Source organism: Pleurodeles waltl, chromosome 7 (assembly GCF_031143425.1).
Source record: "Pleurodeles waltl isolate 20211129_DDA chromosome 7, aPleWal1.hap1.20221129, whole genome shotgun sequence".
Taxonomy (NCBI): domain Eukaryota; kingdom Metazoa; phylum Chordata; class Amphibia; order Caudata; family Salamandridae; genus Pleurodeles; species Pleurodeles waltl.
Window position 1 is genome coordinate 574,040,420 of NC_090446.1, and position 288,358 is coordinate 574,328,777.

The 288,358-nt window shown below is 45.0% G+C and overlaps 1 protein-coding gene across 4 annotated transcripts; it reads left to right on the plus strand.

Annotated features, from left to right (window-relative positions):
- The first annotated feature begins 682 nt into the window (after positions 1-682).
- On the plus strand, positions 683-168,012 carry LOC138304376 (cytospin-A-like). 4 transcript variants are annotated; one of them, XM_069244363.1, is made up of 14 exons: positions 683-932; positions 6,364-6,465; positions 34,163-35,302; positions 102,258-102,352; positions 105,410-105,617; positions 112,295-112,368; positions 141,408-141,589; positions 141,820-141,928; positions 142,221-142,290; positions 143,525-143,609; positions 145,278-145,380; positions 155,532-155,648; positions 165,473-165,532; positions 165,755-168,012. In XM_069244363.1, the coding sequence occupies exons 2-14, from the start codon at positions 6,423-6,425 to the stop codon at positions 165,842-165,844; spliced, it is 2,376 nt and encodes a 791-aa protein (XP_069100464.1). In that variant the 5' UTR covers positions 683-932; positions 6,364-6,422; the 3' UTR covers positions 165,845-168,012. The 4 variants fall into 4 exon arrangements, with proteins under 4 accessions (XP_069100464.1, XP_069100466.1, XP_069100465.1 ...); XM_069244365.1 differs by lacking the exon at positions 683-932 and adding an exon at positions 2,428-2,524; XM_069244364.1 differs by lacking the exon at positions 683-932 and adding an exon at positions 5,992-6,101.
- The last annotated feature ends 120,346 nt before the right edge of the window (positions 168,013-288,358 follow it).

A 288,358-nucleotide genomic window follows, 5' to 3' on the forward strand; every position in this document is an offset into this window, starting at 1 on the left:
TGCTTTGTATTACCCACAGAGCTATGCATGGAACAGGACCGTTTTTATGCTACTACGATCTCCCTAACCCTTCAACGGACTCCTCCCTCTTCCATCCCCTTTTACTCATCCTAAGCCTTTGGGATGAGTAAATGAGGGATATACTCCCAATTAACACTTCTGGATTTCTTTCCTCCTCCACCCCTCCATTACTCCAGTCAATCTACCAAACAAACTCACATATCCGAGTCTCAAATTAACTCATAATAATACTAAAACTGTACTGGTACTCATATTTGCCGATACTAATCCATCACTAATTCTTGTTGGGTTCCGCAGTAGCGTGCTACTCGCCGAAAAGCGCTTCGACGCCTTCAGGGGTAGTAAGCGCTATATAAATACTATTACAATACAATACATCTCTGTCGCACTCACATAACCCCTCAACTCCCGCCTCCTCTTTCCGCATTTCAAATTTTAAAAAAATCTTTGATCTTCATTGGAAGGGAAAGTTTTCCCAAAGTTTTTACAAAGCCCGTAACCCCAAAGATACCCAGAATGCCACATTATGAATGTGGAACCTTTGATATCCGCATACATTGAGGAGCCTCTGTTCTGCGTGCTGTAAGCACACCCTTTCCCTCACACACTCCGGGCCCCACGGGCTTCCTCTGATCCTCCCACACCGGCGGCTCCCCGCGCTTCGGCAGAGGGAGAGACAGACAGAGAGGGACCGCGGCAGGAAGGGCAGGCGCAGCTGCATCCGGACCGCTGGATCATCCCGGCAGCCCACCCTCATCCTGCGGGGTGTGGGGCGGAGGAGGGGTGGGACCAGAAGAGCCACAGAGAGTGCAGAGTACCAGGGATCCCGCGTCTAAGGGCTGCAGGCGCCGCTCTGTTCGCCCCCGCCGGACACAGCGCGGTATCCAGGCCTCCGGAGATGGGCCAGTGAGGTAAGAGAGCGCCCTGCGACCCACGCTCCAGCGGGACAGAGGAACTGCGAGTCCAGCTCCGGGGTGCAGTTCTTGGGTGAAGGATGACAGGGTTAATCGGAGGAGCCACTGCTGTAGCTCACTGGTAGAGTCCTTGGCGCCCATAATTTGCCATCTCCGGCTGAGTTTTGGGGTTCATGCTGTAGTTTACTGAATCTTTCACAGACTAGGAAAAGTGGCTCCTGTAGAGTCATTCTGTGTGAAGTAATGCCTCAGCGCTTGCAAGGCACGCGCGACGTGGGGCACGAGCTGTCCGGATACAGGAAGAAATGTGACCGAGCGCGGGGACATGTCTGACTACAGATAGCCGAGCACAGGTGAAAGAAGCTTCCCACTTCTTCCAGCTCCACGAGTGGTGACCTGCCTAGGTGCCAAAGACCGGGCCAGACTGGAATCTTTTCATTCTACCAAAGTCCCAAATGTTCCCCAAGCACAGGAGGGGGCACGTGCCTTGCATTGCTTCCCACCTCTCCAAAAATGATTCCACTCCCTGGACTTCAGAGGGCTTATTCGACGCCAACTCCTTAGTTCACCCTCCTTGGAGCCTCAGTATATTGCAGAAAATACGTAAGGACCCAATATCCCACGTATACTGTCGTTTCACAAAGCATTGTTACCCTGAGCTTTAGCCCAGTCGTTTTATCATTTTAGATGCTGCTGGACTACAACACCCAGAATGCACGGTTGTTTATATAAGCACACAGCACCTGCGGTCGCCGATGACATGGAGTTAACTGTCGGTCTAAGGCGTGCAGTTTGAGATACTGCACTCAGTGCTTGGGAGCAGCTCCACCATCTTTATAGTAGAATGAATGCTGCACTTATCTGCCTATCACGCACCTAGCACTACAAACTAGCAGTGCACGCGCAGGATTCGCAGCAAGGCCTGGTGATGGCTGATGGTGCTCGCTCCACTTTCACAACTGTATAGGGACGTCACCTTACGCCATGTTGGTAGAACGCCAATCCCGGACTTTCTTTTATTATGTTATTTAGGGCAGTTCGTAATCACGCCCCAGGTTGATGTGAGCACAATCTTGCAAGCATATTGTATGCACTTACCTATAACACCAGGTTGGCTGAAGGTGTCACACAGGATCAGGGGTTACTTACCGATAAGGTAGTTTTGCTAGTGAAGCTGGTTCACTGTAAAGAAATAAATACTCCATATCGAAGAATGTAATAATTAGGTTGTCAAATGAAAGCTTAGGACTTGAATGTGCTTGCCCTGCAAACATGGGGTGAGGTTGGGACGACATGTGTTATGTTTTTGCCTTTATGTAGAATACACCATGTTATTACGGCCCAGCACATTCTGTAGCTTGGCGCCCTTCCCTGCGGGTGTTGGAATGCCACTCAACTTGACAAACCATTGTTTCAAAGTGTATGTCGTTTTGCTGGTGTTAAAGTTAAACGAGTGCTGCCTTGGAGGATCTCTGTGGTGTTTGATATGTATGGATGGGTGTACTGGAGGACTTCTGTTTCTTTCCGCTTGATTGGCAGGTCAGTTATCCATTGCGGAGCGTGGCGACTGTGTACACGTCACAATCAAGGTAGGTGTTTTACGATGATGTATAATTAAGATTGTGTGAAGTGTATGCTAGCTTTAGCTGTGTTTCTATGGTGCATGTTCATGTGGTGCATAACTCTACCTGTACAGCTGTGTTGTGCGCGTGAAGGTAAGACAGTTCGCCCTTCCCATCACTCTCTGCACATCACACTTCCCATGACCCTGATTCATCATATTTCCCACTCACCATTCATTATTCATCACACTCATCTCAGGGTGCTCGGTAGCCACTGACACGCAATAATGTCCAAGCAGATATTACCATTATTTCCAACTCACTGTTGACCTCTCCCAGGAGGTACTGGCCTCTCCTGTTTTGCCACCTCAGTTACGTATTACTGTGTAACTCATGTTATAGGATAACAACATGTGTAGTTGTATTGTTCCAGTTCACTCCTGGGGGCATCTTGACACCGAACAGATGTTTATAGTTACCCAACTCAGTGGTACTCATTTTATCGAGTATGAAAGGCTGAGTGAGCCCGCCGGCATTTGCATCTGTGAGCATAAGGTCAAAAACCGGTCACGGAAGTGCGTGCTTTAGTCCAATGCGACCCTGGTCCCCAATATCAGATGATTCTGTTCCAAGGGACAGCGATTCTAGCCCTGAAGTGTAATTTAAAACATTTTACTCTGCGAGTCATACTTCTAGTGTAGTGTAAACGAACCAAGTGGTCTGACAAACCTGAAACCATAAATTTAACAGTTGAGACCCAGGGCTAGAAAGGGCGTGTGTCCTGTTTACCTGGAGCCAGGTGAGAACTACCGGCAGGGCCACTAGAATTACGCGACTGTGGCTTTTCCCCATAATTATAGGTGTGCAGCATAATCCATTATTTGCTGCATAATTTGCAGATTTCACCCCAAAAATAATGTTTCTAGCACTAAAACGCAGGTGCGCGTTTATGCGCATGAAAGGCCCTTTCAAAGGTTAACTGTTCATTTTTCTGTTGCTTATTGCTATATTTGGGTATTAAGTGAGGCGCAACCAAGGTCCAGACTGTGTAAAAATAGCAAAATGATGAAGTGTTGCAAACTGTGCCTTTTCTTGGTAGATAATTTTGGCCCTTCCCTGCCGCATAATTCCAGTGTTCCTGACTATAGGTCAAATGCATGTGGTAATTGTAATAGACATTCCAATTATTTGCATACCTCTTGTCACTTCTGTAACTTCTCCGCTCTTCATCCATTTCGATTCACGCTTCAAAGAGCATGGCTGTGTCCCTAAAACACTAGGACTTGGACAAAATCAGTCAGGTATCAGGCAAACACTTGCTCTTCCTGTCCCTGCCAGATTTTAAACACCTGGCATTTTACGGGATCGGGGTGGGGGGACTGTATCTGCCAATTGGCCTCTTTCATGGCATTACAATAAAAAGCACTTTGAACACATGTATTCTTGAATATGCATTTTTTTTTAAATGCTGATCTATCTGGAAATATCACTCGTAGCATAACGAGTATTTGTAGAGCAGATATTCCCAGTGCAGGAGGTCTCCTGCTGCTAGTGATAGAAAAGGGAAGTTTGTCACCAAACTCAATGATTTTATCAACCTTGAAAAAGTGAAAGTCTTAGGTGGGCCTGCTGTAATTTTTACAAATTACCTTGAGGGTCACGTGTAGCCCTGATAAGTTACCCCAATCCATGTGTGACTAGTGGCTTCAGGCTAGGTTTTTTTTTTTTTTGCATTCTGAGACCAATACACTTGTTTTTTTACATTATTTTTCCGATATAAAATTAGGACTCCAAGTCCCAGAAACTTAATACCACTATGGAAGCAGCTGGTACATGGCCATGGGATACTTCACAGCCGCGCCATTGGTGGACTAGTCCTCTGAGTCGCCAAACTCAAAATGGGAACATGCGGCAGCTAAACCTATAGGCTGCATCCAATTGCCAGGTTATATACATTTTTTGTGAAATCAAATACAACCTTCTTGCTGTCACTCTTAAAATTGTTGCTAGAACCCTATGCATTTGATGGTATCTTAGGTTTGAGTAGCATTTTATGGCAAGTGTCCTTATAACTTTAAAGCTCTGAGAGCTATGCTTTGAGGAGACCATTACGGTAAATTCTTGGATTTGTCATCGCTGCCAAGTTTCCCAGACACATGGGTGACTAGATATGCCAGTCCTGTTTTTTTCTTAGAATTCTGAGAATCATAGCCTATTTAACCCAGTGTAAAACCAGGACTACCAGGCCCAGAATTTTGGAGAAAAAAAAACCGACTGGATTAACTAGTCCCACAAGGACCTGGGAAATTTGGAAGCTATGGGTTGGTAATCGCTTATAAATGCGTTTCCAATCTTGGGCATTCAGTTAACACACAAGGGCATGCCGGGAGTTGTAACCTTTGCTTTAATTGAACCAATTGAACCAACACTTGACTCGATGACTGCAAAAGAAAAACCTTGCACTGGAAACAAGGTGTTATGCTGGGCAGATTAGTTTGATTTTTCTGACACACTTTTCCCTTGGTACCACATTTGATACTTTAAAGACCACGCTGGGGTCTGTGCTAGGGGTTCAACTGACCAATTTTACCAGGGTGGGGACAGTCCGACTCCTGGTAAATATTTATTGCATTCTAACATTTGTTTTTCTTTTCACTCCCCACCCACCATCAGTCCCTCACTCGGTTTGATTTATTTAAATAGGGAATATTTCAACCTTTTCTTCTACTATATTACCACGTGGACTTTTGCCAAATGCAACACCTTCGACGACTTGTGGCTTTCAGACAATTGCATTCTTGGCCTTGTGGGTTGGATTTACTACACAGTTTGGGATCCAAAATGTGCTGCCACGCCAGGACTGTTAGAAGTGCCAAACTTGATACGTGGCCGCCTGACAAGTAGGCCCAGGCCGCGCGCGACACCTTCACCCAGTCCAGGCTATTCAGCCAACAACACTTACGCGGGTGCGTGTAGTTCTATTTTCCATTGGAAACAGCGGAATGTCTGCTAGGATGTACCCAGCATTAGTGCAGACCCGTTAAGTCAATTCATACTAAAAGGCGGCATTCCCCTGCCTGCACTGGTGCCCCTGGCACTCTTGCTACGACCTGCCCCAGCGGGCAAAGCGGTTATAAAGATCCGGCTGAAGTTTTCAGACGCGGCGTGGATGTTACAGCTGTGCAGTTTACTCTTCAAGGACGTACGGTCTCGCTCTCTGAACATTGCACTTTCAGTAACTTCCAGTCTCTCCACCTCCACACCGAGAGGCCATGCAGCGCCTAGAGGCTGTTATCATCACCGCGTGCCCAGTGCTGCCCCGGGCGCTGCCTGGGTGACGTCGACGCCGGGCCGGTGAGCTCACGGGGCGCCGCGGCTCAGCCGCATGCCAGGGCCCTGACTCAAGGCCGGGAGGCCTGAGTCAACAAGGAGGGCCGGGCAGGCCCGCGCTCCGCCCGGTGACCGCTCCAGGAGGCGGCGACGCTGCAGCGGCAGGTGTCGGCGGGACAGCTGTGGGGGTGGACACGGGGCTGTGAGAGGATGCTTCGGTGACACCGGTAGTGGGGCAGGGATCTGTGCTGACAGCAGAATGATGCCAGCCAGGGTAAAGTCCTCTCAGGAAGGAGTAACAATGCCACCGACGGGGATGTGTGTGTGTGTGTGTGTGTTTGTCCCTCAACAAGGGGCAAAGGGGACGGTGGTGTGTGTCTTTCGGGCTGTCTCCAGGGCTCACTCTCACTGTCAGACGGGGATAGAAGATGGATAATCTTGTTTGTTTGGCGGAGGGAGGTGTATAGGCGAGAGAAGGAGTGACGTAGTTTTTTTAAAGTATTATTTTTATCCTAACATCACCCCTTTGTTCCCAGGTTGCGGCGGACTGAACCTAGACTCCGACTGACACTTCTTGGAGAAAGATCTTCGGGTTATGGGGAACTCAAATACGAGATCCACTCCGGGCACTCCCACAGGTAAGCCCCTCCCCCTTTAAGTCTTACTTCATGATCCCACGGGATGAATGTTGTTAACACTCACTTGATTTGTTTACAGTTTAAATTGTATGATGCCACTCACACGCTGGGCCATTAAACCCAGTTTCCTATGACGTCTGCCTGTCGAGCTGCCTTATTTTCTGACACCTCCTTTCTCCTTCAGATATCAGGGGGAAATCTCCTGACTTCATGCATGCTACCTTCCACCGCACCCTCTTGTGCTTTACTATCTCCCCCACTGCTGCTGCAAGCTGTGGGGGTTCTTAGCAGGACCCCAGAGACAAACCCGTGAGACAGGCCTTCCCACGTGGACCATGGGACAGGAACGTTGCTCTATTTCCCAATAATTTATTGTTTGCAGTATTTATATATAGTGCTTAATACCCATATGAGGGGCTCTTAAGCGCTTGCCTACATAGGTGACATGCTACATTGTGTATGGTGTGTGGTTGGAAGAATGCTGCCTTTGTTTTGAACCTTTGTGGGAAGTGTTGCTGTGTCATGCATGATGACCACTGAGGTGTGGTTGTCATGTAATGGTATGCAGCACTTAGCAGTGTGATGGATGAAGAAGTGTGAGAGACAGGCTCTCCATTTATAGTTTTCAGTGTGCTGACAGCTTTGAACAGCTCTGCAGGTCCCTTTATGGTATTCTTAGGTCGAGCACGGAAACACTTTGACCTGTTCCAAGTATTGTGGGCTTTTAACCATGCCCATCTCACGCCCATCACTTTCATTCCTTCCTGGGCTTGCCTTTCAAAAATCACTTGATGTCATTGGTAAATGCTTTATGTTTGTCCTGCCTTGAGGCTGTTTTTGTCACGTCTTGCAGACTTCCCCTGTTACATGGATTATTGCACAATTGCCGATATACTTCAGCATGCATGAACCATTTTTTTCTTTTGTCTTTTCCCTTCGTGCTGCATGGCAGCCACAGTGCTAACAGCGGGAAATGGCATAGCTGCGTAAATTCAATTGGCGGTATTGGAGCGCTGGTCACATTGTTCACAGTTACCTAATCAGAGTAATTTCTTTACGTAAAACAGAAATCCTCAAAGTGAAAGCTCGCCCGTAATGCCTTGCAGGGCTTTCCTTTTACAGAACATTTTTGCTCATAATTGCCTGTGGTTGTCCTAGGGCAATGGGACCACCACTGTAATGTTTGGCACCTCACACTCTTTCTGTCTAGGTCATCTCTGGGCCTCCAGTCTGTTAGCGGGGACCCCAAAATAATTACTCCTCCCAACATTCAGTATCTTTTTAAGTGCTCTCATGGCTGGAACTTTTGTTTTACAGCTGGGATTAGCATGTGCTTTAAGGGCCTTGTTTGTAATATCATTGCTATAGGTCTGTTGCCCCTGAAAATGTGTAATGCTCCTTGCCCCGTAGGGGCTAAATATATGGTTACGCTGCATTATTTATTACCATTTTCTTTTTGTGTGGTTATGCCCTCTAAGGCTAATTTTATAGTTAAATAACCATTGTTCTTACAAATGCTATTTTCATTGTGGTGTCCTCTAGGAGCAGTTCTAAGCATTACAGTCATATCAACATACTAAAATGTTTGTGGCATGTAAATGTGCCCCATTATGATTTGCAGGGCGTTACTTTTGGAAAACATTTTTGCTCATACTCGGCCTGTAGTGGTCTTAGGACAATGGGACCACCTTCAAAACACTGACTACAATGTGCTTTTCCTGTCTATATCATCTCTGGGTCCCCACACTATGTTTGGGAACTCCACATTAATAATCCCTACCACCATTCATTATTTTTTTTTTAAGCTCGCTCATGGCTGGAACTTTTGTTTTGCAGCTGGGAGAAGTTATGTTTTATGAACCTTGTTTGTAATATCATTGCAATAGGCCTGCTAGCCTTGCAAATATATAATCCATTACGCCCTCAAGGGGCTACATATATAGTTACAATGCATTACTTTTTCCCATTCTTTTTTCATGTGGTTATGCTCTCCGAAGGCTGACTGTGTAGGTACATGGCCATGTTTCTTTCAAATGCTATTATTATTGTGGTGTCCTCTAGGGGCTGTTCTGAGCATTGCAGCTAACATACTATAATATACGCAGCAAGAAAACGTGCCCCATAATGTTTTTCAAGGCATTACTTTTACCAAACATTTTTCCTTATAACTCAGCCTGTGGTGGTCTTAGGATAATGGGACCACCTTCAAAATATCTGTCTATATCGTCTCTGGGTCCCCACACTAGGTTAGTGGGGACCCCAACATAATAACCCCTCCCACCATTCAGTGTCTTTTAAGCTTTCTCATGACTAGATCTTTTGTTTCACACCTGGGAGAAGTTTTGTTTTAAAGGCCTTGTTTGTAATATCATTGCAGGAGGCTTGCTAGCCTTAAAGATGCCCTTTAGGGGCTAAGTATATAGTTACACTGCATTACATTTTCCTATTTTCTTCATGGGGTTAGGCCCTCTAGGGGCTAACAATATGGTTACATGACCATGTTTCTTAGAAATGATATTTTTGTTATGGTGCCCCCTAGGGGCTGACTTGAACATTACAGTCTGTTGCCTTTTTTGTTTAATAAAGGTTTATATGATAATTGTATATGTTGTAATAATATCTCCTTATTACAATTATGATTATGATTCAGACCAAGTTAACATCCTTATTACACTGAGACTGCTTGAACACTCTTGATATGTTTGGGTGACCCTTCTAGTTTATTTCTCCTCTGTCTGTCTTGTCTCTTTTTAGGGGGAAATGTGTTAGCCACCCAGCAACTCTGATGGTGGGGTGGTTAAAGTGGTATTCTATTGGAGTTAGCATGGCAGTTTCAAATTAGGATGCTAAATGGCAACATTTTCATTTTTTGCTACAGATAGAGGAAGAAGGTAAATGGAAGTGCTGCAGTTATCTGCAGGGCCACTGGAATTGTATGGCAGGAAAAGACAAAGTTATGACGCAGGGTTGACCAATTTAAGTGGCAAGAAAAGTCCAGTTATGAATTCACAATGCCAATAGCTCTAACTCAAGCAAATGCGAGACCTATTGTATTCAAATGCTTGTTTATGATACAGTCTGCTTATCTGTTTACTGCACTCGCTTGTCTAATCAGAGATTGTGTATATAGTTGTGGTCCTGAGCCGGCAGGGTAGGAGGGATAGAGAAGTGAAGAGACCTGTTGGGATGGGCATTTTAATTATCATCCTATATCTGACGTCATTGTGAGAAGTAAAGAAGCAGTCAGATTGTATAGATATTTGGGCCCTGCAGTGAATTAACTATATTAAAGACTGTCCAGCAGTGTGTGACAGATCTCTTTAGTTATTCCGTGCCTGTTCATTTGGAGGTATCTGTTTTTCTGGCTATACCGCTCTGGTTATGAATAGTCCTCATAACAGATATGTCATGTGAATGTGAGAGGTTTAAGTTAAAAGTTACTGCTGACCGCTGTGATCAATTGTCTTAATATTATCGTGGGCCTTAACTGGTATATATGGAAGTACATAACCATATAATGCTGTGGCAAACCTTAGGCCAGCCCTTCTTAGCTTAACTACATATCGAAAGCAGTTGGCTGGTTGGGTTGTTTCCAATCTGTGGATTGTAAGATGGGTATTGCGCTTGAAGGTGCAAACTGTTTTCTGGGCTGTTGCTGGGATGTGAGGTGATGCAGTTGTTTAGGAAATAAGCAACTGTTCAACTGCCTTCTGAAGTGCACATGCTCCTAGGTGTTTCTAACGCTGGCTGGTTGTGAGTTACAGAGTTTGGCGGCTTGTACTGAGAAAACAGTACTTCCTATGGTGATGTGATTGGTTGTTGTGGAAGTCTGGAGTTCAGGGCTCTGTCTGGTGTGTATTGCTTGAATTTAACTTATAGGAATAGCAGTCATTTTCCTTGGGAGGCTCCATGGACTTTAGCAATGCCTTTAGCATTGCGCTTCTAGCTGTAGGGTGCCAGTAGAGTGATCGCAGGGATGGAGTTGTGCATTCTCTTGGGTGAATGCGGAAAAGAAGCACTCAGGCAGCATTTCTGATGCGTTGCGTTTTGCATATGATGGGGGTGTGTCAAGGTATAGGGTGATGGAATAGTTAAGCTTGGAGATTATGAGGGTGAAGATGGCTTGCAGTTTATGTTAGTTTGCAAGGTCTGGGAAGATGCAACATAGTGTTTCATTGTGTAGAAGGCACTAATGTTGACGTTAACATGCGGTATCAGTAATAGGTCTGTTGATCGCATCTTAAGGTAGCCCAGGAGACTAAAGCAGCTGAAGCACATCAGACATATATGTGCATCCAGTAAGTCTCTGTGTAAACCACTGTTGTAATAGCTTAAGCAGTTATCACGCTTGCTGCAGGGATCTGTGTATAATTTCTGGTCAGAGTTTTGAATCATGGTTAGTATGCCTGCTGCTGAGGATTGCATGTGAGCAGGGGCGGATCTTTGGTGGAGAGTGCTACATTTTGAGGTTGGTGTTTGGGTGTAAAGGCTGGCAGTTAGATTTGCCTGGTTTCACTAGGTACCAGTAGAAGTGAAACACAAGAGTTTTGCATGTCCCTCCCTCCCGTACCACAGGCAGCAGCGATAAACATCTTCGAGTCCTGCAGGCTCTGTATTGAACTTCCAAAGAAACAATTCACACTGTAAAACCACGCTTCCTGCATTTTTGCACTTTGAATTATCTTCTCCTATTTATTTTGTCACCTGCTTGTGGACACCATCCCAATATATATTTGCTCCGAGGCCAAGGGAAGAACAATATTTTTCTGTTCAGCACCTGGCCTCTTATTCCTTTTGCTAAAATATAGGAGGGAAATGGGATTATAGAAAAATACAAAAATACTATTCTTGGTGCAACTTTATAGAGACAACTAGGGAATGTGCCTAGGCCCATAATGCGGCTATTCGTACCTCACAGCTATGCTTATTTAGCAAGTCAATGCTGACTGGCTAATTTGTATATATTTTATGTGTCTTTTATTAACTGTACAGAAGCGCTCTCAACCTACCTAACACTCCGAGAGACAGCTTGTAATATTATACTTTTTAAATGTATTCATTTTGATCTTGGAGCCTGAAGACATTCGTTAGAATCAGGTTTCAACATGTGTAATTGTGGCTAAAATGTCGTCCTTCTCTTTATGTCAAATCGTTAATGTGTCCTAAAAATATTTAATATCTAAACTACCTGCTACATTGAGGCACCATTAGTCTCCATCGCATGCGCAGCTCGTGTGAAATCCTCAGCAGCAGGCACACTACCCCTGATTCAAGCCTCTCACCAGAGATTACAATCTCCTACTAGAAACCACACACCATCATCATATTCTGTTTTTTTAAATTTTTTATCTGGTTTCAACAAGATCCCCTACACACAATATGCCCTGTTCTACTGCACCTCACATTCCTACTGATATAGAAATGTTCTCTGTTCACCCCGTATTGCTCCGTGGAGCTACATCAGACTGCCTTAAATACCGAACATGCAATACAAATAACCATAGAGTTGCTCACTCTCGCACATTAAGACACACATTTCTTTTTTTTTTTTTTCTCTCTCTCTCGCCTTTACTCTCTGACCGGTAGGTGCATCAGCCCACCATACTAGCTAACTGGCTTTGAAGCCAGTGACTGCCACATTCCAAAAAGATCACAGTAGCAGACCCTCAGCCTACTGCTCTAACTCTTTGGAGCCAGAGCCTGTGACCTGCAGGAGTTAGTTTACATGGCAGGTGCAGTAACCCACCGATCTGTCTTACTGTCCTTTATTAGCTCTTGCATGTAGGTTACACACAGAGCTCTGCGTCAGACTCCAGTGCTATCAATAATGGGACTGGGCCTGTAATCAGATGGTGTAAGCGAAGGCGTGAAGAATCCCTCCCTCCCTCCCTCCCTCCCACTGGCACTCCTGACCCTCTCGATCCCCGCACACCACCCCGAGCCTGCACGTTGCACCTTCGTTTGTTGTGGGATTCACAGAAGTGATTTCCGGGGAATCTCAAGATCAGACTCGCTGAGCTCCAGTGACTGTGATACGCCTCGGCATGTGACCTGCAGGTCACAGGTTTCAATCTATGTCAGATAGCGCAGGGACTTCATGGGTGTACTGTAGTGATCCTGGTGTAACCCGCTGATCACAAGCTAAAGTCCTGGTGCATTGGCTCAGTGGTATGTGTACCTGTGACAAACAGCAGCGTGTTTCCGTTTGACAAGTTTGTGTGTTAGTGCACTTCACAATCACCTGCAAAGGTATCTTAGCACTCCTCGTGTGTGGTGTGTACTTTATGAACTGCCTCCATCCAATCACAGGCAAGTACAGGTACAGACAAACAATGCCCACATTCAGGGCTGACACCAGAGGCTAGAAACGAAGGTGGACAGATCTAGACCTGGAAACTGCAGGTAGTCAGGATAAACAAACAATGTACCACCTATCTTCTAGATTAGAAGATGACAAATATTTTTTTTATCCGATGTAGCAAATGTGAAGCAAAGAGATGATACTATTTCAGTGAGTTTGAAAAGAAAATCAGACTCTTAAAGTCGAAATTGTGAACTGAAGTTACAAACATGTGAATTGGTAGAGTACTTAGCAATAACAAGATAAGGCACCCAGAAGGCCAGCACATGAAGGAAGACGCATTACTGCCAGACTACAAAGCCTTTAAAGATCATACAGCATAAACAAGGACGCTCTTTCTTTCTCCCTACGTACATCTTGTTCGGCCAATAAAGAAAGTATTGTGCTGTAATGTGAAAGGCTTACTATTGAGCAAGACATGCTGATTAGCAATTTCTTCTGCCCACTCATGGAAGCTGCTGGCTTTAAATGGTAGTGAATGCGCTCGTCATGATGGGGAGTCTAGAGAAGCTAAGAAATGGATTCAGACACAGAAGTGCACTGGGGTGCTGTCCTAAATGAGTCCCTTTTCAGATCTCACCTTGTAACAGTTGACTTGTGAAGAGTGAGGCCACACACATAAGATATACGGCTGTCACAGTGTAATGCAAAACCATGTCAACGTCTACAAAATTTGGTGATTGGCCCCTAAGAGTTAGACTTGGCTATCTGTATCATAAATATTGAGACTTGTGGCGTCCCTTAGGAAGGAAACTTCCCCACTTCAGAGTCTTCCAGGGATTACTTTATTACCCTTGGTGGCAGCCTAGACCTCCTCATGAATCTTTCAGGCCATACGTCAGAATGGTGGCTGTGCCACCATATACTTCTTCAAAGTTCTCGTATGCCTCTTACTCGACTGCATTTACAGTGCCCCAGTATTGCTAAAAGTACTAAATCAACTATCTCGCCAGCCTCATTATTATCATTCCTCATCCGTGCAGACATCTCGCTTGGTGATTTCAACACCTTTGAAGACCCTAACACCAAGGTGCTGAAGGAAAACCTACTTGGACACATCAGCACTCTGGACTTCACCAAAAACATCACTAAACACGCTCAAAAGAGAAAGGTGTGATTTTGGACTTCATCTCCACATCTCTTCTCTTCTGCTAACACCCTAAACCGGTACGTGATGTTAGGCTGCCAAACCATCCTTCTAGCAATATAACCGACCACACATCAGCCAACGAGGATGCACCGTTCTTGATCTCATTCCAGAACTATCAACCAACCAGGGCACACAGTTCTCATGCTCATTCAAGAACCATCACCCAACCCAGAAGCACGGTTTTCGAGCTCATTCAAGAACTATCAATCATCCCGGACGCACAGTTCTCATGCTCATCTAAGCACCATCAAACAGCTAGGGTGCAAAGTTCTTATGCTCATTCAACAACAATCAACCAACCAGGACGCACAGTTCTCATACTTATTCAAGAAGTGCTGCTTTGATCCTTTTATCCAAGGCCTCACCACTATGGTTTGGTTTGGTTAAGTTTATTTATAAACAAAGCAATACCAGGAAACCCAGTATCCGGGTACTGAACAATACAAAACAACAGCACGAAAAACATAGAATAATTATAAAAATTTAAAACCTTACAGCAAATTACCCCTGCACCGTCCATAACTGGCATTGCCACTCGGCTGTATATGCTGTAAAAAGATTTGCAGACTAGGCCACACTGCAATAATACCTTACCACCTGAGGCCTGGTACCCCCTAGTGCTGAATATAAGCGAGAGGATACTGGCACATAATGCAGTGAGCCACAGATCGCTTGTCACTGCAGACATCTTCATATCACACATACAATTAGTCATGTCTGTGAAAGCTAGCTATTATCAAACCACAATTGCTGAGGAAAGCAAGAAAAGTAACACCTTCTTCAAAGCCACAAACCCGTTAGCGAATGCTCTCTCCTAGACCCACCTGCTCTGCTTTCCTGTCAGACAGCGACTGCTTTGCGAGATGGTTTCTGGTCTCCTTGTGCGGGCAGTAGTGGCTCTTGGACATGAGCAGTGCCAACATTCCCCGCATCGCATACTTTGTGGTAAAGTCGTAGCCTGTACCCCTACAGCTGTGGAGTATTCTAATCCCTTCTTGACAGTGGATGCTGATTTCCCCATACCTTTTCGGTGGATCGGATATATAGAAATTATATTTCAGGAAGGCATCCTCATATAAAAAGTTCGAAAAAACCTGCAAGTTCTTTTGGTTGGGTTAGCAACATAAACCACTACCAGAATCTATTCTCCAACTGTACACTCGGGGTGCTTTAACCCACACATCTTGTCTCTGTAAGATGAACAACGGGGAACAAGAGACTGTCACTTGAAACACTTTATAAAATAACGATATGCTTCTAATGCTATGAAAGAAAAGCCCCACATTGCTTTAGTCCAGTTTGAGGTGCAACTTGAGGGAGAAACCACTGCTCCAACAATCTAGCCTTTAGTCTGCCTGCACCCTAAGATAAACACCTCTTCATGGTCATTGAAAGCAACACCAATTCCTGTTTAGAACAAAATCCTTAACCAGCTGCCATTTTCCAACCCTTCCTCGTCAATTAAAGTCCTGTGGGTTGAACAGGTATTGTGACTAATTTCCCACCCACTAAGTGAGATATCTCACAACATCCAAAGCAAACCGCATAAAAAACAGTGTTTATCTATGGCAAATCATGCTTGGGCTTGTTAAGGCCTGTAAAGTACATCTTGTCAGAACCCCAGATACAGACTCGTTGGGGAAGCACAACACCATGTGCTTGAGGCGTGCTATGAGATCAATGTACTCGTCTACCCAAAATCTCCTCTCTCAGCCCTGCGCCGCAAGCAACAGCTCCAACAGCAACCTCCATAGACACTTCACAAACACACATTCAGCAAAATGTGACATGCCCCTTTCAGCATCCGCAGCTCCATCACCCCTCCATTTTATGCAGTGTACACCCAAATTGCCAAATTTGCAGCGACTTCCAAAGTTCACCCTAACATCCTGATGTCTTTAAAAGCTGTAGCCTATGTAAGCAACTCCTTCCTGTGTTTCGCTTTGAAGTCATTACTCCGAATGTGTGTGTGTGTGCGCATATATATATATATATATATATATATATATATATATATATATATATATATATATATACTTAAAAAAGAAGTGTTAAAGTGACGGTAGATGCGGAATTGAGATAAGATCTAGTGTTTAAAAGCCCGAACAACCACTGAAAACATCGTCAGTTACGTTTAGTGAACTAACCATAACACGCTCCACTCATGCACTGCTTATGACTGCTATGGCCTCACATATTACATCGCTCGTGATACATTAAATAAGACTGTCATTATTTGTGCAGCCTCAAATTCCTATCATCCACCATGTTATTTGGGTTATAGGAAGTAGATTGTCATTTCCGATCTAGAAGAGAGTTGGATAGTAATCGCTGTTAGTGTTTGGTAAGGATGTTGTCTTGTGAGGCAGGTATATTAGTAGAAAGGCTCAGGGTAACAAAAAAGGGAGGTCTAGGTTTGTTAGCAATGGAGAAATTGGAAAGGGAGATCTTCTGGTACAAGTGAGAACAGGCTGGTTTGGACTGTGGTAGGTCAGGACTGAGTGACTGATGGTCAGTTGGAAGGACTAAAGGGAGGTGTCAGCATGTCTGGTATAGGACCAGATATGTAGATTTGTAAAGCACACTGTCACCCGCTAGAGTATCCTGGTGATAAACAGGAGTGTTGGTCTAGTCCTGCCTATGGCAGGGTGGTTAAATGAAAATTCAGGACTTCAGCTTCTTGCGGAATTCAAGAATAGAGGATGAGGCTCTGATATGCAGTGGGAGGTCGATCTACCCTTTATTAGTGGTGTAAGAGAACTCATGTTCTTCTGATTCGGTACTGTATATGTGTTTAATGTATTTAAATAGGACTGCTGTGGAGGTATCTGGGTGATTGGTGAAGGACAAGTGACAGTTCAGGTAGGTCAGGCCTTAATTGTCCAGTGCCTTGAATATGTATGTTAGGAGTTTGAAATTAGCACACTTGTGTATCCGGAGCCAGTAGTGCTTCCTGAGGTGTAGTGTGTTGTGAGTTCTGCAGGGGAGGAGGCGAATGAGTCTGGCTGGCGAGTTCTGGATGGTTTATAGTTTTCGCAAGAGTTGCTTGTTGATCCCAGTGTTCCGATATTGCAACTTGCTGGTGACTAGGGCATGAGTGACGTTTTTCTGGTTTTCATTTGGAGCCATTTGAAGATCGCACATGGCGGCCGTGGCACTTTGCATCGACTTGCCTACATCATCTGTCCTACCTTACATTGTCAATTTATGTGGCAAGAAAAGTCCAGTTAGTGTAAAACGTGTACGCGGCAGCAGAGATACTCGCGGACACTGTTGTTTGCACTAACACTCGGGGAAGACTGCCGGGTCGCAGCTCGCCTTGTTTATTAACTTCCACCCGAAGCCCACCTTCGTGACCTTTCGGGCTACAAAGTATTATAGAGCCAGAGTGGCTCCCTACATCCCTCCAGGATTTTATTTCACAGCATAACCAACATAATTGAACTATTCGCAACTACGACTGTCACAGCAATATAAGCATAACCAATAAAGACAGAAGGATAGGTCAAAACGGGCTAGAGATATGAGTGTATGGGAAGAAGTAACCGACAGGGACAGCGGGGTGTAGAGGGTGATAAATAAAAAGTATAGCAAGGGGGAAAAGAGAGATAGACCGAGGTATATCTATGAGATGATAAATGTTCTTTGCACATCTCGTGTCCGGGCCATCACGAAGGCCGGCCAAGCTCCTGCTAACTCAGTTGTAGACAACACAGCTCACAGTCTCTACGGGTCGTCATCCATGCTGGGCACACATCACCTTATACTGCAGTATCTCTTAGCACACACAATCACGAAGCTGCTGACTCGGAGCTGGGTTGGGCTGAAGATGATACCTCTCACTCCGACTACTTAACCTCATCTCCGGGTCTTCTTCGACAGGCTGGGATACCACCTGGCTGGGCGCCACTTGGTCTCCTGACCCCTCGTTGACTCCTTCATCAGTTTCTCGAACGGTATCTTCTTCTTCAGTTTCTGGACAGTCTCCCGCGGGCACACCCGCTCGTTTGAAATGCGAAATGTTCCTTGTCACCTGTCTGTCACCACGTCGGGCAGTCACCATGGACCCTTGGGTTTGCACCACTCTCCACACCTCAGGTTTAAATGGAGTTAAGAACTTGCCTCCTGGTCGTCGGTTTCTAACCACCACCTTGTCGCCCACCTGAAAGCTCCGGGATTGTGTTTGTCTTCGGGCCATAGCCCGGTCGTTGACTTGTTTTCGCCTTTGTTGCATGATGGCCTTATCCAGTGCTGTCTGTTCCCAGCAAGCTCCTGCTGGGATGCAGTCATACGGGGCAACTTTGTATAGCAGGGTGGTGGGCGCACACCCTGAGGTGCTGTGTGGTGTTTGCCGATAGGCCTGCAGGAATTGTTGGAGACTACATTTGAGGCCATCGCCCCTTTCTACGGCGATTCTCAAAGCTCGATTCAAAGTGCGCATGAACCTTTCCACGTCGCCATTGGCTTGTGGCCAGTATGGCGTTATTTTACAATGGCGTATAGCTAGTTCATCTAAAAAAGTCTTAAATTCTTGCCCTTGGAATGGGGGCCCATTATCAGTGCGGATTTCCTCCGAAAGGCCATATGTGGCAAAGGCTTTCTCCAGCACCGGCCTCAGTTTCTCGTACGAGGTGGATAACACTGTTTCTACTACAGGGAATTTTGTGAATGAGTCAACCAATACCACTGAGAGCTTGCCATCTGGAAAACTCCCAAAATCCATGCTCACTTTTGACCAGGGGTGGTGCCAGGGTGGTTCAGTAAGTTGCTCGCAGGCTCATTTTTATTTTTGCTGCTCCTTGATGGCCTTGATGAGCCAATTTCACCACTGGGTCCCACAGACTGTGGGGAATTACTATCTTCTGACCCCATAGCAGAAGACCATTGCCCCCGACAGACAACTCCTCCCGGAATTTCCACAATCCTTGCATTGCCACCCTTTCTTCTGAATCGTATGTTTTCACTCCTTCCAGGAAATGCTTCCACTTATTTTTGTCCTCTGGCCTCCTTCGCCCGGGTGATGATGACAGTCCTTTTTGACTCCTCAGCCAGCTCTGCCACAGACAAGGCTACCAGACACTTCGCCTGGATTAACAAGTTGACGAAGCCTTCCATCTTTTCTTCATCTTTGTTCTCCAAAGTCCCCCTGGAAGGCGTCTGTGGATGCCTCGACAAATAATCTGCTGGGTTACTTGCTCCTGGGTGGTAGATGACTGTGAAGCTGTACGGCTGTAACAGGACCGCCCACCTCTCTATTCTTGGGGGAGCTAATCTCACTGAGCTAGTGAACAGAGATACCAGCGGCTTGTGGTCTGTGATGACTTTGAATTCTTGGCCATACAGATATAGATGGAAGTGTTTGCATGACCATCTGATGGCCAGTGCCACACGTTCCACCTAGGCATACCGCATCTCTACTGCAGACAGAGGTCTGCTGGCGTATGCAACTGGGGTCCATTCTTGGGGGCTCTGTTCTTGCATGAGGACTGCTCCCAGCCCTACTGGGCTTGCATCCACCACCAATTCCATCCTTTTTTCCGGGTGGAAGTACTTCATGGTTACTTTATCTAGCAGTGCCCGTTTGATGTCCTGGAAGGCTCTGTCTGCTTCAGCAGTCCATTCCCATCTGTGATTGACCTTTGTCAATTGTCGTAGCGGCTCAGTCATCGTGGCAAGCTGGGGAATGAACCTGCCACAGTAAGTGGCCATCCCCAGGAAACTCCTAACTTCAGTGGCATTTTGTGGAGTTGTTGCTTGGCAGATGGCTTCCACTTTCTTTGGATCTACCTGTAGCCCATCTTTCGAGAAGATGTATCTGAAAAAATCAATGGATGAGCGATAGAAGGCACACTTGTTCTTGTGTAACATCAGGCCTGCTTCCGAAAGTCCTGTAGGGTGGCTTTAAGGCGGAGGTGATGTTCTTCCTTCGTCTCTGAGTAAATCCGGACAGCGTCTCTCGGATGGCATTCTGGAAGACTTCTGCTGCAGATGAGACTCCGAAATTGAGCCGTTTGAACCGCCGGAGTCTGACATGTGTGGAGAAGGTGGTGATATTTTTACTGTTGTGCTCCAGTTCCAGTTGCTGACAGCCCGAATTGAGATCCAACTTCGAGAACCACTGTGCACCATTGAGGTCCGCAATGATGTCGTCCATCGTGGACGTGATGTGGCGTTCCCGCTTTGTCACCCGATTGGGTAAGCGCATATCCACGCAGAGGTGGATAGCCCCTGGCTGTTTTGGCTTTGGTGCGATCACCAGTGGTGAGACCCAGCGCGTGGGCCCATCCACTTTCTCAATCACACCTTGGTTCTCCAGCATCAGTAGTTCCTTCTCCACAGCTGGGCACAAATGAAAAGGCACCCTTCTATGCCTCAGTGCTACCGGTGTCACAGTTCCGTCGATATGCAGCTTCACCTGCTTGCCTCTGAGTTTTCCTAGCCCGGTGAATAGCTAGGGAAAATCCTGAAGGATGGATTTGGCATATGACTCGTACACTTGTTGTGCAAAAAATACTAGCTCATGGTCCTCTGCTGTATGGCACCCCAGCAAAGTGCCACTATCTCCTTTCACCACGTAAAATATGGTTTGGGTGCTATGCCCTTAACTCGCGACTAGTACCTCTATTGTGCCCTGCAGTGGAAGAGGGTCTCGTCCTCCATAGGTATACATGTTGGTGTTGCTGGGTGATAGTGGTGGTTTTGGAGACAGTTGCTGGTATATCTTATCGTCCATCACATTGACTGATGCCCCTGTGTCGATGAGTACAATGGCCTGGGTGTTGTTGATTTTGACCGTAATCATGGGGGGGAGGGTCTTTTATGCCGCCTTCATCCTGTGAATGATATGACGAACATGTCTTCCTCTTTTTCTTCGTCATACATCAGTGGTTTTGTGTCTTCTTGTGCTTGGATTGCATGCACCACTTTTTCTATGTGCTTGACTGCTGCTGTCTTCCCTCTGGGATCTTGGGGCTTGCCTTTCCCCATCCTGCACACTTTTGCAAAGTGATTCGCCTTCCCATATTTGTTACATACTTTGCCCTTTTCAGGACAGTTTCCTGGAGTCTTGTATTCATATCCACAGCTGCCACAGGTCTCTTCCCCATGTCTGGGAGTGAACATAACCCTCTCCTCTCAAATTGACAAAAACAAAAATGCAACTCAAATATATAACAAGCACTTTAATGAAAAAAGATTATATTAAAGACAAGCAAAATCAGAGACCCTTCACATTCTATCTTGCTCACTCTGGGTTTAATGGGTGCCGTTCCAGCCTTAGGTGGCCTAAAAGTCAGGTTGTACGGGGTGCTGAAGCAGAGTGCAGGGAATAAGGGCCTTTACTGTCTCTCACCTTGTGTTGCTGGTATTCTTACAGGCAGTTGTGTGGGCACCTCAGCAGGTCTTTGTGCTCAGTGTGTCTTGGGGGAGGGGACGCTTCCGTCGTGTTGAGGCCAGATAAATTCCGATAGCAGACTGATGCCTTGTTCTTCCTTTCTGTTCAGTGGACCGGTGCACCTCTTCAAGGTAGGCCGCGCCGGCTTCGTGTTTGCGTTCGTCGTTGTGTGTGTGTTTTTTTTCCCCTCTCAAATGCGCACCAGCGCTGGTTAATTATTTGCGCTGCAGCGCACTGCTTCGTTGTGTCGGGGATCTCTGAAACGGACACCTTGGGCTGTGGTGTCCCGATCCCGCCTCGTCCGCACAGTAAAACGTGTGCACGGCGCAGCAGCAGAGAGACTCGCGGACACTGTTGTTTGCACTAACACTCGGGGAAGACTGCAGGGTCGCAGCTCCCCTCGTTTATTAACTTCCGCCCGAAGCCCGCCTTCGCAACCTTTTGGGCTACAAAGTATTATAGAGCCCGATTGGCTCTCTACAGTTAGGACTTTACAAAGTTAATAGCTCTAACTCGATCAAACGCGAGATCCGTTAACATTGCAAATGCTTGTTTTCCTTTAGCGCACACAACCTCGATCACTCCCCCCCTTTTATACACACACATTGCTGATTCACTCTCCTCACCTATCTGTTTTCCTCTGTTTTTCTATCTCTCTCTCACTCCCCCTCCTTAAGTCCCATCTCGTTCTCTCAGTCTCTCCCATGCACAGGCACCCTCCCTCCACCCAACTGCTCACGGCCTTTCCATATCAGTTTCTTTGTAAATATCAGACTCCAGGAAGCTTCTGTCCTTGGATCTAGCTGTCAAGGTAGCAGATTTCTGAAACCACCTTCCCTGCCTGGTCATTATCTGCCCACGTTTGACTGGTTGTGTGATCCTGGCCATATGACAGCGTTTTAGAGGTTGACCCCCTGTTATTGATAGCTTAGTTTTATATTACATTAGAGAGGAGGCTGGCAGTGTTGGTAATGTTAAGCTTCGCTCTTAGAAGAGGTTAGGTCTGAGCACAAGCAATCCCTGGTTAGAAAGATGCCCTAGACAGGATTTGAGCGTAGGCAGTGACATAATGTTCGGGTTACCCAGAAAGGCTGCCTGGAGACGGGTGGAGTGAATCCATGTTAAGCCGATGCCTCTGGAAGTCGAATGACTGGGGCAGAGAGGGTCATCTAATCGAAGCATAGTGCGAGAGCAGAGTCACCCACATAAGGTTATTTCCTTTGAAAATCCGGTTGGGCAGGAGCAGGGGGAGTTGCTGGTCAGGCTACTAATGTCTGCAGAGGCCTTGGACTGCATATTTTCCCTCTTTCCCTACAGGCTGATGGTCAGAGGAGTCTGGTTAGCAATGGGAAGTGCACCGCCTTCCACTTATCAAACACAGATGAACGTGCAGCTCTCGCTGAAAGGCCAGGGTGGTGCTTCGGCAAGCCAGGGAAACTTGCCAAAGATCACACAGCTCTCAGGAGCCGCCCAAGAACAGCCGCAAACCTGCCGGGTGAGCCGAGCAGGTCTAGGGGGCGCGTTACGGGCGCTGAACAGGCCTCACCCAGCACCTGGCGAAGCCCAGGGCCTGCCTGGAGCCTGGGAGAGTCGAGGAAGCCTCTCCCCAACTTGCAGGCTCAATATTTTGGGCAGGGCAAGTTCCACGAGTGCTGCCAAAACGATTAAAAGTGAAATTAGCCAGAGGAGAGCGTCGCCTCACGGCCTCCAGGCCAGTCGACCCTTATACCAGCTTCGAATGCTTATTATGCGTCCCCTTTCGCGACACTTTTTAGTCCGAGTTGATCAGTTCTTTAAATGTGCCGGTACTGTCCGGTACGGAGTACTGGCACTTTTTTATTTATAGAGGGAGAGTACCTCACTTCTCAAGAAAAACCTAGCACTTTTAATTGGAGAATACCGACACTTCTCAGAGATGAGCGGGTACTCCGGTGCAGAGTACATGCGCTTCTATTTTTCCATTTCAAGCACAGGAGTAGATGCTAAGTATGGCGCTATCGCATAGCAAAACACTTATCATATGCGACGTGACACCCCCTACTCTTCCTCTATGGCTCTTCCACAGAATAGTGTGAGGATGGCCTCCCGCAAACAAAAATACAGTTTACCATTTTAGCTGGCATGAACACAGTCATAAACAATTCCTGGATTTAAAGTATTTATAAAAATAACGTATTTACATATTATGTATTGACCAATATATGTCACCTTCAAAATTCTAAATCTGTCCAGGAGTAGTTTGTGCTTTGGAACATGCAGGCCCTTAACAAAATATGAAAAAACGGAACAAACATCAGAATTGGCTTAAAATATTATTCCTGGCCTGGAGACTCTTGGCAACAATTCCCGTCCGACATTATTCTCTTCCTCACACGTGCAGGATCTGACTGGTTTTGCATATGGGAGTGCCTCATGGTTGGTCTTTGAGCCCTCCCTCCCCCTCCCTTTATATTGGTGAGGCTTATATTGATTTGGGCACAGGGTGTTGTCGGGACGCCCGCTAGTTCTCTCTCACCCCAAGCTGGCTCTGCACGGGGTGTCTTTTGGAGGTGTTTGCCTTCTGTGTCCTGGTCTCTTCGCCCGCTGGCATGGAGGGTCCGGGGTGCACTAGTAATGTGATTATATGACACCCTGCCATGTCTAAGACTCCTTTACACTTTGGACTCATTCATCGCCTCCTACATGATGCAGTCGAAAGCTACAAGCCCTAGCATGCAAAGTGCTGTTAGCTAAAAAGGTCAGACTTTCTGAAAGTATAAGAGCTAGCTACCATAGGTCTACTTCGCAGACCCCCCCCTCCCCAGTGCTCCATGGCACCTATCACCCAAACCCCACTGACTAGCTTTGGATGGTGTACTTGGAAGCACACCCTCTCCCCCACTCTCTGCTCCTCCATTCTGGGTTGAATCTGAGTGCTTTTGCTGTGGGTGTGAGGAATGGGAGGTGAAGGGGCAGGTTGCAGGGGAGCAGGGTTAGATTTGATTTGCACTGCGTTTATTGATCGCCTCCATGTCAGAAAAGTGGTCCAAGATCATGCGTGACATCTTTAACCACCAGCCCTATTGCATTCTGGAACTTGTAGTTTCCAGGATATATTTATTTATTTATAAGTATGGTTCCCACATTTCCAGCGTAGAAAACAATGTTAGCTGAAAAGTCAGAACTAGTTGAAAGTGATACACATGGCATGGGGCTAAACGCTATCAGTTTGCCATGAGAAATGACTGAAGTGTAGATCACCACAGAACTTAAGAACAACCCAGTGAGAATGCATTTTAAAAATGCAAAGCAGTGAACCGGGGTTTCGTAGGAGCCCACTGCTGGTGCTACTGAATGCCTGGTTTGCTGTATGCCAACCTTGCCTAGTGTTAAGTCTTGTTTCCACCCCGTGTCTACTTCTTCCACCACCCTACACTTTATCTCTTTCCCTCACTCTTGAAAGCTGTGCTTCATCCTTTTTTTTCCTCGCTTTGTCCCCATTTCCCTATATATCTCTTCCTTCTTTTTTCTTCCCGATATGCCTCGCTAGGTTGGTCTGTGTCAAAGTGGGATTATGAAAAATAAGTCCTGGTTCCCAAAAATAAGTGCCAGTACCCACCACCTGTAACTACAGGCAGGGCTGGCTTAAGGACTGGTGGCTCCCTCTGCAACAGTTTATTGTGGCGCCCCCACCCCATGACCTCCTCCTCGGTTTCACTCACTACCACCCGGCAAATGTGTCCTTCATCTCCCCATCGCTCCCCTTTCACATACATTCATGTGTTTTAAAGCACTTGCAAAGGCTGGCTTTACTAATCCACTCAGCTAGCTACATAAAATATAGGGGCATATTTAAGAGCCCCTAGCGCCATTCTAATGTCACATTAGCGTCATTTTTCTACGCTAATGTGGCGTTAGAAGGCCAAAACCGATGTGCCATATTTACAATGTATGTACAATAATGTATGCAAAGGTGGTTTCCCCCCGTTAGGGGGTGGCCAAAAAAATGACGCAAAGAAATCTGTCATTTCTTTGCGTCATTTTTTCTGGCATTTTTAACGCCTGGGTGCTTTGCAGGATTAGTATCAAAATATTTTACGCTGGTCCTGCAAAGCGCCGGACTAGCGTCAAAAATTCTGACACTAGTCCCCAAACTACCACCATGTTGCTCCGTATTTTATATACATCGCACAGATGGTGGTGTTAGGGGAATGCCAAGGGGTGCAAGAAAAGTGGTACAGCACTGTGTGAAGTGGCACTTTTACAGCCTCTAGTGCCATTCTAACCCCACATTAGTGTACAAAAAAATGTAAGCAAAGGGGGCATCCCCCATCAGGGGGCCCAAAAAATGGCGCAAAGAAATCTAACAGATTTCTTTGCGGCATTTTTTTCAGCACTTTTAACACCTGCTCAGAGTAGGCATTAAAAGGAGGCTTCCATTGGTTACAATGGGCCTCTGGGTGCTTTGCAGGATTAGCGTCAACATTTTTTATGCTAATCCTGCAAAGCGCTGAACTAGCATAAAAAATTCTGACGCTAGTCCCCTAACTATCGCTATGGTGCGCAGTATTTTAAATATGACGCACACATGGTGTGCAGCGCTTTTTTCAAATATGCCCCATAGGGCAGTGTTTAATTTGTAAATAAAAAGGTGCTGATGCTGGTGCCCAAAGCCCTCCTCTTAAACATGCGGCTGCTGTAATTAAATGTGTGAACACAGAATACTGAGGCAACGTAATCCTGAAGCCATCTCGGGCCTCTTCAGTCAATTTACAGGCATTCCCTGCCCCTTCAGCTCGCTCTTGAAGATTTCTGCTTTTTCCCATTGTGACGCTTTTTCGTTTTTCTCTCCCTCTGTCTTTCCCATATGTGTCTTTTTCTCACAGTAAATGCTTGAGGCAAAAAATAAGCACAGGCCCTCAAAAATAAGTGCAGGTCCTCCCCACCGGAAACAACAAGCACAAATTAAGCACTGCCAAAGCGGCATATTTAAGAGCCCCTAGTGCCATTCTAACGTCACATTAGTGTCATTCGTATACACTAATGTGGCGTTAGACGGACAAAAAAGCTGTGGTGTATTTACAAAGAGGTGCAGTGCATGCCCTGCGCCACTTTGTAACCCTTTGCGCTATATTAGGCCTGCGCCAGGCATAATGTATGCAAAGGGGGCATCCCCCCATTAGGGGGGCCAAACAAATAATGCAAATAAATCCTCCTGCACTTTTAACGCCTGCTCAGAACAAGCATTAAAAGGTGGCTTCCATTGGCTACAATGGGCCTCTGGTTGCTTTGCAAGATTAGCGTCAACATTTTTGACGCTAATCCTGCAAAGCGCCAGACTAGCGTAAAAAATTCTGAAGCTAGTCCCCTAACTACAGCCATGGTGCGCCATATTTTAAATATGACGCACATATGGTGGCGCTAAGGGGTGCAAGAAAAGTGGCTCCATAGTTCTGTTTTTTTGCAGCAGGAAAATTAACCCTCTATGCTACTTTATGTTGAGTGAATGCTGCCACTGGGCAAAACTCCCATCTCTCTCTCTCTAGCAGGAACATTAATCACAAGAGGTATCTTGACATTTTAATTGTTTCTTGAAGGCTAAACGCACAAGAAACTTTTCAGCAGGTGCTTTTAAATCATAAGTTTCTGAAGTTATTGCTAAACACAGCGCCCCCCTGAGGTCAGCGCCTGGTGTTGCACTGCTCGCACCGCCCAAAAGCCGGCCCTGACTACAGGCACAAATTAAGTGCTGCACAGTGCCCGAGAACAATGGCAAATTGTTTGGTCACACTGGATAGGTAACAAGACGTCAGCAGATTGATGTGTCTTGATGAATAGTATTTTCCATCTGACACCCATGAAGTGATGCATCCACTGGACTAGGTAGTGTTAGGATTTTCAAAAGAGATTAACAAACAGTTCATCCTTTAGAGAGAACGCCGTCCTTCCATTGTTTTGCCCTTGCAGGCCACCCCTGCGTTCTCCCAAGGTGCAAGTGACAGTGGATTGTGATCTACACCACCTCAGTCATGTGGCCCCTCTAGCCACCCAATATGGTGGGGGGACACACGAGTGTCGAAGAGGGCCGGGGGCAAGCTCCAAAGGGATTCTACCAGTAACCTTAGTGATAATGGTCTGTTTAAGTGCTGCCAGTACCCTTTCCCAACTTGAGGAGCCATTGATGATCTGAAGGACGTCAGGCCGAGATTTTACACAGGCATCCGGATCCAAAGGCGTTGAACAGTAGCCATGGATTCTCCTGCTATTTTTATATGATGGCCCTAAAGTTGTTTTTAACTCTTCTGGTGAAGTCCACAGCTCCTCAGAGTGCCTGAGGACGTTAAAAATGCCTCAGTTTAAATATAGAAGCATTGTAAATTGTGACAATCCCTCATAGCGAGGAAGACCAATTCAGTGTACATTTCTTTGGTAATTGTCCAAAGGGTGAATAGTTATTTTCCCCACCCTATGACCAAACGCGTTAAGCCTCTGTCCCGCGCAGCTGAGCACCAGACAGTGCTGTTAAACCTCCTGGCTCAAAAGGCATTGACAACATTCTTTGACGTGCTTCTAAGTGGTGACAACCCATGAGACTTGTCAAAACACCTGGGACCAAGGCGTGACACTGGATCTTAGCCAAATACCTGAAACCACACCAAAGAAATAGATTCTTGGGACACCATGGTAGATCATAATGATTAAATCTCATTAACCAAAGACAAATTTGCAGTGATCTTAGAGTCACCAATATAAAAAGACAAACATGCATATGTTAGCAGTTTCAAACAAACAAAGGTGAACTTAAGATCTAACTCTTTAAGTGGTAACTGTGCTCTGGTTTTGGTTTGCTAGGCTCCATTTTACAGCACCAATAAGAGGTTGTAGGAAGTTGGCTCTGTATATACTATTTCAAAGTAAGAAATAGTGTGCACAGAGTCCAAGGGTTCCACTTAGAGGTAAGATAGTGGCAAAAATAGATCATTCTAATGCTCTATTTTGTGGTAGTGTGGTCGAGCAATAGGCTTATCAGAGGGTAGTGTTAAGCCTTTGTTGTACACACACAGGCAATAACTGAGGAACACACACTCAAAGACTTACTCCAGGCCAATAGGTTTTTATATTGAAAAATATATTTTCTTAGTTTATTTTAAGAACCACAGGTTCAAGATTTACAAGTAATACTTCAAATGAAAGGTATTTGAGTTAGGTACTCTAGGAACTTTGAATAATCACAATAGCATGTACAGTCTTTGTAAAAATGGCAATAAGCTATTTTAAAAGTGGACACTGCATAACTCAACAGTTCCTGGGGGAGGAAAGTAAAGGTTAAGTTTGCAGGTAAGTAAAACACTTACAAGTCTCAAAGTTGGGTCCAAGGTAGCCCACCGTTGGGGGTTCAAGGCAACCCCAAAGTTACCACACCAGCAGCTCAGGGTCGGTCAGGTGAAGAGGCCAAAGAGGTGCCCAAAACACATAGGCTTCAATGGAGAACAGGGGTGCCCCGGTTCCAGTATACCAGCAGGTAAGTGCCCGCGTCCTCGGGGGCAGACCAGGGGGGTTTTGTAGGGCACCGGGGGGACACAAGCAGGCACAGAAAGTACACCCTCAGCGGCACAGGAGCAGCTGGGTGCAGAGTGCAAACAGGCGTCGGGTTTTAGATAGGAAGTAATGGGGAGACCCGGTGGTCTCTTCAATGATGCAGGCAGGTACGGGGGGGGGGGCTCCTCGGGGTAGCCATCACCTGGGCTAGGCAGAGGGTCACCTGGGGGTCACTCCTGCACTGGAGTTCGGTTCCTTCAGGTCCTGGGGGCTCCGGGTGCAGTGTTGGTTCCAGGCACCGGGTCCCTTGTTACAGGCAGTCGCGGTCAGGGGGAGCCTCTGGATTTCCTCTGCAGGCGTCGCTGTGGGGGCTCAGGGGGGTTGTCACTGGTTACTCACAGGCTTGCAGTCGCCGAGGAGTCCTCCCTGAAGTGTTGGTTTTCCACAGGTCGAGCCGGGGACATCGGGTGGAGAGTGGAGAGTCTCATGCTTCCGGCGGGAAACGTGAAGTCTTTAAAGTTGTTTCTTTGTTGCAAGAAAGTTGCAGATTGTTGAACAGGGCCGCTGTTCACAGGAGTTTCTTGGTCCTTGGTTGCAGGGCAGTCCTCTGAGGCTTCAGAGGTCGCTGGTCCCTGTTGGATGCGTCGCTGCTGCAGTTTTCTTCGAAGTTGGGAGACAGGCCGGTAGGGCTGGGGTCAAAGCAGTTGTCGTCTCCGTTTCACTGCAGGGCTTCAGGTCAGCAGTCCTTCTTCTTGTTAAGGTTCCAGGAATCTAGTTTCCTAGGTTCTGGGGAGCCCCTAAATACTGAATTTAGGGGTGTGTTTAGGTCTGGGAGGGCAGTAGCCAGTGGCTATTGTCCTTGAGGGTGGCTACACCCTCTTTGTGCCTCCTCCCTGTGGGGAGGGGGGGCACATCCCTAATCCTATTGGGGGAATCCTCCAAAATCAAGATGGAGGATTTCTAAAGGCAGCGGTCACCTCAGCTCAGGACACCTTAGGGGCTGTCCTGACTGGTGGGTGACTCCTCCTTGTTTTTCTCATTATCTCCCCTGAACTTGCCGACAACACTGGGGGCTGTGTCCAGGGGGCGGGCATCTCCACTAGCTGGAGTGCCCTGTGGCATTGAAACACGAAGTTTGAGCCTTTGAGGCTCACTGCTAGATGTTACAGTTCCTGCAGGGGGGAGGTGCTAAGCATCTCCACCCAGTGCAGGCTTTGTTCCTGGCCTCAGAGAACACAAAAGCTCTCGCCCCAGGGGGTCAGAAGCTCATCTCTCTCAGCAGGCTGGCACAGACCAGTCAGTCCTGTACTGAAGTATTGGGTAAAATACAGGGGGCATCTCTAAGATGCCCTCTGTGTGCATTTATTAATAAATCCAACACTGGCATCAGTGTGGGTTTATTATTCTGAGAAGTTGGATACCAATCTTCCCAGTATTCAGTGTAGCCATCATGGAGCTGTGGAGTTCATTTTTGACAAACTCCCAGACCATATACCTAGTATGGCCACACTGTACTTACAATGTATAAGAATAGACTTAGACACTGTAGAGGCATATTGCTCATGCAGCTATGCCCTCACCTGTGGTATAGTGCACCCTGCCTTAGGGCTGTAAGGCCTGCTAGAGGGGAGACTTACCTATGCCACCAGCAGTATTTTGTGGGCATGGCATCCTGAGGGGGATGCATGTCCACTTTGTCTTTTTCTCCCCACCAACACGCACAATCTACAATGGCAGTGTGCATGTGTTAGGTGAGGGGTCGCTTAGGGTGTCACAACATATGCTGCAGCCCTTAGGGACCTTCCCTGGTCACAGGGCCCTTGCTACCACTGGTATCTTTTACAAGGGACGTATCTGTGTGACAGGGGTGTGCCAATTGTGGAAACAATGGTACATTTTAGGTGAAAGAACACTGGTGCTGGGGCCTGGTTAGCAGGGCCCCAGCACACTTCTCAGTCAAGTCAGCATCAGTATCAGGTAAAAAGTGGGGGGTTACTACAACAGGGAGCCATTTCCTTACAGAGGTCCTATAAATGAAACTCACAATACGAATAATCAAATCACCTACAGGATTTCAGAATCTGTGCAATCTGGGATCAGGCTATATAATCCCCCCCCCCAGGAAGAGCGTGTAAACAAATACGTTACAGTCTCTCTGCTACATTTAGTTGCAGGAAGTGGTTGCAGAACTTGGCGCTGTAGGTTCCAACATGCCTCAAGTTATCCCCATCTGGTGAACCATGAGATAGGATTTTAAAGAAGATTGTGTTGGTTGGAAATCTGGCCACCACAGTCATGACGCACTGCCTGTGGTGGCAGATGGCACATTCTCGTCTCTGATTGGCTATTCCCTGCTATTGTTCACACAAGCAATCCCTTTAATCCCCTCATGCAACCCCATAACGATTTAATGAATGGGAGTCGATTGGGTTTAGAGTAAAAGAGAGGTCCTTATTTCTGTTCCTATTAAGCCACTTTTTATTGGGAGCTCGCCCTCGCTAGTTTCGCAATCCTTCAGTAGTCGTTCTAATATAATTCTATAATTACTTTTGGTGCCCTGCCTTCACATGTTTGCAACAAACAACAAATTGATGGATGGAATGCTTGAAATAATCTCAGAAATTGGTGATCATTAGGGCTGCATCCATGATGATTTATTTTGCTCATTATCCCTGTAAACACAGAGACCATCCATTTGCAAATTGGTCTTGGTCCTAACCCAGTAGGAAACAGACAGCCCAAACTGCTAGTGAAGGCCCTCACCGGAAAGGCACACAAACAACCCTAAACCAATTTGGGCCTACTGAGGCCTCACCATTGAGGTATAGAGTTTTCTAACCCAGTGAACACAGAATCCTCCTCTGAGCATATTGTTGCAATAGGAAGTTTCCTGCAATACGTTGACGGATATAATGCTTGAAATATTTTCAGCCTATTGCCATAACTCTGTGCTGTTTTCCACTTAGTTTTTTGCCCACTTTGCCACTCTTGACAAAGATCAGTTGTATGCAAATCCGTCTTCATGTTGCTGTAATAGGAACAGTCCTGTCTGAACTCCCAGGTAGGATCCTTCCGGATAGCAACACCAGCAATCCAAAAACATGAAGGACTGGGATGTAGCCTGATTTAATTAACAGTGGCTAAGACAAATTCAAGTATTCCACCAATCACCTTTTTTTGTTTTCGTCATTGCGACTCTCTAAGTGCAATGGATATACCCAGACAGGGGTCCTGTGATCACTGTGCCTTTGTAAACCAGCTATACCTCACTCGCCTCACTCATGAGGCCTAATTAGGCCTAAGGTGGTGTGGGGGTACTTGTGTTCCCATCTGGAAGTGACCTGGCTTTGTACTGCTTTGATCTGGCCTGTTCCTTCTGGAGCAGATTCCGAATTGATTTGCATATAGCTGGTCTCTGTATAGAGCAAAATAGTGGGATAAACGATGGACTGGAATGCACCCCAAGTAGTTATCAGTGTCTGAAAATAATTTAAGCATTCACTGCACCTTTTTGTTTTCCCCATTTTCTTCAAGTGTTGGCAAGAAGTCAGTTGGAGGGAAATTAATAAAATCACCTAAAATAGGATAAATACAAAACATGGCGCTGAAATTCATGGGCATATCAAATGGTTGCTCAATGAGTTAAACATCTCAAAAAGTGGTACTGGCCTTCTAGAAACCTAGGTGTCCTGAGTGTCCGTCTGTTTTTATGCAGAAGTTCTCCCTCCATGCGCGATACACATATGAGGCTTCTGTGCTCCTTTATACATAGATGTCCTCCATTCTTCTGTACACATGGGTAAGGTCTACTCACTGTTTCATAAACCGCGTGTATTCTGTGGTCGTAACAGGGGTCTACAGTTTTGCTGTGCTTATATAGAAGGGCTCTTGTCAGCGGTTCAGGACATAACAAATGAATGAGGTCCTCCTAGTTCTGCACATGTATACAGTGTTTCCTTTTTTTGTGCACATATGAGGTACGGATGTGCGCAACTATTTGTACTCAAGCTTAATCTTGCTTAAAACCTAATGATTATGCTATGTCTGTGACACATCATTTCTGTGCTCACAAGACACTTGGGCCAGATGTATCAAACATTTTGATCGCAAAAATGCGTTTTGGTATGTAACAAGTCCTATTTGTAATTCGGTAACTTGTTACCGAATTGCAAATTGGATTTGCGACTCTATACCGATTCGGTATTAGGAAGGGGCGTGTCAAGGGCGTCCCTTCCTAATACCGAATCGCAGAGGTATGTATGGTTGTTTTATGACCGTGAATGCGGTCGCAAAACAATTGCAGTTATCACCTGCTTCAAGTAGGTGGTCACCCATTCCCAAAGGGAAGGGGTCCCTAAGGGACCCCTTCCCCTTTGCAAATGCATGTGAAAACGTTTACTCTTAAAAAATTAAAAGAAAACTTTTCAATTTTCATTATTAAATGCATCCCGTTTTCCTTTAAGGAAAAAGGGCTGCATTTAAAAATAAAAAATAAAAGATTTCTTTATTGAAAAGCAATCACAGACATGGTGGTCTGCTGAGCTCAGCAGGCCGCCATCCCTGTGATTGTAGCCATTCACAATGGCTCGCAAATTGCGACCTACCTCATGAATATTAATGAGGTAGGACCATTTGCGAGCCCTTGTGGATCGCAGTATGAAACTTCTTGGAGTTTCATACATTCCAATAGCGATTACTTGATTGCGATCCGCAAAAAAATCGCTATTGGATAAAATGATACATCTGGCCCTTGGTTCGAGAAGAAAATGTGTTGCGTAACTATGGCAATGGATGTGTGCCACAGCTGAATGCACTGTGCGAGCAAAACTCATGACATTGTAAAAACTGTATGGACAAAACATTAATTTGGCATATTGGGCCTTTTGTACGCAAGAAGATATACCTCCAGTACAGTTTTGTATCCATCTGATTGCCCTGCGTAGTAAGTGTAACATGCATAATTGCAATGCTTTAAGTGCAAAAAAGTGGACTATTCCACCCACCTCTAAAATGAGGCCTCCCTATTATTCATATAGACACAATCAAGACGTGTGTTTATGTGAATACTCCTCACTGCTTCTGTACTATCTTCTCATTGCTCCGATACATGTCCACGGGGTCACCTCAGTACTCCCATACATGTTTCTTAAGTCCCCTCATTGCTTGCTACAGAAATGTACACAAGTCCTTCTTCGTTGTTGTCATGCTATTATGTACTCCATCTAGCCATGCTGTATTTGTTGTATGACACTGTCTCTTGTGTTTTATCCTGCAGCATCTCCTGGGTTTGAAAGATCAGATTCCTCTTCAGACCAGTCGCCTCATCTGCTCTACAAACCTCATAGAAAAAGTGGCAAGTCACAGGGTGGGTCTACCCCGACAAGCAAGCACCTGCCTTCCTTGGGCAGCCCCTTGACACCCACAGAGAGCCTCCCCAGTCCAGTTCTAGACGGTGTCACCAAGAAAATCTCTAAAGCTGGTCAGTCACCCCCTGGATCAGTTTCGAAACATGGCCAGAGTTTGGCAACAAGTTCTGCCTTTTGCTCTACCCCTGTGTCTTCAGGGTCACCCTCCAGAGAGGAAAGGAGGCCTAAGAAGGCAAATGCAGGTGCACGCACAGAGAGCCAGAAGGAGTCAAACAGAGAGGGACTGCCTGAGTTCCATAGCCCGAATGGTGACAGGCGATGGAAGATTCACCAGAAAATCAGCCAGGACTTTGAGGAAAAAGGTGGTGGTACTGGTGACCTCTTACATATGAGAACAGAAAAGAACCTCAAAGCTGGGCTTACAGGTCTCTCTTCAGAGTCACAGACTGGGAGCTCTGCTGAACTTTCCTCCAGCAGCGGGGTCTACGCCTCTCCCGGTGAAGATGAATCCACAGATGATTACTCGAGTAGTAGCTGGAACTCTGCTCTGGCCAACCAGGACTTTATGAAGCTCTATTGGCCCAACCAGGTAGACAGAGAGGATGATCCCTTCCATCGGGCCTCAGATAATCTAAAGGAAGTATCAACCGAGGTATCCAACCTGCATATGGACCTCCTCGGGCTGCTTTCACGTGTAGACTCTGGTAAAAGGACAATCCAAACAGGCAGGGGAAGCCCAGAGCTTTCCTCAGTCTTGAGGATGCAGGGGAAGGCTGGCCGAGAGGTTTCCTTGGAGGCGTTGGTGGTGGAGTCTCAGGGTGGACTACTCGTGATGGCTCAAAGCTGGGAATCCCAGCTAGTCGGTATACTGCAGAAGGTAACCAGCAGCCTTAATGACTTGGAGATGCTGAAAGGTCAGAACATATCATTGATCAGAGACAGTATCCTGTCAAAGAGCAAGGAGAATCCTACACTTCGACCAGCAGGCAACAGACTGGGCGATAATGCTGCAGAGGCCAATGTTGACAGCACAATTCAGGCACCTGAAGGTAGGTCTTAAGAATTTGTGGGTAAGTTCAGTGATGGGTTTTGTGCACTGGCCTTTGGGGCGCATCTTGGGAAGAGCTAGTTATTCAATGGTAGATTTTTTTGTGCCATTGGATTACTTCTTGTAAGGTACTCGACATGCAATTACTTTCATTCCCTTTTTCTGTACCCAGCAAACCCAGGTGGAACTGACCGGGTAGCTGACACGAGGCTTTGTTTGCTCTTTTCTCACCAATATCTCTTCACAAAGAAGCACATTACAAACATAAAATAAAACAGGTTGCTTTAGCAAGTACAATAAAAATTGCTGAGCAATCACAAAGCATGAACATTGACTGCGTACTTCTATGCTGATATTTAAAGAGTCTGGGAGGTTTGAAAGAAATCCTTAGCTCCTAATTAGCTCATCGTGAAGCAAGCCATGATGAGGTTTGAATAGCCTTTCCACTAAAAAGTGAGGAAAGAGGACAAAATAGAGGTGTTTGTCTCTATATTGAAGCACCCCTTTTATTTGAGTATCAGCGTGGACTCTGTTACTGTGCTACAGGTGTTTAAAAAATGCAGACTTGTTACATTACCACCAAACAGTATCAACTACCTTTGCTATTTATCCTAGCTTTTCTATACAAAAATGTTAATTTCTTTAATATTTTTGGGGGTTATTCGTGACCTCTCAGAAGTCCAAAAAGCCACAACTACATCTAAGTCGTGTTATCTCAATTTACATTGTTCTCCTTACTACTAATGACCCCATGGTGCTTCAGTAGGTAGTTGGTGCAATATCGGGAAGCTCCATTAAACTAGAGACATTTCATAACAAAATGTTGCAGGCGTTGAGCATGTCTTCTGGGGTTAAAAAATAATATTAAGATAATTTGCTAGAAACCCATCTAATTTACATAGTGCAGCCTTTGCATTCCTGATATATTCTTTAAGTTGGATAACAATGTCTATTTCACTCTTGTCGTTGGCTTTACTCCGGTCAACATATTCCTGTTGTAAATGACACTTGACCAATTAACTTTGTTAGAATTGGGGCTCCGTTGGAATTGTTTCCCCATTACAAATAGGTTAACAAGAGATCTCCAAACGTCTGGTTAAATCCTTTTGGACATACCCTACTGTCGTAGTTTTCTGTGATTACCCCTAAAACTGTGAATTTGCTTGAGATCAAGGTTGCTGGCCAATAACAGTGGAGAGATGATTTCAGTTGTTGCCTCCTTCGATCTCCTATTATCGTAAACCTAAATAATTTTTCTCCTAAATGACATGAATGATTTTCAAGGTGGCTTAATTCTTTAGCTTTTCTATTAGACCTGTTTTCGCCTTTGGGTTTGACTCATAGAATACTTTGTAGGTAGATGGTGTAACTAGTGTATAAACTGTGGTAATATCAAGATAAAATGGGAGGCCTGCCATAAACATTTTAAATAATTGGGCTAAAATACACAACTTCTTCAAGTCAGTGGTCATTTCATTTATATTGCAGGGCCGAAGGTAGACCACATTTGCATCCAATTTAATGAAAGAAGTGTGACTAATACATACTGTAGACTTGACATAAACTGTGTATCTCATACAGTATGTGTGTTCTTCCATGAAACCTGTCGGATGTCCAAGGTATCCAAAGCACCCGAAAGAGCCATAATGTTGCTGCTGTCATGGGTACTTGTGACAGGAGAAGCCCCCCGTCCCTTTAACTCTGCTGCTGATCAACCACTAAAGAGCTGTGGCTGACAAAAGTCTGTGGAGCTATATCATTTCCAGGTTCAGCCACCTTATGCTGTAGTTAGTACAAACATGTTTTTTTAAATGTTTTATGGGACAGTCTATAAGCTGTCCCTAACATGCATGGGAATTATATTTCACCGTCTCCTTTCCTGATCTGACACGTAATAAATAAAACAAGTGGAACCAGGATGACAACATCATGACCACAGTTTCTGCTTCTGTTGTTTGCCAGTAGCCGGCCCCACAACAGATACCTCAAGTTCCGAAATGCCTTCTCAAGTGTAAAAAATTCCCACACTGAATCAATGTTATATTGCATATGTTTCTTCTTCTTTTGTTTAATGCACTCTATGTGTTATCATTACAAAATTTCAAGCATCACTTGCAGTCTTGATTCCAAAAATACACTGATGATGAACCTATTTACAAAATACTCTTGCTTACAAAAGAGTTCATATATATTTTTTTCACAGAAATCATACTCATACTTGTTGCTGTTTCGAACGAAAATGTTATAAATATATCTAATCTGATTTTTTTACATTGTGTCCTTAATGTCCCTACTTTTGAAGTAAGTACGATGATTATTGACATACAGGTAATAGCAATATCCTCCAGTGAACTTTAATCATCTTCGCATGCATCTCCGAACAAGTGGGCAACGATCTAGCTTTTAATTTGCAGTGACCAGTGATCTTGCGACATTCATGATCGTCAAGTATTAAGGGAATTTCTGCCAGTTGTGAACTTGCAAGAATTCCAAGCAAATCATTGGTATTCTCATTGCACCATATATAAATACCTTCCTCTGCATTTTAGTGAGATTAACTCTAAGCAGGCGATTGTACAAATGAACCTGAAGGAAACAACATTTTATGGAAAATTGCTAGAATTAGTGACTAAAAGCCAAAAGCGCTAGAACAGCAGCTCTCAAGTTGCTTCGTAGAAGGAATGGTGTCACCTTCTTCAGAAGAGAGAGCTGGTGTTAGGAATGGGGTTTCTGGTTGGCTAAAGTAGGCACATAAGCCAGGCAAAACCCACCACTCTTGCCAGGGCAAGTAAGTAGCACATCAAAGATAACTTGTGCTCACCCCATTGTTAGTTTGGCACAGGGTAGTCGGGCTTATCCCCAGATGTCATGTGTAAAGCGTTTGTGCAACACACTCACACCAGTGACACAATAAATACACCACAAAAGAGACTCCACACAGAATTATGTAAAACATATAGGTGTTAAATTGTAAGCATAGATCATGAACCAACAAATTCATAAATCATAGATACTGTGCATGAACCATTGGTCGCAGTGCCATTGTTCATAAATATTGTGCATATCATACTATCATGTGAATAATACTTGTTACTCTGGGCAATGCAGCATCTGACAGTGACATATCTCACAATGCCAGTGTATACTTGGGGCATGAAAATGCAGTAGTAAATCACAGGAATATTCACATTTCACCATAAATGCAGGGATGTCATGAGTAAACAGATAAACCATTGCGTTAGTGGATGCTATGTCCAGGATTAGAAACCAATGTAGCAAAGGGTTTTTCCCCTAAATCCTCAGACATCATCATAGTTACTCCATAACTGGATAGAGTAGAAACACCTACACTAGTAGGGAACTGCACCTCTACTGCAAGATATGCAGTCACTTCTAGTGGGGACAAACCTCATTAGCTGAGTGCGGAAGAGCCGTCCATTGAGGGCCCACATGGTAAATATGGCGCAAGTCCTCACAAGGTCAAGGTGAGAGGCTTGCACGGTCTGCAATGCTCCCCCAGAGCCGAAGGACAACACAGCATTGAAGTCCCAGCAGGATGACCCCTCCCGGTTTCCTCCGGGTGTAAGGGTTTAGGATGAAAGCAGCTGCCTGGAAGGTGAGTGGCACAGCTGCTGGCATAGTATTACTTTTGTATTGGTCCAGTGCGCAGGGTGGCTGTCACTCCCTCTGGGACTCCTACCATACCTGAAAGGGCGGCAGGTGGTCTCCATAACCCTGCCAATAATTGTCCCCTCTGGGTGCTGGTGTCTCCTTTACTCTGCACAGCCACTCTCGTGCACGTCCTGGATGGGTGTCACGCTGAGGGGAGAAGGGTGTCATCCGGTCGTCCATCGAGGTGATAGGCCTGGGGAGGGTGCCTTGGGGCTGCACCTCTCACCAGGGAGTCGTATGGTGTGGCCCTGCATTGGGTCCGCACTAGTGAATTTCCCGGCAGCTTACTGTGACGCAGTGTGGTTGTTGAAGCCCGGGTTGAACCACAAGCCCAGGACTTCCCTCGGTGCTGCCACGGCCAGCAGAGTGCGGCACTGGGGGAGGCAGGGGAAGCATGAGTCAGTCCTCAGCACTCTCCAGCGCTAAGCCGTTAAAAGTAAAGTGCTCTCCACGTGCTGAGTGGAATAGTTCAGCGCTCAGGGGAAAAAAGAGCACCCACCACACGCTGAGGGTTACAGGGCACTGTAGTGACAGGGCCAGGGGCAGCAACCAATACATTCAATGCGCTGGGCCCCTGGGAGAACACTTGGGGCACCAAGGATGCCGTAGGCCAGCACATCAAAGACAAAGGGTGGTGGTTCCTTCTGGTAGTCCTGGTTGTGTTGAGTGAACCCATAGTCAGGAAGCTGCTGGCAGCAGGGCAACACGCAGAAAAGCAATCCAGCGAGTCATTTAAGCCACCCAGCAGTAGCAGGGCAACAACAGAAGAGAAGTCCAGGGGACTCCTTTGTGCAGCAGTCCTTCTGCCAGAGGTACAGTCCCAGTTCCAAAAGTGTTCTAAAAATCATGAGGTCAGAGCTACTTTACTTACACTCGAAAAATGCCTTTGTTCAAGGGTTAGCTTCAAAGGGTCCCTTTCAAGTGAAGCACAACACTCTTTCAACCCAGGCCTATCTCCAGACATCAGTAGGGAGTAATCAGCCCATTGTGTGAGGGAGGACACAGCCGATTGACATGTAGGTGTGAACGACCCTCCCACTCACCAGCCCAGAATGACCATCAATCAGTATGCAGATGCTTCTCCTGTTACACCCTGCTAGTCCTGTGTGATGACTGTCTCGAAAGAATGCACCAAGTGTAGTGGTCACTGTGCCCTAGTAGTGGATTAGAGTTCGGCACTAGAGTTATAAGCACTTCAAAATGTCCACTTTCTAAAAGTGGCATTTCTAAAATAATAATGTAAAACCCAACTATACTAGTAAACAGGATTTCTCACTACCATTCCAAATGCATTAAATATGCCAATCCACACAGATCAGAAATTACCACTTAGACATAAATAAGGGAATTCCCAATGCAAACCTATGAGAGTTGCAGCACTCACAGTAGTGAAAAACGAAATAGGCTGTTTGTCACTACTAGGATATGCAAAAACATAAAGGTACATGTCCATAAATAATTTATGCAGTCTCAATACAGTAATAAAGTAAAACAATGCAAATGAATAAAAGTTCCTAACTTTTTTTAGAAAAATAGAGTAAAATGTAATAAACAAAATGACCCCAAACTGGCCAAAATCCGTCAAGGAGCACTAGAGATATGAATGTTTGAAGTTTTAAGTAGAAATAACGCCAAAAAGCACAAAGCTCAGATGATAGTCAATGGTTGTGGTAGACAAAGACCTAAATGTGATTTGAAGCCTACTGCAGTGGAGCAAGACTCAAATATAAGAACCAGGTTTGTCTTGGTCAAGGATTTCACCTTGTAACCTAGGGGCCGATTACGAGTATGCGGTCCCAGGACTGCCGTCCCAACTTTGTTGGTGCGCTTGATTTGGATGGTGGCAGTCGGACCACCACAAGACTGCCGACACCGCCAACTGCCTCACCACGGTGGGGTTGGGAGAGCTGGGCAAAATGGTGGCGGTGCCAGGCAGTGGCATCGCTGCTCATGTTCCGACCTGCCTTTCTGCCATCCTTTTCATGGTGGGGACATGAACAGGTCATCAGAAAGGCAGGAAAGGGCCCTAGGCTGGCACTTGCCAATGTTGTTGGCATTGCATGGACCCCCTGCCAGCATTGTTGCAGTGTGCACTTTGTGCCATGCATGACATGGTGCGTTGCAACAGTGCGTTTGACTTGCTGGCTGTGCAGTCAGTGCAGCTGGCATTGGTGTCTGCAGGCTTCTGTAGCCGGAACCAATGCTTGCTGCACTGACTGCACCTCTGGCCCCGCAAGCCCCATGGGGATGTCATAATACAGCGATCAGGAGGCTGCTGGCTTGGCAGTGTCCTTTCGACCACTCCCACGACAGTCCGACCACTAGACTCTTAATTGGCCCCTTAGTCTTTAAGTCCCAACCCAAAGGCGCTCACTTTCGTAGCCCCAGTCATGAGAAAGAGGCTGCCTCAGGAGTCACATATCATTATCCAGTGATACATAATGTCCAACATCACTAGTATATTTATAGGTTCATTATACATAGTCTTCACTTCTAAAGAAGGGTAGTCCTCGGCCCACCCTTCTTCAGGATCCTCCATTTCCTCTCACAATCATTTGCTGTCCTATCTAGTGCTTAATTTGAGCCGGTGGTTGCTGATGGGGACCACCAGCACTTATTTTTGGGCACCAGAACTTTTTTTTCCCTGAACAAACTTTGATTCCATGCCAAGAGAGAGTAAACAAGAGTAGGGGGAAAGAAGAAGGAAGAGAAAGAAGGAAAAAAGTGACAAAGAAAGAAGGGATTAAAAAGAACCTGCAAGGGTGAGATAAAGGGACAGGGAGAGTCTAGTGTGAACGAAAGAGGCATGGGGTGGCATCAAGGCTACTCAGCTTTGATATACGTGATCCTTGGCATTAAAGGCTCTCTAAGATGGCTTCTGAAAAAAAATTGCGCACGGGCACTTATTCATGTATAAGTTAAGCACTGGTCATATCCCATTCCATACTACCCCCACTCCTCCTTTCACTGCGCACCAATCGGCTTTTTACCTCACATTCAGCACACACTCATTTTTCATATTCCCATAGCCACTGTTTGTGGGTGGGTAGTCATTTCGTTATCCACCTTATAGCTATTTACTTTCTTTGCTACTGTTAATTCCCATTTGATAACCTTTTTCCCCATGTCGAGTATGTTTAGTTAGGGATACCATACCAAACAAGTAGAGCTGGACCGTTGGCTGAAGTGGTACCTCAGTCCAATCCACCAATTACTTAGTTACTGACATGCAGAACCCCCTTACTCATGACAATGTATGTACCCGTTAATACATTTCACTTAGGACACTGCTTAGATTTAGAGGGGTCAAGACTGTGTTACAAGTGCGGTGTGACATAATCTCTGTGTACGCATTTATAATGTACCAGTTTTAATCTTGTATTGTGGGTGACTCTCCTGCTGTTACCTAGTATTGACAGCCAATCTTGATCCTGCAATCCTGTTCACAGATAATTTTTCCAATGTAACTTCCATGCCGCCAAGCGTGTGGTAGTTTTCGGCAGCAGCAGTGCATATAAATGGGTAATCAGTTTGCCTTCTCCTCCCAAGTCGGGGAGCGTTTGATTCAAGAAGTGGGTGTCGGGATCCTGCGTGAATCCCGCCCAAGCCTTGTTGACAGCCGCAGCAGACTAGTCCATAGGCCAGGAAACAACGCCCGTCCAGCCCCCACCTGGCTCAGAAGGTCGCATATCCTGTCAATCATCACTCTTCATAGAAGTCTCCCAATGTCTGCGGGATGCCCCCCGTGGCCCTATATATATATATATATATATATATATATATAAATAATATATCAGAAAACCCCTCTTCCTCCTGGGGATGAGGGGCAAAACTAGAAGTTTACGTAGTCAGATCAATCGGGTCAAGAATCCCATCAGTGCCTCACCTCCTTGAACCACATCACCACATGTTGGAAACGGGCAGCCCAGTAATAAAGAGGAAAATTTGGTACCTGCAATCCTCCCCTCTCCCTTGATAATCTTAGGACCTCTAGACTTATACGTGCTCTTCCATGTCCCCAGTAGAGTAACAGTAGCAGTTTGCTTAGCCTGTGGAAGGATGATTCTGCCATTGGCATATGCTGTAATACATATAGGGTTCTCGATAATATGATCATTTTACTTATTGCTGTGCGCCTCAGCAAGGACATTAGAAACTATAGTGCTTGTGAACAACCCAGGTTATTGACCAGGGCGCCCACATTGGTATTGTATGACTCCACCAAATCCGAGCTCAAGTAAACCCCAAAGTATTTGACTGGGATCGTCTGAACCCATATATTAGGTAGAACCCCACCCACATCCCGTTGTGTCTGCATGGGGTTGAGTACTGACTTGTCCGCTTTCAGCCTAAAAACGGAGTTCCCCCTCCACTTCCTTAATTGTGGCTTGAACCATGCGCCATGTTATCTCCAGGTTCCGCAAGGTCAGTAGGATGTCCTCAGCGTACAATGAAATGACCTCATGCTTGTCCCCTACCTATACACCATCTGCTACATGCCTGGTAAATATAATGCACCCCAGCAGTTCATTGATCAGGGCGAAGATCAGTGGAGAAAGATGGCACCCCTGAGAGTGCTTTCTCCACTAGCCAACTGTCTGACACTCTATTACCCACCTTAATTCTGGCCTTGATGTTGGTATAGAATAATTATACCCATCTTAGAATGTCAGCCTGAGGTCATAGTTCTGCAGTGCGTGCTCCATAAATACCCAATTGGCAGTATTAAGAGCCTTGTGAGCATCTAATCCCCTTTTCTCAATCTGTTCCATAATCAAAAACTCTTTCCTGATGTTGGTGGTGATAGTATGGCCTCACACAAACCCTGCCTGATCCTTGTGTATGAGTTCCCCCACCAGTTTAGCCAGGTGGTGGGACAAAATTTCCCCCAAGATTTTGGCATCGATATTAATAATCGACAGCAGCTCATATGGTTCTTTCACAGAATTAGGGAGGACCACAATATTTGCCTCCCTCAGCGAGGCCGGTAGCATCCCTGCCTCAAATACTTCATTGTACACAGCTAGGAGTGGTGGACACAGAAACTCCACATTCCCTCGATAGAATTAAACTGAAAACCCATAATTACAAGGCACCTTACCAGTGTTCATCTGCTTTATGGCCCATCTAATATCAGTTTAATCTATTGGTGTATTCAGGGCTGTCCTCTTATCACCATCAGCTGTGAGTAGTCACACTTCATCTAGAACTGCAGTGATACCTGGTATAGTGCTGTGGCCTTGTGCATATAGTGTGGAGTAGAACTCTGCAAATTGGCATAGGATACCCCCCTGAGCTGTGAGGATTATCCCATTTGCATCCCTAATAGATGCAACTGCATTTCCTCCTTTCTCTCTGTTTACCAGCCATGCAAGCAGTCTTCTAGATGTGTCACCCTGTTCACGTTGGACCTCTGTATATGTTTTATATTTATGTTTCCCTAGGGTGTTTAAAGCCTCATCCAGCTCGCCCTGAAGTCTGTCTTTTTCCTCCCAAATCGCTTCTGTGTGTGGGGCCTTTTTGCCTATATCCCCTATTTGGCACTCTAATGTTGCAACTGTGTGTGTCAGTGATTTAGGCAGCCCATAGGTGGATGGCCATGCATTTCCCCCTTGGTCACCTTTACGTTTCCCATAACACCCCTGCAGACTCGACCAACCCTTTATTTAGAGCAAAGTGTATGTCCTCCCTGAGTTCTTCCCTGTAAGCTTGGTTGTGTGTAATGCTTGTGCCTGGAACCGCAACTTTGGTATCCGTGTCACATATGCATGACCCCTCAGTTCTGCTACCAGTGGAGCTTGATTCAACAATATGCGATCTAGATAATAGACCTCCCCTAAATTCACAGCCTGCTCTGGGTATATCAGTATGTAATCAATTCTGGAAAATGTACCATGTTGCGGGGAAAATAAAAGGAGTATCCTCTAGTTTGGCCATGTCGTGCCTACCACAATTACAACAGGTTTAACGTATCCATACCTTCCAGAAGCGCCTTAGAAGCCCTGCCCAGCAGATGGGCCACAACCCTGGAGCCACAAGTCAGCCCCTTCAGTCCCTACTTGAATGGCAGCAACAGGTCCCCGGTCGGAGCAGAGTGGTAAGGGAAAAATAAACAAGGAACCCCCCCCCCTCAAGGCGGCAGGCATTTAGCACAGTCTGAGCCCTCAGGGTGGGCAAACAGTGGGGCAGAGACACAGTCACCAGCGAGCAATTGCCATAAACAGGGAGGCTCTGCTGTCACCCCCCAACTCCGCAAGTGCCGCCAACCTCTTTCAAGTTTCCTCTTGTTCAAAAGCTCCGTCCTAGATTTGCTTCCAGGGGCCCACCGCTAGCAGCATCATCTTCGCTGGCCACATTCCACCATAGGTCGGCATGTCTCACTCAGCACTGCCATCGCCCAGGTCTGGTGCACTGCCCTGCATGAGTTTTTGCTGGGGGTGTAGTGGGACAGCCCATGTGGCCATAGTACTGTGTAGGTCCAAGTAGTGAGGGGGGAGGCACACCCTGCCACTCCACCTCCTTATTACACCTCCGATTGCGTGCTATCTCCCGGCTTCACAGCTGTGGTCTTCCTGTGTACCATTTTGGGCTGCTCAGCTCCTTGCGGCCCTCACCTCTCACCTCAGGTGCGGCCACTCCTCTGGCTTTGCTCGCTGACCTCCGCTTCCCGACGATCTCTCTCCCAGGGCTGTCACCTGTGACACTCTCCATAGCTCGACCACTCACCGGTCACTGCCTCCAGGCCCCGGGGTCAGCCTCGCACCCTGCTCCTGCATGGCAACAGCTCGCCAGCAACCACTGCCTTCGGATGGGGCCAAATGGGGGGGCATCCCAGTTCCTGCAATCTGTCGGAGCTCCGAGCAGAGACGTCTATTCAGTCTACCATTTTGGCTCCACCCCCTGATGACCTGTTTTTCTGATTTTAATTTTGGTGGCTTTATGATTCTGGGCACTTTACCACTGCTGACAAGTGCTAAAGTGCAGGTGATCTGTACTCTAAAACTTGGTGATTATGGCTTATCCACAATTGGTATATTTAATTTACTTGTAAGTCCCTGTTAAGTGCACTATATGTGCCCAGAGCCTGCAAATTAAATGCTGCTAGTGGGCCTGCAGCACTGAATGTGCCACACACTACAGTAGCCCTTTAAACGTGTCTCAGGCCTGCCACTGCAGAGCATGTGGGTGTAGTTTTGAAGTGCCCTTCTGACCTAGCAAGTGTACATACTTGCCAGGCATAAACCCTCCTTTTTAGGTGGAGCTCACAAGCCCTCTGGCCTGTTGTAATCTATCTGTGGGCTTTTAACCATGCCCATCACTATCAATCGATCGTGGGCTTGCCTTTCGAAAATCCTTTGTTTTCAAATGGTAAGTGCTATATCCTTGGGGAGGATTTGTTACCGCCTTGCAGACTGTCCCTGTTACATGGATAATTGCACGTTTGCTGATACGTTTGACTGCGAGCCAACTTCTTTTTCCTTTCGTGTTTCTCCTTCGCGCTTATGCTCATGGTGACGGTGGCGATTTGAATCAGCTTGCTAATGTCAACTGTTTTACTTTTCATTTTCAAATTATGTGGCAAGAAAAATCCAGTTCGAAATTTACAACGCTGATAGCTCTAACTCAAGCAAACGCAAGACTCATTACATTGCAGAAGCTTGTTATTACATGTAAGTCACCCCTAAGGTAGGCCCTAGTTAGCCTCAATGGCAGGGAGCAGTATATTTTAAAAGTTGGACATGCGCTTTTAAGTTTAACATGTGCTAGTAGTAAAAAACTATTAAATTGGGGAGGCATCTAATTTCTTTGAATTATAAGGCCCTACAGACAGACACTGTTCGATGATATCTTAGGGTGCGGAGTGTTTGGAAGGTTTGATTTGGGGGCCCCGGTCTCAAATGTGGATAGGGTTAGAATTTGTGAACTGCTTAAGATTGTGTCTAGTAATGCATGTTTCCAATTAGTTCATTTTAATTTCATACGTCAGACTTATGTCACACCAGTGAGTCTAAAAAAAATTAATGAAGAGTGGGACTTTTCTTGTCCCCGCTGTGCACAGGAGAGGGCTGACTTTATACACCATGTTTGGGAGTGTGGCAGTGTGAGAGGTTTTTGGAAAAAAGGGTGTTGGTTCATTTAAACAGGGCAGCTTCCTTGACTTGTGAGATTTTGTCACAATTGTGCCCATTTAAACTTCTTGTACTCCCAAAAAAAACAGAGAACCACTGTTTCATGCAACTGGCTGTCATACTGGTACGTCAGCATGTTGCCATTACTTGGGTAGGTGCGAGGGCTCCGTTGGTGCAGCTATGGGTCAGAGATATTTCCGAATGGGCAGTGGCAGAGGAGACTAAAATGCATCGAGTTTGAACTGATAATAACCTTCCCATTGACTTGGAGGTTTGAGGGTTGCTCTGTCAAAAGTTCATAGTTCTTTAACCATTCTGTGCATCTGCCTACCTCTGAGTTCGCATCTGGAATGGGTGACAGCTGGGCTTTGTGTATTCCTTCTAGACCAGGGGTTTTCAAACTGGGGGGTGGGCCCCCATAGGTGGTGGGCCTCAAGTGATCCCAGGAGGGGGACCAAGCACTGGCTAAAAGAAGCATTATACAGATAACAGTGCTTTGTTTTAAGTACAAAATAATTTATTGTTTTTTTTAAAAGGTAACAAAGCTTAACTGCAATGTTTAAATAAGTGTAGACATATATTTAGACAGTGTCAACTTAATAGAATAATTGTGAAAAGTTCTGAAGTGGGGCCCAAATTTTATTTATTTTTTCCCCTGGGGGGCACGGCATTAAAAGGTTTGAAAACCACTGCTCTAGACAGTCACACACAAAGCGAGCTGGGGTGTGACATTTGCATCCTGATGGCCCATCACCAGGCTGATGAGCCTTCCTGGGCTAAATGGGAAGGAGGAGCTGGTTAGCGCTGTGTCTGGACCCACACAAAGAGCTGCATAATCCCTTGTAGAGTGTCTGGAGCCTGGGAAGGAACTTGTGGACATCGAATGCCTCACTTTGAGGTCTCCCCTCCTTCAAAGGCTCAACTGTGTATAGATACTGGACCCCAAACCCCACCAAATCAGAACTCTACTGGAAGAAAGGACATCCTGCGAGGGGGGACTGCCACTTTGCTAACTGCACTGCTGTGTTGGCATGTGGCCTACTGATTTGCTGTGCTGTAGAAGGGACTGACAGTTTGCTACCTCCTTTGCTGTGTTGGTCTGTTGCTTGTTGCTTCTTACCTGGGAGTGAGAAGGACTAGACCTACTCTCTACATCCTTGAAAACAAGTTCTCCAAAGGCTTGCCTTCTGTTCTTGAAGTCTCAGGGCTATCAAAGACTTCCTCTAACCCTGCTGCAGCTGCTAGAACTGTGAGTCCTGTCCTTCCAAGAGGTGCCAATCCAGTCCGGGGCCCTAAAAGAGGACACTGAGCTGTTTTTCGACGCAGTGAGGCCGTTGCGCTGATCAGAACCAATGCAGTGCCCTTCAACTCCCACGCAGTGCTGATTCGACTACGAGACTCAATGACAACACAGCACCTGCATCAAAAGGGGTTCAACGGCGACACAGGACCCAACGGTGAGGTTCAATGAAGACGCATCTATCTGACTGTGAATCAGAACCAACGCATCAGTTCGCCGACGCTTGCTCCATCCAAGGTACTTTTTCAGCATGCCCTGCATGGCTCCTGCAGCTGGCCTGCCCGCATTCGTGGTCTTTGGAACTTTGGATTTACCACGGTCTAGTGCGACCTCAAGTAACCTTTTAGTGCTATTGACTTCTAAGCACTACATTGCAGTTTATTCTTTAAAAATTTGTATCTTGAGTTCTAATTATCTGATTTTTGAGTTGTATGACAGAACCACGCATGCCATAACAATGCATGCCTGAACAACACGGTTGGAACCACAACCGCGTCATTTCCATTCATGCCTTTACCACGCATGCCTTAATGTGGAAACGGCATTGCGGTTTTCTCATAGAACCCCTCCATCAACCATAAGCCCTAAAACCTTCCCCCACCCCAAATAAGTAAATTCCTTGCCCCCCCACCTTCCTTGATTCCTAAAAACGATCCCAACCCTAATAGCTAAACTTCACTGACCCCACCAACCCAAAGCCCTAAAAAATAAAACTACCCGACCCCCGCCCCTAAAGAATAAACTACCACCCCACCCACCCTAAGCCCTAAAAAAAAAATACCCCACCCCTAAAAACTAACCTACCCCGACACCTCCACCCACCCTGAGCCCTAAAACCTTCCCCACCTCGAATAACTAAACTACCCCAAACCCCCATCCACCTTAAGCCCCAAATAGAAATGACCCCAACACTGCCCCAAAAATTAAACTATCCCCACCCACCCTGAGTCCCAAAAATGACCTCCACACCTAATAGCAAAACTACCCTGACACCCCCACCCTACCCCTAAAAAATAAACTACGCTGCCCTAAAAATTAAACTCAATCCCCCCACCCACTGTAAGCCTAAAAATGAAACTTCCCCAAACACCCCCACACCCGCTCCTATAAAAAAAATAGCCCAATCCCAGCCGCCCACCCATCCTAACCCCTTAATCCACCCCACCCCTGAAAACTACCCCCCAACCCTACCCCATCCCCACTTACCTCACTGCGCCCTCTCCTGCTTCCTGCCTTTTTCTGTGCCTTAACCACGCATAGCTGTAGTTTGGCACATGTGTGGTTAAGGCACAGAAAAAGGCAGTCGTTGTTCCGGCAAGCGTCGTTACGCTTGCGTGGCAAACGTCCGTGGTGTTTACAATGCGTGGTTAAGGACGTTTCCTGATTTTGGGAATTTTGGTCTTGTTTTACCCATAAAAATTGTCTCTATTTTCGTAAATTGGTGTGGATTCCTTTTTGTGGTGTTTTCTGTTACTGTAATTTAAGTGTTGCACAAATACTTTACCCATTGCCTCTTAAGTTAAGCCTGACTGCTCTGTGCGAAGCTACCAGAGGGTAAGCACAGGTTTTTTTTAGGTTGTGTATCTGAGTTACCCTATTAGGATTGTGGTCCCTACTTGGACAGGCGCATACCTCTCCCAACTAGAGACCCAATTTCTAACATCTTCTCAAGTCACAGGTAGCAGGTCCAGTCCTCTTCTGATCTTCTACAGACCCAGAAAGTGTTCTGTGGAAGTCTGGTTGCTTGTCTGGCGTTTTAGGGTTCAAAAGCCTGTGGTGGAGGACACCCTCGGACACTTCTAGATCCTTTCTGACATTTAAAGTAAAGTTTTCCAGTCCTTGACCCACTTACTTTTGCAGTAGTTTCTATTTGGCTTACCAACATACAATGTGTCCGGGCAAATCCAAGATTGCACAAGTCGTTAGCCATGCTAAACATTGGGTCTGATACCGGGGTTGAAAATGGTAATCCTAGTGTCCTCCCAGATATAATAAGAAAATCCTGTTTGAAGCTGGTACTGTAACCCCCTACAACCTCAGAGACCGAGGTCTGGTAGGACAAAAGCCGGGGCTTCAACAACAAAACAGAGGATCCACAGGAATTACCTTGGCATCCTGGAATTTTCCTTTCAAGTGCATCCCAAGTGTTACCCGTGGCTCGACAGACCTGTCAAGGAGGAGGCCCACAGTCATTACCTTGTGTATTCTCTTGAGCTCAAAGGAGTCATCTGTGCTCATTCAGGCCTGCCTATTGTTTGCTCTTGGGAGGCATTTCACACCTCATTCACCCCTATACAAGGATTGAACACAGGCTGAGAACTGGCAGAAGCTTGTGCTAATTAACTTTCTGATAGTTCAGGCAGGTAAAGGGTAGTATTTTTGAAAGTTAATTTTCCTTAATATTTATTAAAACTGTAACCACAATTAAATTGGATTTTTAGTAACTACTAAAAATAGTTGTTTACTTATTTTTCTAGCTGGTCCCTTTCCCAAGTTTACTGTGTTAGTATTTTAATCAGCCCTCCTCCCCCTGGCAGGATTTCACAGTTTTGCAATATGCAACATATCTGCGAAATTGACACTTTTGTAAAAGTCTAGCAATTTTTACAAAAGTGCCAATGAAAGAATTAAAAATTGCCAATTATTAAAAATAAAAAAACTGATCCACCTTTTTATTGGCTCAGAGCTGTCACTGAGCCCGTTAAAGGAGGGTGAGGAACAGGCCAGCTGGCGGCAGGGGTGTTAAATTCCTCTGTTGCCTGCCTGTGAAGAACTTTGCAAATACAAGCTACAGGCCTGGCTCCCTGCATATTTCCCCAGCCCACTCCTTCTCCACTGCCTATTGTTTCCTCGTAACCAGTGTGCCCAAAAGCCTTTTTAGGAGTTTGTCATCAACTGTTTGGGAACCATTTCCTATAATGCCTTAAACGTGTTAATTTTCTAAAATAATTTTAAACTGCAAATATTTAGGGAAAGGTTTTTTCTTAGGACTTGTGAAATTTTTGCCATCAAAAAGAAAAGCAGATTAAAGACACAGATGAGACACAGGTGGGCATAGCAGCAACATTTTTAATGGTGTCCTGCTGTTAGCCAGTGCTTTGCTGACGTGTATGTTGCTTAGAACAGTCATGTTACAAAATACCTCCATACCTGGCATGCAGATGTGATTGACGGTTGATTAAAATAACATATAATAATACACAATCCGTCAGGAGGCGAATACAAATCGCTATGTTTAACCGAAAGTGCTTTCAGTATTTCCCTGAAAGAGATCTTACATTACTGTTTACTCCTGGGTGATTTTAAGCAGTATTTTCTAAGACAAGCACGTTTTATACCTGCCACTAAAAGACCACAAATTTGGGGTTTGGGACTGAGAAGTTTTGCATTTCATTTGCTGCAAAATTTTCCATCTTAAGCTGCAAAATCCTGGGGAGTCTGTTTAATATGCACTCTCATTGTCTACATAGGACAGCTGCGCCTGGCACAATGAAAATACCTTTCTGAGCCTTGCCACTGTAGGGACACTGTAATATTAATTTCCTACATGTCCCACTTTTAAATACCATGCACCCTGCCTTATGAACTACAAGGCTTACATAGGGATTACTTACTAATCTATTTAAAAGGAAAGTTTTTACCTTTCAAAGATGGTTATTTAAACAGGTCTCACTGCATGTTTAAACTGCAGCTGCCGGGCTATACAGGATAGGCCTGTATCTATGTTTACACTGCCACTGCAGTAGACCGCACAATAGGTGCTGCAGTCCACAAGTGGCATTTATCTTCTAGGCCCTCGTGCACTTTCTATACCATATACTAGATGCTTACCGGCAAATTAAATATGCCAATAAGGAATAATCCAATTTAACCATGGTTAAAGGGGGAGAACAGGCACTTTACTACTGGTTAAGTGTAAAGTGCACAGAGTCCTAAAACCAGCAAAAAATAGGGTTCACCAAAAAGGTGAAAAATCCAGGGTGACCATACAGAAAAGGCAGAGTTCCCCCGCCATCTTTCAATGATGTTTCTTGAAACAAAAGCAAAATCATTAAAAATTGGCTGCCATTCATCTATAAGCTTATGCTTTGGTCATGTTTTTATTTTTAATTTGCCTTATTAAGATAGCAGCTAGTCGTCTTGGAACATGAAATAAAAAAATTAAAGCATACGTGGGATTCAGCGTGCTAAAGAGAAAGTGAGTAGCCCAATAGAAGTGCTCGGCTGTTCGACTCTCAGAGAAAGTAGTTAAAAAATAGAAAATGCAGAGAGTGTAGGGAAGGTGGGAAGGTGATAGAGGAGGGACCAGGGGCCCAAAAACCATTTGTGCGGACAACTCTGCAGCTGCTGGGCCAATACAAGAAATAATTTTCAAAAATCATGAAAAGGAAGTGAGGGTCCTTGTGTGCTTGGAAGCTAGGGGGTAAGGAGGATACAGTGTTAAAACCATAGCTGGATAGATAATAAACACAATCAAAAACAGGTGCAGTCTTGTTTCTGTTTCATGACAAATACATTGGTTTTGCCTTCATTTTTGTAGTTATTTTTTGTTCCCACTCATATGAACTTGGTGGATCACAAAAATGTGGACTGGCTCCTACTATTTGTGGCATGGGAGCCACTGGCATCATTGGAGAAACAGTTTGTCTGTGGCTCTGCGCAGCAGATTTGATTTCCAGATAAGGTGAAGGGCAAGGAAACTGAAAAACAATTGCATTCATTTCAAGCACCTTAAACTGTGCACACTATGAACTGAATCAACTCTAGACCCGCCACTATGCATGGTGTGCCCCACAGGACTCTGGGTAAATGCATCAGGAAAGGAGGTACCTTGGCAAATAGTGCAGTGGAAGCAAGGAGTCCTGGAGGAAATGTGAGAGAAGAGGTAAAGGGCAGACCAGGAGATCACTTCCGAGAGTTCTAGCGGTCACCTGTTATAGATAACTCAGGGTACCACTGGGGGGGCACCACAAACCAATCCAAGTAGCAGATATAGACGCATGTGCCTGTCAATAAGCTTGAGAACAGAAGCCAAAGAGTTTTAGTTTTGATCAAAAAAAGGGGCAGCGGGTCACTGCAAAGACTGGGACCTGGGCATCCAAACTCTGTCTTCTTGAGTAACATATTCGGGGGAAAGTACCCTGAGGTGAGGCAAGTATGCTAACCTCGGGCATTTGCTAGGTGTGCAGGATTTCTCTTCTGCGTTTTTCCCTCTGATGACGCCCTGGGCTTTCAGTTAGCAGTCCAGTAGCCCTTTCTGGAGAGTGTTAGCTTTTTCAGCGCACACGTGGAATGGCAACTCGTCGGATTCCAGTGCTGGTAGCAAAATTTAGCAAGCACCAGGTTCTGGCTGGTCCTGATGAATCACCCTGCTTCTGTACTGGCGCAGTGTGCCAACTGTGGTACACATGCCCGGGCATGCTCATTGTGTGCTCTTCTGAGCCGAGAAGCAGCCCCAGGGGTCTGGGGTGTAGAACCTACTCTGGCCGCCCTGCTCCAGATAACTCTCCTAGTAATCGGTCAGCAGTTCCTTTCTCTTTTGTCTGAGTGGCCTCACTGCAAGCATGGCTTTTAGGTTAAAGACCACGCAGTTATCTGTGCCACACCCCTCCGCACACTCAGAACCCCATCAGGAGAACAACGATGCACTCTTTGTCATGTGGTAAACCTACAGACACGATAAAAAGAGGAGTACAAGGGATTTACTTTGTCACACTCATGCACTATCCATGACTATTCAGATAGACACAGTATAAATACAATTTTGTTGTTCAAACTGAATAGGTACTGTTTACTACCTAACTCAGTGAACTTTATCAACCTTTGAAAAATACATTGAGTTAAAACCTGTAAGGTACGTCTCACATGTTACACGTAAGACCTTGCATTGGGCACATGACCCTCTGAGCTGTTTTGCGAGGATTGAAAATTGTGAAAGGAAATAGGGGTTTGATCCAATAAAGCCTGGGGGAGGGGGATCAAATGAACTGTGAACTGTAAAGAGCAAGACCCCCCGTGGGCTGTTAATTAACTTGATTCTCACTACACAAAACAGTTAAACCAATCCTGTGTGTAAAAAAAAAAATATATATATATATTTTTTTTTTACCTCATCGTTTTCCTTGCTTGAATTTGTTTGTAAGAGGACATCCACGGGCTGTGTTCAGTGTGGTCATCTGAACTAGCGCCGGCGTCCCCTCGTATTACTTTGTTTGGTGAACAAACTTTAAGAGTTCCTTTTAATCAACGTTTACTAACCCGGAAGTGGTTCATGGGTGGTTATGTGAACTTTTTCTCTGGACAATCCTACCCTAAAAACCTTGAGTATATTCCTTTAATGTTTTGTTGTTTGTAAACCTTTAGTGTATATAAGTAACAGCGTATTGTGAATGTAATGTTTCATTCCATGTTGCTCTTCCAACTGTGGCTGCTACCTCCCCACCACTGAGGCAGAAACTATTTTATGGTTGTTTTCTGTACACGAAAATTTAAAGCAAAGAATAGGTTGAGATAAAATACGATTTTTTTTTTACACACGGGATTTGTTGACTGTGTTGTGTAGTGAGAATCAAGTTAAGTAATAGCCCGGGGTGGGAGGTAGGTTTGGAAATTGCAGATTCACAAGTAAATCTGCAACAAAAGCACTCACCCACAGAGTAACCGTACTAGGTACACATATGCCACCTGCAGGCTACTCTTAATGCTCGGAAGCAAGCACGTAAACCCTCTCAGCTATGTTATGATGAATCTAAACTTGTGAACAGAGATTACGCATCGATCCGTGGAGCACATGCCTTAGTCATCTGACCCACCTTTTCCTGCTTGAAATTCTCCACGATCTACTGGAATGTCTAAAGCAAGTGCCACACCCCTCTGAGCTACTTTAGAAACTGGGGCCCATATTTACACTTTTTTAGCGCCGCATTTGCGTCGTTTTTTTACGCAAATTCGGCGCAAACTTACAAAATACAATTGTATTTCGTACGTTTGCGCTGTTTTGCGTCAAAACATGACGCAAATGCTGCGCTAAAAAAGTATAAATATGGGCCTGGGTTCTTTCTGACTAATAAAGTGGATCCGGACAGCTTTACAATGGCATCCATGACCAAGGACGGGCGGCGGGGAAGGGCTGGTAATATAGAGGGTACTGTGGGCGATCACTTTACTTTCAGAGCTGCTGAGTGTCCAAACGCTTCCCACCATGGGCCCCCCTCAAGCACTGTTATTCTGATCTGATGCTATCCTGAATGAGAATATGAAAACTTTAGTGAGGCGGGGGTGTCCACTTCCCGCTTACATCCTGTTCTCGTTTCAAAGTCCCAGCAGGGGTATGTCCATGTCAGCCACTTGAAATATCTTTGAAATGCACTTAGAAGAATACGCAGCTGGACTTGCATGAAGGGGATCTGGATCCTTCACACAGGATCTTGCTTCTGAAAATGAAGTAGGTCTGGCCGCAGACGTCCGCTGCCCCTATGGATCTGTCCCGAGCTCTGGGCACCTCTACCTGTCTTTCAGTCTACCCCTCCAGAAGTACATTTTTAATTTAAGCTTGATGGGCACCTGGGCTATAATGTGCAAGACTATGTTTGCTATTTTAATGCTACTTCATAAGAATTGTTTAATGAACCTGCCCTGGTCTCATCCCTGTCCAGAGTTTAGGAAGACCCTACAGTAAATAAGGTGTCCTCATTGCTATTGGGCTAAGCTGGGATAGGTAGGGGGCAGTGTACGCCCACTTCTTAGGGGAGCGCCGCCGAGGTCCCGTATAGCTTAAAAATGAGTTTGAGTGGGGAGAGAGAAATATCTGCATGCTTATTTTTTTTTCTTATTGGGAGGTTCTGAAGCTGTGGGCATTGAACCTTGAGCTAGCATGCTCCCTCCCTCAAGACATCTATCTTCCCTGAGCCCTCGCAAGCATCCACCTCGATATCCCCAAACCTGACTTTAGTTACCACCTACCATATACAGGTCACGAGAATTATGTCGCTGTCCATTTGAAAGTATGCTTTTGATTTCGTACCGTCATCTGGTTACAGTCACACTTTTCTCATTGCATATTCCATATTGCACAGTACACTACTTTCTGCACATGTACGATCAATTCCTGATACTTATTTGCATGGCACATGCCTCATTACACTGCACGTGATTACTGTCTGTGTAGCAACACTTAACATTTCATATGTATGTCACCGTGTTTATTGCATGTGACATCTACCTTGTTGTACATATCCCCGGATACATTTTTACGTGATATATTTCAGGTGGTACATTCTTACATTTTACGTTAAATGTCATGTGGCACCCTTCACATGGCAGCGATACATGTCACATTGTTTGCATAATACAGTACATGTAATGCAGGACGTGTGGCTCTGTGTAGTGCGTATCACTCAACTCCTTACACCTGTTTTTGGCTATTCCTTTAGCTGCCATGCGTACCAAGCTGTCCACACTCCAGCCAAAAAAACATGATGTTCACAGATCCGCCCACTTCCAGTGCATCAGCATCAGGGCTTCCGCGCCCCACTTGATCATGATGGGTGGTCGTAGGCCATTCATATTCCCAACATGTGCCTCAATTCCTTGGCCTTACTGGGATGCTGAAGGATTTTAAGCTTGCATTCTATTCCATACAAACACTTAAGAGGGAAGAACGTTTTATCGAAACAGTAAGTACAAAATGCAAGCTGACGCAAAAGGGATTATCTTTGGGACACCTGCGTGAATGGTTTACAAACCATCTGTACAGCCTTATTTTGTCTGAAATATTTTCAGGTTACAGCCGAGTACTTGAGAGAGAAGGAATCTGGACATTGGATTTGCATGCTTTTGCCATAAAACATTTTTTTAACATTCACAGTTGTTCATATTTGAGAAAGAATTGTATTATTTCTTCCATAAATTTGGATGCACAGTGTCTTACAGGTCCCTAAAAACTATTCTCAATGAGTAAAACCTGCATTTTTATCTGACTGTGCAAGCAAGCACGTATGGTTTCTGGTTGTGAATAGGACTAATGCTGCAAGCTCATTTGCCTTTTATTTATTAAGAAGTTTTATACAGAGCTGCATGTTCAAGGTTTTTTTTATTTCTATTCCTTGGCTTTGGTGTTGCGAGAGCTAGGTGTTTCCTTTCGGTTACTTCAGAGCACTTGACGAAGGGCTGGTAGAATACAGGAGTCTGGCAGGCCTGGCAGATTTGAGTCCCGACACAAGATTAACCATGTCTGGAATTCTTTAGTTGCAACCCCTGTTTTGTGTTCAGGCCAATCAAAGGCAAATCTCAATATATGATTACATTAAATGAAATTGTAGTGCTGTACGATATAACAGCATAGTCTGACTTCACTCTTTATTTTATAAAAAACCAAGAATTGTACGTAGTATAGGGCCTTTTTCAGGTCTCACCTACAGACAGCTTTCGCCTGTCTGTCGTAAATTTAAAGATTATAGTGGGCTTAGAGCCAGCCCATTGCTTAACATTGGTCGGCCCTAATAGTCGCTCTCGTTTGCTTCTTGTTTGGTGGCTTTCCTGCCACTTCTTGTGTCTGTCCCTCCCCTGGAGCTTAGCTTCTTTACGATCCTTTTGATGAGATTACTTTTATCCTTCTACTGCTCACATTCAGGTAGTATTTTTTGTTTTTCTGTTTAATTAGCTCTTGTGTTTTCCTTCTCACCCTGGCGTTTTAATCCTCAGCAGCCTCAAGCCTGTCTGGCTCCACCCCCCCATTTCCATTATGTACCCCAGCTTCTCTATATCCCCACCCCTCAAAGTAATTATTTAAAAACATTTTAGAAGGCGTGGGCCTTTCTTTCCAATTTGAATAGTTGCAGAATCACATGTACCTAGAATACGGAAGCACTTTGGATGACACACGTCCGAAGGGGCAATACTTTGAAATCTAGGACTGCCTTGTCAAAAACAGGGATGAGCAGTCGCTTTAAATCTGTGACAAGTCCTCATCTAACCATCCTTCATGGTGCTTGCTCTGTCAGTCGCAATGTAAATGTGTAGAGAAGATGCACATAAAGCAAGAGCTTAACGCCTTTTTATGATCTTGAATAGGCTTCCTTAAAAAAGAAGTTCAGTGAGTGCTTGATAGAGCCTCCTAGACTGAAATATGCAGCCATGAAGGATTTTTTTGTTTCACAAACTAGGGCTCCCAAAACACTGTTAGCCTGAAGCTCTGTAGTGAGGACAATGCTTTATCTGGAGCACTCGCAACCATTTCAATGGTTGACCAGTATCAGGAAAAAAAACAATAATGTAGAGGCGTGCACATGTCTTGCAGCAAACAAAAACTGGATTGGCAAGCAACAAATGAGCTTAGGGTAACATGCAGGGGTGGGGAATGTGAAGTGGGAGCTAGCACACGGGAGAGAGAGAGCATGAAACCCATTGTACTCCACTGCAATGCTTAAAGAAAAAGAAAAAAATGTTTCCTGATGAGGAGCCGTTAAGGGATATAAGCTATAAAATCAAAAACATGGTGAAAAAGCTATGTTCCGGAGAGGAACAACCCGTAAAGAGGAATGAAATCCATCGAATAGCAATCAAGTAAATGACGTTGACAAAAAACCAACCAGTAGTAAGCAATGGACTGACTGAAATCCCACTTTCGGTATTGGTATTGTACACAATAGGTCTTCAGCAGCTTCAAGACCTAAAACTAATCACTGTAAGTTAGATGTTGTCAGCACTCTACATCTGGTGAAGCCCTGATAACTCCTTCAAAGTCTATACGTGAGTCAGAAGAAAAGTGGAAACCTTATCCAAGTACAAGAGTGGCGGGGAACTCCTACGCAAGACTGAGCAGTTTTACACCCACAGATATGCAACGTATATACCAACACCCAATCGAAAAGGTGCCTCCCATGTCGGTTATAGTTAGCTTGCGGCGTGGAGGATATTCCTTGGCAGGTTCCAGCAGGCTTCAAGAAACCGATGCATTGTTAAGAAAAGCAGAGTACAGTGGAAGAGGGGTCACAGTGCTGTGGTCAAAATATCAACATACAAAAGTATTGCACCTCGATCTTCTGCTACCACTTTACCATTAAAGCAAGTAGATATGAATTCAAGATAGTACATTTATATTTGCCTACATATACTTTCCTTGTCAATTTATTGGTAGTCAATATTTTACAATATTGTGCTGAGGAGGTCGACCCTTTGGTGCTTATGAAGAGATGTTTGTTCTGTACGGTGCCCCCTCACTAGATACAATTGTGAGATTTATAAAAAATGCTAGATCATGTGGGGCAGTGGGGTCTCAAGAGATTCCCATTTCTGTCATCAAAAAGGAGGTTGCAGCTTGGGGAATATGTCTTGGTCCATTGTTCAGTAATTGTGAACGTTATGGAAAAATCCCTTCATAATGGAAGGGTAGTGTTATTGTACCATTGTACAAAAATGGCCCCAAGTCTTCTCTGGCTAGCTTTGGACAGATGGCCCTGCTGGATGCAAGTAGTCCACCTTTTGCCAGGAGTGTATTATGTCACTTGCAACAATGGGCTCCAGACCATAACACCATTCCCCCTGAACAAGATGGTTAAGGAGGAATCATAGAACTCTTGATAACAGAGCTATCCTTCAAGCAACAATGAGAAATTTCCTAGCTATTGAGAAGGAAAGTTTAAATTCTATTAAGGACACGGAGGCGAGGATTATGCTCATCTTTCTTCACTCTTTATTAGGACAGCAAGTTCAAAGTTCATAAAGCAAGAACGGAAAAAACTACATTTCCCATTGGACAATGTTCCCATGACAACCATAGTCCAATCAATGCTGGTTCCCACTGTAGTATAAGTATCCCCTGCTGCCTCCCAACTTCCTCGACTTCACTGTGGAGGGACTTCAGCATTCTCTGGTGATGTCGCCTCTGAACCTACGAGAGTAACGTCACATATTCAACAGAGGAAGAATCAAATCCAGAAAACTGAACAATCAATAAAAATCTAAGTTTGAATGTATACCAGAGATCTCCAACTCATGTGAAAATACAAAGCATAGCACATAACCAACCAATTATCAAGAGTTCCAATATCATGATTGTAAACATAGATACCACCAGAAATCGGAGACGTCTTCCACAGTTCCCGGGTGGTAGACACATTCCATGTGTTGGGAGGGATAATCCTCACCTCCGTGACCTTATTAGAATTGAAACTTTCCTTCTCGATCGCTAGGAAATCTCTTTCTATGACAGGACTGGAGGTGAAGATTATGCATGTTCAAAGCTTACTTACCACCAATTAGATTGCTTCATGAATAGGTTTAAAACAACATTTCTTAAAAGTCGATTCAGACGACCAGTCAGCGGCATTCATGATATCCTCTAACCTGCTGCCTGCCTACCTGGATAGCCTTTGAGGCCATAGCACCCCTAGTAGAGTGTGCCCCGAATACACGTACATTGATACCTGCCTCTGCCAATATCCATCTGACCCATCTAGCTATGGAAGGGGAGGCTATTGCCTTAAAGGGTTTCTTTATCGAAATCAACAATTGGCATTCTCTGCGGGGCTGAAACTCGGCCGTCACCTCCTCATAAGTCTTGAGGCATCTTACTACACAAAGTTTCGGTGCATGAGGAAAAGCTGGATAGGTTACCGACCTGATATTACACTTGGTCCTCCTGGAAACCATGAAGGTGACCCCGCCTGGTGAAAAAACCCTGGCTGAGACATCTAATGCCCTAACATCAGACACCCTCTTGCAGGAAATGAGGCACAGCAGAATAGGTAATTTAGCTGACAATTCCTTCCTATAGAGGTACTGGTTATCCTGCCACAAAGATAATAGGTGCAGGACTTGATTGGCATCCCATAACTCTGAGTACCTAGGTTCTGGAGGTCTAGAAATTCTAATACCTTTAAGCAATTTGCACACCCAAGGGTGCTCCCCCACCAGACGATTGTGTAGAGGAGGATGACCTGCCGAAATTGATGATCTGAAGGAGTTTTTGGAGCACTAAGACAAACCTGTTTCCGCTAACTCAGCGAGGAAATTTAGGATATCTGTAACTTGGGCCCCCATTGGATCGATTTGTTTTCCCAAACACCAATGAGCCCATCGATGCCACGCGGACTTGTAACGTTTGCCCAGGCCTGTCTGATGAATCTCTGAGCTTCCTCTGAAATTCGTCCGTCCTACCAACGAGCCCAGAAATTATCCAAGCTACTAATGCGAGGTGACTCTGAAGGACCAGGGGATGTTAATGTCCCGAAGGATCCCTGAGAATCGACAGAGAGCTCTGGAGGAGGATGGGGAAATCGCAAGAGAGCTCCAGTAGGGACGGAAACCACACCTGGGATCTCCACAGTGGGGTTATCAGAACCATCGTAGCTCCCTGATGACGGTCCTGAGCCGACACCCTTGGGATCAGAGGGAACGGGGGAAATGCATACCCCAAGGGGGTCCTCAAGTCCTGCAGGAAAACATCCACTGCTGTTGCCCCCAGACCTAGTCTTTCAAGAAGTGTGGCATATCAAATTCATTAGATGGTATGGAGGATGACTACTTGTGGCAAGATGAAGAGAAAGCTGAAGCTGAGACCACACCATCTGATACGGAATTAGATCCATACGATGACTGCCTTACAAATGTACCACAAGATGTCATTGATTTACTTTTGATATCAGATGACGAACAGGAGGATTTTGAAGGCTTTTACGCCAGCAAATCCTGTAAAAATAGCTTGGAGTTATGATGGGCGTTGCTGACTCACCAAGGACTTGCCTGGCACTTGCTCTCTCTCTATTGTTTATCTTCCTCCTATCATCATCAGTTTCAGTTTGGTTGACCGCTTAGAAAACAAACAGCATGGCAGTTCCCATGGGTTTATTGTCTTATCCTTCCTTTCAGCTTTAGAATGAATTAGGAAAAGTTTAATCCACTTGCACTGTTTTATGTTTACATGTTTGATGACCAACAGCCTTATGTTTATAAGTGACAGTTTTCCTACTAAGTACCTGCATGTCATAAGCATTTGAATTAAAATTACCATATTAAAATCAAATCTGATGTTTTTTAATTTTTATTTGGTGTGCGTTGGAAGAGGGGTAGTCTTATATGGCGAGTATAGCCTAAGCCCTATATTTTAACAGGAAAAGTAGGGGGTCGTCTTATACGCCCAGTCGTCTTATATGCCAGAAAAAACGGTACTCAGCAAGTTGCACCACACTCTCTTTAGTAGGGGCCAGGGCCTGGGCAATAGCCTGCAAGAGCAAAAGATCTACCCCAGGAGGAAGAGCGCGGTGTGAAGGGCCCTCCCTAGGGGACATGTTGGGAAAAAAGTCATTATCTTGAATGGACTGCATGGTCCGAACAAGAGGACTCAGGTGACGACAGACAAAATGCCCTGCAGTTACAAAGGGAAGCCCCCCCACTTATCTGTCACAACACAGGGCCAAAGTAGACCAAGCAGCCTTCTGACGCGCTGCCTATAACATGTGTAGCTTACTTGGGCAAAAATACCCTTACCGCAAAGCGGTATCAAACTTGCCACAAAGGCATATGGTGGGGGTTGGAGGGGTTGAAATAAGCTGAGGCTTATAAAAAAAAAACTCTATCGCTCACTTTTCCGACGTTCTAGCGTGCTCGATCGCTGAAAAAGCATTGTAAACCAGAGCGGCGTGAAAGAGCGCCCTCTAGAGGAGCCGACGCGTCACAGCAAGGTGAATCTGCACTCGGGCTGAAACAGCCTGCTGTGCTTGAAACGTGTCCTTAGCAACAGCTCCGGGAAGAGTATAAATGCAAGCGCGGAGCCGTCAAACTTCTGTAAACACTAGTGAAAAACAGTTGAACAATTCTAGAGGCTGAGAAAAAAAGGCGACTTATCTTTCTACCGGAGCAGTGAAGAAAGAGGAAGTCGGAGGCGGCAAGGGATACTTATACTACAGTCGGAACCAGTGTTGGTTGAACTATGGTCATCATGGGAACATTGTCCGATGGGAAATGTAGTTTTTTCTGTTCTTGCTTTATGAACTTTGAACTTGCTGTCCTAATAAAGAGAGAGGAAAGATGAGCATAACCCTCGCCTCCGGTCCTGTCATAGAATAAAAAAATATAATTTTTCTCGGGTATGCCTGTTTACACAGTGTTTATTCATTTCTCCACAGCATTTGATAGTTGATTGTCTATTGTTCGGGTGTTCCTCACCACTTACTAAGGATTATTCTGGAATTACACTCCAATACCTGGTGCCACATTTTGATGGGAGGGACACAGGGTCTGTTGTGTGAAGTTTAAATGCAAAATGAGCTGAAGCAGGGTTGTGTGCTCCCCACCCTTGTTGTTTTCCCTATATATTCTCGATCTTCCTGGTACTGTTAGGTTGGTGAAGGGTGATTCTCCAAGAATCGGTTCAATGTCTAGCAACTCCTTACTATATGCGGACGATGTTGCCATAAAGGATTTAACTCCAGTTGGGCCACCTCGCCATTTGACTGGATTGACACACTACACAGAGGCCCACTTTTTGAACATTAATATAGTTAAAAGTAAAATGTTGGTCTTTTTCAAGAATTCCGTAAGCTTGAGGCGAAGGTCTAATTAGTTCCTAGGTTTGGATAAATTAGAAATAGTGGATTCATATGTTTATCTTGGTAAGGTTTTCTCTAGAAGTGGGTGGGCTAAGGAGCATTTAACACTTTGCTCAAGTAGGACCCTTTCTCAAGCAAATGCCCTTAGTAGATAATATAAATCTTGCAGGAGGCGTCATTTTCAGCACGTTCTGTTAGTTTACAGATTTAAAATCCCCCGCCTTTACTCAGCTATGCTAGCGAAGAGTTAGATATGATTCTTTGGGACTCTTTCCAGGGGATTGAAGGTCGAATTTTACGTCAGATATGCAATCTTAATACAGTCAATCAATCAATATTTCTTTATGTCGGCTTCATGGCCATAAAAGTTAAAATTGCATTACAACAGTATAAAACAATAAATACAGAATAAAACAATTCACGTTTTAAAATCTCTGCAATTAAGACACAAATAGCAGCAATGTACATAGTAAAACCTTCTGCATGATAAGGTCAAACAGCTGAGAAGTGGGGTTGGGAAGGACTAAATAAAAACCCATACCTCATCCTGACAGCACTATCTGCCTAAGCCTTCCCATGTGCAACTAAAACTGAGAGACAGCCAAGACAATAAACTGCCTAGTGTCACACCATAGTACTTTAAAGGCTATCTTAAAGTTCCATAACCACAGACCATGGCAAACAGGTAGAATCAATTTTCTTCTACCCCCCAGATGGGCGGGCAAAACAAGAGAGCATGTTCAGGTGATTCTACCTTCACTGGGCAGAATGGACAAAAATGTCCCTGTTTGCTGGAATGAGTTTTCCTTTCGGCGGAGAAAGAACCAAGGGGCAGAGTCCCCAAGCTGAATTTAAGATATAACTTCTTCAAAGAGGGATGTTCAGTCTCATTCATGAACTCATCAAACTGACACACCACTTTAAAATGGAAGAAAGATGCCATAAGTGACTCGACCCTGGAAGTGTGCAGATGTGAGTTGTCAACATAGCGCCAGTGAGCACCTTTCATGTCAGACTTGGACACTGAGATAATGGCTGCAGGACAGGCCCATAAATACTCGAACCCAATCTGCCCCAAACATGCTTTCAGGGACCTCAGCCAGAGAATCTTAGCAGTGCCATGCTGCCCCAACACATCTTCCAGGGCCTCCAGGAAAGGAGTGAGCTCGGGAACTGACAAAGGTCTCCGCCAATATAGGAGGGATCTTAACCCAACCAAGTGACTAACCTGTCTCAGGACACAATCCATCTGCAAGGGGACAAGTGGAATGCTAGCGGGAAGATGACTAAACATCTCAGAGAGTGATTTTCAGATATTTCTAGGTCTCTTGTATCATGGAAGCCCCAAAGCTCCCCGCCATATAGGGTGGCCCCCAAAGTCTGACATTTTTAGATCTCAAGGGCCCATGACACTGATCGAAAGAAGAGGAGCGATGAGCCTTCAAAAAGTCCTCCACAATATTGCTCTAACTTAAGCCTGCACAACTCAACATGAGGAGACCAGTCAACGCTTTCGGTGAGCGTATCCCCCAAGTAGTCGAACACAGAAACCCTCTCCAGTGGCACCCCATTTAGGGTCAGGTTGGAATGAAAGGTCGGATAGGGGTTAAAAACCAAACATTGTGTCTTGCTGGGGTTAACCTCCACCCCCCTCTGTCTGCAGAATTACTTTTTTTTACTTCATTTATTATTACATTCTGAATCTCATCCAAATTGGCGGATATAGGTCAACCATGGTACCAGTATATAGCGAAATGGGCTTTTGCACAATAGTAGTAGAACTCAGTGTGACACTCCAAATCCACACTGTAAGAAGGGGAGGATCAACACATCCCAGCTAATGCGAGGCTGTTTGCCCGCCCATGCTAGCCTGATCGTTTGGGGGCGAAGTGCCTGAAAGAAAGCACGCCTGGGGCTGTAGGGTATATTTAAAAAGTGACACAGGAGTTTAGGGAGGACAATCATTTTATTAGGCCTATGCGGCGAGCCAGGGATAGCGGCAAAGATATCCATCTTGTGACACTGTCTGTAATGTTAGAAAGTGCTACATCGCAAAATCACTGTGTTTCTGATGGAGCTTGGTTGCCAGGGGCCCCACTGCAATATCAAAGAGGAGGGCCGACAGTGATCATCCCTGTCTAGTACCCCTAGGGATCCGTGTTGGTTCAGAGAGTAAGCCATTTATTTGCACTCTTGCGGAAGGGCAAACATATAAGAGAGCTATCCAGGCTAGGAATTTGCCAAGGGGAGACCCATACATCGTAGTGTTGCCAGTAAAAAGTCCCACTCCAGTGAATCAAAGGCCTTACTGGCATCCAAAAAGATCGCCACCACGTCCAGACTCGGGTCTGTGTCTTGGATAACAGCGAAAAGTGTTCTCAGGTTGTGGGATGTTGAGCGTCCCAGAACAAATCCAGATTGGCCAGGCCTTACAAGGAATGGAAGGAGTAAGGAGAGGCAATTAGCTAGTATATCTGCTAAGATTTTGAAATCGCAATTGATATTGATAGTGGCGTATATAAATCGCAGCCAGAGGGAGGCTTGCCCAGTTTCAGCAAAGCATAAATCATTGCTTCTCGCATTGAGGGTGGGAGTATACCTTCATCTCTAGATGCCTGGAACACTTGGACAAGTATGGGTATCAGTAAGTCAGTGCTTTATAAAAATCTACCAGTATGCCATCAAAGCCCGGCACTTTACCTGTCTAGTTGCATAATCACCTCCATAATTTCATCTTCTGTGAAATCTGCTGATAAAAATTCTCGCTGAGCATCAGTAATTGAGTCCAACACTATCTCATCTAGGAAAGATGTACAGTTAGTGGTTGCCACTCTTCGGGAACCATGTAGGTCCTCATAAAAGCATGCAAAAATTTGTAAGATCTCAGATACATCTCTATGGGTACTTCCTTCAAATGTCTGCAGTTCGAAAATGTCACTTGCCGCCGCCTTGCGGGTCATAGTAGCCAATGTTCGGCCCGGTCTTTCACCCTCGCGATAGGTCGGGCTTTAGCATATTTCCCCCTATATCTTTGCTCCCTTTTCGCCACCTCCTTGTATTCCGTTAGGGTGCTCTGCATGGCTGTCAATGTCTGAGGATCCGCCGAAGCTACCCGGAGGGTCTGCAACCTTTTAAGTTCCTGCTGTAGGTTCTGGTGGTCAGCCCGGAGGACGCGCAGCACCATGCAGCTGTTCGCTATACAGAAGCCCCGGATAGTAACCTGAAAAGCCTCCTAAACCGTGCAAATAGAGGGAACTGAGTCTGTTTCTGCCCAAGAGGTCCACCACCTCCTGCCGAAGCTCCTCGCAGAACTGCACATCTAGGAGAACTTCAGGATTCAACCTCCAAATACTGGCACCACTGGCCCTGGTCTGCGTCGCCATCAGGACAAGTGACTGGTCGGAATAGGTTGTGGCAAGGTGCCTTACCTCCCGTACCCAGGGCTCAGCGTCTTAGAAATAACCCTGTAATCTATTTGAGACCAGCTGTTATGGATTCAATAGTAAAAATGTGCCTTCTCGTACTTCTGGGTTAACCTGTCTCCAGGCGTCATTCAGGGAGCTTTCCTTCATTATAGCCCTAATATGTTTCGCAGACACTCCATGTGATGTGTGGGTTCAGCCTGATCTATCCTCAGTGGTATTTAGCACTAGATTGAAGTCTCCTTCCCATAGATTAGGGCAGGGGCCAATATCAGCTACAAGTCCCCATGTCTTACTAAAGAATGTATGATTGTCTGTGTTGTGACCATAAGAATTGACGATATTGACCATTTGGGACCACATCCTGCCCCAGACTATAGTATACCACCCCTGGTCATCATTTAGGGAAGTTTGTAATTGAAATGCCACTTCTCTATGGATAATGATAATGGTCCCCGAGCATATGTGGAGTAGGTAGTGCTTATATGTGGCCCACCGTGCAGCAAAGGTCACCCCAGTTGAGGGAGAAAAGTGCATTTCTTGTAAGAGAGCTATATGAATGTTATGCCTGTCCAGGTAGGCTAAAACTTGTCTCCGTTTGCGCAGGTCCCCAAGCCCCCGAACGTTCCATGTCAGACATCTTAGAAGCTCACCTGAAGAGGTCGTTTGCATTTCCGTGGTGGGTTGTCTGTCTACATCAAGCATGAGAGGGGCAACATTCTACATGGAAGTGTGTGTAATGCAATCTTAGCATCTGAACTCTTCGATGTGACCTACTCAAATCATACTGAGGTTGACATAACTTATCTAAATTCTCAAAATCCATCCTCCTCCCACTCTGATGGCCCAATCACGTCATGGATAAATAAACCCTTCCCGTACTAATGTACTGTCCTATGAACCAAACTTATACCAAACGATAGTCTACTTATGGCATGGTTAACCTATTGGGGTTTTTCCAGGAGTCAGGCGGGGTCCCTCCTCCATTGAGGAGGGTGCCTGGGGGTAAAACAATGATCTTAGCATCTCGGATCTGAACATTGTGGGAGGTGCACCAGCTAGAAATGAGTCTTGCCCTTAGTGCTGTAAAGACACTAGTACATACCTCAGAAATCGTTGGTTCAGTAAGTTAGTCAATGTCGGACATGGGCAATCCCACCCCCGACCGCGTATCCCCAGTGTTTTTCTCTGCAGGTCAGTGCCGTGCCCATGCAGGAACTCCTGAACTTGCTGAGGGTTCATGAACACTCGGTCTTTTCCCTTATAACTGAGTCACAATTGGTCTGGGTGCAGAATTGCATACGGGATCTGTGCTTGACGTAGCTTCTGTTTAGTGGCATCCTGCACCATGATAGTAAAGTCGGGGTAGATAGACACTGGATTACTGTCGAAGTTCAATGTTTGTTTCTCCTTTGCCAGCCTTAGGACTGTGTCCCGATCTTTGTAATTTAATAGCCGGGCTATTATTGGGCGCGCCAGAGCACCCAGAGGCGGGAGAGCCATAAGTGATCTATGGGCTCTCTTAACATTAAACTCTTTGGAAAAGGAGTCTTCCCCGAATATCAGGAGAAGCAATTTTTGGCCATATTCCTCCATTTTCCCTGTATTGGTAGACTCTGGTATTCCTATGATGGGCAGGTTGTTGTGCCTCAGATCTTTGTTTTTTGCTGCTAAAAGTTTGAGAATCATGTCCTTGTTTAGTATTTGTTTGCCACGAGTAGCTGTAAGATCTTCCATGTTGGAGATCCTCTTCTCCGCCTCCCGCATTCGCCCATCATGCTTGTCTAGCTTCTGCGCCATGGAGTCTAGTCTAGCACACACACAATCCATCTTGGTCTCAATAGATGCCAGGCTGCTTCTTATGTCAAGTAATAGCATTTTCATGTCCAGGTCTCTTTGTGAATCATCTGTCATTCTCTCACTCTCTCATGAGGTGCCTCTGGCATTCTCTGTTTGGTTTGACGGGCGTTTGGACTCAAATTGCAATTTTGACTATTTGCCTTCAGTTTTGCCTATATTTTCAGTGCAGTAAATCCCAGCTATGTAGGTACAGGCTTACTATCCGAGTCTCCTCCCTGGTCCCCCCCTCTCCTCAGCAGAGTGTCAGCAGCTGAGTTGCGATGTCGCGCCTGAGCAGACCACCAAATTCTACATGTGTTGCCAACGATGCAGCTCAAAGGATCCACTTTTACCTTCCCTCCTTGCAGTGGGGAATACGCGTGAGTTTCAATAGGCCTCGTACAGTCCTCTGGCACTGCAGAGCTGGTAGCGCAAGCGTGGCAGCTAGTTTCTATGGGAGACAAATGTTTGGCTTTTCTTTTGTTTTCCCTTTGTATTGACCTATCTTGGTATCGTTGGCTGGCATGGAGCAATGTATGTGTGTGTTTCCTCGGGTTCATCCAACCTGCGACCCCGGTGTAGGTATGTGAGCCTTCAAATGACATCTGCGTTCAGTTGGTCGGTATGTCAGCTCTCCAAGGGGGCCGGGAGAGGCCTCAGGTACCGTTGATTCGCTCCTGGAGAGCAGCTCCTCATTTATTTGCTGTTCATGGCTAAACCCATGCTACCGGGATGTCTCCTCTCTCACTTTCCTGCCCTGGGGCTGTCCGCTACGTAGCGGAAGCCGCAGGCTGCCTAGGGCGGCCACTCCGTTTCACCTCCAAAGTCGCTTCCTTCTGCTTCTCTTTTACATGTCTCGGCCTCCACAGGGCTCCATCTCCCGAGCTCACACCAGTCGCGCCTCCACCATCACTTATTCCTCTGCGGTCACCAGCTGGTATATTCCCCAGCGCGATCTTGGCCCATTACAGGCGCCATGTTGTAGAGCTCCGATCATTCCGGGCCCAGCAGCGAACCGCTATGATTCTCCGTCGCTATCCCGAAATCCTCCTTCACCTTGACTACCAGGGTCCAGCAACAGCTTGCATCAGCCAGGGGCCTGGAGCCACCTGAAATGCTGCTATAAATGCTTCAAATTGCCCCCAGATGGCAGGAGCCTCACAAAAGTGCAGCCATTTTGTTGCCCAGCTCTCTGACGCACATGTCTGCAGAATGACTTAAAGCAATCCAACAGCTTCTGAATTCCCATCGGGAACTTGGATAGCAAAAGAGTGTCATCTGCAAAGAGGAGGGCAGAGAGTAGGGCATCACCCTCAAATAACTATGGCTGGAAAAACAGCTCATTAGTGTACAGAAGAAAGAGAGTCGGGGCCAACACACACCCCTGTTTCACTCCCCTATTTGCCAGGATGGGTTCAGTTAGCTTCCCTTTGGCCCACATCTAGCTTGAAACATAGTTATTAAATGTAATCTGATGATAGTACTCAAAAGATAGCCAGGAACTCCAAGCTCTTCAAGGATTGCCCTCAGGGTATCTCTGGGGGCAAGAACAAAGGCGGACTTAGGTCCACAAAGATAACATAAAGTCTGCCACCTCCTAGTGTTACATATTAGCAGTATAAGAGTTGCAAATGGAAAACCTGATCAATTGTCCCGACACGATCTCTGAACCCAGCCTGAAGCGGAGTTAAAACATTTGAGTCATAGATCCACACGGTCAGCCTATTCAGAACAATTCGACTAAACAGCTTTTGCAGGCTGTCAATAAGACTGATTGGTCTGTAGTTAGATGGTTAGGATCTGGAGCACTTTTTCTGAGACAATTTCAGACCCTGCCCAAGTAGAAGGGATAGCCGTGCCATTCAGTGAGGCACTTAAAAAACAAGGCTAGGTAAGGGCACCAGACCTCTTTATATGACCTGAATAGGTCACCGGACACGCTGTCCAATCCGGGTGCTTTATTGGGTGTAATCCAGTGTAGTGCATTAGACATCTCAGAACTGGAGATCTTATGGGTCCCAAACATGGGCAATCAAGTTCAGAGGCTAGGCCTGCAACATTCCATGATGCACATTTGGTATAACAGGGCAGAGGTGCTGCAACATCGTCCCGTGCCCAAGCTCCACCACTGAGATAGTTGATCTGAGGGGGCGCCGGCCTAACAGTCATGGGATTACTGTGACTAATTTGGGGACCGTGGCGTCAGTCTAATTCATCCAAATCCACAAGAGGGAGATATCTATTGGAAACCGGGACAGTGTTCTCGAGCTCGACCACCGCCCCACTGGGGATAGTCCTTGGGACCATCCTGACCCTTCTTAAAACTCTGGAGCTCCTCACACCCTTGGTTTAGAGTTTGGTTCCCTGTCCTCCTATTCCTTGTCCTTGGCCGCTGTGTTGAGATGGGGCAACTCGCTCTTGTGTGGTGAGGAGGGAACACTGCAGGCAGCTTTGAAGCGCAAAATGTTTTCTTTTCAATAGGAAAAGTCTACTTTGTACAGGTCCTTTAAATCTGATAAATAATATTTGGGCTGGATATGAGTTTAGATGCCCCTATGTCTACATTTGCTCTAAAGACCTTTATAAGAAACACGTTGCCCATAACAAGTCAGCAGAGATAGTTTGTCAGTCAGACCCGCGGAATCTAGTGGCTCAGCAGAGCTCTTTGGGGATAAACCTCAGCCCTGTCTAATCTGGCATTTGCCTCGTGGGGTTAGAAGGGTTGTATTGTTGTTGAGAATAGATTTGCTGCCCCTCCTTAATATAACTGGATTCTGGGACAAAGTCCCGAAAGAGGATAGCTTTGTGTGAGCTCTGTCGGCTACATACTGAAAACCTCAATCGAGTTCTTTTTGTTTGTCCCGTGTTAAAGAATACACGTGTACCTTTTAAGGCCTTTGTTGTTAAAATATAACATACACTCTTCCCTGGAGGCTTGCATGTTTCTACTATTTCCATTTAATTAAATGTTCTGCAATAAGACCTATCCATTAAAAAAAAAAAATGTTTTTGAAACATGTGTTTCTTACTTGGGTGCATCATTGTGTGGCCTTGTGTTAAATGTGACTGCCCTCCAGTTAGGCCGGGGATCGTTAGATAGGTTGGGAGGTACCCCTGCACAACCATACGACTCTATACATGCGATATTTGCACATCATATGTTGCTAACGCATTTCTTGAGTGACATAGGGTCTAATTACGACCTTGGCGGATGGGATACCGCGTGACAAACGTGACTGATATCCTACCCGCCATATTACAAGTTCCATTATATCCTGCGGAACTTGTAAAACAGCAGGCGGGATATCCGTCACGTTTGTGACGGAGCATCCCATCCTCCAAGGTCGTAGTCAGGCCTATATAGTGTTGCACACTGAATATTATATGTCACCACTGTTATAGAAGGCACGTAGTCACTTGCTTTCTTATATAGAAGTTATGAACTGTTTGGGAGGCTTGCAATCTAATTACTGCGCATCCATGTGATTGTATGGTATGTTTTTAATGTGGCATCAATAATATTCTAACTTGCATAATTGCAGGTCTCTCATCTTAGTATGCATGACATCTTCCTTTATGGTCAGAACTGATTAATTTTTAGGCTTTGGTTTTGAGCGTTGTGGGGCTTGTTTCCTGGCTACCTTTGGATCTTAAAAAAGGTATTATTTGTATTTTTTATTCTGCACTTTGCACTTTGCCTAATGTCATTGCCTACGTTTGTACGCTTCTCTTGATTGTTTTGCAGCATGATCTGTTAGTTCGCCAATTGTGTTACAACATATGTAAACGTTGGTTGAGCTTTCTTTGTTTATTTACAATGTATATGGATTGTCATTGTTTCTTCTTTATATTTTGTTGTCTATTATGTGGGCCTCCGTTGGAGTTCAATATCGTAATAAAATACTTGGACTAGAGTCTTAACTGACGTGTGAATATTGTGCCAAATAAATGAGCACAGGGGACAAAAAAACAGTGCATTTACTTGCCAAGCTGGCATCATAACCTTGGTCAACTATGAGCTTTTAGTTTTTGAAGGCTGATGGTCGGACGGTTTTGGCCCCAGGCCTGCTGCCTACCTCTCCAATGATATATTGGCTCTCCTATATTGGCTCACCAGTGGCCGGGTTTGAGAATTCGTATATGGTTGTATATTGCAATATTCAGGAGGACTTGGCTTGGAAACTGTGTAGTAGATGCCAATAGAGGAAAGGCGCAGCAACCCCTCCCATCCAGGCAGGGCCCAGCAACCTCAGAGGAAGTGTGTACTGCAGATCCCTCAGGGGTGGCCCACCCTTGGAAAACATTCCATTTCCAAATACATCTCCAACTTTAAATAAGAATTCTTCATTGGCTCTCGGACATGAGGCAGGATCTTTTTTCTGTCCATTGAATTCTACCATTGCTGTTGTTTTTGATACTGTGGAGATTGCTTACACGAAGTACAAAGCCTCTGGCTAGGACATAAATCAAGTGGTTCATACCCTTATTTCATTACTAAATACCTTGATCGCAAGTGGTGACTTGTCAAACCTTCTGTAGAAAAGTTGAATATGCAACAATTTCGGCACTGCACCCTGGTGCTTAGTATGTCTAATTTATAAGAGTGCCAGGGCCCAAAGTATTGCTCAGGGGGCCACTGCAGCTTGCACTACTGACTGGATCTACTATCACTGTCGCGTGCAAATATAAATGCTCCCTACTCAACATCACACTCCTATAAATGTGACCGTTTTGACAATTGTAGGCCACCCAGAGCAGTAAGAATGGTCACAACGCTGTAGAATTATTTTTCAAATGTGTATGTAATGGTTAAGCTGAGGAGCTTAGTACAAAAATAGACAGCGCCACAATTGACTGTCATAAGTAAGTGCCAGTGTTAACAATTAAGTACCAGTACCGCGAAACCTGCAAAAATTAAGCACTTTGTATTGGCTTTAAAAATACTATGTACTCATGCGCACAATTAGTTAACCCACATCGTGATTTAAGGAACTTTTGGGGGCTTAGGGATCCACCACTGTTACTTCTTCCTTGTGTGAATGCTTGTTTCTCCTTCTTACTAAAGAGGTACGAAAGACTTTTAGAACCTAGGGCTCCACCACCTGTTGATCTTCGAGCCTATGCATGAGATTGGCTTTTCTGCACCTTTTTTGTGCACGTGCCTTGTGGTGAAACATGGATACTCCTTAAGCTGGATCATCTAAAGACCCTTGGAGGGAAATGCGCCAATCAAGACCCTACAGTGAACTAATGTTTCAACTGCTACTTTCAGCTCGGGGCTAGTTTTAGGTCTCGGAAGAGCGCTCCAGTACACCCTCCCCCCAGTTAATAAAAAACGTTAGTTTTCACATTCCTGATCCCATAAAGAGTCTAATTTTGGACCTTACACAACTGCCTTCATAGGCGAGGCCCTCCAACAAACAATTATGGCCCTCATTACAACTTCTAATCACGCCGCCGCCACTATACCTCCAGTGCGGTATACCTGGCTCCCTATTATGACTTTTGCGCTGGGCCAGCGGATGGAAACTGCGTTTCCGTCCACTGGCCCAGCGGAAAAGTCACATCAACATTGAGGCCGGCTCATAATAGAGTCGGCGGCAATGTTGATGTGCAGCAGGTGCAGCTGCAACCGTCGCGCATTTCACTGCCCAAAATATGGGCAGTGAAATGCTCAATGGGGCTGTGCCTGGGGGCCCCTGCACTGCCCATGCTAAGTGCCTGAGCAGTGCAGGGGCCCCCAGGGGCACCCTGAGTCCCCCTTACCACCAGCCTCTCCATGGTGGTGTTTACTACTGTGTACAGGCTGGCGGTTGGGGACTCATAATCCCGCACCGCTGCCCTGGGGATTATGACCACCAGGCGGAAGCCTGGCGGTATGTTGGAGGGGCCGGCGGTATGGCCATGGCTAATGCGCCACAGTCATAATAGCTGGCGGATAACTGCCAGCCTGTTGGCGGTATTACCGCCGGCTGCCAGGGTCATAATGAAGCCCAATGTTTGGAGACATTCCTGTTCTAGTTTTTGGTCCTAGAGAGCCGTCAGTTCTGTGTTTGAAGTTCTGCCAGGTAACCTGCGGCAGGTGGTGTCATTGTTAGGTCTGCCCGTGGCTGCCAACATGGTAATCCAATCCCCATGACTGCAGCCAGCATCATGTTAACAGGACTAAGTGCCCTCCTGCATCTCCCCTTGGTAAGGGTCTACACCATTGCTCTTGCTCTTCCGTCCTTGTCTCGTGCGTGTCTACTGCCATATGATGTTGTACAGGGCACCACATTTTGCCTGTCTTACTAAAGGGGCCATCGGGTGAATTGTGTAACAATACATCTCAAACCCAAATCAGACATCAAACAAAGGAACATTCTAAAATGCCTACAGTTGATTGTTGGCAACGCTGGACTGGGTAAAGAACAGTTTTGACACTAGATGACCCCTTACATTCTTCATCCAGTTTCCCTCATATGCTCTTTTGCCTGCCTCTTGCGCTCAAGCCCTGGTGACAACAGGTTTTGCTTTGGCTGAACTAAGATCTGGGTGCCACGTCCAAGAAATGCTGAGAACGCCTGCTAGCTTTCACCTGCTGCCTGGAGAGCCACTGGCTTGAATGGACTATAAACTCAAGCACTGCATTGGTTTATCTTGCTCGGAATCTCCTCATTAGAGACCCAAGAGATGGGTGAATGCCCATCACAAGCTGTGTGGTGTTGAAAAACCATGATGGCAAGCTAGATTTGGAGTCGTCTATGGCACCATAGGCGAGAGCGCCATCACGTTTATTTTTATTATGTGTGTATTATTTCAGGGGTATTTGTGTAGCAAAGGCCTAACCGGTGGAAGGGATGAGGGTGGCTGAGTATTTCACACATTGTGCTGCAGACACATAACAGGCCTCTTTACTGATTTCACTGTAAGTTGTTTGTATGGTTCAAGAGCTGCACAATATACCCAGCAGCGGGTGTTATTATTTAACCTCCTAAAGACAAATTCATACTTATTACAAGAAATTGTAATACATTTATGAATTTCTTTATTTAAGTTCAAGTGATATGGAGCAGACTGAGAGCTCTAAGGGACCATACAATCACTGTTTTGTAATGTGTATATTTTAAATTATGGGCAACGGCTCCAAAAATTCGGAATAAAAGCTTTAGGACCCATTTTACTGCTTGTGATGTATTTTGACTTTGTTATTTAACAACACTGAGTACAAACAACAAGCCTGTGGCTTCTGGTGCCCAATAACTTATCACAAGTTTTGGCCCATTGACCAGTGATTTAAGAGGTCTACGCCAGGATACTTTTCTGTTTGTTTTTTTAATAGATTTATAGGATGTGTGTGTACGGGGCCGGCTTTTGTGCTGGTGATGCCTTGTGCGACAATTTTTGTTGGCGTCCCAGTGACGTTCTTCTGCACAGATTGCCTCAACCGTGCCCTCATGTCTCCATAATCACTCTCTCGCGTGTATTAATTTTGTTTTACAGCGCTACCTATACCATGTGTAAAGTGTCAGCGCACACACACACGTTACACAGAGACAGTGAATCATACATTTGTATATCAGAGTATAGGAACTATTGCATAAGAAAAAGAGCGCTACAAGGTGCAGGATTCAAGCATCCATAGTGGTAGGCAGTACTCTGCCAGGCAGTTTGATCGGAAGAAGCACAAACTCAGGATTTAAAACGTAGCACTGTTGTTGGGGTTTCGCTTTACTAATAAACATACTGTACAGCCGTGGATAGGTGTACGGATGAATGGATGAGTGTACCCTCACATTTTACAGGGTTTCGGTTGCAGGGGAAGCTTTCATTTGAACAACAGGGAAAACTGGTTAAGCCCCATCTTGACGCCATGAGCCGGACTGCCCTGCACGAGAGGCATGTGGAAACATTCACTGAATAATTGCCCAATAAAACTCACTGAACCGTGAGAATGCATTTAGTTGAGGAAGTGGAAAGTTTCAGGGAGAGGCGGCCTGACAGTGACTGGCAGGCGGAAAATGATGCCGGATAATACCGTGTCAGTCAAGGCGAAGCTGATGCAGGCGTGTACGAGTTCGTTCCGAGTTAAGGGCAAAACAGAGAATGGGAGAGATGACGAAGTGCTTCACACCCTATTTATCCTTATGGATGAAGCGAATGGCGTGGGAGAGCGGCAGGGAGCAGTGAGGGCTCAAGGGCTTCCGGCACAAATCCCAAAACGGCTGATGTGCGTTGTTTGCGCATTATGACCCACATTTATACTTTTTGAGCGCCGCAATTGCGCCGCTTTTTGACGCAAAAGCGGCGCAAACTTACAAAATACAATTGGGGCATATTTATACTCCGTTTGCGCCGAATTTGCGTCGTTTTTTTCGACGCAAATTCGACGCAAAACTAACTCCGTATTTATACTTTGGCGTTAGACGCGTCTAGCGCCAAAGTTCATGGAGTTAGCGTCATTTTTTTGCGTGAACACCTTCCTTGCGTTAATGATATGCAAGGTAGGCGTTCCCGTCTTAAAAAATGACTCCGATGCTATTGCGTCGTATTTATACTCTTGGGCAAAAATGACGCCCGGGAGTGGGCGGGTCTAAAAAACCCACATTTGCGCCGGATTTTAGCGCCGGGGTCAGGGCAGGCGTTAAGGGACCTGTGGGCTCAGAATGAGCCCAGAGGTGCCCTCCCCTGCCCCCAGGGACACCCCCTGCCACCCTTGCCCACCCCAGGAGGACACCCAAGGATGGAGGGACCCACCCCAGGGACATTAAGGTAAGTCCAGGTAAGTTTTTTTTTTGGTGGCATAGGGGGGCCCCCCTACATGCCACTATGCCCAATGACCATGCCCAGGGGACAGAAGTCCCCTGGGCATGGCCATTGGGCAAGGGGGCATGACTCCTGTCTTTGCTAAGACAGGAGTCATTTCAATGGGGGATGGGCGTCGTAAATAAATGGCGCAAATCGGGTTGTGGCGATTTTTTTTGCCTCAGCCTGACTTGCACCATTTCTGGACGCCCATACGCCATTTTCCCCCTACGCCGGCGCTGCCTGGTGTACGTCGTTTTTTTTAACGCACACCAGACAGCGCCGGCGGCTAACGCCGGCTAACGTCATTCAATAAATACGGCGCCCGCATGGCGCTTCAGAATGGCGTTAGCCGGCGCTAATTTTTTTGACGCAAAACTGCGTTGGCGCAGTTTTGCGTCAAAAAGTATAAATATGGGCCAATTGTATTTTGTAAGTTTGCGCCAATTTTGTTTAAAAAAAAAAAAAAAATGACGCAAATGCGGCGCTAAAAAAGTATAAATATGGGCCTATGTTCTGTGAGGGCAGTCTCTTATGAAAGCTAGACGGACCCTACAGAAGGGTACTGTTTATCAAAAGATACATATGAAAAATCTGAATTAAAAGGTTTCTCTGTCCGATTGGTAGTCAAAAGCAGCAAAGAGGAACACCAGCACCAGAGTTCTTGGGTCCATATTTATACCTTTTTAGCGCCACGTTTGCGCTGCTTTTTGACGAAAAAGTGGCGCAAACTTGCAAAATACAATTGTGTTTTCTAAGTTTGTGCCGTTTTTGCGTCAAAAAGAGGCGCAAACGCGGCACTAAAAAGGTTTAAATATGGGCCCATGGTTACTAAAGTGTTCGCCTGCTGGGCGAAATTTAATGTATTCCGGCGTGATCTATGTAAAGTTGGCAATTCCGCGTTACGCTTAAGTGAAATTCCAGAAATTACTTAACTGTTTAATTATCTGACGTTCATGGTCAAAATTTACTGTGACTGAGGCAATTTGCGGTTAACTATTCCTGCAAATGCACATCAACAACAGAACGTGAGTGGCCGTTTGCGGCGTTCTTGTTTAAATGCATACTCATGCCAAAAATTGATGCAAGGACATAATTTGCACTAAAATCAGTGATTTAAATGGGCCAGTACTGTCTGGTACCAGCACTTTTTTTTATTTTTAGAGGGAGAGTACCTGCATACTTTTAATTGGAGAGTACGGCACCTCTCAGAAATAAGCAGGCACTCTGGTGCAGAGTATCTGCACTTTTATTTTTCCATTTCAAGCACTTACTAAAATATAGCTCAAAATGACGAATTAGCATTTTACGAAATTGCAATAATTTCACTTAATTTTGCCATCTTTACGTGAAAGGAAATTACACAAATTTTGCACACCCCTACTAAATTTTTCAAACCAGCACGGGACTTCCATTGATTACCCCAGTCGCGTGACATTGTAACAGCACGCTAGTATGTGTAAGTACCAGCCCTCCTACATTGTGGCCATGTAACAGATAGCTCTTCCTGGACATAACATTCCGTCTAGTAGCAAGACGCAAGGTATTCCAATGGGGGAAAACAGGACAACAACACACTGCCACGATTAATCTAAAAGCCTCCCTAGTATTCCAGCAGGACAGTGGTGGACCACAAATTTATAGATACAGCAGGTGAAAAAGGACATTCAGTTACTTCATGAGTTAGTCTTTTTTGTGACTCACAGCACAAACAGTTATTGACATGTCTGGTATGTTAATAGTTTCACATATTCATTTGCACAATGGCATATGTGGCTGGTCAATACTTAACAGTAAGGGTTGTTATACTCCACTACCAAATTGGCAGTTTGTGGCCTTCATCAAGTTGCACATCCGCACAGATTAGGTGTCAAATTCTCACATGCAGTGCATTTCTGATGGCATTCTTGGAGGGTAGTCCGTACATAATGTGATACACAATAGTGTGGTAAACATGTGGCATTAGTTGGGATTCATGACGATCTAAACCTGTTTTCAAAAGGCATGGGGGCATACTGGCTCATCCTGATCCTTTCTAGCTATTCTTAGGGACCACATCCTAACCTTGCATCCCTCCATGGAGCAACACTATGCCCAGCTCTGTTGAGGATGCAGCCTTGATTATGCTGCTCGAAGACTGCATATGGGTTGCCTCTGGCCTGCTTCAAGACCACTGAACAACTGCCAGTTTGCTGATAGGTTGCTTCTGAGAAGATGCATCATGGTCACAGTTTGCTGATACTATCTAGGGAGCGGGTGAGTTTGTTGATCGTTGATGGTCTTGCAGTTGGTTTAGAACACCTCCCTGCGATGGATATGTTTAGAACATACCTCTGTTGAATAGAACTGAAAATCTGTCTGACTTCAGTGTGTGTGTCACTCCTGGCCCGATGACGGAATCAGAGCGTGCCGGAGCAGAACTGAAACAGTGTCATTCCTCCCAGTTCAGTGGTGAGATGCCACTTGGTTAGGAGTGGTCTTGTCTGAGATGCTTGCTCTGTAGAGCTATGGCTGCTATATCTCTTCCTTCATCTAGCTGGAGCAGGGCGCTATCAACCATCAAAAGAGAAATTTTCATTTCTTCTCAGATACAAGATGGAAAGAAAACATAGTTACCCTTGAAACCTGATCTTGACTAAGTGCTCAGATAATGGTGGAACCGTGGATGTTGAGATTTATTCTGAGCTGCACAGAAAGATAGTAGTGTGAAACACTTCTGCGAGCAGAGCATTTTGACTCCTGTGGTTAATATGATGAGGTCCAGGGTTTGGTTTCTATTTTGATGGTTGTGTCTCATTAACCGAAACTGTGCGTAAGAGGACATTTTACACTTGCACTGGTGCTTTTCAGTCTCATGCTGTGTGGACTGTTTATACATAAAACATGGAAGTTAGGATCGACTTTATTCACTGTGGGTCTGCAAGTTGTCAGGGCAGCCCCTCCGGGGGAAAAAAACACTATGACTCTGCCAGGGCTGGCATGGTCATAGCACTTTTTTGCTAACTTTTAGCTGTGCTTCACAGCCATGCTGTTGGACAACATGCCTACAAACATTGTCAAAGCCAAAGTTCAACCTATTGTCTTTGCCAATGTTTGTTTGCAGTCATGATGCATGGACATATACATCATAAGGGACTACTGGGTACATCTTGTTATGATGTATGTATACTTCAGTAGGGTAGTTGTGGGGCTAGGATTTGGGTGGGTGGATCTCTTTTGCTCTCAGGTCTGTAAACATGGTTTGGCTGGAGTACGGGGTGCCTGACGCAACACTGCAATAATGTACTTACTGACATGCTTTACGGGCAACTGGTGTGTTTCTCTGGTCTACGCATCTCAGGCTTGAAAGGGACATGTAACTTCTTGGCAGTGGTCAGTCTTCTTTTGCTGTGGCACATTTTGGAAGGAAACTAGTGCTGGTTCTTGCCAGTCTGCCTTAGTGCCTCGGGCACTGGAGCCGACCCTAGCTGTGTGGCGCCTGGGGCTGTCTTTATTTTTCCGTGCCTGCGCCATGCAGTACTGCTTGGCTAGGGAGGTTATAAAGATGGACATATCCTTGGGGTCTTCACTCACTTTTCCTACCACTGGGACAAACCACGAGCACTACAATAGTACGTTGAAGACCACTGCGGCACCAGTGGCGGTAGTGTGCGCACGGCTGTCTTTAGTGCTGGTGGTGTCCGGTGCAACAATATTTGTTGGCGCCCCAGTGAAGTCATTCTCCACAGATTGCATCACTTCTCCCCTCCAGCAGCGCCCTCTTGTCTCCTTAACCACTCTCTCACATGCATTTCTTTTGTTTTGCAGAACTGTTCATACCAGTTGTAAGGTGTTAGAGAACTTTACATCACACACACCTTATACAGACAATGAATCATACATTTGTAAACCATAGTATAGGAAATGTTTCGTAAGAAAAAGAGGTCCCCAAGATGTGGGAGTTCATGCCACCCATACTGGCAGGCAGTATATTTGAGTGCTTGGTCTGGAGAAGCATAAACTAAGGATTGAAAGTGTTAAGTACCAACGCAATACCAATCACGAATGATACAGGTCTTCTTTATTTAAGTAAAATAGGAACAACCCCTGCCAGGGCTCAAGACACGTCCGGCTCCACCGTCTTCCCCGTTACTCTTCCCCGTCCTTCAAACCATCACATTCCAAACCCACGTTCTAACAACACGGGCTGGTTACTAGGATACAACACAGCTCCCCCCTTTAACGACTTATCATTAAACATTAAAATTACTTTTTTTTTTCTTTTTTTTTTTCTAATGAGATAAAAATACAATGTGACATCTCTAAACGCAATTATACTAAATCCACAAGTGCCTCTAAACACATTAGTTATTTAACTGGCTTAGTAACGTAAAACTCTCTCATCCATGATGGATTTCTTGTAGATCTACTACTTTTCCTCACACTACCATCCATTAAAATTGTCCCTCCTTCATTGCCCTCCACATTCTTCACTTTACACTCCTCCTCACTACACTTAGTAACCTTCCGCACATTCCATTTCTTACCATCACTTAACCACACGCTGTTTCCGACGCCAATCTCAACTTGTTTGGGTTTAGACCATTTAGACAAACTCCTTCTTTGACTACACGGTACCCATGTCCTAACCCAGTCTCCACCATTGTACCTATCATGCTTTCTTCCCACTCTGTCATTGTGTCTGTTGACATATTTGTCCTGATATTCTTCAACTCTCTTCTCTATTTCTTTTCTATCAAACAATTTCACATTAGCTTTGTTCATCCATGGTGGTGTTAATTTGGTACCAGCTACCCTCCCTTTTAACAGGGAAAAAGGAGTTTCTCCAGTGGCAACATGAGGAGTATTACGATAACTCCACAACATTTCTTTGACCGCTTCTTTACAATTTATACCTTGTTCTTCACCCAACTGAACACACTCCTTTAACACTCTATTGAATCTCTCTACAAGACCATTTTCCCTAGGATTGTAAACAGCAGTGGTATAATGTTCCATCTTCAAATCCTTCAAATAGTGCCTGAACTGTTCAGACACAAATTGTGGACCATTATCAGACACTACACACTCAGGATAACCCTCCCTACGGAACACCTCCTCACAAAAATCAATCACACTGTCAGTTTTCACATCACTCACAAATGCCACCTCTGGCCACTTAGAAAAGTAATCTACCAATACTAAGGCATATTTTCCCATTATACCTTTGGAAACGAACGGCCCACATATGTCAATTGCCACCTTCTGCCAGGGTTTCTCAGGCAATATAGTGCCCGATATATAAGATTCTCTTACCACATGGGATTTGTCACTACACATGCATGCTATGCAGTTGCGCACACATCTCTCTATATCTTTGTCCATACCCGGCCACCAAAAATCTACCCGCGCCCTTCTCTTCATTCCAGTCATACCACCATGACCTTCATGTAATAGACTCACCAGCTTTTCTCTCAAACTCATGGGTACCACTAATCTTTCACCTCTTCTCAATACCCCATCAATCACTGATAATTCTGGCCATAACTTACTATATTCACATCGCCCCTCCTCGGAATTTCATGACTTAATGGGATTTGCAATACTGTCGCACAACTTGCTCAAACTCTCATCTTCCTTTAATGCTTTCACCCACTCCTCCTTTCCTATGCTGCCACCACACGATTCACTAATACTGGCCACTACCCATTCTTCCCCATTAGAGTCATCCTCATCTCCCTCAACCTCCTGTAAAGGAATGCGCGACAATCGTCATACCTATTAATCAAACCCGGCACATATGTCAGCTCAAAATCATAATACTGCAAACGATATACCCACTTAGCTATCCTTGGAGTGGCATTTCCAGCTCCTTTAGTGGAAAATATGTCAATTAGAGGTTTGTGATCTGTCCTAACCTCAAACCGGTTCCCCCATACATATATTTTGAAGTAATTAACACCCCACCAACAAGCCAGTGCTTCCCTCTCAATTACCGAGTATGTAGCCTCCGCTCCTTTAAGAGTGCGCGGTGCAAAGGCTACCACTCTTTCTTGACCCCTCTTTTTTTGCATTAAAACCGCACCAAGACCATATGCACTAGCATCTACTGCAATGATAGACTGATCATTGGGATCAAATGGTTTAAGACTTACAGATTCTGAAATTTCCCTTTTTACTAAGTCAAACGCTTCCTGACACTCCCTTGACCAAACAAATTGAACCCTTGATTTCATCAGTGTTCTCAAAACATGTACTTTTGCAGCAAATTGTGGAACAAATTTGGAATAATATTCTGCCAGACCAAGAAAGGATCGTAATTGCTCCTTGTTCCCCGGAGCTGGCGCATTTTTAATGGCATCAAGCAATTTTTTCTTCGGCCTCACACCATCTTCAGATAACATGTGACCAAGATATTCTATTTGCTTTACACCAAACTTGCATTTCTCCGCACTAATGGTAAGACCAGAATCTTGTAACCTTTGCAGGACACCAGTCAACATTTCATCATGACCTTTTATATCCTCACCCCATACAAAAATATCATCTTGGAACACTACAGCATTCTCAATTCCTGATAAAATACTATTCATAATTCTTTGAAAAACTGATGATGCTGATGCCAACCCAAATGGCATACGAATACACTGAAACATGCCCTCAGGAGTAATGAATGCCGTTAATTTCTTAGATGATGGGTGTAATCGTACTTGGTGGTATGCATTCGACAAATCGATGCAAAATACTCTTGTTGAGATCTCTCAAATCTATGCACATGCGTAATTTTCCATTTGGTTTACGTGCCAAAACAATGGGACTAAGCCATTCTGAGGACTCGATGGGCTCAATAACTTTATCCTTACACAATCTCATCAACTCCTCTTTTAATTGTGACCTCAAAGCAAACGGTACGTTTCTTACTCTGTGTATCTTAGGAGAGCTACCCGTCCTGACTCTAATTCGATGCTCAAATTTTTTCAAACAACCCAAATCCTCTGAAAACAAACTGGGAAACTTTTCCCGCCATTTGTTCTTATCTTCATTATTTACTACTAACACTTGATCGGGATGGTTGGGATTCAATATTATTCCCAAAGATTTCTGTTCATTCCACCCCAATAAACTCTTCCCGTGTTCTACCACATAAACAGGTACCTTCCCACTCCTTTCCTTGAAAACTATAGTACACATTATGTAACCAATCAACGGTAATTTGTCTCCACAATATCCTACAGGTTTGATTTCCGTGGGCTTGGGTTCACTACACCCCAACTCTTTCCATACTTGTTTACTCACAATGGTGTACGGAGAACATGAATCTACCCACACTTCCACCATTTTACCATTTATCCTGACCATGCACTTCGGAGGAGTATAATTATCTCCAATTGCCCCCACACTTTCTTCTATAGTCAACACTTCAACGTTGCCCTCATCTTCACTCTCGTCTTCATCCCCATCATCCACATTATACTGTGTATCATCACACACCCTGATACTGTTCACCGAAAGTTTTGGTCGCTGTTTCTGCACTTGTCCCAACTTGCATACACGTGCAAAATGCCCTATCTATTTACATTGGTAACATTTCACCAAGGCAGCTGGACATTTGCTAGCCTCCGCGGTATGATTATTGCTACCGCACCTATAACATTCCCTTTCTCTTTTTTTATCCCACTTTACAACATCCCCTTTTTTTGACTTGTAAATAACATTCACATCTTTTGAAAAGCTAACACTATTGCATTCTTTAAGATTCAGTTCAGCTAAATACTTAGAAGTGTTCTCTATAAGTCTTGCAATATTGATCGTCTTTTGTAGCGAGGGATCCTTCAATTCCAATAGCTGTTCTTGAATTTTGGAGTTATTAGTTTTGTTAATGAATTGGTCTCTAATTAGTTCTTCTTGCAATTCTCTAAATTTGCACGATGCAGATAATGTTCTCAATTCGGCAATATATTGCTCTACGGTTTCTCCTTGTGCTTGAATCCTGGAAATAAATTTGTGTCTTTCAACAACTACACTAACTTTTCTGCCATAATTGTCATCTAATGCTTTCATAGCTATGCTGTATTCATTACCACTGAAGTTGTCAGAAGGCGAAGATGAGTCATCGTCTCCCTCACCATCTATATTTGAAGTGACGTTACGATTGGGTCTTGGTAGTGTTTTTAATACTCTCTGACCTTCAACACCCAAACAGTGTTTTAAAATAGCCAACTTCCGCACAGGTTCGAAAGCAACTCCTCCTATTTCCTCCAAATATGTCTCAAAGGCTTCGCGCCAGTCTTCCCATACCATACATGGCAGACCTGGACTTTGTAAAAATTTCATTGGAGCCAAAATCGATGACATATCCATGCTGTTACCTTATTAGATTAATGCAATTATAGAATATATATACACTATGAAACTCCCATGTGTGTGTCATTTACTAGCCAGCACACTTGCTAAATCCGTATCCGTGGTTGCTTGCGTGCATACACCACAATGTCACGCTGCCGGCACAATAGCGCTTTTGTCCTGAAAGAAATTCTGTTTATTTCCTTCGTCTACTTTGTTTCGCCCGTTGCCGTGGATACCTGCTGCATACAACACCACGTCACACCGTCGGTGCTGTAACGTTGTTGGCATAATGACGCCTCGCTTGCTGCACGCGCGTCCTCCACGAGCCCCTCACTTGCTGCTCGCGCGTCCTCCACGAGCCGAAACCCGGTAACTTTTATTATGAATTATCAAAATGCTCCTTGTTGCTCCATTCACCCGCCATAACACATATCATCTGACGCGGCGTATTATTTCTGTACAATCCGGACCTGTGTACTAATGCCGCGCTTCTTCTTCACTTACTTTTGAGGATTTGCCCTCCTTTGACAGGGGTTGACGTAAACTTCAAGGTTTTCTTCAGATATTATTTTCAATGGCCGCCACCCTCGTCGCCAATGTTAAGTACCAACGCAATACAACTCACGAATGATACAGGTCTTCTTTATTTAAGTAAAATAGGAACAACCCCTGCCAGGGCTCAAGACACGTCCGGCTCCACCGTCTTCCCCGTTACTCTTCCCCGTCCTTCAAACCATCACATTCCAAACCCACGTTCTAACAACGCGGGCTGGTTACTAGGATACAACAGAAAGCAGTGGTTGGGGTTTCGCCTTAACAATAAGAATGTATTTATACCCAAGTGAACCTTTTTTAGCAGCATCAGGATAATATAAGACTGGGGAAAATAAAAACACAACACTTGAACCTATACCTTGCAGTTAGCAAGCTTCTCTTTGATGACAGTTCATAGCTGACTGCTATATTAGGATTGTGACTTATAAACTGCAAGTAACAAAATAATCTCTGTGGCAAAGGCAGTAACCCACTGAGCTATCTACATAATATACACTCGTGTGATCTGCGTGGTGCACGAGCTTTGCAGGAGGCCTAGACACCCTCTGCACTGCTTTATGAGCCAGGACCACTATTAGACACAACTCCGATCTCTCCACCAGGCTTATCTTGACTTTGTTATTATTGAGTGAAAATTGCCGGGCACGCAAGGAGGTCTGCATCAGGTGGTTTTAAACCGAAAATGCAGCCCCCCCTCTCAAGCCCCTGAGGTTGGCATCCAGTTAATTCGCACCAGTCGCATTGCCCTAAAGCCAGCTAAGCTATTGCCTCCTTCTATTACTCGTCTCAGGGCCTGGTGATGCAGGGTGCATGGGAGCAGATGAGTGCCTGTGGTTCTACCATTTGCCGTCCTACCAAACTCCGCATGGACCGAACAGTTATTATTTTGAAGAAGAGTAGAAATTCTCTGTCCATCCATTGATCCCCTGAAAATACTCCTTTTTTATGTAGAATAATAAATGCTTTTTAGTATGTTGCTTTCATACCTATTTTGAATCACTTTTGGTGAGAAAGCGTAGGAGATTCGCAACAGTTAGGTCAGTGGTGGTTGCAGGTGGTGCCCCGGCTTGAGTGGTCTACCTGAAAGAAAGGGGTTCCAGTTCTGATGACCACACAGCTCCCAAACATGGCCCCATATAACTCACACATGAATTTCATTTCACCAGATCTGCGTGAACCTGGTAAATGCTCCAAAATCTAGTGAAATAGATAAAGATATGTGCAAAATCATTCTGAATTTGATTTTGGACGACACCTCGCCACTTTAATTGTAACTAATGGTAATAACCTCCAACGTCTTTGTTACATTTCACAATTCCAGTGAAATTATCAATTAACAAATGGTAATTAATCTTGACCTTTGTAGGTATAACCTAAATGATTCCCTTAACCAGGGCCTTTGGAATTTTATGGTGCTACGACCACAGCTTTTGCTGCTTGAATGTTAACTTTCTGACTTTTCCCCAGAATTCACTATCCACTGTGGTGTAAGCAGATTTCAACACACACTCAAAGTTTCTAACAATATCGGATTATTTGTTACAGTACAGTTCCAGTCAGTTGTCATAAATTAATCCGTAACTTTTCACTTTTTGATTATCATCGGGGGCATTTTGTGCAGAAGTAGTTTTTTAAACTATTTTTATTAGTTATTTTCACATTCAGAATACCAACGCCCAATTTACTACATTTTTCATCACCAATACACAAGTCAAGGGCATCCAATCTTATGCGTGTACTCAGTAGCATAATATTCTGAAGTCAACACCATACCCGCCCTGTTACCCCTCGTGCAACTCCATCTCATGGGAACCTGTGGTAGTGTTTCCTGTTCTAGTGGACCCGTTCCTGGAGTATCCAGAGACCCCCAGTCCAATACATTGTGGATTCTTCAGCCATCCCAAATTTGAATTAACTTGTTTGGGCATCCTCCCCCTCATTAACTGCTTTTTCTGCCTCCCTACAAGCGTTCACGTTGGCCACATTAGTTTAGTTGTGGCAGCCATGCTGCTCCACAGTTTTTGCAATTCCCTTTTTGCAAACACAAATCCCAGAGAGCAAAACAGCTGCCACCTGGGCAAATCCACATCATATGGGATACCTAGGATCATTCACTGGGGAGCAGTAGGTATGGGAACCCCCAGAACAGCCGACAGTTCAGTGGCTATCTCAGTCCAGTACTTGTGTATCACAGTGCATTCCCAGATTGTGTGGAAAAACAACCCCTCTCCTGTGTTGCAACATGTACATATCGAGGCCTGTGCTTTTCCCCGCTTTGCGCTGTCCACGTCTGTTGTAATACACTCTGTGGAATATTTTCATTGAGATTAGTCGCAATTCTGCTTTGATTACCACTTCTCTGGGTGCATTAGGGTGGCCTCCCAGTCGATATTTTCTAACTGCCCCAGATCTGCCTCCCATGCGGCTGTAAGCTATGTTAACTTGTTGGGACAACCACTGAGCTGAGTTCGGTAAACGGAGGAAATAGATTTGCTTAGCAGTGCTTACTGTAGGTCTTTACCTTCCAACAGGCTACTGCTGGGTAGGTCCAGCCAGTCCTCGTGTTCAGCCTGTAGGGTATTGTTGAGTGGATGTTAGGTTATAGTTCACTTGGAAGTCCACAAAGGACTTTCTCCTTCCTGTATCATGTCCCCCAGTTTGGAGATCACAATGAGGTCCCATTTCTGGGACCATGTTATCTTCCGCACTTCATGCATCCTGTTTCCTTTCCACAAGGAAGTTTCCTTCAACAGCCTGCCTTGCCACCCCAGATATTTTGTCACCCTGTCCCAAGCCACAATGATGGCTTGAACTTGGCAACAGTGTCTGCACACAGGTATGGCTCGATTGGCAAAGCAGTAATCTTCACATTGGCCCCACCTGCCATACACAGTCAACAACTTCACTGCGCATACGAGCTATGGCCCAATTAGCATGGCAGTAATCTTCATGGTGGTAATCTTCATCATGGCCAGACCTAGCATACAGGTTGCCTACATGAACCTGTACATAGGTGACTATCTGATCTGTGCAGCAGCAGTCTCTTCCCACCTCACTCCAGGAATCCACTTACCAGGATCCCCCACTGGACCACACTCTCCCCTTCCTCAGAGGGCACACTGGTCTTTGCAAGCAGGCAGGCTGTGGTGCTCGAGGGTCCAGGAGAAGTTGATCTTGGATTTCCCTGGATGTTGTCCCCTCACACAGCAGGGAGACTGGCAGGCCTTAGGCCAAAGCCATGGTCACAATCAGACGTCTTGCAGAGCTTCTCCTCCTCATACAGCCCAACTGGCTGCTTGACAAGTGACTATTATGGGGCCTTGAGTTCCCCTCACCGTAGTCCATTTCCGGACACCACACATGATTCAGGGTCCGAGTCTTTAAGTTTGTATTCCGCTCTGCCTCCTTTTGACTTGTCCTCTACTGTGCTTCACCGTCCTTCCAGAAAGCAGCCTCCCACAGCAGAAGTGACATAAATCTCATAGCCCCGTCACATGGGAAATGGGAGTGACTAGAGGTTCACACCTGGATGTCAGCCACATTTATATGTGCATCAAAAGGTTACCTGTAAAGAAACCGGCATTTTTCAGGTTTCCTCCCAACCCCACTTTTTACCCCCATATGGACTACTGGCCACTGGAATTTTGACACTTGAGAGTGCACTGAGGCCTGCTAACCAGACCTCAGTGCCAGTGTTCTAAACCTCTAACAAAGTTTGTCAAATTGGCCATCCGCAGTTGGCAAGGACTGACTGACTTATAAGTCCCTAGTATATGTTACCCAGGGCATGTAAGGCAGAGTGTCAACAGACAACTGGAGCACTAATTGTGCCACCTTATGTGTGACAAGCTACAAAATGGCTCCCAGCGTGCCACTGGAGACTGGAAGGGCAGTGGTCACTCTGCTAGTTTGACTTTGCCATTCCAACTAACGGCAAAGCCCTCGCTTCCTTAACAATATATGTAAGTCTCCACCAAGGAAGGCCCAGGGAGCCCTACGGCAGGGAGCTGTATTTTATTAAGTAGGACATGTATTTTATATAAATGTGTCTTCACACCAGCATCTCTAAATTGTCATTTTGGTGTGGAAAGGCTAGTAGCACCATTAGCTAAAACAAAGTTACCGGCTGAACTCTCAGCCCAGCCAGCTTCTGAATGGGACTACCTAGTTGGGTACTGTAAGGTATCAAATTAATCTTGGCATTAAACATGACTTGATGCCCGAGTCGAATTTAATGTCACTGTTAAAGAAATGCAACTTTTACAAAGTTGCCACTCTGTGCCACAGTTTGCTCAGTGGCCTCACACAGTCACTGGACACCATACAGTATTCTGCCCACCTGGGGAGTTGTGTGAACAAATCCAAGACTTAGGAACAATAGCGGACTGCAGCAGGGCGAGGCATTACCGCACCTTCGCAGGAAACCACTTAGGGCGTTGTGGTAACTCGAAAGGCGAACTTCAGAGGCAAAGTCGCTTTGGTGGCCAAATGGCTATCACACTTCTGAGGGGCTGCCCTTTGTTCAGGTAGATGGGCTGGTGATGGGGACAGAGAGGGGAGACCAGTGTCCAAATTGGTTTTCTTCTTGGTGTGTAGCTCACAGGTAGCCATACTTCTAGGGTGGGCTGCCAAGCTCCTAACAGCCGAGGAAGGGTGCAGTCATCTTGGGAGTGGGCAGAATAGTGCACTCTGGGATTGTCAGGTGCCACACATAGCTGAAACGTCATCACCAAGAGGTGGGGGACCTGGTCGCCCATTGACTAGTGACCGCATCGTCCCCCATGGCTTTTTCTGGGAATAAATATGGCACTCCTGGCACCCTGAACTTCAGATCATGTTGGAACTGGAACAAGGACCAAAGAAGGACTGACCTGCTGACCCCTGGACTGCACAAAGAGAGAGGTGGCACCATCTGCTGGACTGCATTTGCATCATCTTGGGCTAACAAAGAGAGTACTGTGGCTCCTGGCTTGGGGAGAAGTTGTGCCCCAGACCATAGAAGTGACTCCAAGGGTCAGTCGACTGACCCCCTGAAGCCATCAAAGCTGAAGTAGCCCAACTTGGCAAGTCAGTAGCCACTTCGGAAGAATCCCCACTGACTGCCACTGGGTGCTCCACTAGACAGATCCTCAATGGCTAAAAGTTGCACCCGAGTCAGCCAGACCCGGGGAGTGCCTTCTGAATCCAGATTGGGCACCTAAGAGCGACACCAGCCTCCACCAAAGTATACCACTGGGACCGCTGTGTATTGAAACCGGTAGTCAAGCCGCCGCTGGCCTTGTACTCACTCAAGGAGGACTTTGAGGGATCCCAAAATCTGTGGCCAAAGTTGCCCCACCTCACCCATGGACCAAGGAATAATCACAAAGGCACCCACGCGGATTTCCCAGCATCTGGAGCATCCTTGAGCATCTTCATCTCCTGTATTCTCAGCATCTGGACCACCCCATTGAAGTATCTTGCGTTTGTGCTGTAAACTTTGCAACTGGACTGGAAAGCACTCTGGTGCCCAGATAACTGTCCAAATCTTCCCCATTGGCCTCCCAGACTTTCTACCTGTCGGATTTGGTCACCGAAGCTGGGCCGGAGTAGCCAAACTAACTTTCACAAACTTATCAAAAGTTTTCAAACTATACAGTTACCATGCAGTTGGAATAAAAATTGAGATTTCTTTAAAATCTGTATCTTAGAAACCCTCCTGTGGATTTTGCTCATCTTGGACTCCAAAAATGTATAAAGCTGTTATTTATTTTTATAAATTGGTGTTGTGTTTCTTTTGTGTTGCATGGCTTTCTTATTTTGTTGTTTGATACTGTTCAATTCTTTACACTAGTTTCTTTGTTCAAGCATTGCTTCTTGAGGCCATAGCTACCCAGCATTGAGCTTAAGATTGTACAAACGTTTCTGACTAGACCCAGATGGTTTTTGTGAAGGTATTCCATGGTAAGGCTGCACAGACCTATCATGCGATATACCCAAATCCTCACATTTACCACTGTGTCTGCAGCAGTGCTCTTTATAATTGTCTTATCAGTCCCATCTCCTTCTTGAGATGTGGCCAGGCCCCTTTTCAGTGACCTCTCTCTGAATGAAAAGCAGCCTTTGAAGTGTATGGAAGAGCCTGGCTCTTCTTCGTCAAGTGTGCCCACTCCGCTCACAGGAATGCAGTAATCCACAAATCTGTCAGGGGGCATTCCTCTACCCCTTATGCTCTTTTAGGTAATCCTGGGTCTCCCGAAATGAAAACCAGAATCTTCCATGTATTGTACCGTTCACAGACACACACGTACACACAGCACATACATACAACACATGTGCTGCATAGCACTACATACTAACTTGATGTAGGCCAGTGGTGAGTAAAGCACATACACAAGTGGAACTTTGAATGAGTGAGTTTGTATGGCTCACTCCAGTAATGCACGTAAAAAGGTCTGTTCACTTCTACTGATTACTACACAGTATGCTGCCACCACCACGCTTGTGCCGCTTAACTCCCGGCAAAAGCAGTAGCTTTTCACCACTATAAGGGTAGCTCTTTGGGAGCCTCTCCCAGCCCACCAATCCCCGAGAAAGGCTTATTTTATAGGGCACACGCATCATCCATGTTCACCGATCCATGAACAAAAATGAGCACAAGGGATCCAGATACCATTGCAGCTGGGGCACTTAGGGCAGGGCTATAGGCCCTTTGCCATGTGAGGGACTTTTCTATCACAATACCCCTATTATCTACAGATTGCTGCAGAAGGGCTATCCTAGGCACTCCCCAATCCCAGTAGGACGCAGCGTTCTATCTTTTCTTTCAAGGAATTACTTGGGCAATATCCAGGAGGTATTCTACAGGACGTAAAGAAACTTAGGTAGTGTTTTGCCAGGTTTTGGTAATATTCCCAATTGATGCCTGAAAGAAGAGCTTTTGCTGCATTGGGAAACACAAACATACCATATTTGAATTAATTTTAAACAAAGTGGAATGAATTATTTCATTAGCATGTTTTATTTCTCTTGTTCATCTAAATTCATGTTTAAGACAGGGATCTCAAAGCAGTAGTAATTTCATGCTGGGACTTAAGGTGTACAAGTATCCTATACATTTTACATCTTCCATGGTCTGATGGCCCAACTCTTAAGCGCCACCATTTGCTCTACAAACATGAAAAGTACAGTAACACACATATATATATAAAAACAAAGGTTACAGGAACGTTATAGTTAGGCTCACATTTTAAACATTCGAAATTATAGAAATTCACCAGTTATAGTTAGTTAACTCAAGTAACTATAACTTGTGCCCTAAGGTAACTTGCCCTCACCATCAACATCAGTGTTTTAGTGGATGCATCAGTGTGTGCATGAGGCTGTGAGTGTGCATGAGGCTGTGAGTGGGTTATGAGAGTTTGAGTGGATCTGTGAGTAGGAGTGGGAGGGTCTGACTGGGGCTGTGAGTGGGTGCACGAGGCTCTGAGTGGGTTGGTGAGTGGGCGCGTGAGTGTCTGAGTGGGTGTGTGAGAGAGAGAAAGATTGAAAGAGAGCGAGAAAGTGACAGGGAAAGATATAGCTAGTATTTTTAGCCCGTGATGAGACATACTTAGAATGAGATATTTCTGCACAATTTGAAAAGAAAAATGTTTGTTAATTAATAAGAGTAAGATCCCCTTTCAGTATGATCCTTAAACATTTTTACTGAAAAAATGAGTCCAGCTGGACTGGAGCCCTGAACGCTCAGTGTGAAGGTCTGTGACCTTCACACTGAACTGTTCAGTTTGTTTTATTTTTATTTTTAAGCCCTTTATGGGCTATGTGGAACCACGGGGGAGCCTTCAAAGGCTCCCCGTCCGGTCCATGCATGTTTTTAATTAATTTTAGAAGAAGCTCTTTATGGGCTATCAGAGACCGTACGGTGAGCCTCAAACCCTCCCCCTCAGTCCCTGGACATGTTTTTTTTTTATAATTTGCCCTTATGGGCTATCGGGGACCACGGGGGGAGCATCAAGTCCTCCTCCCGCGAGCCTTGTACATTGTTAAACAATTTTTTTTATAGTTTGCCCTTATGGGCTATCTGGGACCACAGGGGAAGCCTCAAGACCTCCCCCGCTGTCCCATTGCTCCAGCAGCTGCCTGCTTGCTGGAGCAAACCTTTCATCTCTGTCCCCTGCACGCATATCTGCGTGCGTGGAGCAGAGATGAAAGGTCCGTTTTTTGACAGCGGGACCTGTTTGACAGGTCCTGCTGTCAACTAACAAGAGGGAATTACAGCAAATTTGGCAGAAAGGTAGGTCCTGGTTCAGAAAGCAGCCTTTTTTGTTTTGGAATACATTAGTTAAGTAGTGTTTGAGAAATTAAGGGGAAAATAAAGTTATATATATAAAGGGACGCGAAGGATTCGCGACCCATCCCGATCTAGTGCTAAAATCTGATTGGCTGGCACTTCAACAGCTAAGCCATTGAAGTGTTGCCAGTCATCTTGGGACTTGGCTTCAGCCGAGTCCAAGAAAAAAGGTAAAAAATAAAGAAAAGGGGCCAGGGTACAAACACCCTAACCCCTTAGCCCTCGAGAGCTAAGGGGTCAGGGTGTTTGTACCCAGGCCCCTTAGTAGTTTTGGTGCTATCTCCGCCCCCCCCCCCCCCCCCCCCCCCCACCCCACCAGGACAAATCACCTTGCAAATTTCCAGACAGCTGCTGATGTGACTGGCAAATTTTTTTGGGAAGGTTTTGTGACATTTCATCAAGCAGCGCCAAAGATAAAGGCAAGTAAAATTAAGCTTTTTATATAGAAACTAGGTCCTAACTATAACTACCTAGTGATGCCCACAATTAGGATATATATATACACGGTCAACGCTTCCATCCTAAACCCTTGATGAGGAGTATACCCATGGGAGAATTTCTTAGAATGAGGTGAATCTGTTCTAATGATAAAAAGTTATCCATAAAATGTTTAGAAACTTATGAAAGGTTTAAGAATCGAGGATACAATGAAAACATATTAAAGAAAAATATGACCTTAATCAAATCAAAAAAACGAGACGAAATTTTATTTAAGAAAAAAGAATCTAATCTGAAGGAACCAGTGAGAATGATTATGAAATACACAAAAGAAAGCGGCTGTATAAAGAACATAATTGAGAAACATTGGAAAATAATTGAAAAGGATCGGGATTTGGGGCCATTAGTGGGTTCCAAACCTCAGTTTTAATTTAGAAAGGCACCCAGTATCAGAGACTTAGTGGTGAGAAGTCACTTCACTCTTAATAAAGACTCAAATTGGTTGGAAGTGGAACAAAAAGGTTTTTTCAAGTGTAATAGCTGTAAAGCGTGTAAAATAGGTCAATCTACGAAAAATATTCTATTTGTAAATGGGCAAGTGAGGAAAATTAAATACAGAATCACTTGCAATACCAAATTTGTAATTTATATTATTGAATGCCATTGTGGTCATAAATACATTGGGAGTACCAATTGCAAACTTAAGAAAAGAATATTAGAACACATGAGAGCAATAACCAATAAAGACATGACTTATGCTACAGCAAAACATATGCAGACACATACATTGAATGATTGGAGAAGTTTGAGATATTATGGAATAGATCACATTCCAGACCAGGAAAGAGGAGGGTGACCGTACTAAAAAGTTACGACAGCTGGAGTCTAGGTACATAATTCAAATGCGAACGAGAATTCTGTATGGAATGAATTACGATGAGGAACTTCATGTACATTTATAAAATATATCAATGTAATATTGAAATTTTGAGAAATTTTTATGATGAATTAGCTACTGTGGTTAGTAAGCATTTCTTTATATATTGTACGATGTTCTAACACATAAGGAATAGTATGGAATAACACCTAATTTAATATAATTTTGGGAGACTTAGATTTACATGAAAAGGTTTTGAGTATTGATTAATTGATGTGGATAATGAGTCAACATTGCATGCGACAGCAGAAGTACTAAACTTTTAATTTTTAATTTCTAAATTTTTAATGTTTAGTTTTTATTATAATTAGATTTATGTCAAAGAGTATGCAGGAAATAGATATATGTTCCTTTGCTGATTTCAGCTGGTAAATGTTTTGTAGTATGGCACTTTTCGTTTTTCCTTTCCTCCTTTGCTTAGTTAATACTACGAGTCCCAGCTTGCATTGCTTGAGTATAAATGTAATTGGCTATAAATAGAATGGGAATGGAATCATGAACTGTTTGAACTTGACAAAGACCGTAATGGTCGAAACGCGTTGTTCTTTTCTTTTTTCACAGTCAATAAATAATTGAATTACCATTCTTGGTGGAGTGCTCAACCGAACGTTGTTTTGGAATATATATATATATATATATATATATATATATATATATATATATATTCATATTCCTGAGACCCAATAGTGGAAACTTGAAACAATGAAAACATTTAAAAAATAACTAGTGTGTGCAGATTATAAGTGAAGTACATTTTAAAAGAAGTGCATGCATGTTTTGGCGAATCCAGCCATATATATTTTCTCTGTGGAGGACGGAAAACACAATGTTAATAAAATGCTGTTCAATCTTTCTGTGTAAGGAAAAAATACATTACTTTTTGGTGAATTACATCTTGAATAGGACCTGCTTACAAAGGAACGGTATTTTATTTCTTAAGAAATCTGTGTACTTTAATGTGTGGCATATTCAGCAAAATTTCCTATGATTAGCAGGATAACTTTAGTTTGCTTGCCTCCTCTTCCGAATTTCCCTAAATCATGATTTAGTCAGTCATAGTATAGTTTACTTCTCATTTACCACCACTAACTGGTGTGAGCCTGCATTTAACACTTACAAGATTAGTAAATACACTAGAAAGTGACACCAGTTACACACACTGCCAAGAAAGGGTAAATCCCTACAACCTCACTCACAAAAAATCATATTAACTAAAGTCTCCAGGAAAAAGATACTATGTTGTTAAATTCTTTCTTCAGTAGATTATAAAAGGTCACAAAGTTCTAAAAACCTACAGAACGTAAAAAAATATTCCTTGGCAGCCACGGGTATATCAATTAAAAAATCTGCAAAGCAGTGTACTGTAGAAAAGAAACCTACCTTGTGGTCAGCTATACCAAAGAGTTCAGCTGAGGCATTTCACGCCGTAACCAAGGTGCAAACAGAAGTCTTGAGTGTCCGAGTGTTAAATTTGATGATTTTTGAGGTTGGTGTGTTTTAAATGCCCCTTTAGGTTAATTTTTCCCAAATTTGTTGATGACATCACATAAGTGAGACTCAAGAAAGTCATACATCAGCTCTAACTTTTGAGACAGGTTGTGCACATTTTGTTTGGTGACTGTCTATGATTGTTGGATATGTGGGAGGGATACCTGCCTGTAACTGTTGGGCATCTGAGAGCTTGTTGAACATATTTGAGAGATGTTGACTTGTGCTTGCTAAAAACAAAATAGGTCTGGTTTCACAGTGCAGCTGTTGTCTGACTTTATATAATCAACCTAAAAAGAGATTTCAGGAGTACTACTGACAGGAGCTTGACTCCACCAACATGTTGATGGCAAGGAGTACATGTTCTGCCTTCGCAGATGTCGTGTGCTTCCACAGAAAAGCTGCTTGCCCTCCAAGACCCATAATCATTTGGTTATCAAGTTGCCAGAGCTTTTCATCAAGCCTCGCTATTGAATTGCAACATACCTTGAGCTTTGGGCCAAACATATGCCACTGCCATGATATTTCTCCTAGATAATTGGATAATTATGGTGTTTGTTCTGCTCTTGCAACAGCACAGATGGGAGGAGGGCTGCCGGGTGGCATATGTTACTGTATTGCTGCCCCAGCCTCCTCCCCATCATCTCTTTATCATTCCTAGTTTTAAGGCTTATGGGCTGGAAAAACGTATTTTAAGCTCCTCTGCCCCCAAACACCCTTACAACCCCCTTAGTGCTACCTTCCCTTAACCCCTAGACAACCTTTACTATCCCTTGATTCTACCCCTTCCTGAACCCCTATAACTCGTTAGTACCCTTTAACACTGTCCTTCCCTAAATGTTAAATACTTTACTACATCTTAACTCTACCCTTTCCTAAACTCTGAAAACCCCTTGGTACCACTTCAAAGCGTCCTTTCCCTGAAACCTACAAAGTCTTCCGATCCCTTAATGATACTTTCCCCTGAACCCACATACCCCTTAACACTATCCTTCCCTAAACCGTACAAACACTATATTACCCCTAAATGTACCCATTTCTTGACCTTACAACTCTAACTACTCCTTAACACTGCTCTTCCTTGAACGCTAAAAATTCATTTCTACGCCTGAACGGTGCTAGTCTCTGGTCTATAAAAATCCTTACTACCCCTTAATGCTACCCTTCTCTGAACCCTAAAGCTCTACAACCCTTTAAGGCTACCCTTCCCTGAACCCTAAAAACTCCTTACTACCCCTTAGCGCTACCCTTTCCTGAACTCTATAAACTCCTTACTGCCCCTTAAGACTCACTCTGGGACACTGCCAGCTGAAAGCAGGGGCGCCTCATGGTGAAACACTGGGAAGAATTGGGAACCACATTTCTGATCTCCCTAATAATTTCATATTTCTAAGGTGAGCCTCAGGGTCTCACTTGTGATCCCTGTAATTCGCTGCCCCTCACCGCAGTTAATGCCCTGTTATTGGGAACTCTGAGAAAAGGGCACCAGGTGATGTCAGATAAATGTTTATAAAGTCCATATTGGTGTCAAGCATCATGGAAACGCTTACCTCTTTAAAGAGTCACAAGATTGCTTTTAAAGCATCAGTGGGAGCGCTTTCAGGACTGCTGTCTGCTGTTGATGTGCAGTGGAGCTGGGAAGCGCTTTCAGGACTGCTGTCTGCTGTTGATGTGCAGTGGAGCTGGGAAGCGCTTTCAGGACTGCTGTCTGCTGTTGATGTGCAGTGGGGCTGGGAAGCGCTTTCAGGACTGCTGTCTGCGGTTGATGTGCAGTGGAGCTGGGAAGCGCTTTCAGGACCGCTGTCTGCGGTTGATGTGCAGTGGAGCTGGGAAGCGCTTTCAGGACCGCTGTCTGCGGTTGATGTGCAGTGGAGCTGTGCTGCATTGCCATATGGACGAAATGATCACCCGACCTTGCAGAATGTCAGATATTTGGCTGTTGTACCACAACTCGGTAATAATGTTACCACAACCATTTATCATGACATGACAGCATCTTTAGTGATAAATGTGCAAGCATTGTTTTATTATTGGTGTAAAATCAGCACCAGGTTATTGCTTGTGCTCTGATACTAACAAGTACGAAACGCAGTGTTTTCTTCTATTGCAAAATAGTGTTAAATGTACAGAAAACCCCTCTCCACACATTTCACTGCATTTGTTTTTTACAGCCTCCCACATATTCTAAACGACTACCAAGGTAGTATGTGCCTGAATGACCAAGTACGCCAAATATTAGTGCATGACTATTCAATATTTGTCATGACAATCGTCTATCTAGTCAAAGTAAAATTCCCTTTTTAGGTCTGGCTGGACAGTGTAGCTGAATGTGTGACATATTTTAGCAATTCTTGAAAATATGCATATCGTGGTCTTTGGCTTGGCTTACATTCTTGCCTCATGCAATCAGGTGGCGATGGATAATTATGCCTTGCAGGAAGCACTTCCAATATAATGCACAATATAATGCAAGAGGGATTATTCAGAATCTGAAAAATAAACTCAACTAAGAGGCTTGTTATGTTCAGTTCTTTTTTTTATTGTATGCATTCTTCACAGAAAATGATACTTTTTGCAACTTTTCCCCACAATTGGCAAAACCAGTGGTACTCGCTTTGCAGTGAAAAACAATATTTGTGCATGCAAACATCATTTGTGAATGCATGTGTTTGTTGAGATATTAAAACTAGACCTATTTGGCTTTGCCAATGCTTGTTAGGAATGCCTTTCAGTTATTGTTAAAGGGTGGCGTCACTCGGAGATTGTTCAAGCACCTTGAGAGATGGATTCGTGATATTTTTTATATTGCTGCAATGTCGGCTGATCTTTGGAAATGTTTATGGGATCGCAGACAGACGTCTCTCAATGTTGAGAGACATGTGTGCTGCTATTAAACATCCTTAAATGTCATCCAAGGACAGACATATTTTAAACGGCGCTTCCTTTATGCTGACGTTTTTCTAAGATTTTGTCTTAAATCAGTGAACTAGAAGTGTGGGGGTTTGAGGTAAAATGTTTTGTAAATTCCTCTGCTGCTTATTCTTTGAACCTGGCATGAAATATTTTAATCATAGGACTTTGCACAGTCTCTTTAGTAGAATAATATGGTAGATCTCTCATTTTTAGAAACTTTCCATGAAAGAGACAAAATATTGCAAATATTTATGACTTGGTTACAAAAGACATCAAGCCCGTCTAAAGTGCGAACACTGTAAGCATTGCAACTGGAATTATGCGGCAACGGATGACTAAAATATGCGGCAGGTTTGTCTAAATTATGCAGCAAGAAAGTCAAATTAAGCAACATTATGAACACGGTCAGTGTCTGTATTATATAGCTGTTTTGTTTTTTACAGCATATTGAGACTGTAATGTGGCAACAGTGTCTCCCAAGTTACATTCATGCCCCTGAATAAAGCTATCATAAACTTATAGGTCACAAGTTAACCTTTCCTTAGGGCTTGTTACTGAATTAGAAGTATTTTTTTGTTAAAATATGCAAATTACACCAAATTACACAGCTCATGTACATTACCTGGAAAGTGTGGTAAATCCACAGTTACGCAGAAAATGCTGGCCACAGAATCACATAATTCCATTGGCTCGCCTTATAAATCATTGACGTCAAAGCTGTTATGCTATGCATTGTTGTTTTGTATCGAGTAGCACTCGCCGATAACTCTCCTTCATCGCCTAAACTATATAAAATTACTAAGACAGTTCAAAAGGCGGTGGATGGGAATGCATGAATTTAGTGTATCTATCAACTGGTAATTTTTCTGAGTGAAATCTATGCATACATGTGTACATTTATAAGGCCGAAACATGATTGATGTTGCTTGTTTTCACAGACAGCGTTGATTTGGCCAAGCAGTTGTTTTTTATAGATTGTCCCTTTTGAGGTGAGGTTAAATCTGGTTTACGTATGGTTAGTCCCTGTCTGCAGTGACTTAGTGACCTGAAAAGGGCGATGGAATGGAATGCAACTCATCAATTGGCAGTAGTTAAGATTAAATTCAGTCTTCTCTCCTTCTGACCCTTAACATGTCTTTTTACTTATAGAAAATTATACCATTTTGTTTTTAAAAATCTAAACATGTTAACTTCGGTATCCTAGCAAAATGAACATGTGTGTGGGTTACAACGTATTACAGTGTGTACCCTCTCTCTCTGTCTCTCCAACACAGGACCTTTGGTGGCAGATGGCGACAAACAGAAAGCTGACCCCAGAGTCCGGGCTCTCGAAGAGGAAATCGGGAAACTGCAGGAGGCACTGGCTAAGGCGGGTAACTAGGCGGCTAGGGCTCGTTGTAGTGTTACTGGTGGCCAGTAGAGCTTTGTGGGGGATACACAAAGCACGGGGACTCGACCCCCAGCTCCTTCCACCTTTCCTTGCCCCACATGGATAAAGAGTAGTCCCTGAATGCTGGGAGCTAGAGGAGATAGACGCTCTTTGCTTCTTCCAGCAGCACGGCCAGGTGCAGCAGAGCTCACCGTGCAATCTAAGGCCCATATTTATACTTTTTTTGCGCCGCTTTTGGGTAAAATAAAATGACGCAAATGCGGTGCAAACAAAGTATAAATATGGGCCTAAATGTGCTAAACACTCTCTTCTGGGTTGCAAACGTGCTTTGCCTGACTGCCTCCACACCTGGAACTGTTTTCTCAGATGCCAGCTGGGCTTACGGCACCCTATGTACATATAGTTCCGCCCAGAGGCAATGCCGCCACCGCCTAGAGGCTACCTTTACGCTGGAATGATATGTGCCACTGGTGCGTGAGAGTTCACGGAGGAAGCCTAAAGATGCTGATGCAATAGTGACACCCAGTGGTATATACCGGTACAGCAACGACAGAGACACTTGTGTGACCAGAGAGTGCAGCAATGGCTCTCGATAGCCAGGTACAGTGTAGTGTTGCCAGAGCCGGAGGAACCAATATCGCACCAGTGCAGCACTGAACCCATTGCTAAAAGGTGTATGTGGAAGGGGGAGGTGCGTTCAGAAACCGGCTCAGCGGGACCTCCCAGTGACTAGTATCCCTACATCATTGGATTAAACCCACCAAGAAGCAGACAGACATCAGTGACACACAGACCAAGAATGGCATCGAGGTTCTGAGAGAAGATGTAAACGCTTCTTTCCTTACCGACTTAGTTTATTTATCGGAAAACAATGAAAAATAGCACAGGGCAGGAGTTTCACGCGAGCTGTGTGTTCAGTTCAATAGCTGAGCTTTTGTGGTTAATTTGTGCACTTGTACGTTTGCGTTGAATCACCTCGGAGGGAAAGCTACGCAAGGAATGCACGCAGTTAGCCGTGGGGCCGCTTCAGAATGTTTGTGGCACAAAGATAAGTTTGTAGGTGCATGGAAGATCCCAGCAGCGGCTAACAAGCCCGAGAGAAAATAAACATGTAGGTGTGTATGAAAAGGGGGAATCCCCGAGGACTACGGCTTGCCCAGTAATCAGGAACACCAAGAGATACAATCCTTTGCTCATAGCTGATCTTGAACGGCGCAGACAGCAGTGCAGGCGAGCTCAATGCATGACGCATTCTGCAGTAGCAGTTGGTGTCGGGGGGGGGGGGGCAGATTTTCAAATAAAAAAGTCATAGACATGGAAATAGGATTACATGCATATCTATATTACTCAAACTCTCGTTTCATGCTATTTAAAGACTACCTCCCTTATGCCTTGTTCCGAGGGCGGGTATATGATCCTTGCCTTGGATGATGGACTTTGGGACGCGGATTTCCGACCCACTAACTCCTTGTGTGCTGCGTGAACGACACCAGGCAGCGCGGCAGAGAACGGTATCATGCAAGTAATCTTTGTCTCGCCGGTGATGAGAGGGTCGGTGTAAAGGTTAGCCTGCACAACACTATTAAACTATGCATGCTCACCTGATCCTGTCTCAAACACCAGGACTTATATTTATGTTTCCAAATGTGTCGGGACAGCGGGACTGTCCTTGAAAAACTGGGACGACCGGTCACCCTAAGTCTGCGACCACTCGCACTGTCATTGCTGGTTTATAGAGGGAAAGACTGTCTCAATGGGGACACATAGTGGCCTTTCACAGTATTGCATTTAAGCCCTGAATAAAGCAGACACCAGTGAGGCAACAGTGAATCCCACCGCCCAGGCACAGAATAACCTTGACTGAGATTAAGCAGCAGGCAGTCTGTGGTGTATGAATGACCCCTAGTGGTCAGTATTGGAATGCATTTGCGTAAAGTTTAACAACGGAGTAGACAGTCTACTGTAGCTGTATTTATTTCCACATATGAGCAGAGAGTTATTAAAGACATATTCTTCCATCTCCCTAAACAGCCTAACATCACTCTGTTAAAGAAAGAATAGGGCTGATGCGACACATATCTCACATCACAAATTTCGTGGGAGATATGATTCTGGGAATAGCAACACCTTCACCCATAATGTATGGCATGCTTCATCATCGGGCTTCTCAAATAACATAAATTGAGTGGATGTCCTAGGCTGTTTTAACTCGCTAACCCTTTTACATAAGATAGATTTCCCTACCAAAAAACCTTGCTCCCACTTTACGTGGTAGGGCTCAAAAGGACACACAGGCTCGATGATGAAGCATGCCTCAAATTGTGAGCGAGGGCCTTGGTTTTCACGGAATCATGTCGCCCACAGAATCCACAATGTGAGCTATGTATCGCATCAGCCCAATTCTTTATTTAATAATGTGATGTGATGTGGTGTGGCTGTGACATCGAAATTCGAGTCCGATTGGGTTATTATCTGTGGCCTCGGAGGGCACAGACACTGACGTGGCAGAGACAAGCCATACTTGTCTCACTGCGGCACTGGTGGATGGCCACAGGGAGCAGGCAGCCTTAGATTCAGCAGTGGCACTAAATGGAAAGCTGCAAAATAGTAGACGAAACCAAGTTTAGTGGGGCAGCAGTGACACTAAGTGGTCAGTCTCAATATGGCAGTGGCTGAAGCTGGGAAGAATCAGTTTTGCAATTTCCAAACACAAACTGCCTTTGTCCAAATGATGACTTACCTGGGATATCCTGTAGCGTAAATGTATACTGGTGCAACAGTGACACCTGCTGGCTATTCACAGAATGGCATGTGGCTGAGGTCTGCGACGGAGCTGTTAGACAATGTACAGCAGTGCTATCCAGTAGCAGGTCACACTAAAGCATTGTTTGAAGTCCTAGATGACTGTTTCCTTAGACAAAAGGGCTTCACTATAGCGACTGTGCGTTGGCAGGACTGGTGAAATTAAGTGTGCAAAGGATGCAGCAGGGATGCCTGTTGGGTTCACTTACTTAACGTTTCTATTTTTTTCCACAGGGGGACGAGGATCGGCGACAGCTGGAAGGGGCCTGGGCTGTGGCAGCCTCTGAGCACCAGCAAGAAGCGCAGCGGCTTCGGACAGGCCTCCGGGAGCAAGAGGCCCGGAGTGGGGAGCTGGCAGAGCAAGTGCGCACGCTGGAAGCCGAGCGAAGGAAGGAGCAGGGGCTGAGGACACAGGCAGAGGCTGGAGCCACCCGGCTGCAGGGTACGTCTAGACTGTGGGTCACAAGAGCATAGGTGCTGATGGAGCTGTAGCAATAGTGAGCTAGTGCGTTGGAATCCCAAATCACCATCGGTCTGGGGCTTTATGTACCGAGGCCCATATTTATACTTTTTTAGCACTGCATTTGTGTTATTTTTTGACGCAGACTTGCAAAATACAGGCCCATATTTATACTTTTTAGCACCACATTTACATCATTTTGTGACGCAAAAGCGGCACAAACTTACACAATACATTGTATTTTGTAAGTTTGCACCACTTTTGTGTCAAAAAATGATGCAAATGCGGTATGTCAAAAAATTACACAAATGCGGCGTTAAAGTATGAATATGGGCCACAATTGTATTTTGTAAGTTTGTGCCGTTTTTGCATAAAAAAGCAGCGCAAATGCAGCGCTAAAAAAGTATAAATATGGGCCTGACTGTCTAGTGCACAGGAAATGTGTTTGCTGTCACAAGTGCACAGGAGTTTGAAGCCTTTAACGAGTACACGGAGGGTCTGACTTTTTCTGTTGATGAACTGGTAATGCTAATTATACCACCAGTGCTTCTGGAGTGTAAGTCTAACAGTTAGTGCCCTATTCATGTGAATCTTTGTTGATGGCGCGTTTGGTCTGTCAGTCCTAGTGTTAGGATCCCAGTGGTGTGACTCCTGGCACAAGTGCATTGAGAATGTGAATCCTGGCCGTGCAACGTGACTGTTAGTGTTGTTGCATTTGCGTTGAGTGTATGAATAATGTAACCAGTGCACTGGCAAAATTTAATGCATTTCAAGTGAACGGACAGTTTGAACTCTGCAACAGGTTCATTGGTAGTGGCAGTCCTATCATTCGCGCACTGAGTGTGACTCTTGTGGTTGAGTCACTGGGAATGTGAATCGTGTCTCAGCTTCGGTGGGACTGTTATGTGTGGTACTGCTGTCCTGGGAGTGTCAGTCATGTTACTAGTGCGGTGTGAGTGTGACTCGTGCCACAAGTGTGCTGCGGTCTTTCCCTACTGTTATTGTGCTGATAGGATGGATTCTGTCACCAGTGCCATTACTAATCTTATCTGTGCTGCACGGGGAGTGTAAGTATTGTCACTATAGTCCTGGCGCCAGTATGAACACTGCCAGTATTGTACCGGGCGGATGGATTCTCGCTACTTCAGTGGAAGTGGAAGTCATGTAATTACTGCATATTTGAATGATTCTCGTCAATGAAGCCACTAATCCCAATTTGGGTGATTTCCGGTTTCTGGTGTGTGCATTTTGTTCCCGTGGAAATTTCAATACTGTCACAAACTTGCCATTTGCAGGTGGAGTGCAAATTGCGGGTAGTGCCACCAGGCAGTGCAAATCCTATCACTAGCGCATACTGTTTATTTAACCTGCTACCAGTTTCCTCATACAAACAGGGCTGTTATTTTTCCTCTGAGTTGCATGTGATCTCTAGTGCTTAGAGGTAGTGTAAATGCTATCCCAGTGCCATCAACACAACATGCCAGAATGCATTAACACCAGGTGGCCACGCAAACAGCACAGCATCAAGGGACGTACAGATGGCAAACTGTTGCTCGCCGGTATTGCAAGCCACAGACCTAAACGCCCGTGGCAATTCTATCCGAACCCAGAGTTACCAGCGAGGCCCAGGTCAACAAACTGAGGAGGGTGTTTGAAGAATAAAAAAGTGCCGTGCAGGGAAAGTAGAAACACGCATACCAAGCATCAGGCGCCATCTAGTGGCAGAAGCCGCGATAGGTACCTCACCGTTCATGAACGGGGCAGTTTTGCCGTAAAACCCACAAATAAATGTTGCTGCGGGGTGTTTTCCGTCACTGCGCCATGGTCACTGGGACGGCATGGTACCAGCCACCCCCTTTCCAACTTAACAGGTCATGTCAAGCACAGCAAATAACTGTTTTGTGGGTCACTTACATCATGTGAGCAATTTACGAAGTCCAGTTGCTGTTTTTGCTTACGGGGAGTGTCAGTCTCTTTCCTGGCCCGTTCGATGTATCAGTCTTGCCAGTAGTGTACCAGCGAGGTTTGCGCATTCGTGTTTGTAAGTGTACGAAGTGTGAATCATATCACCCGTGTACTCGGCGCCTGTGCGTGGAGCTTGTAGTGTCCTGCTGGACACGTTCTAGTGTTTTGCCAGCCACTCGGCCGAGGGCTGGCCTTACATCTACTCCCCACACCCACCCAACACAGGCGTCACAGGTCAGGTGACCCTGCCAATAAAAAGGACTGGGCGCACATGCCCTTGGCCAGTTACTAACACCATGCCATTGTGTCTGCATCACTTCTTTTAGTAGCATGAGGGCCTAGGGCCCCCAACACTACAGAGCTCTCGCAATGTGCGTGCTTTCATCTGTTCCCCTGGAAACAGAATCCTGCCACTTACAAACACAAGGGCGAACCCCATTACTAGAGGTACAGTATCGTGCTACATGTCAGTACTTTGATATGTAAAATCATTATAGTTCAGTCCAAAACCATATGTCAGCAGTAACTTTCTAACCGGTCACCACCCACGAATTGATAAAAGCTAGTCCTCCGGTTACAGAAGTTAAAACAATTATTCAGGGTAACATCAGCATATCTAAATTACTTAAAATAAGGGCGCCTCAGCCAAACCATAAAGACGGCAAACCTAGAGTAGTTACTTCAGTAGTCAGGATTCAAAAGGCCCCAGGTGGATTCTTGGACCGCAGTGGCTACATTTCGGATTACTTTACACAGAGGATGGGCGTGTCTTTTCCCAAGATGCTGGTCAGATACATAGTATGAAGTGCTTAATTTGTGCTTGTTTCTGGTGCGGTGCACCAGCACTTATTTTTGAGAGCTGGCACTTAATATTCTGCCTCAAGCATTTACTGCGAGCTAAGACACACTTTGGGCAGACAGACAAAGAGAAAAACGAAAAAGCGTCCCCAAGGGAGAAAGCAGAAAGCTGCAGGAGTGAGCTGAGAGGGCAAGGAGTGTCTGTAAATGGATTGAAGAGGCCCGAAATGGCTTCCGGATTACGCTGCCTCAGTATTCCGTTTTCTCACATTTAATTGCAGCAGCCGCATGTTTAAGAGGAGGGCTTTGGGCACCGGCACGTTTTTATTTACAAATGAAGCACTGATAGTATGTGACCCAGTGCACTTGGAGTATGATTCTTGCTGCTTGAGTATTCCTTCTAGGAACTGTTAGTCGTGCAGTGGATTGTGAACCCTTTCACTAGTTACACTACAGAGAATAGTGTGGCATTGCATCCCTTTGCAGCTCACCAGGACTATGAATGTGTCCCAGTAGAAATAGGAGTGCAGTGTGGATGATGGTGAACTGGCATTGAATGCTTGGACTGCTTTGGTTCCGCCACTGATGCACTACAAGTGTGAATTTTGTCTTTCGTCTACTTTAACCATGGTTCTGGCGAATCGTGCCCTGAGGTCTATCTTGGCAAACATGTAATATAAGCGTGACTCATGTCACTTGCTCATTTGGACCATGATTTAGTTCTCTAATACAGTTGATTTGTGAATCCGAAGTTGTGAATCCTGTTGTGAAAGTGAAATATTTCACTTCTGCAGGCGAGTGTGAATCCTGTCACTTGTGCATTGGGAAGTGTGATTACGTAATTAGAGCACAGCCCTTATGAGCCCTTGCGCTTGTTCGCTGGAAGTGTGGATCTTTTTTTACTATTGCATTGAGTGTTCTTGCTGTCAGTAGTGCACTGGGAGTTTGAACCCTTTCATAGGCACAGTGAATTGTGCCACGAGAGCTCTTGAAGTGAGACGTCTGTTGTTAGTAGCAGACTGCCAGTCTAAATCGAGTGACATTTAACTTTTGTCATTTTTATCGATTGTGCACCGAGAACATTGACACTAGTGGTATTCCGAAGTGTAAATGACGTCATTACACAGTGGAAGTGTGAATCCTATCACTGGAGCAGGGGGAGTAGAACTGCTGTCACTGAAGCATTGGGGTGGGAAATCATGTCTCGGGGTCACTTGTATCATTTTTACTGGCATTATTTTGCTTTTAATGAGTACCCCCTGTCACTAGTGCCACTGGACTGAGTCCTGCTTCTAGTGCCCTTAAGTGACAATCCTGCCAGTGTGAAATGGGAGTTTGAATGCTGTCACCAGTGCCCTTGGAGCGAGTGTGGTCCCTCGTATACTGGTCCAGTGATTCCTTTTCCGAGCACCCTTGGAGTGTATACCATGTTACTACAGCGGGAGCTGAGAACCTTTTCCCCGGCGCACCGTGGAGTCGTGTGAATGAATAGTGCACTCAAGCGCCTCTGGAGTGTAAACCCGAACACTAATGCACAGGAGATGTGAATTCTTTCATGTTCCCTGAGTGTGAGTCCTACCACTCATGCAGTAGGTAGCCTGTAACTATTGCCCGTGCACGTTTGAGCAGCTTCAGACACACGTGTGCAGCACTAAACCTACAGCACTAGCAGTTACCTACACAGCCCACCAGATGGGGCAGCGCAGGGCACTGCTGAAGCCAGCACAGCGCCAAAGGCCGTACCCAAGGCGACGCTGCTCCCCAACAGCACTCATCACAGAAGAACCTGGTGGGGGCTGCTCTCCACATAGCCATGTTCCCTCGCAGCACCCCCTCATCCAGGCGGTACCGTGCAGCCACACCCTATCAAACATAGCACAAGACGCTAGGCGCACCGAAATAGAACTCTTCTGTTGGCCGGTGCGTTTCAACCTGGTCAACAACTCACCTGCACTTTTTTTCTCCTAAAAGTTGAATCTGCTTCCCGGTTTACTGAGCACACAGGTCTGGGAGTGTGGCCCTTGCCACTAGTGATCCGGGCTGAATAGTGCTCTGATGGAGTGTTCCCTGACATCAATGAACTGGGCGTGTTGAACCATGTCAGTAGCGCACTAGGAGCTCACATCTTGCTACTCGCTTATTACTTCTCTGAATCTTATTGCATCCGCCAGTGGTTCTTAACCCTTTGAAATATTTAGACCCCCATTTAGTCGTTAGTAGAATGTGGGCTCCCCCACTGAGTCATTACAGGAAACTGGGGGCCCCAGCCTAAGCAATTGTAATGGGTTGAACTGCAAAACAATACACAAAAATGCAGAAACTAGCCCTCATCAAACAGACAAATGATGACATATTTTATTTAATTCAAAAATACAAAAAATAAAATAATCAAAATTGAAATTTTAATGGGGAGGCTATAGCGTGTCGGTCATAATCTATTCCGGTGATGCACTTGCACTGTTTCCATACATCGATCTGAGCCATACCTAGTTAATTGATGGCCTCCAATTTCAAATTCCTCAACATGTACATAATGTTTTAATTTGTTACATATTGGTTTTTATTTGTATACATTTGATTAATCTTTTAGTATTACTTAATTTGCTAAGCAGTTGCGGACAGCAGGAGTACGGCGTCGCAGATCCCAAGGGTTTCCGCACCACAGGTTAAGGCCCTCGAAATGCATTATAAACCTTTCACATGGTTCACTGGGTGGTTTTTTACTAGTGCTCTGTGGGAGTGTATTCTGTCACTAGTGCACTGGGAATATGAATCCTGCCACATATGTACTTTGAACTCAATATTTTTTCCAGATGTACTGTGAGTGAATTCTTTCGCAATTCCTTTCGAAAAGAGAATCGTGCCTCTTTTTTCCAATGAGTATGGATCTGTTTACTTTTGCAGCAGACATGTGAATTATGTTACAAGTACACTGGAAATATACATTTGTCCCTCTTTTACTGGGAATATTAATTCTGTTTACACATGCTAGAATCGAGAATCATTTCACTAGTGCAAAAGGAGTGTGAACGTTGTGAAAATGAACTTCCGGTGGGAATCCTGTCAATATATTCTTTGTAATGTGAAACTCTGGTACACTGGAAGCACGAATCTTGTCTTTGGTGCACTGGGGTGCGTGAATAAGGTCACTGGCAAACTGGAGTTCAATTCCAAAGCACCTGGAGTTGTGATTCCGGTCACTATTGCAGTCTGTGTGAGAATTACACCCCCCTTCACTGCTTCGGGTTTCATTGGAGATGTTACCTGCATTGTTTTGGGGTTCAGTGTCTGTTCTAGTTGTAACTGGCTGCGAGAATCCTGCCACCAATGGACTGGAGGCGTGAATCCTGCTTCTAGCGCAGCCACTGCTAGTGCACAGTGATACTCCTTTCACTCGTGCGCTCGGATGTGATGTTTATTAGTGCACTGAGTTGGAGAACATGTCACTAACGCAGGGCCTTGGCCTGTTTTCTGTTGCACTCAATAAGGACACTGAGAGTGAGACTCCCATTACTCGTGTACTGCGTTTTCGAATCTGTTCACTAATGTATTGGGAACGTGACTCGTGTGTTTGTGTGTTGTACTCGGTGTGTAATTCTGTCACCAATACACAAGGGGAGTGAATCATGTCCGTGGTGCACTATGAATGAGTGCTGCACGTAGTGTCATGGCAGCATGAATCCTGCCACCACTCTCCTGCACTGATGTGCACCAGGGAGGATATGAGTGCAGGGTTTCACAAGTATGGTTTGCGCACGATGGAAGTGCGTCCAGTCGTAGTCCTTTTGTGTTGCCTGTCCAGTGTCCACCATTCAAGGCCTGTGTGGGGTGTCCAAGAGATCCAGGTCCCCTAGCTAGTGCCAGACTGATGTGCCTTCTGCCCCCTCTCTCCACAGATTCACTCCAGCGGCTGCAGAAGGAAAACGAGGAGCTGCAGCAGAAGATGTCTGCTCTCCAAGAAAAGATGCAGGTACGAGGGTCGCAGGTGGGGTAGGCTGCGCCGGGGGAACAGGTGCCCTGGAGCAGGCATATGTTCTTCAGCCCAGTGCAGGGAGCTTCATGCAAGTCATGGAAGTTATAGTTGGGATTATTTTGTGGGTAAAAGCGAACAAATAGTTAATAATATAACATCAGAGAACCTGTTGTTCTGTATAATTTCCCTTCCTACTGAGTCTTTGCTAATGAGAATTAGCAGTGAATAGTCTTCCACGAGAAGGGTGTCGTTCATCTATGTTACCTGTTTGGGACACACTAGCTGCCCTTTCTCCGTAATGCCAAGCTCTCGGTCAGAACCCAGCTGGTTATTGGCCGGTCTACGTGGCAGTGGAGAAACAAGCTCCCTGGTTCGGAAATGCATTCCTCTCTCCGAGAGAAATGCATTTCTGTATTTGCACTGTTTCTTAGAGTTATATTTAGAAATTGTTCCCCGAATTCATGATGTAGTCGAATAATGTAATGGGAATCCTGACCTGCAATTATCAATATTGGAAACCACTCGCCGTGTGTGGGTTTATATATGTTCGATGGCATGTGTAGCTGCAGATACACATGCTTTGCACATCCCGCCATCTAGTGTTGGACTCGGAGTGTTACAAGTTGTTTTCTTCGAAGAAGTCTTTCGAGTCACGAGATCAAGGGACTCCTCCCCTTTCGGCTCCATTGCGCATGGGCGTCGACTCCATCTTAGATTGTTTTTTTTCCGCCATCAGGTTCGGACGTGTTCTTTTTCGCTCCGTGTTTCGGTTCGGAAAGTTAGTTAGAATCTCGGAAAATTTGACGGTATTGTTTGCGTTCGGTATCGGGTTAGTTACTACAGATCGACACCGACTTTTGAAGAGCCCCGGTGGCCCTTTGGGGTTTTTTCGATCCCCCGTCGGGGCCTGATCGGCCCGGCCACGTGTCTCTTCAAGGCTGATGGAACGGACCCCATTCCGCTTCTGCCCAAAATGTCACAACAAGTATCCGTATACAGATCAGCACCTGGTCTGTAACTTGTGTTTGTCTCCAGAACACAAAGAAGATACTTGTGAAGCCTGTTGAGCGTTTCGGTCGAGGAAGACATTAAGAGACCGAAGAGCGAGAAGACTGCAAATGGCGTCGGCGCCGACAGGACAAAGGCATTTGGAGGAGGAAGAGGAAAGCTTCTCCATCCAGGAGTTGGACTCGGACGAACTCGATCCCGAAGAAACGGCGAAAACCGTGAGTAAGACGTCGAAACATAAAACTCACGAGAAGAGCACAAAAGCCCAGGGGACGCCACTGCCAACAGGCCATGGCTTAACCCGAAAAATAGGTGACCGTTCATCAGCACCGAAAAAGGGCACGCTTGTGTCGAAGTCATCCGACTCCGGTCGACATACCGGCACACAGCAATCTCGAGCCCGAGACAGCGGCTCCGAGCAAGTTCGGCACTGAGACAGCGGCACCGAAATGGGTAGGCACTGAGAGATCATGACCCCAAAAATAAAGAAAGTGTCGTCGGTGCCGAAAAAGGCTACCGAAAAGGTTTCCATTCCGAAACATCCAGCCTCGGAACCGAAATCAGGTTCCTACACAGAGGAAAAGGGATTGTCCTCCCAAATGCAAGGGCATAAGTTCGGACAAGAACTAGAATCAATGGAGCCAGACTACACTCAAAGGAGGCTCCACATTCAAAAGGACACAGGGAAGATAAGCACTCTTCCACCAATTAAAATGAAAAGAAGACTTGCCTTTCAAGATAAGGACAAGCAGCCACAGGCAAAGGTGGCAAGACAGACAACTCCGCCACCATCTCCACCACCATCAATACACACATCACCGGTAGTCACTCCACCACTGATGCAATCCCCTACGCATACTGCAATGAGTCAGGATGATCCAGACGCATGGGACCTTTATGATGCGCCAGTATCGGATAACAGCCCAGACTGTTACCCAGCAAGACCGTCCCCACCTGAGGACAGTACATCTTACACGCAGGTGGTCTCAAGGGCAGCAGCTTTCCATAACGTCACCTTGCATGCAGAACCAATTGAGGATGACTTTTTGTTTAATACACTATCCTCCACTCACAGCTAATACCAGAGCTTACCTATGCTACCTGGAATGCTAAAACACTCCAAACAGGTGTTTCAGGAGCCTGTGAAGGGCAGGGCCATAACTCCAAGGGTGGAGAAAAAGTACAAGCCACCGCCTACAGACCCTGTGTATATCACGCAGCAATTAACACCAGACTCTGTGGTAGTAGGGGCAGCTCGCAAGAGAGCAAACTCTCACACCTCGGGAGACGCACCACCTCCAGACAAGGAGAGTCGCAAATTTGACGCTACAGGGAAAAGGGTTGCAGCACAAGCAGCAAACCAATGGCATATTGCCAACTCACAAGCACTTCTGGCAAGATATGATAGGGCTCATTGGGACGAAATGCAGCATTTAATAGAACACTTACCCAAAGAGTTCCAAAAAAGGGCACAACAAGTGGTGGAGGAAGGACAAAGTATCTCAAATAATCAGATACGGTCAGCAATGGATGCAGCAGGTACAGCTGCGAGGACAGTAAATACTGCAGTAACAATAAGGAGACACGCATGGTTGCGTACATCAGGATTCAAGCCGGAAATACAACAAGCCGTGCTGAATATGCCTTTTAATGAACAGCAGTTGTTTGGGCCGGAGGTGGACACTGCTATAGAAAAACTTAAAAAAGACACTGATACGGCCAAAGCCATGGGCGCACTCTACTCCCCACAGAGCAGAGGCACATTTCGCAAAACACAGTTTAGAGGGGGGTTTCGAGGGCAAGCTACAGAACCCACAACCTCACAAACAAGGCCCACTTATCAAAGTCAATATCAGCGGGGAGGTTTTTGGGGACAATATAGAGGGGGTCAATTCCAAAAGAATAGAGGGAAGTTCCAAAGTCCCAAAGCTCCTCAAAACAAGCAGTGACTTCCAAGTCACAAATCCCCAACAGATAACACCTGTGGGGGGGAGACTAAGCAAAGTTTACAAACATTGGGAGGAGATAACAACAGACACTTGGGTACTGGCAATTATCCAGCATGGTTATTGCATAGAATTTCTCAGATTCCCTCCAAACGTTCCACCAAAAACACACAATATGTCAAAACAAAACATGGATCTTCTAGGACTAGAAATCCAGGCATTACTAAAAAAAAGGAGCAATAGAATTAGTACCAATTCAACAGAAAGGAACAGGAGTTTACTCTCTGTACTTTCTCATACCCAAAAAGGACAAAACACTGAGACCTATATTGGATCTCAGAACATTAAATACCTACATCAAATCAGACCACTTTCACATGGTGACATTACAAGACGTAATCCCACTGCTCAAGCAACAAGACTACATGACAACACTAGACCTAAAGGATGCATATTTCCATATACCAATACATCCTTCACACAGAAAGTACCTAAGATTTGTATTCCAAGAGGTACATTACCAATTCAAGGTGTTGCCATTCAGAATAACAACTGCGCCAAGAGTTTTTACAAAATGCCTGGCAGTAGTATCTGCGCATATCAGAAGGCAGCAAATACATGTGTTCCCGTACCTAGACGATTGGTTAATCAAAACCAACACACTAGAACGGTGTTTACAACACACAAAGTACGTCATAGAAACCCTACACAAACTAGGTTTTTCAGTCAACTACACAAAGTCACACCTTCAGCCGTGTCAAACACAGCAATACTTAGGGGCAACAATCAACACAGCAAAAGCTATTTCCACTCCAAGTCCACAAAGAGTACAAGCATTTCACAATGTAATACAGTCCATGTATCCAAACCAAAGAATACAAGTCAAAATAGTAATGAAACTCCTAGGCATGATGTCTTCATGCATAGCCATTGTCCCAAACGCAAGATTGCACATGCGACCCTTACAACAGTGTCTAGCATCACAATGGGCACAAGCACAGGGTCAAAAACAACAAGTGATGAACGGAATGCTGAACATTGTCAAACACTCACCCCCAGTCATAGATCTGGGTTTAATCCATCGTTCTTTTGCTCACCATGCCACCCCAGTTTGGACCCAGCCATATGCAAATCAGTCTTGACCCTGTTCCTCATGGGAACAGTCCAGACCGAACTGCCAAGCCAGGTCCTCACTGGACCGGAAACAAGCATCCTGGGACCGGTTTCGGGGTTTCACCCCTCATCAGCCAGGCTAGCTTGAATCCAGTGGCATGGGAAGCATGGGACCCACGTCTGGGCATACCCTTCCCACTTAGGGCGACAAAGCAAAAACAACAAGTGATGGACGGAATGCTGAACATTGTCAAACACTCACCCCCAGTCATAGATCTGGGTTTAATCCATCGTTCTTTTGCTCACCATTCCACCCCAGTTTGGACCCAGCCATATGCAAATCAGTCTTGACCCTGTTCCTCATGGGAACAGTCCAGACCGAACTGCCAAGCCAGGTCCTCACTGGACCGGAAACAAGCATCCTGGGACCGGTTTCGGGGTTTCACCCCTCATCAGCCAGGCTAGCTTGAATACAGTGGCATGGGAAGCACGGGACCCACGTCTGGGCATACCCTTCCCACTTAGGGCGACAAAGCAAAAACAACAAGCACAGGGTCAACTTCTAGATCTAGTGTTGATAGACCGCCAAACATACACCTCGCTTCAGTGGTGGAACAATATAAATTTAAACCAAGGGCGGCCTTTTCAAGACCCAGTGCCACAATACGTAATAACTACAGATGCCTCCATGATAGGGTGGGGAGCACACATCAATCAACATGGCATTCAGGGAAAATGGGACTCTAGGCAAAAACAGTTTCACATAAATCACTTAGAACTATTGGCAGTATTTCTAGCGTTAAAAGCATTTCAACCAATAATAAGCCACAAACACATTCTTGTCAAAACAGACAACATGACAACAATGTATTACCTAAACAAACAGGGAGGAACACACTCAACACAGTTGTGTCTCCTGACACAAAAAATATGGCATTGGGCGATACACAACCACATTCGCCTAATAGCACATTTCATTCCAGGGATACAGAATCAGTTAGCAGACAATCTCTCTCGGGATCACCAACAGATCCACGAATGGGAGATTCACCCCCAAGTACTACACACTTACTTCCAAAATTGGGGAACACCACAAATAGACCTGTTTGCAACAAAAGAAAACGCAAAATGCCAAAACTTCGCATCCAGGTACCCACAGGATCAGTCTCTGGGCAATGCGTTATGGATGAGTTGGTCAGGGATATTTGCATACGCTTTTCCCCCTCTCCCACTCCTTCCATATCTAGTTAACAAGTTGAGTCAAAACAAACTCAAACTCATACTCATAGCACCAACTTGGGCAAGACAACCTTGGTACACAACACTACTAGACCTCTCAGTAGTGCCTCATATCAAACTACCAAACAGACCAGATCTGTTAACTCAACACAATCAGCAGATCAGACACCGCAATCCAGCATCGCTGAATCTAGCAATTTGGCTCCTGAAGTCTTAGAGTTCGGACACTTAGACCTTACACAAGAATGTATGGAAGTCATAAAACAAGCTAGAAAACCAACCACTAGACATTGCTATGCAAAAAAGTGGAAAAGGTTTGTTTATTATTGCCATAATAATCAAATTCAACCCTTACACGCATCTGCTAAAGATATCGTAAGCTACTTGCTACATTTGCAAAAGTCAAAACTAGCTTTTTCATCCATTAAGATACATCTTACCGCAATTTCAGCTTACCTGCAAATTACCCCCTTATCTTCACTGTTTAAAATACCAGTCATAAAGGCCTTTATGGAAGGCCTAAAAAGAATTATACCACCAATGACACCACCAGTTCCTTCATGGAACCTCAACATTGTCTTAACACGACTCATGGGACCACCTTTTGAGCCCATGCACTCATGTGAAATGCAATATTTAACATGGAAAGTTGCATTTCTAATTGCCATCACATCTCTTACAAGAGTCAGTGAAATCCAAGCATTTACCATACAAGAACCATTTATTCAAATACACAACCATAAAGTAGTTCTACGTACAAATCCAAATTTTTACCAAAAGTCATATCACCGTTCCACTTGAATCAAACAGTAGAACTACCAGTGTTCTTCCCACAGCCAGATTCTGTAGCTGAGAGAGCACTGCATACATTAGACATCAAAAGAGCGTTAATGTACTACATTGACAGAACAAAACAAATTAGGAAAACAAAACAATTATTTGTTGCTTTCCAAAAACCTCATACAGGAAACCCAATTTCCAAACAAGGCATTGCTAGGTGGATAGTTACATGCATTCAGACTTATCTCAAAGCAAAAAGAGAACTGCCTATTACACCAAGGGCACACTCAACTAGAAAGAAAGGTGCTACCATGGCCTTTCTAGGAAACATTCCAATGACTGAAATATGTAAGGCAGCCACATGGTCTACGCCTCATACGTTTACCAAGCACTACTGCGTGGATGTGTTAACAGCACAACAAGCTACAGTAGGACAAGCAGTACTACGAACTTTGTTTCAAACAACTTCAACTCCTACAGGCTGAACCACCGCTTTTGGGGAAATAACTGCCTACTAGTCTATGCAAAGCATGTGTATCTGCAGCTACACATGCCATCGAACGGTAAATGTCACTTACCCAGTGTACATCTGTTCGTGGCATGAGACGCTGTAGATTCACATGCACCCACCCGCCTCCCCTGGAGCCTGTAGCCGTTTTGAAGTTGATCTTCAACATTTGTAAATTTGTAAATATATCACTTTAAAATACATTATGTACATACATGTTTACTCCATTGCATGGGCACTATTACTATAATACACAACTCCTACCTCACCCTCTGCGGGGAAAACAATCTAAGATGGAGTCGACGCCCATGCGCAATGGAGCCGAAAGGGGAGGTGTCCCTCGATCTCGTGACTCGAAAGACTTCTTCGAAGAAAACAACTTGTAACACTCCGAGCCCAACACTAGATGGCGGGATGTGCAAAGCATGTGAATCTGCAGCGTCTCATGCCACGAACAGATGTACACTGGGTAAGTGACATTTTCCATATATATACATATATATATATATATATATAAATGTTCGATGGCATGTGTAGCTGCAGATACACATGCTGGGCACATCCCGCCATCTGGTGTTGGGCTCGGAGTGTTACAAGTTGTTTTTCTTCGAAGAAGTCTTTTTTCGAGTCACGAGACCGAGGGACTCCTCCCATTTCGACTCCATTGCGCATGGGCGTCGACTCCATCTTAGATTGTTTTTTTTCCGCCATCGGGTTCGGACGTGTTCCTTTTTGCTCCGTGTTTCGGGTCGGAAAGTTAGTTAGAATCTCGGAAAAACCGTCGGTATTGTTTGCGTTCGGTATCGGGTTAGTTACAACAGATCGACACCGAATTAAGAAGAGCTCCGGTGGCCCTTCGGGGTTTTTTTTCCATCCCCGTCGGGGCCTGGTCGGCCCGGCCATGTGTCTCTTCAAGGCTGATGGAACGGACCCCATTCCGCTTCTGTCCAAAATGCCATAACAAGTATCCATATACAGATCAACATCTGGTCTGTAACTTGTGTTTGTCACCAGAACACAAGGAGGATACTTGTGAGGCCTGTCGAGCGTTTCGGTCCAGGAAGACACTCAGGGACCGAAGAGCAAGAAGACTGCAAATGGCGTCGGCGCCGACAGGACAAGAGCGTTTCGAGGAGGAGGAAGAAACATTCTCCACCCAGGAGTCGGACTCTGAGGAGATCGATCCAGAGGAAACGCCTAAAACCGCGAGTAAGACGTTGAAACCAAGAACTCACGAGAAAAGCGCTAAAGCCCAGGGGACGCCAGCGCCAACAGGCCATGGCTTAACCCGAAAAGTAGGTGACCGTTCATCGGCACCGAAAAAGGGCGAGCTGGTGTCGAAGTCATCCGACTCCGGTCGAGATACCGGCACACAGCAATCTCAGGCCCGAGATAGTGGCTCAGAGAAGATTCGGCACCGAGACAGCGGCACCGAAACGGGTCGGCACCAAGAGAGCACAACGCCGAAAGTAAAAAAGGTTTCGTCGGAGCCGAAAAAAGCAGCCGAAAAGGTTTTGGTACCGAAATATCCGGCCTCGGAACCGAAAACAAGTTCCTACACTGAGGAACAAGGACTGTCCACACAAATGAAGACACATAGATTTGGACAGGAATTACAGGCAATAGAACCAGATCATACACAAAGACGGCTCTTTATTCAAAAAGATACAGGGAAGATCAGCACTCTTCCTCCAGTCAAAATGAAACGCAAGCTTGCCTTCCAAGACAAAGACAAACAGCCACACGCAAAGGTGGCTAAACAAGTAACACCGCCACCATCCCCACATCACTCTCCCCAACCATCACCGATAGCCACTCCACCAATGATGCAATCCCCAACTCATACAGGAATGAGTCAAGATGACCCTGACGCATGGGACCTTTATGACGCACCAGTGTCAGATAATAGTCCAGAATGCTATCCAGCTAAACCATCGCCACCAGAGGATAGTACAGGCTACGCACAGGTGGTGTCAAGAGCAGCGGCATTTCATAATGTCAGCCTTCATTCAGAGCCCATTGAAGACGACTTTCTTTTTAATACACTGTCGTCCACACACAGCCAATATCAGTCTTCCTATGCTACCCGGAATGCTAAAACACTCCAAACAAGTGTTTGAGGAGCCTGTTAAAGGGAGAGCCATTACTCCAAGAGTAGATAAAAAATATAAACAGCCACCAACAGACCCAGTGTACATTACACAACAGCTAACACCAGACTCTGTTGTAGTGGGAGCAGCGCGCAAAAGAGCCAACTCTCATACTTCAGGAGATGCACCACCTCCAGATAAAGAAAGTCGAAAATTCGATGCTGCAGGCAAAAGGGTGGCGGCACAGGCAGCAAACCAGTGGCGTATTGCAAATTTGCAAGCTTTGCTAGCCAGATATGATAGGGCCCACTGGGATGAAATGCAACACCTTATTGAACATTTACCCAAGGAGTTACAAAAAAGAGGGCAGCAAGTAGTAGAAGAAGGACAGGGTATCTCCAATAATCAGATACAGTCAGCAATGGATGCTGCAGACACAGCTGCTAGAACTGTCAACACAGCAGTAACAATAAGGAGACATGCATGGCTGCGTACATCAGGATTTAAACCAGAGATACAGCAAGCTGTGCTGAATATGCCATTCAACGGACAGCAGTTGTTTGGGCCGGAGGTGGACACTGTGATCGAAAAACTTAAAGACACTGACACGGCCAAAGCCATGGACGCACTCTACTCCCCACAGAGCAGAGGCACATTTCGAAAGACACAATTTCGAGGGGGGTTTCGAGGGCAAACCACAGAAGCCACAACCTCACAAACAAAGCCCACTTACCAGAGCCAGTATCAGCGGGGAGGTTTTCGGGGACAATATAGAGGGGGACCATTTCAAAGGAATAGAGGAAAGTTCCAAAGTCCCAAAACTCCTCCAAACAACCAGTGACTTCAAGGTCACAAATCCCCAACACATAACACCTGTGGGGGGGAGACTAACCAAGTTTTACAAACATTGGGAGGAAATAACAACAGACACTTGGGTCTTAGCAATTATCCAGCATGGTTATTGGATAGAATTTCTCAAATTCCCTCCAAACATCCCACCGAAAACACACAATATGTCAAAACAACATATAGATCTTCTAGGACTAGAAGTTCAGGCATTGCTACAAAAAGAAGCAATAGAGTTAGTACCAAAACAACAAATAAACACAGGAGTTTACTCCCTGTACTTTCTGATACCCAAAAAAGACAAGAGTCTGAGACCTATACTAGATCTCAGAACATTAAATACCTACATCAAATCAGATCACTTTCACATGGTTACATTACAAGACGTAATCCCACTGCTCAAACAACAAGACTACATGACAACACTAGACCTAAAGGATGCATATTTCCATATACCAATACATCCTTCACACAGAAAGTACCTAAGGTTTGTATTCCAAGGGATACATTACCAATTCAAAGTGTTGCCATTCGGAATAACAACTGCACCAAGAGTTTTTACAATATGCCTAGCAGTAGTAGCTGCACATATCAGAAGGCAGCAAATACATGTGTTTCCGTACCTAGACGATTGGTTAATCAAAACCAACACGCTAAGACGGTGTTCACAACACACAAAATATGTCATAGAAATCCTCCACAAACTAGGTTTCTCAATCAACTACACAAAGTCACACCTTCTGCCGTGTCAAACACAGCAATACTTAGGAGCAACAATCAACACAGCAAAAGGGATTGCCACTCCAAGTCCACAAAGAGTTCACACATTTCACAATGTGATACGGACCATGTATCCAAATCAAAAGATACAATTCAAATTAGTGATGAAACTACTAGGCATGATGTCGTCATGCATAGCCATTGTCCCAAACGCAAGGTTGCACATGCGGCCCTTACAACAGTGCCTAGCATCACAGTGGGCACAGGGTCAGCTTCTAGATCTGGTGTTGATAGACCGCCAAACATACATCTCGCTTCAATGGTGGAACAGTATAAATTTAAACCAAGGGCGGCCTTTCCAAGACCCAGTGCCACAATACGTAATAACAACAGATGCTTCCATGATAGGGTGGGGAGCACACCTCAATCAACACAGCATCCAAGGACAATGGGACATACAGCAAAAACAGTTTCACATAAATCACTTAGAACTGTTAGCTGTATTTCTAGCGCTCAAAGCATTTCAACCCATAATAAGCCACAAACACATTCTTGTCAAAACAGACAACATGACAACAATGTATTACCTAAACAAACAGGGAGGCACACACTCGACACAGTTGTGTCTCCTAACACAAAAAATATGGCATTGGGCGATTCACAACCACATTCGCCTAATAGCACAATTTATTCCAGGAATTCAGAACCAGTTAGCAGACAATCTCTCTCGGGATCACCAACAGATCCACGAATGGGAGATTCACCCCCAAATACTAAACGCTTACTTCCAAATGTGGGGAATACCACAAATAGATCTATTTGCAACAAAGGAAAACTCAAAATGCCAAAACTTCGCATCCAGGTACTCACAAGATCAGTCTCAGGGCAATGCGTTATGGATGAGCTGGTCAGGGATATTTGCTTACGCTTTTCCCCCTCTCCCACTCCTTCCATATCTAGTAAACAAATTGAGTCAAAACAAACTCAAACTCATACTAATAGCACCAACATGGGCAAGACCACCTTGGTACACAACACTACTAGACCTCTCAGTAGTACCTCATGTCAAACTACCAAACAGACCAGATCTGTTAACACAACACAAACAACAGATCAGACATCCAAATCCAGCATCGCTGAATCTAGCAATTTGGCTCCTGAAATCCTAGAATTCGGACACTTAGACCTCACACAAGAATGTATGGAGGTCATAAGACAAGCTAGGAAACCTACCACTAGACACTGCTATGCAAATAAGTGGAAAAGATTTGTTTATTACTGCCATAATAATCAAATTCAACCCTTACACGCATCTTCCAAAGATATAGTAGGATACTTACTACAATTGCAAAAGTCAATGCTAGCTTTCTCTTCAATAAAGATACATCTTACCGCAATTTCAGCCTACCTGCAAATTACGCACTCAACTTCATTATTTAGGATACCAGTCATAAAAGCATTTATGGAAGGCCTAAAGAGAATTATACCACCACGAACACCACCAGTTCCTTCATGGAACCTCAACATTGTCTTAACACGACTCATGGGTCCACCTTTTGAGCCCATGCACTCTTGTGAAATGCAATACTTAACATGGAAAGTTGCATTTTTTATTGCCATCACATCTCTAAGAAGAGTGAGTGAAATTCAAGCATTTACCATACAAGAACCATTTATTCAAATACACAAGCATAAAGTAGTTCAACGGACAAATCCACAAATATTTACCAAAAGTGATCTCACCGTTCCACTTGAATCAAACGGTAGAATTACCAGTGTTCTTCCCGCAGCCAGATTCTGTAGCTGAAAGAGCACTGCATACATTAGACATCAAAAGAGCACTAATGTACTACATTGACAGAACAAAACTAATTTGAAAAACAAAACAACTATTTATTGCTTTCTAAAAACCTCATACAGGGAATCCAATTTCTAAACAAGGCATTGCTAGATGGATAGTTAAGTGTATTCAAACCTGCTATCTTAAAGCAGAGAGAGCTGCCTATTACACCAAAGGCACACTCAACCAGAAAAAAAGGTGCGACCATGGCCTTTCTAAGAAATATTCCAATGAACGAAATATGTAAGGCAGCAACATGGTCTACGCCTCATACATTTACCAAACACTACTGTGTAGATGTGTTAACGGCACAACAAGCCACAGTAGGTCAAGCTGTACTAAGAACATTATTTCAAACAACTTCAACTCCTACAGGCTGAACCACCGCTTTTGGGGAGATAACTGCTTACTAGTCTATGCACAGCATGTGTATCTGCAGCTACACATGCCATCGAACGGAAAATGTCACTTACCCAGTGTACATCTGTTCGTGGCATTAGTCGCTGCAGATTCACATGCGCCCACCCACCTCCCCGGGAGCCTGTAGCCGTTTAGAAGTTGATCTTGAACATTTGTAAATTTGTAAATATATTACTTTAAACTTCATTATGTACATATGTATTCACTCCATTGCATGGGCACTATTACTAGCATACACAACTCCTACCTCACCCTCTGCGGGGAAAACAATCTAAGATGGAGTCGACGCCCATGCGCAATGGAGTCGAAATGGGAGGAGTCCCTCGGTCTCGTGACTCAAAAAAGGCTTCTTCGAAGAAAAACAACTTGTAATACTCCGAGCCCAACACCAGATGGCGGGATGTGCACAGCATGTGAATCTGCAGCGACTAATACCACGAACAGATGTACACTGGGTAAGTGACATTTTCCATATATATATATGTTTGATTGCATGTGTAGCTGCAGATACACATGCTATGCACAGGTCCTGCCATCCAGTGTTGGGCTTGGAGTGTTACAAGTTGTTTTTCTTAGAAAAAGTCTTTTTGAGTCACGGGAGCGAGTGACTCATCCTTTTCGGCTCCATTGCGCATGGGCATCGACTCCATCTTAGATTGTTTTCTTTCCGCCATCGGGTTCGGATGTGTTCCTCTTCACTCCGGTTGTTCGAGTCGGAAAAACTTATAATACATCGAAAATCGTCGGTATTGTTCTCAATCGCGTCCCATCTAGCATCGACACCTCGGTACCGGTACATACACATCTTCGATTGCCCTTCGGGACACCCGCGGCCAACTTGGGCCTGGTCAGCCCGACACCAAGTGTCGTCAAAGCATCATGGACCGGACTCCGTTCAGATTCTGCCCTCGATGCCACGCCAAGTATCCCTACACAGATCAACATCGGGTTTGTAATCTGTGTTTGTCTCCAGAACATCGAGAGGATAATTGTGAAGCCTGCAAATTATTCCGTTCGAAAAAGACCTTACGAGACCGAAGAGCGAGAAGGTGATAGATGGCGTCCGGAAGCACCGAACGCCTCGACGCAGAAGAGAAGGAGATGATTTACACCACCATCTCCGTTCAGGGATCCGATTCCGAGGAGTCCGACATCGACCGACCAATAACAGCGGGCCAGCATTTGAGTACGCTTGCCCCGACCCAGACCAAGACCAAACATAAGGCCTCAGGGACGCCACTACCGGAAGGCCATGGCTCCACCCGTAAAAAATCGACCGGTGACCAAGTAACACCTTCGGCACCGAAAAAGGCCACGCCCGTTATGAAGTCTTCGGACTCGAGCCGAGACACAGGCTCCGAAGCAAACGACACCGACCCATGGAGTCGAGACCCTGAAAGTCCCTTTTGGAACCGAGGACAACCACTACTCCAGGCCCTTCGGTGCCGAAAAAAACAGCTTCAGAGCCGAAAAAACATTCCTATACAGAGGAGCATGGACTTTCGAAACAGCTAAAAGAAAGCCATAGATTTGAGGAAGAGCTACAACAAATGTAGGATTTTGATGACAAACAAGCCAGGATACAGATCCACAAGGACACTGGCAAGATCCTCACAGCACCTCCTCTCAAAATAAAAAGAAAACTGGCATTCCATGGTCGTTTGGACACTGATCAGCCAACGGCTAAAGTGCCAAGAGAGAAATCTCCACCTCGCCAGTTTTCTCCTCAGCAGTCTCCTCCTCATTCTCCTCAACGGACTGTCTCCCCACCTGCTACACCCACTGCACAGTCTCCAACACACACTATGCAGTCACATCAGGACACAGATCAATGGGATCTCTACGATGACCCAGTATCAGACAACAGCCCAGAGTGCTACCCATCTAAGCCCTCACCACCTGAGGATAGCACCTCGTAAACACAGGTTCTAGCTAGGGCAGCAGCTTTCCACAACATAAGCATGCACACAGAACCTCTAGAGGACAACTTTTTATTCAACACATTGTCCTCAACCCACGCCACACACCAAAGCCTACCCATGCTCCCCGGTATGCTCAAACATGGCCAACAAATATTCCAAGAGCCGGTTAAAGGAAGGGCTATAACCCCAAGGGTAGAAAAAAAATACAAACCACCACCCTCAGACCCGGTGTATATCACACAACAGCTGCCTCTGATTCAATAGTGGTCAGCGCAGCGAGGAAAAGGGCTAACTCGCAGTCCTCTGGAGATGCACCCCCTCCAGATAAGAAAAGCAAAAAATTTGATGCTGCAGGGAAAAGGGTGGCGTCACAAGCACCCAATCAGAGGCGCATAGCTAATTCTGCTAATTACGCCAAAGGCACACTCCACTAGGAAAAAAGGAGCAACAATGGCATTTCTAGGAAACATACCAATGACAGAAATTTGTAAGGCAGCCACGTGGTCGACACCTCATATATTTACAAAGCATTACTGTGTAGATGTGTTAGCAATACAACAAGCCACAGTAGGACAGGCTGTACTAAGAAAATTATTTCAGACAACTTCAACTCCTACAGGCTGACCACCTCTTAGGGGAGGATTACTGCTTTGTAGTCTATGCATAGCATGTGTATCTGCAGCTACACATGCCATCGAACGGAAAATGTCACTTACCCAGGGTACATCTGTTCGTGGCATGTTCCGCTGCAGATTCACATGCGCCCTCCCTCCTCCCCGGGAGCCTTTAGCCGTTTGTTATATTTAAAAAAATGTAATATGTATATACATCTCTAGTCCATTGCATGGACATACATTTATTTAAACTCTGTAGATACATCTCTATTCCGTTGCATGGACATCTCTCTCTTTACACTCTATCACTCCTACCTTACTCTCTGCGGGAATACAATCTAAGATGGAGTCTATGCCCATGGGCAATGGAGCCGAAAAGGAGGAGTCCCTCGGTCCCGTGGCTCGAAAAGACTTCGAAGAAAAACAACTTGTAACACTCCGAGCCCAACACTAGATGGCAGGACCTGTGCATAGCATGTGAATCTGCAGCGGAACATGCCACGAACAGATGTACACTGGGTAAGTGACATTTTCCATATTCATCTCTCTCCATTGCCAGAAGGTAGTTATAGTTTGTACCAACTTTTCCCATAGACAAGGTGTTTTTGTTTTGCTAATAACTTTGGAGCGGTTTGACGAATCTTCATGAAATTTTCAAAACTACAACACAAGTTAGCTCAGCTGCTTTCTGGAAAGTTTCGGGGTGATTCATGAAGGGGTGTGAGTAATACGTGGGGTTTTGCAGGAAAGTCCCCTTTTTAACATAGTCACCCCAACATTTTGCCTGCTAATTGATGCAGTTTCAACAGTCTTTCCTTAAAACTGTACAATTGTTCCCCATTTGGCAATACCTTTGGCACCCCCTATAAGTCCATAATAAATGGTACTCCAGCATGGCATGGCACCAGAGTGTCACCAAGGGCTACAAAATTTATTGTGCCACCCTCAGGGACCCCTCTCCTAGCACATGGAGACTGTCATTGCAGGCTGTGTGTCTTGGTACAGTTAAATGTGAAAACACAACATGGCACACAGCCTGACTGCCATACCCTCTAACACTGCATGCAATATATGCAAGTCATCACTACAGCAGGCCTTCCAGCCCTATGGCAGGGTGCATTATATTACATTTGCTGATTCTTAGACATAGTAAGTGATCATGGAAGTCCTTCTAAGTACATGTGCTGGACACTGGTCAATACGAGTTCCCCAGCTACATGATGGCTTCACTGAAACAAGGGATGTTTGTTATCAAACATCTCATATTAATATTACCGATTCTAGTGATAGATTTATTAATACCTGCACCCAGAGGGCATCTTAGAGGTGTCACCTTAAAAACCTACCAGCTGCTGGTTTACTGGCTGATTAGTTTTAGGCAGCCTGCTACCAACAGACATGTTTCTGACCCCCAGGGGTGAGAACCTCTGCCCTCGGGTGGTCAGGAACAAAACCTTCTCTTGCAGGGGTGTTAACACACTTCTCCCACCAGGATGACCTGCAAATCTGCATTCCTGGGCACGGGCATTCAACGAAGCCCACCACCCTTGGTATGGAGATCTGGCTTCCCTCAGAAGGAAGATGCTGATCTCCATGCCGAAGGGCCCATTTGGCACATGGTCAGGCTGTGAAGTTAGTAGTCAGAGAAGCGTGTCCATCTCTCAGGTCGGCCCCACCCTTACAGTGAGCTGCCTGATGTGGACACAACATTTGTATACTGCCATCTTGGTGATGGCAGAATTAGGAACTCTGGGACAGGGTTAGGCCCACTTCCCACAGAAAGTGGTCATACAGGGTGCATAGTGACCCCAAGGGTAGGTAGCCCATTGGCTACTACCCTACACTCTTCTAACTGCCCCTAAATTTAGCATTTAGGGGAGCCCATGGCACCAGCTAATCAGATCCTGCTGACCTGAAGAAAAAAGGGCACTCTAGAGACACAAAAGGCAAGAACTGAAGACCAGTGATTGACTCTGCACCAACCCTGCAAGTGTGTCTGCTGACTTCGACAACTGCGACATAGATGCCTCTTCCTGCAGCTGTGTGTGCCTCAAAAGGCCCAGGAGGACTGCCAATCTTCACCCCACCACCAGGAACTCCAGTGGAGTAGCGGAGCTGCTCCGCTGTATCCTGCAGGCACCCAAAGAAGAACTGAGAGGACTCCGGACCACCTGAACTCAACACCACAAAGCACCACTGCCCCCTAGCCAGAGTCAAAGTGGGCCAGCAGTGGCAGCGTGGGCCCCAGACCCTACAGAGATGAAGTCCATCCGCAGCCTCTTTGTGCAGGTCCCCCTCTACCGTGAGTGACGTGGAGTCAAAGATCCAGTGCCTCAGGACATCTCTGCACCTGTCTGCCCAGACCGAGGAGAAGAGAACCATGGGTGCCCGAAGTCTCCCAGCCTTGTGAGACCTGAGCCCACTTTTCGGCTTGGTCGGACTGGACTCCCAGTCCCCGCCTGAAGCCTCTTCCTGCAGGCCTCCTCTACCACAACAGCTCCAGTGACAGGAACCCGATGCCTAAGGATATCCCTGCATCGCCTCATGCGCACACACTCTGGTGCCCCCTGGGGTATGAGCAGGCACCTGCTTTGGTGGCTGAGGCACCAAGTGACGAACCCTCGCCTAAGCCAGTGTGTCCCTACCTGCACTGCACAAGGAGAAGCTGGCCAGCCAAAAGCAGTCGCATTCCCTCGAGACACTGCACCGCATACTCGCGGGCAGTGGCCCCTCAGGAGTTTGTACATAGAGGAAGCCCAAAGAGGGTTTCCCTGTCACCTCTTACCGGGAGTGTGCCCCTCCTGTTTCTCAGTTCTGGGGACGTGAGCCTAAGGATACCACTGGTGAGAGATGTGTTGCCTGCCGAAGCGGCACTCGAGAAGGAGGCGGGGCTGCTTCCCTGTTAAGTCCACACCATTGCCAGGAGTCCGGTAATAGGAGCGCAGGAGCTCCTACATTTGACCTCGTAGATTTGGCTTTCCTACTGTATATCGCCTAATAGGAGGGCAGAAGCTCATGGCCTCAACGTAGTGGACAGTGATCCACTGTATGCTTCCCATAAGTAGCACAAAACATGCTGTGACCTCTATATGAAAGGTGTCGAGAGGAGCCCTGAATGTTTTACATTTACCTAATATATTCTATGCCCTCATTCTCATTTGATGCATGCATTAGGAAGGAGAGTTTTATGATGGCATATGCAGTGGGAGGGTAATGTTTTGGGACCTATGCAACATGGAAATGGTTCTTCTGATTTTTGCATTCATAATGATGATCTGACAACTGCTTGCTTAGCAAGTATTACTGAGTCATGTTGTTTTGGTCTTTGATGTGGTATGTACAATACAGTTCATTTTTATATAACTGGTTGTGAAGTCACTTTTGTGGTGTATTTATTGTGTCACTGAGGTGTGTTAGTTGTGCAAATGCTTTACGCATTGCTTCTAGGATGACCCTGACTGCTCTGGCCAAGCTACCAAGCAGAGGTTATCTTGGGTGTGTAACTCCCTTACCCTGACTAGAGTGAAGGTTACTGCCTGGCTTAGAGGCCTACCCTAGCCAACCAGGAACCCCATTTCTAACACACATCGATTACACATATGTCCTGTACTCAGGCCATGCCTATGTAAGTCAAATACCCCAGTTCAGGGTGACTGGCAGAAGCTTTACATGGGGAGGCAAGAAGGTTTCTCCACCTAAAGGAGTCATGGAAAACAGCTGTCCCATTACAGTAGATCACACTGCCTTCAGTGCCATCCAGAAAGATAGATATAAGAGGCTGTATCCACTCCGACCTACTCCCACAGTATTGGTTCAGTAAGAGCGAGGACCCTCTGTGAGCACACATGGTTGTCAGGTTCGTAGAAAGAAACCAAAAAGTCTGTACAATAAAAGAAAATAAACCAGAGAGCACGCTGTCCAGGGCCTTCCTTTCTGAACAAATGTGTTTTGTAAAACACTTAAATGCATAAAAGATGGTTTCTGAGCACATTGAAAGGTCTCCCCCACGCCCCAAAATAACTGTTTTCAATAAATGGGCAAAGAAAACATCACCCCTGGCTCTGATTTCTATAAATAAGATACAGTTTAGAGAAGATCTTCTAGAAATAGTGCATGTAAGACCTCCCCCAACCAATATTTTACAAGAGGATGCATTAAGGGAATGGGCTCTAATGTGCATTTTTTAAATACAACTAGCATGGTTGTTTATTCACATTAGGCAAATGTAAGAAGACAAGGGGAGAGGAGAGTAAGGCTTTCTGCAAAAAAAAGCAGTTAGAACAAGCATTTGCAATGCAATGGGTCTTGCGTTTGCTCGAGTTAGCTATTAGCATTGCAAATTCCTAACTGGACTTTTCTTGCCACATAAATGAAAAATGAAAAGTAAAACAGTTGACCTAAGCGAGCTAATTCAAAGCGCCATGGCCAGCATGAGCACAAAGGAGAGACACGAAAGGAAAAAGAAGTTCGCTCACAGTCAAATGTATCAGCAAATGTGCAATCATCCATGTAACAGGGTCCATGGTTAAGGCGATGACAAAACTGCCCCAAGGAGAGACAAACGTAAAGCATTTACCAATGATAACAAAGGATTTTTGGAAGACAAGCCCATGAATGAGTGATAGTGATGGGCGTGCGGTAGATGTAGTTAAAAGCCCACAGATAGATTACAACACGTCAGAGCGCTTGCGCGCCTGACCTAAAAAGCAGCACTGGGAACTTTTCCAGCATAATTGTTCCAGTTGTATTAAGATAAATAGCTTGTGTGTGTGTCAGTGTGTTTGCGCGCGTACAGTGTAGGTGAATTTATAGTTTTGAATATTTAATGAGTAGACCGTGTATGTGATTGATTTGTCTACGTGTGAATAGTGCAAGTGAACATCGGAATGTGTTGGCATGCATTGTGCAAGTGTAGATATAGTGTTCCAAGGTTCTGTGAGCTGTGTGCCTAAAATAAGGTTTCTGTGAATGATGTGCATGATTAAGTTTCATTATTAATTGGAATTCCTGCAGTGCTCTTCCTGTCATTGATATGGCACCGCAGCGCCCTTGATAATCTGGGACGACGTTCCAAAGGTGCCCGGCTTTCCATTCTGACATTTACCCCGACAGACTTCTCCTTTTTATGCTTTCGCCAGTTAGTTTCCGGTTCTTCACACTAGACTTCAGGAGCTTTCGGTTTCTTACAACGGTGTCTTGTCGGTGCTGTAGGCCTCTGGAAGTGTGAACTTCCTTCCTGTAGTCTCGAGCAGTCTGTTTCCTGAATTCAGAAGTCTCCTGAATTGTTTGACAAGTTCCCGATACTGTTTTTTTTTTGTAATTCTAAAGTTAGCTAGAATTTCATGTCTTTATCTTACCTGCCGTTCTATCCTCGCAGTGCCTGGGTAAACACAAAGTTATCAGTAAAAAATGCTTCGTAATGAAGGCAAACCAAAGAATCCGGTGGGTGGTCTGCGAAATCCCCAGGGTGTCGGCGGCAATATGTCTTCCAGCCTGGAGCAGAACCTCCCAGCACACTCTGGGATGGGTCTCCCACAGGCCCGGCGTCTACCTTTTTTTTTTCTTGAAAGTGCTTCCGCTGGACCGACTGGAACTCTTTCAGCCAAAGTGCGATGCTTTCCACCCACCGTGTTATGGCAACCAGTCAGCATTATTTTTGCAGTTCAGAAACAAACCCTGAAAGTACTTGTTTCTGAAATACAGAAAATGGACGGTCCTGGTATGCAGGAAGTATTCTTCCTTGTGCGGGAAGGTTGATGATGTTTCACATCTGCCATCCGTTACAGACCTGGGTTGGGAAAATCCGTGCCAGGAGGCCCCATAACTGGGCACGCTTTCTGACACTACAGTGCCAGTGGGCCACGATTACATTTTTACACTGAGGAGCCAGCTAGGTATCTGCTGCCGGAAATCATGCATTGAGACCCAAGCGCCTTGAGACCCTGCCCGGTGAGTAGCGCGTTCAACAAATTATTGATTGATTGATTTATAATAACCTTTAAATCGGGTGGGGGGACTGCGGGTTTGGCAGACAGGACATCCACCAGTGTTTTCCAGATTCCATGCATCTGCCAACTCTTCAATGGCCTCCTAAGAGAGATACAGACTTGCGAATTTCAGCCAGTTGAATCATTTCATGCAGCGACATACCAAACGGAAAAGCATTCTAATCAGAAAAGCGACCTTGCTTATTTGTATGCAGTAAATTTAAAAAGCAAACCTTTTGCTCTCTGCGCTTCCACTGAGGTGTCTGAAGAAGGGCTTGACAGAGGCCAAGTGTAAGCTTTTGGTAAATGAGGGTTTGCTGGCCCTGCATTATTCATCCTAGATATGCCACTGGGTAGCACTAGAGGGTGGACAGGCACTTTTGGGGGGGATTTCAAATTCAGGCGGTCACAATTTAGGGCTGCTGCTGCTTGCTTCAATCTGTTGTGTCTGACTCAGTAGCGCAGGAGTTTGCACCTCAATCACAGATGCATAAAGGGTCCGTTCAGGACTCAGAGGTTCATTTCAGAGAAGGAGAGGGGCAGATAGTTCATATCAGTTTATTCATTCATCTGGCACTATGTATAAAAGTTTTTTTGTCTCTAACATAACCACTGTCTGTCTAATGTAGGGAGGTATTGGGGTTTTTACTCTTAGCCCTTCTAGACATTGGATGTTCCCTGTGGACATCTGACAGAGCTTCCAGTTTATCTGTCGGGGTCATCCTGATCCGTGTCCCTGTGCCTGGTAAAGCCCGCTCTAGGGGTTTTTGGGGTAGGGGTGGTGAGAACAGATTATGGGGGAGGATTATTACCAAGTGGAGATTATCAGTTTACCTCTTTGGTTAACTAGCTACGCCTCAGCCACATGAGGCAGTGGGTATCTAAACAAATATTCATTTGAATGGATATGAACAATACTGGCTCTATAGACATGTCATTTTACACAAACAATTTAGATCGCTGTTGTTTATTCATTAAGTTTATAACAACATTAAAATTAATGCCTGGTAGACGCACAAACGATAGATAAAAGAAATAGAAATGCAAATTATTCATTGGACCTATAAAAGTAATACAAACTTTCAAAAAATCAAAGCATTTGCGTGTCACAGCATTGTCCGATTTCAACAAAATAGATGCATTTTGCTGACCACTGTCAAGGTTATACAGTTTGCGTTCCCAGGCGCACACTCTATCCTTCAATCCCCCCATCCCTCCTCTATTCACAAGTTGCAAACCCAGCTGGGCTGACTCCATGTTTCTCCTGTCCTCGGGTCATCAAGTGTTCCTTTTACTCTGTAACTACGGTGGAGCGATGCTTCAAGTTCTGTTGAGCTATATACGTGGTTGTTGCTTCTTACTTCGCAAAGGAAGTTCTGCAAACTCGTTGCAAGAACGTTTTAAAATCATGTAAGTGTTAGATCGAAATCTTTTGAAAGAAAGGAGTGCAAGAGTCCGCCGAACGGATTTTTTTTTTTTATCCGACGTTCAGCAAGCTGTAACACAGCATGTGCATCACTCCTTGGAACAGTATCCATCACAAAACATCCTGTACATTGGGACCAGAGGACATGATGATCTGCTACTGCTTTTCCTATTGGTCAGAAACGAATGCAGCAGACACTCTGCCTTGTTTAACTGATTCGTTGCAGTGAAGACTCGGCATTCTGCTGGATATTTGTAAATGGATAGTTCCCACCTTAAAATATCGCTGAGGTGCATGAGCGGATCTGGAGATCGTTTCATTGCAGTCTCCTTCGTGCCACTAGGAGACATTGTGCGGCTGAGCGTTGGCTCCACACCACTCCCGAAGTGACAGAGCAGCCCCTTAAGTGCTGGCACTGCACACTGATGTCATTTACTTTCTTGCTATACCTTCTGGCACAGACTTTGTATGTTTTACCACGACTTCCAAAACATTTTCAAATCGATCTTCCCACAAAAAAATGCCAGGTTTCAAGCCATTCTACAACAGCAAGAAGATGATGTTGGTAACAGACTCTCAACAAGCATTTGCAATGCAACGGGTCTCGCGTTTGCTCATGTTAGAGCTGATCGCTTTGTAAACTCCTAACCCGACTTTTCATCTATCGGCAAAAGTGCTTTTATGTACGTAACCCGAAAAAGTGAAATTAACTGTGTAAAGCGCTTGACTTCTGCCAAGCTAAATCGCGCTAGGTAAATAGAGAAAAAGCAGTCCACGAGCCGGACAGAAAACAGCGAGCCTCGCATGTTTTCTGTACTTGGTCGCTGCGCTCGAGGAGGGCTAGCCACCGGAAAAGGCATGACGTGTGCGTGCCTTCGACTAAGGAAAAGCAAGCAGATTTTACTAGGCAAGCCCACGAACCAATGAAAAACACTGACGTGATGTCGACAGGGCTCCGAGCCCTTTTCTAATACCTAAAGCGTCTTGCTGCGATACGCAGGCCGACCCTAAAAAGTGCGTCTTTGGTGTCTGGGCTTGGGTCACAACTCCAGTCGTGTGCTTAGTGCGCCCTCATGCGCTCAAAGGTGATTAGAGGCTGACAGGCAAAGTTATATGTTGCTGAATGCAAGCAGAAGTCACGACCTTGGTATAAGTCCTATTCCAGGGCGTGGGCCTGGAGTCTGTCCGAGGTCGCTCCCACAACTATTTAACTTCATGCTTACCCAGGTAAGTCAAACTCCAAAGACAAGCCGCCAAACAAAGTGAAGTGGGGCTTTATCTCATTCCACTACTCCAAAGAGAAGGCACAAGAGCATTACAAGATAAGTTGCAATCCTTCAAAGTCACCCGGCACTGATTCCTCAGTTGATCCTGATGTGCCTCAAATTTACCAGGCTGTTGTCAGCCCTGCGGAAATCGAGGTCTTCAAAGAGGCCATGTTGCAAATGTTAAATGTGCTAAATGCTCCTTCTAACGTGTTCTCGGCCTCACAGAGCCACAGGGCCCTCCACGGGGTCACCCCCAGCAGTATCCTCCCCGGCCCAGTGTGTCCCCTTGGGATCCATTACTGGGCCCATAACAACTCTGTACAGACTTCCACATCAGTCCCACGAACCAAGCTTGTTCCAACCAACCCGGTGCCATTGCTGATGGCACTGGAGGGTGATCCAGTGCTGATGCTAATTTCAGACCCTGAACTGGACTGATGTCTTGCTACGGAATTACAAAAGTGCAACTGGTAGTCATGCAGTCTGGGTCTCACATTGCAGCTACCATCAGAGACTCTCCTAGCTTTTGGTTCTGACTCCGAATCTGAGCCCAGCTTGGGCACAACGACAGCAGAATGCCCCCCTCAATGTTAATGATGATGCTGAAGAGAAAGGCTTGCTCCCCCCTCATAATACTTGTGAGGCCATATATCTTGATTTACAAAATGCCTGTGGGCTTGATACCTACCTGAGAGAGAAGTTGACTTCCTACATGGGCTACCAGTGGAAGAGAAAGTCTAATTTGCACTGGTGGTTCAGAGCACAGCCGCCAAAGAGACCTAAATTAATGCTTTAACAAGTATTATGTAGCCTAGGCCAGCAACATCTGAGCCACTGTTTTTATTTAATGATGCCTTTCCAGATACTCTGAGGGCTACTTGGTAGAAAATCATGTTATTGTCTTCCTGTGAATTAGTAGGCGGACAGATGTCAACGACTGGCTCCTGGTGATCCAGATTTTGTCACCCAAATCCAGAGAGCCTTGTTGTCCAGTCTTTAATTTGTAAAGTGATTCCAAATTAATTTCCAACCCCTCCTATAAATGAAGACTCCAAGAGGATTGATGCTTTTGGTGACAAGTGCACGTTTTCCTCCACCAGTCTGGCACTGCCATCTGTAAACAAAGAATGCTTGCTGGCTGCTACAGCCATGCCCTTTGGGCCAAGGCAAGCAAAATCTTGCTGGCAGTCCCAGAATATCTTAGGGCTTGTTTCACCCTTATGATACATGATGGGTGGGAGACAGGCAACAATGTTATCCACGCAAACCTAGATGCCACTGATTGCCTGTGCCATCCTTGGGTTCCAATGTTGTCCTTTGTAGACAGCCCTGGTTGAGGTCCATTGGATTCCCTAGCAACACACATGCCTCCCTAATGGACATGCCCTTTAATGGGTGCCACCTTTTTGGAGAGAAAGCAAATTCTGCTTTTGAATGCTTTAAAGACAGCAACACTTCAGTGTGTCCCTTGAAGCTGTTGACCCTGCAAGACAGGTTCCACATCAGTTCTGGAAGTTCAGAGGTTATTCCAGAGGTAATCCATGTAGGCAGAGACAGTCTTCTCAGCCAGTGATTCACCATACAACATTCATGTAGAAGCAGGTGTAGCAGGTAACAAGCAAGTCAGCAGAGGCATCAGTCTACCAATTGCCCCCCCCTTTTAGAATTGCTTTAGTTTGCCCTTAGTGGCTCATTCCTAAGAGGTGAACCACGGAATAAAATCTTCCCGGGTTAGTGATCTATCACATCTGAGAGATGGGTTTTACAGAGTCTTCAAAATGGCTATGCCCTGCCTTTTCTCTCCTCCCCACCTACTATCCCGCTCACACCATTATGAGTTTTGAAGGAGCATGTGTTCATCCTGCAAAAAGAGGTACACATATTTCACTCCAATGGTGTCATCGACAGGGTACTGGACTAACAAAAAGGCAGGGATTGTTTCTCTTGCTATTTCCTTATGCCAAAAAGGACAACAACCTCAGGGCTATCTGTGACCTGCAACCCCTGAATGCCTTCTAGTGGAAGGACAAATTCAAAATTCTCACGTTAGCCCAAATCATGTCTCTTCTGAACCCAGGTGACTCGAGAAATTTCAAATAACTATTATGCACTTTAACAGGCATTATCTGTGGTTCAAGGCAGGCCTGAAGCATTTTCAGTTTGCTGTGCTCCCCTTCAGCATCACCAAGGTTCCTCTGGTTTTCACAAAAGGGAAGCAGTGGTCACTGCCCAGTTTAAGAGATCAGTAGTCCCTATATTACTGCACCTCGATGACTGGCTGCAGAAGGCAGGCTCTACATAGTCAGTCATGGTCCTCCCCTGGACAACAGCAGAACTCTTGACATTTTCGGGGTTCGCTATAAATGAGCCAAAGCCTCACCTGATTCCTTCTCAGAGGCTTCCATTCATGGAGGTAATCCTCGGCTTGGTTGAGTTTATGGTGCATGGGAGCTCTGCTATGAAAAAATATTTGGACCCACTCTGGCACATGAGGGAATCTGTGTTTAGATAGAATATCCATAAAAAAGAGCATTAACAAAGGTAAGTAGCTTTTCATCTGTGACAAAACAGGCACAGTTCAGTTGGTAAGTTCTTCTGTCTCCATATACTCATAAAGTTGTGGCTTACCAAGCAGAGTAACTTTTACTCCTTATTTCTCAGAGTGGCCATCAAGGTATTACACTGTAGACATGAGAACCACGTGAATTGTCTCTTTCCTTGAAAAATCTCAAAGGTGTTAAACAGCAGGCACTTTGATCTTTTGAATAGCAACTTTAAAAAATGCTCCACCAGATCTGTCGTGTCAGGCACTGTAACTTTCTAAACTTCTTCTTAGTATGCGTTTATTAGGTTTGTCTTTTCCACTAGAAGAGCTGTACATAGTTATCATATTGCTCATACGGGAATTGAATGACGCTTGGTTACATTAAATCCAAGGGTATCATCTATTGTAGATTGTGGCTAAGACAAGAGGCAAGACATAATGGAATAATTAGAGTGAATACATTGCTGGATACTAAAATACTATATACTATATATGCTGGAACGGTGGATTCTATGTCCTGGTGCATTGTGGATTTCCAATGAGGTATCACAAGTTACCTTGAAAGTGAAAGCCATTTGAACAGAAATAACTTGTAGTGTCCTAATCCAAACTCCAGCTAGCAAGTGTATGGACTGCATGTGAATCTACAACACTAAAGCTGCAACCAAATTGTAACAGGTAAGTAAAGTTTTCCTATATACATAGGAACAGTGGAGATACACACTATTGATCACTTGAGATTCTAGTTTATGTTCAAAAAGCTGAAAGTAAGGTATGTGGTGCAGTTATTCGAAGAGGCTATTCCAGTAATGGAAGTATTTTTAAGCTTGCAGATTTGGAACTCTTTGGGGTTGGTGTTTCCACAAGGAGGGCAGTGGAGTTAAAAAGTAATCAGGCTATACATTATGTGATGAAATAAGTTGGAGAGAGAGGTTCCATGTAGCATTTGAAGACTAATGTTCAGAATCTGTGTTCGACCAGGGTGTGTGTTACGCATAGGGCACACTTTCCTTGTTTGCCCCAGGGGCACTGAGTGCAGACTGGGAGAGAGCGACCTATTATAGTGAATGAGATGCCCCAATGGCAGCTGTGAACTTGCACTGCCCTGGGGGCAGCGCGTTCAGTGAAACATAGAATGGATGCTTCAAACCTGCTGTTTTGCTCTGTGCAGGCCACAACCTGCCTGCACTTTACAGAGGGGTTAGAGATCCTCCTGCAGGCAGGTGCAGTGAGTGACTACAGTCACCTGCTGGGGGATGTCTGGGGCATCCATGAGACCACCTTTAACCCCTTGAGAGGGCTGCCTTCTGGAGGCGCAGTGACAGTGTGCCACTTTTTTGTGGGATACTGTGAGTGTGCCATCTGAGGGCCTGTTTGCATCTGCGCCCACATCTATAATACAGGACAAAAGCAAAGAGATTCCCTTGTTTGCATGGGGCTACACCACCATGCAGCTTTTTGAATGCCCTTTCATTATAGTGCTGGTTCTACATGTGCATTATTGCAGAAGGAGCTGCACGGGTATCTGCAGCCCATTCTGTAATACCATTGTACCCCGGGGACACACAAAGCAGGTGTACACGCCCGGTAAGCCCCAGGGCACAATGTAAAATATGGCCCCTGATGTTTGCCTGTGGGCAGAAGATAGTGAGTTGTCGATCAGGGATAAAGAGGGCACTAGAGGTTAAAGAATGACTTTGGACCTTATTTAGAGTTTGGAAAGAATCAAAATGTGACGGATATCCCTTCCACAGTATTATAAGTGCAATGGCTTTTTATGCGCTTGTAATATGGCAGATGGGATACCCCCACATTTGTGATGAAGCATCCCATCTGCCAACCTCTAAATTATGTATTTTGTTCAAGAAGGGTAAAATGAGTATTGGCAGGAAGGATGGTGTTGAATCTCTCTAACATTTAGTAACTGGAACTTGGAAGCTGAGGTGGTGGAGGAGATGGAATTTAGCCTAATGAAGGAGTTAACCAACACACTAGGTTTCCATTCAGAGGGCGAGGGATTAAGGGTATTGGAAAGAGGGGACAGTTGGGTTGATTGAAAGGTTGGAGCAGGCGTGGCCCGGAAGATGCAGCCTTTAGTCTTGGTTGCCCATGTATTTTGGGCAAACCATCCTATGTTGGATGACTCTGAGGCATTTGGTTATTTTGGCTTCAAGTCTGCTTGAGGAGAGAAAGGAAAAGAATCACAGTGTGCCGTCTGCGTTTTGGTTATACGGAACACTGAAGTAGGAGATGTTGTCACCAAGGCAAAAAGGCAAAGCATTTTAGAGCTGCACCTGCCACGCCTGTGGAGTTCGTGGTTGTTAGCATGGTTGGGTGATCATCAGTGATGAAAGCTGCAACCTTATATGAGTATCCGTGTAGAGGACAAGTTTTTGCGGATGGCAGATGTAGGCAGGTTGGATACATACGTGATGGCCACCTCGGTTGAGTGATGTTAGTGAAAGCTAGTTTGTGATGGACTAATGAGATTGTGAGTGGATAAAAATATGGTGAGTCTATTGAAAACAAGCTTCAGAAATGTTAGGAGGGCACGTGAGTTGAGTGCACTAGCTGATCACAAAGGATAGGTCAACTGCTTGTGTCTGTTTTTTGTGCAAATAGATGTAAAACAACCACAAACTTTAAAACATCAAGAGGACAGTTCCTGGAGAATTGGAAGTAGGAAGCGAGGAAAGGCAGATAAGGATTCTGTAGGAAAAGTTAGTGACTTGATGATTTTGAGTAAAATCTCGTCTCCGCACAGGCCGATGCAGCGGAGTGGCGCCAGTTCCAGTCAGATCTGCAGACGGCCGTGGCTGTGGCTGATGACTTCAAGATGGAGGCAGAGGAGCAGCTGGCAGCCACCCGGGAGCAGCTGGTGGACGTGCAGCGAGAGGTTGAAGGGCTAAAGGCAGAGATGAAGCAACAGCAGGCCCGGCGGCTGGGGTAAGAGGCTAAGGCACAGCATGCTTGGAGGCAGATGCCTAGAAAGGGAATGAAGACATAGTTTATATGGAGTCCAGATACAAATGAAGAGTCAATCCAGAGGAGGTCATTTGCAGATCCTTCATCCGAGTAGCTGTCGGCTGACAAGTGCTTCTGAAAGTGTAGTAAGGTTGTGATAAAGTCATTACTGTTTACTAAGAACCCTATTGTCCAATTTCATTTGTACCCAGCTTGGACACACTTGACGGTACCGAGAGGAGTCGGACTCTGGATGGCAGGAAAATGCCAAAAACCCTCACTGTGACACCCTTGGCTGTGAATGGTACAGCCCAAGTCAAGGTAAGCTACCCCTCTGTAGCAGTGGAGCCTTCCATAGCGCTGAAATCTTGGCCCCGGGCTATCTGGGGTGTTGGGGTGGGGTGATGAAAGATAGAGGTGAAGATATCAGTCAGCCTTAGAAGGTCAACTCCCTGTACCTCAAATTGTTCTTGATACGAGATTGATTCCTGCCAAAGTTCAGTGCTATTGCATAAATATATTGCTTAAGAAGGTACGTTCCTATGTGAAATATTAACTGTAAATTATCAGTAATCCATACAATCCTAACAAGTGTGCCTTCTTTTTGGATCAGGATAATGTGGTGAAGTCGAGCAGCGCACGGAACTTTTCTACTCAGGAGAGAGAGCAGAAGAGTTTAACAGGTGAGGACCCGAGCCTAGCTAAAGGAACTATCTCCCGCCCAAGAGCCCACTTCACATGCTGCTCCAACCACTCCTTTATTCCTGGGAACAACCTCGGCCCTGAGGGGCCCGCCTCACAAACGACACCACTCAGACTCCAACCCTGGATGAACCATCCTACACACTGACCCTCCTGTGTAGCCAACCTTGCACACAACGGATCCCTGTGCCCGAGGAACATTTTACACGCTGTTTCGCCCACGGAAATCTACTTTGGAGTGACCTCCTGATGCAAAGCTACAGTCATGCCAACCCTACACAGAGACCACCTTACATGTTGCCCCATCTATGACAAGCAGCTGTGGACAGACCACATCACAGTTTCCCACCCTAGGGAAACACGATATCTTAAGGGGGGACACACTCACAGTCTGCTGCACGCTTGGAAGTAAAACTGTGGCGCAGCCACCCCACACACTGCTGCAACCATGGCAACCACCGCTACCCAAGCAACCACCTCACATCCGGCCTAGCCTAGAAAAAGTAGGTCTGGAGAGACCACATCACTCAGTGCCCTACTCCTGTCCAGACCTGTGGCAGTGGGTCCAGTGTTTTGGTGGGCGGGAAATGTCTTATGTTGGCAGCAGTGGAGTACGCAGCAAGCAGCCTGTCAGTATTCTCCAGCCTGGCTTGGCGATTCGACTTGATGTTTGATTTCATCAGACACTAAGACGAGGTTTATCTGTGCAAAGGGAGGCGCGAGGATGAAGATAATACTCACAGCCCTTCCTCAGGGAGCGTTGGATAAGAACGCTTAGCGCGAGACCATTAACTCTCCTGGGTCAGATGATCGAGGATTAGGTGAATCATGCTGGCAAATCAGAACCAAGAACATCAAAGCAGGAGAAACAGGGGCACCCTGCACCCCTCATACCAGCCGATGCCCTCTCTAACTCAGTTATGTGTTGTTACTCAGTGTTACCTTCGGTTCATCACTTTTATTATGCAGTTTTCACACTATTTCCCGGTGTTGTTGCAACTCTGTATTCTATAGTGCCTCACGGGTGCCCACGGTTGTTCAGCGAGATTTGCTTTTTTATTTCTCTATCATCAATTTTCACCGGCAGAAGGCCATTCTATTGTAAATTAACTTCAGTTAGTTTGTGAATGTTACACGCTGTTTTCCACTATTGGCTTATCTTCTGTCCCCCTCTCTGTTTGGGGGCTCTCACATTCATTCTTGGTTCCTTCGCAGATGCCCGCGGGTCATTATCCATCACCTACCGGGGGGAGCGCGCCACCAGACCTAGCTCGACGGATGCCAGCCAGCTAACTGCCAGGTAGGTGGTTTTCTTAAAGTTAAAAAGGTTATTTATGACCAAATCATCCATCAAACACGCATTTAATAGCGTGGCAAGTGACTGACTTTCCACAGCCATGACGACCCCGTAGAAGCACCACTGTAATATGACTGACCCTGCACCCCAATGAGCAACATGTGACTATCGATTCAGCGTTACCAAAAGCAACATGCTGACTCTCTTCCAACCCCGACTGCCTCTTTGCTACTCTCCTGACGTTTCAGAGTGACTGGCCCCGTTGCTTGACTAACATAGCCGCTTAACACAGCTTCGACGCGACGACGCGTTTCTGGACCCTGTAGGATTCCAGCCCTCGCCATTGCGGGTAATTAGTTTCCTCGCTGAACATAATCCGCGAGGTCTGGGAAAACCTCAAATCCCCCGATATTTAGCTCTAACCAAAAAACACTTTCCATGTGTGTGTTTGCTCCCCTGCACGACGGGTCCTGCTGGCATACCGTGCATGGGCGCGCTTGCGTCCTGCGTCACGTGCCACCTCAGAAGCAAAGCTGTGGCTGACTTGCCCGGTATCTTCAGCCGGTGATGGTCACCGACACTAGTTTCTGGGCATCAGGCCATCACCTGTATCCTCATCAGAGTTTGAACCCGAGGAAGAACGACAGAAAGGCCGAAAAAGAAGCAGAGAAAGATTGGAGAACTATAATAGAGAAAGAGAAGCTGAAAAAGATTTTGCACAATTGAGCTAATGATAGGGGGAGAGTAGGGTGGTGGATGAAAGAAGCAAGAGGTGAAATCAAAATGAAGATTAAGCGGCCTTGGTGATCCACAGCGGACTCCGAACACATTGTTGTTGTTATTATTATTCTTACTGTGATTTTTATTGTTTTTAGTTTTACAAATTAAGCATCACTGACCTTGCAGTTCTTAATTGTTAAAAACATAATAAATGGCAGGGGTATAACGTTCTTCTAAACGGTCCATTGCCGATTACCACTCGAGAAGGCAATATTTGGCCAAATAATGCAAAACAGGGCAGTTTAAAAGTTAGTGCAGTGCTGCAGGATTGTAGGCCTGAGAAGGAAAGGGTGGGGGCAGTAGCGAAGTCTCGTTCAGCAACCTAGAACAATTGCCTGCGCTTCCATTAGTACAGTTAATAGCTGGTAATTTTACTGTAAAATCGTCTTCTCCGTTAGTGTCCTTGGAAACTCCATCCCTCAGGCAGAAACTGTTTCTCCACAGGTTTAGAGAAGGGAGAGCAGGTGGTGTACAGTGATTAAGGAGTGAAGGCCATGGAGGGATCATGGTTGGGGTCTTGCAAAGTTAGTGTGAGGGTAGAACTGAAGGGCAGATTAACAACACGTTAATAGTGGTCAGAACTCCATGGCCTCCCTGAAGATGAAGGATGACCCTGAAATCGAACAACGTTTCTCTGTACTTGGTCCCAAGCCCTCACATTGCACCCCCGCCCTCTGCCACCACACGGGCAGTAGAGTCACTAATACACAAGGACCCATGGTGACTTAGGGCCAAGTGTCATATAACTTGAGAACTGTGCACGTTCTGGGAAGGGAGTGGACAAATTCCAATACTGATTATCGTATCGACTCTGTGCCTGATGCAGGTCTTCTTACTAGTCCAGGAAGACGTCCATTTCTGTGATTTTGTCTTGCCTTTGGTTTCTTTCAGTGACAAATGGGCAGAAGATTCGGAGGCATTCTTCCGGCGCTATGGAGGATCAAAAAGGGGGATCTTCCTCCGGTGGTGTCAAGGCAGAACGGAAGGCTACAAGGTATGTTGTGCGGTGTCCCCCTAATACACGGGAGTGTCCTTGATGGACTGCATCACCTATTAATCCACTCATAAAAACAAAAAAAAACTAGAGAACCACTTCACACAGTTCTCCACTGGTGGGAACACCCTCGTTAGTCTGAAATTCCTTAAATATTTTGGTGTTTTCACACAATTAGGGGCAGATTTAAGATCCCCTGGTGCCTCCTTGTATCCAGTATCATTACCAGTACCTTAGTATCATTTTTTTACTGCTAGTGTGGCCCAACGAGGCCAAAATCGCTGCGCCAAATTGACAAAGTGTTGCAGTGCATGCATTGCGCCACTTTGTAACCCTTTGTGCTACATTATGCCTGTTTCAAGCATAATGTATGCAAGGAGGCACTCCCCATTGGGGGGGGGAGCGAAAAATGGTGCAAAGAAATCTAACAGATTTCTTTGCGTCATTTTTTCAGCACTTTTAATGTCTACTCAGAGCAGATGTTAAAAGGAGACCCACCATTGTTTACAGTGGGCCTCAATGGGTTTTGCAGGATTAGCGTCAACATTTTTGACGCTAATCCTGCAAAGCTCCAGACTAGAGTCAAAAATGTTGACGCTAGTTCCCCAACTACCGTCATGATGCGCCGTATCTTAGATACAGCGCACACATGGTGGTGTTGGTGGGGCGCTAAGGGATACAACAAAAGTGGCGCTGCACTAGTTGCAGTGCCACTTTTCTAAAATCTGGCCCTTAGCTTCTAACACAGAGATCATGGTAAGCAAAGCATCAGTCAAGAATTTGGAGAGCATCCCCTTATTCTCATCTTTGCTGATAGCAAGATCCTTTTCAATCTCTTCTGGTTCATGATCACACATCATCATACCACTGCTGGTGAATAAGCTGGGCCTGTGGCTACTTCTGAAGTAAAACATAGTAACTCTGCTTTACTAGAATGTGAACATCTAAATATAAAAAGTGAAACTCAGTCTGCTTGACACATACATCTTGTTGTGTATTAAGATTAAGCATGTGAAACTTAATATTTACATAAATTGAAGGCAACGTACAGTAGTGCACAGAAATGTTTGTTATACAAGGAAACAAAAGACCGTCTAGGAGTACGTTTACCTAACAGGCGGAGTTGCAGTGAGATATGGCCTCAAGATGCACAGCACAATGTGGAGATTAAGCCTAGTGTACCAGTTACTCAGTCGATTATCCCCTCCTTCAGTTGTTACCACAAACCACAGGAATTCACCTTCTTTCCTTTCTCCAGTCAGCCTTTCAGCTGCCCTTGTGGGCTGAACTTCACTTTCTGCCAGTATCCATATGTGCAGTTTGGATTGGCTATGAACCAGCGATATGGAGGAATTTCATTAGATGGAAAATTAAGGTTTCGTGAATGTTAACTTCCTTGGGCACTCTGGAGTAAGGACATTAAACACCAACAACTCCATCTGGAGGAGGTTCTGTAAATCCCACCCACTCCTAAGGAGTTTAGGGCTGAGGTGCCACGGGCATGACTGGCCAGTACAGAGGTCAGTGTACTACACAGAAAGATTCCAAGAACGGAAATGTCTGAAGTATACTTCTAACTGCAGATTCCTCACCTTAGATTACTGTCAAGGGTCTAGACTGGATCTGAAAAACCTTTCCATGGCAGTGCTCCCACGCACAGCTAGGTGGCACCGTGCAACTCAGATTGACTTCACATCGCCCTGGAAGTGATGGAGCAAAGGCACATATAAGTGCAGACATCAGTTCCTGTCTTTCTGGATGAGGGGCTCTGCTTGTGTTGTTTATTGTCTATTTTCTAATGGCTTCTAATGGTTTCAAAAGTGTGCTAGAGAATGATGTCGCTACCCAAGACTACAGGTTTTAAGCCATGCTGCGACTACAGGAATCTGATGTCAGTCACTGACCCACACCAAGAGTGTTTTTGGTGTTTGGTCTTCAGATATGACTCTAAATCAATCATGAGATAAGTGGGCCCTCATACACCTGAAGATGATTAATGACCTGGAAATGAAGAAGTACGTTGCCAAATACAAAAAGAAGTATGTTGCCAAATTCAAAAGGCGTTGCATCACTTGCATAGGTCCCACTCAAGGCCCAAGTCGCAGCTTCAAACTCAAAAGTGGTGCCCAAGGCCACTCCCATGACAGCTCAACTTTGCACTCGAAGTCCTCCTGTAGTTCTAAGTGCAAGCATAAGAAAGCAAAGCAGGATTTGACAACATCCTGCCACTCTGACTACAAAAGGAAAGACCCACGGTATTGAGATGCAAATCATACCCATTGAGTTCACCAGTCACTGAGCCGATGCCTTAGCTCATCCTGCCACACCCCTCAGCCAGTGTCTATCTACCCTGCAACAGTTTGCAGCGTTCAAGGAGGTCATGCTGCCAATTTTCAGAGCATTTCCTGTTCCCTCTGACATGCCTTTTTGCACCACCTGTTGGGTTACTGCTAGTAGGTCCATCTACAGAATCATCTCTGTTATGAGGCCTATAGCACCACCAACGGTACAGACTTCCACTCTGGCCAAATTAATCTATCCATATGGTTTTGACTCTGATCCTATGTCAGAGCAGTAGGCACCCCAGGGTGTTGTTGATGGCCATAGTTTCCTCCCCTCTCAAATTGATGATGCTTTGTTCCTTGATTTACAGAATGCCAGAGGGCTTGACACCTATCCTGAGACAGAGCTTGACTCGCCACTTGGACCACAGTTGGAAAAGAGGCCTCATTTGCAGTGGTTATTTGGAGGGCTGTGGCGATGCTAGAACTGCAGCTACCCTCCACTGAGACCAAAACAAAAGTTTTAACAGAGATTTGGCACACTGTGCCAGGACTTCTGAGCTCTTACTTCCTTTTAATGATGCCCTCCCTGATATTTGGCTACTTGGTTGAAGCCTTGTACTGCCGACCTGTGTATGAGTAGGTGGCCTGACTTCAGACTGGTGCCTGGTGACCCAGATTGTTTCCCAGGCACCCCACCTTAGAGAGCCTTGTGGTGCAGGCTTCAACCAGTAAGGTGAATCCAGAATTATGTTGATATGGAAACCAAGAGGCATGGTGCTTTTGGCAAGCACATTTTCTTCTGCCATTATGGCACTACTTTGTGTAAATGCTGTTTGTCTGCTGGGTAATTGCAGACTTGCCCATTAGGAGGAGAGCTGTGAGATCTTGCTGGCTGTCACAGAAGAACTCAAGGCCTCTTTGGCCCAGGTGATTCACAGTGAACAGGATGCCACCAAATACATTTATTCAGGCCTGGATTCTACAGATTGCCTGCATAGTGCAGTCAGTACCAGTGCTGCCCTTCATAGACTTGCATGGTTGTAATCTACAAGATTCTCTGGCGATGCACAGGCCCCACTTATGGATATGCCTTTTGATGGGTCCCCACTTTTCGGTGAGAAGGCAGATTCTGTGTTGGAGCACTTTCAGGATAGCAGAGCTACAGCTCATTACTTTTGGCTTTTGACACCTGCTAAACACTATCTGCGTCAATTTGAAAACTTCAAAGGCTATTCCATAGGGCTGACGTATAGACAAAGACACCATTCCCAACCAGTGATTCAGCAGACACCCAGGTCCTTTTGAGGCCAGATTGCGGGCCTGGCAGGCAGCTTCTGGGCCAGCAGGAGTTCCAGTCCTCCAGTTTCTCTTCCCCTGATGCAGCGGCCACTAAACCACTTAAGTTCTCTCTCAGTGGCACATGCTCGACCAGTGGAAGGCAGGATTTAACATTTCCTTCCAAGTTTGCCAACCATTACTTCCAACAGATGGGTCTGTAAGATAGTTTAAGGTGGTTATGCCCTGCCCACAAGCATGCAGTTATGAACATTTGTGCATTGTAGTTTTCACTAAAACACTAATTAGGGAATGCATTCCAGCTAGAATAGATCACTAGAGTCCTGTGCTCTTTTGTGTCCCAAGTTCTGAAAATGATCAGAAATGACCGAGCCCAAGTCATCCTGCTGGCTTTTGATTCGGCCAGGAGAGTCTGGAACCCAGAACGTCTGGGCATGGGCATCCGTCCTCCGATCAGACTGCTACTTTCTGAGTCCCTCCTGTCTCAGCAACAGGGCAGGGTCCTCTCCACAAATCTACACAGTGTTCACCTACAGGCATGGACATTGACCATTAGCAAATTGTCTGTGTTTTGTTTGTCACCTAAAGTGGTGGTCGTCGTCCCTGCCACCATTAACCGTTCCATTAAATTAATTCATAGTGGGTTGTAGTGGTGTCTTTTTCACATCTAAAAAGTTCCCAAGTTAGTACTCAGCACACCGTTACCAAACTTACTTACATTCCACCTCTGAGGGTCCAAAAAGAATAAAAGATAAGAAAATGACGTCCATGCTCAGCAGTGGAATTTATGTGTGGTCTGTGACTTCCGGAGCAGTTTGAAGTCAGAGCAGACCCACACAATGCCACCTAGTGATGTGCAGGAGAACTGCTATTGGAACAGTTTTCCAGATCCAGTCTGGTATCTGGGGTGCTTCTAGGTCAGGAATCTTCAGTTAAATAGTATGTCCACCAGAAAGCATTGTCAAAGATAAGTAACTTGTTAAAAGGAGCATACCTGGCACAGATCAGAAGGAATTTTATTATAATGTCAAGATAAAAATATATTAAGAAATAACAAATATCACTTTATTAGTAATTATTCAAAGTAACATCAAAATAAAACAAAAGTAAATAACTTAAAAGATGGAATGATAAACATAAATCTTTTGTGGAATAACAAAATTACTTTTCCATCTGATTGGGAAACTTTCTATAATCTAGGGGTAGGAGCCTGATTGCAGTTTCACTTAAATAAAAGACAAGAGCACATTGTCTGTACTATAAGGACTTGAATCCATTTTTCTTACAAGGAAACGCACACCTCTGTTAGCGCGTCTGACCTTAATAAGTAAACTTACAAGGGGATGCAAATAGTCGATGAACCTTTTGACTCGCAATTAAGATGTTCCCACCATAACTCCAGTACATGCAGGTCAGTAATCAATAATTAATCACTAACATCAATAATCAATAATAATTAATAGCCTTAATAATCAATGGAGTCAGTAATTGTCACACACCATGACTGAGAGGTCATGAATAACCACAACTTTTAGTAAAAGTTAGAATACTTATTTCCCTATATTAATAATGCTAATGTCACATAAAATAATCTCAACATCAAATGATAAACTTAGAGAAGCAACACTGGCTGTCCAAAGTGATGAAAGAAACGTAATCTAATTAAAGCTTGAACCACTACACATTCTAAAGTTACAGTGCAAATTAATAATAAAAACAGTTGTGCAAACGATATCAAATACATTTAGATTCAGCAAAGAAAAGACATCAAACGTTATTCCATGTAGCAGACTTTCATTAGTGAGGATCCTTATCTAACACCAGATTAGCATCAGCATATTGGGCTTCATGCGAAACAATTTAGTAAACACAAATTTGGAAAACATCTAACTATGGCTGTATCAAAATAGCGTGGTTGGTACCTAGAAATAAAAAATGCAAACATACCTCGCAAGTCACATTTGGTAATTTCTATACCTCTCCTCAAATGGATCGGCAAGCTAAAATAGTCTTCGTCACCAGGACATCAGTTCGGTCAGCAAGGCATCAGGATTCAGCATCAAAGTTCAGAAAATGCAAAGTCTTTAAGCAATAAAGTTAAGCACGTCTCTTGTCAAGACGCTCAAGAAAGTAATAGCTGTGGCAGAAAGCAAAAGCGCAATGGGTGACGTCTTCTCAGTGCAGTCCAGCAAAGTTAGATTCCCTAAAACGAATTCTCAAGTCCCTATTGGGCAAGGGATCACATGTTCACACTTTGTCCAATAAAACTAAGACATCAAATCTATGAATTCTACCACTACTCAGTTCACATGTCGCTGATTGGCTACTCTTATAATGTCTTCATCATCCGGCTCCTCAGGTAACAATAGTGTAGCAGCTTGTTCTCCAGTCAGTGTCTCCATTGTTCTCCTCCTGAGAAAGTCAGTCTTACACACATTACACTCATAATGTTAGATTAGCAAGAACAGCATCTTCTAGCAATCAGTTCTCACAAGAAAGACTTTTAGCTACAAGCACATTTAGACAGCACAGTGGAAAATCACATTTTAATTCTCTGAACAGCCATTTTATCAAACGTTAAGAAATACAGCTTGACATGAGGCTGTGTAATTAGGCCAAGACCTCCGTTAAGTTAAGGCCTACCATTAATAAAGCTAATACATAATGCATATCCCCATATGTGATGTACTATTACATTAATCAATCAAAAACTCCATATTTCTTAATAATACGCCATTAATAAGTATACTTCGTGACCATTGGCGGCCAATCATCGTGATCATATTTTCAAATGCGTGCAGTATTTACTCTATGGTATTATATTTTCTACGCAAATCCATTACTCAGAATACATGAACACTTGTTAATATTTTATTAAAACATCTGCTACAACACCTCAAAGGCTAAAGCAGTGCAGAAAGATGTGCCTCTTGGAACGTGTCCACCACCTTCTGTGATTCGCACATAACATGGGCTCTTTTACACGTCCATCACTTCATTTTAACCTAAAGGTTGAGAAGGGACAGGGACATTCGCCTACACATGGAATGGGGCTTGTATCAGAAAAGAAGTCGGCCATGCTCTCACCACCCCTGATTGGCTCATGATAGTCCCAAGAATTATTTTTAAATCTGTTTATTTAGCACGCTAGGGCTGACCTAAGGCATCCTGCTGAATGTTCAGGCTGACTCTACAAGGGCATGCTCCATGCGTGGCAGCTTCTACACCACTGTGTGTACCCACGTACAAGGTCATACTAATGAGATCTTCTTTTGGCAGGCTGTACAGGTCAACAAGAGCCTAGACAGAGCACGTCCAAGATGCAGGAAGATCTGAAAACGGGGCTGAGTATTAGAGTTCCTGTTTATCTGTAGAACTGTCGATTCTAGAAAACTTCTTGGTGCTAAAAACAGAAACCAATTACAGCAGCTTTGAGAGTATTGGTCAGCATTTTATGCCTTTTTACATTTTCTTAAAGGCTTCTCTGTTGACACGTGGAGCTACATCAAAAACACTGAATGATGTTGCAGGATTATTGGAATGCTGGAAACACATTTGAAAGACGTACCACCGTTCCCAGTTATTCCTGTAATGATTCACCTTCTAGGGCTGTGAGTCAGAGAACAGAGGTATCTGATAGATGTACACAGCAGATGGCCGATTGGTGTCAAAATTCAACTCCACTGGTTCTCAGTTGACTCGGGAGGCTGACAGCTCCTCATTTATGAGAATCTAAGTATGAAGCAACGGAACGCTGCGCAGATTTCCTGCTGAAGATTAGAGTAGGTTTACTCCCCTCACCACCTGAGCTGTGGCTGTGTCTTTGTCTGGTGACCTGCAGGACTGAGTGTGTATTGGTCACTTGTAGAGAGCATGTGGAAAGGCAAATTCTCCATTTAATTGTATATTGCAGACAATACAGAAGAATTCACTATGAATTACGCATCAATCCAGACATCTACAGGATTGTTCTTTTTAGTTACCCAGAGAGGAGCGCAGTAAACACATTCCCTCTATGACACTTGCATAAAGCTGAGCAGGGCTGGCACGTCTGGACAGATTACTGAAATCAAGGTCACTGTGTAGGAACCATTTTTTTAACTCTAACCTTCCAGCGCAGCCAGTTTAGCTGAAATCAGCAAAGTGACATGTTATTAAGTATCTACATTGTTGCCTTAGCCAGGGCCCTTAGCAATACAACATTTGGCAAGGTGCATGCAGACTACTTATAAGTAAACATAACTGCAGACTGGCACCAGAGCTGCATCGCCCTTGGTTTAAAAAAATAGCACCCACGTCACCCCTTCTCTCATCTGTGTGACAGCTTTGCACGTACATCAGTAATTAGCGCAACAAACTCTATGCAGACATAGTTTAGAGTGTCCATCCATCATTTTATTGTCAGTATTCAAGTGATACTGTAGTCTCTGGGGAACAAAAAGAAAGGATATGCTCTCAGGCAGTTAACCACCCAGAAGTCATCACTCATCCCATTGAGTTAAAAAGTAAACAGAACATCACCCGCATAACGTGGAATGCTTCATCATAGGATCTGTTTTTCACCAAAGACGGGTGCCCTTGTCCGTCCCTGGCGGGCTCCACTGTATCTCTGGCATTTTTTTGGTAAATCCATTAGAGGTCCAAAGTAGCTGTGGAATCCTTGTGTTTTAAGCCTCCCACCCCTAAATTCATTAAACAGCGATATAGGTGTAAAAAATGAAATTTTGTCACAGTAGGTGGAAAGTGTATTTTGTATTGGTCGCACCTTTACAAAAGTTTATAAACAGGAGTGTTTCTTAGCAACTTTCATATATCTACGTGATTATCTACTTGTTGCTGTTTCCACTGCTGACACTTGGGGGCATATTTATACTCTGTTTGCGCCGGATTTGCGTCGTTTTTTTTAACGCAAAGCTAACTCCATATTTATACTTTGGCGTTAGACCCGTCTAGCGCCAAAGATCTTGCAGTTTGCGTCATTTTTTAGCGTGGACACCTACCTTGCGTTAATGATATGCAAGGTAGGCGTTCCCTTCTAAAAAATGACTCTAAGGCATGTGCGCCTTATTTGCAAAAATGACGCACGGGAGTGGGCGGGTCAAAAAAAATGCAGTCCAGCCGCTTTTGTGTCATTTTTTAACGCCTGGTCAGGGCAGGCGTTAAGGGACCTGTGGGCTCGGAAGGAGCCCAGAGGTGCCCTCCCATGCCCCCAGGGACACCCCCTGCCACCCTTGCCCACCCCAGGAGGACGCCCAAGGATGGAGGGACCCATCCCAGGGAACTTAAGGTAAGTTCAGGTAAGTATTTTTTGGGTTTTTTTTTTTGTGGCATAGGGGGGCCTGATTTGTGCCCCCCTACATGCCACTGTGCCCAAGGACCATGCCCAGGGGACATAAGTCCCCTGGGCATGGTCATTGGGCAAGGGGGCATGACTCCTGTCTGTGCTAAGACAGGAGTCATTTCAATGGGGGTTGGGAGTAAAAAAAAAATGGCGCAAATCGGGTTGAGGCGAAAATTTTGCCTCAGACCTGACTTGCCCCATTTTTTGATGCCCATGCTCCATTTTCCCCTACGCCGGCGCTGCCTGGTGTGAGTCATTTTTTTTGACGCACACCAGTCAGCTCCACCGGCTAACGTCATTCAATAAATAAGGCACCCGCATGGCGCTTTGGAATGGCGTAAAAATTTTTGACGCATAACTGCGTTGGCGCAGTTGTGCGTCAAAAAGTATAAATATGGCCCTTGGTCCCTCATAAGAAGTGGCCTCTTAATTCCATTAGAGCCAGTAACAGTATTATGATATCTGTAGGAATGCAACAGATCTCTTTACTTTCACATGGAGATCAGCTGCTGAAAACAGTCAAAATCTATGTTGAAAGTCCAGGGTTTAAATTAGAAATTACGAGGTAATCAAACCCCGAATTAACCATTCCCTCCTGGAAATTCCTAATTTCTTAGTTGACCCTCAGGGTGGAAGTCCTAACTGGTTGGGTTTCTCCAACCCCTTGGGTTACTGGTGTCGTCAGTATCTGTAACTCCAGGAATGGAAAAATAAAGGCAGTTTTCTGAGTCTCTCGTAATGAAGGCTTTAGAGTAAAGGGCATTCATTAGGACAGCTGTCCTAATCCCTTTTGCCGATTATGGCCTCTGTGGTGCAGTGCTGTTGAGTGAATAGAAAAAAAAAAGTATAACAAAAGTATACACCTATCAATTTGTTTCCTGTGAAAAGTGAGGAAGACCTAGCTAACAGTGGCATGCATTTACTGGCAAGCAGCTGTAGACAAACATTGACTCTACCTCACTCGTCACAGACAGAAGTACAGCCAGAGTTCACACACAGGTCTCTATACCAGCACATGCATGCATCTTACTCCTTCCCTTCCTGGGTGAGCAGCCTGATACAAGCAGTGTTCCTCAGAGCAGGTAAATGTACATACAACTTACTGTAGCATATCTACAGTCACATGTGTGAAACTAAATTGTAGCCAACTGCACTGATTTAACCCTTCTTCTCAGGTTTGACTATTCAATATCTTGTATCTTCATCTTGTTTTCTCTTGTTTTTTTCAGAACGTAAGGATCACAAATTTTAGCTCAAGTTGGGCAGATGGAATGGCCTTATGCGCCCTTCTCCACACGTACCTCCCTGAAAAGATCCCCTACCAAAGGTTGTTCCCGCTGGAGAAGGTGAGGAGCCCTAGGGTTCTGGAAGATCTGCTGCTCTTCTGCTAGTAACTGCAACTCAGCAGTTTGGTGTTCTTCACAAGGCTATTCCGTGAATCACCCACCTCAGAGAGTGGCTGTGCTGTCTACTGTTGAGTGAGTCTAGTTGCAAAGAATGTAGCCAAGACATGCTGTCCTGTCACTGAACCCACACAGAGCTCTAATAGGTACACTTCCGTTCTGTTATGCGTGCAGTACTGCTGGGTACTGAGATACTGGAGGGCACTTGCAGTCCTGACAGTGTACTTCAGTCCTGGCTTGCAGGCTTGTCTCTGATCCAGCCTAACACGCATCCTAACCAATGCCTATATATATAAATAAATATATATATATATATATATATATATATATATATATATATAATACATACACACACACACACACACACTTTCTCTCGCTTTCAATTTAGTTGATTGAAATGTTCGTCAAACACATGATGTCATACAAAAGAACAGTTTTAAAAATCTAACCATCCAACCTTCATTTGCTATTAATTAGGTAAATATAGAATTCAATTCTTCCTCAGAGGTTTGAACCGTCTACCTACTTAGTCTTAGTGTACATGTGACTGTCATATAGTCCACTTTGTAAACTACATATCAATTTTTTTGCCTAAAACCACCCTTTATGCATGTGTTCCAGTAAATGGAGAGAATATAAATATCAAGTTAACCTCTTGAAAAGTTGTTTGGTCGTGGTGAATTTTTATATATTCCTGCCCAACACCTGGACATTCCCTTCTGCTGTTGTTGCAGACCTGGTCTTTCATGTGCGTGTAAAGAGCTTTTGAATACACGTGCCCATGGCACTGTCTCCAGCTAGCACACCCCTTTCTGTTTTAATCCTCTTTATCTTATGTGGCCACATTCCCCAGAGATGTCTTGAGTTTCATGCATAAAGACTGTGGTGGTGCTGTGACCTACCTGCAGTTATAAACATATCCAGCATCAAGATATTTTGCATCATTGCTCTCTTGTCAGACCTTATTTTCTTATTGCGACATCGGGAACGATTGCTTTGTTTTGCGTTATGCTCAGTATTGTCAACTATGACCTCATGGTCAAAACCATACTGACTTAAGACGCAGTCCACCTCCTACCAACATCTCAGTTGCAAGCTTATAAATTAATTTGGTCATAAATAATTTAGTTAAACTTGTGCAATGAGCTGGGAGGATGGATCCTGCTGAACTTCCATTTGTTTGCTTTAGTCTATGCAAAACCTCCTCCAGTGATTGAGTGTGGCAGTGCAAACTTTATATTTTTGCCCTAGTTTAAGGAAATGGTAACTGTGGGCCTCATCAGAATATTCTCTATAGCTCTACTATTTATTGGGATAAAGATTTTGCTCAAATGTGATCCCTCACGAGTGATCAGCTGATTTTGACCTGCTTACATCGAAATTATGGCTTTTTTATTGATGAAAGTGCCATTGCATCATTGCTGGGCAAACTAACAGATCCCAGACAAATATAAATAAAACTGGGACTGAAACGCATACATGCTCTAGCAGGTGGTAGGTATGTATTCTCAAATACTGAAATAATTCTGCTATAGCAACAGGACTCTGGGATCCTTGTGAATATATCCATTAGAAATAATGTTTACAGCTAGTACCTGAGCCCAGTGATTCAAGATTATCTTAAGGATACCATTCTCAGTACTAATGAGCAGGACTCCTCTAATAGTTTGGCTACTTCTGGGCGATCTGCAAATGTCTGCACCCAATTAGTTCAATAGTTGGCACCTAACTTCTTCACAGTATGATAAGTTCTGTTTCTGCCAGAGTATGGATCATTGTACCTTTAAAAGATTAACTATTTCCTCTTGTACCCCTCTTGCACCACTCCCCAACATACAGTGTCATTAATGTTCCTTGCATTTCTGCCTTTCTGACATTAGAAGACTTTAATAGTGACACTAATGTGTCCGCGCTTGCTGTGTCACAGCTAATGCCTCCCCACTCTCAGTATTCCCTACAGGTCCTTTTTGAGATCAAACAGTGTTGTCAAGGCATGTGGGTCTCTAGATGCACTCTTAAAATCTATCCTTTTACCCAGAGGATGTCTTCTGGCATTACAATTTATGACAATTTTAACTTTTAATTTGCTCTTATTTTGAAATCTGATTATGTGCCAATGCCTGCAGTTCATTGTAGTTCATTATATGACTGGGGGGTACTCTCCCTTTTCGGTTTTCCATCTTTGTGATCTGCGCACAGTTCTAAAATGGCACTCTACAACTGCTTGTTCCATGATTAACCTACAACATTATGTATGATTTGTAAATTGCAGTGCTTCCAAACATGTTTTTTATTCACTGCTTGTATATGTGTGATCTGTGCCAAGACGCATGTTCCTGCTGTTTGTCCGTCCCTACCACACTGGTCCCCTTCCCATTCCACCTCTCACCCACTGGTGCTTTGATCTTGTAAATTCATCAGTGCCACAACACTATCCATCCTATAGATATGTAGCCCCTATTCTATTTCAAGCAGTCTGCTGCCATTTGGGGTTAGTTTTGTATTACTCAATACCTAAAATAAGTTAATGAATGTGCAGTACTTTAGTTCTAACAGAAGATAGAAAGATCGAGAGAAATATAATTAATTTCAGTGATCGTAATTCACCAGGCTAAAATAATTGTACCGACACAAAGGTTTTATTTAAAGAACTGAGAAACTGATTAACGTGCTGAGGATCCTTGATGTCAGGTTTGACTCTGCTGCCTCCCGAGGCTTCTTCATTATCATCAAAAGAGGATATGCTTATATTCCGTGTTTTTGCAAGTTGCAACCGTAGGTGGTGATGACTCCTTTATTGTTTTTGGATTCTCAGAACTTCTGTTGATCCAGCATTGCCTCACCTATACTAAGGCCCATCTTGATATCAAATATTAGTTCCTTAGAGTCTGAGCAGAGTTTCAACTTTGGAAGCATATTAAGAGTCTTGTTAAATTTAGGTAAATACAGCTTTAGCTCTTTGGTGTTTAAGAATTTTAGTTAATAAGACAACTAGTCAATTTCATTTGGTGTTTCAACTGAACCTGTCTGCATGTTTATTTTCAAAGTTTTGCTTGCTGGTATGTAAGCTGTGACCTCTACTTAAGATATTGCATTGTTTACTATGCAAGCTGTGAACACAATTTGTAAACAAGAGTGTAGAAAGCAGCTACATTTGATTGTGAAAATACTAAATAGGACAGATGGCACTGGTGCCAGGGACAACCATGCCCTCATTACAAGTCTGGCCGTCCTAGGACCGCCAGATTTGCGGTGGCGGTCGGACCGCCGCCAAAGCAGCGGTCCAACAGCCACATTATGACTGAGGCAAAAGCGCCATAGTCCGACCGCTGGCACTGCCACTTTTTCACCAGTCATCTTAATGTGCCAAGGCAGCGATGTCCTGGGGATTACGACTCCCGTGTCCGCCAGCTTTTGCATGGCAGTTCTACCGCCATGCAAAGGCTGGTGTAGAAGTGGGGCCCCATGGGGACCCCTGCACTGTCCATGCACTTGGCATGGCAGTGCATGGGCCCCCATGGGCAGCCCCACCGTGCTTTTTGCTTCCTGAATTACAGGCAGTGAAAATCACAACAGGTACTATCGCACCTGACGCACCGCAACATTGCTGCCAGCTCAATTACGAACTGTTGTCAATGTTGTGGGTGGTTTCCCAATGTTGTGACTAGTTTCCCCAGCATTTTCTGCCCGCTGGCCCAGTGCGAAACTCATAATAGGGCCAGCGGGTGAAAAACCGAACTGGCAGTCTTTTGACCCAACAAGTTTGGCAGGCGGCCTCCGCCACCCGCCAAACTCGTAATGAGACCCCGTGTCTGAATTTGTTTTTTACTTTGTACCACTAATGAGCTTAAGGGCCACCAGATACAACTAAGTTGAACTAGATGTATAATTGTTTTAACTCAAAATGTTCCCAATACGAAATCATTTTAAAGTATTGTTCAATTTGTCAAGAACAATGAAAAGTAATGGTGCATGTCTCCCAACATAGCGTATATAAGTAGTTCTTTTCCTGAAAACCTGATTTTCAATTAGGATCACACACACTTTGTACCAGGGGTAGTTAAAAAAAAAGTTTAATATCTGAGCCCTAAATATATGCTTTATTCCTGAAGTCAACTCTGTGTAGTTTATGAAATCGGTTAATAGGAGCATATTTCTTGGAAACCTTGAGCAGAATCACTGATTAATATCACAGGGCTTAACCAAGTGGGGATGGTGATAAATGATCACCACCCTCATCTAGTTATCCATTTTTGCACTTTTTCCAACACTGTAGACTCAGCTAGCCTTCATATTTCCTTGTCTTTATTTTATAAATTCTGCCCTAATTTTTTAAAAATATTGTCAAGGTCATTTATTAAATACCTCCCAGCGGCAGCTAGAAGGAGGATACTCCTATTAATTTACACAGACACTTTCCAGCAAAAGAGTAACAGCGTGCCACTTCTTAATCTTGAACACATTAAACACATCTTCATATTCAACACAGACACAATAAATACTAAACTTGACCTATTGCCTTCTTCCTAGCTGTTCCTAAGGAAAGGAGGAGAATATCATTATGTTCCCCTTATATAGCTGAAAGATGAATTTGGCCGGGATCTGCTACATGGCATCCAATTGGGCATTTATAGATTGTGTAGTGGTGGTAGGCAGTTTGTTAGGGAAGAGTTGGAATTATAATACGCCCTGCGCATGGTCACATAAAGAGAAAAGACAGAGGAAACATATTGTTTGTTGCATGTGTTACTGTAGACACACATGCTCTGCATCCTCCTGCCATCTAGTATTGGGGCTCAGATAGTTGCAACATGTTTTTCTTCGAAGAAGTCTTTGGAGTCACAAGGAATATGTTGACTCCTTTTTATACTGTAATTGGTTATTGACACTAACTCCATGTTGGATTGTTTTTTTTCTGCCATCTGGACCATCCTAAAGTTTCTGCCTAAGATAATTTCACCATTTCACCTCAATCAGACCATAGAACTTTTTCTTTCTGCAACCTCAGTCGGGGTTAGAGAGAGCCCTACCCACTTTAGACGTCAAGAGGGCATTCATGTACTACATGGATGGGACCAGACCTTTTTCTGAGGCAGCCCAGCTGTTTGTAGCCCTTGGCAACCCCCAGAAAGGTCAGTCTATTCAAAAGCAGGATGTGCAACATGGATAGACAAGTGCTTCCAGACCTGCTGCATTAAAGCAAAGCAAATTCTTCCTGTACCTCCGAGGGCACACTTCACACAAATGAAGGCCACTTCCAGGGCTTTCCTTGGAAATATTCCACTATCTGATATTTGTAAGGGAGCAACTTGGTGAACTCCACACACAATTACCGCACAACTGTGTGGCTTTTTTTGCTGGACAGCAAGCGCTAGTTGGCCAGACTGTCCTAAGGACCCTTTTTCAGACATCCGCTCCATCCACACGCTAGCCCCCACTTTAACAGAAGGACTGCTTTACAGTCTATACAGGGCATGTGTATGTGCAGCATCACATGGTACAAATGCTGTTGCTACCTTGCTACAAGCTACATACTACCCTGTAAGCATCTGTTTGTTGCACCCCTGCAGCCACCCTCCTCCGGCTGTAGAACATCTGAGCCCAACCCTAGAAGTTGCGAGTATTCAGAGCATGTGAATCTACATGCTACAAACAGATGCCTACAGGGTAAGTAATATTTTCCTTTGCCAGTGCCTCACCAGAGGTCAATAGAATTTAACTTGGATGGACCAGGTGCAGGTATAGCTGTATCATTATCGCCACAGCTGCAACCTATAACAGCACAGTGGGTGAGATATGTATGAAATTAAGAAAACAAGAAGCCTTTGTGCATAATTGTGCAGTGATCTGACATGAAAATTGAAAAATGACATTCAATTTTAGCGTCCGTTATCAGTATTCTAATAATGCCCGGTCCAGGCATGTGGGAACCAATTTCACAGCTAAATAGCATAAGAATTAGACTGTGCACAGATACGACTTTGTATTGCTTGGCAAACAGTTTTAAACAAACAGAACACAACTGTAGCACTGGGGACCATACACACATTTTTGACAGTGCATGTAATTCCAAGCCTGTAGCAACCCATTACTGAGACACCTGGGGGCATATTTACAAGAAAGTGGTGCATCAGCTCTGATGCGCCACTTTTCCTGTATCGCCCTGCACCCCTTATAGTATTTACTATACAGCGCACTATTGCACATGTTGGCACAATAGCATCATCATTTATGACGCTATTGTGGCATTTTTCTGTATTAGCGCCGTAAATTATGGCGCTAGTCCAGCAAAGCACACGGAGGCTTATAGGTTATTATGGGAGCCTCACTTTAACCCTGAGCAGGCATTAAAAATGATGGAACAAAATGTGGCAGTGAAATCTTGTAAATTTCACTGCACCATTTTTTATGGGCCTCACTGTTTGAGAACACCCCCCTTGCATACATTATACCTGACGCGGGTATAATGTGGTGCAAGGGGTCACAAACTGGTGCAATGCATGCATTGCACTGCTTTGTAAATATGGTGCATGGTGGGGGCCTCCTTAGCGTAAAAAACAAATGATGCTAGGGTGGTGCAAGGAGACACAAGGGGCTTGTAAATATGCCCCCTAGAATTCTGCAACTGCACCTTAATCCTGACACGCAGCCCCAACTGTTCTCTTCATGAAACCCACCCATGGTTGTGCTGATGCCCCTCAATCCTGTTCTGCAGCACCCCTGGCTTCTCCATTGGTGCGACCCATACACAGGTCTGCAAGTGCACAACTAAACTGATCTTCAGCCTAAGTAAAGATCTAGGGAGATCTACTAGAATTAGACCCATCGCCTTACACCAAGATTGTATCTGTCAGCAACGCTTGTTTCTATCACCTTGGCCACTAAAGAAGACTTCTTCTTGCCTGGCCTTTCAACAAAAGGTTTAGGAGGTTAACTCCTCTGTTAGTTCCAGGCTGAACTGCACCAATAGTGCATACCTCTGTCCATCTGTATACACAATCAACCACCTCAATCATCTCTAAACCTCTGCCACCGGGTACTCTTAAGAACTGCAATGTTCGTACTACAGCACAGTGGTGATGAGCTCACTCCACCTTCAGATTAAAATCGGACCACCACGTGCTCACTCAAATTCTTTTAAACCATTTCCATTTGATCAAATATTTCCTATTATTCAACAATGCTGTGTATTGCAAAAATGCCACTTTCACTAAGACAAATACAATATGTATTAATGATATGGTACAAACAGTAAAACCATGCATTATAAAAACATTTCAGTTGTTAAATCATCTTGGAAGTGTAAATATCCAGATCAATACAACTTTCTTACCATACAGTAGATCTTACACTATCCTGTTTATTTCATCATTGATCAACTCTGTGATTAATTTCTCATCCAATGTATTATACAGTTGATAGAGTGATGGAACATATCACATGTTGATGCGGCACAACGGTGCAATCAAGCAAGACATGTTTTAAAAACTAGTGACAATTTGTCCCGTTCAGAATACTTTTTGCTGGTGAGTGCTCTGAAGTTGTCTTGTTTGTCATTGGCATGAGGGCAGGCAAACAATAAAAAAAAAACCAGAGGCTATGGCGGGCCACCTGCAGATAAGAAGAGGAAGACATTACATCCTTACTAGGAGAATAACCACAATACAAACATATTTTGTACATATTTCAGTTCAACTGCAATCCTTGCCAGGTGTCATTTGGGCATCATGAAATTCATTATCCAACTTTTCCTTAACTTGTATTTCAGCAAGCGTCATAAGATTGGGTCAAGATGGGCACAAACAAGCCATCAAAAGTAAAGTCCTATTTGAACTAATCTAAGACACCTGAAGTGGAAATGGCTTTCGTATCACTATGACTATACTGTAGAGGTCAACAAAACATGAGTCCCTCTGCGCCTCATGCCTTATGCAGTTGTGCTTGCCTGATCACACTTATATAGTTACAAACATTGCAATTACCTGTACAATAATTTAGCATACACAACCTTTTCCACCCATCTGTCTTGGTTTAAGAAGACGTCAGATGATCAGATCTGGACTTTTGCTTCTCCTCCACGTCACCGCAGTTCCTCTTATAAGACAGACCCACAGCTCATGGTCCAGATGTGACCCTGCTGCAGCATTTCTCTAGTGCCCATACGTTGTAGCTTGAGAGTAAGAGCAACATAAAGTCTTTGTGGTGCAGAACCTTTTTTTCAAACGTCAAAATAAATACAAGTACCTGGCGGTTCTTTTCAGCATTTATGGGAAGACAGAGGCAGTGCCAAGGTGTGTTACTTGTCAGATTATATTTCCAATCCAATCAGTGCATGGCACATCTTTTCAGGCACTTCAATGCTGAAAGGAAAGCGGCAATGCCAAGAATCATGTGTATTGGAGAGTAGCAAGCCAGACATCCTGAGCAGGCTCTCATCATTGCTATACAGATACCAGCACAACAGAGGGTTGAAGGCCACACATTCATACAGATGTGGCAGACTCCTAAAGTGGGTTGAGTAGTATCTTTGGGTACACCCAGGCATTTAAAGTGGTTTCAACTTGTACACTGTTGCAATCTCTCAAAGCTTATTGTGGACTGCAGCTGAGAAATCAGGCAATGGATATACCACAGTAGTGTCTTGAAGATGCAGGCATCAGGTGCTGCTCCAGGAGGGGATAGTGAAGTCTGGTGAGCCGTGCACTTTTGCAGGGAAATATCGTCTTCAACGCATGCAGCATATGGATGGTGGTTGTATCGCACATGGTTTCTTTGCTTGCTACAACCAAGCATGACTACACCACATACACACTTAATGAGAAGTGAAGGATCTCGGTAATGTCAGTTGAGATTTTACAAAGATAGGTGGTAGGCACCTCTCCCACAGGTAAGGTTGAAGGCCTCTGTCCTCGCATTCAGTCAGCTGCCACCAACCGTGCTTCTTCCCATATATAGCTGCAACCATCCAGAACTCTGACTCCTACATGGCATCTCCAGCTGGCAGGGTCTAGATGTATGAGCTCTCCCACTGAAACAATGCTAAAATGCAATACAATAGCAACAGGAGAACAATGCATATCACTACACATATTTCCCAGGTTGATTCACGTGGTGACATCATCTTTGCATATCTGTCAGCCAATAAAACTTCAACTGTTCTTGAAAGAGCCTCAAACAGGTTCTGGAAAGAAGTCTAGTACATTACATGGGCAAAGGATGGTAATATATTTCTTAAAGCAGATGAAAGACTGTATAAATACAAAACTAGCATTTTTATATATTCAGATGCAAACTCCAAATTTGTTACAAATGGGCTTGAAATGAATAGCTGAGGAGTAAAGGGTGCACTACACTCGAGCACGAAGATGATCCACTTTCTGGTGCGGGATCCACAATTCATGCCACATACATCATTGTCGTGCGGTTGGTATAGCTATAGATTCGCAAGTGAGCCACACAAACTCCTCACGAGGTTGAACCAGTGATAATACACTGTTTTCTTTCTTCCATCACCTATGCAAAACTAATTGTCCCTTGTCTTACTTCCTGCAAGGTCAATTCCACAGCACCAGTAGGGATGACCAGTTGAAGGTATTCACTCACTAAATCCAGTAAATGGAAGCAATATAGTACTCTTGTTCTTCTTGTACTGCAGTACTGATAATCACCCACAGGTCTGATGATGCTTCTCAGTATATTCATACTCTATCTCTTCTAAAAAAATTTTTTTTTTTTTTTTCCCCCCCCCCCCCCCCCCCGTTTTTTAGAAGAAGAATTTGACTTTGGCATTTGACACAGCGGAAAGTATTGGAATTCCCAAGACACTGGTAAGTAATATCTGGGAAAAGAGGCACAAGTACTGCTGTCATCGTCGCACACGTTAGCCAATAATGCTGTTGCACTTGCAGAATATTGTATTTTACGTGACACTTTTGCTCCTGCTCTGACACTAACAGCCCCTGGGGACATTGATGATCATCAAAAGAAATCCCACATGGCTTTTATCTTATTTGATTTGACATGACTGTGTGAATTTCTTACTTTTGCAGACAGTTGAAGAGATGTTGCGCCCAGGAGGCCCCGACTGGCAGCGCGTGCTGGAGTACGTTGAATCTATCCACCAACACTTTGAGGCCTAAATACCAGCACTGCCGAGCCTGGCCCCCACACTGCCGAACTTGGGCCCCACACTGCCAAGCCTGGGCCCCAACACTGCTGAGCCTGGGTGCCGAGCCTTGCCCCAACACTGCCGGCATTGGTTGATAGTACTGTCGAGCCTGGACACCATCACTGAATTCATGGACATTAGCATTGCTAAGTCTGGATACCAGCAGAGCCAGGCTTATAATCCACCACTCCTGGACTTAAATGCAAGCACCGGATAGCCTTGTAAATGAGACCTGAATATTTGCACTGCAAAAACCCAAAATCAGACAGCAAGGCCAGAATACAGCACTGCAGGACTTTTAGCAGCCCTCTGAGGCTTGGCTAACAGCAAGCACTCTGTTGCCTGAGTATGAGCAATGAATGCCACTAAATGGGATGTTGCAACACCTGTTACTTATAACATTTAGAAATGGAAACTGTTGTGTTACCAATTATATTAATATTTTAATATTGAGGAAAAAGGTATACTGTCCCCTTAGTGAAAACACTGCTAAATCAGTAGCCCAAGTGTGCGCACTGCTGTGAGCCCTGGCCTTATGAAGCATACTCTGGGGGCCACAGGGGCGAAAGTGGAGAATGAGGAAAAGCAGCCGCTTTGGTGAAAGGTGTGAGGTAACGATGGAAGATTAGTACACTGGTCGTGGCAGGGAGGGATACTGTTAAGTACGAGTGAGTCTTAAGTCACGAGTCTGACTTTTCGCTTTCTGCTGCAGCATGGAGGTGATATGTAGGGATGCTAGGATCAGAAAGGCATGATTAGATGATGGTATGCTGGATCTGAGTATTAGTTTGTACTTTTCAGGAAACCACAAGGCATGCTATGCCACTTATTTCTTAGCTCTATTATCACTTTTGTGTTTGTTGGCTTATGACCAATTGAGAGCTAAGCATTCTCCAAAACCACTCGCCCCCAAAAAATATTGAGGTAAAGAGGAGGTCTGTTTCTGTTCTATTGCTTCCAAGTACTAAAGTTCAGTGCTGCGTAGTCATTTGGCTAGTGCTAGGGTCTGAAAGGTGGGGGACACACTTAACTAAACTTCCTGGAAATTATAGACACCCACCCCACGTACCTTAACTTTGACACTGTGAAAATCACACACTTGTGCCTCTGCAAGCTGAAAGTTACCTGAAGCCCTGATAGGCTTTTCTGTCTTCCTCCCCAATACATTTTCAGTTCAGAATATGCATATTGCATTAGGAGCGACAGGTCCAACCTCTAGCAGAACATAAACCGTAAAATCTCATTACAAAGCTTTCAGTACTGCTGGGAAATCGAATTTACTAACACCATGTTAGCCCAAGAACTATTAAGAACCCAAATGTATTCTAAATCACCTGTAAAGTTTGCACTAAAACGTAGCTAATATGGGCATCAAATATCTTGTAGCATGGTCATTGCAAAACAATACCTTCAGTTGGGAACTGGAAATATGTAAGAAACAGTCAAACTTCCAAATAGTATCTAATTCATGGCGGAATGCTGCTGGTAAATAAGTTTAGTCTGTTTCTTCGTTGGTTGCAACTAATGTATAACCTCTTTGAGATCTGCTTCCAACCGCAAGACCTTAATTCCTCTGCTTGTAAATTCACCTTCTTGTCTTATGTATGAGATTTCTTCCTTTAACTTTTGTTCTTTCCATCCCATATTTTTATATTCTAATAGCGAGGATGAGTCAAGTAGGTGTCTTAGCAAGTAGAGGTGCTAACTCTGGAAGGAGGCTGTTTGCTCATTCAAACCGTTCTTCTTCCTTGGGGAAGAAATTTATAGCCTGCTGTAACGCACCACACAAGCTCCCTTTATTGTCTTATGGTAGGCATGCTTCTGGGTACCGGTTCCCCATCTACTTCCCGGTGTGATCTGTCTTCTATGTTGGTTCATGAGTAGTTACCACCTAGTAGCGAGGTAAATTTTTTTGAGGATGGGGACAAGTGTCAGCACGTGAGTTTAATCTAACTGGGGATTGGCTCAGTGTGAGATATTTAAATAAGTGGGTGGGTACTACCAGTCCTGACGTTTACCAGGGAAGGGAATTTCCTGCTGTATGTTTTGCAGCCATTGTACTCACTATGAATTTGTATAGAATTACTATGAATTGGTATTAGAAAATTTCCACTGAAATATATTTATTACATGACTTCATATGCTTTTCTCTTTTCATTGATTGCGAGAAATGATGAGGACTTCTTGTTCGTTTCAAGGTGTGGGGACCTCATGCCCAATGTCAACCTTGAGCTCAGGTCAACTCAAGGAAAGTGACTCTTATGCTCTGATCAGCAATAGAAGGGATGAAAACATTGTGCACAGACCCGCACAAGGCATGGTTGCTCATGCAACAATCAGCACAAAGAGCATGGCCCTCATGTATACCCCAGCTCTGGGGATGGTGAATACGGGCATAGACTGGCACAAGGGTTGGGACCTCCTGCTTACACCATCCAAGGGATTGGGACCCGAGCCAAACCCCAGGTCTTGGATAGAGACCAGCTAAAGGCAGCAAGAAAATCCACTAAAGACTAACTCGACAATTGTCAATCTTAGCCATGCATTCTTAAACTGTTCTCTTATTAAATCAATGAGCCCTTTTGCCATTTGGTTTAGGAAATTCTAAAGGACTGTAGAGGGCATTGGGGCCATCAAAGAATTTTAGGCAAATTGTTTGAAGCATTAGAATAAAGTTAGCAATAAAACAACAGTGCAGATGATTAATCGTATTAAAATATTTTTCAGTGTTACATTTATTCTAATGAAAGATTGCCAGAGAAAATCTGAAAGCAAATTTGGTGGCAAAAGTGGTAAGTGAAAGCGGTAACTACAGATCACTGCGGGAAGAAGGTGGCGAGAAGTGCCTTCATTACCACGTGCAGACGTGCCCTCCGTTCTTTCACCTTACAAGACCTGTGATTTGTGGCCATTTCAATTCCAAGATGCACCACCCATGAAACCCTCACTCCTAAATGGTTCCAGTAGCATGGAGGGGCCATGTAGGATAATTACACCTACTCCAGAGTGACTAGTTGAGCATGCAGAGGATTGAAGCAGAAGAACCACCAAAAAGGATGATAGGTTGTAAGTGCCAGGATGAAGAATGTAATAACAGTCATAAAATTACTCGTAAATAATAATTGTTTTTGTTTCCTAAATTCCTTTCTATTCATTGTATATACCTGAAAGTTTATAAGACTGAAGAAACAATGCTGATTCAGAATGGCTGTGAACATCTCCACTTCTCAGCCACTTGAAAAAGGGTGTGCAAAGATTAGGGCATTGCTGCAGTAATGTCCTGCAAATGTTGGTCAGTGCTGCCCTCCAACTTCTGCCTAAGAACAAGAGCCACGTCTCACAACTATCATTGACAGCTCCAAGCAGTGGGATATCCACCTAATCATAGGCTGAGAACTTAGGCCCTCATTCCGAGTTTGGCGGTCTTTGGGCAAGACTGCAATGGGAAATTCCGCCACCATCCCGCCATTGTTGGCGATACAGTGACTACCGTATTACGAGTCACAATCACCAAGCCGAGGAAACACAGCCAGAAATCCAACACCGCCAGTGCCACTGACGGCGAAAGAGTGACTGTCCGCCTGCCAGGGCCGCCATGCCAACACCATTCCGGCCGTCATAATATGAGTTACATTTCAGCACAACGGAACATGCAAGGAGTGAAATAATTGGCGGTGCGCACCGCGGCGGGCTAGAAAATCACCGGCAGTAGAAGGCAACACCAGATGGTACAGGTTGAATACCCCACACCTGAAACACATACACACTCTACACACACCTGTTCACTGCACCATAATACATCCCCCTCACACCCCATCAAACCCTTGCGAATACTACCACGACCCAGAGACATACGAACCACTGCACATGGAGCATTGATTTCACACGGTGCACGCACCCCCACAACATGTCACCCCACAAGCACCCACGCTTCACCGACAATGAGTTACGGGTCATGCTGGACGAGTTCGTCAGAGTAGAGCCACAACTGATGGGAGCACAAGTCCAGCAAACATCTGTGGCCAGGAACACAGAGCTATGGCAGAGAATCATCGACCGCATGAACGTAGTCAGCAGCTACCCATGCACAAGGAAGGATATCAGAAAGAGGTGGAACGACCTAGGTGGGAAGGTCTGTTCCATGGTGTCCAGGCACAACATTGCCCTCAACAGACTGGCCGTGCACCCCCACCTCCTCCCCTTGACTTGACATCCTGGGAGGAGAAGGTCTTGGACATCATTCATCCTGAGGGCCTGACTGGCATCATCGGAGGGATTGACTCTGGTAAGGAAGCAACACCTCCCTTGAGCATTAACCACTCCAGTACTGCATGCCTCCCAAACACCCACCACTCCCCACTCTATTACAAACCACAAGACTACACCCCCACTATCACCCTACCTTCCTACACTGAATGCCACACCACCTCTCTCCCACCCCGCACAATGCACACTAAACCTTAACTATCTCCTCAACTACCACTCCCAAAATCCATCACTATGCATGCCGGATCCAAGCCACACTCACACCTTACAATGGAGCACCTGCATGGACAATCATCCCACAGCCTGCCCCGACTTTTAGCCAACACCACCTCACTAGTAATGGCAAATACAGCAATGTCAAACAGAAAACCCACGACTACAAATGATATGACAAGCATGGCCCAAAGCTCATTCACCATGCAGTGTCTGCATTGTTGCAAATGTCATTGTCATCCCTGGGTAACAAATCCACCCACTGCAAACAGCACACCATGACACTACAACTACATATCCACGTACTAACTCTCACCTTCTCCATCCACAGCTAACCCTGCTACTGCCACCCAGCTGAGGATGCCAGGGTCAGACAGCCCTCCCAGGATGAAGGCCCCAGTGGATGTCTTTAGGACGACAAATTGCCTGGGCCGACTGGCCAATCCACCCTCAGCAGCCCCAACCTGGACACCCCGGACTCACGCTCCTGTGTGGCTACAACACCTCAGCTAGCCCCTCCTCCCCAAACCTGTGCCTCAGGGACCATTCAATTAGACGTGTGCCCAACAGTACAGGGGCCTGAGTCAAGGGCACCCGCCCCAGACAATGAAGGCCCTGGTGCTACTGGGAGTGGGCACACTGTGCCAGGGAAACAGGCACAGGGGGCCAGGGCTAGTGGGAGTGGAAACTGTGGTCCAAGGGACCGGGCAGCAACAACATCAGACTGGCCAGGAGGCCCTCACCCAAGTTCTGGGTGCATACCACCAAACCCAGGACACCATGGCCCAGATCCTCACTACCGTGCAGGAGTCCCAGAGGCTTCAGAGGGAGAACCATCAGGAGGCCATGCAGCAGTGGCAGACCACAATGCTACCATGGCCTCCATAGCAGGGGTGCTGTTGGAACTTACCACCATCCTGTGTCATGTCCACCTCCTACCAGCAGCCCCTACCATTAGCCAGATCACAGCTGAGCCCTCCACGTCAGCCTTAGCCAGTGGAATGGAGTCCCTGCCACAGGACACCAGCTCCCCTTCCCCTGTAGCTGAGGAGCCCCCACGCAAGCAAGGACGTCCAACCAGACATCCAGCCTCCACTGATGCCAAGGCCACCACCAGGAAGTGAGCCACTTCTGGACATACCCCCTTTTTTGTCACAGCGGCACCCTGTTGACTGTCCACTGTCATAACTCTGTTATCACATGGCCATCATACTGGACTTCGACTCACCAAAGGTGGGCTAAGTACTCTGATGATCCCACTCACCATGACCCCACTCATCAGCCCTTGCACTTGTATAATCAAAATAAACACTTTTGAGCACAGTTTCTGCGTACGTCTTTATCTACCATGAGTACAAAATATACAGCCATGACGTGTAACAGGCAGACCCATTGCCCTACCAACATATGTGACCGTGTCAGAGGGGGGAGCAATCATTTACAGGTTCAGTAATACAGATAACAGCACCATATCTAAAGTAATGGGTTCACCCAATACCCACTTTGAACACGCATCCCTGGTAGCAGCCGTGCACATGGCAGACATTGCTACTGGTTACATAGCGTGGGTTTTACACATACCTGTATCTCAGTAAAAATATTGTTGTATCAGGTGTGCGCTGGAATCAGCTGCATCCTCGTCATCCTGCTCCTGATCACTCCCCTTGTCCCCTTCATGAAGCCACTGGCACAGCTGCACCCTCCTCAGCCTCCAGTAATGGGATGTGACACCTGAGAGCCAAATTGTGTAACATGCAGCACGCTACAATGATCTGGCACACTTTCACTGGTCTGTACGGTAGGGCCCCTCCAGTAAGGTGCAGGCACTGGAATCTGGCTTTCAGCACTCCAAAGGTGCGTTTGATAACCCGTCGGGAGCTACCATGGGCCTCATTGAAACGGTTTTCTGCTGCTGTAGTCTGATAGGTGTCAGTAGCCATGCCAGGTTGGGATAACCAGAGTCACCTGTGTGCACAAAGGTAATAGGTATATTGAAAACTGTAGGTAAATCTGGACGGTGGTGTAGAGTGTTCAGAATACAGAGGCACACAAGACACGTTACATACCGATGAGCCAGGCACGCTCCCTTTGCAGTGGTGGCATCAGGTGTGGGATGCTGCTGTTCCAGAGAATGTAGGCATCATGTCCTGAGCCTGGGAACCGGGCAGTCACTTGTGTGATGTAGAGGTCTGCGAGACATACTACCTCAACATTGGTTGAGTAGAGGTTTTTACAGTTAGCTGAACACCTGTTCACTCCTCCTGGATGGCACCAGGGCCATGTGGGTCCCATCAATAGCCCGATCACAAGTGGCGCATGTGCTACAGCTTAGAAGGCTGCTTTCACAGTAGGCAGATCGTCATGTTGGGGTGAACCTGATATAGCTGCCTATATGTTTGAGTAGGGCACAAAGGACGTTCTTCAAGACGTGGCTGAACATGGGCTGGGACTTTCCGGCAGCCCAGCCCAATGTAATTGGGAAGGATCCTGAGGCAAGGAAGTGGAGGACTGCCAACACCTGTACTGTGGGTGTGATGGCATTGGGATGATGAATACCAGGCTCTGGCTCCACCAGCCTCACAAGCTTCATGATGGTCTGACAGTTTAGCCGATAGCACCGGATACCGTGCCACTCTTCAAGGGTGGCAAGATCGACTAGGGGCCTGTGGACAGGAGCATTTCTCACCATCAATCTTCCACCGTACCTGGAATAGGAGGGAGTAGCAATCAATATGTGTATAAAGGACTGTGTGGACACAGTGGAGCTATGCACAGGTCACTATAAAACATCCATGACACACCTCATAAAGTGAACGAATCCCGCCGGCATAAGAAGTTATGGCGGTAGGCGGTTGCAACCGGCGTGCAACTCCTCATTGGTTAACATTGTTGCCTATAGGAGCCAATGGCGATCACCGCTGGCAGTGACTGTGATGTCCGCAGCGGCCGTGACCGCCATTTCATGTGCTAATGTTCACTGGAATCCTGGCACTTGTGCTGAGAAGACCTCCACTGTGTGTGCTGCTGTGTTTTGCCACTGGTAGCCAAGATGCCACGTGGTGCAGGGGATAGGGCAACAGCCTTCTCACAGGAAGAACTAGAGAAGCTTGTGGAGGGTGTCCTAACCCTGTATGCCCAGTTGTACGGGGCACCAGGTGAGTCCACTATGATTGTACTGTCTGTGAGTGGTACAATGTGGATGGGGGCCTTGGGATGAGGATGAGTGACTTGTGGAAGGACCTGGCTGAGGGCTGTGAGGACAACTGGAATATTGGAATCTGCGTATGTTCAGGAGATGTGTTGTTTCCAATGCACTCCTCAAGATGCCATGTTACATGACTCTCCTTTTCTCCGTGTCATCCATGCAGGTGAGCGTCCATCAGAAAAAGGGGATTTAGCGTGCCATCGCCAAGCAAGTGCGGACCCTGGGGGTCCATGACCGGCGGAGCACCCACAGCAGAAAGCGGTGGGGGGACCTAAGAAGCTGGGCGAGGAAGACCAGTGAGGCCCAGCTGGGGACGTCCTCCCAATGAGGGAGGGGTGTCCGTCGGACCCTGACCCCCACCTTGTGTCCCGCATTTTGGCAGTGGCGTACCCTGAGGTGGATGGGCGCTTGAGGGCAGCACAGCAGCCACAAGGGGGTGAGTTGAGTTCACATTCGTACTTAGGTTATGTGGTGAGTGATAGGTGCAGCCTGTGCAGTGTGTGAAGACTGTGGAATGTGTGCTGGGTAGCTAATGTTGGACTAGGCTTGGGACACATAGAGGTCGGATGTGCTACATCCATTTGTCAAAATGCAGTGCAGGATGTAAGTTGAGGTTAACTTAACTGCTAAGTAGTATCGATGACATGGTAACTGTGTAGTTGATGAGCAGGGTATTCGATGTAGGCAGGGTTCCTGCTTCTGGAGTTCACACACATTGTACTCCCAACTATCCAAACAGTGTTGCTGGGGCCATATCACTATCTGCTGGCATGTGGTGTATGTGTAGTCTGCAACGTCTGAGGTTTTACATCACACAGCTGTATGTGCATGGGTTATGTGGCTGTGCAAGTATGCCTCCAAATGCCCGTAGAGTATTTAGTTTGGGTCTTGTGATCATCAAGAGCCATGACAAAATGGGCTAGTTCCGCCATGTGTTGAGGGTATGGCTTTCATCCTGTATAGGATTGAATGTGTGTCCGCATGAGTGAAACTCACCTGCATGACTGAGGTGGCAGGCATGGGCTGTTATTGGAGTGGCATGTGTGAGTGAAGGCGTGGCATGTAATGACATGGCATTAGACTATGTTGTAGTGACTTGTGTGTGGCTGTTGTGCTGACATTAACCAATTGCTCCCTGTCTGTCTTTCTCCCATCCTGTCTCTCACTGTACCACCCTCCATCCCTGTCCTCCTCTGTCTTTGTGTGCATCAGCATCAGCTGGCGAAGGAGCAGGGGCACTGGCGAGTGGGAAGCTGCATCCCACGGGAGTGAGCAGGCTTATACTAACCTAGCCAAGGGGACCAGTGGGACGGAGGGCGAGTGGAGCACCGTGGGGGAGACGGGAACATCTACACCATCATCTGATTCTTCCTCCAATGGCGACTCCCTGGTGGTGGCGGAACCTTCAGGCCCTATGCCTGCACCATCCCTGTCTGCCACCCCCTTTACCAGCACCACCCTCCCTGTAGCTCCTCACCCAGGTGCCCGTGCCCGCTTACCCAGGATGGTGGCCATCTCCTTCGCCCCAGGCACCTCTGCCCCTGTCCTCAATGAGGAGGATATTGACCTCCCGAGGTCCATCTCTGTTGGGCAGACAACCATCGACTTGCATCCCAGATGCAACAATCAAATGCGTTCCTGGAAGACATTCACGGTGCCCTGTCTGCCCTTCAGAGATTGTTTCAGGCTCTGACCTCATTGATGGCAGCTAGTGTTCCTTCTTCTTCCGTCCCCCCTCCAACTACCTGTTCCCACTCCCAAATCCCTCTCCCATTTCCCATCCAAAGCACATTCAAGCATGCAGACCCAGAGCACAAGGACAATCACATGCACCAAGTGGGTGCTTCCTGTTATGTTGTTTGTTTCCACCATGGTTTTTGCTGCAGTTAGATCGCCCCGGAAGTCCTGGCGGTGTGCAACCTCGTAATATGGTGGGTGGAAACTGTCTGACTGCCGGACTGAAGAGGCCTTCCGCCTGCAACAGCGGTCAGTCCACAATGGCGGTCCGGACAGAAACTTGACTGTGTTCTGCAGGTGCCTTCCCAGTACTTGTAATATGGTGGTCTATACTGCCAGGCCCACAGTGGTGCGACCACCATCTCCACTGTGGCGGTCCATTGACTGCCAAACTCTTAACGAGGGCCATAGTCTTGACCTACCCCAGTGAAGATGGCCGAAGTGAAATTCCATGCCTAGTAATCTCGTAGTTTAGAAACAACTTACACCAAGGAATGGCCATCAAGTCAGCCAGGAATATTCCCTCCACCTGTCTCCCATTCATAAGATGCAGGTGAGATTCAGCCACCAATCCCAGCGATGGAACAAATGGAGCATTATACTGTCCCCTGCACTCAAGAGAAAATTGGAGCCCACCATGTAAAGAAGCTTTGAGTGTGAAAATAAAATACTGGCCCACATTGAAAACCACATAAGTAGGAAAGCCTGAAACTTAAGACTTCCTGTTTCTGTTCTTTTATCAGAAAATGAAAACCAATTCAACCAGCATTTTTGAGTGCACAATAGAGGCTTGATAAGAAGGATCCTGCAAAGAAGTCAAAACAGTGGGAGATTACGTGCAGGAGCCAAAGCTCTACTAATGCATTTCAGGGCAAAGTCCTCAGATGCTGAAGATGACTTACCAGAATTTTTTTGGCGAGCACTCCCTCTCCTTCAAAAACATCCCCAGTACTTGTAGAAGGTCATCATACCTGCCGATGGTATTCACAGAGTGACCACTCATTAAGCTTAAATCAAATTAGGCTACAACCTAACACTGTAGTTCCAAGGCGTCATGGCTTGAGTCTGGCATTTTGCCTTGAAGGTAGCCAGTGATGGTCAGGGGCCCAAACCTCCGGTTAACGTTTGTGAAGAGGGCAGTTCAAGAAAAAAGAAGATAGAATCCCCATGCTCATGCAGTCCATTGAAAATTGTCCACCCTCTGAATGTGCATGGCTTACATAACCAGGAACACCAGGGATGCACACACATGTGACCCAGTCTCCCTCTTCTCCAGTTTATGTCTGGTAATTCAAACCAAAACTGCCTTTTGTTTGAAGCAGGGACAAGAGTCCATGCACTACTGCAGCTTTTTTTTTTTTAGCTGCAGATGACTACCCTGAGCCGAGCTAGATCTCAGTAGCTGCCTCCCCCACCCCAGACAGACAGACAGACACACACACACACACACACACTCTCCCTCTCTCCCTCTGCCTCTCCCCTCAGAGTAAGAAATAGGACGAGCAGTGACTCTGTTCAAAACACATCTTTGCCACATGGGTATTGTGGACCAGACCTGGTGCCTGCCATGACGTGGATATTCCTTTGAGGGGTCGGTGAGGCTGCTTGTCCCCATTAAGTGGTCCTTTTTTACTTCTTTCCATACTGGTTGTCTTCTCTGTTCCATAGAGAGAACTTGGACTCCATTAGAGCTGACATAAAGAATTGAATTGGCGAGTGGAGTTATGCTTAAAATGTCTGCCTGCTGTTGTGTTCACCTTGCTCTGGGTGACAGGGTGGGAGCCACTCTATTTGGACTGCTTTAAGTTCAGGGTCTGTGGTATTCTGGGTCCCCCTAATCTGGCCAAGGGATCACTGTGGTTTAGCCTGACACTCCAAAGTAGCTGTGGAAAAACTAGGCAAGCGTTTTCCTGATTTGGATTTTTGTGAGGTGCAAGGCCAGACGTTGGTCTTGAACTTCATGACAACTCTTGAATGCCTTAACAGAAAAATAGTTCCATGTATGGGCAAACATGACAGACTGGAACCTGAAGCTGTGGGGTTCTGCAGAAGATGGGTATGCAGAGGCAGGTGGAGTGAGTAAGATGGCATCTGAACTGAAGACAAAATTGTCAAGTGACGTACCCTCACAAGGCCTTCAGGGGTTCTTCAGTCATTGACTATTCCATAGTGGTCAGAAAATAGTACTTTTCTTGCTTGGGATCACAAAGACATCATTCAAGACTGCAGTCTCTTTTGGGTTTTGCAGGGACTTGTTCCAAAGTCACTAATATTCCAGGGGCCAATTTTGCTAAGCGGGGAGCTACTCAGTACTGTCCAGATGCTCACACAGCCTGTACTGGCAGGCTACTTCTAATGGCACCTGTAGGTTAGTTTGCTTTAATAAGTGTATTTATATAATATTCGGTCCTACATGGATAGGTGTGGGGGCCTATTTTTAAGCCCCTTGCGCCACATTAGTGTCTTTTTTTTTTTTTTTTTTTACACTAATTTGGCATTAGGTAGAAATTTCCCACGTGCATATTTACAAAGTGGCGCATTGCTTGCATGGGGCCACTTTGAGACCCCTTGTGCCACATTATGCCCATGGCAGGGATCATGTATTCAAGGGGGGCATTCCGGCACTGGGAGTCCTGAAAACATTACGCAGCAAAATTTACAAGATTTCACTGCACCATTTTTTGCATCATTTTTAAAGCCTGCTCAGAGCAGGGGTTAAATTGACACACCAATTATGTTCAATGGGCTTCCCTGTGCTTTGCTGCACTAGCGTCAACATTTTGGTTGCTAGTGTAGCAAAGCGCCACCGTAGCATCAAAAATGTTGACGCTATAGTGCTAATGCGCCATGGTTCGCTGTATTGTAAATACATCCCAACCATTGTGTTGTTAGGTGCCGATAAGGGGGGGTGCCGATTTGCAGCAAGAAAAGTGGCGCATCATCTATGATGCCCCACTTTCTTGTAAATATAACCCTTAGTTCCCTAATCACCTTTTGAAAAGAGGCTGCAATTGACACAAAAAGGCTAGAAGATTGAGAATTATTGTGTTGTCCGCTTGAAGAAAATATGTATTTAGTATCATGAATCAAAGAGCAATGTATGTGTTTGCATATTCCTGTAGCTGATCAGTAGGAACTTTATTGTAGTGTGCAGCTGAACAAGAACGTGAATACACTGGAGACTTACAGGGTTTCCGTGGTGGTCCTTCCACTTTATTAGGGCGGAGGCACTAAACTACCAAATTGTGCCACAAAACACACATAAGTGACAGTGCTAAACATGGCAAGAGATCACATTTAGCCCACTTTTCATCCCCTTTATACAGAGATTAAACAATTAAAATAATACACAGTTTTGACATAGTGCCTTTGAGGTCACTTTTTGAGGCAAAATGGGTTTCTAAGATTACTGAGCAACTCTCTAGAGGACAAGTGGAAGTCTTACACAGTAAATATACCCCAAGAAGAAAACAGTAAAGAAAAAACTGGAGACTTGTCCTGCAAGCTGCACCTCCAGGTCAATTATCAAACAGAAGACTCGACCCATCTACTTCAACCCAAGAAGTTCTGATCATAGATTAGAGAGGATCATGTAAAATTTGTGGATTGTTTACAAAACAGACATTGTACATATTTACAAAAATAGAAGGGAAGAGATTAACCCCTTCGCTGCCAGGCCTTTTCCCCCTCCTGTGCCAGGCCTTTTTTTGCCTATTTGGGGCAGTTCGCGCTTAGGCCCTCATAACTTTTTGTCCACATACGCTAACCAAGCCAAATTTGCGTCCTTTTTTTCCAACATCCTAGGGATTCTAAAGGTACCCAGACTTTGTGGGTTCCCCTGAAGGAGGCCAAGAAATTGGCCAAAATACAGTGAAAATTTCGGTTTTTTCAAAAAAATGGGAAAAAGTGGCTGCAGAAGGAGGCTTGTGGTTTTTCCCCTGAAAATGGCATCAACAAAGGGTTTGCGGTGCTAAACTCAGCAGCTTCCTAGCTTTCAGGAACAGGCAGACTTGAATCAGAAAACCCAATTTTTCAACACAATTTTGGCATTTTACTGGGGCATACCCCATTTGTGCAATTTTTTGTGCTTTCAGCCTCCTTCCAGTCAGTGACAGGAATGGTCATGAAACCAATGCTGGATCTCAGAAACCTAAACATTTCTGAAAAGTAGACAAAATTCTGAATTCAGCAAGGGGTCATTTGTGTAGATCCTACAAGGGTTTCCTACAGAAAATAACAGCTGAAAAAGAAAAATATTGAAATTGAGGTGAAAAAAACATCAATTTTTCTCTACTTTTTACTCTGTAACTTTTCCCTGCAATGTCAGATTATCGAAAGCAATATACCGTTCCGTCTGCTGGACTCCTCTGGTTTCGGGGATATATAGGGTTTGTAGGTTCATCAAGAACCCGAGGAACCCAGAGCCAATAAATGAGCTGCACCCTGCAGTGCGTTTTCATTCTATACCGGGTATACAGTAATTCATTTGCTGAAATATAAGGAGTAAAAAATAGCTCTCAAGAAAACCTTTGCATTTCCAAAAAGGGCACAAGATAAGGTGTTGAGGAGCAGTGGTTATTTGCACATCTCTGAATTCCGGGGTGACCATAGTAGCACGTGAATTACAGGGAATTTCTCAAATAGATGTCTTTTTAACACACACTCCTATATTTGGAAGGAATAAATGTAGAGAAAGACAAGGGGCAATAACACTTGTTTTGCTATTCTATGTTCCCCCAAGTCTCCCGATAAAAATGATACCTCACTTGTGTGGGTAGGCCTAGCGCCCGCGACAGGATATGCCCCAAAACACAACTTGGACACATCACAGAAAACAGAGCTGTTTTTAGCAAAGTGACTACCTGTAGATTTTGGCCTCTAGCTCAGCCGCCACCTAGGGAAACCTACCAAACCTGTGCATTTCTGAAAACTAGAGACCTAGGGGAATCCAAGGCGGGGTGACTTGTGTGGCTCGGACCAGGTTCTGTTACCCAGAGTCCTTTGCAAACCTCAAAATTTAGCTAAAAAAACACATGTTCCTCACATTTCAGTGGCAGAAAGTTCTGGAATCTGAGAGGAGCCACAAATTTCCTTCCACCCAGCGTTCCCCCACGTCTCCCGATAAAAATGATACCTCACTTGTGTGGGTAGGCCTAGCGCCCGCGACAGGATATGCCCCAAAACACAACGTGGACACATCACAGAAAACAGAGCTGTTTTTAGCAAAGTGACTACCTGTAGATTTTGGCCTCTAGCTCAGCCGCCACCTAGGGAAACCTACCAAACCTGTGCATTTCTGAAAACTAGAGACCTAGGGGAATCCAAGGAGGGGTGACTTGTGTGGCTCGGACCAGGTTCTGTTACCCAGAATCCTTTGCAAACCTCAAAATTTGGCTAAAAAAACACATGTTCAACACATTTCTGTGGCAGAAAGTTCTGGAATCTGAGAGGAGCCACAAATTTCCTTCCACCCAGCGTTCCCCCACGTCTCCCGATAAAAATGATACCTCACTTGTGTGGGTAGGCCTAGCGCCCGCGACAGGATATGCCCCAAAACACAACGTGGACATATCACAGAAAACAGAGCTGTTTTTAGCAAAGTGACTACCTGTAGATTTTGGCCTCTAGCTCAGCCGCCACCTAGGGAAACCTACCAAACCTGTGCATTTCTGAAAACTAGAGACCTAGGGGAATCCAAGGAGGGGTGACTTGCGGGGCTCGGACCAGGTTCTGTTACCCAGAATCCTTTGCAAACCTCAAAATTTGACTAAAAAAACAAATGTTCCTCACATTTCTGTGGCAGAAAGTTCTGGAATCTGAGAGGAGCCACAAATTTCCTTCCACCCAGCGTTCCCCCACGTCTCCCGATAAAAATGATACCTCACTTGTGTGGGTAGGCCTAGCGCCCGCGACAGGATATGCCGCAAAACACAACGTGGACATATCACAGAAAACAGAGCTGTTTTTAGCAAAGTGACTACCTGTAGATTTTGGCCTCTAGCTCAGCCGCCACCTAGGGAAACCTACCAAACCTGTGCATTTCTGAAAACTAGAGACCTAGGGGAATCCATGGAGGGGTGACTTGCGGGGCTCGGACCAGGTTCTGTTACCCAGAATCCTTTGCAAACCTCAAAATTTGGCTAAAAAAACACATGTTCCTCACATTTCTGTGGCAGAAAGTTCTGGAATCTGAGAGGAGCCACAAATTTCCTTCCACCCAGCGTTCCCCCACGTCTCCCGATAAAAATGATACCTCACTTGTGTGGGTAGGCCTAGCGCCCGCGACAGGATATGCCCCAAAACACAACATGGACATATCACAGAAAACAGCTGTTTTTAGCAAAGTGACTACCTGTAGATTTTGGCCTCTAGCTCAGCCGCCACCTTGGGAAACCTACCAAACCTGTGCATTTCTGAAAACTAGAGACCTAGGGGAATCCAAGGAGGGGTGACTTGTGTGGCTCGGACCAGGTTCTGTTACCCAGAATCCTTTGCAAACCTCAAAATTTGGCTAAAAAAACACATGTTCCTCACATTTCTGTGGCAGAAAGTTCTAGAATCTGAGAGGAGCCACAAATTTCCTTCCACCCAGCGTTCCCCCACGACTACCGATAAAAATGATACCTCACTTGTGTGGGTAGGCCTAGCGCCCGCAACACGATATGCCCCAAAACACAACGTGGACATATCACAGAAAACAGAGCTGTTTTTAGCAAAGTGACTACCTGTAGATTTTGGCCTCTAGCTCAGCCGCCACCTAGGGAAACCTACCAAACCTGTGCATTTCTGAAAACTAGAGACCTAGGGGAATCCAAGGAGGGGTGACTTGTGTGGCTCGGACCAGGTTCTGTTACCCAGAATCCTTTGCAAACCTCAAAATTTGGCTAAAAAAACACATGTTCCTCACATTTCTGTGGCAGAAAGTTCTGGAATCTGAGAGGAGCCACAAATTTCCTTCCACCCAGCGTTCCCCCACGTCTCCCGATAAAAATGATACCTCACTTGTGTGGGTAGGCCTAGCGCCCGCGACAGGATATGCCCCAAAATACAACGTGGACATATCACAGAAAACAGAGCTGTTTTTAGCAAAGTGACTACCTGTAGATTTTGGCCTCTAGCTCAGCCGCCACCTAGGGAAACCTACCAAACCTGTGCATTTCTGAAAACTAGAGACCTAGGGGAATCCAAGGAGGGGTGACTTGTGTGGCTCGGACCAGGTTCTGTTACCCAGAATCCTTTGCAAACCTCAAAATTTGGCTAAAAAAACACATGTTCCTCACATTTCTGTGGCAGAAAGTTCTGGAATCTGAGAGGAGCCACAAATTTCCTTCCACCCAGCGTTCCCCCACGTCTCCCGATAAAAATGATACCTCACTTGTGTGGGTAGGCCTAGCGCCCGCGACAGGATATGCCCCAAAACACAACGTGGACACATCACAGAAAACAGAGCTGTATTTAGCAAAGTGACTACCTGTAGATTTTGGCCTCTAGCTCAGCCGCCACCTAGGGAAAACTACCAAACCTGTGCATTTCTGAAAACTAGAGACCTAGGGGAATCCAAGGAGGGGTGACTTGTGTGGCTCGGACCAGGTTCTGTTACCCAGAATCCTTTGCAAACCTCAAAATTTGGCTAAAAAAACACATGTTCCTCACATTTCTGTGGCAGAAAGTTCTGGAATCTGAGAGGAGCCACAAATTTCCTTCCACCCAGCGTTCCCCCACGTCTCCCGATAAAAATGATACCTCACTTGTGTGGGTAGGCCTAGCGCTCGCGACAGGATATGCCCCAAAATACAACGTGGACATATCACAGAAAACAGAGCTGTTTTTAGCAAAGTGACTACCTGTAGATTTTGGCCTCTAGCTCAGCCGCCACCTAGGGAAACCTACCAAACCTGTGCATTTCTGAAAACTAGAGACCTAGGGGAATCCAAGGAGGGGTGACTTGTGTGGCTCGGACCAGGTTCTGTTACCCAGAATCCTTTGCAAACCTCAAAATTTGGCTAAAAAAACACATGTTCAACACATTTCTGTGGCAGAAAGTTCTGGAATCTGAGAGGAGCCACAAATTTCCTTCCACCCAGCGTTCCCCCACGTCTCCCGATAAAAATGATACCTCACTTGTGTGGGTAGGCCTAGCGCCCGCGACAGGATATGCCGCAAAACACAACGTGGACATATCACAGAAAACAGAGCTGTTTTTAGCAAAGTGACTACCTGTAGATTTTGGCCTCTAGCTCAGCCGCCACCTAGGGAAACCTACCAAACCTGTGCATTTCTGAAAACTAGAGACCTAGGGGAATCCAAGGAGGGGTGACTTGCGGGGCTCGGACCAGGTTCTGTTACCCAGAATCCTTTGCAAACCTCAAAATTTGGCTAAAAAAACACATGTTCCTCACATTTCTGTGGCAGAAAGTTCTGGAATCTGAGAGGAGCCACAAATTTCCTTCCACCCAGTGTTCCCCCACGTCTCCCGATAAAAATGATACCTCACTTGTGTGGGTAGGCCTAGCGCCCGCGACAGGATATGCCCCAAAACACAACATGGACATATCACAGAAAACAGCTGTTTTTAGCAAAGTGACTACCTGTAGATTTTGGCCTCTAGCTCAGCCGCCACCTAGGGAAACCTACCAAACCTGTGCATTTCTGAAAACTAGAGACCTAGGGGAATCCAAGGAGGGGTGACTTGTGTGGCTCGGACCAGGTTCTGTTACCCAGAATCCTTTGCAAACCTCAAAATTTGGCTAAAAAAACACATGTTCCTCACATTTCTGTGGCAGAAAGTTCTAGAATCTGAGAGGAGCCACAAATTTCCTTCCACCCAGCGTTCCCCCACGACTACCGATAAAAATGATACCTCACTTGTGTGGGTAGGCCTAGCGCCCGCAACAGGATATGCCCCAAAACACAACGTGGACATATCACAGAAAACAGAGCTGTTTTTAGCAAAGTGACTACCTGTAGATTTTGGCCTCTAGCTCAGCCGCCACCTAGGGAAACCTACCAAACCTGTGCATTTCTGAAAACTAGAGACCTAGGGGAATCCAAGGAGGGGTGACTTGTGTGGCTCGGACCAGGTTCTGTTACCCAGAATCCTTTGCAAACCTCAAAATTTGGCTAAAAAAACACATGTTCCTCACATTTCTGTGGCAGAAAGTTCTGGAATCTGAGAGGAGCCACAAATTTCCTTCCACCCAGCGTTCCCCCACGTCTCCCGATAAAAATGATACCTCACTTGTGTGGGTAGGCCTAGCGCCCGCGACAGGATATGCCCCAAAATACAACGTGGACATATCACAGAAAACAGAGCTGTTTTTAGCAAAGTGACTACCTGTAGATTTTGGCCTCTAGCTCAGCCGCCACCTAGGGAAACCTACCAAACCTGTGCATTTCTGAAAACTAGAGACCTAGGGGAATCCAAGGAGGGGTGACTTGTGTGGCTCGGACCAGGTTCTGTTACCCAGAATCCTTTGCAAACCTCAAAATTTGGCTAAAAAAACACATGTTCCTCACATTTCTGTGGCAGAAAGTTCTGGAATCTGAGAGGAGCCACAAATTTCCTTACACCCAGCGTTCCCCCACGTCTCCCGATAAAAATGATACCTCACTTGTGTGGGTAGGCCTAGCGCCCGCGACAGGATATGCCCCAAAACACAACGTGGACACATCACAGAAAACAGAGCTGTTTTTAGCAAAGTGACTACCTGTAGATTTTGGCCTCTAGCTCAGCCGCCACATAGGGAAACCTACCAAACCTGTGCATTTCTGAAAACTAGAGACCTAGGGGAATCCAAGGAGGGGTGACTTGTGTGGCTCGGACCAGGTTCTGTTACCCAGAATCCTTTGCAAACCTCAAAATTTGGCTAAAAAAACACATGTTCCTCACATTTCTGTGGCAGAAAGTTCTGGAATCTGAGAGGAGCCACAAATTTCCTTCCACCCAGCGTTCCCCCACGTCTCCCGATAAAAATGATACCTCACTTGTGTGGGTAGGCCTAGCGCCCGCGACAGGATATGCCCCAAAACACAACGTGGACACATCACAGAAAACAGAGCTGTTTTTAGCAAAGTGACTACCTGTAGATTTTGGCCTCTAGCTCAGCCGCCACCTAGGGAAACCTACCAAACCTGTGCATTTCTGAAAACTAGAGACCTAGGGGAATCCAAGGAGGGGTGACTTGTGTGGCTCGGACCAGGTTCTGTTACCCAGAATCCTTTGCAAACCTCAAAATTTGGCTTAAAAAAACACATGTTCCTCACATTTCTGTGGCAGAAAGTTCTGGAATCTGAGAGGAGCCACAAATTTCCTTACACCCAGCGTTCCCCCACGTCTCCCGATAAAAATGATACCTCACTTGTGTGGGTAGGCCTAGCGCCCGCGACAGGATATGCCCCAAAATACAACGTGGACATATCACAGAAAACAGAGCTGTTTTTAGCAAAGTGACTACCTGTAGATTTTGGCCTCTAGCTCAGCCGCCACCTAGGGAAACCTACCAAACCTGTGCATTTCTGAAAACTAGAGACCTAGGGGAATCCAAGGAGGGGTGACTTGTGTGGCTCGGACCAGGTTCTGTTACCCAGAATCCTTTGCAAACCTCAAAATTTGGCTAAAAAAACACATGTTCCTCACATTTCTGTGGCAGAAAGTTCTGGAATCTGAGAGGAGCCACAAATTTCCTTCCACCCAGCGTTCCCCCACGTCTCCCGATAAAAATGATACCTCACTTGTGTGGGTAGGCCTAGCGCCCGCGACAGGATATGCCCCAAAATACAACGTGGACATATCACAGAAAACAGAGCTGTTTTTAGCAAAATGACTACCTGTAGATTTTGGCCTCTAGCTCAGCCGCCACCTAGGGAAACCTACCAAACCTGTGTATTTCTGAAAACTAGAGACCTAGGGGAATCCAAGGAGGGGTGACTTGTGTGGCTCGGACCAGGTTCTGTTACCCAGAATCCTTTGCAAACCTCAAAATTTGGCTAAAAAAACACATGTTCCTCACATTTCTGTGGCAGAAAGTTCTGGAATCTGAGAGGAGCCACTAATTTCCTTCCACCCAGCGTTCCCCCACGTCTCCCGATAAAAATGATACCTCACTTGTGTGGGTAGGCCTAGCGCCCGCGAAAGGATATGCCCCAAAACACAACGTGGACACATCACAGAAAACAGAGCTGTTTTTAGCAAAGTGACTACCTGTAGATTTTGGCCTCTAGCTCAGCCGCCACCTAGGGAAACCTACCAAACCTGTGCATTTCTGAAAACTAGAGACCTAGGGGAATCCAAGGAGGGGTGACTTGTGTGGCTCGGACCAGGTTCTGTTACCCAGAATCCTTTGCAAACCTCAAAATTTGGCTAAAAAAACACATGTTCCTCACATTTCTGTGGCAGAAAGTTCTGGAATCTGAGAGGAGCCACAAATTTCCTTCCACCCAGCGTTCCCCCACGTCTCCCGATAAAAATGATACCTCACTTGTGTGGGTAGGCCTAGCGCCCGCGACAGGATATGCCCCAAAACACAACGTGGACACATCACAGAAAACAGAGCTGTTTTTAGCAAAGTGACTACCTGTAGATTTTGGCCTCTAGCTCAGCCGCCACCTAGGGAAACCTACCAAACCTGTGCATTTCTGAAAACTAGAGACCTAGGGGAATCCAAGGAGGGGTGACTTGTGTGGCTCGGACCAGGTTCTGTTACCCAGAATCCTTTGCAAACCTCAAAATTTGGCTAAAAAAACACATGTTCCTCACATTTCTGTGGCAGAAAGTTCTGGAATCTGAGAGGAGCCACAAATTTCCTTCCACCCAGCGTTCCCCCACGTCTCCCGATAAAAATGATACCTCACTTGTGTGGGTAGGCCTAGCGCCCGCAACAGGATATGCCCCAAAACACAACGTGGACACATCACAGAAAACAGAGCTGTTTTTAGCAAAGTGACTACCTGTAGATTTTGGCCTCTAGCTCAGCCGCCACCTAGGGAAACCTACCAAACCTGTGCATTTCTGAAAACTAGAGACCTAGGGGAATCCAAGGAGGGGTGACTTGTGTGGCTCGGACCAGGTTCTGTTACCCAGAATCCTTTGCAAACCTCAAAATTTGGCTAAAAAAACACATGTTCCTCACATTTCTGTGGCAGAAAGTTCTGGAATCTGAGAGGAGCCACAAATTTCCTTACACCCAGCGTTCCCCCACGTCTCCCGATAAAAATGATACCTCACTTGTGTGGGTAGGCCTAGCGCCCGCGACAGGATATGCCCCAAAATACAACGTGGACATATCACAGAAAACAGAGCTGTTTTTAGCAAAGTGACTACCTGTAGATTTTGGCCTCTAGCTCAGCCGCCACCTAGGGAAACCTACCAAACCTGTGCATTTCTGAAAACTAGAGACCTAGGGGAATCCAAGGAGGGGTGACTTGTGTGGCTCGGACCAGGTTCTGTTACCCAGAATCCTTTGCAAACCTCAAAATTTGGCTAAAAAAACACATGTTCCTCACATTTCTGTGGCAGAAAGTTCTGGAATCTGAGAGGAGCCACAAATTTCCTTCCACCCAGCGTTCCCCCACGTCTCCCGATAAAAATGATACCTCACTTGTGTGGGTAGGCCTAGCGCCCGCGACAGGATATGCCCCAAAACACAACGTGGACACATCACAGAAAACAGAGCTGTTTTTAGCAAAGTGACTACCTGTAGATTTTGGCCTCTAGCTCAGCCGCCACCTAGGGAAACCTACCAAACCTGTGCATTTCTGAAAACTAGAGACCTAGGGGAATCCAAGGAGGGGTGACTTGTGTGGCTCGGACCAGGTTCTGTTACCCAGAATCCTTTGCAAACCTCAAAATTTGGCTAAAAAAACACATGTTCCTCACATTTCTGTGGCAGAAAGTTCTGGAATCTGAGAGGAGCCACAAATTTCCTTCCACCCATCGTTCCCCCACGTCTCCCGATAAAAATGATAGCTCACTTGTGTGGGTAGGCCTAGCGCCCGCGACAGGATATGCCCCAAAACACAACGTGGACACATCACAGAAAACAGAGCTGTTTTTAGCAAAGTGACTACCTGTAGATTTTGGCCTCTAGCTCAGCCGCCACCTAGGGAAACCTACCAAACCTGTGCATTTCTGAAAACTAGAGACCTAGGGGAATCCAAGGAGGGGTGACTTGCGGGGCTCGGACCAGGTTCTGTTACCCAGAATCCTTTGCAAACCTCAAAATTTGGCTAAAAAAACACATGTTCCTCACATTTCTGTGGCAGAAAGTTCTGGAATCTGAGAGGAGCCACAAATTTCCTTCCACCCAGCGTTCCCCCAAGTCTCCCGATAAAAATGATACCTCAATTGCGTGGGTAGGCCTAGCGCCCGCGACAGGAAACGCCCCAAAGCGCAACGTGGACACAACCAAAATTTTGGAAGAAAACAGTGCCTACCTGTGGATTTTGGCCTGTAGCTCAGCCGGCACCTAGGGAAACCTACCAAACCTCTGCATTTCTGAAAACTAGAGACCTAGGGGAATCCAAGGAGGGGTGACTTGCGGGGCTCGGACCAGGTTCTGTTACCCAGAATCCTTTGCAAACCTCAAAATTTGGCCAAAAAAACACTTTTCCCTCTCATTTCTGTGGCAGAAAGTTCTGGAATCTGAGAGGAGCCACAAATTTCCTTCCACCCAGCATTCCCCCAAGTCTCCCGATAAAAATGATACCTCACTTGTGTGGGTGGGCCAGGTGCCTGCAACAGAATAAGGCCCAAAACCTGAAGAGATAGAAGGGATAGGTATTTTTGCAATATATCATTTTGATGTGTGCACATACGTCCGTGATGTGCCAAACACTAAAATTGTGAAAAGAAACACACTTAGGTTATGTGAAGAAGACCCTCACCCACCAACCAAGTTGGTGGCATGCTTCATCATCGGGGTCCCACCCGAGGCACCTAGCGTGTCACAGGTGTGCTGCGACGCCTGATTACAGCGGAGCAGGTTTTGTCATTTTTTACAACACATACTGGTTGGATTTGGCACGAGGGTGAGTGATGGTTCAGTGGATCAAATTTTATTAACAAGAGATTTCACAAAAATGAAATGCACTGCTAATAACTGAAAGGCAAAAAAGTGAACCAATGACTCACAGCTCGTGAGCTGTAAAGCCGCGACAAGGCACCAACCGCTTTACAGTCCATTCACACACCTTTCATACATGACACGCACAAGACCATTCACACCGCCAGCCACGGGCCCAGCACATTACAACACTCACATCGACAGACCGCGCCACTCAAGGGCCCATCACTTACATACGCCCACATGCCTGATACAAGAATCACACCAGCTGATGGGAGTGTGGACTGCCGTTTGGCTGGCACCGCCAGCCAAGCGCCACCCCATGCACACCGCCAGCCAAGCGCCACCCCACGCACACCGCCAGCCAAGCGCCACCCAATGCACACCGCCAGCCAAGCGCCACCCAATGCACACCGCCAGCCAAGCGCCACCCAACGCACACCGCCAGCCAAGCGCCACCCCACGCACACCGCCAGCCAAGCGCCACCCCACGCACACCGCCAGCCAAGCGCCACCCCATGCACACCGCCAGCCAAGCGCCACCCCATGCACACCGCCAGCCAAGCGCCACCCTACGCACACCGCCAGCCAAGCGCCACCCCACGCACACCGCCAGCCAAGCGCCACCCCACGCACACCGCCAGCCAAGCGCCACCCCATGCACACCGCCAGCCAAGCGCCACCCCATGCACACCGCTAGCCAAGCACCACCCCACGCACACCGCCAGCCAAGCGCCACCCCACGCACACCGCCAGCCAAGCGCCACCCCACGCACACCGCCAGCCAAGCGCCACCCCATGCACACCGCCAGCCAAGCGCCACCCCACGCACACCGCCAGCCAAGCGCCACCCCACGCACACCGCCAGCCAAGCGCCACCCCACGCACACCGCAATAACTTTTTTTTATTTATAAACAACAAATAAACTACTAATTATAAAATAGGCACAAAACTACAAACACAACACCTCAAACTAAATACACAACAGATGCCAACCGTGAAACATATGAAAATATAAAACAGACAGCTTACGCTCACGGTATTTCCCAAAAGTTTTTCCTTGTGTGGTAACTTCTAAAACAGCTGGGCACACACAGCCCAGGCTTTGAAGGGCATTCGGGGCAGTACATCCGGCTCTCCCTCCGGATTGATCTCCGGGCACATACTCTACATTTCTTTGTGGGCATGTCTTTTTTGGGAGTGGGAGGAATGTGATCTGGAAAGTGCCGATCTTTCAATCTAGCCACATCCTCCACCACTTCTACTCTAGGAACTCTTGCCGGTTCCACCACAATAAGGCTTTCTATCACCGACTCCTGAAATTTAACAAACGTCATCCTTGACTCAGGTGAACAATCCTTGTATACAATAAAGGCATTAAAAGTTGCCAAATGAAATAAATGTAGGGCCAACTTTTTATACCACACATACGACTTACGAAGAGCAGTGTAAGGTTCCAACCTCTGATCTACTCTATCAACACCACCCATGTGCCTATTGTAGTCCAAAATGCACGCAGGTTTGCGCACTTCCGCAACCTGACCCCAAACAGCCACAGGGGAAGTACTCTCATCATGGATGGTCGATAGCATGTACACATCCCTCCTGTCTGAAAATTTCATAGCTAACAGCTCATTATTCCGCAAGGCACTGCACTGTCCCCTCTCAAGTTTTTTACAGACAAGCTCCCTTGGATAGCCTTTGCGGTTAGAACGGATTGTGCCACAAGCAACAGTGTCCACCCTAAACAACTCCTTGAACAACTGCACTCCAGTGTAGAAATTATCTACGTACAAATGGTGACCTTTGTTAAACAGCCGTCTAGCAAGTTCCCACACAATTTTTTCGCTAACTCCAAAAGTGGCCGGACAACCAGGAGGGTCAATACTGGAATCCCTACCAGTGTAGACCCGGAAATTATAAACATATCCTGTACTGCTTTCTGACAGCAGATACAATTTAATCCCATACCGTGCCCTCTTACTAGGAATGTACTGCTTAAAAACTAAACGCCCCTTGAAAAGGACCAAAGACTCGTCCACACTTATCTCTTTGCCTGGAACATAGACCTCTGAAAACCGATCCACAAAATGATCAAGGACAGGCCTAATCTTAAAAAGGCGGTCACAATCAGGGTGATCTCGTGGCAAGGCTAAAGCATTGTCTACAAAATGCAGCATACGAAGAAGAAGCAAATACCGATTACGTGTCATAGTTGCAGGAAATATAGCAGTTGCCATCAAGGGACTAGTAGACCAATAAGAAGCCAGTGACGGCTTCCTGATCAACCCCATCAAAAAAGACAAACCTAAAAACCTTTTCATCTCTTCCAGATATGTGGGAACCCAATGAGTAGCTCTAGACTGAGGCTTAAGTCTGGCAGCGTTGTGCCGCAAATATTGCTCTGCATACACATTTGTCTGCTCCACAATCTCTTCCAAAAATACATCGTCCATAAACAAGTGAAAGAAATGGACAGGCAGAAAGTTTTCCGTATTAACTCTACACCCTGGGAGACTAGTAAATGCAGGTAACTGTGGCTGCTCCATGTTTGGGGCAATCCAGGTGTCAGGTCTTCTAATGGGAAACCCTTCAGCCCCAGGCTGCTGCACTCTTGGCACATCAATGTCCTCCTCTAACTCAGGCCCTTCATCTGCACTGAGAGTAGCTTCCTCATCAGAAGAATACTCTTGGACAGAAAACTCACTTCCAGAATCTCCTGCTTCCTCCTCTGCCTCAGATGCAGAGTCAGTGTCGTAATCATGGTCTGAAGACGACTCAAAGAGCATGCGAACAACCTGCTGAGCGGTCACTTTGCGGCTAGCCATGATCCTAACAACAAATGGATTGCCAACAACAACTAGCACTAAAATAAGTAATAAACAAAGTGTAGCTTTATCACAAAGAGTTATGTACTACAAAAAACTATACCACTCAGTTGCCTGAAATAGCTACTCACCAAGCAACTACTCTGCACAGACACAGCAATCACCAATGATATCCCACTAAAAAGAAAAAAGCAAATTAGACATATGACAACACAAACATTACTGTGCTCAAATCTAAGGACAATGTCAAACACACAATACTGCATTTAGTACACCACCTACAAACATGTCATTCATGCATGTCAACAATACTCCTTTGCAGTAAATTGCTTTCAATTACCTAAAACATGCAGCTATGCAAACCACTGGACAACTACTGCCAAAACCGCTAAGATCCACAGCAAAGGAAGCAAAAGCGTTGAACTAGAAGAAAAAGAAGAAATAAATTGTTATAATCACAAATACAAATACTTTGCCAGTTGACAAACACCCCACCACCAAGAACTTAGAAGTTGTCCCTGGTACCTAAGTGGATCCTGCCCCCCCTCGGGGGTAGATGGGCGTAAAAAAATTAGCCGAAATGGGCAACACCTCTGTGCCCCCTTTTAGGGGGCGACCCTTCCCAAAGGGGGCACCCCCAGCACAAAACAAAAAAATCCCTGCCGTATTGGTGGTTTCTGCCCTCCTTGGGGGCAGATGGGCCTACAAAATTACACACACACCACACAATCTCTGGCGCCTAGTGTGCTTCCACCCCCCCGGGGCCAGATCGTCCAAAAAATGACTGGTCTGCCATCGGGGGGCCGAAACAGAAAAAAAAAAACTCCCCAGGGGAGAGACCCTTGCCCAAGGGGTTGCCCCCAAAATAAACAACAAAAACAAAATCCCTGGTGTCTAGTGGATTTTGCCCCCCCCACCCCCCCGGCGGCAGATCAGCCCAAAAATTGGCAATCTGCCCCTGGGGGGGGGGCAAATACTAAAAAATTTGTCCCCCAGTGGGACGCCGCTTGCCCAAAGGGTCGCCCCCCAAAAAAAACTTTACAATAAAAATAAATCCCTGGTGTCTAGTGGTTTTCAACCCCCCTCGGGGGCAGATCCGCCAAAAAATCAGTGGATCTGCCCCCCAGGGGGGGGGGGGGGCTAAATACAAAAAAAAAATTCCCCGGGGGGGCCACCCTGGCCCAAGGGGTCACCCCCAAAATATACACAAAATATAAAATCCCTGGTGTCTAGTGGTTTTCGCCCCCCCCCGGGGGCAGATCCACCGAAAATTCGGTGGATCTGCCCCAGGGGGGGGGGGGCGAAATACAAAAAAAAATTGCCCCCGGGGTGGGGTGACCCTTGCCCAAGGTGGTCGTCCCCAAAATAAACATAAAATACTATATCCCTGGTGTCTAGTGGTTTTCTCCCCCCCTTGGGGGCAGATCCGCCGAAAAATCGGCAGATCTGCCCCCAGGGGGGGGCGAAATACAATAAAAAAATGCCCCCGGGGGAGGGCGACCCTTGCCCAAGGCGTCGCCCCCAAAATAATCAATATAATAAATTTTCCCTGGTGTCTAGTGGTTTTCGCCCCCCTGGGGGCAGATCCGCCGAAAAATCGGTGGATCTGCCCCCAGGGGGGGGCGAAATACAAAAAAAAATTGCCCCCGGGGGGGGGGCGACCCTTGCCCAAGGGGTCGCCCCCAAAATATTGAACACAGTAAATCCCTGGTGGCTAGTGGAGATTCCTGCTCCACGATCGCGGGCTCTTAGGAATCTAATGAAAACAGGCACCGGGGAAAGGAAAAACCCTTTCCTTTCCCCCCGTGTCTGTTTCCACCACCCCCTGACCCCCAAAAACGAAGAGGACTTACTTTTTGTGTCCTCCTCGGTAGACGCGCTGGAAGCAAATGGCTTCCAGCGCGCCCGGCAACACTACAGTAGACAGCGCGCTGACGTCATCGGATTGCCGTGGGGGGGGTGGGGGTGGAAGGGGAAGGTCTTCCCCTTCCATCCCCGCCTGGGGGGGGAGGAGGGGTGCACGGGGGGCGCGCTAGCGCGCCCCCAAGTTCCCCTGTGCCTAGGACGAGATGATCTCGTCCAAGGCACAGGGGAACTGTAGCCTTGGACGAGATCATCTCGTCCAAGGCACCCAAGCGGTTAAGGGCCTCATTTTGAACTTGGCGGAAAATCCCACTGAGTTGGGTGCTGGCGGTCGGAACATTGACTGCCAGCATGTTGACGATCCCGCCGGCCCAATAAAGAACATTCCTCTGGGCCAGCGGGTGGAAACAGTGTTTCTGCCAGCCGGCCCAGTGGAATGCTGGGCCTGTACATGTCAATGTAGCAGTGCGGCGGGTGCAGCAGCACCCGTAGCACATATCACTGCCCGTAAATCGGGCATTGACATGTGCAATGGGGCTGTGCACTGGGGCCCCTGCACTGCCCATGGAAAGTGCAGGGGCCCCCGGGCACCCATTCTCCAGACTTTCCCTGCCAGGAGAAACCACAAGGGAAAGGCTGGGGGAAACACAGGTTCTTTATCCGGTGGGCAGCGCTGCCCTGTCGGATAAGGAACTCCGCCATTGTCAGGCTGCCTGGTGGCGGTTGCCTGGTGGTGGTGGAGTTCCGCCTGTGGCAGTCTCCCTGTGTTCAGAATGTGGCGGTCCGGACCGCCATGCCGGTGGTGGTAATTTCTGCCACTGCCGGCATGGCAGTCCGGACCGCCATGTTCATAATGAGGGCCGAAATCTTGTACACTTTCACATGGATAATCAGTGTGTCGATGAGCTTCTTTTGTTAGTGATTTTTTTGTTTTGTCCCAAACTTGAAATCCAGACCTGAGAGGACTGGGGTTTGAGTTGTCACTAACAGGGTGCAAAGCTTAAACCTTTTTATCTCCTCTGTGGTCTTCTGGCTTACTAGATCATATTCAAATTTTACTTTTCCATAATGCGCTAAATGAATACCTTTTTGGAAGCTCCCACATTGGTAACCAATCCAGGGTTATAACTTGGTGTATCAACGCTACAATTGAATACAATGTTAGTGCCCTGGGAAGTTGAAGGTGTCAATTTCAGGTCTTCAGTTTTGGTCCTTCACGCTCATTGGCTGTGATTTGATAAACCTGTCAGAGACATAGAATTCTTGATTAGGCGACGATTAATAGATTCATATCTCAAGGTGGAAAAAATGCCACTGAGAAAAATGAGGTTCATTGTGTTCCAGGGAGCTCTGCAGGACTGTGATTATTTTGAAGACCCTTAAAAACAGCAAGCGTCTTGACTGCACTGTGGATCTGGGGACAAGGCGAAGACTGCCTTCTTCCATCTGTGGGTTATTTCAATGCACAAAGGCCACACAAGGTAGGCTGACTTAAAAGAGAGTAAGGAAGCTAGATACTCCTGCCTCAGGCCCTACACCGTTATGGCCTCCAAGGATACAGCTTGTCGTCACCATCTCGGCACCCACCCACAGTCTGCTGCTTTCACCCTTGTGGAAGTTTGAGTTTTCGTAGTCATGAAAGAGAGTCAGCTCACAACACAGATCCTGTGATACACTTTGGTCACTGTGACTTTTTAAATATGGTTTTGTTAAAACATTTCTGCGTCCTTTTTGTTTCTCGGATCTCTCTGAAGTGGATGAAAGTCCGCATTTTAAGGATATACAAAAACACCTAAACAAACGCACCTGTTCAGATAAGGTAAATGCCAGTTTCTGGTGGGTCTCTTCAAACTGATGTTTATTGATTATATAATAGTTTTTCATATAGAGCTTCTACAAACCGAATTGTGACAAAGCGCTTTACAACAAAGGTTCGTTTTGAGGAAAGGACTATTTGCACTTAATAGATGTGATGTAGATATGGTACACTGTACAATAGTAAGGCAAGTATGAACAGTAGTCAGCAGCAATACTACAGTGAGGTACGTAAAAGTACACTTGACGCCAGTACTGATCTACGTAGACGGGACATCTGTATAGTGTTGAAGCCAGTAAAAAGATGCACACTATTGTAGTTATTAGTGCAACATTAAGGCATGTAGAGCATAGCTACTTTATTGCTGCATGTGTACATCAGGTCAGTGTGTGACATATTTAGTAGCTTGATGAGTTAAAGTTATTGAATAAGTCTTGTATGTGTTGTAAAGGCATTTCACATCCTAGGTGCATTTGTTTAAACAAATAGTTTGGAGAGGTAGTGTCTTTTTTTTTTAAAGTATTCCCCATTATTTCAGTTACTTCCGTGTGTCCCTCCCACAGTTACTACTAAAACGTATACTTGCATGTGCGGAGACTCCACAGTCTGGGTTGTGATCTCTGCGCATATAAATATAGGAGAGGCGAAGACGTAAACTCAGCATGCAGGTTTGTGAACAACATTTTGTGCTGTTTCAAATTTTAGGTGCAATTTGTTTTAGTACATTGTTTGACAGGTAGTTTAGATTTGTTTCCTAGGTTCAATTTTTACCACAAGTAGGCGGCTGTTCATTTTGAGACTTGAAATTCATGTTGCTAATCCATAAAGGGCTAACGCAGATTACCGCAGGGTTCTGAGTAAATCAATTCTTACTTCAGCAGAGGGGAAGGGTGAGCTGTGCCCTTCTCAGTTCCAGTTTCCTCATTCTTCCAACACTGCCTGTGGCATCCATTTAAATTACAGGGTGTCAAGATAGTGAAGCTGTTTTATTGCACTGTTGGAAATTATCACAACATGGTATTTAGCAGAGTAGTTTATTAGGGTTCTGTAATGAGCGTATTCTCAATTAGTATTTATCCTTTCATAAGTTATAAGGTGAATGACATAAATACAACATAAAATGCAATCATTCACTGTGACAAATAGTTAAATGTGCACACAAAGTCTGTATATGTACATTGAAGGAAAGCGTATGAGAACAGATTAACCTGCTATCCAGTAGAGGGGCAATGATCCCTGAAGAGAGGTGGGTCACAGTTTTAGCTCTCATTTATTTATTTTGTTTATTTCGTGTTCACCTGTATTTATCAATATTTATTTTTCCAAATGTTTTTGGTATTTATACATTTTTTGATGGGTGAGAAAATGATATTGCAGCTAGTATAACGCTATATTATTGAACACACGCTGACTTTGATACCTGTAAGACTGTAGTGTGATAGGAACAGAAAAATGCACTCTACTGAAACCATTACTAACTCTGTGCACATCAACAGTTTGTTAAGCTTTATTAGGAAATTATATATTTTCCTTTTTTTTCTGCTTCCTGTGCTGCAAGTATGCATAGCTACAGCCTTTGCAGTTGTGACTGGGAACATAGCAATACACTGAAATCAGGTCCAATGCTGTATTTTGAATTTATTTTAAAAATAAATACAGACAGGGAAACTGAGTATTTCTACCCTTGGTTTAGGTATAAAAATCAATAAAAAGTGGGAGTCTTAAATTACTGTGTCACCCTACAATTAGATTGAAAGCAGACAAATGCTTGCAGGCCGTTCATGCTCAGCAAGTACTGGCTGTATGACAAGTTACAGATTCTGAACTTAAACTAACTGCAACTTTTCACTGATACTAACTAAAGGGATTGTCACAGCAAACCCTTCCCATTGATTGTAACCAGATGAGAAGGGAAACTGAATTAGCTCTTCTAGCAGCCTTTAGCCTACTTACAGAGTAGACTGAGATCTAGAGGTTGCAAACACAGTTAAAGAGCTTTGTGTAAAATATAGTCAAGTTACTAAAAATGTGTACTTTACATTTACTAATTAACATTGAGGCCCTAATTATGAGTGACCTAGAAGTGACCTAGTAAATTCCAGTATATATGGTAACTTCTGTTAACACATATATTGGAATAATGAGATTTGAGGCAGACGCTGCACCACACAATTCTGAACAGCTAAATTTGGACATATATAACCAGAACAAATTTACCTGATGAAGAAAGCTCAGTCAATACCAAGAGTGCAGATTTGGGTGTGGAAAGCACCAGAATCTGTATTCTCCATTTGTAAGGCAAAACTTGTAATAAGTGCTATTTATCCCACCTGATATATACCAAATAGGTGATTTCAGATTTTATCCCATGCAATAAATATCACACCTTCCATCCAGGGCAATTGTAATTGGACCCTACTGAGATTACAGTAAAAACAAGAACAGCCAGGAAATCGTTTGTGTGGTCTGGCTTCCGCCAGACAATTATGTGAGAATCACCAGGGGAGGGGCTTTGGCTCTGCCCATATGTTGGAACCCAGGTGAATATGTTTTGATTGGGCAGAAGTTGTGTGTTTCCACAAAAATGTGCTTGCTCTCCACACAGTTGTGATAATTTTATTTATTTATTCAACTGCCTGAGTTTGAACTTTCAGGGGCACACACATGATATTGTAATGCCATTAAAATGTATTTGATAACTAGTACATATGTGGCATTTTCTCTGGCAGCAGCACAGATGGGAGGAGGATAGTCATAAACCCTCATTGAGTTTTAGGTCTGCCTTGACAGTGCAACAGTCACCTGACCTTTTGACCTACATGAATATTATTAGACAGCTCTTTGCTTCCACACAAATACATCTCCATTCCCATCTACACGTAATGCTTCACATTATCAAACATTATTCTTTTAAAGTCTGACCTTTTGGCATTGCCAATGCTAGTTCTTTCAAGTGGCAGATAAAAATAACTAACTTTGAAAACGCATTGCAGTTTAAGGGATAAACAAAATAATTTGAGAGTCTATACAAAATAATTCACTTTGAGAAAAGCGATGCAGTTAAATACTTGACTTTCCCATTAGCACCATAGAAGGTAGGGGCATTTTGAAGAACTAATAGCACTAACATTAGATTTTTACACATTTCTTAAAAATACACATTTCTTTTGAGGTGGCTTAAGCCTGTTTATTCTGGGCTAGAGAAAAGTAACAGTGCCTTGCTTTATCTGCATCCTTTCCTTGGTAATTCCTATTCGAACCAAATGTTCTGTATAGGTAACCTAGACTAAAAAGGTTTGTGGCGAGGTTCTATTGAAGTTATAATGTAATCTTCTAACATTAATGCAACGTTGAACAATCTCTGCCTGATCCTAGCTACAATGCATTTACTAGATATTGATATGTATGTGTGGAGTCCCCATCATTTTATGTGTCTCTTTTGTTCTTCTCTCCAGTAAAGGCTTCATAGGGATCTCAGAGAAATTACTGGATGTGTAGAAGGAAGGAACTGCTTTTTCACTGGCAGATAACCTGTGTGACTGATAACACGCACCTCCTTTCAGAGTACAGAACAAGGTAAAAATTTTGTCCTTCTCCTGAGCAAGGACAATGTCAAGGCAATGGTTTGTCTTTTTATTTTAGGATGTTGAAGTAATAGGGACAACAATTGACCTGCCCAGAGATAGGAAGTGCATTACACTGTCACACAAGTAGTTCTTATCAGAACTGTGAGTGTGACGAGGGCTGTGAGTGTGATTTTCATGCCTTTTGATTCAATGATGTCATTTGGCACGCCTCTTCTGATAGGGACCTTCAGTCAAGAGGAGATAGCCCATGACCATGTCTGCTGTGGAGCTTGGAGAAGCGTGTCTGCTGGAAGCAACTTACCACAAGCAGCCTGAGTGCTGTGGGCCATGAACTGAGACTGGATAAAGGAGACTGGCTCACGGAAAGGGGTTTGGAAAATCCAGTAACCTGCAATTGGTACAAAAGGTTTTCTACTCATTTTAGCAATTCAGATGTTCAGGCTTCGGGATCCCACCACTTTAAGCTTATGTTGGACCAAAGCAAGCCTGCTGAGCCAGCGCTGAGCCACGGCCACAGAAGGTAGCTGGAAATGGCTACGCACTTGTGCTCCGCATCAACAGATTCCCAGTGTTTGAGCTGACTCCATCCGGGTTTGATCCCACGTTGTCCAGCTGCCCATCCTCAGGTAACTCTACCGTTTCACACTGCCTCACCAGAGTTTGTGTATTCGAGCTTTGAAGCCAGAGTCTCGGCCCTTTCAAACTCCTAATTAGAGATGTCTCACCAGTGCTGCATTTACCCTTTACACATTCAGTTACGTTTGCTGTGGATTCAAACCAGCATCAGCATATGAGAACAGATGTTTTGACCCAAATATTTGCATTCCAATTGTAGTTTTGAACTAAACGTATTGTTACACTATGTATGGACTATTTTGGTCCCATTTCATTCATTGTTTATGTTTTACTTTTTTGCAACATTCGTTTTACAACATTTGCATCCATTTGTCCAGATTTTGTGACCTGACTTATTACATTTTGATATTTTTACCTAGCTTGGTTTTGACCTTTATGTTATTTGCATTTTGGGTGTAGAATTGTTTTGCTGGTCAGTGCAATCATATCACACCCACGCTTCCGACGAAACTCTTTCTGTTTAGTACAAGCTGCCAAGCGTAAACCAGTACTTCATTAAGTAAACCAGTTTATCTTTGAGGTCATGATCTTGGTCCTTGTCTGGGAGCGCTCACAACAACTGTGACTTCTACCCCCTGTAGCCTAGCATGCTGATACCCCAAAGGGACAAGGCAGACGTTTTATCTGACCTAGGAAATATTGTTTTAATGGAACACAGTTTTTTCCTAATTAGTCATTCTCAACAAGATAACTAAGAATGTATTTACTTTTTAAAAGGAAGTAGCTCTGTTTCGACATTAACAGCATATAAAGAAATGGAAAATGAGGATTTTTATGTATTTCCCCATAATAAATGTGTTCAGAGAATAAATGAAGGAATGATGGTCCACACAACAGTGATACAATGAGTATAGAAGCTGTTGAGGCATAGAGGCAGACTCAGTGAGTAGAACATGAAGTAAACCGCTTTATTAGTGCAACAGTCTCCAGCACCTTCTGCAGAGAATGAGATGGCCCACAGATGGAATCATGCCTAGCTGGAGTTCCACACTGCATGATGGAACTCTAGCACGATCCACAAACAACACGTCCTTCCCCGTGCACAAAAACACACATGAGGAAAGGAATACTGCTAGTGGCGCACAGAACCGGCCTTCCAATAAAAGAAGCAAAACATCTACATGAATCAACACAAAGTACATTTTGGAGTTTGATATGCGCTGTATTGACAGATTTAGAATGAGTAGCACTCACACTGCCACTAGTTATACTGGGGTGTGCACAGAATAGTCGATTCGCGCCTCAGATACATCAGTTCATGAATCACTCGTCCTACAAACGCTAATCTCTTTTGCAACACCTTCTAAAACATAATTGCTATCATCCAGTCATTCCCCCTGAGATAACTCCCAAAACCAGCTAGAATATTAGCTTGCACTTGCTAGCCCATAGACCGTTCCTACTTTTAGTCAGTGCTTAATTTATTTTAAAAAACGAAAGTGCAGGGCCCTTCTCAGGGGGCCACTGATTCTTGTATTACCCATTGCCCCTGATAGCGCTGCCAATGACAATACGTACACACCTACTAAGCATCACACAGCTACAACTGGGACAATTCAGACTGTTTGAGACCCCCAAAGCTATAAGAATGACTTGGATGGCAGATATTAGTTGTATTAATGTATATTGAATTGCTAAACAACTGTTGTTCTGGTCATCTCTAAATTACACTAGTAGCACCACTATGTTGCAGCTGTCACAAGTGTCAGTGTCGACAATTAAGTGCTGGTGCCGAGCACTGGAAACCACCGGCTCAAATTAGGCACTGATTTTACTACATATGTCCACTGCCACTCGTTCCATCTGAAGCTTGTATGACATCCCCCAAAATTCCACTTCCTACCATTTTCTCGCCTTATAAAATTTGGGGTGGACTGGTGGGGACATGGCGTATCCCTGATGGCAGTCCAAAAATACTTTTATCTTGCCTCCTTGTTTATTATAAATATTGCTGATATTGTAGACTATTGTGCATAATTATTGACAGTTGACCAAAACATTGGCATTTACGCTGTACAAATTCACACACAAATGTACCTCCCCTGCCCATGCATGTGACTGTGATTAATGACAACCACAGATATTGCAGTGAACTTTGTGCTTCACAGATCGGGCACCATATTTCAACATGATACTGTGTAAAGTCCAATTAATTTTCAGAGGCTTTGATGTTCCAAACACTATGTCGTTTGTCTGCAACACATAACTTGTCCTGAATATACCTGCCACAAAATTGTGTATGTGCCAAATTAATCAAACGAAACCTTATTGTTCCAGCATGCACCTCCTGAATGTCAAACTGTGCTATATTACAGCCACATGCAGACATCCTAGCTCGAGTGCTATTAATAACAGTTTGACCTGTGCGTTGAACAGTTTTGTAATTGCTCTTGGGTGGCAAGTTGTACACCTCTCAACAATCTGCCAGTGGCAGCAGCAAGATTTTGACACAACAGTCCCTACATATATCTGCTATGATTATATGGAGACACCTCATGATCGTGACATAGAGACTACAGATGCAGAGACCTGGGCTTCTCACCATTGGTGCTCATCTACAATGGAAGTCAACCCAGTGGTGTGTTTAATGTTGGTACCACAGGACAAGTTAATTGTTTTCTAATTGGTTGACCCTCCTACCGGCTGCCCTGGTTGATGCTAGAAGGCCAGATTGTAGCTGGGTTATAGTGAGTGTCTTTGCCTATGTTAAAATCATATCAGGGTGATGACTAGTCTTTTTAATATGTATTGCATCTCTGGTATGTATTAGAAATTCAGGATATGTTAAGATCCTTTAATGATGTAGGTCGACATGTTTCATTGCCGCAACAACTTTTGACAATTTCATCACTATCAGAAGAGGATCGAGCAGCTTAGTGTCTCAGCAGCATCTGGAATGGGAAAACGGAAAGAGGCCTAAATGGGTCGTGTACAGACATAAACACACCAGCATCATATGAACGAAGAGTGAGCTTGCATTTATCTGAGCTCATTCAATGGGACTCTTACACCAGTGTGCCAATGTTAAAATTTGCTGCAAAAACAAAACGGTTTCCTTTTAAATCATTCGTGATCACATACCCATCAAGCCCCTGCCACCACTCGCCCTACACCATAGGACTGCAACACATCAGCACCATGCTCACACCCATGCCATCTCTTTTTCAGCCTACCCAGATGATTGGAAACACTTAACAGTCCTATTGCTGAAGAATTTCTGTGCAGACCCTTCAGTGCACCCCAACTATAGACCGATCTCCCCGATACCATTCCTGGCTAAGGTCTTAGAGAAAATTGTGAACAAATGAATTACTGAATACCTCAATGACTCCCAACTTCTCAACACAACTCAGTCTTGTTTCAGACCCAACCACAGCACTGAGACTGCCCTTATGGCCGCCATGTATGATATAGCCACATGACTCTGGATAGCGGAGACATCTTGGCTCTCATCCTCCTGGACCTCTCCACAGCATTTACCATGGTCTCCCACCCTATCCTCCTATCACATCTACACATTAAAATCCAAGGATTTGCACTCTGATGAATCTGGTCCTTTCTGACTGGAAGGACCCAGTTAGTCAGCCTGGCACCATACACCTTGGGCGCTGCAACCTCATCTGTGCATTCTGTAAGGATCCTCCCTGAACCTCTCTTCAATGCATTCATGATGCCTCTAGCCAGCATCATCCACTCTCTTAACATCAACATCCTCTCCCCTGCAAATGATATGTAACTCATTCTGTCCCTCACAGACAAAACTCCCTGTTCCCAGATCAAGTTCAATGCATGCATGACTGAAATTGCCCACTGGATGAAAACCAACTATCTGAAGCTCAATACTGGCAAGACTGAAATTTTGATCTCTGGGAAGAGCACTGCACCATGGGACTCCACCTGGTATCCAACAGAGCTAGGAGCTACATTCGCCCTCTCCACCCTTGCCAAGAGTCTTGGGATTGTCATCAACATCAAACTCGACATGAATGCCTAAGTCAACGAGGTCACCGTCTCATGCTTCCATATCCTGAAGAAGCTGGAGAAGATTTTTAAATGGCTCTCATCAGCACCTGGAAAATCATTGTGCGTACCCTCTTCACAAGCAAGTTAAATAATGGGAACATCTTCTATACTGGATCAACAAGAAACTAACTAAAAGGTTGCAGACCATTCAGAACTTGGTGGTCAGAATCACTCTCAGCCTCCTACACCACACTCACATTACACCACATCTGATGGCGCTTCACTGGCTCCCCAACCCTAAACGAGCACAATTCAGCCTCCTCTCACACACACTTTCAAGGCACTACAATACAGTGGCCCAGCATACTTCAAAAATCGCATCTGCTTTCACAAACTTTCCCTGCTCGTCTGGACTCCTACTTGCATACATCCTATGCATACAGAAAGCCAGATCTGGCAGCTGATCCTTCCACAATATCCATAAAGCATGGAATGACCTGTGCTTCAACACTCTTTCGCAAATGTATCTATACCCATTTCATGTTTTGATCTTCAAGCACCCTACATTGTCTGTCCAAATCTATCACATCTATACTTTGTTATACTATAAGTACTGGTTTCAAGGTGAGAGCCCCGCTTATCGGTCATACCTAAGGGATGGGACATTGCCACACTCTCATTTGAGTCTCACACTCTAGAGTTTGCAGTTAGTCACAGGGTGGTGTCTCATTAGAGCAATGTCTGGTAAGTGCTGACCCACTAGTTGCCACTATAGTAAGTGGTGATTAGAAGCCCATGGGTCGTGAGCCAGGGGAACTCTGAACTTGAATGCCATTGGGGGCATGCAAATGATTTATCTAGGGCAGTTGCCTTGCATGTGTGGGTGTCGTATGATGTCAACACATTTACGATCTTTGCATTGACAGCACTAGCTTCTAATTATATCATGCTTGGATAGCACACAAGGATCTGACTATGGAACCTTAGAAAACCACAACAAGAGTCATGAAAAAGATTGTTTGAATACCAGAGTGCCATTTTATTGAAGAGCGTGAGTCTGTGTGCATTGGAAATGAGACAATATGCAGTGAAGAAAAAGTGGGTTAGAAACTGAACTCTTAAGGCAGCTGGGCAGTCAAAGTTGTACAGAGAGATTATCCAGTAAATCTCTACAGCCCCGGAAGAACTGTTTTTGTCAGACCCTATTGTTTTGAAATCCTGTTTGTTCATGAGAAAGCACTTTGAACTTCAGAAGTTGTGGAACAAAGCAGTAATCATCCTGTACCGGTTGAGGAAAACAGCAGAGGCAGTTACTCCATCATTTTTTACTCCAAACATTTTCAGGAGAGTTCAGATCTGACAAAAGTAAGCAAATACATTCTATATCAAAGATTCAAAATGCTGTCACTGCAGAACATCTGACCACTACCGGGGGCTTTTCTTACACCTATTCACCTGAGTGATACTTTTTTTATGTCTTCCAATCCACACACACTTGCAGTGGTTTCTCCATTTCTGCATTCAGAACAAACACTACCAATTTGATGGCCTCCCTTTTGGCCTCTCATCAGCCTAAGAGATTTTACAAAACAATTAGCTGCAGTGGTGGGTGGAATTCCGTCACAGGAATTAGAGTTTTCCCTTGTTTGAACAATAGGCGTGTCTTCTTTCTTTCAGGGGTCAGCAGATTATCAGGCAGTTTGCAGAATCCTCCAATTTTTTGATGTAGACAGAAATGACACGATGCTGGGAAAGGTGTTTCTTCAACAGTGCAGAAAGGAGTAATTAAAGAACCATTTTGATGATCTTTTGGTTAAGTTAAAAGCTCCAGCTAGGAAAGGGCTGGTAGACCAAGCAGATGTGTCCTTGGGATCATTTATATATTTACCCTTTAGTTCACCATCTTCAACATTCGAATCCATCGTCCCAAACCTTTCATCTTTTGGTCCTAATTAAATCTCTGATATCACCAGTGGTGGCATCAACCAGTGTCGCTGAATTACAACAGATGACGGTGGGTTGCGCTGAGCGACATTCGAAGACAAGGGGGTGCAGGGCAAATGGGACCTGCAGGGCTGATGTCTTCCTATTGGAAGGAATTGAAAGCAGCTCAGCTAGCTCTCCTCCTCTTCTGTCAAGATCCAAGACAAAAAGCAGTGTTGATACGAATGGACAATCAGCTAGTTAGATCATTCTTGAATCATTAAGAAGTAGCAGGGTCGTCCACTGTATCTCTACTTCTACATGAGATTTGTTTTTGGGCAAAAGTCAGTTTTCTTAATCTTACTTCCATCTATCTTCCAGGGTGTGAGAATGGGCGAGGGGGGACCAGCTGAGTTTTTCCTTCACATCTTAGATTTTCCTAGCATTCCATCCCAGAGTTTGCCATCAGATTCTTCTGAGGTTCAGAACCCATTGTAGGACCTCTTTGCCACTGAAGCCAGTGCCCTTCTCCCACAGTTTTCCAGTCGCAAAACGATGGCCTTGGCATCCATCAGTGAATGGATTGTCAGTAGTATTGCCTTGGGCTGTACTTTAGTCATTTTCACCAATTCCCCTTAGCCTGAGGGTACTTTAAAAGATTCAGGAGGATCAGGCAGTGCTACAACTAATAGTGCCTTGCTGGCCTTGATCGCCATGGTTTCCCCTTCTGCTCCACCTGTCTGTCAGTCTACAATGCGTGTTACCCGTCAGACTTTCTCCTCTCAAGCTCACTCCTGAACCAAACAATCCCTGCTTAGGAGCTTGAGTGGATGACCCTGAAGCCCTCAGGGATGTTTGACAGAGGCAACAGTATGTATTCAGGAATCCAGATGCCCGGCCGCAGTGAAGGTGTATGCAAGAGATTGGTGATCTTTTTCTACTTGGTGCTCTACTAAAGCTTTCAATCGTAGTTCTTGTAAACCAATAAAAATTCTGAATTTTTTAAGGAATGTTTTTTATAAGGGCTTGCAGTGTCTATGTTATGGAGTCATCCGGCTGCACTTCAAGCTTTGTGCAGTTCAGTAGTTCATTAATTGGACAACCTGATAACCAGGTTATTAAGACTTTTGTTTCCCTAAAATGACCCGCATTCCATTTCATAATTTACCCCTGGTCCTGAAATATCTCCAGTCTCCTCACTATTAATCTTTGGAATCTACTGAACGTATATTTTTGACATTTGAAGTTCTGTTTTTGTGCTACTCTGTAGTGAACGGTTTCTAACAAATTTTGCACATATCATGATTTTGAGGCCACACCTCATCTTTATAAAACGGTTCTTTCTACATTTGACATCTCACAAGATTTATTTCTGCCTATTCATTTTCCATCTCTCTCTGCCAGAGGAAGATGTTTTACAAGCTTTAGATGGCCCTAGGGCATTGACCATTTATGTGAACAGGAGTGCCCAACCAGGAAGGTGGAGTCATTTTAACTTTTGTTCTGGCAGGGCAAGGATTGCACCTTTCTTTATTTACTTTGAGGAGTTGGTTCAAGCAGACAATGTTGATGTTCTACAAGGAAGAGAGCAAGCCATTGTGGGCCAGTACAAGGAAGATCTAAAAGGGGCATGGCTGCTACTGGGCAATGCTGAAAGGTGCAACCATGAATTGCATTTGGTTGCCACATTGGAAAATCCATAAATGTTATAGCCCTTTCCAACTCCAGGTTGGAGGTGAAGTGTCGGGGAATTGTAGTCAATGGGATTCAGTTATAGTCAAGGCCACTGGAAGTATGCAGCAGGGGAGGAATAAATGACGTAGCAGACTTGACTAAATTATGCACTAAGAAAAGGCAAATTATGTGAAAATGTTGCACATTTTAAAGCAAAATTACTTCAATATTTTGTCATTTGTACACACATTGACCTTCTATGGGCAAAGGTTTCACCTCGTGGATATCAGTTAACTCTGAAATGCAGCAAATATCAACTGAAATGAAGATTACTAGTAATTAATCTGATCCTCAACTCTTCGTTCATCTTCCTTGTCCCTGCCCTTACTGAAAGAGATCATACCCACATAGTAGGGAGAAACTAGAAAAATGTACTCCACCACAGTCTGTAAGGCAGCACCTTGTGATTTAATAGATAACCATACTTAGATGGCAGCTACAACCAGGGCCCCTGGAATTATGCAATTCTGCAGTCACAGTGATTTCCACATAATTATGGTTTTGACACACAGACCTTCAGCATATTTTGCCTATTTTAACAAGAACATTTTGTTTCTAGCTCAATTGGAATAAAAGTTACTAAAAATGTTACCACAAGTGTTACTTTGAATGGTAGGCTTCTTGTTGCACAGATGCAAGTTACCTTACTCTGTGTTTAAGTATTTCTCCTGCTATTCCAAGATTGCCCACCAGGCCTTACCCAGGGGAGGGCATCCAGAAAAAGTGTTTGGTTTTTATTAGTTTTTGGTAGTTTTATTTATACCTGCTTGGTTATTGCATTAAGTGCATAATAGTGCCTTCCCCTTTAAAACCCAGGAACAAGAATTCATATTTGTAGTTTAATTATTTGTTTGCTTAGATTGGTAAACTATGTGTGCCGGGAAAATGTTTTCTCATTCACAACAGACTGGGATGGGGAAGAACTGAACTCAGAGTAATGACCAAATACCTTATGTCCCTCCACCTCCAGACAACAAAACAGTAAGGCAAATCTTCTTTCAGCTCTGAACATTTCTCCACCCACAGCAACAAGTAAGTTGCTAAATACCTGATGGCGTATACACCAACTAGTGGTTTGCAAACATGGGCAGTTGGCTTAAATTTAAAATCAAACAGTGAAAGGTCCTTTCTAGTGGGGAAGTCTGATGTAATAAAATCTCCTAAAAAGTTGTCTGCCAAGGGAAGGACCCTTATAGAGTGGAATCTGAGAATTGGGTCTAGGAGGACGATAAAAATGATGGTAAGGTTGGAAATGGGAAGACATTATCCATGTGTTCAAAGCAGAGTAAAAGAGTATTTTCCGATCCCTGTAAATACCTGCCACACCGCCTTCTGTGCTAAGAATTCTGCTCATGTGGAGGAGCTAAAACCAGATGAAAAAAGTTCATCAAGATGTGGAAAACTATAGGTCTAATTTATTGTAGAGGTGGGCGAAATTGGAGGAATTTTTCAAGTTGAGTCGAGAGAACTTTGTTTCGGCCACAGGGGCCATAAAAGCACATATCAGGAATAAATAAATACACAAGGTTATATAAAATACGTACAGTACATATAACTAAATAAAAATATTAAAACTTAGTGCACTCCCAGAGTGAATTGATAAATTCATACTAAAATCATTATACAGATAAAAGTTTTCCTCTAACAATCCAACTAGCCCCAAGGAACTTAGCAACAGCAATCACTAACGTTGAGCAAGTGTCTGATCTGAGAATTCAAATGGCTATGTTGGACCTGCTTACTCCCAGCAGTCTATAAGCCGGGGCCAACCATTTCCTACGAGAGGTAGCGTTTGCAGGGCAGACAAATAAAAAAAAGAGGAGGTTTTCAATAGGTGCTTTGCAAGCTGGGCAGATGATTGTTTCTTCATATGACCAGCGACTGGTAAGTGATCTTAGTGGCATGGTGCCTATGTGGAACTGGAAGTACAATTTCCTTTCTCTAGTCACCATGATTATGTCCCAGAAGGCCTCGTATTTGCATGTCTCTTTTAGGTTGGCATATTCACATGACAGTGTGGAGTGAAGTGCAGCCCCCAGATCTTCAGAGTCTACCATTTGCCAATATAATTTTTTTAGGTCAATTTGTGAGTTAGAGAGTCCTAGAGTTCTCTAAGCCCAAGCGAATAAAGTAAACCCTTGATGTGCCTGAGCCAGGGGATACTATGAGAACGGTCAGTTTCTAAAATGACCTGCAGTGCTGAAGTAAAGGAAGCAAGTTCTGGGGTGGTCCAAAGACGCCACCAGTACAAGAGGGGACGTAGGTGGGCCTTGTGGCCAATACGTTTCATGCCTAGGTCCTTAAAAAGGGGGAACAGTGGAGTGCTTGGCAGGATGGACACAAGATTTCTTAGGAAATTATTTTCAGAGATCATTATTTCTTGGGCTTTGGCATAGCCCCATAGTTCAGCCCCGTAAAGAGCTGAGCTCACAGCCTTGGCTTCATATATCTGGAGTGCAGGGCGTATTGAATTGGTGTGAGGGATTAAAATCCTTTATTAAAACCCCTGTTGTTTGTTTTAGTTTTAGTGCCTGCTTTGCAATATTTGATCTCCAAGACATTTTTTTCTGTTAACAATAGGCCCAGGTAACTAAGTGTACCCACCTTTGCAAGTGGGGTACCTTCAAGGATAAACTTCCCTCTGAAGGATCTGTGGGGATTAAGCGTCATTAATTTTGTTTTGGAGGCATTGATTTAAAGTCCCTGCGTGGAACAAAATTCCTCAAAGCACGTGAGCAGTGTCCGTAATCCGCTTAGGGTCGTGGATATCAGGAGTGTATCATCTGCAAAGACCAAGATCAGAATTATTGTGTGCCTAACGATGGTGCATCAGCCTCCACTCTAAGTAGACAGGGGACAATATCATTAACGTACAAAGAGCACAAGGTGGGGGCAACAACACACCCTTTCCGTACTCCACATGACACCAGGATTCTGCCCGTTAGCTGCCCCTTGTCATCCCACCTGACGTGCATAATTACCCTCATGAAGCCAAATTAATAGTGCAAGAATGTGCTCTGGAATTCCCAATAGGGAAAGAACTTCCCACAGCTTGTTACGGGGTACTAGATCGAATGCGGATTTCAGCTCCACAAAAGCAACATACAGTTTCCCTTTGCCAATAAAAACTGTCTTCCAGTATAAAAGCAAAAACCTGAAGGCTTGCTCAATGGTGGATATTTTTTTTTACAAAAACCTGTCTGAAGATGACTAACAATGTCGTGTTGGGCAATCCAGTCTGGAATCTTGCCCAAAAGGCAGTGACAGAACACTTCCTGCACACAGTCTGTTAAGCTAATTGACCTATAATTACACGGGAGGGCTCTGTCACCCTTTTTAAAAATAGGGACTACAATGGCACCCTTCCAGGACTCAGGGATTGGCACCCCAGATGCTATTGCATTCAATATGATGGTGATATATCTTGACCAGATTTCAATATTGGTTAAGAATAGGTCCACTGGAATACCATCCGAGGTAGGTGCCCTTCCACGCTTTAGAGTATCTAAGGGAAATGCCATATCCACATGGGAGAACAGTTGTGGCACTGGAGTGGTGGGTATTGGAATGATATTTGAGCAAGGGTCTTTATGTTCAGAGGTTATACTATCATGGTCATAGGAGTACAACCCACTTAAATAGTCTACCCAGTCCTTTGGAGCAATGTTAGTTGTAATGTTCAGTGTGTTATTTCCTGGGCCGCGTGCTGCCAAGGACCAGAACTTGCTACAGTTCCTCTCTTGTGCACCGTCATTAAGTGCAGCCCTCCACTTGTCATCTTGTTTACTCTTGGCTTTGCAGACAGCTGATTTGTAAGACTTTCTAGCTGAGCGAATGGTCTTTACATCCTTAGATTTAATAGCTTGGATTAAATGTTTGTTTGAGGATCCTCACTCTTTATTAAACCAGCGATGCCTACCCTTAAGCCTCTTGCCATCAAGAACTGTATTTACTGAGAAGTGGGCAGCAATGCCCTTGAAGCATGAGGTGTGAGTTAAGCTTATTTGCTCGTTGGGGATTGCGGGACCCGCCTCTAAACCCATCAATGTGGATTCAAAGTGTTGTTAGCAGCATTGATGAGCATTGGTCGAGCCAAAACCTTATTCCACTTTAGGTGACGTTTGTCATTAACCAGACTAATTCCCTCTGATGCTGTTACTCGGGTGTTAATCATGGACACGTGGTTATACAAAGCAGACATATGGACTGAAAAAAGGGTTATGGTCGCTTTCAGATCTCTCAATAACCATCTTGTCGATGACTAGGGGCCATAATCTTATGTCGACTAGACAATAATCAATTCTACTAGTGTTGTTGGCTTTGTTATATGTGTGGCAACCATTTGCATCAGATTTAGTCCTGCCATTAAGTGCCCTAAGTCCAAATTCCATGGACAATGATTTTACATGGACAGCAACCTGCGTCCACCTTTTGATGGGCGGGATATCCAAGGCAGGGATAGACCATGCCCGATCCTCCTCTTGGGTGAACCCAAGATCATCCCAGTCAAGAGGCTCAAATGTGACACTGAAGTCACCTGCCACAATGATTTCGCGATGCCGGGGGCAATTTTGCAGAAATGTCTCCAGAAAATAGGGGGTTTTGGAGTCCCGACCCCCATTGACCCTTCTAGATGTTAAAAATGATCACAACTGTGTCTGTCGCAAATGATAGGCAAAGACATAATAGGCAAATACAATAATGGCTAGCTGTGATATACAACAGTTTAGTGATGTTCTAGCCCAGATGGTTAAGCCCCCAGAAGGCCTACCCCTGGAACTTGGCAAAGCAGGGATATGAAAATTTAAGTAGGCAGTCCAAAAAAGTGGATCAATCGACCATGTGTCCTAAAGAAGACAAATGTCATGTTCCTCAATAAAGGAGGTAAAGGACGGGAGGGGGAGGACAGATCTCAAACCTGCCACATTCCATGAGACAAGTCATACGCCAGTGATTAAAGGAACCGCCCTGTCCACTGAAGTGATATTTGAAGGGTTAGCTACCAGACGTTGGTTTGGCAGGTGGAGTTGGTTGAGGGGATGGGGGTCGTTATCACTATTGCCCGGCGTGTCCTGGTTTGACTGGTGGACTCCATCTAGGGGAGCTAGCCTCACCATAAGTGTAGTGTTCTCACACTTAGCTGTCTCTTCCGGGAATGGCAAGTGATGTTCATGGGGAAGGGAAGGTACGATATTGTCACAGTTGTGCAATGGGTCCTGGGTGGTCTGATGGAATCTGTTAGGAAAAGGAACATGGGTGCTTGTGGTGTCAATGTTGGGAACTACAGCCAGACCAGGGACAGTTGTTTTATATGAGTCGGAGGGTAGTTCTACATGTGTTTTAGATGGTACTTCAAGTCAATCATTCTCACTGAGAGCAGATAGGGTACCTGCTGGACAATGGATAGCGCGAACCCCATAGTGCGCAGGCGGCCTAGAGTATTTGAACTGGATGCAGGATTGCCCTAGAGCACTTGTCCTTGCATCTAGGGCCAACAGATTATCCATCATGCTCCTGTCCCTGAATGTCAACTGTAACATATCAAAGTGGGTGTCTGGGTCGAGCTTTCTGACTGCATCAATTATATCCTCATGTATTACAGAGTAGCAGCCTCTCACATGGTGAATCAAATGAATTGCCTTATTTCTGACAGAACCTCCCCCTTCCCTTTGTGCCAGTGGGTGTAGTTTGGGAACGTTGACCATTAGAACAGTGTTATTAAAGTGAGGCCGGTCAATGGCAGGCTGTGCAGAGTATCTAGGGACAGTGTCGCTCGTAGATTTAGGGATTTGATAGCAGACACCAGATGCCTTTCCTGCGCCTAAGCTGTTGTGTGGGGAAGGCTGATAATAGTTCTTGATCTTAACACCTGCTAAAGGTTGGCCAGCACAACTAATCGCTGACAATTTGTGCAACTTCATCGGGGTACCTGATGGATTTGGCATTGAGCTACAGATATGATTTATGATGGCCGTGGCATCTGGAGGAATTAGCTGCTTGACTATTGCGATTACAGAATTAGCCATAGACTTGAGTTCTGACACTTCGCTCTTTAAATCTTGTATGCATGAGATGTACTGTGCATTTGTCTGAGCTAAATTCACATTTACGTCTACTGACCCACCCACCCTGATGCCTGGGTCGTCATGTGGGTCTGAAATATTGATTAGAGGGCTAAAGCGGTTGGTACACTGAAGAGTATCACTAAGATCTAGTGATGGCTCAGTCACTGGTAATGAGGGGGCGTGGGTGATAACATTCCTACCCTCCCCCTGACCTATAGTGGCTGTGACCTGTTGACCACGTTTTACAAATATGTCAGTAATTTTCTTGTGACCCGCCACCTGACTGGGAAGCTCTCGCCCCATGTTTCGTTGGAACCACTATCCAGGGAAGAGGTTAAAATGTCTTCGCATTCAACCAAAAGGTTGTCAATTCTTTCAATAACACAGTTATTAGCTGCATGCGTATGCCTTTTCTGTTTGGTTTTTAACACTGCCCCTGTCCCACCCTCTGTTGCTTTTGTTTTACCCATCAAAGGACTGTAATTAGTGGGTAAGTGTTCTAAAGAAAGTTAGTTCAATGATACAACCTGCATGAGAATACAATAATAAAAAGGAGAGAGTCAACGAGGCCTACTTGGAGATAGATGCTAGGGGGGTGGCCGGGTCCACCCTTTTCTGGGGCACAGCCGCAGTGCGAAGTGCCCCCACGCGCTTTATAGTGCTCATTGGTCTGGTCGTGGATGCAGGTGCTGGTGAAAATGGCCGCCTCCTGGGGCCACAAAGCAGTCTGGATTATGTAGTCCCACTCTGGAGTTCAGTGCGCCCCGTGCTGTGAAGGGCCCCCAGGCGCTTTATAGCGCTTGTTGGTCTGGTCAAGTGGATGCAGGTGCTGGTGAAAATGGCCGCCTCCTGGGGCCACAAAGCAGTATGGGATATGTAGTCCCACTCTGGAGTTCAGCGCATCCCCTAGAGGAATTTAGTAATTCTACATTACTAGCCTTGGCTTCCGCTGTTGTCCATTGAGAATTCCATCTTGGATTGCTTGACTGGACAGCAGTGGTTTCCAGTGGCTCCTGCCTGTGCTTCGTGGGCTCCCATTTTGGACAACTCTTGAAGATTTAATAAACCTCTTAAAGCCTTACCACACCTCCCTGTGCCAGTTATTGACTCCCAGACACGTCATAAACTGGGTACAAGGAGAAAATTGCTTATTTTGCCCACCAAAGAACATTGTAAGTGACAGGAGGATTGCTGTGTTCTGTGTAAGCTGCTGGGACTTTGACAGGAAAATTGTGGGGAGCATGGATCTTCAATGCGTTACAGTATTCAAGCTACGCTTGGCATTCTGGGGCACATTTTGGGGTGTGCTGTGGTTGAGTATTTCTTAGTGCATCAACAGCCTGTCAGAATACATAAGGAGGCATTTGTCTGATATCGGAATGATGCTGGGGATTATTTGAACGTGTTTTGTGAATGTTACCCCACATGTTAATTGAAAAAGGTGGATGCTGAATATCATATTTATACAACGTTTGTTCATTTAATTCAGAAAATATGACGTCAGTTACATCCTCTGCAAATTAGCCCTTTTCTACAGAATCCAGGAAAGCCATTGATCAAATGGCAGCAATGGTTCATGGCTTTCGAAAACTATATCATTGCCATTGATGGCAGTGCTATTCATCCGAAAGGAAGAAAGTGTTATTGTTTGGATTGCTGGGGGATGCTGGGCAAGAGATGTTTGAGAACAACCCTGAGAGTGAGCCTTCCCTAGGGCAATTTATACCTTGGTATGTGTATACTGAAACAATTAAGCAATTGGAGAAATGATTCTGTTAACAACCCAACATAATGATTGAAAGGCATAGTTTTTTCAGAAGAAGCAACTTGTTGAAGAGACCATTGAGGAATATAGATCAAACCTATGCCTATTAGCTTCTAAGTGTGAGTTTGGTAAGAATTTGACTCTTACTTACATGATTGTTTGTGTTCAATTGTTTCAGCAAAAAAGTACAAGAACATTAGCTATCCTTCAGAAACCCTACATTAAATGAAGTACTTGACATTGCCAAAAGTATGGTGCTTTCTCCTTTGTCTACCAAAGCCATCACTGGCTCTGGTTTCAGCAATGATGCTGTATGTGCACTTTCAAACAAAGGATGTCACTAGGACAAATTTAAGGGAAGAAATAGTGCAGGAAATTAGAAAAAAATGATGTGCTACAGATGTGGGTCTAAACACTTCATAGGGAGCAATCCAAATTGTCCTGCAGTTAACAGAAAATATAACAAATGCCAACAACGGGGACATTTCCAAAGTGTATGTGGTACTCTATGAGATCAGACTCTAAGTCAATTGGAGTTAATACTGTTGATGAGTTACAGAATGACATAGTTAACAATTGAGTGTTAACCTTTGATGACAATAACACATTTTCTACATTCTGTGAACCTCTTGGAACAGTACAGATTGGTGAAATGAACCTGGAAGTAATGGCTGATTCAGGATCACCTATTACTACACTATCTGATGTCACTTTGTATCATAATCAATTTATTAGCAAATTGAAAAACACAGATGTTTAACAGAAAGCATTCAGTGGTATGGATATTGAAATAGTAGGTTACCTTGATGATGTTTTAGACACAAAATTGTAACCAAAATATATTTTGCTGTAAAAGGATGCACTATAGTGGGGCAGTGAGATTTGGGGAGTCTGAGTATTATCCTCAGATCTGGCAGAGATCAATCCATAGTTCTAGGTGATATGCCTATTTCAGCTATTGAAGTAGTTACTGATAAGTCTCTAGGAGAAATTAATACCATTGATAAGTTTCCAGAAGTGTTAAAACAAAAGTGGGATGTGTTAAGGGCGTAGCACATGATAGTAAGTTAAAAATGAATGATGTATCCATCAAACATAAAGTCAGGTCAGTTCCCCTTAGAGTAAGGGATGATTTGAAAACTCTTCTTGATGAATTATGTAGTGATGGCATCTTACAAACTACTGATTCATCAGAATGGGTTTCAGCTATGGTTTGGGCAAAGAAATATGGTAAAATAAGTCTGTGTGCTGACTTACGTTCTAATAACAAGAACATCATGGCTGATTGCCACCCTTTGCCTAAAATACAAGAGATGTTAATGGCAACAGGCAGTTCAACATACTTTTTCATCATCAACCTTAATTCAGCATACCATCAGGTTTCTTTCTCACCACGGCCACAAGACCTGACCACATTTATTACATCCTTTGGCATCTTTAAATTGATGAGATAACCATTTGGACTAGCACCTGCTGCTAGCGTGTCCCAGAAATTAAGGGACTCATTATTTAAGGGCATCGGGTTGTACAAGCATTTCAAGGTGATATTCCGATTTACGGATATCTATGAACACAATGCCACTTTGGAGACTGTTCTCTGGATCTTGAATGATAAAGATATGACTGTATCCAAGGAGAAGTGTACATTTTTGGTAAAAATAACTTGACTATTTAGGGCATACCATTACTGTGGGGGGCATAAAACCAACGAAAGATCTTATTGATGCCATAAGCAAAGCACCCCCACCTACTGATAAAGACTCACTGAGGTCCTTTTTAGGGCTGAGTGAGTATTAAGCACAGTTTGTCCAGGGTTATGCCATCTATGTTGACCCTTTGAGATGTTTAATTAGAAAAAAGAGAATTGTTTTTGGACAAAGGAGTAAGATAAAGCTTTTTGGGTAATTAAAAACATGATTGTAATGGCTCCCATATTACAACCTTTCTGCAGTACTGACAAGTTTGTGGTTATAGTGGATGCCAGCTCTATTTGTCTTGGGGCTGTGCTCACTCAGTCACATTGTGGAAAAGAGCGTACAATACCTTTCATTTCACACACTGGATAAATCCCATTACAACATGCTATGAAAGCATATAAACTCAGAGGAAATTACGTTTGTATGAAATGTTTATTATTTAAGTAGGACAAATGTGACTTCTCTCGCCGCCAGCCCAAAACAACTGACGGAGAACAATCTTCACATGTTTCCATGACAACCTAAACATTTCAGCAGTAAAAACATCCAACCATTAAATAATATAGTCAGAAACGTATTAATACATTACAACATATCATTCTTCCTTCATACATTAGTATAACTTATTCAAAATTTCAAAATATATACATTGTTAGTAATCCTGACTACTGTTCCTATTTTTGAAGTATTATGTAGTTTATGTAACATAATCCTTCAGATACTCTGGGACTCTCCTTTGCCTTTGTGTTCTGAATTCCCCTGCACCTATATCCTTTCTTTCTGTACCTACCGACTTGTCACTAGGACCAACCTCAGGCAAGGAAAGCATACTTTCTTCTCGCAAAATATAAGTGCGCTCATTAGAATGTAAAGGAGGTACACTTTCTCCCGCTGAACTTAAACTATCTCCAAATGCATGACTGTCACTGAGTTTATCATCCAGCACACAATACCCACTTTTTTCATAGTCGTTTTCGTGCCCATTGACTCTCTCTGAACCAAATTTTGCCACTCTCCTGAGATTCCATCTGTCACAATTATTCAAGACTACATGCCATTTGTGTACTTCCTTGACTTGATATGGGCCATGAAATGTATCCAAAACTCCCACTATTCTTCCAGATCAAATTTGTACCCAATCTCCTGGCACAATACTCCCTTTGTTCACCCTCATACTGTCACTGATCCTCCCATCTTCTTTTGTCTTGTAAACGTCTTTGTCAGCTTTTAACTTATCCTTTAACTAAAATGGTGTTAACCTAGTGTTGGGTTTCCTCCCTCTCATCGAATAAAAAGGAGTTGTACTTACGGATGCACTTTCTGTTGTACGGTAAGACCACAACAAATCTGCCACTGTCCTCTCCTCACTCATATTGTTAGTAACCAACAACTGAATTGCTCCTTTGACTATTCTGTTGGCCCTTTCTACAATTCTTTTTGCTTGTGGGTTATACAGAGCTGTGTGAGTATGTTTCACTCCGAATGCCACTAAAACTTTCTCATTTAATGTGATGCCAATTGTGTACCATTGTCTGTTATGAGAGACTCCAGAAATCCTTTGTCTCTAAATATTTCAATTAAAACACCTATGGTGTTTGCTGTTGTGATATCTGACATGAATTTGACAACCAACCATATAGAGTGCACATCCAAAGGTACTAAAGCAAACTTCAACTCATCCCTAAGTCTGTCAAACGGGCCAATAACGTTGGCACACACTATATGCCACACTTGCCCTGGATCATGTATGCTGCCAAAATCTAATTGATTACCAACATTTAGCCTTTTTTCACCTCTCATACATTCAATGCACCTCTCCACCCAATGTACAACATCCTCATCCATCCCTGGCCACCAAAACTCTGCCCTGAGATGTTTTTTAGTCAAGGTCTGCCCCAGGTGACCTTCATGAGCTGTATCAAACAATCTCTTCTTTACACTAATAGGAGGTATAATCCTTTCCCCTCGCACAAGTACATTGTCACCTACCAGAGACAACTCCTCCACCATCTTGCCATAAGTCTGTAAGGCCTTGGGTAATGTACTTTCTCTTCCTACACATTCCAATACTAATCTTAACACACCACTTACATTTTTATGACATAGCCTGTCTCCGATCTTCGAAACTGACAGCACCAGCAGACCATCTTACTACATCATTCACACTAGCTACAGCTCCTTCTTTCTCACTCAGCCTCACAGCTTCTTCCTCCACCATTCTCCAATTCAAGGGCTAACGTGATAAACAATCAGCCTGCACATTCCTCCATCCTGGTATATACTCAAGGATGTAGTTATACTCTTGTAACTTAGCAGACAATCTTGCAAGCCTGGCAGAGCCCTTACCAACTCCTCCTGGTGATAAGATTTTCATCAGGGGTTTGTGATCTGTTCGTAACTTAACTGGAGTTCCCCACACATCTGTTCTAAAATACTCCATTCCCCATGCAGCAGCCAATGCTTCCTTTTCGATTACTGAGTAATGGCGTTCAGTGTCTGTCAGTGTATGTGATGTGAAAGCTACTGTTCTTTCCACAGAACCATGAATTTCGGAAATAACTGCTCCTATACCATTGGCACTTGCATCCACAGTGACTAATGATTTACACCTGATGCAAAAGGTGTAAGAATGTTGGCCTGACAAATTTCTTCCTTGAAATTATCAAAACATTTCTGTTGAACCACTGACCATGCAAAATGTATCCCTTTTCTTAACAATATTTTCAAATTCTCTGTTTTTGATGAGAAATTCCTCACACATTTTGAGTAATACTCAAGCCCAAGAAAGATCTTAACTGATCTCTGTCCTGTAGTGCGGGCGCCAATTTGATGGCAGCCAACAGATCCTTCTTCGGTTTAATTCCTTCAGCTGACAATGTATGACCAAGATAGTCAATTTCCTTAGTCATAAATATACATTTTTCCCTCCTTAGAGTCAGACCAGATTTCAATTTTTTTTCTAGAACCTGCTTCAGCAAGTAATTGTGGTTTTCTACTGTGTCTCCAAAAATCAATATGTCATCTTGGAAATATATGACGTTGCTCATTCCCTTGAACAGATTTGTTATGACTCCCTGAAAGACATTTGCAGCTGAACACAACCCAAAAGGCATTCTTGTCATTTGGAAAGTGCCCTCCATGGTTATAAAAGCTGTCAAGGCTTTAGACTCCTCATCCGATTTAATCTGAATACATGCATGTTTTAATCTAATTTAGAGAAATATTTAGCATTTTTTTTAAATGGAGATACGTTAATTTACATTTGGGAAGCGAAAATTATCTGCACCACATTCTGGTTTAAACTTCTCAGATCAACACAAAATCTGAGTTTTCCATCAGTTTTGTGTGTAATCAGCACTGGAGAAATCTAATAATAGGTACCCTTCGGATTTTGTGTTGTACTAGGATCACACCCTGTTTCAATCTGATTTTGTGTGCATAATCTTTCAATAGGTCCAACTCTTCTCGGAATACACTCTCTGCATCCTTAACGATGTCCTTCAAAGTTTTGTCCTCAACAATCATGACTTGGTTTGTAGCAAGAGGATCAATTATGATCTGTAAATCATATTGATGAATCCACCCCAAGATTGGTGGACCAGACTCTGCTACATACACGTTGCCTCTTATACTCCCCCCCCAAATGCAATATCGGCCACCATATACCCTATGAAGTCTATCTGTTCACCTTCATGTCCCCCCAGGGTTAATATCCTTAGGCAGTAATCTCACTTTTGGCCATTCTGATTGAAACATTTTCTTAGAGATGATAGTATATAATGAGCCAGAGTCAACCATCAAATTAGCGTGTTTTCCTCATACAACAAATTCAGCCTTAGGTCTCTCTTTCCTTTTCAATGAATTATCCTCATCTTCAACATATAAAACCCTTTCTATTCCTGGGTGACTAGCAAAAATGTTCTCCCCATCTGACAATGCTGCTATCTTTCCTCTAAACCCCTCCCTACACATGTGAGCAAAATGACCTTTACGCATACATTTTCTACATTCTTTACCAATTGCAAAACAATTCTTTGCTTCTGTGGTATGACTGTAACCACCACATCTTCCACACCTCTTGCCCGTGGATTTACTGTAATGTGTTACTTCATTTTGTTTAGTATTTCCGCCAGAACCCTTTTGCATCCCAGCTAAATCACTAGAATAAGTTTGTACAGCTGAGACCTCTCCTTTAGAATCTTTTTTCCCATTTTTCACATGCAATATTCAGACTCCTCTACCATTTTTGCTATCGCTATTGCATCTTTCAGTGGTGGATTTTTGCAACCCATAGTCTTTCCTGCATCTTGTTACTCCAATACTGCACAATGAACTGATCCCGGATCATTTCATCAGTCAATGAACCAAATAGACACTTTACCGGCAACTCTTTTAATCTAGAAATAAAGGTCTCAGTAGATTCTCCTTGGCATTAAGGTTGAGTATAGAATTTGTGTCTTTTGCAAATCTGCTCTTATCTTTTCTGTGTTTCCATGTACACATTCATATCAGGGTGACCTTCTTGAACTGGTAATACAGGTAAGAACTTGAATATGTGCTGCCCTTCTTTCCCTAGAGTATTTAAAAGTATGACTTTTTATGATTTGGACGGAAATCCTGTCCATTTATTGCTTCTAGATAATTTTCAAAAATATCTAGCCACATCTCCCACTCAATGAGAGGTTCACCAGGTTGTGCTAAAAATGGTGGTGGGGTGATATGGCTTAAAATGAACTTGCACTTGTTACAACTGATTCCTCCATTCTGCTAAACAAACAATTAGCAAAAAAATAAATTAAAAAAACACTAAAGAAATATATATATATATTTTTTTTACAGTTTTAGATCTATATTATATTTCGTAGTGCTGAAACATAAGTTCATTCCTCTAAACTTGCCCTTTTAAATATGACCAGGAAGTTAAAGATGTGCTTGGCCTGGAAGCAGAGAAAAAAAATTAGACGTGCTGTCCTCTAAAGCTCCTAAAAGTGGTACCTCTCGCTTCGTTTCAGTGCTGAAGGAGACTTGCTACGGAAACCAGCACGTCTTATCTCCGCCTTTCAAATTAAATGCTGACTGTAAATAATTCATGTTTCTGCTCCTACACAAAGTGCATAAATATTAACTAGCATATGCCATGCAAGCAGATTTCAATGAATGATATCCCTCCACACTTAGGCCCATATTTATACTTTTTAATGCCGCATTTGTGCTTCTTTTTGATGCACAAACGGCGCAAACTTACAAATGACTCAAATGCAGCGCTAAAAAAGTATAAATATGGGTCTTAATCCGAAGCGAGCTGTCCTTTCTGATTTATCACACACACCCACTGCTCCAGCTTTACCTCAGCTATTACCGGTCCGAAATCTTAAAGGCAGTCTGTGTGAGACTGTATTTTCATTTATTTTTAAGAAGCCAGTGTCACATTTAAAATTGCCGAAATGCGACCCAACCAGCGCGATGGCACAGTAGCAATCAACAGTAACGACAATGCTGCACCATGACTTTGGCCTGATAAACTGGCTGAAAGTTAACTGTAACGGTTAACGGTACAGGCAGTGATACACTGCAATTTCGGCCTCGTAATCCGGCTGAAAGTGGAATTAGCACTACAACCTGCGTTTACCGTGTGTAAATGTACCACTCCACACAGCGCAACACCCACTGAGTCTCTGTATGAATGATATAAAATGTCGGAACTGCTACCCGTCTTCCGAAGATTTGCCTCCAACGCTTCCGTGAATTTCACTCTGAAAACGCCAGGTTCAATTTGAAATTCACGCCACGCCTTACAATGAGCTGGTATATTACTCGTTGCGAAAAATATGCTGTGAAAGAATATAAACTCAGAGGAAATTAAGTTTGTATGAAACGTTTATTATTTAAGTAGGATGAATGCAACTTCTCTCCCCGCCAGCAACAAAGCAAATGACTGAGATCAAACTTCACATGTTTCCATGACACCCTAAACATTCCAGCAGTAAAAAGATCCAACCATTCAATGATATTGTCAGAAACCTATAAATACATTACAACATAGCACTATCAAAAAGGAGGCGCTAGCCTGTGCCTGGGCTGTGGAACAAATACAAATATTATCTTTGGGGTGATTGTTTTGATTTATTGACAGATCACAAACCATTAATTTATCTTATGAATGGAAATGGAACAGCTTCAGTCCAGCTAGTACGGTTGTTATCAAAATTACAGGAATATAATTTTACTATAAAATATATCCCTGAAGGAAAGAATTACAGGGCAGATTGTTTATCTCGCATGCCAATTAAGAACAAATTGGACTGTGAGGTGAAACAAGAACAGGAGTGTGTGGTGGCAGTCAGAGATGCATCTCTACACACTATGGTTGTATCACCGAAGAAGAATGGATACAAGCTTATGACAAGGACACTGTGCTTGGTGAAGTAAAAAAGCACAACTTAAAAGGTTGGCTGGCAGTGAAATATTTGCAGAAATGTCTGGTGCCTTATGAACCCGTTTTTGCAGAGCTGTCCTCAGAAAATCTTTGGTGACAAGTCGAGGTCTGTTTGTACCACAGGAGAGTTTGAAAGACAAATTGATTGGCGCTGCACATGAAGTGCACCCGGAGATGTCTGACTAAAAGAAATTACATAGAGAGAATTATTGGTGACCATGCATAGGCGGTTGTGTTTAGAAGTTTGTGAATAAGTGTTCAGAGTATCTGGCATCCTATAAGCACTGGAAACTCACCAAGCAGAAAACTGGTGTTATTCCACTATTTGAACAGCCATGGTTCACGTTGGCCATAGATTTTTCAAGACCTTTTCAGTTGCTACCACAGGGTATGAGATTTCTATTTGTTCTTCCAGATTACTACTCTAAATGAATCTCATATACGTTTGTCTCTATGCCCACTATTGAAGTAGTTATTGGATATTTGTAGAATGTATTTGCATTTGCTAATGTGAGAATTCCATAGATAATTGTTTCTGACAATGGCATTCATTTTGTGTCAAAGAAAATAGTGGCATTTTTAGTTAAACCTGGTATTAAACATTCTTGTGGCAAATAGTTTAGAGGAAAGATGCAATACATTTTTCAAGGAAGGTATACAAGCTGCATTGGCATCTAAACTTGATGTACGCACATATTTCCGTGAGAAGGTTTGGCGTTACCTAAACATGCCTCATTCCATCACAGGATTTTCTTCATTTTTTTATTGAAGGGAAGAGATGCAAGAACTACTCTTGCTCCAATTTGGAATGATCTTTCTGGTCAACATTTCGTTGAGAAAGGTTTGAAAAATCATTCCAGTGTGGATGAGTGTGTAATGGAAAATTTTGCATGCAAGTACAAAACAGTTGAGATATAGTCTGAAAAGGAGCAGGCTCTGAGTTCAAAATATTTTGAAATCAGGAAATGGTGGTTCGTTAAGAAACTTAAAAATGTGGTTAAGGGTGAGTCAAATTTTTCAGATCTTACACAAATTGTAAGGGTCACAGGTTATGCGGTTTTACTTACAAATTGTGGATGGTGAACTAAAGGAAATATTGTGAGTATTAAACCTTTCCAGAAAGAGCTAATACAGAAAAAAAACTAGTTTATAGAAATGTGGGAAATAGTTGTGTCACATGGCATTTGGGTATTTGTGGAACAGGGTCCACTTCTGTATGTGTGACCACCAAATTCCTCACAACCAACTCTTCAGTACACCTCTGGAGTGGAAAACTTAGAAAGACAGCAGTGCTGTTCTGTAAAGACTGCTAGACATTGCCCTGCAGTCCTGCTGCCTTGCTTTGTGAGTGAAGAGGGCTGGACCTGCATCTTGAACCCAGGACCACCAGAGTGCCTCCACGAGCTGGTTGGCTGCTCCCTTATCAGAGACTCAGGGACAGAAAGGCTCTAAACACCTTGAACCCAGCACCTGGACTCTGTTTTCTGTGAGCCCCACTCCCCAAGTGAGTGGTGCCACCCCAGTCCTGGACTCCTAGAAGTGGGCCTGAAGGTACTTTGCCAGTCAACTGTAGTGTTGTGGACAGAACCAATGCAGCATGATGCATCACCTTGCAGTTCAACTTTAGAACCACCATTGCCTGACACATCTACGGTGCAGGACCTTGTATCGCAGCTTTCTCTGAACCACCACTGTGTGATGCATCTTTGACTCAGGACTTCGCATTGCAAGCCCCTCGTCGATGGCATCCTTGATGACTCAAGGCTTTGCATTGTATGCCCCACCGCTTCCTCAGAACTACAACTGCATGATGCATTCTCGACGCAGGACTTTGCATGGCAAGCCTCTTGTCAAAGACATCCTCAACGACAATGCAGGACTCCACATTGCAGCCCTGCAGCTTCCTCGGAACCACCACTGTGCAATGCATCCTTGACACGAGATCCTGCAAAACTCTGCTAACTAGAATTTAAGGTACTTTGTTCAGTTGGCCTAACTTGGTCCCTGTATCTGGCCCACACTCCATTGCGGCCAGCCTGAACTTGTGACTTTGTCCTGGTTTGGCATGACCAGATAACCATTGTTGGTGCTTTGTGCTTCTAGACACTATTTATACTTACAAGTTTGAAACTCCATATCTCTAGTAGTAGTGATTGCATTTTTGTAGCTTTGGTCTTAAATAATTTTTTTAATGTATTTTATTTTTCTAAATTGGTGTGGGATTTTCCATGTGTTGTGTTTCTACACTATTACTGTTTGAAGTGCTGCATAAATGCTTTACACATTGCCTATAGGTTAAGCCTGACTGCTTTTGTGCCAAGTTACCATAGGGTTAAGCATGGGTTAATTTGGGGTTTGCATGTGACTTTGCCCCTGCAACAATTGTGGTTGCTGCTTGAGTAAGGTTTCACACCCCTCAACCAGTAAACCAAATTTCCTACAAAGATGTTTTGTGAGAACGCTGCAAGGCCTCAAGCAGGTGGTTTTCTGGCTGCACACTGGTTACAGTTGTGTCCATTAGGAAACCTGGGTATGGTCAAACTGGTTCACACAAATCTGCTCATATGTCTATGGCTGTACAGAAACTAGAGCACTGGTTCCATGTTACTCACCTGAAAAAATAAAATGCACTGCTTCCATGTTACATGCCGCTAAAAAGGAAACTGTAGCTATGTTACACGCATACAGTGATTAATTAATGTGGCTTACTTCCAGAAAAGTGTGAGTATTTACCAATTTGGAACAGCTATTCTATGGCGCTAAGTCTGTTTCTTTTCTGCAACTATAACTAAAATGAAGTCATAGTCAAAATTATCCAGTAAACAACACATAACACATTAGACAAGTCTGCATGCAAGAAGTTCACAAGTCTGGCCATGTCTACAGTTCCTAGTGCTATAGCCAGCCCAGGTAAAAAAAAAAGCTAGACAGCTTTGGGATACAACTGTCTATCAACAGCAGCAATTGAGTGGCATTTTGCAAACAATGGGCGTGTTAGTTGAGGACCCTGTTTTTATCATTGTACACGGCATGACAATAGCAAGGCAAACAATCACAACTATGCAAGCTGAAGGGGTCACAGTACTATTGATGCACACAAGTGCCAAGATCTTCACTAGAATCAGTATTTGATGGGATGGAAAGAAATCCACTCATATGGTGGGGACAAATACTATTTCACAATTTTCAAACAACAGGAAACGGGTCGACAGAGGTTACTGAACTGATTACTTACAGGTACTTCCCATTACCAGGGGGCTTAGCTTGGTTAGTGTGACTGGTGGGGTTGTTAGGTCTAGATTTCCCGACAATTACACTGGCACATGTTGTTAAAATACATTACAGACAAGCAAGGCGCACGAGAGGGGCTTAAGAGGTAGTGGAAAGAGAGAGGGATGCAGATTGGTAGTTTTACTAAGTGAAACAAAGGGGATTACTTTGTGAAATAACCAATATTTTAAGTCTTTTCAAACAGAAGGAGACAGTGTGTTTTGTGTTTTTTCTGTGTTTAAACAAAATCCTGGTGAAATCCGACAGACGCCTCTCCATAGGTGACTGAAAGCACCTGCACCCCACTATTTCTCACAAAATACATTTATTAGGTAGGTGAACACCCCACAAACACCCCCTGAAGCTACGCTCTTGCCCTTTACTTCAAATGCAGTCCTTCCTCCTCTCAGTCCTTACTCACCCTCATAAAGTAAGAGAGTAAGTACTGCACGGAGGAAGACGCACAAGGAGGTAATGGCTTCAGACTCTGTAAGGTCGGGAAACTGAAATAAGAATTGGGGCAGTGGGGCAGTGAGTAACCTGCTTTTCAATTTATCCAAAATGATCGTACAATAAGGTACATTACAAATCTCAGGATTCTTGTATAAACTGAATGACAAAAATACTTGATTTCTTGATAGTAGATTTCCATTGACTTTTATTAATGAACAATTTTATCAGAAATATTTGACTCGTCTGATTTAAATCTCTGGGAAGTTTAACATACTTACGGCGGTTTCGTTCAAGTTAGAATTAATGTACCCCATCACAAAATAGAATACAAGAGGAGGCCAATACTTTATTGCTTTTAGGTTGCACACCGGCAAGCAAATTCAGTACACATAAACCTTAATAATAAAACCAACGACAATAGCAAAAATAAAATAGCTTGTAAAGTTGGCAACTATAATTTATTAGTAACCGATGTGGGAATAATTAAAATGCACATGGCAGCATAGACTTGTTAACATGTTGGAAATGCTACAGCTTCTGCTAATCTCCTGAAAGCTGTTTCCAAGAACTTTACTATCAGGGCGCATATCTAATTGTTGTTACCTTTATCAAATAGCCCAAGTGCATTAGACATGCTGCCAATATAAGTGGCAATTCGTTCTCCCACAATTATTTTCACCTTAAGTCAATCTAAACAAGGCAAATAAACAAAATATGTTCCTATATCAATAGCACATTTGTTGTTTGAAGAGCCACCGTGTCAAAGCATAGGCACCTAAAGTAATCGGAATGCAAAATAGCCTTCACGCAGTGGAAGAGTTAAGACTTCCAAAATGTAACTTTGGGGTTTTAGTTCTCAATGTATGTTTTGGGCTTTCGTGCTAGATCTCTACAATGTAGGCAAGATAGGGAATACAAATTTCAAAGCAACTTCTTGTTAAGCTTGAAAGCCAGTTCAACAATATGTTTCTTTAACTGTTTTTTTAAATGTTGTTTTGGTGTTGACCATATTTAGCTAAAATGTAAAATTTTAGGATTTCAAGATGCGGACTAATGATGCACTTAGAAATGGGGCAATCATCTACTCTGCTTTCGCCGGAAGCAACTAGCTTTTGTGGAAACATCAGCACCCTTCACTTTTGCCCACTCCACAGGAGATCTCCTTCTTGGTAGCCTTAAGCTGATTGCCGTCTCACCGAGCTCCTACCTAAGTAAGGTTTGGGGGGTTTATTCAAATATCTTTATGGATCAAATCTGTTCATTGTTATTTTCAATTATAAACATCACATATGCAACGCATCAGAATAATACAATTGCTTTGATATACAACATGCTCCATACGCTATGAAAGAAAACCTAAATATAACTTCAAATTCGTTTCCCCGCGGCTGGCATGTCATACAGCAATCAATCGATCCCAGGCCTCGTTCCAATGTAGTCTTGGCCCCACGTATATATCTCTACTGCACATTCGCTCCCCTTCGCTCAATTCAACTCCAGAACCCTCAAATAGGCCGGACATGTTAATTCTGTGAACTCAGCAGACAGTATTTGGAAGAATGGTTGCCAAAGTTCCTTAAAATCACCACTACGCTGCTGTGAAGCCAAAATAAGCTTTTCCATACCGAGGATAAACCACAGCTTATGGAGCCATGATGTTACTGTCGGGATCTTGTCAGTCCCCCACACGGTTAATAGCAGCTGTAGTGCCGCATTTAAAGCTAAGGCCATCTGCCATCCTTTCAATGATCTCAGGGGGAAAGTGAGCGGGCTAGGCAGGCCAAGCAAAGTGTACGCAGGAAATCTGGGGATCTGAGTATCAAACGCTGCGTCAATAATGTCTATTATTTTCTCCCAGTACCGATGAAGCTTAGGACAATGCCATAGTAGGTGAACAAGCGATCCTCCACCCCCGCACCCCCTCCAACAAAGGCTGGACTTAGTGGGATCCCAAGCATGAATTCTTGCTGGGGTGTAGTACCAATAGGAGGCCACCTTATAGGCTGTCTCTGTGCCTGCTGCATTGTAAGCCGCGTGATGTGTCCTGTAAAAGATGCTCTCCCACTCCTCATCAGAGAGCTCCCTCTCCAGTTCCCTCTCCCACCTCAGCTGACCCTTAGTCTTAGGCGAGAGGGCCTCCCCCCGCAAGAGAGTGTAAAGCTCCGAAATCACCCGCTTATCGTCCTTTTTTACCAGAATCCACTTTTCAAACGGTGTTAACGGCCTATCTATTAATGCTCTGTTGGCTGGTAGCAGGGCCCTGTGTCGTATTTGATAATACATCATCCTGTCAGCCTCGACCAAGCCATACGTCTCCCTCATCTGGTCAAAGGGGATCACCCCCTGCTCATCAAAAAGGTATCCTACCCTTTTACAACCCCCTTCATGCCAACGACGCAGTGCCTCGGATTGCAGGCCCGGACCAAAATCAGGGTTCGCACCTAGGGGGTCATTGGGGATGGGAATGTCGTCAAGCCCATTCTGCTGGCCACCCCGGTCCACACCTTCATCGACACTTCAGTGACCGGGGATATGTACAACCCCCGCACTCTGTGACAACGCCTAAGCCAGGGCTCCTTCCATATATGGGAGCCCGCCACCGCCTGATCCATGAAGCACCAATGTTTCTCGGAGGACGGGCGACTCCATTCTAATAGGAAACGCAATTGTGCTGCCTGAAAGTATCGTAGAAGACAGGGGACTGCCAATCCTCCCTCCTGCTTAGGGCGATACAACACCCGACGTGGTAGCCGCGTCGCCTTTCCCTCCCAAATAAATCTCAGAACCACTGTTTGAAGGGTTGCTATCGTTTGTGGCGGGGGTGCCACCGGAAGTGCCTGAAACACATACAATACGCGTGGTAGGATGGTCATCTTTACTGCCGCCACCCTACCCAACCAAGAAAGTTTAAGTCTCCCCCAGGTCTCTAAATCTCGCTGCACCTCCCGAATCAGTTTCGTGTAGTTCAACGTCGCCGTACGAGCGACAGTGGGCCCTAACTCAACCCCAAGTACGGGAGCTTTGAAGAAGACCATATAAAGTGGAATCGGGCCTTCAGATCTCTTTCATGCTCGGCACTGATAAACTTGCTCATGGAGTGCGACTTTAGCATATTCATACGGAATCCCGAGACCCGTCCAAATTCCTCTAGTATACCCGTTAGTACAGGCAGTGAGGTCGCGGGTTCCGCCAAGGTAAGAATCACGTCATCCGCGTACAATGAAATGATGTGCTCATCTCCCCCAAACTTCACGCCCGTGATCCGAGGGTTATCCTGAAGCCACTGCACCATGGGCTCCATATAGAGCGCAAACAAGAGGGGCGAAAGCGGGCACCCCTGCCGGGTCCCTCTTTGAATTGAGAATGGCAATGAAAGTGTCCCATTAACCCGGACCGCCGCCCGAGGCGCCTGATAGATGCAGTGGATCCATGCCATAAAATCCGGGCCCAGCCCAAAGCGCTCTAGCACCCTGAACAGATACCTATTGAACGCTTTTTCGGCATCGATAGAAAGGAAGAGCGCCTCCCTGCGTGAGCAATCAGTTTTATCCAATAGATGAAGCAGTCGCTTGGTATTATCACTACACTGCCTATGCGGTATAAATCCCGCTTGGTCGGGATCCACAAGGCCCGGCATGTAATAATTAAGTCGGTGTGCCAGTATGCCCGTGAACAGTTTGGCATCAATATTCAAGAGGGAGATCAGCCTATAGGAAGCGCACTTCTCGGGATCCTTCCCCGGCTTCGGAATAACCACGACAGTGGTGTCCAACATACTAGACGTGAGAGCCCCCGTATGTCGAAAGGAATTAAAGAGTCGCACTAAAACGGGTACAAGTTCCACACAGAAGGTCTTATAAAAAAGTGCGGAAAAACCATCGGGCCAGGTGACTTCCCGACCTGCAAGCGCGCAATTGCTGATATGACCTCTTCTGCCCTTATAGGTTGATCTAGCGACGTTGCCTCCCTCTCGGTCAAGGAAGTAATTGCTATACCCTCTAGAAAGGCCTCCGGAGTTGAATTACCGGGCTTCTCAGCCCCATATAGTTCCCGATAGAATTCTGCAAAGGCCTCCGCAATTTGGTCGCTCGTGCACGCTTCAGCTCCTGAGGGAGAACGAACCATTTTTATCATTGACGCCGTGCGCTGCGCTCTCAACCGATGTGCCAGTAGCTTCCCACATCTATTACTTCCTATATAGTACTTATGCTTCAGGCGAACTACTGCATACTCTGCCCTGTCCCAATCCAACCTCCTCAACTGCTTCCTTACTTTCACAAGCTCCTGCCAAACTCTCGGTGCACCAGTGTGCTTATATGAACACTCCAATGCCATCACTCGCTGTTCTAAATCCTCTCTGAGTAGTCTCCTTGCGTTATTATCCCTAGCGGACAGCGACATCACCTCACCCCTCAGTACAGCCATCAGTGCCTCCCACAGCGTCGCCAAGCAAGTAGTCCCGTCGTCATTAAGGCTAAGGTCATCTATTATTGCACTACGAATCGCCTCTACTGTTGCACCGTTCTGAAGCATTGAGTCCCTAAATCGCCACCCCGATGCGCCCACACGCTCCATGTTCATGCTCCATGCTCGACTGTAACCAGGGCGTGGTCCGACAGGGTTCGAGGCTCAATCGCTGAATCCCTAACCCGGGAAAGAAACTCTTGCGAAGCCAAGAAAAGGTCAAGCCTAGCGTATGTCTTAGTCGCTGCCGAGTAAAAGGAATAGTCCCTTTAACGTGGGGTGAGCCCTCCTCCACACATCCTCCAGGCCACACTCACTCAGCCACTGACGACCAGCCACCGTCATTGACCCCGTCTGCCCATACCGATGCCCCGAACGATCCAAATCACCATCCATCACCAGGTTAAAATCGCCGCCCACCAAGATAGCACCGTCAGGGGATTGCATCAGCGGGGTCAAAGCCTGTTTTAGGAAGATTTCCTGCTGGGAATTAGGTGCGTATAAAGAAGCAATAGTGAAGGAAAAAAAAAACAGTCTCACTCTCATAGCTAGAAGCCTCCCTTGCACCTCATGCAGTTTTGTCACCACTTCCCCAGGGAATGAGCGCGCTAATAGTATCGCCACCCCTGCATGCTTTGATGGTGCCAAAGACCAGAACTGCCTGGGGAACCACTTGGAGCGCATACGATAAATATCTTTTGGGACGAGGTGTGTCTCCTGCAACAGGCATATGTGACTCCCTGATCTCTCTAAGGCGGACAGGATAGCTAGCCTCTTGGTAGGGTTATTGAGCCCACGGACATTCAAGCTTGTACATTAAATAATCATACCCTAAAATGGGGGCAGCATGCTTGAAGAAAGGGAGCTCGCAAGAAGAACTCCCCGTGCCAAATTCTACACCACCTAAAACACCAAGGCCTGAGAAAATCTCCACAAAAAGGCCAACATCGCAGGGAAACCCAACAACATTCAACCAATACGCACAACAGGTGCACACAACAAAGAAGTCCTCGGACATCCATCTTCACGAGGAAAAGTCTCTACAGGGCAGTAGGTCCATCCATGTTTGGTCAGCCAGGTCCATCGCCCCCGCCGCCCCGACCCTCTTCAACAGCCAACGTGCCGTTAACATCAAGGCCCACTGCAGTTCGGGACACCCCGTCCCCCTTTCTCTAAGCTGAAGTTCTGGCGGCCACACTGTTCAGAACGGATTCCCTCTCCAACCTCAGCTCTGAAGCCGTTGGGCGCTGCAGCTTCCTTTTTTTCTCCTTTCGCCGCCAGCGTGGAGGACCCCACCCCCCCCCCAGGTAAGGTCGCCTCCTCGCTCGGGTCCTGGCATATATCCTCCAGACCCAGGATCCGACTTGCTTCCGAAACGGATTTCACCTGCTGGAGCTGTTCCTCCCAGCGGAAGACCAGGCAGAACGGGTGGCCCCAGGAGTAAGACACATTGTGCGCCCGCAGATGCTCAGTGATCGGTCTAAATTCTCTCCGCCTTTGCAAGGTCCACACAGAGAGGTCGTGGAATAGTTGGAGCTCATGCCCTCTAAAGAGTACCTGCTGAAGATTGCGAGCCCGCTGTAGGATCTTTTCTTTAAGGACAAAGTTGTGGAGACAGGCTAGACTATCCGGGGGGCGGTCTCCAGGGCCACCAGCGCGGCCGACACAATGAACTCTATCCAGGACTATGTCCAGAGTCTTTTCCGGGCCAAGCAGGGAGCGAAACAGGCCCACCACATAGTCTCCAATGTCCTCCTTTTCCGCCCCCACCGGAGCCCCTCTGATGCAGATATTTTGTCTCCTCGAGCGATTTTCCAAATCCTCGACCGCTGTCTGGAGGAGGTCCTGCTGCTCTCGGAGGCGGACTACCTCCTGTTGCAGGCCCGCCACCTCTTCACCACAAGGAATCTCACCATCTACCAGCTGCGAAACTCGCTCTCCCAAATGAGGTAACCTCTCCCCGCAGTTCCTTCACCTCCTGGGTAATGTCCCTACGCAGCTCCTGAATGTCACTCCGAAGCAAATCAAACAGGGAGGTCAAAAAGCCCTTCGTGACACGCGAACCCTCATCCGGATCCATCTCCGTCCGACCCTCCAGGGGTCTCGTCGCCGGTGAGTCCTCAGCCATGCCACTACATGTCAGACGGGCCCCTGTCAGCATTTCTCTCACTGAGCGCTCTCGCTAGGATTTGGATGCCGCCATGGCTCACGGGCGCAGTCTCGGTTCGCAGGATCAGCCCCACAAGTCCCTCCAAAAGCTCCGTCTGAGACAGATCACCAGGTGTCGCCGCGTCAGAGATTGCGCCTGGTCCCAGCACCCGGTAGCCTCCTCATGCGAAGCTTCACTTTTATAGCCTCTGCCTCCTCATGCAAGGGCCTGCACTTACTTATATTCCTTGTGGGTGAGTATAGCAACCTCTGGGGAAAGCAATGGCCTCCCCTATCTTCACCCGGAACTTCAGGCCTCTCTTCCGTCCTGTAGAGGCCTGCTAGGGTGGGGGGAGCCGACCTCCAGCCCCGACCAGATCCTTTGTACGGGGGCGCCCTCCACTCCCAAGGCGCCTGCAGGTCCTGGGGTCTAGGCCCCCACTGCGGTCCCGCTGCTCGCGGGGCCCAAAATGAACCTTCTAGGCCTTCGGCCCCTCCGGCGCCAGACCCAATAAGCCACCGGAGGAAGGCCCGCCTCGCGTCCCAGGCTGCCGCCCAAGCCGCTCCGCAGCCCCGATCGCGTTTCGGGGCTGACCGCTCCTCTCCCAATGGGAGCAGCGTAGCGTGCCTCGGAGCCTTCGCCGGGTGGCCAACAGCCCATGGCAGCGCCCGTCACTATGGGGGGGCCTCAGGGCGTCCCCCCGCCGGGCCAGGCAGCGTTGTTCTGGGCCAGGGCGGCGGAGCTCAGACAGGCACGTCCTAGCGCACCACCATCTTGGCCACGCCCCCTCAAGTATCTTTAGTAGGCGTCTCAGCTGTAAAACAGAAGTTGCTCAACCAAATCTTCTACTTAAAGGCAATGAAACAAGACTTCTCAGCATCCTTTGCACCAGTTAAGCTATGTTTGGAGCATTAGGAAATGTACTGTAGGACCATGCTTGTACAATAATATGAGAGAACTTTTAGCATCCTTTCTCTCAATAGGCGAACATAAAATTACCATCCAGACCAGAGTACTGCAAAAAGGACATGTATGTGATGCAGTACTCAAACAATCTTAGAATGTTTTAGCACAGGAAAGCAGTGATTGAGGTTTTCTCGCTGCTGAATTCCTTTCACTGAAAGATCCAATTCGTGCATACTCCTCCATCCCCCACTGTGATGCTGGCAAAACCTGTGCTTAGTGGTTGCCTACCAAGTCCTTCAGCACACTGCAGAGCTTCCCAGAACATTTATTATTCGGTGTAGTTCCATTGCGTACTCCCACCATTTATATGATCCTGAAACCTTCTCCAAATCTGGGCACCCCTTAAGTTTCTGGGATTCTCAATGACCAGAGTCAAAGTGGCCTGTTGATATTATATTTGGTGGTCTTTTATTTTGTTTACAAGTCAATAATATTGGTTAGTGACCAAAAAAAGTAGGAGTAAACTAATCAACTGTGTAGTGATGAATTATATTGAACAGTGGTTTTCTTAAGTGATGTTATGGTTCAGTGAGGAGTACTATTTGCATGGATGAGTGTGCCAAAGGATGTTGTCATTTGTTGCATCCTGGTGAGGTGTGCGGTTGTTCATTACACAGTCTAAGGTGGTTATGGGTCGAGGACTCTTTGCCTATTAGATGGCTTTGATTGCATTCTACATAGGTGTGATAAATTTAAGTTCATTTTTTAGGACGATTGATGTGTGGGATTACCACGCAAACAACACCTAATTCTCTGTGCAACCAGAATTCAGTATATAGTGAACATTAACAATCTGGGTTGGTTGTGGAATCCCAGCCCCATTCTCGTATGTACAACCAACTTGGTGCCTTAACTATGTCTGGCCAAAATTTTGACCCCTCCACCAAAATTCATTACATTTGAAAATGTCACTTTTTGTGTCACTGATTCACAATTTCGCATATTTTTTTACCACACAAGAATGGTTTGTTCAGAAAATGCTTTGCTGAGATATTTTATCCTCCAACCAGTCTTGTGCTGGTATATTATGTAACTTTTCAATGCAAGGTGTGACCTCGTGTTCAGCTTTTACAGGGAATGCCAGCAAGTAAATTTTGCAAACTTCCACATAAATGTTCATAATTTTTCGGATGTCAGAAAAATTCAATATAACACACCCTCTGAAAAACAAACACTAGTGCGTTCTCTACTAATTGAACTCCATCATGTAGATGCCGCTGCTTTGATTAGCGCCCTATTGGATAATGGCAATGTCCTCTATGGAAGTTATTGAACTATCAGCTGCAAAAATTACAGCAGGAGAAAAATTCTGCAGTGCCTTTTATTTTTGTTCTCTAAAATAATAATCTGACTTTAGCATTCTAAAGACTTCATCATCTAGTGCCATCCTATCTTCCTAATAAACTCCCATGGTACTGTCCTCCAGATCTTTGAGGTCCTCTGAGGTGGTGGTTCTTGCAACTTCCCAGATATGCACCTTCCACTGTGTCACCCTCCAGATAAAGTGGAAATCCATGGGAGACAAGTGGTTCGCTGTGCTGCAGCCAAGGCTATGGAATGGCCTCCTCCTACATATTTGGCATGGACATTCTTTTCTGGCCTTTACAAAGGCTGTTATACAATGGCTAGTTTGTTTAATCTGGCTAGATGGTGGTTAGTGTCGTGTCCATAATCACCTGCTTATGGTTCAATATGTCATGCTTCCTATAGCATTATATACATTTCGAGTCAAAAGAGACATTTAGTTGCAATTGAAAGAGAAATCAAGACATCTAATAGCAACTGAAAGCAAGTCACAAAATCATTTCACAAGAGTTGGGCCATTTCAGTGGCGAATGTCTACAAGAAGTTCCTAGTCTGTGTCCATGCCTTACATGTTCATCGGAGTAGTCAAATGAAGAGGACCATATATTTTTGAAGTTACTCAAACCATTCCTTTGCTTTGTGGTGTCCTTAACACATAGAATGTAAGTTGGAGTTCATTGATGAGGTCCTCCCCTGGATTAGGAGTTCATGGTTCCCTTGATCGCATGATGATTTTTGGCAGATATTTTGCTCCTGTATAACTAGCTTTTCTGTGGTCTAGGAAGTGACTCTGTGCATTGGCTGTTAGGAAGGATACATTTTGAGAATCTGACAGTATTTCATTACCTAAAACTAAATTATTGCTTATAAAGATGGAAACCCTGAGCAACAGATAACAGCAAGCATGTTTGACTGTTCCACCATGTGGCATCAGACATCAAAGACCATAAGGGTGGCATGTCTATATCAATCCAGTGAATCCCTGGTGTCTAAAATTCTCCCCATGCTTTTGTTTTTGTTTAGCATCTGCCTAAAACCATACCTGGACTTCTGGGCGACGGGTGTGACATACTACCTCCCTGTTTAACATCCAGGCAGTTTTCAAATAAAGGACAATTCTGGCCACTGTAAAGAGTAGTAATGGAGCGAGAATGTAGGACTCAGATCCCTTATTGAGGGGTATATGTTTTCAGTATCGGTGCACACATCCTAAGGTCAAGCAGTCTAAGAGTGGACACTCCCAACATAAGTGTTCTCCTAGACATGGTTCATTTTCACTGTCTGGAAGCAGTCTAAAATACATAAATCGTCCCACCCATCCTTCTTTAGCAAATCCTCTTTAGAAATAGCTCACAAAAAGGTGCATGTTATGAGCCAGAGATCTTTCAACATGAAGAATGCAAACTCTTGATTTGGCTTGGACCAGTACAGCTGTTCAGAATAACATCTAAAGTTCTCCTCCTGGTATGGCAAATCACCAGAAGGACATCCATGGACTTATTGGGTGCTTTTCTAGGAGTGGATGTGAGAAGTGCATGCTGACCTTCCACCTGGAAGCAAACTGAACAACGTTATCTTCTGGAACCATACTTGTGCATCTACCTGCCTCAAGTGCTTTACCATCTGTGAAGCACCAGTCAATAAAAGGAGACAAGAACCTCGAGGTGGAAGGTAGCCTAACAGCAATCCTGAGACTAAGAAGATGCACTGTGACAAAGAAGAGCAACTAAAGCAGATATTGACCATATATATATGACAGGTTAGGTGAAAGTCCAGAGTGGTGACTCAACCTGGCCGGCACACTCACTGACCCAACAAATATGTGAATATCCATGTTGTTATGTAATGGGGATTTGTTTGACACAACTAATCAGCCATGAGCAGTCATGTAGGCGTGAGGATGTAGGTTTGGGAGTTTACCTCACTGAGTTAGTAGAAGAGCCATGTCTTCAGCATTTGTGGAGTTCAAGAAGTGAAGAGGAAACTCTAATGTGTTACAGGAGGTCATTCCAGGTCTTGGGTGCAATGCAATAGATTGCTAGACCTCCTGTTCTGCTTTTGTGGATGCGAGGTATGTGTTTGAATAAGAGAGAGACTGAGAGCAGGTGTCTGGTGGGTGGGTGGAAGTGAAGGCAGTTGTTCAGTTGTGTTGGTCCAATGTTGTGTAGTGCATTGTACACCCGCCTGAGGAGTTTGAATTGGCTGTGTTTGTATACAATGAGCCAGTGCAACTCTCTGTTGTGTGGTGTGATATTGGTTTGTCATGGGAGGTCAAGCGTGAGTCTCACTGTGGTGTTCTGGATGGCCTGCAATCATTGGAGGAGATGGTTGAAAGTCTCAGCGTGTGGTTGCTGAGGAGATCCCAGATCTCTTTGTTTCGAGAGCAAACGGGTGTGGAGAAGCACGCCTGTGAGTGGTTGTTGAGGTAATGGTATGGTGTGCGGTGGGGCATTTGCCGAGGGTGGTGAAGGTGTTGGTGCTTGGGGACATGTGTGCTGCTGCAGGTGAAGCAGCAGTGGGTGCAAGTAAACAGTCCTACCATGGTGAGGAGTGCAGTGCAACAGCATTGGGTGGATCAGCAGCCTGGGTCGAGCATGCAGACGATTTCTATAGTGTAGGGAGGTGGGCAGACGCAGATGGGCTTCAGGCACCGGCAGCATGGTCGCACAGTGGCCACCATTAACTAGGTTCTAGGAGGGGGGGGAGAAGCATAGGCAGCAGTGCGCGGCGCTTCTGGGAGTTGGATGAGAAGACAGGAAGGTGACGCAGGAGAAGCAGGTAAAGAGCAGGTAAGGTGGGAAGTGGAAAAAATGCATGGGAGTGGCAGGGGGTCTGAAACGGAGGAAAGCACAGGAAGACAGCCCAAGTATGGAAAAGAGGCACAAAAGAGAAATAAGCACAATCAGAAAATTGCACAGAGTTGGAGAAAGGCCAAAAAGAAAGAAAGGCACCAAGGATAGAAGGTCCCAAAGCAGAATAAAGTGGTAAAAGAGAACAGAAATGTAAAAGAGGCACAAAAGAGTGAAGGGCACACAAAAGGGAGGAAAGTTGCAAAAGAAAGCAGAAAACGCAAAAGAGGCACAAAAGAGAGAAGCACTAAAGAGAAGAGGGCACAAAAGAGGAAGAGAACAGAAAACAGGCACAAGAGTGAGTGTGGCAGAGAGAGAGAGCGAGAGGTGACTGCAAAGAGTGTGAGTTGGAAGCCTCATGATGCAAGGCCAGGTCCGAAAGGGCCTAGACTGGTTGGAGGACAGGACCCAGGTAAGTGGGGCGGGGCCAGGCCTAGGCTCCTGCTGGCTCAGGAAGCACATAAAAGAGCCTGTGCACAGCAGCCACTCTCCGCAAATGACATCTCATGAGCCCCCACAGCACCTTCTGTACATACACCCGCAATGAGCCATGGCCCTTAACCACCAACTTTGTTCCAGTACTTTTTGTACTATCACAAGTATTTGCAAACAGCCACCCGCAGTTGAACGAAACACCAATATCACCTCCTTCCTGTCAGCCCAGAGACCCAAAGCAGGAAGGAAACCCTGACATTGAGGAGGCATAGCAGTCACATCCTCCGCAGGAGCCCAGTCTCTACCCATGATGTGTCACAGGCTCGGGGTATCCCTCAGAAACAGAAACAGCAGTACCGGGAGATTTTGAGGTGTGGGTTGTTTTTGGTATCTAGTGCCCCCAACATGAGTGGGAAGGGCCAAAATAAAAAACACTACAGGGCTACGAGCAAATATTAACCACACCTAGCAGATCTTTTTGTATAGGGTCACTTTCTAAAAGTAGAAATAATTTACTACAGAACCTAACCAATTGGATGTGGGGAAGGAAGAGGGCGACGTTAACCAGTGCTCTACCAGCACAACTGCATCATTTTCTAAAACTCTGACCCTAAAAAACGACAAGGAAAATATGATAGTAAAACTTCTCTGGCATAACTTGTCACTAACAGACCTTATTTTAAGATAACCTAGGGTTAAGGAACCTACTCAGATACCTGTGTGTATGCAGCAAGTGACAGGGTACAACATTATTAAACTAGCATATCTGGTGAATGTGCTTACTACAAACATGTTTCTATAATCTCTCCCACAGATCTGAATGAATAGTTTAGTGGGCGTGCTATAAAGGATTGCATGCAATCTGCAGTGGATAAGATTCATCTTCTATGTAATAATGCTTCCTTCGTTAATTCATGTGTTCCTGAGACCCGTGGTTTATGTCCAGGTTACAGTGAATCCTGTACTGGTGCTATTTGACTGCTGCAAGAAACAACTCATAGACTGCAAGGCATACATTTGAATCCATGTAGATTTGTAACTCAATTGTTCATTCTTTTAAGGTAGATCAAATAGGTTCCTCTGAGTTAGTTTGTAATAAGCAATTATTATATTTTGAAAACAGTTACATTTTATTTTGTGCTACATAAATGATTGCTATTGGTGTAACTACACACATTTAGAGCTTGACAAGGAAAACCTCTTGGTTTAACACTGGACTACTGTGTGAATACACAAATTCTGAGATTTTTTACTTAATTAACAAATGAATATAAAAAAATCTAAATTGTCATATTAATGGGAAGGGTGAAGATTTTCTAAATACACTTGGAGCCCTATCAGCCATACTGATTCTGTTTGATACACTTGCTCCGGTCCCACAAATCAGTCAGAGGATACCACATTTATTTTTATTTTTACATTTCAAATTCCCTCACATTTAGACAATGTTTTAAAACGTTCAAGTTTACTTTTTGCTTATTTTATATATATGCATTTTATTACTCTGTTAATATGATTACATTTTCTACGCCGTTGCGGACCCCCTGAGTAGGTGTTGCGGACCCTCAGTGGACCCCAGACCACATGTTAAGAACCGCTGGACTAAGGTTGTCCTTCAAATGAGGCATTGGGAGCTTGGTGAAGTCGTGAAAAATAGCCTTCACTTCAATGTTCACCAGTAGATGACACAAACAGAAAGCAAAGAGGAGCCGCAGCTTATGTCCCCATGTTGGTACGCTGGTCTTGAACACTGACGCAGGATTTTTCACTGCAACTGCTTCCACTGAATTTTTTTGAGCAGGACGGTCAAAAATTGACTGTCGGCATGACCAGAGCAATATCATAAACTGTCTGCCATTTTTTTCCATTTTCTAAAGTCTAACTCCGAAAGAGGGGAAGGTGAATGAACAATGTCCCTGGCATCCTGGCAGCACGTGGGGGACATAGTACTACCTAACACAAGAGAAACATAACTACTGATATGACATTAGAAGGCCTGTCATTAATAGTGTAATCCTTCTAACACGTCAGCTGAGGGATGTCCCACATGAGGGTGTTTCTAATGGGAAAGCCAACTGTGGGTCTTCAGTCTGAAACACAGCGCTTCCTGACTTTAAAGGAACACAGCTGCAGTACACAGTACTTGAATCCTGTCCACAGTGTCAGCAAGGGGCCGCCCTTGTTAAGGTTCCTTAACCAGAACCACAAATCAAGTCGCATAGGAAAACTGGCACTCAATCAGTCACCGAGACCTTTAAAGGAACTGCTTCACCCAGCATTGCGTTCAGGGGAACTTTGTGTCACTCAGTGACGAAACATATTGCTTAAAGGCACTTTGTAACAGCTGTTGCATCAATGCATACCCTGTTGATTGCAAAAAGACGGGAAGCTCCAGATTTGCGAAGACTTTGACCTAGGCCTCTGCAGAGTCTTCCACATAAACATTACCCTAGCCAGGGCTTTAATAGGACCGCGTACCCCCGCAGACCTGACAGCAATTGAAAACCGACATTGAAGCTAGTCCTTTTCGGGCCCTCTATTCATGTATTTAACTTTAATGGCAAAAACACTGGTCTATTTCTGAAGAGTGAAAGTAGCAAACCTTAAAGCAATCCATGTCAACGATTTACTTCCTGTTTATATTGCCATCTGTTAATCTCACGTTCTCTAAGAGTCTTTGCTATTTCCGGGGTGTTTTGTTTTTGCATTTTTTTTCATTTAGCATGTTACTCTTGTATAGTGCATACTTTAAAATGAGAGGCTTTCAGGTGGGCCGCAATTGAGAGCCATGGAGTGGAGGCCAAAGACAGAGGAGTTTCTCAGTGTGCCTTTTGTTGGGTCAAAAAGATGTTCGGAACTTACAGTCATCCAGTCCATGGCCCCTCTGCATTTCGCACAGTTATATATTCCAGTTGCAATTGTGATTCTGTGCGAATGTGTGCAAAGGAGGCAAACAGTTGCCAATATATAGACACAACGAAAGTAAAAGAAAAAGCAATGGTTACACATGAGTGGGTGTGTTGCATGTTTAGGAGGCAGTGCGATGAAGGGGATGCAAGGAAATGGAATTCAGGAAAGAATGAAGAGAAGGTCATGAAGAGGAAAGAGACGAGGTATAAGATATAAAGATGGACGAGTTGTGGAAAACGGGCGTACAGGTCTAACATAGAGTGAATATAACAGGAGTACCTGAGACACTCTGAAGACCACTAGTCCTTCCACAAGCCTCAGTTACTCATTTATCTTAAAGATCTAACAAGCATTGACAAAGCCAGTAGCCCTGGCTGGTTTTAGGTGTATGTAAGTTGTTGTGTTATATATTTGGATGCAATAACAGAAAGCTCAGACAGGAACCAAAATACCAGTCACGTAACACACTAAGGAAATCACAAAAAAATCATTTGTTTAAAGCACACTGTTAAATGTGTATGCCACATCTCTTTTAGAGACCCCTCACTTTATCATGTCATTAAAAGTCCTGGCCCTACTCCCTTGTAAGAAAAATGTTTTTAAAAAAATGAAAAAAAAAAATATATATATATATATATATATATATATATATATATATATATATATATATATATATATATATATATATATATATGTACACACACATATATATTCACTTAAAAACTAATGTTACAGGGACGTTATAGTTAGGTTCTGAATTTACTCACACAAAACCAGGGAAATTCAGCAGCTATAGTTAGTTATCTATAACCCATGGCTTAAGGTAACTATAGCTCATGCCATAGCCATGCACACTACAGTTTCTTTTCAATAATTTGGCTTCTAACGTTTCATTGATATTTTTATTGACATTATAAAAGTTGTCATGAGTGGGTGCGTCAGTAGCTGTGTGAGTGACTCTGCCACAAAGGAACCTCACCTGCCCTTTTATCCAAAAAGAGTCCACAGCTCAGTATGAAATAGCTACCCAAGTGGAGTTCTTTCTGCCTCCTTGGATAAATGTCCAGTATGAATTCTACACTACAGTTGTGTAATGGACCATGAGGAAATATCACCAGTGACCTTGTGTGCGTTTTGGCAATATGATTGTTCCTGATGCTTGTTTCTGTAGAATTGTGTGATAACAGGAATCCTTCAATAGAAAGGCCAACAAGACTACAAAGATGTAAATCACCACCAGGCCGGGGTTCCGCAACGGACACCTCTCAATATTTTATTTCAGCACGGGGGAGGTGGTGGACCTCAGATCTGCAGGGGGCTGCACGGCCCCCCTTAGTTTCAATGGACTTCCCTGGGGAGGTGGCAGTCCCCAGGGCTGCGGGGGTCTATGTGGGCCCACCCTGCATTAATTTGACATTTAGCCCCGGGGAGGTGGCGGTCTCCAGGGCTGTGGGGGAGGCTGTACAAGCCACCCCCATTACAAATTTGCATTTTGCCCCAGGGAGGTGGTGGTCCCTGGGGCTGTGAGGTGGTGTGTGGGCCCCACGCATTCATTTGATATTTAGCCCCGGGGATGTAGCAGGCCTGCCCAATTAAAAATAAACATTTTGCCCCAGGGAGGTGGTAGTCCCTGTGGCGTGGGGGGCCAATATTTTTGCATAATTACCTCATGGAGGTGGTGGTCTCCGGGGGTCAATGAGCCTTAAGAGGGGGGCTTTGTGCGCCCCCTCCTTTTTTACTTTAAAAGGACAACATGCCAGTGGGACCTGGCCTACCCGGGGGCTTAATTAAAAACAAGTGCAGGAGACTGCACTTGTTTTTTTTTTCATTTTTGCTCTGAATTATGAGAATTTGCAGCAAAAATGTAAAAGAAATGCTTTTTTGCTGTGTCAGGATCCCTCTGGGACCACAAGAATAAGGCTTGTAAGCCAGGGTATTTCTACCCTGCCCCCTTTTATTTTTTTATGTTTTATTGGGTGGCCCCCAGCACTTCATCGTTGAAGTGTTGGCGGCCAATCATAGCTCTGCATTTCCTTGCATGAGCTCATCATTATTTGCAAAGTCATTGCGGCCACAGATATACAAATTTGGATTCCCTTAAATTTCTCAGGAACTGCTGAACAGATTAACACCAGATAACAAAGTGCACTATCTTTGGAACGAGATCTAGCTTTCTGCCGAATTTGGTGTAATTCCATCCAGTGGTTCAGGCTGTAGGTATGTTCGAAACTCCTATAGGAATTATCATGGGAAGCACACTTTTGTGACCCCCCACCTCTTTTTCTTGTACCTGCTTGACAGATCCCCTTGAAACTTTCCATGCACAACAAGAATCACCAGCAGACTTTTGGAAAATTTTGTGAAGATCCGTCTAAAGGCGGCAAAGATATAGGCAAGTCAAAAAACACTCTTTTCTTATGGAAACATGGTCCTATCTATAACTATCTACCGGCAACTGGCAGTAGGTAACATATATATATATATATATATATATATATATATATATATATATTCTTTTTTTCCACTTTAAAATAACAAAGGTTACAGGGACGTGACAGTTAGGCTCACATTTTATTCACACAAAACCATAGAAATTCACCTGTTATAGTCAGTGTTATCTCAAGTAACTATAACTCGTGCCCTAAAGTAACTATAACTCGTGCCCCGCAAGGCAGAGTTTGTCAAAAATTTTGCTGCAAATACTACACTGATGTTATCAATGGCTTTATCAAAGATGTCATGAGTGCCGTAATTGGTGGGGTAATTAGCAGTGAGTCTATGAGGGGGTCTGAGTAGGTGCATGAGTGTCTGATTGAGTGTGTGAGTGGGCGCCTGAGTCTCTGAGTTCATGTATGAGTGAAAGAATTAGTGTATGAATAAGTCTGTGAATTAAGAATTTTCTTTTGCTTATTTGTGAGTAATCTCGATCAACCATGAATTTCGCACTTGGTGAAGAAAAATAATTTTGAACCCATATTTTGACTCGCAAACACCCATATAAAATACTCCAGAGTACCTCTACCCATCCCCTTATGCAAATCTTTAAGGCTCATACTGAAAGGTAATCTTACTCTTTTTAAACAACAAATCCTTTTTTTTTTTTTTATTTATCCCAAAAGATCCCATCCGAAGTATGTCATATATCAAATCCTAAACAACTATCTCTCTTCCTCTCACACTCTTTTCCCCTCTCTATCTATCTCTCTCTTTCAATCTTTTACCCACTCACACACCCACTCAGACACTTATACACCCACTCACAGACCCACTCAGACACTCATGGACACACTCACAGACCCGCTCAGACTCTCATTCACTCACAGCCCAGTCAGACCCTCACTCATCCACTCACAGACCCACTGACCCCTCAGCACCCACTCACAGACCATGCACATAGTGACGCACCCACTAAAACAATGATGTATGCACTCTCACACCAAGACACACTCTCTGACAGCCACTCTCACCCCCAGATACACCCTCTCACACCTATTGTCACACCCAGAGATGCTGCGGCCAACTTTCACCATGCACGGCCAAAGGGCCATGCACAGCATGGGGTTGGGTGGCTAGGGTGCTGGCCACAGGGACTGGCTGCAGGTCAGCCCTTGCCGGCAACCCCTACTGCGCACAGGCGGAGGCCATGCATAGTGCAAGGTTGGGTGCTTACAGGGGATTGGCCTCAGGGCCTGGCCATAGCCAAAGGCCGTATGTGGCGAAGGTTGGATTAACTTTTAGTAATGAAAATTACTATACGTTAAAAAAAAACATAGAAATTCATTGTCAAAAACAAAAATTACAGGGATGTTATAGTTAGGTTCTAGATTTCCATGTGCAAAACCACAGAAAATCAGCCGTTAGAGTTCTTTCAAGAAACTATAACTCTCGCCCTAAGATAACTATACCTCGCGCCTTCGCCATGCACATCTAAATACTCCACATATTATATCATTGATTCTATAAACCCTGTATAAATGCCAGCCTCTAATTTCTTAATAATTGGCGACTTGTGACACATCCAGTCGCTGATTATAAAGAAAAGACATCAGAACTCAACTGTTACAAATTGTTCTGGTGCCACAATGCCTGCTGCCAGAGCCAGCAGTTGAGGTGAAAGGAAGGTCAGGTCATGGAGCATAATTGAAGTAGCTGTGACGAAAACAGAAACTTTGCTTTTCTTTCTTCTGCTCTATTTTCCTAGCTTAAAATGACAAGTAGAGAGAACATGTTTATTTTTTGCAGTCCTTAGTTAATGAAATGCTAGAATCTTTCTGCATTTTTCTACACATTCCGAGCTACTGCAGTTTTTTTTTAAACTGACTCCTGTTGAACTGTTTCTAATATCTGTTTGCAACATATATGTTTTTGATGTGTTTAATTTTGCACCAAGGTTTTATTTTTATTCTTGTATGTTTGCAAACATGCTCACTCTTTCATAGGCCGCCGTGTTTGAGATTAGGCTCTAATAGGAGAAATCATAGTGGATATATTACAAAATAGAGCCGGATCCGCCCGTTTTCACTGTGAAGAAATAGTGGTTCAAAGGTATGGGGATACCAACCAGAAAAAAGTTTGTATTAATACATTAATTAAGTGAAACCGGGTAAGGGAAGTGAATGTGATATGGACTTAATCCCATTCACTGTTTAACAGCTTTTGAGCAGCACTGGAGTGAAGTGAAAACTAAGATAAGAAGGCCATTTATAACTTTAACGCATTAATGAGGCAGGGATACAAGGAAGAGCTGTAGTGCCCTTTTAAATGGAAATACAAAGACACTGTTTTGAAAATGGAAAAGCATAAATACGTTTATTGAGCACTTTGAAAGCATGAAAATGACACTGAAAGGAAACACAGCAGTGTAATTTTGATAATGGATAAGTGGCAATAGCACGAAGAAAATTATATTTACAGTGTACTTTGGAATAGGAGATAAGAAATAGGCACTACGCAAGTGAAGTTAATTAATTGCACTCAATTTTAATGCGCTACTAATGAAAAGATTGCAAAGAGACTCTATGACTTTAAGGCCACAGGATAAATGGGTGGTCGGCTTTATCACGTGGTCATTTTCAAATTGGAGAACTTTGCACCTATGATTAAGGCTGTTGTTGATAGCCGAAATGCGTCAGGAAAGAACACTGGTTTTTGCTATTTGAATTTGGTGAATAAAGTGCCTCATATTGCTGTGAACCAAGGCGTACGGTGCAGCTCTTCATGTGGAGAATTTCGTTTGAATGTTCATGGTCAGTAGTTTCTCTGAAAATGAGGTTCAACATGTATGTTTATGTGGATTGTTGTTTTTTGGGACTCTCGTGGAAGTCCTGTGAGCACACCACTTTAAATATTAGAACAATCTGATTGGAAGAAAGGGCCTCTTTTCTCATCTGCTGACTCGCTCCTGGGGCAGCAATAACCTTCTGTGAGTCCAACAGGTGCTTACCCTTTGATTGGGTAGCCACAGCATAAGGAGAAAGGTTGCGGCTACAGTTTCAGGAAATGGGGACTCAGTCCTCATGTCTCGAAAATGAAAAAAAAAAAACATGAGTTTTGCATTGTGTAGTGTTCTGATCCCATTAGCAAGAAGCAGGAAGCAGTTGGGCATTGCCACAAGAGCGAGAGAGCGCAAGGAGTGTGTTGCGGCGCAAGGCCGCCAGGAGCTCATCGTTAGGCCCTGGGTGTTGGGAAAGTCAGAAGGAAGGCGGATTGAACCTGCACCCACACCTGCACCTGTATTCCCTGTATTACTTCTCACGTTTGCAGCACCGGTGCACCTGTGCTGCAACCTTCCACTCCTCCCGTCTGGTGCTCTGTCGCGTGCCACTTGTTGCACGCCGCTCTCCTCTCCCCTCGCATTTATAGCAGAGTGGAGCTGAGCAGGCGCAGAGCGGCCGTCTGGATTCTTGATACGGCGTGAACAGGACAGGGCAGGCATTCGAAGGTCAGCATGTGGGTAAGCGTTAGGCAGCGTTTCTCTCATTGGTGGTGCAGAAGTGGCCGGTAATAGGCTGGTGCAGTTTGCACCTCGTCGAGGGGGTGCACGCCCACACACTTGTCATTGCTTGTCAGAGCTTGTTGCTAGTGCCATATCTCTATTATTATTCCAGGCACCCCCACAATAATATCTGTCCAGTCAATTAGGATACTACCGGCTGTCATTTTTATCTCCCTTCTTGTGACTAGAGACCGAGAGATTGGGAGATTGAGCTCCATTACAGCCTATAGCCCTTACTGTTTATAATCCTTACAGCTTATAGAAGTACATCAGCAGTCTTACAGCAGTACTGAATAGTCTTGTGGTGCTCTAATTAAGTGGCTTGACACAGAAACAGGTGGTTGTGTGTCTTTTGGTGCCTTGAACTTTCCTTTGTCTTGTGGTCCTAATGATTTGCCCTTAGAGGGTGTGGTAGGGTGGTTCTTAGTGTGGCCACACTGGGTTGAGCCCAGACTCATGGAGATGGTCCCGCTACGTTGGGTGCAGTCTGTGAGCTCAGTGTGCTGCCCCTGCCTAGTTTCTCGCACTTTGCTCAGTTTCTGCCCCTGGACACCGGATACCTCCCTAATTTCTAGCACCTGGCACAGTTATTGCTCCCAGACACCCGGATACCAAGTACTCCTGTTTCTAGCACCTTAAGTTTAAACAAAAGCAGTCCTTGGTGTGGCCTTTTGGTACCTTTGTTCAGGGACCAGTTCAATTGGCCCAATCTGTTTCACTATAGGTTTGGCTGCTGTTTAGGTCGGTGTAGGCTCTTTGCAGTTTATCTTCTCCTAGGATGCCATCATAAGATGCCTTCAAGGTGTTTGCACCCTGGTTATTTAATTTCTTTTATCAACCCAGCTGCTAGTTCCCCCCGTTCTCCTAAACTTTAAAAAAACATTTGGCTCAAGAAGCCACAGTCTCATCTGTCCTTCCTGAAGTCCCACCCTACTATTTTGTCTTTGTTCTTAAAGGGTGATAGCAGGGAAGGGAAAAAGGATTCGGAGCCAGCTTTGGGTATAAATCAAGCAGTTGTTGAGACCTCACACATGGCATCGTCTTAGGATGATTCTATATGCCACACTCGTGGAGCATGTCCAGGTCATCTATGGTTCTTCTTCCAAGTTCGTCTTATTGTTTTGCTGGGTTAGGGGTAGAAATTGATACAGGGGCCTCTCCCCTGTTGAGTATCGCAAACACTATATTTGAGCCTGAGAACTGTCCCACATGCCCAATGGCTTCCTGTAGTGGTCAAGATGTTGGCCAAGATGTGGTTCAAGCACCTGAAATCTGCGGAATTCCCTTAGAGTCCCATGGGGGTTTGTGTATGGCTTCGTGTGAACGGGACCATGGTATGCCGGAGGACTATTCCCTGCTAGATATTGCTGCTCTCATAGAGAAGAATCGGATAAGGGAGGCCAACTTGAGTCCATCTATTGCTCTGGGTAAGAGTTTGGAAATGGCCTTAAAATCACAGTCACAGTGTTTACCCAGTTGTCATTTTCGGCCCTGTACAGTAGTACACCATCTTTGAGGGCCTTGTTGCTGGACACTATGAATACCACAAATTGTGATTTATCTGTGCCAGCAAGGGCACATGTATTCATGCAGTTGTTCAATTTGGAAGGGGAGGCAGCGGGAGGGGATAAGGCTCCTTCTGATACTTTATTGTGTATTGAGAGGGTTTTTATCTTCGATTCTGGCTCTACAGGATAGATCAGTTGCTAACTCTGACCATGTGTTGGATGTGCTGACCCCAATTTTAATGGGTTTGCAGCACCTAACTTCTTTTGGCCTTCATTCAAGGACAGAAGAAATGGGTGTAAAGGTAATGTCCCAGGTCTCCCAAACTAATACTGTGGAGAAAAGTGGGGTGAAAGAAATTGGAATTCAGGTGGGTGACTGTGGTGGAGTTGGGGCTATAGTTTCTGAGCAATTTAATGGTAGAACTGAGGCCATTCAGGAGCATGATAAGGCCCATTTCCCACTTTTACACATCTGTCTGAGGGGTGGCGTCAAGATGTCCAAAGTTCCAATGTAATTTATTCTGAGACTCCTCTTCCCATTTTTTTTATTTTTAAAAAGGGCGCTTTTCTACCCCCATCTTGGTTGTGCCTTATCCTTAGATGATCAAGCCAGTGTTGCTTCGCTGGGGGTCCCACAAATAGTGTTTCTTCTGTGAAGACGGCCCTCTTGAGAAGTACAAGGGCAAAACGCCTGAATGGTAAAAAGAGAAGAAATTGGCATATTGTGAAATGTGAGTCCAAAACATTTTGGATTCCAAATGTTTTGGAAGAGTCTGCGTCCTTTATCATCCCCTTGTCGTTGAAGTATTGAAGAATGTTCCCTCACATCCAGGTCTGGAGCCTGAGTCTCCTGAAATAGTTAGCATGCATCCCTTCCCCACTATTTCAGATGTACCAGTTTTAAATTACCACAGCAGGAGAAGGGGATAGTCCCCTATATAGGGGTAATTGTTCACAAAACTAGGGAGGCACAAAAGGGGATCATGCAAAAAAGGATATTGATTATAGAGTTGTGAATGTTAAAATGATGAGAACTGAAGAAGAAGGGCGCAGGGTCTCCCAAGAGGGTGGGAATGTTTCTGAGGGGCTATAATTAGTTGCCCACTGTGGGGAATTGTCTCCATGTGCTGCTCTTAAACAAATCGTAACCCTTAATGGTGAGGCTCCCCCTTTTTTTCCTTCGATGCAGCTGCCTCATTTTGGGGGCATATCAAAACATATTAATAATTATGTGGGGGTTTAGAGTCAGGTAACTTTTCTAATACTTTGAATTTTGTCTCCCTGTTTGATAGTAAACTAAATACGTTGAATAGAAGTTTTATTTTGCAGCTTTTACTGGAAATTGAGGCCTTGTGCCTGATAACAAGTAGTGCTATGGATTGTGTGTATTTGGATCCCCTTGATCATCTTCCAAGCTCTAGGGTTGTATTTAGCTCTGGGACTGTTGCTATGTTGATTTTGAGCAATGTGGATCACTTTCAGAAAATAGGTTTTGACATTTTTCTGTTAAAGATAATTGCTGACCTTTAGTTTAATAGTCCAATTTTGGATTCTCAGGAGGTCATTCAGGAGCTTGACAACAGACGGGAGGCTGTAAAGTTGAAGGATATCACAATCTCCATTGGCAGTGATACCGGGAGAAGAGTGACAAATATTGTGGGTTATGAGGACCTGTGTGCTAGGAAGTCTAGGATGGGAGAAGAGTTAGCACCCTGGGGCTGGATAGTGGGTGTGTTGAATACAAAACGTCCTATGCTTCGGGCAAAATTCTTTCTTGGAATATGGTGGGCCTGGACCAGTCTAATTCTAAACTAAAATATATAATGTGTCTCAATCTGTTGATTATTTGCCTGCAGGAAACTTGGAAATGGGCCGATTTTAAGTATGATAATTATTTTGTCTATTCCTGTGCAGCAAAACATTTGGTAAAAGGCCACAACAGTGGAGTTATTGTAGTGAGAACTGATGTAAACTGGAATCCTAAGGTGTTTGTTCATCCTTCAAAACGATGCCTTTGCTTAAAGTTAGCTCTGTCCAGTGTGACTGTTGGGCCGTATTCAAATTTTCTGATAGTAAATGTTTATATATCCATGGGAGGTTTTCCTTAGTTGCTTCTATGCTCTCTTGTTTTGTGATTATTATTGTGGGTGATTTTAATGCTACTATTTCGAACTCTGCTTGTGTAACATTTGGAATTTCTAAGCTGGAAGAGGTATGGCGCATTCCTTAGGCAAATTTTCCTGGAAATATTAAACCAGATAGGTAGCGTTTATGTTTTTTAAAGTGCTTGAGATCAAATTAACTTATTGCCCTATATGGCAGATTCCCTGCGGATTCCTCAGCTTCTTTTACTTTTTATTCTTATCGAGGGCAACCGTTAATTGATTATATGGTGGTATCTTATCAAATGTTTGGAGCATGTACCAAGTTTAAGGCATTGAGGATGGACTTCAGTGATCAGGATATGCTTTCGGTGGTCACTGAATTAGAGTTCAAGGCTTTTGATTCCTGGAATTTCAGAAAAGGTACTGTAGTTTATAATAAAACAAATGGACATACCTTTTGGTCTAGTAATAATATACTGAATTTGGCCTCTTGTATAAAAACAGTGTGACTAGGCTCATTTGATACCTTTTCAGATAATCCTATCCACTGGTTTGAAAAGCAGCTGTCCCATTTTCATACTTTTGGGAGTAAAGTTGGAAGTATTAGAGCTAAGCCACTTGTGATTATTCCTTGGATGGTAAAAAGGTGAATTGTGATATCAATTCCTTGGTAAGGAAACAATAAGATGCCGTCAGTATAGAGTCAAAGGGAAATCAACCGGTTGAAGCGTGTAAGAACTAGACTGAAGACATCTGAATTTAGGAAAGAGGAGGATCAGAAATGGATTAATTTGAGAGAAGCTACCTAATCTTGTCATTCATGTAGATACTGGACTTTAATATCTCAATGCTGTGTCTCAATAGTTAAGGTTGAGGCCTTTCCCATTACCGATGAAGAATGGACTCCTTATGCCTCGCAATTATATGCCTCTAGTTCTAGCTCCCCTGTCCAGCTGGAGCTTAACGTTGAGGCTGACTTACTGAATATTTAAGGTCCACCCTCCTGCAAGGAGGTATAGGGTATTCTTAAGGGTGCAAGGTCCTCAGGGGCAATGGGCGCTGATGAGCTTCCGATATCTCAAGAAGTCTCTGCATGGGATCTTTTTTTGTGTTCCAATACTGTTATCGGACTGGGGTTATACTGTCCTCTTTGAAGGGAAGTGTTGTTCTACCCCTATACAGAAAAGGTCCGAAAACCTCTCCCGCCAGTTCTAAACAGATTGATTGCCTAATTGGATACGATTGAGAAATTGTTTGCCAAAAGTATTCTTTTTCATCTTCAGGGATGGACATTAAGTAGTAACATCATTCCTGCTGAGCATGCCTTTTTTTGTAAGAACTTTAGAACCCCAGATAATATTACGGCTCTTCCAATACTGATTGAAAAGCGTCATGTGGGTAAGGGCATGCATATATACTCTGCCTTTACGGTTTCTCCACAGCGTTCGATAGGGTTGACCGTGGGATGCTGTGGAGGAAATTGTCTGCACTTCGGATCCTGGCTGACCTCTTAGGTTACTTTTTGCCCTGCACTCTTCCACTGGGACTCAGGTCCTGATGAAAAGGAATCACGGTGTGTCCGGTACAGTGGAGACACAAAATGATTTGAAGCAAGGGTGCTTAGTTGCGCCCTTTCTTTTCTCTCTTTACACCCATGATTTACTGTGTAGAGTCAGACAAATGAGAGAGGAGCCGCCTAATTTGGGATTAATGAATGTTAGTTGCTTCCTTTATGCTGATGACATTGTCATTTTGGGTTTAATCCCGAAAGGATTACAGAAGCATCTTGCTGTGTTTGGAAGTTACGCTTATGATCATTTCCTAAAAATAAACATTTCTAAGAGCTAAGTTATGGTTTTTAGGTCACTTGAGTATAAAGTCAGGAAAGGTCTTTACTGGTTTTTGGGGAATGGTAGGCTGGAAGTGATTAAATGTTATCCATACCTTGGTAGAGGTTTCTCTAGAAATTGTCTAAACAAAGATCATATTAGTCAGTGTAGAATTAAGGCATTGTCCCAGGCCTCAGCTATTTTTAGACTGTTAAAGTGCTGTGGGCAAAGGCACTTCTCCTATGTCCTCTGTAGGAGGCTGGCCTGGTTTGTAGTGGGTACCTTCCGTACTTACACCTTATACCAGGTCCAGTTATCCCTTATTAGTGAAGTAGTAGTGTTCTAGCAGCTTAGGCTGATAGAGGTAGCTATAGCAGAGCAGCTTAGGCTTAACTAGGAGACATACAAAGCTCATGCAATACCACTTATAGTTACACAGTACTTATACACAAGTAAAGACAATACTCAGTGTTACCAAAAATAAAGGTATTTATTTGGGTGACACAGTACCAAAAATATCTTAGAGACAATACTACTTCTGGAGGTAAGTATTATACACAATATAGACACCAAAATTAGACAAGTAAATAGTCACAGAACAATGCAAACAGTAGGAAATCGTATAGAATGCAATGGGAGAAAATAGGTCTAGGGGCAACACACACTATATACTAAAAAAGTGGAATGTGAATCACAAATTCCCCCTAGACAAGAGTAGTGTGTGCAGAATCGCTGAGAGAGTAAGAATACAGTAAAGGTGAGTAAATTACCCCACCGCAGAGCCCAGAAAAGCAGGAGTAAAGTACTACAAGTTTCCTTAGCACAGACTTCACCTCGTTTTGGGGATTTTGTAGCAGCCAACCAAGTCTGCAAAAAACAACTGCTGGATTCCTGGACCTGAAGACCTGCAAAGGAAGGGGACCAAGTCCAGAAGTCGAAAGAAGTTCCATGAAGGACAGGAGCCCCTGCCAACCCAGAAGAGGGTGCAAAAGGAGAGTCCCTGGTTAGTCGAAGACTGCAGAAATGCACCCTAGGGAGATGTCAGCGGGTTCCTGTGTGATGCAAAAGATGTCCCATGGCGTGAAGATTGTAGCAGGTGAGATTTCGTGTTGGAAGGTGCCAACAAGCCTTGGCTACGACAAAAGTGAATTTTTTGTCAAAATGGCACTGGATGGACCCAGGAGGGACCTGGGGGCTGCAACTCTGTGTGAGGAGGAAGAAGGGGCTCTCAGCACTTTAGAGAGCCCTCAGGATGCCAGCCACCACCCCCAGAAGCTGCAGGATCTGGGTTTAAAGGAGGTGGAAAACACTGATGATGCAGCACAGCAAAAGAAGGTCCAACACTGCCGGAGAACAACTCTGCGAGTTGAGCGTCGCAGGGTGGACTGCTGGAGACCTGGGCCAAGCTGTGCATGAAGGAATTTTGCAAAGAGTGCACAGAGGCCTCAGGGGGTGAAGAAGACACATTACACAGGGGTACCGTCGTTCTCGGGGAAGGCAAGGTCTTACCTCCTCCAAATTGCATCAACAGGACATTAGGACAGTCAATGATGTCTACCCTCTGTGTCCTTAGGAACACGCTCGTCATTGTGAGAGGAGTCCCAGGGTAACGGTCGTCGTCTTAGAATGTGCCTGCTTGGAGCAGGGGAGTGACTCTGTCACTCCACTGGAGATTTCTTCGGTTCTTCTGGTGCATGATGAAGACTGGGAGTCCCCAGAGTGTGCACACCGTGGAAACTGTTGCAGTTGCTGACTTGGAGCTGAGGTTGCTGAAAAACAGTGTCTCTTGTAGACACTTTGTTGCAGTTACAGCGTTTCTTGGAGCAGGCTGCAGTTGATCCGAGGTCAGAAGAGTCTGAAGTTGTTGTAGAGGATTCCTGAAGGAAACTTGCAAGCAGAGTCTGGAGAGAACCCACAGGAGAGACCCTAAATAGCCCTGAGAGTGGGGTTGGCTACCTTATCAGGTATGGACCTATCAGGAGGGGTCTCTGATGTCACCTGCTGGCCCTGGCCACTCAGAGCCCTCCAGAGTGCCCCCACACCTTGCAAAGTAAGATGGATGAAGTCTGGGACACACTGGAGGAGCTCTGGGCACCACCCCTGGGGTGGTGAATGACAGGGGATTGGTCACTCCCCTTTTCTTTGACCAGTTTCCCGCCAGAGCAGGGGAGAAGGGGTCCCTAAACCTATGTAGACTGGTTTATGCAAGGAGGGCACCATCTGTGCCCTTCAAAGCATTTCCAGACGCTGGGGGAGGCTACAACTCCCCAGCCTGTAACACCTATTTCCAAAGGGAGAGGGTGCAACACCCTACTCTCAGAGGAAATGCTTTGTTCTGCCTTCCTGGGACTGTGCTGCCCAGACCCCAGTAGGGCAGAACTCTGTCTCTGAGGTGGCAGCAGCTGTAGCTGCAGTGCAAGCCTCAGAGAGCTGATTTGGCAGTACTGGTGTCCATGGTGGAGCCCCCAGGATGCATGGAATTGGCTCCCCAATACCACATTTGGAATGGGGGGACAATTCCATGATCTTAGACATGTTACATGGCCATATTCGGAGTTACTATTGTGAAGCTACATATAGGTATAGACCTATATGTAGTGCACACGTGTAATGGTGTCCCCACACTCACAAAGTCCCGGGAAATAGCCCTAAACTATGTGGGGGCACCTTTGCTGGTGCAAGGGTACCCTCACACTTGTTAACTTTGCACCTAACATTCAGCAATTGAATGGTAGACATATAGGTGACTTATAAGTTACTTAAGTGCAGTGAAAATGGCTGTGAAATAACGTGTGCGTTATTTCACGCAGGCTGCAATGGCAGGCCTGTGCAAGGGTTTGTGTGTGCTCCCTATGGGTGGCAAAAGAAATGCTGCAGCCCATATGGATCTCCTGGAACCCCAATGCCCTGGATACCTAGGTACCATATACTAGGGACTTATAAGGGGTGTCCAGTATGCCAATTGAAATTGGTACATGTAGTCACTGGCCTACAGTGACAAATGTAAAAGCAGAGAGAGCATAAGCACTGAGGTTCTCATTAGCAGAGCCTCAGTGACACAGTTAGGCACTACAAAGGCATAGACATTAGGCCACAAACTATGAGCACTGGGGTCCTGGCTAGCAGGATCCCAGTGACACAATAAAAACACACTGACACACACTCACAAACAGGCCAAAACTGGGGGTAACCATGCTAGAAAGAGGCTACTTTCTCACACTCTTACAGTCTATAAGATTAAAATACCACCCTCATTGGGTTGCCCTTTTGAAGTAGTGGAGGAGCGGATTGGTCTTTTTTCAAGAAGGTTGAAGGGCGTATTTGACATCAAATCTGTAATTTGAACGACCTGGCTGTCTCTTTTGCCCTCAGACTTAAATTAGCACTTCCTTCTACAACAGTTTGCTATGGCAGCTCATCTGAGGTGGGGGAACTACTTGTTGCAGAGAGCAGTATCTGTGAAAAACCTCTGCCTTATGTTTTATGCAATCTTCTCCATGGTGTGCATAGAATAATTTTATTATTAAGGTTAAATTTGCTTTGGCTACGAGTTGTTACTGGATCTTGGGAAGATATACCTAGGAATGAGAGGCTCTATGACCTCTGTCTGAGTAACTTCCAAGATCTAAATCACATGATATTTGTATGTCCCTTACTCCACTCACTGCTTCGCCAACTGTTATAACCACTGTTTATAAAGTATAACATAACCTCGGCAGCAGAAGCTCCCTCGTGTTTATTTGCCCCTCCAACTGAAATGGATTGCACAAAATGTTTTACATTTTTAAAACAGTTTAAAAATATTTTTTAAATGCGTTCATATATTGTAAACATTTTTGTTCATATTGCTTTGTAGTATTCCATCTGTCTTGTTGCACTGTAAAGACAATGTAGTCCTATAACCTATAATAGAAGTACTGTAATTTCATAATGTTAAATTAATCTTTCTTGCACCTATACAGTACTTTATTCATCTAATGTGTGCTGTTTATCTTGACACTGTACTAAGGAAGCATAGTGTGTAGTTTTACACTGTTAATTGAATTACAAATTTTTGTATTTGCACTTTGTAGGAAAGTGCCTCTTTTTAACATGGTTACCCCCACTTTTGGCCTTGCATCTGATATTATTTCATTTGAAAGTGCACTGTGTTCCTGCTAACCAGGTCCCCAGTGCCAGATCTCTTTCCCAAAACTGCATTGTTGTTTCCCTAATTGGCAAAATCTTTAATACCCTCTGAATGTCCCTAAATTGTGCCACCCTAAGTGACGCCTTACCAAGCACATGACAGGCTGCAATTGCAGGCTGCCTGACTCGGTGCAGCCAAAAGTGAAAAAAACACATGGCACACAGCCTGTGTGACATGTTCGCTAACACTGCATAAAACATATGCAAGTCACCACTCTAGCAGGCCTTACAGCCCTAAGGCAGTGTGAAATATATTACATGTGAGGGCATATATGCGCAAGCAGATATGTCCCTGCTTTGTCTTTGTCGATTCTCCAACATAGTAAGAGACCAGAGAAGCCATTTTAAATGCATGTGCTGGACACTGGTCACTACGAGTTCTCCAGCTACATGTTGGCTTCACTGAAGATAGGGATGTTTGGTATATCAAACATCTCAAATTGGTGAACCCACGCTGATGCCAGTGTTGGATTTACCAGTCAATGCACCCAGAGGGCACCTTAGAGGTGCCCCCTGAAATCCTACCTGCCTCTGGTGTGCTCGAAGATTGGTTTCTACGAGCCTGCCAGCCAAGACACCATCCTGGACCTCTAGGGTGAGAGCCTTTTGCAGTCAGGAGGCCTATTACAAAAGCCTGTCTGGGAAGAGGGTGTAACACCCCCTCACACTGGATGACCTGCTGATTAGCCTTCCAAAGGCGACAGGCATCAAAGGGCTGCCACCTTTGAAATTAAGATTTGACTCCCCTCACAGAAGGAGAAGCCACCCTATCTGTCCAGAGCCCATTTGGCACCTGGATAGGTAGGAAAATTAGCTAGGCAGGTAGGCACGCCACCACCAGGCTAGTACCACCCCTATGGTGGGCTACTGCGAGGTGGACATGAATTTTTGGAAGTAGTCATCTTGGTAATGGCATACCTATGGATTCTGGCACAGAGTTATGTCCTCTTCCTACAGGAAGTGGTCATACAGGGGGCATAGTGATCCGAGGCCATTAGCCCCTAATGCCCCTAAATTCAGTATTTAAGGGTGCCCCTGGCACCAGAGAGACAGATCCCACCGACCTGAAAAGGAAGGACACCCCAGAGACACAAAAGCGAGAACTGAAGACCGGTGATGGACTGCCAACTTCAATAATCGTGCCAAAGCCACCTCATCCTTCAGCTGCTGAAGCTTCCAAAAGTCCTGGAAAACTGCCAGCCTTCATGTCTGCATCAGGGAACTCCTGTGGAGTAGCGGATACGCTCCCCTGCTTCCTTGCAGGCACCCAAGAACAGATGAAGAGGGCTCCAGACTGCCAAAAACACTTCAGGACAGCACAGTTGCATCCAAGCCTCCTAGTCTGAGTTAAAGTGGGCCAATGGTAACAACCTGGTCCCCAGCCTTTCCAGATTCTGTCACGACTCACATGCTGCTTGCGCCTGGAATTTGCAGATCTGGTGGCGTGGATCTTCAATGTTCGACTTTGGCCCAAAAAGGGGCGACTCTTTCTGGTAGCCACGGTGCTGTAGGCGATGGAGACGCCAAGAACAGACCGTGCCCTTCAGAAAATAGCGCCAGACGGAAAAAAACCCTTAGAAAAAGGGGAAAAAACCTCCAAACAGGAAGATTCCTGGAAAAAACAAGAACAAACAAACAGGAATCCAAAAGGAGCAAAAGTCAGGAAACACATAATGCTGAAATCCAGAACCAAAAGGGGAGGAAATCAGGAGCGAAGACACTAACTGAGCAGAAAGTGTTGCAGCGCAAGGAAATGAAGAAAACACAGCTCTTATATACCAAAAGACAGGAAGTGACCCACAGGAAGTAAAAGGACACCATATTAGACAGGGAGAGGTACATAGAACAAAACAGAATAGAAACCATAGAGAATAGGGAACAATGAATGCTGGGAAGAGAAAGGTAACCTGGGAAGGGAAGAAGACATAAAAAAAGTACAACAAAAAGACCCCAGAAAGAAGAAAAGAAAGAGGACAAGAAGGAAGAAAGAAGAACAGGTAAGGGGGGTCAGGAGACCCCAGCAAGGCGGTGGAAAACGACAGAGCGAGGCCCCATGCAATGCCTGGGGCCTCGAAAAGTGCATGAAAGGCTGGGGGCGCGCCGCGTTTTAGAAACGCGCTGTGCGGCCCCAGCCAAACGCCCAGCTTGTGCCGAACATTCGGCTCGCGCCGCACCACGCGGCGCGACAGTAGGTCCCCCTCCCGAAGGTCCAGGTTTGAGAGGAAATAAACGGTGAAAGCGTTGAATCAGGCGAGGAGCGTGAACAGAAGATGCATCTTCCCAAGAGCATTCACTGAGAGGATAACCCTTCCAATGAATCAGATACTGAAGGCGTCTGTGAAAAAGACGAGAGTCACAAATTTCCTGTACTTCATATTCAGGAACATCATCCACGAGTACAGGAGGTGGACAAGGAAACTGACGTGAGTAAGGGTCAGGCACATAAGGTTTAAGCTGAGAAACATGAAAGACCGGATGAATCTTCCATGTGTGAGGTAAGTGAAGACGGACAGTGACAGGATTGACCAACTGAAGAATACGGAAAGGCCCATAGTAACGAGGTGTGAACTTATTTTGAGAAAGACGTGAGGGTAAGAATTTGGAGGAGAGCCAGACTTTATCTTGCGGATGATAGTCTGGATTGGTAGCACGTCTCTTGTCTGCAGCCTTCTTCATATATCTCTTGGTATGTAACAAATTAGATCGAATTAGTCTATGGATTTGGAGAAGGCGTTTGGAGAAATAGGTAATAGCGGGTAGAGGAGAGTTGGATTGTGGAGAAGTAGGAAAAGAGGTAGGGTGAAAACCATATGAACAGAAAAAGGGAGTGACCTTGGAGGCACTATGGACTCAGTTATTGTAGGAAAATTCTGCTATAGAGAGGTAAGTGTTCCAGTTACTTTGGGTAGAATTGCAAAAGCATCGAAGATATTGCTCTAGTCCTTGGTTCAGACGCTCGGTCTGGCCGTTGGTCTGAGGATGGAATCCTGAAGACAGGGCTCTATTAATATTTAGTGTTTTACAAAAATGCCTCCAAAATCGGGAAATGTACTGAGGTCCTCTATCAGATATTATGGTATGTGGAAGTCCATGGAGACGGAAGATATGATCAATGAATATTTGACTTAGTTCTTGAGAAGTAGGTAGCCTTTTCAGGGCAGTGAAATGAGCCATCTTCGTGAAAGAATCCACCGTGACCATGATGACCCGGTTTCCTGCTGATGGTGGGAGTGAACACATAAAATCAGTAGAGATGGTATGCCATGGGGCCGGTGGAACAGGCAAAGGCTGTAGTAATCCTGCCGGTCTGGTATGGGGTATCTTGATTTGGGCACATATGGGACAGGCCTGAACGTATCTTTCCACATCCAGCTTCCAGGTAGGCCACCAGAAAAATCGTGAAAGAAGTTCTTGTGTGGCCTTGATGCCTCTATGACCAGCTACAGGTGAATCATGGCACATTTGTAATGCCTTTTCTTGCACCTTGTTAGTGGGGAGGAATATCAGGTTTTGATAATAAAAATATCCGTGTTTCTAATGTATTAATGGTCTTAGTTCTTCAATGTCGTGGTCCGATAGGTTGGCGTATTCCAGTTGTACTTCTTCCAGGAAAGACTGAGCCACTCCAATGATCTTACGGGGTTCCAGAAGATACTGAGATGAGGAAGGAGTACACTCTGGATATCGGCGAGACAGAGCATCAGCCAGAATGTTTTGAGATCCAGGAATATATGTGATAAAAAAATCGTACTGACTGAAGAAAAAGGCCCAGCGGGCCTGACGACTATTCTGGCATACAAAATTTCGTAAACATTGTAGGTTACGGTGGTCTGTCCTCACCTCAAATGGTCCCTAGGAACCCATCAGAAACTGTCTCCACTCAAGGCAGGCTGTTTTCAGAGCCAATAATTCCCTTTCCAGTACAGAATAGTGTTGTTCAGCTGTGGAAAGGATATGAGACAAGTAGAAAACAGGATGTTCAAGACCATCATCCTCTTGTCGTTGGAGTAAGACCGCTCCGATGGCTCTCTCAGAAGCATCAGTTACGACTATAAATTGTTTGGTGGTATCTGGATGTCTCAAGATGGGGGCTTGGGTGAAGACTCTCTTTAATTCTTGAAAGGCTGCTTCAGCCGCCTCAGTCCAGACAAACCCTTTCTTTAAATTTTCCTTTTTTAAGGTGTGAGTTATGTGGCTAGTCAGTCTGGCAAAGTCTAGAATGAATTGTCGATAGAAGTTTGCTAACCCTAGGAAACATTGTGTTTCTTTTATGGAAGAAGGAGAAGGCCACTCTAGGATAGCTTGTACCTTTTCTTGATCCATAGCTATGCCGGTGGGACTTAAATGATAGCCCAGATATTTGACTTCCGTCATGTCGAACTCACATTTTTCTGGTTTGCAAAATAGTTGATGAGCACGAAGTCTTTGAAGAACTTGTTTCACATGGGAAGAATGGAGTTCAGGATTTCTAGAATAAATAAGAATATCATCTAGGTAGATCACGACTGTCTGATTCAGAAGGTCTGAAAACACTGAGTCCATAAATCTCTGGAAGATTGCGGGGGCGTTAGTGAGACCAAACGGCATAACCCTATATTCAAAATGACCAAATGGAGTCCTGAAAGCTGTCTTCCATTCGTCGCCTTCTTTTATGCGTAAAAGGTGGTAAGCTCCTCGTAAATCTAATTTAGTAAAACGTTGAGCCCCTCTGATAGCTTCTAGTATGTCCCTGATGAGAGGCAAAGGATAACGATCTTTAATTGTTATTTTATCCAGACCTCGAAAATCCAGGCAAGGACGAAGATCCTTTGTCTTCTTGGGCACAAAAAAGAGAGGAGCCCCAGCCGGAGACGACGATGGAACAATAAGACCACTCTGTATATTTTCGTCCAGATACTCTTTTAGAACTTCTCTTTCGGGTTCCGTGAGAGAGTACATCCTCCCAAAAGGAACAATTGTGCCGGGTTCCAATGGAATAGCACAATCATATTCTCGATGTGGAGGTAGCACAGGTTTCGACGTTTTTTGGAAAACATCCTGAAACTCCAAATAGTGGTCTGGGACCCCTTGGAGCGTATTAATGGACATACCAGTGGCACCTATAGTATCTAAGGATCTTTTCGGAGACCAATACTTGTCGGAAGTAAAACAGTTCTCATGACAAAATTGCGAAGACAAAGAAACTGTCCGGGTTACCCAATTTATATACGGGTTATGTCTGATGAACCACGGAATTCCAAGAATGATGGTATGGTTGGGGGACGTGATAAGATCGAAGGAAATGTGTTCTTGATGGTTTCCCACCTGTAGACTTAACATCAGGGTAGTGGTGTCTACAGGACCCGAGGATATCAAGGATCCATCCACGGTGTGTACCTGTTCGGGTACTTCTTTTGCTTGTGTAGGAACTTGGTGAGCAGCAGCCCACGTCTTGTCCATGTATATACCACTAGCACCACAATCTAGTAATGCCATAGTCTTTTCTTGACGACCGTCAGGAAGTTGTAACAGGACAGGAAAAATTAACAAGGCGGTTGTATTGTCATTAAAGAAGCTGATGGAAGGTATAGCTGTAGATCCCGTCCCCTCCCTTCTTACAGAGGACGGGAGGTGGCGTTTCCCGAAGGCCTGGGCGGACGTACCGGACAGGTACGAAGCATGTGACCAGCAGAACCACAGTACAGGCACAACCCTCTCTTGCGTCTGTCTTCTCGTTCACTAGCAGAGAGCGGACCTCGGGTAGTATCCACCTGCATGGGTTCCCCTTCGATGTCTCTAGCAGGAGTGCGAGGTTCCTCGGAACGCTGCAGGCAAGCTCGTGAGCTACTTGGCTGGGAAAACCCTCTACTCCTTTTCTTTTCCGATCTCCGTTCCTGAAGACGATATTCGATGGACAGTGCTTGATCCATCAGGCCACGAAGCTCTTCTGCTCTGGTAGAATGTACTAGTTCATCCTTTATTTCTTCTTTGAGTCCTCTACGAAATAAAGTTACCAGAGTACGTTCCACCCAAGTGGTCTCTGCCGCCAGCTGACGAAAACGGGTTATATATTGCAGGACGTCTTGCGAGCCTTGTTGGATGTCACATAGGGCTTCTTCAGCAGAGGCTTCCAATCCAGGACGGCTAAACATCTGTTTGAAGCGACTCACAAAGGTGGAATAGTCCGACAATACAGGGTCGTTGGAGGACACCATCGGGGTTGCCCAGGCCAAGGCTGGTCCGGATAAGGCACTGATAAGATAACCCACCTTGGTCCTGTCGTGGGAGAATTGGGTAGGTCGGAAGGCGAAGTACACTGTTAATGCATCCAGGAACTCGCGAAGCTTGGTTGGTTCACCAGAGAAACAAGGGGTGGAAGCGGAGATAGTTGGAACATCACTGGCACCACGCGACGCGACAGATTCAAGGTCCATTGTTGGTTTCCCACTGCAACTCTGATGCCTGCAGCCTGGTTCTGCGGCCCCCTCAATCGTCACCACCTCTAATGATAGCAACCTGATGGTCCACTGCACCTCTGCACCCGGATGCCCTGGGCTGAGAAGAAGAGGACTGTTGGAGTCTCCACTTCCCCCAGACTCGTGAGACAGGAGCCCACTTGTTGGTTCACCCAAACTGGCCCCTCCAGTCCTCACCTGCAGCCTGTTTCTGCAGGCCCTGCTCCATCATGACCGCCACCGGTGACAGACAGCTGATGGTCAAAGAACCCTCTGGCCATCCCGGACTGAGGAGAAGGTGACCACCAGTGCCCCTAAGGTGCGATATATTATAGTATGCTGCGATTGTGCAGTAGATATAGGTTATAAGAGTAGGGGTAACAGAGATTCAGTACCTAGGTCCTGATGACAGCCACAGGGGAGAGTGGCCAGAAACATGTCTACCTATAGAAACAAGGGCCATTATAGCCATTAGTTTCTATCTTATCTTCCCCCTTTTTTAACCATATCGCCTGGTGGCATAAATAAAACAAGTAGGGACTTACCAGGTAGATATTTATAATCTCAAAGAAACTTCTCCTTCTTACTTCAGATTTATCCTTGCAAAAATTATCATAGTGATAAAGAACATTAGGTGCTCCCATGTCTTTCACTGGTAGCAGCACACTTCATTTCAAAAGGGAACGAGAAGAAACCCAATAATGAAGCATGCCTCCAAGGGGTAAACTTGGTGGGTGAGGGTTTTACTAACAAAAAGCAAACTGAGGGTGGTCGTCTTTGCCAGTCTGGCCAGATTAGGTAGATATTCCTAAGCATGGTTGATTTCTTATTTTGGGTATGTTTTGCTTTACATAATTTTATACTTCTGCAGTTAACATCAAGACAATTATTGGTACCTGTATGTAAAATATGTTATTGATTATCAGCAAAGTTGCAGAACTCCTTCCTGATTTCTGCTTCTACTTCTCCTCTATGGTTCAGACACCGTACCTAGATGTTAAATTTAACAAGCATTGGCACAGCCAATAGGTCTCATCTTTGGAGACCTTATAAGTGTTTAGCCATGTAGCACATTATCAGACTACCCAATGTATCACAAACATAATACTGTGTCTGCCTGTAGAGAAAGATAAGCATGACTGGTGGAACACCTACAGCCCCCTGCTGGTACGGTTATGTCTCATGCTGGTAGAGACCGAACAATCCCTGGACTACACTGTAAAAGCATATGTATAGTACGTGCTACTCCTATGTGGGGCGCTGAAGCATATATTCACATAGATAGCAAGATACATGTGTGTGGAAGCAGCCAACTTTAGCATTCTACATGGTTTATGCTTAAGTTCCAGCAAAGCTTTGCAGGTTGACGCTCAGATTTTCAAACATTGGTATCAGTAAGAGATTGTGAAACAGTGTTATAAAGTACTCCTATGAAGAAAGCTAACAGCACCACTGAGTTATTTTATAATGCCTTCATGCCTTTGGGTAATTTGTAGTGCAAAACCTAAATGGAATAAAAAAAAATACAAATACAATGGATACAGAAAGAGAGTGTGTGTGTGCTGAAGTGAAAAAAATACCATTTGGCAAGGAGCAGATGACCAGCCGGTGGGGGATGATGGCATGTAGAAAAGGTATGAATGGCTGGAGCTGGAGCCCCCACCCCTTTGTTCCTCCCAGCTACTGGTGGGCAAGAGTTAAACTACTGCAGCCTCCCCGAGCAGGACTTTCTAGAGAGACCCTTAAGTGATCCCTCTACCCCTGCAGTGACAGTACTAGAAGCAACCAAAAATGTGTGCACCATGTAAATAAAGCTTAAGTTTGGCGCGTGGCCCTCATGCAAGTAAAACAACCATACAGGAAACCCCAGCCCTTCAAACGTATTTTTCTTTTTAATCAATTAGTGAGTGTTCACCTGGGTCTTTTTTTCATTATCTGCACATCTAAGGGTGTAGATGTGATATTCAACCGGCATCCTTCATTTACACCACCCAAAGCTCACCATAAGATTCACATTTGTTGCACAAGCAGTAGCCCGTTTATATGCCAGACCACCAAAACCTGCTCTGTGACCCAGAAAAAATGACAGCTGGTTCTGATGTAAAAACATGCGCTATAGAAATATTGATCATATGAGGCATTGGTGTTCTTGAAAGCATGCTTGTACAATATTAACACACCCCTTCACCTTGCACAGGATTTATGCTAAACACTTGCCACAAAAGATAGCCATTTACTATAAGCACTTTACCTGCTAAAATAAATGATAGGAAAATTATTGGGATAATTGGCAATGTAACTTTTTGTAGTGTATAACGTGGACACCTAGGGAGAAAGACATACAGTTGTGAACTGCTGTTTACTTCACACCGGTTGGTAAAATTGGGCATCCAGCCACCCTGCTGCTGCGCATCTTCCAACACAACCACAGTAGGGAACAGAGATCTAACCCAAAGTACTAGGGACCCTGCCCACCAACCAAGCAAGGCATGCCCGCCAGGTCAACTCGGTCACCCTTCTGCTTGACTCTCGTCAGCATTCCTGCTCCGGGGGCAAGAGACCGGAGACCCCCCTGTTTGGCTCTTGCACTAGCTCATGCTGGATGCTGGGGCATGATGGTCCGCTCACCAGGGTGGAGGCTAAAGATTGCCAGAGAATGCAGCACAATTTCTTCTAATCTATGCATACCTCACACACTCCTCCGGGATTAGTTCACGTGCTGCTGTGGGTGGAGAGACAAGCTCAACAGCATCTGCATTGCCCATGCGCGCTCCCCTGCTGTGCCTTGGCTGCCACTCTTAGCACAGCAGCCTGACAACCATGATGGTTTGGGGTGTGTAACGCCAGGGTGACATCAGTAACCATGATGGGAAAGGTACTGATAGTAGGCCACATTCTTAGGATGGTAGTCATAATGGGTTGGGCAAATCTGAATACTTCAACAACTAAGCATCGTCTGATAATAATAAAAAACAATTTTGAAACTTTAGACAAGCACGATTGTCATGAAGCGGGGAAAGAATACGCGCACTGGGCAGGACTCCGATGGATTCCTCCATGCTTTTTCTCTAAGCTTTGCAGCAGTAATCCTCCATCTTCTTCGTTTGCAGCCATCCTGGTCCTTCTAGAGAGGCCACTAAATGGCCCTCTGCCCCCGCAGTAACAGCAATGTTAGGCATGCGCGGGAAGCAACCAAAATAAGCTTCTTCCATGTGCATAAAGTAAAGTTTGCTGTGCGGTCCCCATGCTGAAACATTGAAGCCTGCCAGCCGTGAAGCTGGCACTGTGCTGTTTAAATAAAAGATGTGCAGCCTCCAAAATAACTTAATTAAAGTATTTTTGTGCTTTTGAAACAAGAGGCGCCCTGAATTCAACAATAAAATATGGGCAAAAGCTGAACATGCACCAAACAGGACGGAGGAGGAGGCAGTTGCAGCCCGAGGAGGGGGAGAGCTTGGGAACAAGCGTTCGCATATGTGAAGATCAGATGTTCAGAATTAAAATAAAGTTCTTGAGGGAAAGTTAAACAGAAAAAAGCAGAAGCCGACAAGTCATGAAGCGATGCTCCAGGGGAGTGAATGAGTTTGATAAGGGAGGGACCAGGAATAGGAATTACCAACTGGTATTAAAGGAATTTTAAAAGACAAGCAATTTGATAAATGAAAAGTGATGGGCAGAGCCATAGCCAACAAAGTACATACAACAGATCATATTGACAGCACAAGCAGTGCCTAGGCTCGACCTAAAAATTAAACAGTTTCCGTTAATCGTAATTGAAATTGTACATGTGAATTTCTCAAAAGCCTTCTGGTTGTAGGTTAAGTTGAATTTAAGGCTGTCTTCTTGGCTTGACTTCCCTCTATTGCTCCTTCTACTAATTTGTACTTGAAATGTTCATACACAGTCGATATCTTTTAGCTATTGAAATATAGGGGGTCATTCTAAGTCTGGCGGGCGGCGGAGGCCGCCCGCCAGACTTCCCCCACCAAAATACCGCTCCGCGGTCGAAAGACCGCTGAGGGTATTTTGGGATTTGCCCTGGGCTGGCGGGCGACCGCCAAAAGGCCGCCCGCCAGCCCAGGGCAAATCATCCTTCCCACGAGGACGCCGGCTCAGAATTGAGCCGGCGGAGTGGGAAGGTGCGACGGGTGCAGTGGCACCCGTCACGTATTTCAGTGTCTGCATAGCAGACACTGAAATACAAAGTGGGGCCCTCTTACGGGGGCCCCTGCAGTGCCCATGCCATTGGCATGGGCACTGCAGGGGCCCCCAGGGGCCCCGCGGCACCCCCTACCGCCATCCTGTTCCTGGCGGGAGACCCGCCAGGAACAGGATGGCAGTAGGGGGTGTCAGAATCCCCATGGCGGCGGAGCGCGCTCCGCCGCCATGGAGGATTCACATGGGCAGCGTAAAACCGGCGGGAGACCGCCGGTTTTCCGCATCTGACCGCGCCGAACCGCCGCGGTCAGAATGCCCTGCGGGGCACCGCCGGCCTGTCGGCGGTGCTCCCGCTGACCCTGGCCAGAATCACCCCCATAGTGTCTCTTGCTGCTTTGACTTGCAGTTGTGACTTACTTGCCCTAGCCATTTCAGCTGTTGCCTTTTCTCTAAAGCTCTCATTGTTGCTTTTACTTAAATTGACCTTTTATCGCAGGCCACGCTCTTAATTGTAATCTTAAAGGGACATTGGGGTATGTTTACAAGCACCTTCTGCCTCCTTGCACCACACTAGTGTCATTTTTTTATGGTAATGTAGTGTTTAGGAGGCAATTTCCCTGCACCATATGTACAAAGTGGTGCAATGCATGCATTGCGCCACTTTGTAAACCCATGTGCCACATTATGCCTGCGCCAGGCATAATGTATGCCGGAGGACGTTCCGGCACAGGGAGGCCTGAAAAAATGGCTCCGTGAAAATTACAACATTTCACTGTGTCATATTTTCCATAATTTTTAGCATCTGCTCAGAGCAGGTGTTAAAATGATGCACCCATAATATTCAGTGGTCCTCCCTATGCTTTGCTGCACTAGAGTCAAAAATTTTGACGCTATTGTAGCAAAGCGCCACAATAGCATCAAAAATATTCACGCTATTGTGCTAACGACCGCCATGGTGCACCGTATTGTAAATACACAGCAACCATGGTGTCATTAGGTGCTGGTAAGGGGGGCGAAAGAAAAGTGGCGCATCATGTATGATGCACCACTTTCTTCTTTCTTCTAAATGTGCCCCATTATCTTTAATTTACCTGTTTTAAAAATAAAACACAACACATCAGAAAGCCCTCCAGTTAACTTGCGTTTAAAGCATTTAATTAAAAAAGAGAAAGCGACATAGCAAATAAATTAAACATGTGTCATTTCAACTCACAGAAGCTCTTACTAGACTGGGGTCAGTTAGTCTATAATGCTAAAACACATGAAATTCATTACAGTATTTGTTTTATCGCAATACAAGCCTATGGAGCCTAATCACATGACAGAAACATATTACTTTTAACAAAAACATATTTATTGAGCAGATGGCAGGATCTTCTCCTATGGGAAGCATGAGACATCCTTGAAGAGCAGATATCTTTAATGAATATTGAGCTCATTATTCTCCTAAAATCCTTCTTCTAACTGACAACTCTGAAAACGAGGTTACGCTTTGCAGAAATGTGCAAATATACTATTCTGGATAAAATGGGGTTTTGGCCTACTAGAGTCATGAAATTTACAGAGCATAATTGAGGCTAAATGACGCTTCGGATAAATAAGAAACTATATCCATATTTGCTTTTTAAAGGGTAACAACAATGCTGGAATGCATAACATGTGATTATGTTTTCACACCTGGTAACTATTGCAAATGCGCCTCCTAGATGTAAGCATGATGTGAAAATGTCTATGTCACTTCCTCATAGAACTGCATGGTTAAATTGTACAGGTTCTCCTATCACTATCTAGTTATGCAAAGCCCTGGCAAAAACAGACCTGACAACTCACACAGTGCCATTGTGTGTCACATGACAGCAGTTCTCTTCACAAAGTATTCCCATGAAAAGTAAATACAGCATGGTTGAAGACAAAGTGAGTTGGAAACCCCTACATTGAATGGCTTTCAAGCTTCTGAGCAGAGTCTCTGAAATCTCACAAACGTCAAAGGTTGTGTAGCCTCCCCAGGATTGTGACGACAGTGTCAGAAACTTCTAAGGTTTTTGGAGAGGGCAGAAGTGGATCTCAGACAGTTCTCGTCACAAAACCCTTCGCTTTTCCAGGGACAGCCTCCTCCAATTCCCCTCCATGGCTGGTTTGGCATTGAGAGTTTCAAGGGCCTACACCCTCTCCACAACCCCACCCCAATGCCCCGCCTGCAAAACTCTTACAGTAGAAAAGTGTTCAAGGCTGGGAACTGCCATTCTGTGATCTGACCTGGCCATTTAAGTAAAAACTTGAAGAACATCGCACAGGATCATACTTTTGGATGCAAGCAATAAAACTTTGGCAATACAGTTTCCTTCTTGTCTTTCTAAAAGTATACTCAAATATTATAAACATAGAACAGTTACAGCAAACCCACAAATCTAATAAGTGAGAAATTCCAAAGTTTCAGATTGGATAAATTAAAACAACTCTCTTTTTTCACAAAAGACATATCCCTCTAGACCAGAGGTCTTCAAACTGGGGGGCGGGCCCCCCTAGGGGGTCCCCAAGTGATCCTAGGAGGGGCATCAGACACTAGCCAAAAGAAGCATTATACAGATAACAGGCCTTTGTTTTATTCAGAAGCATGCTATTGCATTTTATAAAAGGTAACAGTACTTAACTGCAATGTTTAAATAGGTCTAGACATATTTAAACTTTGCCATCTTTATAAAATAATTGTGAAAAAATTCTAAGGGGGGGGCAAAGATTTTTATTTTTCAACTGGGTGGGCGCGGCATTGCTCTAGAATGTAACACTTTGCAACGTATTCTTTATTTCAAAAGGCTTCAGAATTGTCTGTGGTGACTCTCTCAGCGTACCAAAACCAGAAATGTAAGCTGCACATCAACTTAGATGGGAGAGCCACTATGTAGCTCCATGAAGACCCTCGTATTCTTGGCCTGTAGCACAGGTGAAGAAAAGGAAATCATACACCCAAGAGGGGCATCACCAATCAGAGCTCCTCCACCATTCCTTCCACTCTCCACTGCTCACTTCAAGATACCACCGCTGTTCGAAGCTCTTCTGATATTTACACTCATTTGACTCAAAATTACATCTCATTACATCTCTCAGAGACACCATCTTCAGATCTCAACACTAAGGTCGGTTACATTATCTATGATCCTACAATGGGACATCACCACCAGGCACTGCTCCAGAATAACATTAAAGACTAACCCCATCAATCCCACTAACAGATTTCCAGTCTTTCGCAATCCAGCCTTAATGGGCCAACAAACCATTTGATCTTCTGAAACAGCACCACAGAGCCAGAACAATATAGAATCGTGTAGAACGGACTGCCCTCTTTTTCAGGCCCAAACACAGTTTAAGACATTCACTACAACCAACCAATCAAAGAGTCACATATAAGCATCCCATAAGGAACTTATATACAGCAAACTAAATCTTGAGCACATTCACAACATAATCAACAACTTTCATAACCCTCTTTCTGCAAAGCACTCACCTAAAAAAATACTCTCATAGTCCCCACCTGCCTATCACTTTGCAGGAAACACCAAATATCGCTCTTGCCACTAACTTCAGTTTCTCTGACCCCTCACCTGAGCTCATCACTACAATCCCTTTATCCAAATGTCATTCCAAATACAATCTCAGATCATTTGCATAAATAATCTCTTGAAGTTGAGCACAACATAGTGCATCATTGCTCATTGAGTACACAGAGGATGTTTTCCTAAAATGTTCATCTTCTTTTGAAGTAGCCTAAAGCAGAAACTGAAGTGTTGGAGTATCCCCCCCCCCTTTCCTCGCTAACGTTCTGGAAAGGTGTGTGTTGAACCAATTAGATGTAAAAAGATAGATTATTCCAGGACAAAGCCCACTAAAACATATGACTAAAATACAATCTCATGTCCCGGGCATATGCAGATATAAAGACTAAAAAGTCAACCTTAAAATCAATAATATTTGGAAAATGTAATTGTTAAATTATCGCAGTAATTTATAAAAAAGATATAAAAATATTTTTAATTAGGTCAATCTTTGTGTTGCATAGTACTCACTCTTGAACTCTGCCCATTTCTTTCCGAAACTAACTAAGATCTGTGTCTCCAAGCATCATGTGGAAATTGTTTTATACCAACACTACTATTTGAGAGGTATTGGATTTTAGTAGCACTAAGGCAGACCTTGTTGTTGCACCCCTGCAGATATTCATAGAGATTTGAGTCTGAGAGACCTAAGGGATGCAAAGTGGGGATAAAAGAAAGGAAAATACAGCTGTGTTGTAAGCCGCCCAGTGTTGAAAAATAGTCAGGGGCTTAGCTTCAGGGGGATGTTACACCCCCGGAATAAATGTACTCTATATTAAATAGTTGGGTACAGGTGCTTTCACTTGGGCATGGTGAGGTGGCTGACAGATTTCACCTAGGATTTTTACATGCACACACTGACAAAAACATACATACACTCTCTCGTCTCCATTTTGCAGTTCTTTAAACTGTTGATTATTGTACAACATATTGGCCCTCATTACAACCCTGGCGGTCCAAGACCGCCAGGGCTGTTTCGGAGGAAGCACTGCCAACAGGCTGGTGGTGCTTCACTGGGCATTACGACAGCGGCGGAAGCCCGACACAATGGCCCCGGCGGTTTTAATCCACCAGGGCAGCGGTGCTTGTAGCGCTGCCCAGGGGATTACGAGTCCCCTACCGCCAGCCTTTTCCTGGTGGTTTGAACTGCCAGAAAAATGCTGGTGGTACGGAGAGTCACGGGGCCCCTCGGGGCCCCTGCACTGCCCATGCCAGTGCAGGGCCCCGTGCAGCTTTTCACTATCTGCTATGCAAACAGTGAAAAGCGCGACGGGTGCAACTGCACCCGTCGCACAGCCGCAACACCACCAGCTCCATTTGGAGCCGGCTCCTGTGTTGTGGCCGAGATCCCCGCTGGGCCGGTGGGCGGAAACTAGGTTTCCGTCCGCTGGTCCAATGGGGATCTCCTAATGGCAGCGGCGGGAGTGTGGCCGCATTGGCGGCCGCCCGGCGGTGCCCGCCAAGGTCATAATGAGGGTCTTTGTCTTTTAAGTAACCCTAAAAATCTGCACTGCTATCCCTTCCCACTGCACCATAAGTCCCTCATGCTCTGCTTCTCAAATAATCTAGTTTACCATAAAATGTCAGCGTGAATTTTTGGGAAATTTAAAGTTCACATATCCCAAATCTCACTGACCAAGCTACGCCCATGGAGATAGTTAGACCTCACTGGTAACTCAGGTGGTTCTAAGGAAAAACGTCCATATGTTAGCGTGAGGTAGAGGGATCTGCCAGATGCTGAAATGATTGAGCCGAGGCATTGTACATAGATGAGAGATGATTTCTTTAAGGTAAAGCTCCTAGTTAGAGAAATGATTGTAGATCTTGTAAGAAAATAGTGCTAAATGCAGGGGTACACTCCTAGTACAATCTTGCATAATTGTGCATCATTACACTACAGCAAATTATGCGAGCTACGCCCACCCCTGGTCCTGAATTTATGTCATAAGGTAACACAGATTATTTCAGACTAAGAGCAGGAGGACCATCAGAAGACTAAAGTTACTTCCTACCATTTTGTGGTTAGAGGTAAGAGGTAAGGTTGACATTGTTTACTATGCCTGTGATATGTGGGTTAACTAATTTTAGAATGGGTCTTCAGGAGCTGAGTGGAAGCAGCTACTACTAATGTTGAGTGAAGAGGCCTATACATTTTAATTCAATGTAGTCAGAACCCAGAGCACATGGTGTCCAGCCCTGCAGGTCCCAAATAGTCACATACTCTGAGCATCAACATCCTGTAATCCACTTGCAAAACCAATGCTTTTGGTCTTGGCAAGCTGATGCAATGGCTATTTTTTTTATTGCAAGCATGTTCTCCAAAAAAGGTGGCATCTCCTAAATGCGCTGGCAATAAGAGTTTTACATTTCAAAAATATGAAAAGTATTTGCATGTGATTTTAGTAGTACAGTGTGGGTGCTTCGACCAGACAGGTTTACTTAGAACAGGCATACAAACTCTTTTTGCTTTTACTGATCAAGATATGAAAATAGTATTTTTTGCTAAAAGAAAATATACTATTGGCTATAAATTACTTTAACCTGAAGACATAGTTTATACATACAATAATCACTTAAAAAATAAAAAAGAATAGAAAAAAATACTGCCAAAGTAATATACTGGGCAACCAACCCCGGCATTGAAGTTCATTTCTTTTTCAGCATATACACATATGTGATCTGGCAAAGTGCCAGTGTTTGGGGCAGGCTGACCCATTGCCCCATGCTGCGTGATATGGTGGGGACAAACTAAATGGGAATGGCACTTGGACAGACCAACGAATAAAGAGGCCTGGTCCAAAGTCCCTCTATGTGTCTGCATTTTACATTTATGAATTACTCCAATTGCATGACAATGCTGATAAAGCTCTCTCTAAGCTGGACCTAAAGGATGTATATAATGCAGTGCATCTTGGCAAAACTCCTTACTTGACATCTACTGGTAAGCATATAATGGATATCTGTGAGAAGGCTGTCTGGTTAGATCTTCTGTTCCCCTCGCTCTTTCTCTACATTTGTTACCTCATGCTGACCGATAGGGTGTGCGAGTGGACAAACTCCTGCCACAGCCAGCACAGGAAAAAAATACCAGCACAATATAGGGACCTGCAGAGCTAATCAGAGCTTCCATCATAACACCGACTGCAAAAATACGCATCTGTCTCCCACACTTTCTCATCCATAACTTTGCTAAACTTGGTGTCAAATTAACCCGTGATGGTCACCAATTGTGACATGGCAACACTCACCACATGGGCTCAAATCAAAGACAACACACTTCCAACTATATAGCCATGCAGTGCAGTGGAATATCTGTGTGGCTAAGTGCTTTAGGGCCCCACATAGATGAGGTGAGCACTACACAAATTCTACAATAAATAAATTATTATTCTTCAAGATAGGTCCTATTCTACATTGGGAATGCAGCCCAGAACAGCGGTTTGGTCAGATTGTTTTGTGATGTTCTGACATGCCAGTCCATGGAAGTGCTTCTGGCAGAATGTCTCTGGACAGGAGCTGCTCTTTACCAGATGCACTTTAGTTAGGTCTCTAAACTGCTGCCCTTCTTTACCTGGCAGGCTGAAGTCTTGTCTCTTTAAGCTGGTACCAGTCCTGTACGCGGCAGACTGAAATCCAGCCTCTGAACTGGAAACCATTGTTATATAATATTAGTGTCTTGAAGTCCCAAGTTTGCTAATGGCCCCACGTCACAATGAACACCTCAAGCCATTTGTAGATTTTGAGCCCACGGCCCTTTGCGTGCTGGGAGTCGTAGTCTCCTGCTTATTATGAAACAATAAAAACTGCAAGTGCCGGGAAACAAAGTTATCTTAAGGCGGCGTGTCCTGATATAGCCAACTACGAGACCAGGACTGGAACTTTTGCGGTTTTATCTCTCTGACGAAAACGGCAGTCCTTTTTTTCAGACTAGAAGCAAAATGTTGGGCCCCTCTGCAGAATGTAATGAGGGCTCTCCGAGTCTCCCGTAGCTCCCAGATATGAAGCGGCTTGGGGCTGAGAGGGGGGTCCTTGAATGTTAGGGGCCCCTAAAGGCTGCCCCCGCCCCTATCACACCACAGGGGCTCCAGGGGCCCGTGTTACGCCCCTCGTAGGAAGCTGGTATTTCTTCATCCCAAGCCGCAACCTTTTTCTTTTGAATGGTTGTGAAATGTGAGCCTTGACGGGACATGTTGGGTACTTCAGAGGTGGATGTTTCCGGGACTTGCAAGAGGGTGAGCAGCGTTGCCAGTTCGGGTTCGCTTCAGGGCTGTGATTGGTCGTTCCCCATCACCCGCAAGGGCGGCTGCCAGTACAGTCTGTGCTCCATGGGCAGGGTCGCAGTCCCGTGCCACCGCATGCCAACATGGTACAACAAACGACAATGTTATGACTACAGGTTGTGGTGACGTTATGCAGTGCCGCTATCCCTCCGCCCATCCCATTCCCTTGAAATACTGGGGCAGATTTACCAAGATTTTGCGTCGGGATTGCATAATTGTTGTGGCGCAGCCCCAGCACAAAATCATTTTAGGGATAGTGGGGCAGATTTAAGAGCCCCTGGCGCCATCTTGTGCCACATTAGCATCATTTTTTTAAACGCTAATGTTTCTCAACGAGGGCAAAGTCGCCACGCCATATTTACAAAGTGGTGCAATGCATGCTTTGCACCACTTTGTAACCCTTTGCACTAATGTATGGAAATGGGGCGTTCCCTCTGTTAGGGGGGCTGAAAAAATGGCACAAAGAAATCTAAGAGATTTCTCTGCGTCATTTTTTTCGGCACTTTCAACACCTGCTTAAGGGAGATGTTAAAAGGAGGCTCCCATTGATTTGAATGGACCTCTTGGTGCTTTGCAGAATTAGCGTTAGAATTTTTTATGCTAATCCTGAAATGCGTGAACTGGTGTAAAAAATTCTGACGCTAGTTCCCTGACTACCGCCATGGTGCGCCATATATTACATATGGTGCACACATGGGGGCGTTAGGGGGGACGCTATGGGGTGCAAGAAAAGTTGTGCTGCACTGGGTACAGTGCCACTTTTCATAAACCTGGCCCTTACTGAGCCACGCAAAGCCACTTTGCGTAGTTTAGAAAAAATAATGAAGGATATTTTTATGCAACACAAGGCAGCAAGCAAAATTGCTGTGCTGCGTTGTGTGAAAAAGAAACAGCCGAAATGTGCCATTTCAACTAAGATATGGAACATTTTTGCCCTCATCTATGGCTGGCGCACTGTGAGCTACATTTACAAATCTTTGGCGCTGATTTTGCATCACAAAAGTGACGCAAACCAGCGCAAAATGATTTTTGGGGATTTGCTTTCCAGAGCAAACCTTGTTTTGCTCTGGAAAGTTGCCTAAAAGTAACACGAAGCAGCTGAAATCGCTGCTTTAAATTACTCTGCATCAGAGGAGCATTACACAGGTGTTACATGGGCGTTCCTGTGCTACCACCCATGCTTTCTGACTACTAACATGGTTTTGTGCCAAAAAGTTATGCCACTTTGAAGCAGGCTTTAAAAAGAGAAATACTTTTATCTCTCTCCTTTTTTTCTGATTTTGTATATGTGCTGCACTGTACAGCACATAAAAAGTGGGAAAAGTTGTACAGTTTGTCTAGGTATATTTTTTTGTACTGGAAGGGTATCCTTCCAGTACAAAACCTATGCTAAACTCAAACTAACACCTTTCAACTATGGTGCAAATGTGTGTGTATAGCGCTTGGCAGTATGAATGTGCATCAGTGGTAGGGAGAGGGGAGAAGGGTACCAAATCTCTGTAGGTATGGCACTTTCCTCCTCTCTCTCTATCAGGCATTGCAGCAAATTTGGGTGCTGATGTGTGTTGTATGATAGAGTCGTAAATCTAGCCTGTGTGCTACCTAGTGCCAATGCATTACAGGTAGAGTTGTTTTTGTGGAGGAGGGGACACTGTCCTGCACAAAAGCAATATTTTGAGGCATGTTCCGCTTTCTATGTGTGCTGCAGAATGCAGCAGAATGCAGAATCCTCTTTATGCCTGGTTCAAGGAGAGACTGGACAAAAACAGCCACAACAGCAGAGAACTCTTCAGCATCGTCAAGGAGTTCTCCAACCCCAGCGCCAACGCCAACGCCGTCACGCCCTCACAGGATTTGTGCGAATCCCTCGCGACTTTCTTCCATCGCAAGATCAGCGACCTCCACGACAGCTTCGGACACCAGACCCAACCAAACACCACCGAACCCGCATCCCCCGGCCATCACCCTCAACAACTGGACCCACATCAACACAGAAGAAACCAAATCCATCATGAACTCTATCCACTCCGGCGCCCCTTCGGACCCCTGCCCGCACTTCATCTTTAACAAAGCCGACGACATCATCGCCCCGCACCTCCAGACCGTCATCAACTCTTCTTTTTCTTCTGCCACCTTCCCCGAATGCTGGAAACACGCCGAAGTCAACGCCCTACGAAAGAAACCTACGGCTGACCCGAGCGACCTGAAAAACTTCCGCCCCATCTCTCTTCTGTCTTTCCCAGCCAAAGTAATAGAGAAGACCGTCAACAAACAGCTGACCACCTTCCTGGAAGACAACAACCTGCTCGACCCCTCACAAACCGGATTCCGAACCAACCACAGCACTGAAACCGCCCTCATCTCAGTCACAGACGACATCAGAACCCTGATGGACAACGGTGAAACAGTCGCCCTCATTCTTCTCGACCTCTCGGCTGCCTTTGACACCGTCTGTCACCGCACCCTAATCACCCGCCTCCGCTCCACCGGGATCCAAGGCCAGGCCCTGGACTGGATCGCCTCCTTCCTCGCAAACCGTTCCCAAAGAGTTTACCTCCCTCCGTTTCGCTCAGAACCCACCGAGATCATCTGCGGCGTACCTCAAGGCTCATCACTCAGCCCGACACTCTTCAATGTCTACATGTGCCCCCTCGCCAACATCGTACGCAAGCACGACATCATCATCACCTCCTACGCCGACGACACCCAACTTATACTCTCCCTCACCAAGGACCCGCCAGCGCCAAGACCAACCTACAAGAGGGTATGAAGGACGTCGCAGATTGGATGAGGCTCAGCCGCCTAAAGCTGAACTCTGAAAAAACGGAAGTCCTCATCCTCGGCAACACCCAGTCTGCCTGGGACGACTCCTGGTGGCCCACGGCACCGCACCGACCCCCACAGACCACGCCCGCAACCTCGGCTTCATCTTGGACCCACTTCTCACCATGACCAAGCAAGTCAACGCCGTGTCCTCCGCCTGCTTCCTCACCCTCCGCATGCTCCGCAAGATCTTCCGCTGGATCCCCGCCGACACCAGAAAAACCGTGACCCACGCCCTCGTCACGAGCCGCCTGGACTACGGCAACACCCTCTACGCCGGGACCACAGCCAAACTCCAAAATCGCCTGCAACGCATTCAAAACGCCTTGGCCCACCCCATCCTCGACGTACCCCGCAGCAGCCACATCTCCGCACACCTGAGACACCTGCATTGGCTCCCAGTCAGCAAAAGGATCACCTTCCGACTTCTCACCCACGCACACAAAGCCCTCCACGACAAGGGACCCGAATACCTCAACAGATGCCTCAGCTTCTACGTCCCCACCCGCCTCCTCCGCTCCTCTGGCCTCGCACTCGCTGCTGTCCCTCGCATCCGCCGCTCCACGGTGGGTGGGAGATCTTTCTCCTTCCTGGCGGCCAAGACCTGGAACTCCCTCCCCACCAGCCTCAGGACCACCCAGGACCACTCCGCTTTCCAGAGACTCCTAAAGACCTGGCTGTTCAAGCAGCGATAACCCCCCCTTTCCCCTAGCGCCTTGAGACCCGCACGGGTGAGTAGCGCGCTTTATAAATGTTAATGATTTGATTTGATTTGATCCTCTTTATGCCTGGTTCAAGGAGGCAAACTATTTTGACACATTTTCAGGGAAACTCACCTTAGTAAATCTGGGAATGCGGTAGCATTCATGGGTGGATACAGGGGAACACCCATGTTTCCCCTGTGAAACACCTCCCTGACGCAAAGTTACACACTGCCTTATGATACTTTGTATTTACCAAACCACACAAAGTGGCTTAGTAAATCTTAAAATGATTTTGCGTCCGAGTTGTGTCACAAAAGTGACGCAACCCTGAAACAAAATCTTAGTAAATCCTCCCAAGAGTAATGCAATGCAGCGCATATCGCTGCCTTGCGTTACTTTGCATCTGGGAGGAATTCTTTGGGTAGAATGTGGAAATTCCCATATGTCCACCCATGGATTTTTGTTAATTCCCAGATTTACTAAGGTGAATAAACTTGGGAATGCTTCAAAATGCTAATCCTCCCTTAACCAGGAGTATCAAGGAGAAATATTTTTTATTTTTCCTGATTATTCTCACTTTCTATGTGTGCTACATTTCTTCTGTCTCAGTTCAGTTTTAGTTTCATAACTCTATTCAACATATATACTTATAGCTATCAAAGTACAAATAAAACTAAAATATCACAAAACATACACCACACAAAATGTAAAACATAAAAATTAACAATAAATAGTTAAAAACAGATAAAGGCCAATCCAAAGCTATCAATTACCAGACAATATCTATTACATATTACCCTATTAGATTATAACACTTTTCCTTGCATGGATACACTTTTTAATTTAATTTGCTACATGAAGACACAAATGCTGGTCATTAAATGGAAGCAGAAATGTCATAGCGCCTTGATAGGATCTTATATTTTGCCCAATAAATAACGGTTTAAGATAAAAACACCTACACTAGATATAAAATTTACAAAACAACAAAGTGCAAAGTGGATTGTTTACTGATTCCAACACATGGGCAGTCCCTTGTTTCAGGAGGGCCCAATTTTATCTTAGGGAATGCCACTGAGTGGTGCACAGTACCTAGTCTTAATCTTGTTAATACAAAACAATGCTGCAGATTGGTAACTATACATAAATAGATTTTACAACCTTCTTCTGATTCCAGGGGCATATAGAGGGTCTTACACTTTGGACATTTCAGCCTCACTCCTTTCCAGCCACTGTTGTAAAAAACGTTTTTTATTAAGAGAAAGTACTTGTTGGGAGTTCTTCATAACAGACATTTTGAATGTTTCCTCAAAAACAAAATCAATATATGCAAGCCAACGAATCCTAAAAGCAGGATCGAGTTTTGAACTATCCTAAATAATCATTGTGGTAAAACTAGTTTCCTCTTTGGCCCAAATGCCATACCACAGTAGCAAGAGGTCTTACCAGGAATATATCCTCTAAAAACTGTAGCACGAATTCCTGATGAATAAACTATATTGATGCAGAGGTAGGGAAACACAGAAGCCTCTTCAAAAAATGATTTTCCTGTACTTGCAGGGGGATGCCCAGCCTATACCCCCAGAGACCCGCTCCACTGGAGGACATTGTCGCCACTCTAGCCTTGTATATTTTGACCATCTCTCTTACAGGGTGACTTCCAAGTTTGCTAGAGAATCTAAAAATCCCATTTAAATATCAACTCATCTCAGCATTGGTTGTTCAAATCTTCTGTTCCCAGGACCCATTACCAGAGAACAATACCCCCACATAACTAAAAGATTTTACATTACTAATTGGAGAATTATTGATATAAAAGTTTTACACTTCTTCACTTTTTGTCCACGGACCATAGTGTGTGTTTTAGTTTTATTTATTACCATTCCCCTCAATGTCATAAAATCAGCAAAAGCGCTCATTAGATTCTGTAATCCTAATGTGGTCCTGGAAAGCAGGGCCACGTCATCAGCATATCATAACATAGGTATGGGCCGCCCGGCCGTCCTGGGAACATCAGAGTTGCCAGAAATTGTCAACTCCATTTATAAACAGTAAGAACAATAATGGAGCTAAAATACAACCTTAGAGAATCCCTCTCCCTACTTTAATACGGTGTGTACATTTCCTTGTGGCTCCATAACGTACCCTGCATTATAAATTACCATAAAGCTGGGGCAAAAAAACAAATCTCTCTTGGAGCACCAAGGTCCACTAGGATTGATCAAAGAATAGCATGGTCCACAAGATCAAAGACACTGCTAAGATCCACAAGACACAAATACAAGGTACCTGATTTGGCCCTAGTATACTTTCCTATTAACCCCTTCGCTACCAGGCCTTTTCCCCCTCAGGTGCCAAGTCTTTATTTGGCTATTTGGGGCAGTTCGCTCTTAGGCCCTCATAACATTTTGTCCACATAAGCTACCCATGCCAAATTTGCGTCCTTTTTTTCCAACATCCTAGGGATTATAGAGGTACCCAGACATTGTGGGTTCCCCTGAAGGAGACCAAGAAATTAGCCAAAATACAGCGAATATTTCATTTTTTTCAAAACAATGGGAAAAAGGGGCTGCAGGAGAAGGCTGAAAATGGCATCAACAAAGGGTTTGTGGTGCTAAAATAACCATCTCCCCAGCTTTCAGGAACAGGCAGACTTTTATCAGAAAACCCATTTTTTCCACATAATTTTGGCATTTTACTGGGACATACCCCATTTTTACTATTTGTTGTCCTTTCACCCTCCTTCCGGTAAGTGACAGAAATGGGTGTGAAACCAATGCTGGATCCCAGAAAGCTAAACATTTCTGAAAAGTAGACAAAATTCTAAATTCAGCAAGGGGTAATTTGTGTAGATCCTACAAGTGTTTCCTACAGAAAATAACAGCTGAAATAAAAACATATTGAAATTGAGGTGAAAAATACTGCAATTTTTCGCCACAGTTTACTCTGTAACATTTTCCTGCAATGTCATATTTTTTTAAAGCAATATACCGTTACGTCTGCTGGACTCTTCTGGATGCGGAGATATATAGGGCTTGTAGGTTCATCAAGAACCCTAGGTGCCCAGAACCAACAAATGAGCTGCACCTTGCAATGAGTTTTCAATCTATACCGGGTATGCAGCAATTCATTTGAGGAAATATAAAGAGTGAAAAATAGGTATCAAGAAAACCTTTGTATTTCCAAAATGGGCACAAGATAAGGTGTTGAGAAGCAGTGGTTATTTGCACATCTCTGAATTCCGGGGTGCCCATACTAGCATGTGAATTACAGGACATTTCTCAAATAGACATCTTTATTTCACACTGTCTTACATTTGGAAGGAAAAAATGTAGAGAAAGACAAGGGGCAATAACACTTGTTTTGCTATTCTGTGTTCCCCCAAGTCTCTCAATAAAAATGGTACCTCACTTGGATGGGTAGGCCTAATGCTCGCGACAGGAAACACAACATGGACACATCATATTTTTACTTTGAAATCTGACATGTTTTTTGCAAAGTGCCTTCCTGTAGATTTTGGCCTCTAGATCAGCCGGCACCTAGGGAAACCTACCAAACCTGTGCATTTTTTAAAACTAGACACGTAGGGGAATCCAAGATGTGGTGATTTGTGGGGCTCTGACCAGGTTCTGTTACCCAGAATCCTTTGCAAACCTCAAAATCTGACATGTTTTTTGCAAAGTGCCTTGCTGTAGATTTTGGCCTCTAGATCAGCCAGCACCTAGGGAAACTAACCAAACCTGCGCATTTTTTAAAACTGGACACCTAGGGGAATTCTAGATGGGGTGATTTGTGGGGCTCTCTCCAGGTTCTGACACCCAGAATCCTTTGCAAACCTCAAAATTTGTCCTGAAAAACACTTTTTCCTCTCATTTCGGTGACAGAAAGTTCTGGAATCTGAGAGGAGCCACAAATTTCCTTCCACCCAGTGTTCCCCCAAGTCTCCTGATAAAAATGGTACCTCACTTGTGTGGGTAGGCCTAGTGCTCACAAAAGGAAATGCCCCAAAACACTATCTGGACACATCAAAATGATCAAATACAAAACTACCTGTTTTTGCGGGGGTGGGAGGGGGCACCTGCATTTTTGGTCCTGGGCTCAGCAGCCATCTAGGGAAACCTACCAAACCCAGACATTTCTGAAAACTAGACACCCGAGGGTGTCCTGGGAGGTGTGACTTGTGTGGATCCCCCAATGTTTTCTTTCCCAGAATCCTCAGCAAACCTCAAATGTAGCTAGAAAATCAAAATTTTCCCACATTTCTGTGTGGGATCAATGCATGGGGGCAAATTTCCTACAACCCAACGTTCCCCTCGGTCACCCGGAAAAAATTATACCTCATTTGTGTAGGTGGGCCAAGTGCCTGTGACAGGGAAGAGCCAAAAACATGTCTAAATTGAGGGGGAACCAAAGCGGGTCTAAAAGGGCAGTTTGAAACAAAACATTTTTAGGCTGACAAGTGCAGCAGAATTTTTATCAGTATAGATGAGACAATGCTGGGTGGTAGGAATTTCGTGGATTCCTGCAGATTCCGGAAGGTTCTATCACAAAAATGTGGGAAACGTGTGATTTCTAGCAAAGTTGAAGGTTTGCAGGGCACTGTGGGTAAGAAAATGGTGTGGGGTGCATGTGAAGCACACTGTCCTGGAATCAACCAGATGTTTAGTTTTCATATGTGTCTAGGTATTGTGGATTTTTCTACATGCCAGTGTCCCAAAGTAAAAAAAGTGCAGCCCTCACCATTCCAAGTGGGACGATTTTGAGAGTTACCAAGCTCTCATGGCCCAAATGTAAAACCGAAACCCAAAATAATCAAATGTCCTCTTGCTTGCTGTGGGATAAGATGGGGGAGAGCTGAAAGACTGTTACCCCTTCAGTTGGGGTGGGGGCATAACCACGCCCATACTGGTTGGAAGCCACCACCCCACTATTTTTTTTTATTCCATGGCATCTAGTAGACTTCATCCACCCCACCCCCCCTGTCTCCCAGGGTGTGGACCGGGGTTAATTGCCCCAACTGCCCCAGGTGGGCAGAACAACTTTGGCCCCATCTATTTAGGGTTGGGGTATGGCTATACCATCACCCTCTTATTTTGAAAAAAAATCTTCCCTGGTCTCTGGTGGGCATTCTGCCCCCCTGGGGGGCAGATGGGCCTTCCAAAAATAGGCCAATCTGCCCCCAAATGGGGCAGATATGGCCAACAGTAATGTACCCACATGGTGAGTGGCCCTTGCCCAAGGGACTGCCCCCTCAAACAAAACACACATAAACACACACACCAATCCCTGGTGTCTAGTGGTTTCTGCCCCCAGAGGGGCTGAAATGGCCTAAATGCAATTTGCCCCCCAGGGAAGCGACCTTTGCCTAAGGGGTCATTCCCCTTACATAAAAACATAAAGTAAATAATAAAAAATATATAAATCCCTGGTGTCTAGAGGTTTCTGCCCCCCCCGGGGCAAATCTGCCTAATTATGTTAGGCCGATCTGCCTCCAGGGGGGCAGAAAAGGCCTAAAAATATTTTGTCCCCCATGGGGAGCCGCCCTTGCCCAAGGGGCCGCTCCACTGATGCGTTAGTATAGAAAAAAAAATCCCTGGTGTCTATTGGCTTTTGTCCCTCCTGGGGGCAGATCGGCCTAATATAATTAGGCTGATCTGCCCCCGGGGCGGCAGAAATGGCCTACAAATAATTTGGTCCCCCGGGGAGGTGCCCTCATATAAAAAAAATAAACAAAAAAAAAGTTTTATTCCCCAGGGAGGTGCCCTTGTCCAAGAGGCCATCTCCTTATGCGTAAGAACAATAATAAAAATAATTCCCTGGTGTCTAGTGGTTTCTGCCCCCGGTGGGGGGGGGGGGGGGCAGAAATGGCCTAAAAACAATTTGGCCCCCCAGGGAGCGACTCTTGCCTAAGAGGTCGCTTCCCACACATAAAAGAAAAAAAAAACAACAACAAAATTATCCCTGGTTTCTAGGGGTTAGGCCGATCTGCCCCCTGGGGGGGGGGGGGGGGGGGGGGGGACAGAAATGGCCTAAAAATTATTTGGACCCCTCATGTCCATTTCCAAAAAAATAAATCCCTGGTGTCTAGTTGGCATTTCTGTGATTGGGCAGCAGAAATGCTTGCAGAGACATGAAAGGAAAAGAAAGGCCTTTCCTTTCCTTTCATGCCTCTGCTGGCCCCTCCTCCTGAGCGGAAGGGAAATGCTTTTGCATTTCTCTTCCGCATTGTGCTGGAAGCATGCTTCCAGAGCGATGGGAGGTGACCTCTGATGAGGTCAGCACGCGATTGCATGCTGACATTATCAGACGTCCCAGGGGGGGTTACGGGGGTCAGGGGTGGAAGGGGAAGCTATTCCCCTTTCAGCCCTGACCTGTGGGGGTGGGGGGGAGGACCTCGGGGGGAGGGCTAGCGCTTCCCCCTGAGGGCGGGTAAACGGACGTAATGGTTCCGTCCATGGTCCCTGAGAGGCGCAGACATGGACGTAACCATTACGTCCATGGCCCTCAAGGGGTTAATAAATCGAAGTTTACACATTGCTCAATAGTGCCCAGACCCTTCCTAAAACCAAATTGTTCTGGAGATAAGACACTACACTCCTGAACCTACTCCTCTAACCTTCTCAGAGGAATCCAGGAGTGATATTGGGCGATAATTTTTAGGGTCTTCCATATCTCCTTTTTTATAATTCGGAACTAATATTAAAGAGGCCCACGAAGAAGGTATCTCCTCTGCAATTGCAGCATTTAACACCCTAGTTCGAACCAGGCACCACAAATTGGGAGCAGATTTAAAAACGTCAATTGGCACTCCATTGGGGCCTTACCCCCTGCACTATCCCTTCGGGCCAGAAAAACTTCCTCAGTAGAGATGTTCAGGGGAGGGAGATCCTTCATGAAAACGTCATCATCTCCATCACTAACCCTAGAAGCTTGCTTAAAATTCTGAGAGTAATGATCCACCCAGCAGCGCTTGCAACAGTCCTACCAAGCTCCGTGGTCACCTCAGTGGCCAAAAAAGGGCATTAACTATTTCCCAAAATAACTTGACATCATGGTCTTCAGCGGCCATGACCAGCTAGTCCCATGCTTCTTCCTGCAGCACCTTTTTCCTAGATTTTACTCCCTTCTTGTATTTACCTCGCAATAACTTAATGACTGCAGGGTCCTGAGGGGGAGTTGCGGAGGGCTTCCTTTAGTTACCCCTATACATCATCACAAACCCTATCAAATCAACCTTTCTTCCTCCTACTCTGCTTAGCTTTCATTTGCTGTGTCAAAAGTACTTTAATATAACCAACAATATGGTCAAAAGAGCTTAACAGTACTACTGGGAAACTTCTTCCTGAAGGCAGAGACCCACTTCTACCCAACTCCCCCATCACTATTTCCTTCTAAATACCTTCGGGATCAATTCTGCTGTCTCCCTTTCACTCAAGCAACAAAGCACAGCAACTTTACTTGCTGACTTACTTTGCGTGACACATAAGTCGGTGCAGGACTGGCCGGAGCAGGCATTTGGGCGTTTACCTGGGAGGCTGGAAGGGTGGGGCCGTTTTTTCAGCGGTGGGGGCTGGTTTTGTTACTTGGGGACGGTTTTGCTGTGGTGCTGCAATATCGGCCCCAGTAACAAAAACAGCAGAGCAGCAGAGCTTTACAATTGCGCCCATCCACCTCTCCCCCCCGTCACCCTCAACCCAGGGGCTGGTCCTCCAAATTGCCAGGGCTGCTTTGGGTTCCCTGTCCGGCCCGGATGTAAGTACATTTTCCTCCTCTGAACTGACAAGCTCCCTCAAGCATCAACACACTGCTACGTCACTGCCCCTCAGTCGTGACCAGTAAGGGTCCCACCATCCTAGAGGAACTATGATATGGCTCTGCTGATGTACCTCATCCTGGCAACACACCCTACTATTCCAGTATTGTGATTCACACACAGCTCTGCCAGTTTGTCTCGATTCTCACGGCTGTTGCCAGGTTACCCGGACAGGTACTGCAGATACTTGCTTGTAGGCGACAGAAGACGTGGCTGTGAGGTGCTAGGCGCTCACTGTCCTGCTTGCACAGGCGTTTCCCTCACAGCCGACCATACTCCTCGAGAAGTCGAGCCGGAAAAGGGCGCGCTATGACTGAAGGTGACGTCACGCCTTGCACGATTGCTGTTTGGTGCCAGAGAGTATTCACCACGCGCGGAGAGTAAAATTATATCGGCATTTCCATCTGTTTCTGATACCCAGAGGCGCACATCCCTTGTCAGGTAAGTAGGAAGGAGAACTAG

Bases quoted from the DNA above. Each gene is read 5' to 3' on its own strand.
- LOC138304376 (XM_069244363.1), top strand. From the start codon at position 6,423: ATGGGGAACTCAAATACGAGATCCACTCCGGGCACTCCCACAG. The intron at 6,466-34,162 runs GTAAGCCCCTCC...TTTATCCTGCAG, and splicing joins CACTCCGGGCACTCCCACAG to CATCTCCTGGGTTTGAAAGA. The intron at 142,291-143,524 runs GTGAGGACCCGA...GTTCCTTCGCAG, and splicing joins AGAGCAGAAGAGTTTAACAG to ATGCCCGCGGGTCATTATCC.